Here is a 288,358-nt window from a genome sequence, read left to right on the forward strand (position 1 = left end):
TCATAATTTGAAGCAAAAGGTTAATGGTGTTATTACAACTATTATCCCTTTTAAAATCATTATCCTTTTGTTTTTTATGGCTATATTACCTTCACCTTTCCATGAACCCACTTTACCAGCTGCTTCCCTGTGTCATAAACTTTGCTGAACATCATCATAGAAATAGGATAAATGCCATGTTTTATCAATCAAGCCTAAGGGGATCTGAGGATTCTTATAACTACAACTGTAAAGGGAGTTTATTGCAAGTTTCTGCTTTGATTTGTAAATTGTCCTTAAGTAAAAAACACACCTGATGCAAACGTCGAGAATGTTAAAATGCAAGACAGTATGCTACAAAAATCTGCATCATAAAATTTGCTAGGTTGACAAATGCGAAAGCTAAAGACTATTGAGAAACACATGCAGGTGTGTTTCCTGTGTGAGCTGACACCTGCTGGCACTGCCATCCCCACCCATACCTAAGTTCCATCACTCCTAACTCCACCCACCCCAGCACTCCAAGGAATATATGAAATATAGGAAAGGTGCTTTTAACTTACACAGGCTACTTAGAAAGTCTCAACACATTTCAAAAATTAATATAATTAAGATGATATTTCATAGTAATATTGCAATAAAATTAAAAATTTACAATAATAGTCCCAAAATATCATCATACATTGGAAACTAATAAGCACACTTCTAAATTATAAGACATCATGAAATATTTATAACTAGATCACAGAAACTATTAAAATTTTTAAGTTACAGCTAAACTAGTACTTCAGGAAATTTTGCGGCTTTAATAAAAATTTTTTAGGATTGAAAATAAACTAATGAAATATTTAACTGAAGCAGACATAAAAAAGAGCAAGAAAAATCTAAATTAGGTAGTGGAAAAGAAATAACCAAAAGAATAACATTGAATATATTAAAAAAATAGAAATGAACAACAAAACCAAATTCTAGTTTCTTAAAAAGATGAGTACTATTTATAAATTTCTGACAAAAGTGATCAAGAGAAAAGCAAGAAAGCCACAAATCAGCATAGTTAGAAATGAAAAAGAAAGTAACTATAGATAAGTTACAACTTATGTTAATACTATGAACAATCTTTCCAATACATTTGAAAACATGTGAAATGTAAGATCTTCTAAAAAAAAAGTTTAATTACCAAAATGACTAAAAAACAAATACATTCTGAATAGATAAGCAACGATTAAATAATTTTAATCAGCAGTCAAAAAATCTTTCCCAACCAACTACACAGAATAATTGTATTAAATGCACAAAACCCCCAATCTCTATTTTTAACAAATATTTTTCAAGAAAAAATGTAAGAAAAGCATTCCTTTTTATAACATCATTAAAACCATATGCCAAATCAGTCTATGACAGTGCAAAAATAATTTTAAAACCCAACTCATTTATAAGCATAAATGCAAGCATAATACAATAGTAGTAAATCAAATCCAATACTGTATAAAAATAATTCATCATGAATGAGTTGGATTTATATTAGTAAGACAAAGATATTTCAAAATTATAAAATTGATCAACACTAAGAATAAAGGACAAAATGGTTATTCTCTCTATAGGTGCAAAACAGTTTAAATAATATTTTTATTATAAAAGCATTTGGCCACATTGTAATAAAGATAAATTTTCTTAATCCAAAGATGACATCATTCTTAACATTAAAATTTGTAATGAATCCCAATAAATCCTGGAAAAAGGCAAGAATTCCCACTATTAGCACCACTGTATAATACTATACTAGAAATCCTAGCCTATGAAATATGATAAGAAAAAGAATCAAGAGGCTTGCTTAATGGATGGCTTTAAGAACAAAAATAATAAAATTATTATCTACATCAAGTCTCTGCAAAATAAGACTCATAGGCCAAATAATGCCCTACTGTAGGCCAAATTCAGTTACACCCATTTTTGTTTTACATATTGTCTATGGCTGCTTTTATCTTAAAAGTCAGAGTTGAGTAGTTGCAATGGAGGTTGCATGACCCTCAAAGAAAAAAACATTTACCACCTAGCCTGCTCCCAAAAAATGTTTGAATACTTCTTTTCTACATAATACATCAAATAGAATCCATAAACAAACAAGTAGAATGAATAAAAGGACTTAGCACAGTTTCTGGGCACAGGATCAATGTAAAAAAAGTCAATAGTATCTTTATACAGCAGCGTAATCTACTAGAGAGCTATGTTAAAAACACAGCTACAATTGACAATTAATAAACTATTTGGTATTTAAAAATATACCACACCTTTACAAAAAAATTTTTGAATGAAGTAAAAAATGGAATAAAATGAAATATACCATTTACTAGATGTGAAGGTACAATACTCCAATAGCAGAGGATAGTTATGATTCATCAACAAAGGTACAATACCATGTAAAACAACATCAGCAACAACAACTGTATCTAGTACTTATTGTATGCCAGATTCTATTCAAAGATAGATGGATAGATAGACAGATAGATAATATCCAAAACAAATTTTAATACGAAGAATGATGTAGAAAGCCTTTTCTTGCCAAAGATTGATATATATTAAAAAGGTATAATAATTACAACAATGTGGACTTGGTCCAATAATAGATAATTAGACAAAGGAACTAGAATACAGCATTTAGACATACAAATACCTGGAAACTTCATATATGGTAAATGTGACAGTAAAGATCAGTAGGAAGAGGATAAAAAATTCTGAAATAGTGCTGGTATAATTAGTTATCTATCATGCTGGTTATTTATTATTACCTCTCAAATCCAAATTCATTCTTTTTGTCCACTCTGTAAAAAAAGATTTGGGCCTGTTAAATACTTTTGCTGTCAGATGGCACAATATTAAGTTTTGTCAGTAGAGGACACACAAGAGAAATTGCAAGAAGAAGAAGTTTTGGCTTCTGGTCCCAGAATGTCCACTGGGCATGCTCCAAGGGCTTGACTTCTCTAGCACCAGGTACCTGCAGCAAAGGCAGCTTCCCAGTGCACAGTCTCTTGCACTGTTTAGAAATAAATGCCCATAAACAAGGGAAATCAATAAATAAATGTTGGCTTAGGCATACTATGCATTATTCTACAATAGTTGAATGAATGAACTAGTTCTGTGTGTATCAACAAGAATAAGTCTTACAGTGTTAGAAAAAAACATTGTGTAATAATAATAATATGTATGTAGAATAATTATTTATATACATTTAATGGAATTATGTATGTATATACATATACACACATATTGTTATATATGTGTGAAATAGAAGGGTATATAACTTTTTAAAATTTGTTTTTCATTAAAATTTTTATTGAGGTAATTATAGATTTATATACATTTGTAAGAATTAATACAGAGAGATTCCTGTATGCTCTCTGAGTAAATCCTTTCTGATAAATCCTTTCCAGCAGGTTTTCAGTTCATTTTACCAAGATCCTTCAGAAGAATCACTATCTATGGTAGCTATGACCTTATGGCATCTATTTCTTAAATAATAAGACTTTGAAGTTGAAATTACTTCTTGATCCATGGGCTGAAAGTGGAAGTTGCATTATCAGACACGAAAACCATTAATCTCCTTGTACTTCTCCATCAGAGCTCTTGGGTGACTAAGTACATTGTCAATAAACAGTAATATTTTTAAAGGAATCTTTTGTCTGAGCAGTAGGTCTTAACAATGGGCTTAAAATGTTCAGTAAACCATGATGTAACAGATGTACTGTCATTCAGACTTTGTTGTTTCATTTATAGAGCACAGGGAGAAAAGATTTCACATAATTCTTAAGGGCCCTAGAATTTTCAGAAGAGTAAATGAGAACTGACTTCAAAAAAGTCACCAGATGAATTAGCTCCTAACAAGAGAGTCAATTTGCCCTTTGAATCTTTAAAGCCAGGTGTCAACTTCTCCTCTCTAGCTATGAAAGTTCTAGATGGCATCTTCTTCCAATAGAAGGCTGTATTGTCTACATGAAAAATCTGCTGTTTAGTGTAGCCACCTCCATCAGGTATCTTAGCTAGATTTTTCTGAGTACTTGCTGTAGCTTCTACATCAGCACTTGCTGCCTTGTCTTGCACTTTTAGGTTACGGAAACAGCTTCTTTCCTTAAACCTCATAAACCAATTTCTGCCATCTTCAAACTTTCCTTCTACAGCTTTTTCACCTCTTTCAACCTTCACAGAACTAAAAAGAGTTAGGGCCTTGCTCTGGATTAAGCTTTGCCTTAATGGAATGTTGTGACTGGCTTCATCTTCTATGAGACACTCACAGTTTCTCCATATCAGCAACAAAGCTGTTTTGCTTTCACACCACTCATGTGTTTACTTTTAATGTTCCTAAATAACTTTTCCTTTGCATTCACAACTTGGCTATCTGTTCTGTGCAGGAAGCCTTGGTTCCATCCTATCTCAGCTTTCAACATGCCTTCCCCACTAAGCTTAATCACTGATGGCTTTTGCTTTAAATTGAGAGACATATGGCTGTTTTTTTTTTTACTTGAACATGGAGGGGCCATTGTTGGATTATTAGTATTAATTGTAACCCTACAATTAGGTCACTGATTTGAATATTGTTTTGTCTCAGGGAATAGGGAAGCCCAAGGAGAGGGAGAAAGATGGGAAAATGACTATAGTCAGTAGAACAGTCAGAACATACATGTTTATTGATTGAGTTTGCCATATTATAGGAACACAGTTCATGGCACCTCAAAGCAATTAAACAATGATCACTAATCACAGATCACCATGAAAATATAATAATAAGGAAAAAGTTTGAAATATTGCAAGAATTACCAAAAGAGACACAGAGAAACCAAGTGAGCCCTTGCTGTTGGAAAAATGGTGCTGACTTGCTTGACACAGGGTTGCCACAAACCTTGAATTTGTATAAAACACAATATCTGTATAGTGCAATAAAGTGAAGCACAAAAAAGCAAGGTGTGCCAGTAAATATTTTTCTCTTAATATCTTTGTCTGATATGAATACAGTTATTCCAATCTTCTTATGCTTACTGTTGTATGGTATTTTTTTGCCTTTTTTTGTTCTCTTTACTCTCCTAGGACTCCAATTACATGGATGTTAGATCTTTTCTGTTCCCCACATATCTATGAAGATTTGTCCTTTTTCCCGCTAATCCTTTTTCTCTTTTATTCTTCACATTGAATAGTTTCTGTTAGTTTATTTACAAGTCTACCAACTATTTCTTCTGTCTCCTTCTTTCTACTATTAATCCCATTCACTAGTTTTTCCAGATAATCTATTTTTCAGTTCTAAAACTTTTTAAATATTTTCCACGTCTCTGCTGAAACTTCCTATCTTTTCACTGGTTGTAAATAGTTGTATATAACTATTGATTATATGCAAGCACAATTACAATAGCTGCTTTTAAACTCTTGTTTGCTATTAAAATCTTTGTCTGATAAGTAAAAATTCTGTCTGATAATAATGGCAATATGTACTATCTCTGAGTCAGTATCTATTGTCTTTCTCTTGAGCATGGGTCATGTTTACTTGCTTCTAAGTATATTAAGTAATTTTGAAATGTTCCAGAAATTCTGAATGATACATATTAGAGGGTATGGATTCCAATATGTTTATCCAGAAAGTATCTTTGTTGTTTTTGTTTTAGCAAACTGTTAATGTAACTAAACTGAAACTACAAACTCTGTCTTCTCTGCATTATGCAGCAATTGAAATCTCAGTCCATTTTTCAGCCTCATTTGGACTGCTTAGAATCAGCTCTAGGCTTGTGTGGCTCAGGGGTGAGCCAAAGATTGAAAAGGTTACAAGTTTATATATGGAATTTGGAGCTCCTCCTCTCTATTTTTTCTCCTTTCCTAGATTTCGACCTCAATTCCTAGCTTCTGAGTTTGCCCCTAGCCATGTGCCCTGATTACTCAAGACAGTTGAACTATGAGTTTTCTTTCCAAATTTTAAAAAGCTCTCCAACATGTCCCAAACTGGAACCTACCCTCAAACTACAAAGGGCAAAAACATGGAATACTCACTTAGTGCCTTTCTGTTCTACATGTCAATTCTGCTAAAGTTTTTGCATGCTTTTATGATCTCTCCAGGGTCTGCACAGAGTTTTTAAAGCATTTTATGGAAAATTTATCGTTGTGTTCTACAGGATGATTCACATAATAAAAGCTACATCCCACCCTGCCACTATCAGAAAGAGAATTTACATAAAACAAAATATAACCTAAACTCATTTGGTAATTAATCTGACCTAAATTCCTGTAAGACTTTCATAGTCTTTATCACTATATCTCAATAAAGAAATGTCAATGGTTTTGATGATAGAATACTTCCCTAAACCTCAATAGAAGTGTTTGGTGATAATCAGCACATTCATGGTATGGTACTATTTAAAATATGGGGAATCAATAATTATGAATCACATCTGTGCGCAAGTGATAAACAGACAAGTGATTGAAAAATTATATCTGTCTCATAGAACACATTTGGAAAAAATAACATATATAATGAGGAATAACCTAGTAGATAATTTACAAAAGGTACACAGTAAGCCATAATGTTCTTACCCCATTTGAAAATGATCAAGAAGGCAGTGAAACCAGTTGGAACAAGACAAATATAGTATATGTTTATTCTTCTTATCAGATTAAAATGTTTGCTTCTTTGTCAGACTGTCCAATCACAATATATTCATTAACTGTTGAGTCTCAGATTGTCAAATTTCCATTGCTAACCTGCTCAGTGACTATTTTGGTTATTTATGCTTTTCTCACCATAATCTGATATAGATAATAATAGATGTGTTGGATGTTATTGTATTCAGCATGTACAGAACAAATGAAGGATGAAAAGTGGAAAGTTGAGAAAGAAAGCAAATTCAACAACCATATTTTAATTTATGATAGTCATCAAAATATTTACTAAATTTAAATTTTAAATGACCGAATATCTATAATATGCTATACTCTGAAATAGGAATGTAATGCACCTGTATTTTTCACCACAATCTTACGAGGAAGATATAATTATTATTTTTAATTTGTTAAATATATATGGAGAAACTAAGCCTTGGAGAGGTTGGTGCCTTTAACAAATTACACAGCTGAGCATTAGGTGCAGATCCAAACTCGCAATTTATTGCCAGAGCCTGCTCTCTTAATCCTCACCCCTGTGAAGTTGATATTATTTTTCTCATTACTAGATATAATATTATTATCCTCATTATCTGAAGATGTGGAAACAGAAGCTTGGGCTATTAAGTGACTTGACCAAATCCATAAGCCTAGGAAGTCGTGATGTTGGTATTCAAATTAGGATGTTGCGAAAGTTCCTATCATTGCTACTACACCAACTATGATCCAAAACTTGAGTGATACCAGTAGTGGGAAATTAAAAAAAAGCTTTAAAAATTAATTATGCTCCAAACAATATGATTTTGGGTGGAACAAACCTTCATAAATGTCAATAGACTATACATTATTAATTAATGTGTCAAAGTCAAAATTTCAAATATTTAAACATTTCTACTATTGAAAGGTAAGTACTAACTACCACAATCACTAAAATTATTGAAAATACATTAAATTTCTACTCCTCACTAATAAAGTATGGCTTCAGTCGATCCAGTTGTAACAATTTTCTATAGAAAAACAGGTTGGGAGATCTCTAGAGAGATGTTACAAGTAAAGAGGCTATCCAGGTTACTGATTCTTAATATATGAAGCTGCTTCCTCCATCCATTGCATTAGTTTTTAGTATCCTTGCATTCTGTTGAGATAAAATTTTAATTCTTGGCAATAATAGTTCAAAGTAAGTGTTGGCCTCCTATTTTCTTTAAAAGATAATACATTTTTATTGTATATTTTTTAAAAAGAGAGATAACACTTTGACAACGCTAACATCCCTAGATAACTATTCTTGACCATGGAGTACATTTTTAAAATTGAAACTATTCGCCAAGAACTGCTATAAAATTGCCTCAGTCCGGAGACTTGTTTGGACCTCAGCAATGCGCCATCAAGGAATCTGGCATTTTGTTTGGAAAAGGCTGAGTTGAAATGTAGCAATAAAATTTGACCTCCAAAGATAGTAGTAAGCAATTCAAATTACTATGTGTAAGTCTTGTATCTGATGTCCAATGGGACCAATTCAAATAGTGAGGTCAGAGTTTCCAAAGCTTCTGGCCTGGGCTCAAAGCCAAGAAATGGAATTGTTTGCTCAAGTGATTGTAGAGATTATGACATAATCCCAGGCAGCAGATGGAAATACTAGGACAGATTTGAAGCCTCCAGAGAAAGGGATCTATCAAGGGTCAGTAGTGGATTTTGGGCCATTCTAGCAGGCTAAATTTCAAAGCCAGCTCCAGGCAAGGATTAATCACACATACACCCAGTTATTGGTATATTACTACTGAAAGCTCAGTGAAGAACCTGAACTTCAAGACTCACCCAAAACTTGAAGGAGGAAAGTAACTATCAGATATGTCAAATGGTTTGGTCTCATTTAGATTCCTGATCTAGCCAGCTTTAGATCTCTAGGCTCAGTAACTGGGTAGGACTGAAACTGCAGGTTGAATATTCTTTGCACCTTGAGACGAGCAATACGAACACAAATAATAAAGATCCCACATGATAAGTAGTGGGAATGACTCAGCCTTGCTGTATTTCCAAATTCTCAAAGGTTGTTTATCAAGTAGGCAGGGATGTTTAATCAGACAGGTTAAGGTTGCCTCAGTAGGAGTTGGTTAAAACTGATCATTGAGCTTCTCATTCAATATGGTAAACAACACACTTAGAAAGTTATCAATTTATCCCACAAAAATCCCATTGAGATGACAAGAGCAAAATTATTAGTAATTTGATGAAAGCACTGGAAACCCAAGAAGTTTTCCACCAGAGGACAAGAAACATTAGAAATTGTCTACAGGACATAAAACAGGTGGGACAGGACTGAAGTTGACACCACACTGAGTTGTTACTTGATCCAGGCAAACAAAGAGGTGATTGAAAGAATGAATAACAAATTTTGCAAGACAGTCTCCCAAATCTTTAAATACAGAGTCAGCAGGTTCAGGTAGCAGGAGCAGGTTATGGGTTTGTAGTGGACTCTTAGCATGGGAATTAGAGCCAGAAAGAGAAGCTGAGCTGTTCCCAGGCAACTTCAGGCACCCACAGCAGATGTGAGCCTCTGTACCTCAAAATAAGATGTTCCAAATCTTCTCACCCTACTAAAACTCTACAGACAACACTCCCATTCATGGCTAGGGGAAGAGGGATGCACCATTGCTGAGTAGCTCTTTATCAGCTACTCATGTTGACTACTCTAGATAATAATGTATAAACAATATATAAAGAGATGACTAAAAATCACCAGGCATTTAAAGAAAACAGCATGGAAGACAGAAGGCACCCTATACAAGCAAAACAAATGGTTTCCCAAGGAAGCAACATGAATGCAAGGAAGAGAAGACAATGTTGTCAAAAATCTGAGTATCTTTTGTGATATTGAAGGTAATGCTGCATATGTATAAATGCATGCTGGTAAAAATGTATAGCCAGAAACTTTTTTTTTTTTTTTGAGACGGAGTCTCGTTCTTTCTCCCAGGCCAGACTGCAGTGGCGCTATCTCAGCTCACTGCAAGCCACCTCCCGGGTTCATGCCATTATCCTGCCTTAGCCTCCCGAGTAGCTGGGATTACAGGCGCCCAGCACCGCATCTGGCTAATTTTTTGTGTTTTTAGTAGAGACAGGATTTCACCGTGTTAGCCAAGATGGTCTCGATCTCCTGACCTCGTGATCCGCCCACCTTGGCCTCCCAAAGTGCTGGGATTACAGGCGTGAGCTACCGCGCCCGGCCTAGCCAGAAACTTATAAAAATTCTTAGAAAAATAAAAATATCCCTACTGTAATATAAAATTCAATGAGAGACAATTTTTCAAGTTCATACATGCAACCACCAAAGTAGTCATTTTAAAAGTCCAATTTGAGAACGTAAAGCAAAAAACAGGATGTATTTGAGAAGTGCTATTTGAGAAATACTTGAATTTCCGAAGAAAAGTGCCACCTAAGCACTGAAAAGGAATACTAAAAAAAGAAATTAGTATACATACATGCTGGTATTTCTAAATTCAAAGGGCGATTCTGAAAAATATTGAGAACTTCTGGAATGCTAAAACAAGTTCATTAAAAAGGAAAGAGAAACAAATATATGCTGAATTTGTTGTACAAAATGCTAAGAACTAGAACTCAATTAAGAAATATCAAAAAAAAAGAAATATCTATATTGTTCTAAAAAGAATACAGTGACGCTTTAATGCTTTAACAAGCCAAATTATCATTTACACGTGAAGTCAAACTAAGCATTTCTTAAGTTGCTCAAGGATTCAGAAAATATACTGGCAAAATTATAACTTTTATTAAAAATATTAATTATATACTCCAGCCAAATAAAACAATTATATGTGTATGTCCAAAAAGGAGAAAGACCTTAGCCATAAAATATGCTAGAGAAAAGCAACAGATAAAAACCTAGAACTACATCAAAACAAGGGTGACAGTATACTTCTAGAGTGTAATGCAACTGTTCAGAATAGATACTTTTAAAAACAAGAGGCACAAGGAACTTTTAAAATCATATTTTTAAAAATTTGTTACCAAAATGTAAGAATTACAGATATTATCAAAACCCAGGTCTTGGAGCACAGAAGAGGATGAATACAAATGTTTAGAAAAGCTAAAGTTGTTATTTTCTTTATGGATTATACATACTGATGAAATAGAAAGTAGAGGCTGAAACATGCTTAACAAGATTTAGGGCTATCTTTGAGGGAGGAACAGCAACTGAAAGAACAATAGGAAGTCTCCTAGGGTACTGATTACCTAGTGTGCTCACTTTCTAAAAATTCCTCATGCTATAGACTTTTGATGTGAGCAATTTTCTTTAAGTATGTTCTACTTCAATTTAAAACTTCTTAAATATGATCGCAGTGACTGGAAACAAGATTAGAAATTCTAAATTGTCGTAGATAAAAGAGAACAAACAAAATTTTGTCAACCAATCAAAAGTGGAGAAAGAATTTAAATAAACAATAGAAAGATGTAATTAGTGTATAAGTGCATTCTCACACTGCTATGAAGTAATGCCTGAGACTGGGTAATTTATGAAGGAAGAGGTTTAATTTACTCACAGTTCACATTGCTGGGGAGGCCAGCAATCAAGGCAGAAGGCAAAGGAGAAGCAGGCACCTTCTTCACAGGGTGACTGAATGGAGTGAGTGAAAGCAGGGGAAATGCCAGACACTTATAAAACCATCAGATCTTGTGAGACTCACTCACTATCATCGGAACAGCATGGGGGAACCTGCTCCCACGATCCAATCACTTCCCACCCAGTCCCTCCCACTACATGTGGGGATTATGGGGACTATAATTCAAGATGAGATTTGAGTGAGGACACAGCCAAACCTTATCATTCCACCCATGGTCCCTCCCAAATCTCATGTCCTCACATTTCAAAACACAGTCATGCCTTCCCAACAGTCCCCCAAAGTCTTAACTCATTCCAGCATGGACTCAAAAGTCCAAGTCCAAAGTCTCATCTGAGACAAGGCAAGTCCCTTCCATCTATGAGCTGGTAAAATCAAACACAAGTTTGTTCCTTCCAAGATACAATGGAGGTACAGGCATTGGGTAAATACAGCCATTCCAAGTGGAAAAAATTGCCCAAAAAAAAAGGAGGCTATAGGCCCTATGCAGATCAAAAATCCAACAGGGCAGCCATTAAATCTTAAAACTCCCAAATAATCTCCTTTGATTCCATGTCTCAAATCCAGGTCATGCTAATGCAGAAAATGGGCTCACATGGCCTTGGCAGCTCTGCCTCTGTGGCTTTGCAGGGTACAGCCCCCTTCCCAGCTTCTTTCATGGACTGGCATTGAGTGTCTGTGGCTTTTCCAGGTACACAGTGCAAGTGTCAGTGGATCTACCCTTCTGGGGTCTGGAGGATGGTGGTCCCCTTCTCACAGCTCCACGAAGCAGTGCCCCAGTGGGGACTCTGTGTGGGGGCTCTGACCCCACATTTCCCTTCCACACTGCTCTAGCAGAGGTTCTCTATGGGGGCCCCGCCCCTGCAGCACACCTCTGCCTGGACATCCAGGCATCTCCATACAACTTCTGAAATCAAAGAGAGAGTTCCCAAACCTCAATTATTGATCTCTGTGCACCTGCAGTCCCAAAACCACTTGTAAGCCTCCAAGGCTTGGAGCTTGCACCCTCTGAAGCAATCGCCTGAGCTGTATGTTAGCCCCTTTTAGCCATGGCTAGGAAACAGGGCACCAAGTCCCGAGACAGCAAGAAGAAGCAAGTCCCTGGACCCAGCCAGTGCAAACATTTATTCCTCCTAGGCCTCTGGGCCTGTGAAGTTAGGGCTGCCTTGAAGACCTCTGACATTCCCTGGAGACATTTTGGCCATTGTCTTGGTTATTAACATTTGGCTCCTTGTTACTTATGCAAATTTCTGCAGCCAGCTTGAATTCCTCCTTAGAAAATGGGTTTTTCTTTTCTATCACATTGATAGGCTGCAAATTTTCCAAACTTTTATGCTCTGTCACCTCTTGAATGCTTTGCTGCTTAGAAATTTCTTCTCCCAGATACCCAACATCATCTCTCTCAAGTTAAACGTTCCACAAATCTCTAGGGCAGAGGCAAAATGCCACTAGTCTCTTTGCTAAAGCATACCAAGAATGACCTTTACTCCAGTTCCCAACAAGTTCCTCATCTCCATCTGAGACCACCTCAGCATGGACTCCATTTTCTATATAACTATCAGCATTTTGTCACAGCCATTCAACAAGCTCTAGGAAGTTCCAAACTTTCCCACATTTTTCTGTCTTCTTCTAAGCCCTCCAAACTGTTCCAACCTCTGCCTGTTACCCAGTTCCAAAGTCGCTTCCACATTTTCAGATATCTTTATAGCAACACCCCACCACCTTGGTACCAATGTACTGTATTAGTCCATTCTCAAACTACTATGAAGAAATACCTAAGACTGGGTAATTTATTTTAAAAAAAGTCTTAATTGAGTCACATTCTGCATTGCTGGGGAGGCCTCAGGAAACTTACAATCATGGCAAAGGAGAAGCAGGCACCTTCTTCACAGGGTGTCAGAATGGAGTGACTGCAAGCAGGAGAAATGCCAGATACTCATAAAACCATTAGATGTCGTGAAGGCCAGGCACGGTGGCTCAAGCCTGTAATCTCAGCACTTTGGGAGGCCAAGGCAGGTGGATCGCCTGAGGTCGGGAGTTTGAGAACAGCCTGGCCAAAATGGTGAAACCCCGTCTCTACTAAAAATACAAAACTTAGCTGGGTGTGGTGGCAGGTGCCTTTAATCCCAGCTACTCAGGAGGCTGAGCCAGGAGAATTGCTTGAACCTGGGAGGTGGAGATTGCAGTGAGCCAAGATTTCACCACTGCATTCCTGCCTGGGTGATAGAGTGAGACTCTGCCTCAAAAAAAAATCATCAGATGTCATGAAACTCACTCTCTATCACAAGAAAAGCACGGGGGAAACTGCCCCCATGATCCAATCACTTCCCACTGGGTCCCTCTGACAACATGTGGGGATTATGGGAACTACAATTCAAGATGAGATTTGGGTGGGGACACAGCCAAACTCTATCATTAGAAAGTTATAAGATTAAAAGGTAATCACAATAAATGCAAAAGGATTAATTCGACCTTTTAAAAAGTAAAAAGTCCTCTCCAGTTGAGCAAAATTTAAAACCAAATGCTATGGTATTCAAGAAAAGCACTAAAACAAAAGAGGCTTAACACTTGAAAATAAAGAATAGACGAAGATATGCTAGAATATGACCCATAAAAGGCAAAATTAATATCAGACTATGTCAGAAAGCAAGAGATGGTGTTTTATCTAGGGTCTAAGTAGGAAAACAGAAATTACTGCAAGTATTTTAAATAGAGGAAATTTAATGCAGACAACTATTTACAGATATGGAGAAACTGACTTGAAAAAAACAGTAAAGGATGAGGTGATGCTAAGCTAGAGAGACAAAAGAATAAAGTATGTCTCTGGTGTCCAGGGGTGACAGGGTCACTGGAATCACTGTAGGCCTGTAGTTGGGAGGCAGTTATAAGGATGCAACCCAGACAGAAGGATGAAAGGAAAGAGGAATAAGTACCCTGAGTTTTCCACTCCTCCCACTATTAATCCCTTTCACAAGCCCCCCCACTGACCCATCTGAAAGCCAGCTGACAAGGGAGCCCAGAATCCTGAAAAACACAACATGCTCATGTCACCCTCCCCATACTACAGTGCAGAACAGAGGTGGACAAGGGATGAATATGGAACAAACAGGCCAACAACAGACAAAGAAAATTGAAAAGGAATGCATTTAATATTGATAAATGGTATGACCACCAATATCATATAATAACCATGAATCTCTTTGCACTAAACAATATAGCTCTAAAAATTATAAGGTGAGAACCAATAATGGACAAGTGGGAAGAAACTTTGGGAGACAGAAACATTTAATACAAACTTCCAATGTAAACCCCTCTTCCATCCCCCTATGCCCATATAGAATCATAAGTCTAATGTTCATCAGTACTTTTGTGTGACTCCTGTCTTTGAGGGGAACCCCCCAAAATATTGAACTTCACTTTGGGTCAATATAGAAGAGTAGAGAGGTATTAGGTAAAGTCATGAGACCTAGAGCAGGAAGACACATAAAAGAGTGGGTCCAAAGAATTAAAAAGAATCCTGGAAAAGTTTGAGGCTTCCATAAGTCATAGAATGATATACTCAAGGCTATGTAGATTGCACAGTGTGTGTGTGTCTGCACATTTGCATGCATACATGGTTCTAAAAGCAAGGTAAAAATCAATTGAAGGATTCAGAGCAAACTCCTGACAGAGGTTAGCTTATGAAAGCAGTAGAAATGGATGTGTGACATCAGTCAGTGAACAGTTTGATGATAGACATGTAATAGATATTTTAAAGAATTTAATATGAAAATTTATTAGCTAAGTATAAGGTTGTTAACTAGGTACTTGAGGGGGAACAAAGAGAATTGTAAGGTATTAGAGAGGAGCAACTTGCAGAAAACAGCTCAGAGATGGGGCCTCATGGGCCTGGGACCCAGACATTTAGGAGGAAAAGCTGGCAGATAGTGATTTTGAGGATGCCACAAAGTTTGTTTTGCACACATCAGAAAAAAAAAAAAAAAAAAAAAAAGCAAACTAATCAACTGCTACTTCTGGAGTGGAAAAAGGAACCAGATACAAAATCCAGAGGAGTGAAAATGAAGGAGCCAGTGAAGTGAAGTCTCCCTCTATCAGCCCTGCAGGCTGCCTCCAGGACCCCAGATTGGCAGAAGCTCAACACGAAGGCAGCTAGTATAAAAGGAATGTAATTTGTAGAGTCCCAGTCTGACATCACAAAGCAAGAGTATAGACAGGTGAACGCTCACAATTAAACTTGAAAAATGTTTTCTTATTTGAATACAGTCAAACTATTATACTTTTCAATATTGTTATAGATTTCTGCTTTTATAGATGTAAGCTGTCTTATCTATAATTTACTTTTATTTTAGTTAGCCAAATTATCACAATTTTTCCAGTGGAAGTCACCTTTAATATGGTTTCTGAAAATTTTCTATACCATCTCTAAACATTTAAAAGTATTCTTACTTTTGTGGGCAAAAAATGTCCCAGGCTTACCTTGAAAACTTACTACTTCTTTCTAAGCAAACAGATAGCTTATAGTGAGAAGAGTATTAGAACCCAAACCTGGGGCTAAGGATATAAATAGCATTGTTTGTTTGCAGTACATGTGACATATACCCACCTAGTGACAAAAGATGGAAATGATATGTAATTTTTAAATTACAAGTTCAAACTGATATTTTAAATGTACTGTTAAACATTTTCCTATTGCATGCCACTTTGAATTTTTAACTCCTTACTTAACATATTCCAAATTGGTAACTAAAATCTCAATTAAAACAAATATATTTATTTCTCAAACAACAAAATGTCAAAAATTTACTAATTTAACACTTTGATATGTAAGATTTAACACTAAAGCCTTCGTGACAATTTTTAACATATTTTCCTATGTTTCATTTATTTATTTATTTTTTTTTTCTTTTTAAAATATTTCTTTTATATTTACAGACATAGTATTCTTTGTAGGGACACGGATGAAATTGGAAATTATCATTCTCAGTAAACTATCGCAAGAACAAAAAACCAAACACCGCATATTCTCACTCATAGGTGGGAATTGAACAATGAGAACACATGGACACAGGAAGGGGAACATCACACTTCAGGGACTGTTTTAAAACAAACTTATTTTGCATTATTTGTAAAAATTTGTCTTCCATTGAACTTATTAAAAAAAACAAATGTATACTTTAATCTAACAACTTAAGTTTATTTTAACCACAACTGTTGGTCTTCTAATGATTGATAGTTTTGACTTTGGAAAATATTCACTCACCGTTTGTTTATTTAATAAATATTTATTGAGCTATTAGTGATACAGCAATAAATAAAACAAAAATCCCTGTCTTCCAGAAAGTTGCATTCTGTTTTGCAGACAAACAACAACAACAAACGAAAAGTAAAATAAATAGTATGTCAGATGACAATAAGTGATATTGAGGAAATATTAAGACCACTAATAAGATGTTAGGGGAGGGATAACTAACAATTTTGATGGGGTGACTAGGGAAGATATCAAGGACAAGGTGAGAGGGAATAAGAATAAGATGAAGACACTATTCCAAAGAATAACCACAGAATGAGAGCATTCCAGGCAAAGGTGACAAGAAAGACTTAGGCAAAGCCTGACCGAATAAGAGAAGGTTAAGTTGCTTTTCCCAATTCAAAACCATCATTTCTTCAATTCCTTTTTTTTTTTCTTAAATTGTTAGCTTTGGGAAAGTTTTGCATGTAAAACATACACTGAATACATACACACATACACTCACACAAAATTTGTTTAATTTTACATCTTATTATAAGAGTAAGTACACTTTCGCCATTTTGTCTCTTCTGCCAACATAGAAGTTATTTTAGTTTTCTTTTTAAATATAATGTTATGATTATTATAGAAACAAAATTAATGATTAAAACATAGTTTGAATTATAATTGCATTTTAATGTAACTGTTAGGAATTTATCTTTAATAATGATTATAACTTTCATTTTCAAAAGACACATCTTAATTAATTCAAACAGATTTTAAAATAAGTTGATTGTGTTCACACTTTTTGCCAATGTAAGTTTAACATTTTCAATTAAATATTTTAATTGGTTGCTCATAAGGTAGCTTTTCAAAAGACACATTTTCAAGAACTTGCGACCTCCAAACACCATCTTAAAATTCAATTAGTGTATAATACATTTGAATAAATTATAGTTTTCAATACAGCTCTTTTGGAAGGCTGAATAAGATAAACAATTAAAATACTGTTACTCTATATTGCCAATGTGAATACAAACTTTATTTTTTTATTATTATGAAATATTTCAGTGTCTTAAAGAATATAGCTAATGTAGAGCTACTGGGTATAAAGATAATTTTTAAAGTACTCATTAACCTTTCAGAAGGCAAATAGAACATCAGCATTACTGTTGAAGCCTTCATTCGTTGCACCTCCTTTCCTCTGTATACCAGGCAACTTCCACCTTCCTAAAGGTAATTAGTCTTCTAAAACTTGTGTTCATTTTCTTGCTTACTGTCATAGTGTATGAATCCCTAGACAATCTATTATTTATATATTAAATGCCATTGAGTTTCATTTAAGTGGTATTATGTTGTATGGTTTTACTGTAACTTATTTTATTTAACGCCACGTTCATGAGATTTATCTATGTTGAAATATACAAAGCTATAGTAAACTCTTTTTCACTGCTAAACAGGATTCTATTGTATTAATATGCCACAATTCGTTTATGGATTTTTGTTTATTTTTAAAATTTTACTATCAGAAATACTGCTACTATGAAGACTCCTGAACACATCTCAGTGCATTAGGAATGTCCTTAGGGATGGGTCGTAAAGTATATGCATCTTCATTTTTAAAAAATAATAACAAATTAGTTTATAATATTGTTGCATGAACTTATACTTTCAACAGCAATGTATATAATTATGGTTGCTTGATTTTTTCATAATATTTTGACAAAATGATCGATTTTGCCCAAATTTTTAACACAGTGAAGCAACATTTTTAAAGTAATGAAAGAAAAATCTGTCAACCCAGAACTCTATCACCAATAAAGATATATTCCAAAAATTGAAGGCAAATTTTTTAAAAATATCAACCTAGAATTTTATAGCCAATAAAAATATCTTTCAAACACTGAATGCAGAATCAGGACTTTGTCAGTTTTGCAAAAGATAAAAGAATTCATCACTGAAAGACCCTCTCTACAGAATATGCAAAAGGAAGTACTTCAAGAAGGGGGAAAATAATGGACTCAATCTCTTGCTATCTTGCCCTTCCACCTTCTGCCATGTGAGAACACAGCAACAAGGCCCTCACCAGGTCAGATGGACTGATGTTGGACTTGCCAGCCTCCAGACTAAGTTTCTGTTTATTATAAACTGCCCAGTCTTGGGTATTTTGTTAGAGCAGCACAAAATGGATTAAGACAAATATCTTAACTTTGTGGGTAAGAGAGACCATTACCTAACTCAGGAGAGTATATTGAAAATCAGAAGGAATTGAATAATAATTTTTATTATAAACCTCTCTGTATGGTTTATTACTTGGACCACTCATTTTTTAATTAAATATTTTCTAGAGAAAATAAAACAGGCCAGGCGTGGTGGCTCACATCTGTAATCCCAGCACTTTGGGAGGCCGAGGTGAGTGGATCACTTGAGTTCAGGAGTTGGAGATCAGCCTGGGCAACATAGTGAAACTTTGTCTCTACAAAAAATACAAAAATTAGCCAGGCATGGTGGCATGCACTTGTAGTTTCAGCTACTCAGGAGGCTGAGGTGGGAGGATCACCTAAGCCTGGGAGGCAGAGGCTGCAGTGAGCCATGATTGTGCCACTGCACTCGAGTCTGGGTGGCAGAGTGAGACACTGTCTCAAAAATAAAAAGAAGAAAAACAATAAAGTTTCTTTCATGACTAGTCTCTGTGATCAGAGAAGAAAAAAGTATAGCTAATTCAAAAACTTTTTCAAATAATGAGAGTCATTAAACTTCCTAATTTGTGTCTTCAGAAAAACAAATTCCAGTTCATATTAAAAATTAAGTTTGCATTTCAAACAGAGGGCCATGGGAAAAATTAAAATATAATCTGTGGAAAACTGACTAAGACAGCATCTGTAAAAGTCCTGCCTTGCCAATCATCCGCAAAAATTAATTTCCATGATTCTTATTTCTTTCCGATTTATTCTCAACTCAAGAACATTTTTTCATTTTCATTGCATTTTTTCATTGTTCATTATATAGCAAAAAATCCAGTTGTTGACAAACTGGATATTGGTTCTTCTCATTATGGCACAGGATTAAACCTGCATATGGTTTAATTTATTTAATTTATTATCCAAGACAAGACTTTCTGATTGTAAAAAGGAACCCTATTAATAATAGTCTTCCCTTTTCCTTAGTCTGGTTTTCCACTAGTGTTTTCTTAGACCTCAGGTTCTAAGAATTCCAAATTATTCACAGTCTTTAATATATGCCATGCTGCTCATACCTTCAAGGCTTCGCACATTCAAAGACTTCTGGATAGAATGCCACTGAGTACTTCAGAAACTCTTCTTGGGCTTTTCAAACCCACCTTAGGGGATTAGGCATCTCTTAGGAGAATCCAATGCTAATGCCCTTCACATCTTGACCATTCTCTTCACTTATAAAGGATTCAGCCACCAACCACATGTATGGTGCTCTACGCTGCAGAGCTACTCAAGATAAACATGACCTTTATGCTCTGGGAGCTTAACATCTGTGAAAACTGAACCTTGAAAATGCTTCTATTGTAATTATTTCACTGTATTACAACTACCTGTCCCATCCCCTTACAGAACTGCTAGCCCCTTGAAGACAGGCATTTTAGCTGACCTCTGTATCTGACAGTGTCCTGACTCTGTTCTGGAGAATTAGCCCTCCATCATTGCACAGTCTTAGTAGGTGTATAAATTAACTATCGCTGCATAACAAACCATACTAAAACCTTCATTTAGTTTCCAAACTAAAAACATTCATTCAGCTCATGGATCTTCAGTTGGACTGGGAAGTTTTGCTGCTGTGGACTGGCCTAGTTGATCTTGGGGCTTATATACACACCTGTGGTCACCTGGAGGGTTGACTGGAGGCTGGCTCATTGTAGTGGTTTAAAAATGTCTGAAAATTTTTTCACATTCCTCCCTTCAGAAAGTAGAGCCTATGGTGAGGGAAATTTTTAAAAAGAGAGACAAAAAGTAGAGCCTAATTTCCCTGCCCTTGATTGCAAGCCAAACTTGGTGACTCATTTCTAATAAATAAAACATGGCAGGCTTGGCGCAGTGGCTCATACCTGTAATTCCAGCACTTTGAGAGGCCAAGGTGAATGGATCACTTGAGGTCAGGAGTTCAAAACCAACCTGGCCAAATGGAGAAACCCTGTCCCTACTAAAAATACAATAATTAGCCAGGTGCGGGGTTGCATACTTGTAGTCTCAGCTACTTTGGAGGCTAAGGCAGGAGAATCACTTGAATCCAGGAGGCAGAGGTTGCAGTGAGCTGAGATTGCGCTACTGCACTCCAGCCTGGGTGACAGAACAAGACTCTGTCTCAAAAAAAAAGAACATGGCAGAGAGGCATTTCCATTTTCCACTTGCTCTCTTAAATTGCTTGCTTTGTGGGAGTTAGCATCATGCTTATATTTAAGCAGCCTGTAGAGAGAGGCCCTCAGGGAGAATAACTGAGGCCTCCAGCCAACTACCAACTTGCCAGTCACATGAACAAATCACCTTGAAAGTGAATCCTACCTCAGATTATTACAGCCTGGCCAACATCTTCTCTGAAACCTCATAAGAGGCCCCAAGTCAGAACCTCTCAGCTAAAATTGCAATGGATTTCTGATCTTCAAAAACTGTGTGAGATAAGAAATGTTTTTTATTATTTTAAGTTACTACATTTTTTGCAGTAATCTGACATGCAAAATGAATGATGGGTACACTGCCTATGATAACCTCAGCTGGAATAACTCATCACTGCTCTACATGGACTCTAATCTTCCATCATGCTAGTCCAGATCTGTTCTCAGGGCTTTACAAGTGTTTTGGTCAGGGCTCTCCAGAGAAACAAACGCAATAGGATATGCATGTGCTAGGGTTTGGATGTTTCCCCTAAAAACCATGTATTGGAAACTGAATCCTCAATGCAACAGTGTTGGGAGATGGGGCCTAATGAGAGGTGATTAGGCCATGAGGGTAAAGTACATCAATCTATGATGTTATTGCCAGAATGAGTTTCCCATAACAGGAGAATGGACCTCTTTACTCTGTCTTTCATCCCCTTTCCCCTTTTGCCATGGAATGACACAGCAAGAAGGCACTCACCAGATGCCAGCCCCTCAATATTGGACATCACAGCTTCCATAACTGTGAGTCAATAAATTTCTATTCATTATAAATTACCGAGTCTTACCTATTCTGTGATAGCAGAACAAAAGGGACTAAGACAGTGTGCATATGTGTTTGTGTGTGTATTCAGAGAGAGAGAGAAAGAAGGGGAGAGATTTATCATAGAAACAGGCTCATGTGATTAGAGAGGCTGAGAAGTTCCCACAATCTTTTCTGGAAACCCAGGAAAACTGGTGATGTAATTCATTCCACATCTCAATGTCCAAGAACCAGGGGAGTCAAAGATATAACTTCCAGTCTAAGGCCAAAGGCCTGAGAACAGAGACACACGGGCAGTGGGGGCAATATGAGCCCCAAAGTCTGAAGGCCTGAGAATCATGTGTTTCAGTCTCCAAGGGCAGGAGAAGATGGATATCCTAGCTCAAAAAAAGGAAGTGAATTCACCCTTCCTCTGCCTTGTTGTTCTATTGGGGCCCTCAATGGATTGGATGATGTCTGATCACATTGGTAAGGCCTGATCTTCTTCACTCAGTCAACAGATTCAAATACTGATCTCCTTCAAAACACCCACAGAGACACATCCAGAAATAATGTTTTACCAGCTATTTGGGCATCCTTTAGCCCAGTGAAGTTGAAATACAAAATTAACCATCACAACAAGGTTTAGTGAAAGCATATGATTACAGGGCAGGCACCCTGAGGCCCATGCTCAGAAATGGCATGTCGACTATACCATTGGCTAAAGTGAGCACCAGGCCAGCCCAAGTTCAAGGATGGGGAGATAAATACTCCCCTTGAGGGAAAAAGCTTCAAAGTCACATGACAAGGAGCAAGGATCACAAGAGGAAAATATCTGAGGTCACTTTTGTAATCCATCTACCACAATTGAGTTTGTCAATCAAGGTGTTTCCTTTCCTTTGTCCCAAGGGTGGGTTTTCCATCCAAGCAAGGGCAGTCAAGTGCTCTCTACCTCAGGAGTCTTGGATGGAGGACCTCAAGGGGGAAAATGAATGGTTTTATCCTGATGATGAGTGGTCTGAAGAGCTGGGGCATTCGTTCTTGCTGCTACATTTCTGTAGCTGCCCTACTTTGTGTTCTGCATGGTTCTTTAGCTAGTCCTTTCTGTAAACTGCCATATGCTTTCCAACAAACACCATTCTTTTCTAGTCAAGTTAGCCAGAGTCCGTTTCTGTGGCTTGCCACCAAAGAAGCCTACATTCCCAGTCACCATCCCTGTGCCTGAGACCTTGGCAGCAGGGAGCATGTGTCTGCATGGTTTCCTTAGGAAGTGCTTCTAATAAGCACCAGTGTCCTTTACAAGAGGTACAAGCCAGAAAATGCCATAAATAAAGCACTGAGAAATCTCTCAGAACATGACTGGCATTTTAAAAATAGCTTTTAAAATTCTTTAAACTTCCTTAAGGACAAACATAATACAAATGCAAAGCAATAGCAATGAATGCGACAACAACTACCCTGAAATGTTATTTTCTGCAAAGGCTGAATTGTCTAGCAGCATTTCCATGTGGCAGTGCTGCTGTCAGCCATGGTTATCGTATTCCAGAGGAGGCCAAAGATTTTGACAATTATACCAAATATTCATATTTAGGCTATGAAGGCAACTGTCTCCTGCCTCCTGCTTTCCACTGACATATGGCAGCTTCAGGCCACTGTTCTATTTGCTTGCCTATAGCAATTCAGTTTTACAATCTCTCCAGGCATGAAATACTTAATAAACTCTGCTTTCCGCTGGTCATATTCCCTTACTATACTACATGGTCATGTTTTCCACTGCACCAATTGGGGATGACAGAAGGTATCAATTCCCTTTTCGGGTATTTAAACTTTGAGCAGTCATCTGTATTCAGAAAGAGTGTCCATGAACTTCTGAGAGCTTTGGCTTATGCAGACCTGAGAGTGTGAATGATGCACAATCAGATCCTCGCAAATATATTTCCCAGTCTACGATCAGCAGCTTCTAAAATAAACTCATCAGTGCGTCTTTCAGCTGGAGTTCCAGCAGTTGTTAATCAGGGATGGGCTTTGGCGTCTGACAGTAGAGACAGTGTGCCCTAGTGATTAAGGGCACAGCCTTTTAGCCCAAAAACCATGAGTTCCTGTCTTGGCTCTACTTCTTACTATCTGAGCAATCTTGGACACACTACTTAACCTTTCTCTGGGCCTCAGTTGCCTCATGCGGAAAATTGTGTCAAAAATAGAAGCTGCCTCATCATGTTCTTCTGATAATTAATATAACAATATATGTAATCCACTTAGCACAGAGCTTGGAACATAGGAAGCACTCAAATGGAATTGCGACTGCTTTTATTATTGTAATTACTATCACTGCTACTGCTACTAATAATTTAACATGCCAGTAGCTTCCAGACTGGAACAGCAAGACAAGGTACATTTAACTCACCGAGCCTCAGCAGCAGACTAGTGCTAGTCCACCCGGAATTCGCATCAGTCCCCAAGGGCAGCCACCTGAGAAGGTAGGGCTGGAGCTCAGAGTCTGAGGTCAACACCAGACACTGTCAGCATTTCACCTCCACACTCTATCCAGGTTGGACCAACAGTGTCAGAAGCAGAGTCAGAGCTCAGAAGAAAGGTGAGAACTCATCTAACTTTCAGAGCTGGGCTCCAATGTCAGCAGAGAACTGAAGCAGATGCCTGGACTTTGGCTGCAGACTGTTGTCCACTGAACACCCAGAGCTCTGTTCATGCTGTGCTGGCTTGGGCAGTGGAAACTCTCCAGACCCATTCCACCACCAGAAAGGAGAAGCTTCTGCAGTGCTGCCAAGACTGGCTCTCCATCAGACTGAAGGCAGTGCCTTAATGTGAGCTGGTCCTTGTATGTAGGGCTAATACCATCTCACTGTCTGAGCTGAAGGAAGAAATACACTTGACAAGGAAAGGCAAAAACATAGAGCCCACAGTGATAGCACATCTGACACAATCACTGAGAGTTGCTCCAGGAGACAGCAGGGCTGATTAGCTGAAACAGGAGGCAGTAACTGGCATGTCAGATACCTAAGGCTTCAGGGCTAATCTGTCCCCTCTCCAGAAAACGCCAGCGCTGTTGCCGGCTGCCAGCTGCAGAGACACTCCCAACAGATCCTCTAGGACCTTGCTGCTAACAGTGATTCACAGAGGGTGCCAGAATCTGCATATTTAACAAGGTGCCATGGGGTTCAAATGCACACTTCAGTTTAAGAAGTTCTGTTAGGATGCCCTTTCCATTGATGGAATTTAACCAATTCACCAGCCCTGGTTTGAAAATAGACTGAAGTTGAGGAATGCTGAAGGCAGGAAGCATATCCCTCATTTCAGAAAGAAGGACAGAGTCTATTAGTGATGTTTTTTGGTTCATGAGAGCGTTACGAAGTAGCCAATATTAAGACCGTCCCAGCCAAGCAGAGATGAGGGGTTAGAATGAGTGGAAACCTGTGAAGAAATCTGAAAAGAAGCAGAAATTTGGAGCATGAGCATGGAAAGACACTCCACTTGACCTTGACTCTCACAACCTATTTTGTCATTATTTCCTTCATTGTTTGCTCATCTTTATTGTTAGTTTCGCTGCATCATTTGTGGTTTGGAGAACATCAGACTCACTCAGCTGTGCTAAATACCAAGGAAAGGTGACTTTAGGTCGGAATTGTAGGTGGCAGCTGCTGGAGTCCCCTGGGAACGAAGAGCAGGTGGCCAGAGCAGGTACAGAATGAAGAAACAAGGGGAGAAAAGTGAAGATCTGGAGAAGCACTCAGGACAATCTCTCCCTAACCTGTAGATTTTCTTTCTTAAAAACTATGGCTGGCCGGGCGCGGTGGCTCACGACTGTAATCCCAGAATTTTGGGAGGCTGAGACGGGCGGATCACGAGGTCAGGAGATCAAGACCATCCTGGCTAACACGGTGAAACCCCGTCTCTACCAAAAATACAAAAAATTAGCCGGGCGTGGTGGCGGCGCCTGTGGTCCCAGCTACTCGGGAGGCTGAGGCAGGAGAATGGCGTGAACCCGGGAGGTGGAGCTTGCAGTGAGCCGAGATCGTGCCACTGCACTCCAGCCTGGGGGACAGAGCGAGACTCCGTCTCAAAAAAAAGAAAAAACTGTGGCTGAGCCTTTGTGTGGGCATGAATTTCATGAAGGTGGATGTTCACTCTGTGGTTCCTAAAAGATTGGTGTCTGCGGATTCATCTCATAACTCTCTGAAAGGGATGAGCCTTCTCCCCTTCTTGCCTCATCCCCCAAATATAAAGACTCACGTAACCTCAAAGCTTGGCATGCAATTTCAAGAGTTTATGGAGCCCCTGTGATTTCATGGTCCTCAGGTTAAGAATTCACACTTGGTACCTTTCATATACTTTTATTTCTTCATTGGAACTATAGCTTTAAACCTTGATGCTATCATTGTTTACCAGCTTGCTTTCCATTGGCTGAGAACAATGAAAACAAACTCACCTTTCAGGCAATAAGTGTTGGGAGCTTTAGTCCTCACTCTGGATGTGTGCTCCCCTGGTGATTCTAAAGTCTAGCCCTGGTAGAGAACCACTGTTTCCAGGTGCCTTTGCCCTGAGCTGTATCTGGGCTAAGCAATTGGCACCACCTTACCTTCCCCTGTTCATGTCTCTCAAAGCCTCCTCTGCATGAGAAGCCGGTGCGCCCAAGCCTGGGAAACGTGAGACGGTGAAGAAGCAGCTCTTCTATTCATTTATTTTTCACTCAGGCACAATCTTACTTAAGTCCTAATCATGAAACCTATAAAAATACTAATAAAAGCCGAGTTTAACCAACACCTGTCAGTAAGTTATGAATCCTTGCCTCTGCCCCTCCCCACCATGTACAAAGGTCACTCACAGCAGGATGGGGAAAGCCTCTGACCTCTCCCACAACACCTTTCCGTGCCTGTGCTTGTGAAGCCGCAGGTGAGTCACTTGGTGTTTAGTAATCAGATGCCCACCCATAAGTCCACTTCGGATCATTATGCGTACATCACTTCCACAGGCATTTTAAGAGGAAATGGGTTTTTGTAGTCGACACTTGAAGTAAGTTACTTCTTTGAAAATCACTGAGCAATATATTTATTGGATATTGGATATTGATGGATATTGGATATTGGCAACAAAGGTGATACATCATTTAATTGGCAGTCTTAAAGCTCAACTTGGAAAACAATTCATTACTTCTCACGGCTTCTTTACCAAAAATTCTCCTAGCTTTTTTCAAGGACAGAATGAATGCTTTTTTCAAGGACAGAATGAATGCTTGCCACATCTTGGTGGGTGGTTAATATCTGGCTTCTCTTCTAGAATGTTCAAATCAGCCACTGCTTGGGTACACAACCTATCAGGATATGATGCTTTGGAAAAAAAAAAAGTGTCTCAGCAATGAGGTTTTCCTTCAATAAAATGTTAGTTCTTACGCTACAACCCACTGTGTCCAATTGTAAAGAACTTCTGGTTCAGACTCAAAGTTATGATAATCAATTAATCTTCTTGATTAACAATAATTTAAATGCCTCTTTTACCCCAGCCTAGATTCAATGACTAAATGAGAAGGATTATTTCTATCTTGCTAGTAAGAGCAAAGGAATATTGAGCCTAAGACAACTGATATGTCTTCACTGTTTCGCTAAGTAATCCATAATCCTCTGGCTTGAGGCAAGAAATCAAGGTTTTTTCTTTAACTTTTAAGTTTAGGGGGTACATGTGCTGTTTGGATATGGATCTTGTACCTCAGCACTTGATGGACTACATCTGTTAAAGACAGGGCTTGGACATAAAGTTGCCTAAGGTCCTAGTAGATCACAGGCTAGTGGGGGAAATAAGGCATTACAATGATATGGTATTAAAATGATAAATCCACTTGTAACTTCTAAATTTTAGCTTCCCTGTCTCCTCTGAACTGTTTGACTTTACAAGTGAACAGTATTAGACTCAATGGATACATGTTGTTATACAGGTAAATTTGTGTCATGGGGGTTTGTTGTACAGATAGCTTTGTCACCTAGGTATTAAGCCTAGTACTCATTAGTTGTTTTTTTCCAGATCCTCTCCCTCCTGCCACCTGATCTTCCAACCTTTGATAGGCCCCAGTGTGTGTTGTTCTCCTCCAAGTGTCCATGTATTCTCATTTAGCTCCCACTTATAAGGAACAATACACAGTAATTGGTTTTCTGTTCCTGCCTTAGTTTGCTAAGGATAATGGCCTCTAGCTCCATCCATGTTCCTGCAAACGACATGATCTTGTTCTTTTTTATGGCTACATAGTAGTCCATGAGGCATGTGTACCACATTTTCTTTATCCAGAGTACCATTAACGGGCATGTAGATTGATTCCATGTCTTTGCTATTGTGAGTAGTGCTGCAATGAACATGCATGTGCATGTGTCTTTATAATAGAATAATTTAAATTCCTTTGGGTATATACCCAGTAATGGGATTGCTGGGTCAAATGGCATTTCTGTTTTTAGGTCTTTGAATAGCCACACTGTCTTCCACAATGGTTGAACTAATTTATGCTACCACCAACAGTGTGTAAGTGTTCCGTTTTCTATGCAACGTCACCAGAACCTATTACATTTTGACTTTTTAATAATAGCCATTCTAACTTGTGTGAGATAGTATCTCATCATGATTTTCATTGCATTTCTCTAATGATCAGTGATTTTGAGCTTTTTTTATATGCTTGTTGGCCGCATGTATGTGTTCTTTTGAAAAATTGTCTGTTCATGTCCTTTGTCCACTTTTTAAACAGTGTTATTTGTTTCAGACTTGTAAATTTGTTTATGTTCCATATAGATACTGGATATTAGACCTTTGTCAGATGCATAGTTTGCAAAAATTTCCTCCTACTATGTAGGTTGTCTGTTCTCTCTGTTGATAGTTTTCTTTGCCATGAAGAAGCTCTTTAGTTTAATTAGATCCCATTTGTCAATTTGCTTTTGTTGAAATTGCTTTTGAAACCACGGCTTTAAGTCAAAATCTCAAATGTCTTTGAAAAGCAGTGTCCCAAGATGTTCAGTTTTATGAGAGAAGTGAGACACCTGGTTTTGAGTGAATGCTTGGTTGATTACCTGGTATCCTTATTACATATCTTTATGGAAAATAGCCTAGCTGAGAACATCCTTAAAGTGCACACAAACCCAGTAACTCAAAATCCTGAAATTTTTCACAGGATGCAAATGATATCTGAAGCCCCCTTTACATGTTGTGATTACAAAATATGCTTTTAATGCGAGCTAATGAAATACATTTCTTCTCTCTGTCTCAATGAGAATATCTTTTCTTATGCAGAGGAAGAAGGAAGACAGTCAGAAATGACATGATTACCAGCTACAGTTACATGAAATATACATACACGGACATACATGTTTTTACTTAATAATTTATGACCAGCCCGACTTTGAGGAAAAAGAATTCAAGTGGCTTGTCCCAGGTCACACCATCAGGAAGTGGTAGAGCCATGACTCCAAATCAGACCTGTCAGACTCAAAGTCCACCTCAGCCACCATCACCCTGTCAACCACAACAAAGGCCTGGATGTATTGAGCACTTTCTGTCGACCAGACATCTTCTATGTAATATTTCATTTACCATAACAAGCCCACAATAAAGACGTCATTAACATCTGAAGCCTAGAGAGTTAGTCCCTTCCTCAATTTTATGCAGCAAGTGCTAAAAATAAGGCTTGCTCCCAGGAACCAAAGCCCCTGATCTTTTTACTGTCCCTGGGCCTTGGCACGCAGCAGAGACCTACCTGCCTTCCACATACCTCTAAACCTCACACAACACACCGTGCTCAACAGCATGCAGTTCTGTAGCTGATGCTAAAGGCTAACAGTGCCTCCAGCCTGGCAAGAAACAGAGGAAGCTGGAAGGTTCTCTGTCGAGCCTGATACTGTTCATTTGTAAAGCCAAACAGTTACAAGGACACAGGAAAGTTAAAATTTATAAGATAGAAGTGGGTTTATCATTTTAATACTATATCATTTTAACACCTTATTTTCCCATTAGCCTGTGCTCTACTAGAACCTTCGGAAGCTTTATGTCCAAGCCCTGTCTTCTAACAGATGTAGTCCCCCAAGTGCTGAGGTACAAGATCCATATCCAAAAAGCAACAGGTTTCCTCTACACTAGCAATCACCAATCCAAAAATGTCAAGGAGAAAAAAAAATCCCGTTCACCTAAAATACTGGGGAAAACGCTTATTATAAAATAAATCCAACCAGAAATGTGCAAGGCTTATATGAAGAAAAATGTAAAATGTCACTGAAGAACACACAAATAAATTCCTGGATGAGAAAACTCATTTAAAAATGCTCATTCTCTGCAATTTAATGAATAAATTCAGTATTTTCCCAATGCTATTTCGATCTACCAGAATTTTTATAAAAATGAAGCAAGTGAGTCCTAGCTTATTTTCTGAGTGACAAAATATTTTAAAATAGCCAAAATAAAAAGTTTAAAGAAAAGAATTCTGGTAATCCTTGCCCTACTAGTTATCAAAACATACTACAAAAAAAAACCCTCATGAACAAAAAATGTTGGTTTGGTGCAGAAATAGACGGTAAATCAGTTCAAGAGAAAATAAACACAGACTGATGGATTTATATCAATTAATTATGTAATAAAAATGAATATTCTATTCAGTGGATAAAAAGATTATTCAATAAATTATTTTAGAGGAATTTACTATCTTTGTGGTGGAAAACGACTAAACATTTTTCTTTTTTTTTCTTTTTCTTTTCTTTTTTTTTTTTTTTTTTTTGAGACAGAGTTTCACTTTTGTTGCCCAGGCTGGAGTGCAGTGGCGTGATCTCAGCTCACTGCAACCTCTGCCTCCTGGGTTCAAGTGATTCTCTTGCCTCAGACTCCTGAGTAGCTGGGATTACAGGTGCCTGCCACCACACACAGCTAAATTTTGTACTTTTTTTTTTAGTAGAGACGGGGTTTCACCATATTGGCCAAGCTGGTCTCAAAATCCTGACCTCAGGTGATCTGCCCGTCTCGGCCTCCCAAAGTGCTGGGATTACAGATGTGAGCCACTGTGCCCGGCCACTAAATATTTTTCTTGACAAAACACTCAGCTTATGGTTAAAAAAAAAAATCAAAAAGTACTAGAAGAAAATATAGGTAAAGTCTTTATAATCCTTGAGGAGAGAAGACCTTCTTATGATTTTTTAAAATGATGCCATAATGGAAATGATTGATAAACATGACTATATTAAATGAATGTATATTTAATTCAACTTAAATTAAAAGCACTGCAAGATAAAAGGCTGAAGGATGAGCATGCATGGACACATGGTGGGGAACAAAACACACTTGGGCTTGTTGGAAAGGGAGGTTGGAGGAGTGAGAGCATCAGGAAGAATAGCTAATGGATGTTGGGCTTCACTCCTAGGTGATGGGATGGTCTATGCAGCAAAGCACCATGGCACCCGTTTACCTATGTAACAAACCTGCACATCATGCACATGTACCCCTGAATTTAAAACAAAAGTTGGAAATAAAAAAGAACAAAAATGTACAAGATGAGAGGAAATATTTTTAGTATATAACACCAAGTTTTAATACCCAGAATACATTTAAAAATGTATAAATAAATGAGAAAAAGGAAAAATAACATAATGGAAAAAAGAACAAGAAAGATAAATTGCCATTTCATAGAAGAAACATGCCATTATGAATGTATTCTCAACTTCAATAATATTCTCTCATATTCTTAAAAAAGTAAATTTAGGTTGGGGGCGGTGGCTCATGCCTGTAATCCTAGCACTTTGGGAAGCTGAGGCAGGTGGATTGCTTGAGGTCAGGAGTTAGAGACCAGCCTACCAACATAGTGAAACCCCATGTCTACTACAAATACAAAAATTAGCTGGGCATGGTGGCAGGCGCCTGTAATCCCAGCTACTTGGGAGGCTGAGGTAGGAGAATTGCTTGAACCCGGGAGGCAGAGGTTGTAGTGAGCCAAGACTGTGTCATTGCACTGTAGCCTGGGAGACAGAGTGAGACTCCATCTCAAAAACAAACAACAACAACAACAAAAAACAAAAACAAAAAAGGAAATTTAAACCACAATGAAATATCATTTTTTTATCCATTTAGTTGGCAAAAATCTCAGATGAGTTATATCCAATGCTGGCAATTAAAAAACAATCTCACTCACGGTACTTGAGAATAAAATCTTTGGGAGGGCAAATATACCATTAGGTTCCTATGCTAGGGGAAATAGACATATGCAAGGGTGTTCAGCATTATTATTATTAATAACCCTAAATCTAAAGTAAATAAATGCCTATTAGTGAGGCTAAGATTTTTTTTCTTTTTTTTTTTTTGAGATGATGTCTCAGTGTCACCCAGGCTGGAGTGCAGTGGCATGAACTCAGCTCACCGCAACGTCTGCCTCCCAGGTTCAAGCAATCCTCCTGCCTCCCTCCCGAGTAGCTGAGATTACAGGTGCCCGCCACAGTGCCCAACTAATTTTTGTATTTTTAGTAGAGATGGAGTTTCATCATGTTGGTCAGGCTGGTCTCAAACTCCTGACCTTAAGTGATCCAACCACCTCTGCCTCCCAAAGTGTAGGGATTACAAGTGTGAGCCACCGCACCAGCCAAGTCTAAGATTATATAAAGGATGGTGCAGTCACACAATGAAATCCTATGTTACTCATGAAAACTATGAAGCAGACCACAGAGTTTGAAATGAAGAAAAGCAAGGTGCAGATCCCTCAAGAAAGGTGTGATTTTCAGTGTGTGTGCATGTGCAGGTAAGGCAAATATATACAATTATATAAGACAGGTTTTATGTCACATAAAAAATACGTATGTTCCTAAACGCACATGTGTTTGCAATTGCATATACAAAGCTGGGAGCAGTGAATATTGCTTCAGACCAAGGGAGAAGGGTGCTGGTGGGTGGAAGGGTCTGCACAGGACCAAAAGATTAGCATGGGTCTCACTCACACTCACATGCTCTTTGCCATGAGTCTATTGGAAAACACAGTGTCTTAATTCTCTGGACTTCAGTTCAAAATGTGATTTTTTTAAAGCTGTTATAATTTCCACCATTTTCATAACCATTTTATTATTTAATTCAATTAGAATACTTCATGAGCCACTAAATATTTATAAGCAGGTTTTTTTTAATCAATGATACAGTCAGTTATCGCAGGGCAATTTCAATTCGAACTGACCTTCTTAGGGGAAAAGAGATATTAAAGGGCAATCATGTAGAACAAATAATGTTTCGTCACAGACGAGCTTTTCCCATTGATTCTGCATTCAATATAAATCTAATTATATTTATTGAAGACCTGTAATTATTATTCATCTTATGTGTCTTGATTTCGTGTTTGCTTGCTCAGTTTTAGTAACGGCAATGCAATCTACTATTAGTTCATTCGTGGAAACTCTTTCCTCATTCTGTTCATTCTGTTGTAATTGCAATACAACTACGTTATGTATGTGTAAACCATGACATAAGAAGGCAAGACCTTTTCTGCTATTCAGAATAAGATACCTTTAGCAAAAGGATCCTGAGCCCTTATAGTAACCTGTCTCTTCATCAAAATAAGAACTGAAACAAAAACTGTCTCCAATGTTTTCATTTTTTTGTTTTTGTTTTATTTTATTGTCCTGTTATTAGTTGTCTTCTTCCCCATAACTTTTTTTCCTTCAAACTTTCCTTCAAGTAAAAAAGCTCTGTTATTTCTTCCTCAGCTGCCAGAATCATTTTGGGAAGATGGGGGAGAGTAAATTTAGGCATGAGGATACATGGAATGCTCTAGTATAGGGATAACCATTTCCAGTAAAGTATTAGTAACTCAGAGGGCAGTACCTCAGTGTCAACAGTGCATATAACCATGATGGTAAAGAACTCATACAGGAACTGATGAACATCTGTCCTGTCTACTGATTAAAATAAGTTCATATTCTTCCCTTCCTCCTTTCCTTCCATCCTTCTTCCCTTCCTTCTGTTTTCTTTCCCCTTTAACCTTGAAGGCAGTATAGTGAAAACAGGACAGGTAGCCTTTGGTTTGATACTGTCCCTACCATTTACTGGCTGTGGAAAATGAAGCAAGACACACGACCCATCTTTCCGAACCTTGGGAGCCTTGTCTGTCAATTCAGACCTCTATCCCAAGATGCACTTCCAGAGCTTTTTACGAGTTTGAATAGGATTGTTTATGTTGAACATCTGAACAGGAGTTCAGTGGGTGCTTGATAAAGATTAGGTCTTGTCCTTCTTTCTACAGGTATTTTCTTTGCAAACTATTTCCAATTGTGAAATTGTGAAACTGGAATTTAAGCCATAAATGAATTTCCAACATCAATAAGCATATAGATATAGTCTCCCAAGTAAAACTGAAGTGTGTGCAAACACAAATTTACAAGATAAAAAAATCTAAGCAATAGCAAGATGAATGCATGCACCATGCAAAAAGATAATGAATGAGCACTGGTATAATACTTAGGCAGTGATTCAATCACCTTCATAAAATCTGAAGGGTCCAAAAAGATAAATTGGAACTTCTGGTATTGGAAAATACAGAGTTAAAGCATTATAGCCTATCTCTCCTAGCGATCTTAACCAGAATTCTGAAAATAATAATCATAAAAGCAATTATCTCAGCACCAATGACATTAGCAGGTGGTTTGGGGAGGGAGGTCAAAATCTGAAGTGCAAATTGTAACAAGAGTAAATGTTGTGTAGGGTTTTCTCTTTTATTACCTCCTGGCTTTGAACCAAGGGTGGTCTCAGTGGGGAACTACCAGAGGGCACAAGCAGCAAAAGCTTAGAGACAAATCTATCTTTCATCCAGAGTAACAGGAAAAATGCTATCTACAAGCAGGAGAGTTTGGGGGAGTAGGTCTGATTGTCGTTTAATAAATTTTACCTTGGAAAAATTTTATATTTTCAGAAAAGTTGCAAAGATAGTACAGAGAGATCTTGTACACATTCACTCAGTTTCCCCCATTATTTACATCTTACATTACCATAGTTCATGTGTTGAAACTAAGAGACCTATATGGGTACATTGCTGATATGGATTGGCTGTGTCCCCACCCAAATCTCATCTTGAATTGTAGCTCCCATAATTTCCCCATGTTGTGGGAGGGACATAATTGGAGATAATTGAATTATGGGGGTGGTTTCTTCCACACTGTTCTTGTGGTAGTGAATAAGTCTCATGAGATCTGAGGGTTTTATAAGGAGTCTCCCCTTTTGCTTGGCTCTCATTCTCTCTTGACTGCTGCCATGTAAGACATGCCTTTCTCCTTCCACCATGATTGTGAGGCCTCCCCAGCCATGTGGAACTGTGAGTCCATTAAATCTCTTTTTCTTTATAAATTACTCGGTCTCGGGTATGTCTTTCTCAGCAACGTGAAAACAGACTAATACCAATTACCGTTAACGAAACTAGACTTTATTTGGATTTGCTAGTTTTTCCACTAAAGTTCTTATTCTGTTCTAGGATCCAATCCAGGATACCATATTGCATTTAGTTATCACATCACCTTAGCCTTTTCTGCTCAATGGCAGTTTCTCAATCTTTCCTTATTTTCCACGGCCTTGAGAATTTTGAGGAGTATGCATTGAATATTTTGTAGAATGTCCTTCAAATTAGGTTTTTCTGATGTTTTTCTCATGCTTAGACTGGACTTATGGTTTGAGGGTAAAATATCAGAGAAGTGAAGTGCCCTTTACATAACATCATATGAGAGGTACACACTATCAACAGAACTTATCACTGGTGATGTTAGTCTTCATCACCTGGTCAAAAGAGTGTTTGCTGGGTTGAAAGCAAGTCACTAGGTCTAGCACCCACTCCCAGTGAGTGGGAGGCAAATCTATATAAACTATTTGGGATTCTGCTGTAAGGAAGATTTGTTTCTTTTCCCCCATTTTTATGTTTATGCCTTGAAAGTAGCATAAACATAAAATGTAAAATTGTCTGGTGGGTTTTCTGAGGTTCGTACAAATGTAAATTTTAATGTATGTGGATGTAATACACATGACAACTATAGCATAAAAGGGGAAGGGCAGTCATTCCTAGAGCAACTGCTAAAAATACATATAAAGTTAAAAAAAAGATAAATTTAAATGGATTACTAAAAGATGTTCAAATAATCAAAATGAAAGCAGGAAAAAAAGAATAAAGAAACACAGACACACTGATGAAGGCACAACCAAAGCAAATAATAAAATGACACATATAAAACCGACTGTCTTAGTCTGTTCAGGCTGTTATAACAAAATGCCATAAAATGAGGTGGCTTATAAACAACAAACATTTATTTCTCATAGTTTAGAGACTACAGAGTCAGAAGATCAAGGCACCAGAAGATTTGGTGTCCCATGAGGACCTGTGTTTTCATCTGGTGGTGGTGGTTGTTTTGTTTCGTTTTGAGACAGGGTCTCACTCTGTGAGCAAGGCTGTTGTGCAGTGTCGCAATCTTGGCTCACTGCAGCCTTGACCCCCTGGGCTGAGGCAATCCTCCTGCCTCAGCTTCCCAAGTGGCTGGGACTACGGGCACATGCCACCATGCCCGGCTAATTTTTATATCTTTTGTAGAGACAGGGTTTTGTCATATTGCCCATGCTGGTCTCCAACTCCTAAGCTCAAGCTATCTGCCTACCTTGGCCTCCCAGTGTGCCGAGATTACAGGCATGAGCCACGACGCCCAGGCTCTTAGTCTATTTAGTGTTGCTAAAGAAACAGAATTCCTGAGGCTAGGTAATATATCAAAAAAAAAAAAAAGAGGTTAATTTAACTCATGATTCTGGTGGCCAAAAAGTTTAAGATTGGGCAGCTGCATCTGGTAAGGAACTCAGGCCGCTTCCACTCACCACAGAAAGCAGAAGGGGAGCAGACGTGCACAAAGAGATCACATGGGGAGAGAAGCAAGAGCTCTCTTGGACGACACTCTTTTTACCAACCTGCTCGAGTGAGAACCAATCCAGTCTCATAAGAGCAAGAACTCACTCACTCTTGCCAGAGGGTGTTAAGCTATTCATGAGGGATCAACTCCAATGACCCAAACACCTTCCACTAGGTCCCGCCTCCCAACACTGCCCCATCGGGCATCAAATCTCAATATGAGTTTTGGTGTGGACGAACCATATCTAAGCCATAGCAGCCTGCGTCTTCATAGATGGTGCCTTCTACATCCTCACGTGGTGGAAGGAGCAAGAGTTCTCTCTCAGGCCTCTTTTGTAAGGGCACTAGTCCCACTCATGAGGCCCCTGGCATTCACGGCCTAATCACCTCCCCAAAGGCCCTACCTCCTAATACCATCATCTTGGGCGTTAGGATTTCAGCATATATTTTGGGGATGCAAGTTATAGCACCCCCATATTTTGCATATTTTGGGGATGCAAGTTATAGCACCAATGTTGTTACGTTGTTAAAGATCACATTACATGTAAATGGTAAACATGCCAATTAAGAGATTGTCAGATTGGATTTTTTTTAACTGTCATATGCTGCTATATTAATAATAGCTGAACTCGAATATTCATTGTAATGTATACACAACAAAAATGGAATTTTATCTGTGAATGAGTTGAGTCACCATATAAATTACCTTCTCTCTAGTTATAGAATATTTTTTATTTAATATCCTCTTAATGTCTGGCTAGGGCAGCTCTGCTCTATAGCAAATTTGGCCAGACCCACTTAAGCCATTCAAATGGCTCTACAATGTTGACTGCTCAACAGCCATTTGACCCTCTTCCTTGTTAACAGAGCTCTGATTGTGTTCAGCACCCAGAGAAGAATGACTGGTCTAAGTGAATTGTAAAAATCCTACTTATTTTTGCCAGTCAATAATCTATAGGTGTACATATGACTCAGTTTTGGCCAATGTCATGTAAGAAGTCTGTTGGGGGCATCTAGGATATAAATATATCTTCTTTCTGAGAGAAGAGAGAATTTTTGTTTGCTTGCAGACCCTCCCTTGCTTTATGTGTTGAACTCTGTGGTGTAAGGAAGAGAAGGAGACACTTAGAGCTGTGTTAATCCCTACTACGATGAAGGGAGCAGAGTATGTCAAGGAGAAAGATAAAAGGATTCTGATGCATCAATCTGAAGGGGCCATACTCTACTACTGACCTTTTCGTCTAGTAAACAAGGAATATTTTTAAAGGTAGAATGTGTGTTGGTCACACATTCTGTTGTTACCTGTAGCCAAAACTATTGTTTTTTTGTTGTTGTTGTTGTTGTTGTTGTTTTGAGATGGAGTCTCGCTCTCTCACCCAGGCTGGAGTGCAGTGGCGCAATTTCGGCTCACTGCAAACCTCCGCCTCCCAGGTTCAAGAGATTCTCCTGCCTCAGCCTCCCGAGTAGCTGCGACTACAGGTGCGAGCCACCACACCCAGCTAATTTTTGTATTTTTAGTAGAAACGGGGTTTCACCATGTTGGCCAGGATGGTCTCGATCTCTTGACCTTGTGATCTGCCTGCCTCGGCCTCCCAAAATGCTGGTATTACAGGTGTGAGCCACCACGCCTGGCTGGCCAAAATTGTTCTTAACTGAAATGAGAACAGAGAGTCTGGTCTTTCCCAGTACAGAATGCAAAATCTGCCATTTTGTCCTTTCAACACCATTAGGACCATTGTCCTTTTCTCCCTCTCCCAGCCACTTAATTTGGAGGGAACCATTGCCTGGAGACAGTGAAAGTTTAGTAGAATAAGAGGCAGAACACTATTCATGTATTGCAGAGCCAATAATACTACATGGTTAGGATACATCATTCAATCACTCAACATTTATTGCGCGCTTATTGTATGCTAAGATCCGTGTTAGGCCCTAGAGGTCAAAAAACGAATGAGAACAAGTTCTGTGTTTCAAATGAGTGGGATGGATAATACAAAGATAAACACGTAAGGTCAGGTTGTGTTATAAAAAAAAAAGTAGGCAGAGTAAGAGCATGTTGGGAGCTATTTTAGACGAAATGGTCAGAGAATAGCAACTATTTCTGAACTTTACACAGAGCCTAATTTGTGACTTTTCCACTTTCTCTGAGAGGTAATAAGGAAATTTTGAACTTATAAAACTTTACTAAAGCTCCAGATTAATAATCTAAACTCAACGAGGGTAGTAGAGCAACCTTTACTTTGAGGTTTTTTTTTTTTAGGAAAATTGTTAAATTTCATTGTGAGATTAATCAATACATAACAGCTCACAAACGTGGCATGTCGATAAGGGGACAACTTAGAAGTTAAGAAAATGATGGCCAGCTAATGACAGCTATGCAAGATGGTAAAAAACAGAACAGAGAAAAAATGGAAGGTTAAAAAGGAAAATGCAGCAGGACAAGCCAGAGGAACCGTGGGTGTGAGGAACAAGTCATCAAGGCAATTGGAAATTTTTGTGGATATGATACTGATGTCAGGAAACTTTCGGGTGGGGCAAAAACTTGAGTGACAGATGTTCAAAAACAATGTGATTCATGACCTTATTTACAGCAGGAAGAATCAGAGTTCCAGCTATGCCTAACAGCGACACTGCGGAGCTTAGGAGGAGAACTCCTTAGGGGATGTATCAGGTTTAAAACCACAACCCTCATTTTTCTTATCTATGGCTCTTACATGGGCTGGGAATTCTGAAACCTGGTAGAGGCGGGGATCAAAAACCTGGAGGTTAGAAGATTCCAAGTCATTCATTAAAGTCCCGATGCGGCCGGCCCCCAAGATCTCAAAAGGAAATATTGCCGAGTTCCGTTTCCCAGAGCATCTATTTCCTCTCGAGTATTGCAGATGTAATCATAAACACAAGCCAGTTACAGCCACAACTTCATGCTCTAACGAGAACCCAGTGGCTCCTGCAAAGTCCTTACGCTGCTAGAAACCCCGCCCCCGTTCGTAACTATGGGAACGGCTGACACGCTAAGAGCCGGAGATAACCCTGTTCCGCCCCCTCCCTGACAGATACTGTTTCCCACTGTCTGTCCACATGGGCGCACCGCCTCGCTATTGGCCTGGGCTCCAGGACTGTGCCTGGCCTCAGCCAGTAAACGGCCTGTGCACGTGCACGCCGGAGCCTCCCGATTGGCCAACACTCTCTGATCACGCACGGCCTTCCTGCGCCAACCCACGCGTGGGAGCGCCAATGAAATGACTCAGTGACCATCTACAACAAATCAGCATGAAGCAGGGCTCGCAGCTGACCAATGGCCGCCCGCCGGGGGTGGGCTATGCCGGCCCTTTTCCAGCCCCAACTGGGTTTGTTAAAGCGACAGGCCCCTCGGCGAGCCGGTGCTCCATCGGGTACCGCACGGCTGCCGCGGCGGCCTCAGCCTGCCGCGAGCGCCTGTGACAGCGGCGCCGCTGTGCTCGCGACCCCGGCTCCGGGCCTCTGCCGACCTCAGGGGCAGGGACGAGTCGCCCGGCGGGATGGGCGGCGAGGCTGGGTGCGCGGCGGCCGTGGGTGCCGAGGGCCGCGTGAAGAGCCTGGGTCTGGTGTTCGAGGACGAGCGCAAGGGCTGCTACTCCAGCGGCGAGACGGTGGCCGGGCACGTGCTGCTGGAGGCGTCCGAGCCGGTGGCCCTGCGCGCGCTGCGCCTGGAGGCCCAGGGGCGCGCCACCGCCGCCTGGGGCCCGAGCCCCTGCCCCCGCGCCTCGGCCAGCGCCGCGGCCCTGGCTGTCTTCTCGGAGGTGGAGTACCTGAACGTGCGCCTCAGCCTGCGGGAGCCCCCGGCCGGTAAGCGCAGGCGAGCGCCTGGGGTTCCCCCGCCAGGCTGCGGGGCCGGGGAGGGGCTGGGAGGCCGCGCACCCGCGGGATGCCCACCTGGCAGGTGAGATCAGGGCGGGCTTCCGGGGGTGGGGTCCGGCCTAGCCTCGCGGGTAAGGAGAGACCGCAAGTCCTGGGTGCGCAGCTCTACCTGGCGCCCCGCCCCTGGCCCGCCGGGCCTGACCGGGACCAGTGGCTCGGGATTTTCTAGGACCGCGACGGGAGGGGGCCGTTGGGTGCAGTGGGAACCTGTGATTGGACAGTGGGGGATCCAGAAATCCAGGTCCTGTTCCTTCTGGTCCGAGGAAGGGACGGGTGGAACCGGCGGCTATGAGGTTCCATTCCGAGGTGCCCGTGTCTTACGGCCTCCACTCCTCCCTCTCCTGGATGCGTTCTTGGTTCATGATGAATTAGCAGAAATTTGGTTTTGGGAATAGGGAAGTAGTTCCTGAGGGGTAGGAGTTCAAAGGAAGTGTTTTCTAGACTTAACCATCATGCTTGGTTTCCCTCTTCTGGGGAGCAGGGCAACTTAGTAAGAGTTGTGCCTCCACCTGATACTGCTGCTGTTTTCTCCGCATCCTCTTCCCCCCCATTCCCCTCTCCCCCACTTCTCTCCACTCAGAATGCCTTTAGAGACAAGGGCATCTGGGCGTGTCGGGATTTCCCTTCCTGCTCACTTTGGTGAAGTCCAGTTCATAGTGTAGACTTTTCTAGAAGTACCCATGTGGGGACACACTACATGAGTGTTTCATTAATATTAGACACCAAAATTGGATCCCTTTAGTCACGAAAATACTAAGAACTATGAGTCTTACTCTTATTTCATGGATGGAAACTAGTTTAAACTTTTACCTTTTTGCCATGAGCTTTTATCTATCAAATAAAACAATGGTATGCACCTCCTCTCCTTGAAGAGTAAACGCATTATATCTATGTGCTATGTCTTATACAAAATATAATAGAATATGTGGTTTTGCCTTATCCTACTGTGGACACAGTGAAGTCCTCGAGGTAAGTGATCATCTGAGTGATCCCAAAATTGTAGTGAGGAAAACCATATTTGGAACCAAAACTGCCTTTTGGATCAATGGGAACAGTGTGTTAGTGATGCACTTCATGCACTTTCCTCAGTATGGCTTCCAGGATCAACCCAGGCCCCAGCGGAAGCAGACAACACAATTTGCAAGATGGCTGAATGGAGTCAAGGACCTTGGGAGAGAGACATACATTGATTTTTGTCCAGGACTTTGGACTCTATCTCTGGGCCTTTAACTGCTGAGTAAATAGATGTAAAATTAAAAGCAGTTGAACCTGGGATTAGCAATAAAAAACTGCTTTGGTAAAATCTGGGCTAACAAATATTTTTTTTAATTCACAAGTCAGATGTCTATTTGTCACATGCACACACATATATACATGCGGAACAGAATGTAAAAACTAGACGATTTGAAAATGTTAAACTTGTTTTAGAATGTATTATAGCACATATTGGCACAATTACATTTTGCTTAAAATCATAGTCTCTTTTAGTTGAGGAAAAAAAATGAGTCACCCCTAATATCTATAGCTTGGAAGAAGTTAGCATCTTGACACAGTCTAGATTCTGGGGGTAATTTAATTACAAAACCTGTCTGTGTTGCATTCACCTAAGGAGATTTTTAGAAATCCATATTATGTAGCACTGGGATCTGTTTTCACAAATGCTCTCCAGATAATTCTTTGACATCCTTAATCTAATTCAACTACTTGCTGTCATTGTGACTGATTTTCTTCATATTTTTATGGAGAAACTATAGTAGAAAAACAAGACAGAATCAGAGAGTTGGTTTCAGTTCTTGGTCACCCAGCAGCAGTGTGACCTTATGCAAGTCCCTCACCCTTCCTGAGCCCCAGTCTCTGCCTCGGTAATGGTCTTCTGCATCCCCACGGTTCATCAAAACCTTTAATTATGAGCTTCGGCTGTAAGACCATTAGTGATTGAAACATCTTCCTGTGACTTTGTAGTGCTCAGTATACAAGACAGAAATACTGAGCGGTTGGTGCAGAAGCAGAAATGGGCACATGGTTCAGCTTGTGAACCTTTTACATTAAAAACAAAAATTGAGAAAGAGGAAAAGAAAACAAAGATTGAATTCCAAATATTATAACCCATTTTTATCAGTTTTCCATTTCTTTTTCCTGTTTATGTTTTGAGATAGTTGAAAGTCTCATTTTAAATGATATAGGTCCGGTATCAATTTGTTTCTTAATGAAAGGGGAACTTCATGTCTCTCATTCTCTTCAGTATCCTGGGCAACTGTGTTCCCCACAAATGCCTGCCATGCTCTTCCTCATGCTATTCCCTTATCTAAATTTCCCTTCCTACCTGTCTCCATTCCAGCCCTCAGGTCCTGAAGATGTCGGACCCACCCATGTTCCTATGTGGATGCTCTAGGTTCTAGCACTCTATGGTCATTACTTGTGTACAAGCATGTAATCCCTTTCCTCCCCCAGTCTATTTGAGGATTATCCACGGTGCCTGGAATCTAAGCACTATACATTTTAAACTCAAATGAAATACACATTTCAAAACATTTGTAAATACTTGGTCATGTTCTGTAATCTAGTAATTTCAAATTAGAACTTTAGCCCAGCTCTTTTAGGAGCACTGGGATTGCCTTGAGCCTTTCACTCCACAGCTGTCAGGTCGAGATGCTTCCTTGGTCCCTGCTCTGCTGCAACCTTCCTGAGCACACCTCAGCCACTGGGACCCGCCCTGCCACTGCATTTAACATGATTTCACGCCCCTGTGACTTGTTCTTCACTTTGCCTCCAGTCACCCAACTGTGGAGTATTCAAATTGACTTAAGTGGCAGGTGTGTCACTTTTTTATCCCCCTTGATGTTAACACATTAAAAATTGGGGATAGATTCAGAAGACTTAATGGGTCAGTAATGTGTTCCTATTTTCTAAAAGTACAAAGTTGAAATGTCAGCTGACTTGGTTAAGGTCATAAAATAAAAATCTATTTTTTTATTTAAGGGATAAAAAATTCCCATTTCACTACTGATTTTTTTAAATTTTTTTTTTAGTGAATGGATAAAGTAGAAATCTTCATTTTAGTGTCAGATGACCAGGCAAATCTCAGAGTTCTGTCTCTGTGTTCCGATTTCTTCATCTTATTTATCCTATCCACAATAAGGGAATTCAATATTAAATCTGAGCATGCAATGAAAGGACAGTGTGTAAGTCTCTCAAGAGAGCCTCCTGACCAACCGTGAAAGCGGTGAAGTCTACTTTGGATCTGAATTAAACAGATTGTCTTGGTGCCTTCATCAGAGGTTTCAGTGGTGCCTCTGGCCTTACAAAGTCCCTCTACACCCTGCATTTTGGCCTTCTCACAATCCAGTGATAAGCTTCTGCATGAAATAAAATGGAGCTGGTAACCCAAAGCTGAGTAAAGGGCCCTGGCCATGCTTGGTAAAGCCCTTTCTGTATTCCAAGTTAGCCACCAAGAAACTCTGTGTTAGTCAGGAGAGCTCAAGGATACATACATGACTTGCTTAATAGCTTGTCTTGTTGGTTTCGCTGTTTTGTGTTATACCCAGTATTAATAATATTCATAAAGTTTTCGCTCCCTTTTCCATTTCTGCTCAAAGAATACTCAGTGTGATGTTTCTGGTATACCCAAAATAAATCTGTCTTTTGCTAAATTAGTTTTTGGTCCAATTTAATATTGGTATTTCCCGTTAGTGTAATAGAATGGGGGTAAGCAGTTGTGATTTTTACATATACACATGCACACACATATATACATATCCATATACACATATATATGTATGTTGGAGTTCTGAGCCTTAGCACTTTAGTAATTGGTCTATTTGAGAGTGGAATATGTGTGTATGTATGTGTGAGTGTTATGGTACTTGGTAGAAACTGGCCAAGTGCAGTAGCTCCCCCCTATAAGCTTAGTGCTTTGGGAGTCCAAGGTGGGAGATCATTTGAGGCCAGGAGTTTCAGACCAGCTTGGGCAATATAGCAAGACCCCCGTCTCCGGAAAGAATTATTAAAAATTAGTCAAGAACCATGGCACATGCATCTAGTCCCAGCTCCTTGGGAGTCTGAGGCAGGAAGATTGCTTGAGCCCAGGAGTTCAAGGCCGTAGCACTCTGGCCTGGGCAATAGAGCGAGACCCTGTCTCTAAAACACATAGACACACACACACACACACACACACACACACACACACACACATTCAAACTTAATTCTCTACATTTGTTTAATGAACTTTTGGAGTATGCTGCATTTTGTAGCGAGAAAAACTTCCTTCAAAAATTATTTACATTGTGAAAACTCTTGATCTAATACTAACTATCCTTCATTAAAATAAAATACAATCTCTTATAGGTGAAGGCATCATTTTGTTACAGCCTGGAAAACATGAATTCCCATTTCGCTTTCAACTTCCATCTGAGTAAGTGAAACACTACAATTTTGTGGTTTTCTCTGCAGTATGTCTATTCAAATTTATCACTGCTAGGTATCTTCGGATTCTCAGGTATGCATGTTTATACTGAATAGTCCCTAAATAGACTTACTCTTTTTTTATTTCCAACCTAAAACATTTTAAACCATGCTTTTTTTGGCTTTGTTTAACTGAAAAGTAAACGCATAATTAATGTCTTTGGTTGGTTTCAGACCTTTGGTCACCTCATTTACTGGGAAATATGGAAGCATTCAGTACTGTGTGCGGGCAGTGTTGGAACGACCCAAGGTACCTGATCAGAGTGTAAAGCGGGAACTCCAGGTTGTTAGTCATGTTGATGTCAACACACCAGCATTATTAGTAAGTTCTTCCTTTTTCTCTTCCTCCTCCTTTTCCTCCTTCCCTCCCTTCCTCCTTCCTTTCAACAGTGGGATCTATATTTAGCCAGTTTACTGGTAGTCTGTCCTGTCACTTTCTGATGGCTTGGAAAACACAATCTTGTAACCCAAAGGCATTCACTATAAATATATGATTCTAGGTTGGACAAATTACAAATTGTGTGTGTTAATACTATTGATTATGTCCCTGCTGTTCAGGGCTTCTTTTGCCAAAAAGTTACACAGGCTTGAAATGCATTAATAAGGCTTAATAACAATAATGCACACACAGAGAGTAGTTACTTTTACCAGAGTGGCCACATTTACAGGACTGGGGTATTCTAAACTCCTCAATAATAGCAGGTTGAGGAACAGTAATTATGGAAGAGTATTAATCATGCTCAGCCTGTTATTGAAGCTCAGGCCATTATGCTATGTATCCTTCCATTTTGCATGTCATTTTCTAACATTAAGTAAGTGCATGCAGCTGCCGCCGAGATCCTTTCACTTATCATTTCCTTATGACAGATTTGGCCACATTAAAGCATTGAACTTCTAATAATCACCAGAAATACTGTAGACTGATAAGAAAGATCAGGCTATAAGTAACAACAGAATAGGCAAGATGGGAGCTAATGAGCTAGATTCTTTTATCTAAACCCATATTATCAAAATAATATAAAATTATACCTTGTACTTTCATGATAGCTACTAGGACCTAATGGTTCTTCATTTAAATATGAATGAATGATTTTTTTTACTTCATAGAAAATACTGAGATAATTTAAACTTTCCATCACGATACTGATGTGACAAAGATGTATTTTTCATGTTGGAGGTTTTTCTAGCCTGTGTTTTTAAAGACAAGGAAAAAGCTAGCAGTTAAAAGTTGTTGTTTAAGTCTTATTTTCGCATGAAAAAGAAATAGAATTTAATGTTCACCTTTAGATGATGAAAAGATAGCAGATATGCTGTGGTTACATGGCCTCTTGTGGTCAGAATCATAAAATAGCCAGCACCCAGCTGGCCTGGCTTATAGCTATGACTTTAACAGCTGCTTTCAAACCATTTTTGAAAAATTGGTGATGCCAAGTAGCTTGTATTTTTAAAAACTACTTAGAATTGGGAGGTTAAATATTTTTAAAGTTTTTATGACCATTGTGGGAATTGATTTAAAGGGATTTGTCTTTGCCAAAAACAGACACTGTTGATCCCTTACTATTCTTTGTATAAATAAAAAAAATATATTGCAAGTAACTGGGTTTTACAGCAAGCTTTGGTGTGTGTAACTTGTAAACTGAACCTTGTAAATCTTGTAGTAACTTCTCTTAACACTATAGAATACTACAGTGAGATAGTATGTTTAATAAGCTTTTCAGATCTGTTAACACTACGCATGTTATTTGTACTATTACACAAAACCCCAAAACCATTCCAAATTAAGAACACATGAAATTTCTGCTTGATAATGCATTTTGAAGTAAGTGGTGGGAAAAGGCTGTTTGTTTATTCCACTTATTAAATGCCAAAATAAATATAATGTTCTGATTATTTTTTATTTTTATATCATTTATCCTTCCACCTGACTTTTATATATAAAGTCTTAAAAATAATTCTGTCCTGTTTATAAGTACTAATACAGCTTTTGATTTTTTTTAAAAAAAAACATGGTATATTATCTCCTGGAAACATAATGACTTCAGGGTAAAATAAGATGGTGTCATGCTAATTTTTGAATCCGAAAATTCACTGTAGTTTTCCTAAAAGGGGAGTCTTAACACCCTGTTTTTGTGCATATTTGGCCTAATAGGTTACATAAGGATAAGAAAGTTTTATTCATTTTTTGGTATTTCCTTACAACCATTCTGTGAAGAAAGATATAATTGTAAGTTCTATGAGTTCTCTAGAGTGGCTTAATTAAGGTTGTTTTATTGTTTGAAATTTTCAAGACCCCGGTATTGAAAACTCAAGAGAAAATGGTTGGCTGTTGGTTTTTCACTTCTGGTCCAGTCTCGCTGAGTGCCAAAATTGAAAGAAAGGGATACTGTAATGGTAAGCAAAATGCTTGAAAGTCCAAATGAAAGATTTCATTCATTTTCTTAGCTAATTTTAAGTGATTTTAAATAGTGTTTTTTGTAATTATATGACGTGTATAGTATTTTAAAACATGAATAGTGATACTTTTTAATATAAATAATTGATATTTAAGTATTTTTAAATGGAGGAATTGTTTCCAGTCAAACTCCTGTTTTTTTCTGACTTCGATCCTGTTCCTTTAGTAACAAAGAGTATAACTAGAGGAATGAGAAAATGCCAGCATCTGATTTTAATGTTGCAAAAGAATCTCCAGGGTTGTATTGCTAAAAAGAGAACTACTGGAGTATGAAATGCTATTAGACATTCTGATCCATGCTGCCTTGATATATGCAAATACATGGGACTGGAATGTCGTGTATTAACAAACTTAACAATCAGATTGTTACTGGAACTGCCATTAGTGAAGGGCCCATTTCCAGCAGTGGATTTGGCCCCTGCTCCAGGATTCTGACTTGTTAGAAAGGAATTCAGTATGGAATGGTATGATGTGGAGCCATAATGTTATAAAACTTGCCTAATCCATCCGTTGATTCTTTCTGTGCCTCAACATTATTAATTCCTTAAAAGCAAAGGCTTTGTTCTCCTGTTAGGCAGATTTTAATTTGATAAGCACTAATGAGTTTGTTAGTGATCTTTTATACTTAACATAGTTCTGAATCATTTATTTGTATGTCTTATCCTAATTTATATAGACACTGGTCATTTACATATCTTTAGAATTGCTAATGCAATATTGCTACTTTAGAAAAGTCAATAATGCAATGATTAGAAAATAAGATCTACCACAACCTGCAGTGAATTTTTATTTCTCTGGCTTGAATTTACAATATGTTTTCCATCAAAGCTTCTCAGTTTGTTAAAGTGATGTTGGAACATTTCAGCTATACGGCCCTAATCCATTGTGGTGAGAACTTTTTCAGGAGTCTGAATCCTCCCTGGTTTTGTTTTCTTTTTAGGAGAAGCTATTCCAATCTATGCAGAAATAGAGAATTGTTCCTCTCGTCTGATTGTTCCAAAGGCTGCTATTTTCCAAACGCAGACATATTTGGCTAGTGGAAAAACAAAGACCATTCGACACATGGTCGCCAATGTGCGAGGAAACCACATCGCTTCTGGGAGCACGGACACATGGAATGGGAAAACGCTAAAAATCCCACCTGTTACTCCATCCATCCTGGATTGCTGCATTATCAGAGTGGACTATTCCTTAGCTGTAAGCAAAGCTGTTTTTTTTTTTTTTTAAATGTGTATGATGGACAATAACTGATGTCATGTTACTGTGCATATGTAGAGTTACCTATAAAAATGTCATTTTATTTCAGCATTAACACCAATTGGGGACTTTATGAAGATTGGCCCTTGTTTTTAATAAAAAACTATTCCCCACAGGGCATTTAATAGAATGCCATAAAAGAATTGAGGTGCATTAAGGGGTGTTCATTATATTGAAGACATATCCTTAATTTTCTATAATTATTATATAAGCCATGCAAACCTACAATAATGCATGTTAAGGACACAGTTCTCTGTCACAGAGCATTCACTATGTTTTGTGTACTCTTCATTTTGTTTAATCAAGACAATTGAGAGTTGTGATGGGAGTGGTGGCAGCGGACAAAAGCATGTTTCTATGAAAAAAAGAAATTAATTGGGCTACCTACTGGAGGTGTAACTTACATTTGTTCCTTTCTCTCTTTTTTTGGGGGGGCTTATTAGGTATATATTCACATTCCTGGTGCTAAAAAACTGATGCTCGAACTGCCATTAGTGATTGGTACAATTCCATATAATGGTTTTGGCAGCAGAAACTCCAGCATTGCCAGCCAGTTCAGTATGGATATGAGCTGGTTGACACTGACCCTGCCAGAACAGCCTGAAGGTAAAATATTTTGGCATTCTTTCATAACGAAGCTTTACCTAGAAAATACCTAGGAACAGAATATACAAGCTATTAAGTGCTCAGATGTTTAGTACTGCTACTATAGGTATCTTTATTCCTACTACTAAAAAATCATAGAGCATTAGTCCTGGGAGGGACTTTGAAAGTTTAGCTTTATCTAGGATGCAAAGCTGCTGACAGCAGATTCAGGAACAAGATGTACATTTCCTAATTCCTATTTGTAGTAGGAAAACAATGAAAAATAGTCAAATGTATGGTGTGTTATGTATTTTCTGTAGTCATATTTCAGTGATATTTGTTTACCTATATCTCAAGAGACTAGAATATAATCTGTTAGTAGTAGTTTAATAAAAGGAGAATCTATTTTTTATTGTAATATGCATAAAACCTTGCTGATTAGAGGGAAAGAATGCCGTATTTTTATCTTCAAGTTTAGCTGTTTCTTGTTTTTGTAACAGTTAAGAATTGAGATTAATTTTTGAGTGGATTTCTTAACTCCAACTTCATTTCTATTTCAGCACCACCAAATTATGCAGATGTGGTATCAGAGGAAGAATTCTCTAGACACATTCCTCCTTACCCTCAACCCCCTAACTGTGAGGGAGAAGTGTGCTGTCCTATGTTTGCCTGTATACAAGAATTCCGGTTTCAACCCCCACCTCTTTATTCAGAGGTAAGCAAAGCAAAAGAAAATTAGACTTTTACTGTATTATTGTCAAATAATCATTTATTGTCATCCATTTATTAGAGTGTCTGTTGCTGACTCGTAATTAGTAAGGGATACATTTAAATTTGTTTATACAGTGGTAATAGATTATCGCTGATTCATTTGCCAGATTTTTTTACTATTGTCCTTGTGATCTATGGCATCATATACAGTATTGTGGATTGCCTTTAAGGTGTGTTATTTGGCCATGGAATATAGAGAACTGAAGCACCTTCTGGGACTTACACAGGCTTTGACCCACTTGGCATATAACCGTCATATAATTAGAAATAGGTACTAGAACCATTTTAAATAATGCTACAACACTAATCTCAGTCTGCTGTTTTTTTGCAGGTTGATCCACATCCTAGCGATGTAGAAGAGACCCAGCCTGTTTCCTTCATTCTCTGAACATATTTCAGAAATCACTGTGTTCATCATCAAATTAGAATGTTGGTTCTTTTCCTTCTGCCTTTTTGGGAAAGAGACAGGAAAGATTCACTTGAAAACATAAATGAACATCAAGACTGAAGGCAATAGAAATTAAAGAATGTGAGAAATTTCTGGTGGGCTGACAGGATTGCTGCACAAGTTTATATGATGGTCATATATATATATCCCTGTTAGAAACTGGGATGAAGATGTGCAAAGTCACAGAATGTAATGGAAGTCCTGATGGTTATAGAGTAAGTGCAAGGGTGCCTGCGCTGACCTGAGAGAAAGGAATCTGTAAACAGTGGAAACACTGTGGGAGTTTCCCATGGTGTTGTAAAGAGTGGAACGAAGGCAATATGAACTGAAGGGGTGAAGACTTGATTTTGGAGAGGGTAACAAAACAAGGGTGTGCGTGAATAGGAGAATGGCCCACTCCAAATACGAAGTGAGATCCTGAGGTTTTGGGTGCTTCATGATTTCCTACCATATTCAGGCCTAAAGACATTGAAAGTATCTTTTCTTGAGATCATGGTCATATGAGGTCCTAATGAAGTACTACAGTTTTCATTCTTTCAAGGGTAGACTAAAATGTAGTTTATAAATTGGCAGTACAGTATTATGAAACCAAGAAAGGGTTTCTTGAAAAGCTTGTCAGTTCAAAGGGGAAAGATGAATATCAATGTGAAAACACGTTTTGTTGAAGGCGGTACTTTTTACTCCCTTTAAGTGCTTTAACAGGATATATGTTTGATTTTCCTCATATCTTATTTACCTAGGAGCATGTCAGAGAAAGAAGGGAGAGAAAAGGTTGCATCTGCAGGATGCCTTGATAACTACACAGTCCAAAATAAAAGGCCTTTTTCTAACCTACCTCTAATGGGGTTATCAGATATGTTTTTAAATCTCTCGCCCTGAGTACTCTTCTTAGGAGTTGCTGCTGTTTACAGCAACAATCTCATCTATCACTAAATATGAAACTGGGCCAAGGGGAAAATTCAGTAAGTTAGCATTAAATGGAAATAAATATATGTATACCTAAGAGAATGTCAAAATAAACACCAAACCAAAAGAAGGTAGGAGTGCCATTTTTAGAAAAGACACAACTTTAATTCCTGTCAAGAGACCTAGGTCTACTGATGGCAGTCACTGCATTGTACATTATTCCAGTTCTTCAGTAATTGTTTAAACTGTGATTTTCTTTATTGTGTTGGTGCAATATTTTATTATCATTTAACCTCAGGATATGCAGACCAACAGGATTGTGTTGCTGCTAAAAGTCTGAGCAGTGTTTTACTGTCCCCAGCTCCCCTCCTACATGGTCACATGTTCACTTGCTTTTCCTTCCATCTGTTGGTTTTTTGAGCTGAGAGCATCTCTGGACATGTGGAAGGGAGCCAGGGATTCCTGTGATAGAGATTTTGAACCAGCAGAGTACTTTGGTTTTCTTCATGTCCTAAGGGTTTGATCTAGAAACCCTGGTGCTTCCCCTGCAGAATACTGTACTTCATTTAACAGAATGATTGATTTTTCTTTCAATCAGCATGTTCACCAAAAATAGAAAAGTTCTTCTAAGGTTAAATTTTGTATTTAAAAGTTAGTTGGCCATTTGATCAGGGAATTTTCTACACACATTAGGCAAAGGTATGCTCTTCACCCTCTGGGCTTACCTCTCCTCTGCAATCATGGAAGTATCGTGCATAGTTCTTTCATTGTAAGCCGCTATTTAAATTCCCACAATGCAAAACTGTTAGACCAGTAATTGTGCTACTGAAATTGTCACAAAACGTTATTCCTTGATTTGGTTTTTAAATTTTGCTTTTGTGTGTGTGTGTGTCTTTAAACAGGTAATGTGTATTTAAGTGTTGTCTAAACAGTTGATTTTTACTTTAGAAAAGATCATCTTCAACTGTTTATTGACTTCTGAGTTATAGTTCATGCCTTGTCAAGGCATTGTTCAACTCCATGATACTAAAACATAATGAAAGAAACAAACTCCAGTATGGAGAGAGAGAAAGTTTAATTATTTGGTTCCATCTAGGAAAGCAACTACTTAAAGGAATCGTTCACTAGGATTATCACCTTTATTAGATAAATCATGAAGTGTCCCTGTGAAATTGAAGTGAAACTATCTCTGTAGGACTTAAGAGAATAGCTAAAAGGTGTGACTTGCCTTATTGAACTGATACTGGCATATCTGACCGTAAGCAGTAGGTTGAAGATATCATTTTATGAATGTGGAGAATTCTACATTGAAACAGAAAATACCTGGGAATGAAGATTAAAAATGTAGCTGCTGTTATTTGCTTGGTTATTCCCCTCTTGCTCTTCTTTAGTTTGAAAAAACAAAAACGTGGCCTTGGAATTTTCATTTTGATGCAGAAATTTTGAAATTGAAAATGTGCATGTTTTGGTGCACAAAATCCTTCTGTGAGCAAAACTCTTTATGTTTTTGTTTTGCACAGTAAGAAACAATAGGCAAGGGTTATGTTTTTGTTAACTATGAAAGCTTTCTTATTTTTATTATTAAAAATGTAACAATTTAACCTACAGGAAAAAAAAATACTTTGTACGCTTGTTTGAACCCTATGGGTTCGTTTTATTAATAAAATTATTACACTAATGCTATGAGTTGGTAGTTTTTTTTTCAAATATAAATTATTATAGACTTAAGGGAATTCAATACCAAAAAAACAAATGTTGCTGCAGTTAAAATCCTTTTCTCTAGGCGTGTTATCACGAGGGAGGAACAGCCCTAGAACCTGACTTTGTTTTTACAGTGGGCTCCGTTTCCCAAGGTAGTCCAATTTTAGCATTCCATGAAGAAAAGTAGTTGAGACAAGTGAGGAAACTAAAGCTATATTCGTTAAAAAAGCGTATAATCATTTATTCCCAAATGATAAGGATTACTCTTTAAAGCCTCCTGAGTTTGAGTGTTTGATTGTCCAGAATCTCCCCAGGATTGATTTAGCAGGTCTCATGGGCAGTCAAGGGACTCTTACTGGGACACACTGACCTAAGTATGCCACCCCTTTCTACACAAACACTCCAGTAGTTATGAGCACTATATTTTATACAAGGAGGATGCAATGGTATGTCATTTCAAGGAAACCGCCCAGACCCTCTATCCTGGAAAACTACCACCTGAACTAAGGAGTAAGAATTAGTCCAGTTGGTTTGCTCTTCAGTTATTTTTAATAGATGGTGTTACATAATAAATAGGTTCTTTCTGTATCCACATTTATAATCAACATAAGTTGAAATATTTGTCTTATGCGATACTGAGGCAAAATTTTTGATTACCATTAACAATTTCTGTAGTTTATGTGTAGTATGAAATTTAGAACTAGGCAAGACACTGCAAAGAAACTAGGAGAAAGCCCTCACATTACAAATTAGGATACCAAAACAGAGAGTTGTAACCTGAGAGCGTGGTCCCTGCTTGCTCTGAAATTTCCTGATTCTACAATCTTCATAAAACTAATGGGAACAATTAATTGTTTTCAGTTACACAGCCTAAGACATGCAGACCTGGTTACCTAGATACTAAGCATATGCTAAATCAAGAGTCTTCAGTGTTTACACTTAAGAGCTCTGCCTCCCGAAAGGACACCAGTCTTTGACTAAATTGCTTCCAAGTGTGTTTAGCTGCCAGAATCTTTTCTTCAGCAGAGATTTGTTTCTACCTTTATATAATGAAATAATTACAGACTCTCAAGAAGTTGCAATAATAGTACAAGGAAGTCTCGTGTAGTCATCACCCGGTCTTCTGCAATGATAACTACAGTACATTAGCAAAACCAGGGACATTGAGAATACAATTTAGCTAGAGCTTAGACCTTACTTGGATTTTGCCAGCCTTTGCATGCAGTCGTTTTTCTTGTGTATGTTTTTGTGTATAGCTCCATGACATTTTACCTCCTGTAGAAATGCGTATCGTCACCACCACCATCAAGACACAGAACTGTTCCATCACTGCAAAGAAACTCCCTTAGGTTGTCCCTTTATAGTCACCCCCTCCCTCTCTCCATTTCCTTCCCTCACCCCAGCCTTCCCATCCGTTTTTCATCTTAGTAATTTTGTCATTTTGAGAATGCTAGAAAAATGGAATCATTCAGTATGTACCTTTTGAGAATGGCAGTTTTTTACTCAGCAGAACATCTCTTAAGATCCATGCAAATTGCTCCGTGCATCAATAGTTTGTTTATTTGTATTTTAATGGAGACATTTTAAAAGAAACAGAATCGACTTTGAAATTTTCATTATGCACTTTGCAAAGAAAACGTGTGACATCGACAAGCACATGATACCTTTGTAAATATTTTGATTTTGAGTTTGAGAACTTTTTATGTAGAAAATATGTAAATGCAGATTGATACAAATTTTTAGGGCTAATGTTTAGCTTGTCAAATACTTGAAGTATTTTGCCTTTAAATAGAAAGAGATTACATTATAAATGAGCCAGATAGACCTGTGATGAAATTAGACAAGGAGAAACTATATTGGGCTATTTATCATATCAGCTTCTGAGTCTGATAAATTTTAACATAAATTATCCAGGAAAGAGACTACAGTTGCCTGGTGTGTTTGAGTATTAAATTTTGTGATTTTTTTCTCTTCTTTTCTGTTTCTTCTTTAATTCCTTCGTTCATACTCCCACTTCTTAACATCTGATGAAATGGAAAGACCACTCGGAAGCTGAGAAAATTTTTAACTACAATATATGTGTTTATTCCTAATGAAACAATACTATAAAACATGGGCTTATTTGCTAAGACTATTAAATTTTTCTAGAAAGCAGAGCTCTTATTTTATAGAAGCCATTACACACTAATATTTCCCAAAAACCAGACATGAGTTTGTTGGTGATGAGAAGCAGCAGCAAAAGAAAGACACTGAGATGGGGTGGAGATGGATAGAAAGGGTTGACCAGCGTCAGCTTCTAGAATGTCACTATAACTGAATTCGCCATGAACTGTCTCTTTGGTGGAGCTTTCTGTGTTCATTGATGGAGATTTCACCATCCCTGACAAATTTTCAGGGAACCAAGATGTCTTCCTGAAAAGGAAGAGACACGCTTTAGGCAGCTTCTCCCACTGGAAACAAGGAAAGCATAGGTGCCTCCCTCCTGTTTGCAAACACCTGCCACATACGTGCACACACACGCATGTGCACACACAAACACTGTTATTTCTTCCTCTCCTCCACACCCTTTACCTCCAGAGCTGTGTCTATTTCAGGTAAGAATGTAAGCTCCATTACAAAATGAACAAACAGATAATAGGTTCCTACTTCCACAGGAATTTATTGGAAGAGAAGTCTTTTGCCCCCAGCTTCTTACTAGTTGCCCCCAAACAGTACGAGACTAGTAGAAAGGTATCAGGGAATTGTAATTAAATGAGAAAATGGGGGGAACAGATGCCCTAAGTTTATCTTTTTTCTTTTTTAAAAAAAGTCACTGCATGGTTTAATAGTCATTTCTCCATGCTGCCCCAGCCTCATAGATCCTTAGTTTAATGACTAAAGGACATAAAATGTTCCAGACCAAAATAATAATGATTACATTATTTACAGCTCACACATATAGCACTGACTGTGTTCTTTACAAATATGCAGTCACATTCCCATAACATGAAGGTTTCCGTGGTATTTTTTTATTTTGCTTTTTAAATTTTAGATGACAGAATCCATCTGATTGTCCACATGGCAGGTGTTCTATATGTGATCGCTTATTCATATTTGCCACCATCGCAAATATTTGGACTTGCTGGAACTGGTTGATTGAGTTGATTCAGTAACATCTAAAGATTTATTGTCTACAGTTAACTAGCTTCTTTCTTTTTTTTAATTATACTTTAAATTCTAGGGTACATGTGCACAACGTGCAGGTTTGTTACATATGTATATATGTGCCACGTTGGTGTGCTGCACCCAAAACACAGCACACAAATGCACACACACGGACACACAAGGCATGCACGCATGTGCACACTGACATGCACTCACACACAGATGCTCTGTTTACTGGCTGAAGATTTCACCCCTTGGGCAAGAAAACTCATCAAAAATGTCATTGTTTATACACCTGGGAATCAAGAGAGGGCACATTATCAACATTGAGTCATCTCACTACTAGAAGAACACAGAGCTCTAGCCTTATTTTTAGTAGTTGCTATATTGGTGGGTGGTGAACAGATAAGGAATAAGGAAGAGTCCAACAAAACAATTCCCTATTTCATACACCTTCTAAATCACTGCAGCACAGGAAGCCAGATTCGATACCCTACTATTAAACTGGAATAGCAAGGTATAAGATGGATCTAGGCTCACATGTGAGCACATCTGAGAAACTGCACTGAGGGTTCACTGTTTCTGAGTTTTGCTACAGATCTGTTCTAACACTTCCAACAAAGCTCAGGTTATGGAAAAACAGTTTAGGAACCTAAACACTTTCCTAACTTCTTTCTCCTGCGTAAATTAAAACAAAGAAGTATATGTACGTATGCATACACATGGGAGGAGTGTGATATTGAGCTTAGTCTCTAGTTTCCTTTATCTTCCTTAGTGAAGTGGCATCGTTCATCTGGGATAATACCTGTGGTTTGTTGCCTCACGCCAAGGAAATCAAGGACACAGATACACAAGGAGTGAGGTTAAGAGCAGAGGTTTAATAGGTGAAAGAAAGAGAAACGCTCCTCTGTTGTAGAGACAGAGAAGTTCCCGGGCAGGTCTTCTGGTTCCGTGGTGAAATGCACGGGATTTTATACAGGAGCTTGAGGAGGCAGTGTCTGATTTACATAGGGTACGAGAGATTGGTCAGACCAGGTGTGTCATTTGCATAGTGCAAGAAGATGGCCGGCCCACCATAATCTTCTATTATGCAGCTGGATTTTCTACCTGGCCAGCACCAGGTTGCCTGCTTCTTTACTGTACATGTGGTTGACACAGAAAAGGGAAGATGGAGCCTCCATGTTGAACATGCCTGGCCCCCGGGTAGCCTTTTCCCATTGGCACAGCTGCCGGCATTCACCCATGCAAGCTTCTAGCTTGCTTTTCTATGTCAGCAGCTTGATTTTTCAGGCTGCTCTTTGTTAGAAAAGAAATTATTTGGGGGCTGCTTTTTCTCAAAAAGAAAACCTTGACAAAGACTCTCTTACCCTCACTAACTGCCTAAATAATTTCTTTCTAGCTCCTGTATCATTAGGAGAGGACAAAGCCAAAGATTCCTGGTAAACTTCTCTTAAGAGAACCTCTGTGTACAGAGGTGGATTTAAAAGCAAATTTCAACATGTGTTATTTCATCCTTAATTCAACCATCTGGCCCTCTTATATAAAAGTGGAATACTGCTTATCAGGGGAAACTGTTGCAGCCAATACTTACTTTTATCTCATCTTACATAACAAAAAACCTTGGTCATGATGTCAAAAGATACCTTATCTCAAACATGTATGGCTGCAAACACCAACAGCTGTTCCTCTAAGAGAGTGGCAGCATTACATCAGATAAAGGCAGTGTTTTTAAGAAAATTAATCTCATTTTACATAAAGCCTTTTTAAGACAACCAGAATTCTCCTCCTAAGAACAAAACAAAAATAATTCCCTTTGCTAATGGGAAGATGTTTAAAACAGTATCTACATTGAACAGGGAGACTTCTAATAGTCTCAGACTTGCTACTGAACACAACAGGGAAGTCTCCTGGGGAGAACTACATTGGTGGAAGCCCGGAAACCCACATGTTAACCTTCTTTCTCCAGCCTTGGCCAGCCAGGGACACTGGGTCTTTGAACTTTAGCAATGCCTGACTGGCTCCAAGATAAACAGTACCTTCACAGGCTCCATGGCAGCTGCTGGAGAGAGCTGGAATGTGTCATCTTGCCCCAAGTCTGGTCTAAGCCTGGACACTTGAGCACTTGCTGTGCTCACCCATTGCTTCCCCTGGGCTGGATGACCCACACAGAGGACTGGGCCTGTACTGGGAAGAAGCCCTTCCCAGATCAATCCACTTTAGCGGAGACCCAAAGCTTCAATTGCAACACCAGGAACCCCAGGGGAAGGAGGGTATAAGAAATTTCTTACAGCAAGGAGTAAATCAGAAATGGCTGCTATCAGCAGAAATGAGGGCTGTATACATTAGATAAGTTCACTACGAGGAAATTGTCTTTTTTGTAGGTTTGTGTGCCCCTGTGTGTGCGTGTGTTAAAGGAGGGAGGATTGGGGTTTTCTTTGCATCTGATTTTTGTGAAGGAGCTTTATGCCTTAAGACCTAAACAAGGCTGAAGTTGGCACCTCTCTTCTTGCCCAGCCAGGGCCCTGATGCCCTCCACAGCTATTCCCTGGCCTTCCCCAGAGGACCAGCTTGTCCTGGTTTGCCCAGGGTTTCCCCAGGTTTAGCATTGAAAGCCCCCATCCCAGGACCCCTAAATTCCAGGTAAAGGGGTGTGGCTGATCACTTTCCCCTCATTCTTTCCACTGGGGCAACCCTGCTCCCCACATCCACAGACACCAGCTGTCGTCCTCCAAGAAGCTTCCCTCACCTGCTGCCTTCTAGCACTAAATTCCTCCTGCTGTCACTAAACAGTCCCCATGCAGAGTGTCTTCCCAGAAATGAACAAGGACACTGGGATGAGGCCAGAAACCTCAGGCCCCTTTGGCCATTGGCACTTGGATGGCATCCCCCACAGAGACCAGCAATACAGCTGGTTCAGTTCCCATCTCCCCCGATTCTAGTGCCCTCTCCTTCCCCATTCTGTGTGGAGGACCAGCCTGCCCCTGGCCTGCCCACAGGGGCTGCCAGGGACTGAGGCCTGGCTCTGGATTAGAGGTTGCCAGACCACAGATGATTTGCACGCCATTTCCTTTCAGGACTTGTATTCTGTGGACAAGTGTCCATGGTCAGAGGCTACAGACATGTTTCTCAGGCTGTCTTTGATTTTCTGCTCTCTCTCTCTCTCTCTCACCTACAAATAAATGAGGACCTGATTTCCCAAGAGATCTGGGTCTCTTTCTTCTTCCTGCGACTCTGTCAACAGTGGCCTGGGGCCAGTGAAAGCGGGCCCTTCTCACTGTCTAATCCCAGGACCGGGTGGTATATGCTCAACATATGAGGAGTAACTGCAAAGGAGGGTGATGCGAATGTGCTCAAAGGATGCCCAGAGCACTCTCGAAATGGCCCTCAGAACCTGTGGCTTCGTCTTCTTATATCTTCACTGGTTAAGAGTCTTTATCCTTTGAGGTTAAAGGATAATATTTTTGATAATACCTAAAGCTCATTCAGAAACAAGCCTGGAGAGTAAAGCTGAAGGCTGGGCTGGGTGTGGCACTGATGGAACCAGGCAGAGCAGAGGTAAAAGACAGCAGCAGAGGCGAGAAACACATCTGACAGGGAGGTAAGAAACACATCTGACAGGTAATACTGAACTCATGCTTCGCCTTGTCTGGGTGTTCCCGGGCATCGTCAGCCTGTGGAGGTGAACTGGGTTCATTAAAAACAAGATCCCCATGTTGCTAACTCTTACCCCAACTTGATCTTGAAAAATCTCAGCTTCTCGCCAAGTCCATCTTCTACTCCCAAGAATTTCCTAAAAGTCTCCAGGAATAAGTCAATCTCCGCTACTCCCTAGCATCACCTCTAATGCCCTGAAGTCTTCACAATCCCAGGCTAGGATTGATTTGGGGAAAGTGAAGAAGAATGATTTTTTTCATTTTATATTTTCTGTTTTATTTTTTTTTTTTATTTTTTAAGACAGAGTCTCTCTCTGTCGCCCAGGCTGGAGTGCAATGGCGCGATCTTGACTCACTGCAAACTTTGCCTCCCGGGTTCAAGCAATTCTCATGCCTCAGCCTCCCTGAGTAGCTGGGATTACAGGCATGCACCACCTTGCCCGGCTGATTTTTTTTTTTTTTTTTTAGTAGAGACAGGGTTACACCATGTTGGCCAGGCCAGTTTTGAACTCCTGGCCTCAAGCGATCCACTGGCCTCGGCCTCCCAAAGTGTTGGGGTTACAGGAGTGAGCCACGGCACCCGGTCGATTTTATATTTTGTTTTGTAGAGGCTCCCCACAAAAAAGCAGCTTCTTGTGCCCCACCCTATTACCTTGTTTTTAGAGAAACTGCTGTTTTCACCTTTTTGTTTGCAGATTTTCCTCTGGGTAAGACTCAGATGTACAATCTCAGGACTGGGCTGCTGACAAAAATCAGGTGATCCAGAGTCTCACCTCCCTTTTGAACACTAAAGCTCTGGAACTGAACAAAGCTTAGCTTCCCTGGCCTCCTCTTACCTTAGGATAGGTCTTCCCAGACCCCACAGGCCCCCAACTGTTTTCCAGGCATCAACATACCTCACTGAGCCCTGGCTCAGTCAGGCTGGGGCCCCCTCCATCTGCACCTCAATGGCCAGAGAGTCATGGAAAAGTGACTGCAGGAGGGGCCTACCACCTGCCCTCAGAGAGGCCCCTAGCTCAGACAGCTGATGGCCCCTGCTGAGTGGCCCCTGCTGAGTGGGAGGCTGGGCAGAGGAGCACCCCAGGCCATCCTTGTGTTTCTATTTGAAACACCCAGGGCCTGCGGGCCAGAGGACAGGGGGCTGATATATCTTGCTAAGGAGGAAGAGCATCTTAGCTGTGGATCACTGCATGGTGAGGACAGGTCCAGGGGAAGTCATAATGGGGGTCCCCAGGCCACTAAGGAAAAGCACAAGGTCACCTGCCCAGGTGTCAGCAGGGAGGAAACTGGGCACTAAATGTGCCCCTGGGCTTGCTTCGAACTTTGCCTCACTTCTCACTGCCAATTCTGTAGCCATCTGGGCTGCGGACCCCTACTTGGACAGAACAGCGTTAGGAAGGCAGTGTGCTTGTAGTCAATCTGGCCAATACAACGTTTCCTGTCTCCTTATCACCTATTTGGTTGGGGTTGAGGGGTTCAATCTCTAAATAAGCTTTTCCTATAAAAAGCCTCCATGTGTGCTTAGTATGGAGACTCGGAAGCCCAGGGAATTTTTATATTTATTACAGAGAGAGGCAGGCATCCACTCTGTGTGTTTCCATTAACACAGACTGGCAATTAATGTGTTTGGTTCAAAAGACTTCAAACATTTGTACATCCATTTGCACGTTCAAATGGCTCTGTATAACAGTCAAGCAGGTGGTTAACTATATGTATATTAAATTCATAGAGAAACTGGTAATTTTCAATTATAATTGTCAGTTCACAGTTTACATGATAAGAATTTTTTGAATAGACCCATTAGCTGATTTTATTTAGCCAGGGTTTTTATAAATCATGGTTTATTTGCTTATTCTACTTATAAAAGAGAAATTTTCAGTATTCTCACATGAATCAATAAATATTTACTTCGGTCTTTATTCTGCTCAAATGCCAAGTTTGACAATGGATGAAATATCATTGCGTTTCCTTAAACAGCTGTTTGAATGCGGCTGTTTTATTAGTTGTTTTGTTTAGTATTATTACCCGGATAATGGTTGAAAAGTTTTATTCATTTGCTATTAATTTGTTTTTTTATAAATAAAGTCAAAATAGGACTGAATTGCAGTTCCTTATAATTTTGCAATGTATTGTACTTTCCTGGTAATATGTTTTGACAATAGAAACTTCCAAGCCAATGAAAAGCTGTCCCATTTTTCTAAATTATATCCTCTAAAGTAAAACTCCTAAATATATAGCACTAACTTGTGCATAATAAAATTTGATGATTTTGTTACTGTGGATAATATCTCTCTTTCCTAGGCAACAGAAATAATTTAAATGCCTCTCATTTGGCTTTTACAGCACAAAAGGCAGTGTGAGACACCAGATCTCTGGAGGAGAATGCTGAACTGGTGTTGAGAAGAGGAATAGCATTTTGAGAAATACCTTCAATATTCTCCACCTCGTAACTCCCTTGGGTCTGTTCCTGGATTTCTCCTTCTCAAAAATGATCAAGCAGGGCTGGGTATGGTGGCTCACGCCTGTAATTCCAGCACCTTGAGAGACTGAGGTGGGTGGATCACTTGAGGTCACGAGTTCGAGACCAGTCTGGCCAACATGATGAAACCCCATCTCTACTAAAAATACAATAGAAATTAGCTGGGTATGGTGGCAGGGGGCTGCAATACCAGCTACTCGGGAGGCTGAGACGTGAGAATCACTTGAACCTGAGAGGAAGAGGTTGCAGTGAGCCGAGATCACACCGCTGCACTCCAGCCTGGGTGACAGAGTGAGACGCCATCTAAAAAAAAAAAAAAAAAAGGTCGGAACTTGCTGTCACCAAGGCATGTAAAGAGAGCTAGTGGAAGATTTTTTAGTTTCCAAAAGCTCAGAACTCCTCCTGATCTCCGTGGAAGCCGCCATATCTGTAAATGGGAGCTGTACCATCCTTGACACCCTTCCTCTTCAGTCCTCTCTGTCTTAGCCATCTGGGCATGGACTCCTTAAATGATGTAAGAAACAGAAGCCATTTGCTTTAGTCCCTCAACCCATTTCCTGTGGGTCCAGCCAGATTTTTTCACACTGAAGGGAAGGCCTAAGGTGACTGAACATGGCTGGCCCCCACTACCACAACTGATGCCTTTAAGACTGTCACTCAGAGGAAAGACCTGGAGAAGAATCTCTCTGCGTTACTCAGCTACAGATGAACAGATAATGAAAGACAACGTTAGAAAGAAGTATTTTATCTCAGATCTTAGGAAATTATTAGAAACCACTTAACACCCCATCATAAGCTACCACATATTTTGAAGAAACAAACTTGTTAATATCCTCATTTAAAGGTAATCATATCATGATTCTCTCCTGTTAGTGTCTCAATAAAACGCACATGGTGAGTGTCAGAAAGCTCTGGCTCTGACTTAGCATTGATTGCCTATTCTACTTATGAAGGTTTAAGTGATTAAAAAGGCTTCTCTCTTCATTTGAGTCTACTGATGTTATCAAATGGGACATGGCAGGAAAAACTGCAGTGTTACTCTCAAAATAAATGTTTACAGGCAACTGAAGAACACTTCCTGGAAAGAGAGATAGGGATTTGTTATTTAACAGAGAAAAGCAGATCAAATTGGAGAATTTAAGAGGCAACAGCAAACAGAATGAGAGCCTTGGCTGTAACTCTTGGCCGCCCATATTATACAACCTTAGGCACGCCATTTAACTTCCTTAAGCCTTGGTTTCCTTGTCTGGAAAATGGAAATAACAATACAATCTCTAGCTGGGTATGGTGGCTCACCCCTGTAATCCCAGCACTTTGGGAGGCTGAGGCAGATGAATCACTTGAGGTCAAGAGTTCAAGACCAGTCTGCCCAACATGGTGAAACCCTGTCTCTACTAAAAATACAAAAATTAGCCAAGAGTGGTGGTGCATGCCTGTAGTGCCAGCTACTCAAGAAGCTGAGGCAGAAGAATTACTTGAACCCGGGAGGCAGAGGTTGCAGTGAGCTGAGATTGCACCACTGCACTCCAGCCTGGGCGACAGGGCGAGATTCCATCTCAAAAAAAAAAAAAAAGTACAATCTCAGTGGTTGTTTAGAGAAATAATGGAATAACATCTGCAAAGCCTAGATCCCCTAAACCATGAAGACATCATGTGTGTTCAGTAAATGTTAGAGGAAACCTGGAAACGTTACATCATTATCACTTCAACAATGAGATGAGTTAAATTTCATCCCAGAGAGATTTAACATCCACACCCCTTCTCTGTCCATCCCTGATCTTCCCCACTACTAAACAATGCCCAAAACTAACCTTCTCTTCTTCCCCCACAGCAGTTCTGAAGGTCCTGTATGTCTACTCCACAGGACCCTAGTGGTAAACTTCTACCAACCAGTCACGTCAGTACTGTTCAGGAGAGAAGGTAGGGGAGAAAACGCTGGGGAAAGCTGTTTTTCTGTATTTCTATAAAAGGCTTCAGTATCCATCATTGAAGGTCAAGGCATTGACAGCAGGTGACATGCTATTCGTGCAAGGAGGAAAAGAAAAAACGGCACAATGGTCACCCTACAGAAAGAAGTATTTTTGAAGGCAAAATTTGAGCCTTTTAAATGGCATTTTCATAATTATATCACTTTAAATATGATTCTGTACAGGTCAACAAAGGCCCTACCCCATTCTTCTTGAGCTTATTGCTAGAAAGTCCTGGGAATAAACATCTGGGCATAAGTCAATTCTTTGTATTTTTGAGTCATAGAAAATTTACATTTCTTTTAATTTTTAAAACTATGAAGTTATTACTAATTTCAAAAATAAGAATAAAATAAAAACACTCATATTTACCACCTTGTTTTTCATCATCCATATTTTGCTTAATCTAATTTAGATGTTTCTAAATATAAAAATAAAACCTTGGCCGGGCGCAGTGGCTCACACCTGTAACTCCAGCACTTTGGGAGGCTGAGGCAGGCGGATCACTTCGGGTCAGAAGTTTGAGACCAGCCTGGCCAACATGGTGAAACCTCACCTCTACTAAAAATACAAAAATTAGCCATGTGTGGTGGCAGGCACCTGTAATCCCAGCTACTCGGGAGGCTGAGGCAGGAGAATCACTTGAATCTGGGAGGCGGAGGTTGCAGTGAGCTGAGATCACACCACTGCTCTCCAGGCTGAGAGTGAGACTCTGTCTCAAAAATAAAAAAAAAGAAAAAAGAAAACCTTTAGATAAAGCCAAAGATCTGGTTGCAGCTCTCTTGATTCCTTCCTCGCTCATTCCTTCCCAGGGGAGACCATGGTATCCATGTTATATGACTCCCTCTTGTCTACATTTTTACAATCTTTCTATGTCTCCCCCTCCAGAAACAATATAGGGTACTGATATGGTTTGCTGTGTCCCCACCCAAATCTCAATTTGAATTGTATCTCCCAGAATTCCCACATGTTGTAGGAGGGACCCAGGGGGAGATAATTGAATCATGGGGGCCAGTCTTTCCCATGCTGTTCTCATGATAGTGAAAAAGTATCACGAGATCTGATGGGTTTATCAGGGGTTTCCACTTTTGCTTCTTCCTCATTTTTCTCTTGCCACTGCCATGTAAGAAGTGCCTTTTTATCTCCTGCCATGATTTCAAGGCCTTCCCGGCCATGTGTAACTGTAAGTCCAATTAAACCTCTTTTTCTTCCCAGTCTCGGGTATGTCTTTATCAGCAGCAAAAAAAAAAAACAGACTAAAACAGTAAATTGGTACCTGGAGAATGGGGCATTGCTGCAAAGATACCTGAAAATGTGGAAGTGACTTAGGAACTTAGTAATAGGCAGAGGTGGGAACAGTTTGGAGGGCTCAGGAGAAGATAGGAAAATGAGGGAAAGTGTGGAACTTTCTAGAGACTTGTTGAATGGCTTTGCCCAAAATGCTGATAGTGATATGGACAATAAAGTCCAGGCTGAGGAGGACTCAGATGGAGATGAGAAACTTGTTGGGAACTGGAGTAAAGGTGACTCTTGTTATGTTTTAGTAAAGAGACTGGCAGCATTTTGTCCCTGACCTAAAGATTTGTGGAACTTTGAACTTGAGAAAGATGATTTAGGATATCTGGTGGAAGAAATTCCTAAGCAGCTAAGCATTTAAGAGGTGACTTGCATACTGTTAAAGGCATTTAATTTGTAAGGGAAGAAGAGTACGTAAGTTTGGAAAATTTGCAGCCTGACTATGCGATAGAAAAGAAAAACCCATTTTCTGAGGAGAAATTCAAGCCAGCTACAAAAATTTGAATAAGGAGAAAGGAGCCTATTATTAATCCCCAAGACCATGGAGAAAATACCTCCAGACCATGTCAGCGGTCTTCACAGCAGCCCTTCCCATCACAGGCCTGGAGGCCCAGGAGGAAAAAATGGTTTTCTGGGCCCAGCCCAGGATCCCTGCAGCATTTGCAGCCTAGGGACTTCATGCCCTCTGTCCCAGCCACTCCAGCTGTGGCTGAAAGGGGCCAACATACAGCTCTGGCTATGGCTTCAGAAGGTGGAAGCCCCAAGTCTGGGCAGTTTTCATGTGGTGTTGGGCATGTGGGTGCACGGAAGTCAAGAACTGAGGTTTGGGAACCTCTGCCTAGATTTCAGAAGATGTACGGAAACGTCTGGATGCCCAGGCAAAAGTTTGCTGCAGGGGTGGGGTCCTCATGGAGAACCTCTGCCAGGCCACTGCAGAAGGGAAATGTGGTGTCAAAGCCCCCAAACAGAGTCCCTACTGGGGTACTACCTGTGAGAACAGGGCCACTGTCCTCTAGACCCCAGAATGGTAGATCCACTGACAGCTTGCACCATGCACCTGGAAAAGCTGCAGACACTCAACGCCAGCCCATAAAAGCAGCCAGGAGGGAGGCTGTACCCTGTAAAGCCACAGGGGTGGAGCTACCCATGACCTGGGAACCCACCTCTTTCATCAGCATGACCTAGATGTGAGACCTTGAGTCAAAGGATATAACTTTGGAGCTGTAGAATTTGACTGCCCCACTGGATTTCAGACTTGCATGGGCCCTGTTAACCCCTTTGTTTTGGCCAATTTCTCCCATTTGGAATGGCTGTATTTATCTAATACCTGTACCCCCATTGGATCTAGGAAGTAACTAGCTTGATTTTGATTTTACAAGCTCATAGGCGGAAGGAACTTGCCTTGTCTCAGAGGAGAGTTTGGATTGTGGACTTTTGGGTTAATGCTGAAATGAGTTAAGACTTTGAGGGACTGTTGGGAAGGCATGATTGGTTTTGAAATCATGAGGACATGAGATTTGGAGGGGCCAGGGGCAGAAAGACATGGTTTGGCTGTGTCCCCATCCAAATCTCAATTTGAATTGTATCTCCCAGAATTCCCATGTGTTGCAGGAGGGACCAGGGGCGGTAATTGAATCATGGGGGCCGATCTTTCCCGTGCTTCTCTCATGATAGTGAATAAGTCTCATGAGACCTGATGGGTTTATTAGGGTTTTCCACTTTTGCTTCTTCATTTTTCTCTTGCTGCTACCATGTAAGAAGTGCCTTTTGTCTCCTGCCATGATTCTGAGGCCTCCCTGGCCATGTAGAACTGTAAGTCCAATTAAACCTCTTTTTCTTTCCAGTCTCGGGTATGTCTTTATCAGCAGGATGAAAGCAGACTAATACAGGTACAGGCATGTGTGTGTATGTGTATGTGTGTGTATGGGTTGATGCTATATAGAAATACCACCATGCTGTTCTATACCTCTGCAAGTAACCTTTATCATTTTCTGTTGTTTTCTGAATTTATTCCTGTTGGTACAAGTAGATCAGATTCATTATTCTCATGCATTTTTGTATTTACTTGTAGGAATCTACTACAATCAATTTGAAACCTGAATTTTTGAATGCTCATTTCTTACATCCTTATCACTACTAAGTACTTCCACAGTGTTCAATTTATGAAATGTTCTCTTATTTTCATTTCTATAATTACTAGTAAGGTTGAACAACATTTCATATATTTATTGGCCATTTGGATTTTATTTTCTATGAAATCTCCTGTTCCTGCCCTTTGCCCCTTCTTATAATTAGTTCTTTTTTTCTTATTGATTCATATGATTTTTATATATTTTATATCCTAATACTCTTGTCAGTTATATGAGCTCAAATATCTTACTGGAGAAAGATTTTCAAAAAGTTTTTTTTCAGAAAGATTCATCAGCTGGCATGCCCCCTTTAGCTCCTTACATATAGGAATATTTATTACTAGCAAAAGCATTTATTAATACATTGTATATTCATTCACTAATTCATTTCATAAGAATTTTTTTACTACTACATACCATATAGGCAATCAACTGTGCCAGGCTTTGGGACAAAATAAAGATAAATAAGATGTTTACTTTCCATATAATAACAACACAGATATCTAAAATACATGATAAAATGTAATATGGGCCATAACAGAGAGTCCAACTGAGGGAGCACATGCTTTTGGACATTTCATGATAAAAATGGCACGAAACCCCAACTTTGAAAGTTGAGTGGAAGTTGGACTGCAAGAATATGGTTCCTGACGTGCACCTGAAGGAGTTTTCATGAGCAAATATCAATCCATTTTCAAAGCAAACAAGTTACATAATTTATCTCCTTTTAGCCTTAAGACAATTCAGCAAAGTGGTTATCATCGTCTTTTCATACATCAGAGGGCTTAGGAAACTTGGCAAAGTTTTCAAAACCAGTTAATGTTGGGATTTCAGGTAAAACCCATGTTTCACTGACTTCACAGCTTTGCTCTTAACATCATGCTACACCACCTCCCAAGGCCTCAAGGGTTTGAATGAGAGGAACAAGCAGCTCATAGCAACAGGTTGTTTGTGGAGCCAAGTCACTTGCTGCCTGGGCATGCAGGAAGCTACAGTAGGAACAAGGGAGGCAGCAGCTCAGATGGCAAGGGGCTCAAGGCCAGCTCAAAGAGTGCAGACTGCACCTGGTGGTATACAGGGAGCTGTTCATTAGACCTCTGGAGAACAAAGGCAAACTATGTGTTAGATTAGTCATGCCAGAGTGAGGGTTTTAGCAGTGTGACCTTGTAAGAAGGTAAGCCGAAAACTAGCACAACTGTGTGTTGTTGTTGTTGTTGTTGTTTTGCTGTAGAAGATGGAAGATGAGACAGCCAGCAGAACTCTGCAACTTCTCAATAAATATATGTTGAATGAGTATGTAAATAACAGGCAAAAAGAATAAAAATATATATACAACATGGTAAGCAGCCCTACGAAGGTTATTTTACCAAAAGGAAAAGCAGATAGGTCACTATTGTTTTCTTTTAAACCTCTTTTCTTTCTCATGACTGTTTACCTTTCTGTGTTTGCACCGTGAAATCAAGTAAAAAGGTCATAACCTTCCTTTTCTGTTCTTACACATTTGAGCCTCTTCCTGGCTGTTCTCAGTGCATTGAGCAGTGTCACCCTTTACCTCCAGCAGGGACTTCCAAGCTGACACATAAGGGACCTAACAGATGATTGAAACTGATTTACTCGTGTTGTGGAGGAGGAAAACAAGGCCTTAGAATTCAGACATTTGCCCAAGGTCACTGTGCACATTCCTCCTATCTGGCCATTTCCTACTGCTTGTATTAGAGTTTACCTTTAGTTCTTTAGAACTGAGATATACAGAATGTGCATATATTGAGAAAAACGGGCAAACATGCTTTGGTGTCTCACAGATCTTGAGCATTGACTCTTCCTAAAAGAAATAGAATACAAAATCGAGAAGTGATGGTTGTGCTACATGAGGTAGAAAATTGGACTGATTAAGTCAAGGAGACACACAATAATCTTATTCAACACTTAGGAGGTGATAAAACCCTTGGAGTCCATTGTTTCAACTGGATGACCTACCCAAAGACAGCCCATCCATTTACAGATGAAGCCCATAGATAGTGAATGTCCCACAGATAGTGAATGTGGAGCCAAAGTTTACACCCAATTCTTTTTGATTCCAATTAAGATCTTCCCAACGTTCTTCAGGTGAGAAGACCTAGACAGACAGGGAGGAGAAAGGAACATGTCTCCACCACCATCAATGAATACAGTGTTCATTCATTTATTTATTCATTCTATTTGTTGTATTGAGAGCTTAGTCTGTGCTAGATACCACACCAAGCATGTAGAGGTGTCTAACCTCAAGAAGCATGTAGAGGTGCCTAATCTCACGAATGCTTTGATGCATTTTCTACAGTCTTTTTATATAAACATTGGATAAGACTCTTGACCATCTCTTCTATCTTCCAAGTTAAAATGAGACTAAATTGTCCTCTTGAAAATTCATCCTTGTATCTCAAGAACACCAAAATATATTTCATAAGGCCTATTTAATGTTTGGGATGTGTCAGCACCCAGGGCTGTTTCTCAACTATCTATGCACAGTGCTTCTTATTATTCCATTAGGGCCACTACCTCCCAGTCAAATCATCCATATAGCCAATCATCTAGCAATATTGAGGGTCTGTTAGGAAAACATGCAAATATACATGAAGAAGTAAAACGTAATACTTTTTACAACTGTTATCACCCCAGTAGGCATTCTAGCTATTCCACCAACATACTTGATCATAAGAATCCTCCAGGATATGTGTTAAAAGTAGAGATTCTGGCTGGGCTCAGTGGGTCACGCCTGTAATCCCAGCACTTTGGAGGCCAAGGTGGGAGGATCACCTGAGGTCAGGAGTTTGAGACCAGCCTGGCCAACATGGTGAAACCACATCTCTGCTAAAAATACAAAACTTAGCCAGGCATGGTGGCAGTCACCTGTAATCCCAGCTACTTGGGAGGCTGAGGCAGGGGAATCGCTTGAACCCAGGAGGCAGAGGTTGCAGTGAGCCAAGATCGTGCCATCACACTTCAGCCAGGGGAACAAGAGCGAGACTTCGTCTCAAAAAAAAAAAAAAAAAAAAAAAAAAAAAGTAGAGATTCCTGGACACTGCAGGAATCTTCTTTTATTTCAATCTGTCACCCAGGATAGCATGCAGTGGTTAAATCTCGGCTCACTGCAAGCTCTACCTCACCAGTTCAAGCGATTCTTGTGCCTCAGCCTCCTGAGTAGCTGGAATGACAGGTGTGCACCACCACACCTGGCTAATTTTTGTATTTTAGTAGAGATGGGGTTTCACCATGTTGGCCAGGCTGGTCTCAAACTCCTGACCTCAAGTGATCCGCCTGCCTTGACCTCCCAAAGTGCTGGGATTAAAGGCATGAGCCACTGTGCCCAGCCAGTGCATGAATTTTCTGATTCACACCTGCCAAGGGAGGGAGTCTCTGGCAAGTCCAGAAATGCTTGGAAAATCTGCCTTAGAGCATGTCGACCATTACAGAAATCAGAAAGGAGAACTCCAGATATTCAACTCAGGATCCTCAATTTTGAGGAATATTTGGAAGCAGGAAACACCAGAAAGTGTTTGAAGTTTATAGGTCAGGTGGATGATGGGCCTGGACAGGTCGTCAAGGCAAGACAGGGTGAGAGATGGGGAGAGGGTCTTATGAATGAGGCAGGGAATGGGAAGGGCAAAGGAGAACTCAAGGAGGATGTGGATGTCCTCACTGATTCACTGAATGTCCTCACGGATTCAGGAAGCTGGGAGGCTAGGCAAGAGGTCAATAGCTCTGGAGCAAGCAGTTGAGTTGACCCATAGCCACTTTCCTCATATACATATTTACTGACCTAATGAAAAGTCAGATAGTCCAAGCCCACCTGACCTTGAGCTGCTCATAAACAGAAGGGCTGGCTTCATGCCCACTGTTGGCACCACCAGGAACAAAGTCAGCCCTTGGTAATGCAGGGAAGGCCATTCAGAGCTTGTCAGGAAACCTAAGCTCCTTTGTGGCCCTCTCACAAGCCTGTTCCTTTTGTGGCAACTGCGAGGAAAACTGGTTGGAAGGTGTTCACAAAGGCTCTTGTCAATAATTCCAAGGCTCCCTTGCCTGCTTCTTGCACCTATAAAGATATCAGAAATCCTCATTGTGTTAGCCCTGAAATAGCCTTTTTGGTTTTTAAAGGAACCCTCAATGCTTTGGTTTGATATTATCCAATAGTCACAGCTGACTTAGGAATTCTGGAGCTTTGCAACCTTGAGAAATCTATAAAAATGGAGTACATCTCATTTTAAGAACAAAAGCAAGGGATAATTAAAAAAAAAAATGCACGTGCATGCCTGTAAGACTGCAAAGTAAGATCTCAGAATACAAAAGAAGGAAGTAAATCTCTTCATGGATTCCCAAAATACTCCCAATGTATTTATATCCCTCACCTTAAATCATCTGAAAATTACTTTCACATTAAGAATCTCAGTTAAAAATGAGTTAGAACTGATTATTCCCAATTTACGGAAGATGAAACTGCAGTTCAGAGTGGTTATGTAACCGGAGTGGGAGATAGGGTGATTTAAGCTCAAAGAAAGAGGTACTCCATGTGACATAACTTGCAGGATTTCCCAGAAATACTGAGAGTGTTCTGATAACTGCTGTCTCCAACTTGATCATGAGAGTAAGCAACTTCTCTTATGTATCTTTGCCTGCCTGACAGTGAGCTCAGAAAATGGTGACTGAATGAATGATTTTAATGATTGTATCCTTAGCCAATCTCTGAAAGTCATTCCTTTGTTTTGAGGCTTTTGGTCGATCCTCCCAGACAATCTCTTCTTAGGGCTTCACTCCCACCAAATCATTTGCTACTGGAGAGGAATCCAATGAGCCCTCTTCTCTCTTTCCCACATGTGACTCAATTCAGCAGTATCTAATCTTTCAAAATACCTCATGTTGCATCTCAGAGGCATCTCCTTTGAGATATGAATAGTCAACTAAGTCAGGCCACCAGAATGTTGTAGTACCATGGCATTGACAAGTAGGCAATTAGATGAGTCACTGGGCCATTACTGGGTGACGTCCGAGCTCCTTTGCCCGATCATCAGGTCCCAGATGGGTGGTAGTTATGCATAACTGAAAGTCAGCTGCAAGATAACTTCTTGGCTTGCCTGTAAGAAATCTCTTCCTGTTGGATGGGTCCATGAAGTTGCTTCTGTATGTGAAACCTGGCGAAGGAGAGAGATATGATCTCAGTTCCTTCCTCCAGGGGCTGGAGGACACCATTCATAGAGTCAGGCAAACTGCTCCTGAAAGAGCTTCCCTTATGTGGGACTCCACAGCTGCAGTCCAACCCCTGGGCTTATTTCTGTCAGTTTCCAGCTTTGTCACTTTTAGTGAGTCATAACAATTTTCTAAGCCTCAGTTTCCACATGTACTTAAGAAAAAAAAAAGAGGGATTATAATGCCACTTTTATCATTGGGTTGCCATGAAATTTAAAGGAAAGAGTTTGTGTGGAAAGGCTGATAACCCAGTGCTTGACACATTATATGTTTTTCACAAATGTCACTTATTTATTATGGAATTTTTCAAATTTAATGGATTGTCTGGTAAAGATGTGCCACTTAGGCTGGGTGCAGTGGCTCACACCTATAATCCCAGCACTTTGGAAGGCCGAGGCTGGCAGATCACCAGAGGCCAGGAGTTCAAAAGCAGCCTGGCCAACAGGACAAAACCCCATCTCTCCTAAAAATATAAAACTTATCTGGGTGTGGTGGCGCACACCTGTAATCCCAGCTACTTGGGAAGCTGAGGCAGGAGAATTGCTTGAACCCGGGAGGCAGAGGTTGCAGTGAGCTGAGATTGCACCACTGCACTCCAGTCTGGGCAACTGAGCGAGACTCTGTCTCAGAAAAAAAAAAAAATCTGCTATGTATCACTTAGGCAACATTAAGTAGCGTGTGTGAGACATTTTTGCTCTTTCCAGGCTCATAGAACGTGAACTCTAGGAGTAACCTTAGAGAACCCCCAGGGAGCACTTCTTCCCTAAGAGGAAGCAGAGGTCCAGAGGGGTGGCAGTGTCCAAGTCACATCAGTGACACACCAGGATTAGCATTTGGCTCTCCTCATACCTCATCCCCATTTGTTCTACCACATCATCTTCTGCACTGATGGTTCACACTGTTTAGTTTCTAAGTAAATACCTCTTTGGAACCTAAAAACTTCGTTGCTAGCAATGAGAACTGTCAAAGAATAATTTCTTATATGCTCTTACTCTTATAAATCTAAGAACTAAACTCCTTAAGAGTTTTAGCATAGACTTCTGATAGGCAAACCATAAGAAATCATAAAGGTGGGGGGCATTCCAGGATTGTTTGAGGATAGAGAATGCACACATATCTTAACTTTCCATTGAGACATATTGTTTAATCATATTTTAATCCAATATTTCAAACCAAGGAGATTTATGACTCGATGACATTGTTGGGGGTGTGAGGGGGGTAGTGATTACTCTGTAAAAATGCTTCACTGAGACAGGTGTGAGCATTAGAACCTTAAGATGTCACGCTGCCTTCTCTCATACTGCAGCATGACCTGAAGTGCAACTGTCCTTCAGAGAGGAACCTCAGCTGGAGACCTCAGGGCTTGCAGGTCCTCTGCCCTTGGATGGAGATAGTGCCTCCATGGGGATAAGGATTATGCCTGGCTTTTCTACTACTGCATTTCCACAGCCTAAAGCAGTGTTGTCCGATAGTGAGTGGTCAAAAATAATTGCTGCTGTTGTTGCTGAGAGGCAAGTTTTAGAATAGAAGACAATTATTAAACGTTTGGTCTCATCATAGAACTCAATAGGTCAACAAGAACAAAAACAGCAACAGCAAAACAAACAGAAGAAAACTTGACTCACCAAGTCTGGACTCTGTCCTCCATTCTCCAGGCTGCTGAGTTTGTCCTCCTGCCTCAGCAGATCTAGGTAGCATAATTATTTGGGTGCGTCACTTCAGCCTGTTTCTGGGTGTCACGCTATCTTCTAGGAATTCACACAATGAACAGGTTTTGGAAGAACACCAGCTTGTACTCAGACTTCCTTTTCTCTTGTTGTTTTTCAGAATTCAGGTCAGTTTCTATCTCCACATCTTCCTATCACCTGTTACTGGATTTCAGCTTTGGTTTTCTCCATAGGACACAGCACAGACATTGTCGTTGGGTCACCATCTGATTTAAATCACTTCTTGTCTCGTTGTGAAAGGTGATCAGTTTGCCTTACACAACAGAAGGGATTGCTGTGGAGTCAAGAAACCTGAGCACGTGTCCCTTTGGGAAAGGGGTTAAGTCTTCAAAAAGGAAAACGAGGGAAGAGAACTTGATGGCAGGCAGTAGCACATTGTTTACACGAGACATGGATTCCACTTTTTAAATCCACTTTTTAAATCTGTCTGTTGGTGTCACAGCGATTTTGTCTTTATGTTTATAGAGAAAGCTGATCCTGTGGTCAGGATGGCTGGGAAAAATGCCTCTCAGATTCAGTCTTCAGGTGGGATGGGGAACAAGGTGTGGAAGAAATTAGTGGGAATTTCTAGATACTTAAAAGGTGGCCTTGTTCTCAAGCTTCTCGATAATGGTGTTTTGGTTTCATTATCTCCCAGCTCACTGCTTCAAGCTCACCCTTTCTGACCACAGCCTGAATGTGTTGGAACAAAGTTATTCTCATGGCTTCTGGAGCCAAGTTCCTCATTCAAAAATATGTAGTAAGTGTCTTGTGTCTGCCAGGTACTGTTCTAATTGCTGCAGGGACCAAACAACCATGGAGCTTTCAGCCTCTTGGGGGAAAAGACAGACAATAAATAGATGAACAAACAAATAAATATGCAAGTAGTGCCTGACACGATGAAGAACATACACAAGGAAAGGGGAAGGGAGTGGCAGGTTGAGGGTGGTCTCCCTTGAAGAGGACCAGGGAAGGCCTTGTCAAAGGACAGCATGTGAGCTGAGATAGGGATGATGTCAAGAAGCCGGCCACCAGAGGGCCAGAGAGAGAGTCTTCCCAGAAAAAAGCAGGTGCAAAGATTCAAGATGCAAAAGAGCTTGACAGAGTGCACTGGACAATAGGAAATGAGGAGGAGAGGCAAGGGGAGGAGCCTGAAGAGAAGCAAGGAGCCCATTCATCAGCCAGCTTGGCCCTGCACAGAAGGAGGGCCTGATGTTCCTTTAACTCAGACCCGCCCCTGAAAATTCTATCTGAGAAGATGGCCCCTCACATGTAAACATGTCATAGAAGATGACTGGCTGGTGAGGTCTTAATGAGAAAGAGACAGAGAGAGAGAGAGAAAATAAAGTCTAGAAATTTCTTAGTGTTGTTTTGTTGTTTATAGAAATTAAAAATTGTTCGTGGCTGGGCGTGGTGGCTCACTCCTGTAATCCCAACACTTTGGGAGGCTGAGGCGGGTGGATCACCTGAACTCAGGAGTTCGAGACCAGCTTGGCCAACATGGTGAAACCCTATCTTTACTAAAAATACAAAAATTAACTGGGCATGATGGCATGCACCTGTAGTCCCAGCTACTTGGGAGGCTGAGACAGCGAATTGCTTGAACCCGGAAGGCGGAGGTTGCAGTGAGCCAAGATCATGCCACTGCCTGGACGACAGAGCAAGACTCTGTCTCAAAAAAACTTCACATTACAAGCCTGGGGAAAGATATGAAAGAGTAGATATGTATGTAGATGTGAGATCATGTATTTAAGAATCCAGGATGAGCTCCACCGGCCCCCACCAAGCAAGAGGCATCTCTTGATCCGGGCTGCCACTCCGCAAGAGCTGCCTTCATGAAAGGCCATCCCCGAGACGAAGCCAAGGACCACTGACCTGACCGATAATGGAATTCCCAGACTCCTAATGGGATAAAGGGAGAGTGAGTAGGAAAAGGGACTCCACAGTGAGGTTGCCGACTCCACGTCTGCACAGGTGGCCTGTGTGTCCCGATTGAGCGTTTCTTTATCCGAGACTGGAGTATGCAGATAGCCCACCTCTCCTCTGCACTGTGGCTCAACATCTGGGACCTGCAGTGTTGCCCACCACTGTCTTATTTGATATCAAAATGCACTCAAGCTTGGTTCTATAAACGTGGAGTTTCACAAGAGCTAAAAGTAAAAAAAATCTATCTGTAGAATGGCTGCTGTCAAGGTTGGGCAGAAGGTTGATTTAGTCTAACAGCACACTCTCTTCCCTCCCACCTCTGTCTGGCCCTCTCTCCATGCCAGAGAAAGAAAGGAGGACTGTAAGATTCTTTGCTCCACTTTCAGCTCCAGACAGGGTGTACTACTATGATGATATTGGTCACACTGGACACCTGCACCTATGTTGTGTATCTATGGCTTGGGGACTAGAGTTGCTATGTTCCTCTTTACTTCCCTAGTGCTTAGCACATTTCTGGGTCCAGAGCATGTTTGCCAAAAACCTTTGCTCCTCTTTATTTGCAAATGGGAAAAGAATTAAAGCTGATTTTAAAAAAATGAACACCGTGTAAATAAAGTGAGTGCTATAGCCTTTAGAGGTTACACAATTCCTGCAGGCCCACTGATTGACATTGTTCACAAACAATTTTTCCAAACCATCTCTTGGAATTATCTTCAGAGGCAGACTCTAAACAAAACATGAAAACAAATGTGGTGACTCTCTCAGTGGAACCTCCTTTTTGATGACTGCAGAATTACTCGTTTGATCCCTCATTCTTCACCCGATTTGGCTCTGCACAATGACCAGTCCTGTCTAAAAGCTAACGTTTAAGAATTTGTTGGCATATAAGTTATTCTGCTGCAGGGCTTTCCGGGAATTCCCAAAGTGTTTGGAGCACTAGCGGCAGGGCTGGGTTAATGGGAAATTTCCCATCCAATCTGCCAGGAAGGAGTCCAGGTCCATATGCCTGGAACAGGCTGGGAGGCTTGGTGATCATGTCAGTCTCAAAACACACATGATTTGCCTGCAACTTAAAAACCACTTTCTACCATTCCCCAAATAATTCCCCACCAACTTCCACCTAACATATTCATTCTATAAAGTATAATAGAATTTAATGGGCAACTGCTCTGTCTTTGTTGAGCTAAACAAGACAGCACAATTACACTCAGTACCCAGGGCCACACCGTGAAAGGTAGAGACACAGACTTATTGCTCTTAATGAAACCCAAGGGAGGTGTCTGGGAAACTCCCTTGGGAAAGAATGACTTTGACAGGAAGTGGCTTCTTGGTATTTTATGGCAGAGAATGCCTCTCTAATTTAAAGCTTCTTTTCTTTTGATAAAAACAAAGCCTTCAACAAAATTGTAGGAGGAATATTTCATGGGCTGTTATGGACTAAGTTGTGCCCACCTCCCCATAGTTTTATGTGGCAGTCCTAACCCCCAGTGCCTCAGATTGTGACTGTGTTTGGAGGTAAGGTCTTTAAAGTTAAAATGAGGTCTATTTATTTATTTATTTATTTATTTGAGACAGAATCTCGCTCTATCGCCCAGGCTGCAATGCAGTGGTGTGAGCTCGGCTCACTGCAACCTCTGCCTCCTGGGTTCAAGCAATTCTCATGCCTCAGCCTCCTGAATAGCTGGGATTACAGGTGTCCGCCATCTCTTCTGGCTAAATTTTGTATTTTTAGTAGAGACAGGGTCTCACCATATTGGCCAGGCTGGTCTCAAACTCCTGACCTCAAGTGATCCACCCACCTTGGCCTCTCAAAGTGTTGAGATTACATAAAATGAGGTCTTTAGTGTGGGCTCTTATCCCACATAATTGGTGTTCTTATAAGAAGAGGAGATTTGGACACAGACATGCACCAAGGAAAGGCATGTAGAAGACCACCACTTGCAAGCCAAAGAGACAGGCCTCAGGAGAACCTGCCCTGCTGACACCTTGATCTCAGCCTTCCAGCCTCCAGAGCTGTGAGTAAATAAACTTCTGTTGTTTCAGCCACCCATTCTGTGGTACTTTGTGATGGAAGCCCTAGCAAACTAATATACCAGTTCTTCTAAATGGCATGTTTGAGTGATACAAATTTCAGTTCTTTTTCCCTCAATGGAGGCTAAAATAGAAGACAGCCAGCCGGGCTGGGTGTGTTGGCTCATGCCTGTAATCTCAGCACTTTGGGAGGCCGAGGTGGGCAGATCACGATGTCAGGAGATCAAGACCATCCTGGCCAACATGGTGAAACTCCGTCTCTACTAAAATACAAAAATTTAGCCAGGCGTGGTAGCAGGTGCCTGTAATCCCAGCTACTCAGATGGCCGAGGCAGGGGAATCGCTTGAACCTGGATGGCGGAGGTTGCAGTGAGCCGAGATCGCACCACTGCACTCCAGCCTGGTGACAGAGTAAGACTCCGTCTCAAAAAAAAAAAAGAAAAAAGAAAAAAAAGACAGCCATAAGTATTTTCCAGGTTGACTCCAATTTGTCCCCTTGTTTTGAAGGGAACATTTTGTTTTGAAGTGACCATGGTCAACAGACAAATCCAGCACAGAGGGAGGCCGGGAGCTCCCATGTGCTAGCATGGCTGGACCCAACTCCACAGGTGCATGTATGCCTGCAGCTGTGGATTTTAAAATCCACATGGGATCCCATCCTTCACCTGAATGTAGGAGGAAGAACACAGCACCTTCCTTTGGCTGTTCCTGGAATACCCAGCAGGAGCATGAGGAAAGTCTTAGAATCAATGATACAAACCAGTCATAGATTGGTTTATTCCAGCCAATTCCCCTATTACAGAGCATGGGAATATTACTTGGACTCTCTTTCTGGAACTCAATAAAGTGATAAAATCCATTATCTTTATTCAAATACAAAAGAAACCTTGAGATTTTATGACTCCATAACGACTTTTATGACTCCTGGCATTTGAGTCACTTTGGAAACCAATCTCATGCTCCAGCCTCCCTGACCTGTGGCAGACTCTACCACATTTCTACAACCAAGTGGCCAGTAAAGATGAAAGCGATTCTTTTGTCCGAGGAGCTGGTCATGGGAACTTATCAACCACAGACATGACCTCAAGTAGGAGCGAGGTTGCCAAAGAATTACAAATGTGTGTGTGGCGTGTGTGGTATGTGGGTGTGGTGTGGTATGTGTGTGAGAGGGTATGTGAGTGAGTGGTATAGGGTGTATGTGATATGTGTGTGTGTTGTGTGTGTGGTATAGTGTGTGTGGCTTGTATGAACAGTATGTGTGTAGAGTGTGGGTGTGTGATTATGTGGGGGGCTGAGTGGGTGTGTGGCGTGTGTGAATGTGGTGTGTGTGAGAGTGATGTGTGTGGTGTGTGTCGTGTATGGTGTAGGGTGTGTGTAGTGTACATTAGGTGTGTGAGTGGTGTAGGTGATGTGTGTGTGTGGTGGAGGATGGGTGTGGTGTAGTGTGTGTGGTGTATGCATGTGAGGTGTGGGCGTGTGGTATGTATGTGTGTGTGGTGTATATGGAGTGTGTGTATGTGTGGTGTGTGTGGGTGTGGTGTATGTGTGTGTGATGTATGTGTGCTGAGTGTGTGGTGTGTATATTGTGCACACATTCACATATGTGCACAATACGTGACCCACTTATATGAGAGTCAGGAGGACACAGGCATGGTTTTCTTGCCTATATACACCACATACCTATATACCTATATACATGTGGTGTATATAGGAGGGAAGTGTATGTGCTGTGTATACTGTGGGTGGTGTATGTGATATATGTGTATGTGGTGTGTGTGGAGTATATTGGGTGTGTGATGTGCATGGTATATATTGGGTGTGTGTGGTATGTGGTGTATGTGATATCTGTGTATGTGGTATGTGTGGTATGTGGTGTGTGTGGTGTATATGGGTATTGTGTGTAGCATATGTGGTGTATGTGATGTATGTATATGTGGTGTGTGTGCTGTATATTGGGTGTATGTGTGGCATGTATGTTATGTGTGTACATAGTATGTGTGATATGTGGTGTGTATGGTGTACAATGGGTGTGTGTGACATGTGTTGTGTATGTAACATGTGTGTATGTAACGTGTGTACACGGTGTGTGTATATGTGGTTTGTGTGTATGTGGTGTGTGTGGTGTATATTGGGAGTGTGTGTGTCATGTGTGGTGCATATGATGTGTGTGTGTGCTGTGTGTGGTATGTGGTGTGTGGTATATGTAACATGTGTGATGTATGTGATATGTGTGGTGTATATTGGGTGTGTGTGGTATGCGTGGTATATGTAATGTGTGTGTATGATGTGGCATACATTGGGTGTGTGCGTGATGTGTGGTGTATGTAACGTGTGGTGTACACAATGTGTGGTATATGTGTAGTGTATGTAATGTGTGTATGTGTGTGTATGTGGTGTGTGTGGGGTGCATATTGGGGCATGTGTGGCATGCAGTACATGTTACATGTCTGATGTATGAGGTACGTGTGGTGTATGCAACATGTGTGGTGTATGCAATGTGTGGGTATGTGTGGCATGTGTGTTGTATGCAACGTGTGGTGTATGCAATGTGTGTGTTATATATAGTGTGCGTGTGATGTGTGGTGTATGTAACGTGTGGTGTACGCAATGTGTGGTATATGTGTAGTGTATGAAATGTGTGTATGTGTGTGTATGCGGTGTGTGTGGTGCATATTGGGGCATGGGTGGCATGCAGTACATGTTACATGTCTGATGTATGAGGTGTGTGTGGTATGTGTGGTGTATGCAATATGTGTGGTGCATGCAATGTGTGGGTATGTGTGTGGCATGTGTGGTGTATGCAGTGTATGTATGTGATGTGTGTGTTATATATAGTGTGTGTGTGGTGTGTGGTATACGCAACACATATGGTATATGTGATGCATGTGTATGTGGTGTGTGTGATATGTGATGTGTGTGGTATATATTTGGTGTGTGGTGTATGTAATGTGTGGTGTATATGTGTGTATGTGGTGTGTGTGGTATACATTGAATGTGTGTGTGGTGTGTGGTGTATGTAACGTGTAGTGTATGCGATGTGTGTTTATGTGGTGGGTTTGGTGTACATTGGGTGTATGTGTGGTGTGTGTGGTGTGTGGTGTATGTAACGTGTGGTGTGTGTGATGTCTGTGTATGTGGTGTGTGTGGTATATATAGGATGTGTGTATAGCATGTGTGGTGTATGTTACATGTGTGCTGTATGTGATGTGTGTGTATGTGGTGTGTGTGGTATATATAGGATGTGTGTATAGCATGTGTGGTGTATGTTACATGTGTGCTGTATGTGATGTGTGTGTATGTGGTGTGTGTGGTATATATAGGATGTGTGTATAGCATGTGTGGTGTGTTACATGTGTGCTGTATGTGATGTGTTGTATGTGGTGTGTGTGGTATATATAGGATGTGTGTATAGCATGTGTGGTGTATGTTACATGTGTGCTGTATGTTACATGTGTGCTGTATGTGATGTGTGTGTATGTGGTGTGCATGGTGTACATTGGGTATGTTTGTGGTGTGTGGTGTATGTAACGTGTGGTGGATGTGACGTGTATGTGGTGTGTGGTATATATTGTGTGTGTGTGCAGTGCGTGGTGTATATAACACGTGTGGTGTATGCAATGTGTGTTTATATGGTGTGTGTGGTGTACATTGGGTGTGCATGTGGTGTGTGGTGTATGTAACATGTGTGATGTATGTGATGCACGTGTATGTGGTGTGTGTGGTATGTGGTGTGTGATATATATTGGGTGTGTGTGGTGTGTGGTGTATGTAACGTGTGGTGGTATATGTGATGCATGTGTATGCGCTGTGTGTGGTATGTGGCGTGTGATATATATTGGGTGTGTGTGGTGTGTGGTGTATGTAACGTGTGATGGTGTATGTGATGCATGTGTATGTGGTGTGTGGTATGTGGTGTGTGGTATGTGGTGTGTGGTATATATTGGGTGCGTCTGGTGTGTGGTGTATGTAATGTGTGGTGGTGTATGTGATGCATGTGTATGTGGTGTGTGTGGTATGTGGTATATATTGGGTGTGTGTGGTGTGTGGCATATGTAACGTGTGGTGTATGCGATGTGTGTGTATGTGATGGGTGTGTGGTGTATGTGAGTGGCTGCTCACACTCAAAAGCTATCTGCTGTCCCCTTCCTAAGGAGGGCAGTACACCAACTGCCCAGGGCAACTTTCTGGGTGCCCCCCCAATCCTGCACTTTCCATCAGCTGGGAAGCATAAGGCAGGAAGGGGAGGGCAGGTGGGAATAACCTGGGAGACAAACGGCCTCTGTTGCCCTTCCTCACTCAGGCGCAGTCTGGGGAAGACTTTGGCCACAGCCCACACTAGAAGGCTGTTTGCCAAGCCTGCTGGAGCCTCTGAAGGGCAGCAGCCAGCTCACACCCCATGCCCTGGATGGCCAGAAGGCACGGGAGACCGCAGAGCATACAAACAGGGCAAGAGGAAACCATCTATCAATGACCAGGGACCAGAGGAAGCAAAGTTCCAACATCTCGCTCACATTCTCCCAAGTCCCAGAGGTGAGTCTCCCTTGCTGTGCTCAGCACTGGATGTGGGTTCCAGGGGAAGTTATGGATCATCTCAAGCCTCAACTCCATACCCTGATGACTTCACCTCATGGTAAGGTCAAGGGCTGTGCAAACGAAAGGGACAGACTTGTTGAAACGGATCTAATCAGAATGTATTACCATGGGAATAAAAACCAGATCAGTTCAATAAACGCTCTGTGAGTCTCTACTAAACATCAGGCACTGGGTCAGGTGCTAGGTACTCAGGAACAAATAAGACAAGGTCGCTGCCCAAGAAAATTTCACAAGAAGATGAGTGCATAATCTCAAGATTAGTGTTAATGTGGAATAATGCCCAGGGTGCCTGGGGATTAACCCAGGAGTTTAAGAAAAGCTTCCTGGAGAGTTATCATGTCTGAATTCATACCTGAAAGATGAGTAAGACCCGACCTGATGATGACAGGTAAAGAGGAGAATCCCAGGAGGCAGGATTGTAAATAAAGGTGTGGAAACCTAGAGCCCTAGAGCGTATGGGGAACTGCCAGCAGCTTGGTCTTACAGGAGCATAGTACATGAGGTGGACAAATAAAGAGGCTGTGGAGTTAACAGATGGATCAGAACATGGGGAGGAGTGTTCAGAGTTGCAATTTAGGGTGTTGGTGAGACTGAATTGCGGAAGGTAAGGAGACCAACTGGAAGGCATGGGAACTTTCTGGGTGACAAAGGTAGCAAACCTGCTCAGGTTCACGTGGATACAATGGAGCATTAGACTGCAAGAACTGATGCCTCAGTTTGGATGTTCCTGGAACAAGGGATCAAGTGCATGATTATCCCCACTGCCTTGGGGAAGAAACTCCGTGAGAGGCATGATGCATGACATCCTGTAAGCTGTAACTGTACAGACTCCAGACACCTCAATTACTCACCCACAAAGACTGGTTCAACTACTGTGTGGGAGAGAACTGCCTGATCACAGGGCCTACTGCAAATTAGCCAACAGAGGCATCGTTCCCATTTAGAACAGGCAGAGAGGAAGGCTCACTTTAAGCCAAGGGGAAAGGCTGACAGAGAGAGGGGATTAATGGTATCTCATAAACATAACAATATCTCCATGATGTGAGAAGGAGTCAAACAACTCCTCAGTAAGGTGATTCCCGGTTGCCTAAAGCATCCCTCTGGAAAGCCTCAAATATTAATAGAATATTTCTCCTCTCTTTCTCTGTGAGTCCACTCTCCTCTCCATTTGAGATGCCTGAGTATTGGCCCTGATGCTTGAAGAGTGATACATACCACTAGTTGAAGCAGGGACATTACTCTGAGCCCTTCTTTTCACCTGCTTTTTCTTTATGTTTCTGGAATGACTCTGGAATCCCCTGTAGCTTCTCTTAATCCCCCAGGAAATACCGACCTTATCTCTCAGTCTCTATTTTTACTACTTAGTCAAAAAGAGGCCAGCTTTTCTTTTTTTTCTTTTTCCATATTTATTCCAGTGGAAAATGAACATGTAAGAAGGGATAAGTGTTTATAGTCATGTCAACCAAGTCAATAGGACACAAGGAAAACGCCAGTGTTTGGTCATGTTGCTAAAGAAATGATGACATCAATACAAAGAGGTGTCTAAAACACCCGTCTTTCATCCAGGTAAAACAACAACCCCAATCATCAATTGTCTACCTGAACAAAAAAGTTACTGATTCATTAGTATAGTTCAGTCAGTTGGTACAATACATACACGGCCTAACCCTCTCTGCCTGGCCTTTGTCTTGTGATTCCTCAGTGACATTCAACAGAAGACCAAGTGGCTTTGACTATGTGAGACTCTGAGCACCTTCAGAGTGGGGGACAGTCCCAGAGATTAAGGCCATGACAGAGTCAATGGGTGTGGGGGAAGCCAAATTAGTCACTGATAGTTCGGCTGTGTCCCCACTGTCATGGGGACAGGTCTTTCCTGTGCTGTTCTCCTGAGAGTGAATAAGTCTCAAGAGATCTGACGGTTTTATAAAGGGGAGTTCCCCTGCACGCGCACTTCTTGCCTGCTGCCATGTAAGACATGCCTTTGCTTCTCCTTTGCCTTCTGCCATGATTGTGAGGCCTCCCCAGCAACGTGAAACTGTGAGTCCATTAAACCTCTTGCCTTTATAAATTACCCAGTCTCTGGTATGTCTTTATTAGCAGCGTGAGAGCAGACTAATACAGTCATCAAGAATGCCAACACTTAGAATCCTTCAGGGAGTCTCATGTCATCGTGGCAAAGTTTCCATTTTCTGCTTGCCAGCCCCATCCCTACTCAAGCTTCACTGTCTGTCATTTGAGTGACAGTATTAGAGGCTTGTAAGGAAGTGCCAGGCATTTTCTAGTCACGGAATCTTGAATTCACGGCCTTGCAGTTTTAAAAATCAGTGTAGAGTTTGAGAAGTCAATCACATTAGTTTCCTGGGGGACAACCAGTATCTTCTTGTGGCTGTGTGGAGAGTGAAAGAAGCCGAGCATACGTGGAACCGTGAGACACCATAACCATGAGAATAACTGCACCGGTTTTCTGGGCTCCTGCACTTGTCAAACACCACCCAGAGGTTTATATTTATTAGCTTGTTTGACCCTCATCACAGCCCGGCAACAATTATACTATTACATTCTGCACTTTATAGACTAGGAAATTGAGTTACAGAAAAGTTGAGAAACATGCTAAGCCTACACCTTAGTCAGTGCTGGAGCAGGGATTGGAAACCCTACAGTCATGCTCTCAACCAGCCCTGGTTTATCTGCTGCCTCTGCCATTCTCCAGGCGTCACCTTGAGAAACGTTCTTCATCGTTTCAAGCCTCTATTTCCTCATTGACATCACCGGATAATTAAATTTCCCTCATTAATCAATTGTTAGGATTGGAGGGGATTATGCATGCTTGGCACAGGGGTCACCCCCATATTGACCCCTCGATACGTTGCCTGTTTCTATCACTGTCTCCAGCCGGCCTTTCCAGAGCACCCAGGCACATCGCTGTTAAGGTGAATCACAGTGATGAATCGTCCTGACTCCACACAGCTGGGTCACAGCGCCTGCTGTTGGTGGGGTTTGGTCCTGTGACTTCCAGTCCCGGCATGAGTATGAAACCACTGGGCTCTTCCTCTCTACTGGCCCAGCTTAGGGGTCACACCAGCCTCTAGCGATGTCTTAGTGTCAATGGGGGATGCTGCCTGTCCTTTTAAGGGGCTTCTTTAAAAAACCTGAAAAAATTTGGGGGTTATGTTCCAAAGGCTATAATTTTAAGTTAGATGGTCTCAAAACTCAGTTTCTGAATTTAATAAATTCTTTCCTTCAGTTCCCGCTGCTCTGAAATGACTCCCATGTCTCCGGATACAATTTCTGGCTCACTAGATAGCCTAAATATTGTAAGTACATCTATACCTCTAATACTCCCCAGATTTACTGAGAATCCATCCAGTCATTTATGTGTGATGATAAAATATTTATTTATATGAATAAGTTATTTATATAAATATGTAAGATAAGTACCTTACAATTTTTCTCAGTGGGCTTAGTAGAGATGAACAGAGAGAGTTGGTGGCAGAGCCTTGTATAAATTCTGTAATGAAGTTTATAAAGACCTGACATTAGTTCTTCCAAAAACAATGATTTAAAAATAACATGTTTTTCCCATAGGCATCTTTTCCTTCCCATTTTATGTCACTGTAATTATTTATACTCCACAGCACTCCTCTTCTTGGTGGATACCAATGCACTTTGAGAAGAAGCAGGAACGCATGTATTTCTAAACAATGAACTTTGGAGAAATTAACAGGCAAAGGATCAAGTACTACTAATATAAAAATGAAAAGGTAAATTAAACCCAAAGAGAGATGGCTGCTTGGCTGGTCTGCCTAAAAGGGAATCAATCTCACTTTAAATCAGATCACTCATTTTTTCTTCAATATTTCAAAATGTGAAAATTTAAGATACAAATTCAAAGAAGTAAAACAATCTAATTTTCAACATCCCACTTATATCTTAGCCTATTTTAAACTTACTTCTAACTCTTTACAATTTTTTAAAAAATTATGCTTTCTTAAACAAATACACATAGCTAAAAGAATCAGACAATTATGGAAAAGTATGTACACAGATAAAAGTGAAAAAAATATTCCTTCTCTTAGAATTGGCCACCATGAATCTTTAGGAGGTCACTAAGCATGTCAGCAAAGAGCAGGAGCCAGCCTGACTGCCTCTGGGTCTCTCCTGGTCCAGTCACATGTGTCCAGGCAGGACACAATGGTGTCTCAGTTGCCTCATCTGTAAATGAAGATGATGATGATAGTACTTACACCACAGGGGTTACTGTCACGAGCTAACCCACATAAAACACCTAGCATATACATGACATAAATGTTAAATATTATTACTATTATTATGACTACAGTTATCTTTCTATGCATATACAGAGCTAAAAGGATAGAGAGCTAGTCAGGAAAACTGTTATAAATATCAGACCATTCCATAGATTGTATTTTTATAAAAATTACTGTATTTAATTTTAGCTGAATTTGAATTGAAGTTGAAAATGAAAGGACTAACTAAAGAGACACTTCACTTTGAAATAAATGTCTCTTTACCACACAAGTGTTATTTCCAAAAAGATCTTTCTAAAGCAAAAAATGAAGATTAAGGAAAACAAAGTAACAGTCAGATCCATTTTAAACAAATCTTTATGCTTCAGTTTTAGACGTGGGCTCTTAGCAATTCTGCCAAGATCCAATTGTTTGTTATTTTAGAACATTTTTAAGTGATTTTCAGGCACATCATGTCTGCAAGATGATCTGTACCCATAATTCTTATAATTATTAATTACAAGTTTTATACTTAAATGGATTCACTCCTCACTACAAAGCCATTTAACACATTTTCTCCTGCTTAGTTTACTTTTTAAAAAACCCTTTGGTTAGATGAGACTTACACAGAGCTATTTGTTGTTTGTTTTGGTTTTTATTTTTATTTATTTTTAAAATTTGCTTGTTCACTTTTTTTTTTTTATTGAGACAGTGTCTCTGTCTGTGTCCAGGCTGGAGTAAAGTTAGTGCCATCTTGGCTCACTGCAACCTCTGCCTCCCGGGTTCAAGCAATCCTCTTACCTCAGCCTCTTGAGTAGCTGGGACTACGGGCATGCACCACCATGCCGGGCTAATATTGGTATTTTTTGTAGAGATGGGGTTTCACCATATTGCCTAGGCTGGTCTCGAACCGGGCTCAAGCAATCCACCCACCACAGCCTCCCAAAGTGCTGGGATTACAGGCATGAGCCATTGTGTCCTGCCTTGTTTGTTTTTCAATTTCCAAAATGGTTCAAAGATGTTCACTTATTTCATGTTTGACAATATTTCCTTATTACCTTTAGATTTTGAAGGCACCTTGGCTATGAATAACCAAGTGTCTCTTATAGTGAGTCTTTTTGCCTTAAGACTTCATATTTTTTTGGTACAGGCAATCAGTGTAGGAAAGTCTGAGGCCAGCTGAATTTTTTTCTTTGTAGTAGCAATTTTACTTTTCTGCCTGGATTCATCGGAAAAAGAGTATTTATAAAACACAATAGCTTAAGTAGTAAGTGTCTAAATATTAAGAATTCTGGAACAATTTTTAAAAAATACGTATGGTTATTTGTTCTTTCAGAAAATTTTAAATATCAAACATATTTTTCCATTTGTAGGGTTTTTTGTTTTGTTTCAAAGACATCACTTTACCTTATGTTGAATGGTGCACAAACATATTAGTTTCTCTCCTATTTTAATATTTTTGCCTTTATCACTTACAATACTCAGTGATTATATCAGGTCTTTTCTTCACATCACTAATTTGATTTTTTAGATTTTTCCCTGTTCTTGGTGTTTCTAATTTTTTTTTAATTACTTTTTGTTTTCTTATTAAGGTATTATTTACATGCCATAAATTCACCCTTTTAATGCAGAGTTCTTCACGTTGATAAACAGTCATGTAACCACGACCACAATCGACATATAGAACAATCATTCATTTTCAAAATATTTGCTCACACCCTTTCGTGGGCCCTGGCAACCACCAATCTGTTTCCTGTCTGTATCGTTTTGCCTTTTCCAAAATATTATATAAATGCGATCTTATATTATGTAGACTTTGGCTTCTTTCATTTAGTGTAATACATTTGATATCCACTCATGTTGTTGCTGGCACCAGTAGCTTGTTCTTTTTATTGCTCTATACTATTACATTTTATGGATGTACCACAGTGTGTTTATCCATTCCGCTCCTGAGGGACATTTAAGTTATTTCCAGTTTGGGTTGATTGCAAATAAAGCTTCTATAAACATTTGGCTTTAAGTTTCTGTGTGAACACAGTTTTCATTTTGCCTTTGTAAATCTTTTGCCTATTTTACACTTGGATTTCTTGTTTTCTTATTCAATTTTGAGTATTCTTTACATATTCTGAATATAAGTTCTTTACCGCAGAAATGATTTGCAAGTATTTTCTCCCAGTCTGCAGTTATCTTTTTATATTTTTAACCAAATTTATGTTTGAGTTCAGTAACAACTGGGTTTTTGCTTATGTCCTACGATCTGAAAGTTCTCTTCTATTTAACTGCCTTTGATCATTTTATCTTGAGCTAACCCGAATTTTCATTCTTACTAAATTGCTCTGTAACATAAAACGATTGCTAATAATTTCCTTTCATCTGGTATTTTCTTCTAGCTTGGCTTCCTCTTATTTTTCACACCATGTTCCTCTGGCCCCCACCCCCACATATGTGGTACTTTTGCACCTGAAAGAGGTTGACTTGGTCATCATATTGCATTTTCCATCTGGCTTATGTTTGCCCAACTCTGATTAGGCACATGTTTGCTCTGATAAAGTCTGGGTTACTGTTTTCTCACTGATCCATTATTTTCAGATGAGTGAATATATCATAGTCCACTCATTTTCTCTACCCCAAGAACATGTCAGAGGTTCAGGGAATGCTAAACGAATGCTGCTTTTTAATTTTCCTTTCTTTCTTGTTTTAAAAAGAATGCCTGCATTCAGCTGTCCCTCCAAGCATTTGTTAAATATTCTTTACCAGGACTCATTTCATCTGGTTGGTGTGGGAGTAGGGGGTGGTCCCGCTCCAATTGGGAATACCCCCAATTCCCTGTGTAGTTGCCATGTCCTCTCTTTGGATAAAGAAAGTGACTGCTCTGTTGATCACATGTCTAGTTTCACACCTGTCACTCCAACAGCCATCTCCACTTGGCTCTCAGATAAAGAAAATGTAAAGAGCTCCTTTTCTTTGGAGATGGGGATATATAGTGAGAATTTTAAGGGTTCTGATAAGTTAACATGGCTTCTGAGGGTGGAGAGGGGTTATTAGGAACCATCCCCACTGAGGTCTCTCTGTCCTCTCCAAGACCTTCTGTTTTTTCCCTCGGCCATCAGGCTTTGGACTTTGTGGCTCCAGGCTAAACTTTTCTTCATTTGGTTACTATTGGTCCAAAACTTCACAGTAATTTTTTATTACTCTTTTATGCCTTTTATTAGACTTAGGAAAGGAAAATGGCAATTCACTCCTTACTTCTGACATTAATAAATTCAAGCCAATGCTTAAAATATTAAAATACTTCTGCACCTATCGGAAATAGTCACTGTGCTAACCCCACTCATGCAACCCCCCGAATCCTTCTCCATAGCCTTGGCTGCCCTGGTTTTTGCCCCCTAGAAATTCCCTACCTCATCTCCTGTTGATCCAGCTCCCAAAAGGCTGATGCCTGGACCATCAGAGGACTTCTAGGGCTCTGTACCAGCACTGCTGGTCACTGATGAGCGTGCCTGCATTGGTTGGTACCCAAGTGAGACTACCTGCTAAACATTTTCAGTGTCACCCCTACCTGTGATTACCTGTCTCATGACACTATTTTACCCAATTCTGTCATCTCACAGTCTGGAATATGAGTTCCTTGAGGGTAACACTTCAAGTAAAAAACATTTATTTAACCTCTTTTACATGCCATGTTCATTTTCCATTTAACCTTTCCCAAGATATAGCAAAGTTGGTATCCTTACCCCATTTTACAGATGAAGAGCCTGAGGGCCAGTGAGTTTTGGCAGCCTGTGCAAAGTTATCTTGCTAATAAGGGCCTAAAACAAGATTTAGATTCAGCCATGTTCCGTCAATTGCCTAGGAAAGATATTTCCAGTGGCATGTTTTTATAAATAGTACTGTGGAATAGGAGCGGCCTCCATATGATAAACGGGGTGACATTAATTTCCTATAACATGCATGCACCTGAGGCTTTTTTTTGAGGACTTAAAAAAAAATCTTTATATCTGTTAGAACATAGCAGACTTCTTACTTCGGGAGGCCGAGGCGGGTGGATCACGAGGTCAGGAGATCAAGACCATCCTGGCTAACATGGTGAAACCCCGTCTCTACTAAAAATACAAAAAAATTAGCCAGGCGCGGTGGCGGGCGCCTGTAGTCCCAGCTACTCGGGAGGCTGAGGCAGGAGAATGGCGTGAACCCGGGAGGCGGAGCTTGCAGTGAGCCGAGCTAGCGCCACTGCAGTCCGGCCTGAGCTACAGAGCGAGACTCCATCTCAAAAAAACAAAAATAAATAAATAAATGATTGTAAAATTAAGGCAAGCAAGGATGAATGAATGGATGAACTGATTGATTAGCTGATTAATTACTGTCTCACAAGGCACATTATTGGGAATATGCAAAGGCCGTGTAGTTGAATGAGAGGCAGTATGTACGGCATTTTAGAGCGCAGACTATGGACTTTCCCATAGTATGAATAAAATAGAATTTATATGATAATTCTCTATTAATAGACACTTAAGTTGTTTCCATTTTATATTATTCAATTAATGATGAATATCTTGTATGTATTTTGGGAAGCATGGGTGGATGTTCACATAGGTTAGATTTCTAGAAATAGAATCATTTGCTCAAAGGCATATGCAAGTTGAACACACATTGATACTTTCAATTTCCTTCCAAAGTGGCTCCTACCATTTTATACTGCTGCAAACAATTTATAAAAGAGCCATTTACCCACACCTTTACCAATGATGAGTACATTTTATCTGTATAATTTTTGTTAAAAATATCAGTGCTTCTTATACCAGTCAGAATGACAAGTAATAAAAAGTTAAAAAATAACAGATGCTGGCAGGATTACAGAGAAAAGGGAACACTTGTACACTGTTGGTGGCAGTATAATAAATTAGTTCAACCATTGTGGAAAGCAATATGGTAATTCCTCAGAGAGCTAAAAGCAGAACTGCTATTCAACCCAGCAATCCCACTACTAGGTATATACCCAGAGGAATACAAATCATTCTACCATAAGGACACATGCATGCAAATGTTCATTGCAGCACTATTCACAATAGCAAAGACGTGGAATCAACCTAAATGCCCATCAACAACAGACAGAATTATGAAAATGTGGTATATATACACCATAGAATACCACGCAGCCATAAAAAACAACAAGATCATGTCTTTGCTTGAACATGGATAGAGCTGGAGGCTATTATCCTTAGCAAACTAACGCAGGAACAGAAAGTCAAATACTGCATAGTATCACCTATAAGTGAGAGCTAAATTATGAGAACTCATGAACACAAAGAAGGGAACGACAGACCCTGGTACCTACTTGAGGGTGGAGGGTGTAAAGAGAGAGAGGAGCAGAAAAAAATAACTGCTGGGTGGGTACTAGGCTTAATACCAGGGAGATGAAATAATATGTACAACAAACTCCCATGACATGAGTCTACCTATATAACAAAATAAAACTTAAAATACACCTATGTATAATAAATATATGTATATTATATGTTATATGTATATTATATGTTATATAATATATACTATCTATATGTAATATACATATAATATTCTATATAGCTAATATATTTCTACATAGCTATATATAATATACGTTATATATTATATCTATTACATATGAATATTATATATATACATATATTCATGCCTTATAGCATTCATTTACATTTTCTTGTTTACCATTGAGGCTAAGCAAAATTACCACTATTAATAGTTGTCCTTTTTTTCTGTGAATTGCCTATTTATACCTTTTGTTCATTTTTAATTCAGTTGTTTATCATTTTATTAATTTATATTATGGATGTTAATCAGTTGCAACCAATTCGTTGGCCCAATGATGCCCCTGATTATTATTGTTATTTTACTTTGTTAAAAAAAAAGTAAGCATTTTTAATCTAATGATTGTTTTAGGGTGCAGAAGTTTTTGGCATTTTTATTGCAGCCAGTTGATCAGTTTTTTCCCTTGTGGCTTCTCAGAAAAATAGTGATTATAAAAGTATTCTTCTAAATTTTCTCCTAATAGCTTTATAGTTTTGGCTTTCTTTTTATTATTATTATTATTATTATACTTTAAGTTTTAGGGTACATGTGCACAATGTGCAGGTTAGTTACATATGTATACATGTGCCATGCTGGTGTGCTGCACCCATTAACTCGCCATTTAGCATTAGGTATATCTCCTAATGCTATCCCTCCCCCCTCCCCCCACCCCACAACAGTCCCCAGAGTGTGATGTTCCCCTTCCTGTGTCCACGTGTTCTCATTGTTCAGTTCCCACCTATGAGTGAGAACATGCGGGGTTTGGTTTTTTGTCCTTGCGATAGTTTGCTGAGAATGATGGTTTCCAGCTTCATCCATGTCCCTACAAAGGACATGAACTCATCCTTTTTTATGGCTGCATAGTATTCCATGGTGTATATGTGCCACATTTTCTTAATCCAGTCTATCGTTTGTTGGACATTTGGGTTGGTTCCAAGTCTTTGCTATTGTGAATAGTGCCACAATAAACATATGTGTGCATGTGTCTTTATAGCAGCATGGTTTATAGTCCTTTGGGTATATACCCAGTAATGGGATGGCTGGATCAAATGGTATTTCTAGTTCTAGATCCCTGAGGAATTGCCACACTGACTTCCACAATGGTTGAACTACTTTACAGTCCCACCAACAGTGTAAAAGTGTTCCTATTTCTCCACATCCTCTCCAGCACCTGTTGTTTCCTGACTTTTTAATGATTGCCATTCTAACTGGTGTGAGATGGTATCTCGTTGTGGTTTTGATTTGCATTTCTCTGATGGCCAGTGATGATGAGCATTTTTTCATGTGTCTTTTGGTTGCATAAATGTCTTCTTTTGAGAAGTATCTGTTCATGTCCTTCGCCCACTTTTTGATGGGGTTGTTTTTTTCTTGTAAATTTGTTTGAGTTCATTGTAGATTCTGGATATTAGCCCTTTGTCAGATGAGTAGGTTGCAAAAATTTTCTCCCATTTTGTAGGTTGCCTGTTCACTCTGATGGTAATTTCTTTTGCTGTGCAGAAGCTCTTAGGCTTTCATATTTAGATCTTAAATCCGTCAACATCTTTCTTTGTGAGTGTGTATGTAATGAGAGCAAGAGGAAAAAGAGGAAACAGATGTGTACTAATGTCTAACTTTATTTTCTAACTTGTTTCAACACTGTATACAGGTACTTTTGCTTAGAAAAAAAATCAAGAATCCACAGAAAACTAACTAGAACCTTTTTTTTTTTTTGAGATGGAGTCTTGCTCTGTCACCCAGGCTGGAGTGCAGTATCCCAATCTCAGTTCACTGCAACCTCTGCCTCCCAGGTTCAAGAAATTCTCCTGCCTCATCCTCCCGAGTAGCAGAGACTACAGTCATATGCCATCATGCCGGCTAATTTTTCTATTTTTAGCGGAGACAGGGTTTCACTGTTTGGCCAGGCTGGTGTTGAACTTCTGAGCTCAGGTGATCCACCTGCCTCAGCCTCCCAATGTGTTGGTATTACAGGTGTGAGCCACCGTGCCTGGCCCTAACTAGAACTATCTAATAAGATGGTTTTTAAGTGTATCTCAATATAAAAGGCTTTCATTAAGCAGTCATAAGCAATCTGTAATTAATGAGTGTTATCTCTGTCCAGTATCTAATTATTTTGTTTTGTTTTGTTTTTTGACGCAGTTTCGCTCTTTTTGCCTAGGCTGGAGCTAATTGTTATCTTTGTAAATCTTGACTTACTGCCTTGACCAGGGCTCAGTACAATGTTAAACAACAGCACTGGTAGTATACCTTTGATTTATTCCCCTTGGATGAGAAGGCTTCTGTTATCTCATCGGTACATATGATATATGTTGTACCTCACTGATTAATAACCTTCACCCAGTTAAGAAAGTTCTATTCGATTCCTCTAAGGACTCCAAATTCAGAAAGCCCTATTCCTGACTACAAATCATACATCTGGCCAGATGTGGTGGCTCATGCCTGTCATCTCAGCACTTTGGGAGGCCAAGGCGGGCGGATCACAAGGTCAGGAGATCGAGACCATCCTGGGTAACACGGTGAAACCCCGTCTCTACTAAAAATACAAAAAAATTAGCCGGGCGTGGTGGCAGGTGCCTGTAGTCCCGGCTACTCAGGAGGCTGAGGCAGGAGAATGGCATGAACCCGGGAGGCGGAGCTTGCAGTGAGCTGAGATCGTGCCACTGCACTCCAGCCTGGGCGACAGAGGGAGACTCTGTCTCAAAAAAAAAAAAAAAAAAAAGTCATACATCTACACTGGCCTCTCTGAAAATGGAAGAATAGAACAGTTTTCTCACAGTCTTCAATTAATTGCCTATTGAAGACCTACTCTTTCCCAGGGCCTCCTGAATCCTGGGATAGGAATTAATCAGAGGTTCTGCGGGAGGGCTTTTCTCTCACCTGTAGGGCTCATGTGTCTGCGGCTTTACTGTTTTGTGTTCCATCTTCCCTTTATGCCTTCTAGCTTCAGAGATTCCTCACTGTTCTCATCTGCAGGGAACATACCTCACAGCTTTTGGCTTGGCATGGCTGTGTGTTTATTTTTACTCCTACATTGCTTCTGTGACAAATGGTGGGATATGATTCAACAGTTTTATGTATTTTAAAAATGTAACAAAGTATTCTAGCGCTCTCTCTTCTCACAATGTATCTCAGAAATCTAATGACATAAGAGCTGCCTTGTTCTTTTTAATGACTGCATAGTATTCCCTTGTATAGCTGTCTCATAATTTATAATAAAACCAGTCTCCTACTGAGAGATCACCTTTAGGTTTCCTCCAATATTTTGCTATTACAATCAATCCTGCCACAAAGATTCCTGGGTAAACATTATTTTGCACATGTAGAAGTTTATTTGTGAGAAAATATCTGTAATGAAGATTCTAGGAGAAAGGTATATGCATTTTTAATTTTGAAAGACATTGCCAGACTGTCTTCCATGTAAGTCATACCACTTTAGAATGCCTATCGGGGGACATTTTTCATTCTCCCCTTTAGGTTGTCTTTATCTTATTGATTTGTAAAAGCTTATGTATTTTTGAAATTAGCTCTTTATTGGTCTTATGAATTACAGACATTTCCCCTGTATTTTTTAATGTTTTGATTATTTTTAGCTATGTGGAATTTTTCTACTTGTATGAAGTTGAATTTATCAGCATTTTCATTTGGGGTCCCTGCTTTTGTGTCATGCTCCAGAAGGTCTTTCATACCCCAAGCTGCTTTTAAAATTTCTTCTGTGGTTTACTTTAAAACCTTTATAATTTTACCCTTTAGCATTTAAATTTAATACATCTGGAATTCACTGTAATATAAAGTATAAAGCATGAATCCAACATTTTCTCATCCCCTGAGGGACAGCCCCAATACATTTATTTTGAATGCTTATAAGCCATTCGTACCAGCCCCTCCCTTAGCCAGGTTCTCTCCATTTACAGGAGTTCTTGAACAACCCCAACTCCTCTTTCTTAACACATGCAGCGCCTGCTAATTAGTCCAACATGTGAATGGTCTAAGGTATCACTCCTATGTCACCAGTGTCTTTCTCTCCAGAATGAATCCTATCAGCATAAAAAATGTGATCATATTGCCCACTAAAAACCAAACACATTTAAATGAACTCTGCCACCATCCACCCCCTCCCCACCCCAGGTTTCCTCTGAGTGTCCACGCACCTTTATAAGATGACTCCTTGAAAGAGTTGCCTGTTGTCTGCACTGGGCTGTCTGTGATTCCTCTCCTCTGACTACACTGCCTCCTGGACCCAGCATCAAAACAGGGCTTGGCAAGGCCACCAATGACCTCCCTAGGCTAATGGTCTCCAGTGGCTGGGTCTCAGCGGTCTCCACGCTACTTGATCTATTGGAAGATTGGCAGCATAAATCTCTCCTGTAGAAATGCTTCTTGACCTGATTGTAGGTAATGGCTCTCCCTTAGCCCTCTTTCTCTTGCCTGCTCTTCCTTCTCAGTCCCCTCTCCCAGTTTCTCCTCATCTGCCTGTTAATTATCTATGCTCCAGGGCTGAGTCCTCAGACCCTCTCCCTCTTCTATCCCTTCTCTCTCCCTTGGTGAGCTCATTTGGCCTCCTGGTTTTAAACAGCATTTAAATGCCAAGGACCTTCAGGGTGATGTCTCCATCCCAGACCTCAGCACTCAGCACCAGACTCCTGTATAATTGTCTATTTGGCATCTCCACTGTGTGTCTAATTGAACATCTCAAATTAACACTTTCAAAAAAGAATCTCTATCTCCAGCTCCCAAACCTGCTCCTTCCTTGCCTCCACCTAAATAAATGCCAACTTCATCCTGGCAGCTGTTCCGGAAAAGCCCTTGGAGCCGTCCTTGGCATTTGTCTTTGTCTCACATCTCGTATTCAACCAATCACCAATCCTATTGTGTCTACCCTGAGAATGGATTCAGAAACTGACCACTGCTCACCATGCCTGTCCTAGGCCCCAGGCCCCAGGCCCCAGCCTCCAAATTGGTCTCCTGTTTCTGCCCTTCCCCACGGCCAGAATGTGGTCCTTTGCAGGCAGTTCCCAACCTGTCATGGCTCTGGGAATGGCTCCCTCCAGTGGGTCCCATGCAATTCACATGGCCTCTAAGGCTCTCGAGGACCTATCTCAGAGGTCTCTATTCTCACCTCCCACCATCCTCCCCCTGCTCCCTCTGCAGCCACCACACGGGACTTCTCCACACTCCTTGGATATATCAAACACCTCCCTGCAGCAGTGCCTTTGCACCTGCCTTTTCCTTATCCTGGAATGCTCTCCTCAGGTGGCCACATGACTCACACCCTCACTTCCCTTATACAAAATCCTGATCTCTGCTCAGCATCAGATTCGAGTGGCCTTCCCTCATCTCTCTAAAGCAGCAGCCTCCGCCCCAACACAGGCTATCCCCTCCCCGGCTCACTTCTCTCCATAGCACCTAGTCCCTTCTGTATCATGTGCCGGTCTGATTTCTCTAACTCCACACCCTAGATGTGAGCTTCTTGAGAGCTGAACTTCCACAGCTGAATTCCTAGTATCTCAAGCTTGCCTGGCTCAGAGGAGGCATTCATAAGCATGCACTGAATAAGGGAAGGAATTCTGTCCAAGGAGCATCTGGTATATATCCTGCCTTCTAAGGCACAGTGAGTAGACGTACAGTCAAAGGGACTCAACTTTCACAGTTCAGTTAAAGGAACTCTGTGCTAGAGCAAATAAAACTCCATTATATTCCCATATTTGGTATAACCAGGTGGAAGCCTTGGATAAGTCCATTTATTGAGTGTCTAAAATTCCTTACCAGAAGATAAAGTTCATCCTACAATCATACACAGTTCACTGGAATTTGGGTAGAAAGTGTGGGAAAATACATATTATAAAAGCAGACTTTTCAACTCTCCCCTGACCCTAATCCTCCTTTTAGTCTCACTACCTTGTGAATGGTGCCTGGATGGGTACAGCGATCCAGACACCCTTCTCCACACCTCTCCAACATCCAAGAAGTCAGCAACAGAAGCTCCTTCATTTCTCTCGATTCTATTTCCTTCCCACCTTTCCGTGTACCTCTGTCTTAGAGCAGCCTCATTTGTGCGGATTGCTGAGAGAGCTCCCTAAATGGCCTCCTAACCTCCAGTGGTGCTTCCTTTCTGTCGATGCTTCACCCTGGAGTGCAAATATGTCCCAGTCCCTCCCTTGCTTGGAATCTATCAAATGTTCTTCCCTTCACGTCAGGTTCAATCTCCATGAATGATCACACAAGACTCTCCACATGGCTGAAGCTTCACTGTGATCATGTACTGGACTCATTACCTACGTTTCTCAAAACCCATGGTGCAATTCCAGACCTCGGTGCGTCAGCCTGTGCCACTCTGTTTTCCCAAAGCAGCCCGGCTTGTCTCACCTCCCTCTAATGTCTGCCTTTGCTGTCCCCTAGCTCCTGTATTTCCTTCTCTCAAAGCCCTTTCCAGAAGGCTATAATGCTAGCTGAAGTGTCTACCTCCCCAAGCTAGACTCTGAAAGGAAATAGCTCTTTCTACTCCCAGCCCTGCAACCAACCATTATGGGCACTCAATAGGTGTAAAATGGGCCGGTGAAGGTGTGGAAGCACTTTGAAATGTTTATAAAACACTAAACAGGTATCACTAAGGTATTGTTACTGCAGTGTGGAAGACTGTGCAGAGGAAAGGTGCCGGGGAAAGACTGGTCCGTGTGCCTTTAGTGCCATGCCTCACGTGCTTCCAGCCAAAGTCACATTATCCATTTTGCACTTATCACCTCATTCATTTCACGACTGCCCCTTTGCCAAAATATCCCCAGGATGCTGTCTGCAAATCACAAAAGTGGTTATTCAGCTTATTTTGGGAAGCCAAACAGAAGCCCATTTCAATTTCACTGTTCAAATAAACATTCTACCTACTGGACTTTGATTCCAGCTGGAAATGGACGAGGTAGCTATGTATTCTCTCATGTTTGCAAGAGAGGAAGTTGCTGGCCTTGCCATTTACTCCTTTAGGTCAGCCAAGGACCAGGACAAATGTACATTACACACTGAGCATATATCTGGAAAAAGCAAATATCAGAAGAAAACGCTGTGACCTTAAGAGCAATCCAAAGCACAGAGCCCTGAAAAGCTCCTTGCAATTTGGGTTTTTTCCAACAGAGCAACACATTAAGTTGGACCATTAACCCAAATGAAAGGTTTCAGATTTATTTCATTGGCAGATGGAAATTAAGTTGCAGAAACATATCCAGCACAGGCTAGAGTATATTTAATTTCATTTATTTTTAATTACACAAGTAATACATGAATATATTGTCACTATAAAAATTCAAACAACACAGATGAAGTTAACGTCGCTCTTGACCAGTCACTACTCCACTCATTCCCCCTGCCTGAGAGTTACTGCTGCTATCAATTTGAAGTGTCATGAGACACACACAGTACACACACACATTCACACACCAAGATATGAAAAATAACTATTTAATCTTAGCTTTAGCTAAGGCCCCAAGATAATAAATACTATATTCTAAAGTAAAATACAAGATCATTATGGAGGACACCAATGGAAGTGGCCAAAAATTGTTACGTGACTCTTAATTCCTGAACTATGTCAAGGACCTGAAAGGACTTTGAGAAGAACATTAAGTGGAGAGAGGTTTTGATGAAAGCTGTCAGCCATCCACCTCCATGGAGACAGTGAGAGATGATGCATTTTTGTTCTGCTCAAACAAAGAAAAGCTTCAATGGGACAATTTTGAGAACTTGATACATGTCCCTGACACGGTCATACTTGGCCATCTTTTTCTGTATAAGTTTTGCATTTTTGTTTCTCAATAATCCCTTTCTTATTCTCAAGGTTAGGGATATACTCTATTTTTCTGATGTTTTTATTGTTTAGGCATTTGATTTGCCTAGCTTTTTGTTTTCATGGTATGATAAGTGACCTTAGTGAAAGTGACCTAAATTTACTTTTTGCCAAAGGGATAACAAATTATCTCAACACCGTTTATTAAGTAAGTAGCCCTTCATTACACTCTGGCTTGGAGGCCACTTTTATCAGATACTAAAATTCCAAATATTCACTGGTCACTTTCTGAATTGTATTCTGCAGCATTGATCTACTTGTTTATTCCTTTAAAAGTGCATTTGTAACAATTCAATTGTGCTTCCTTTTCTAGAGGTTGAGAACAGCACAAAAATAATGTTATACTTATCATTGTGTGTTTTTCAGATGATTCCAGGCAAAGTAAAACCTGGGTTGTGGTGACAGCAGCACCCGTGTCTGATGTCTGATGCAGACCCTTCCATGAAGGCAGGTCACAGACTTGCTCTCACCCTCAGCCCCTCTGCATATAATTCTCAGTTTCTCCAGAAAGCATTTTCCCTGTGCTTCAGAGGGACTATTTGTCTAACAAAGACATTTGCCATTTTCCACTCCTTCTTTAGCCTCCCTAGGAGATGCCCGGTGGTACATCTATGAGGCTAACACGGTGCATCCACACCTCCATCCCTGTCCCTGTCCTGCCACATGGCTGCCTCTTTTGAGGACTCCACCTCGGTCATTGAATATACTCTGGAGGGCATAGTGATCTAGCCTTCCCATTGTTTCTTACTTCTTTTTGCAGCACTGTCTTCCTTAGAATCAGGCATAAAATCATGGGACTCCAATGGAAGACTCGGGAGACCCTGGCCCATGGCCCTGCAGACAGCCCCTCATGGGCCCAGATAACCCTTCATCCATATGAACTGAGGACTGTAAGATATCCACAGCTTCAGTTCTCATAGCTGGGACCTCTGCTTTATGCCATAAAGTTTACCGAGAAACAAGCATTTGTTCACTCTTCTGGGCAGTGGGCACAGTGCTGCATCTTTATGAGGCTTTTGTGAGGACTAAAGAGACCCTATATGCTCAGTTCATTATAAGGGCTTAGCAGGTGCTATTAACCTTTCCTTCTTACTGAATCAGGCTGACACCCAGAGGAAGCACTGCCTCTCCTCTGAAGCTTCCCCTACTACAGTCTCTGGCTCATCGCAAGGATCTCTCTGGGTTGACTTATATTTGTTTCTGGTCTTATATTTTTCTCTATGGACAGACTTCTATTTTCAGAAGATATATATTTAAGTCACAATATTCTAGACTCTGGCTTAGTTAGACCAACAGTCTCTTGATTGTCTGTGGAAACTGAATCAGGAACACCCCAGAGAGCTGGCTCTGGATGTAATTCACAGCTTCATTTAATTATTATCATCAAAGTTAATGAAGGCCATAAACTGTTTCATAACATACCAATGGGCAGTATGATTGGAGGGAAAGCTGGACACCTCACCATAAAACTGGCACAGCAGAAAAGGCTCGACTAAACAAAACCTTCTTATGAAGAAAAAGACAATGAAACCATGTTCAGTTTAGTGAACCTTTCACACTTGGTAACATGAATGTTAAGTCAAAAGAACAAGGGAGCTATGAGCTTTTTTATCAAATTTTTATTTCAGGTCAAATAAGCAATTTTGTTCATTTGTTATTAAGTGTAAAGAGAGCTTTCGGCTGGCTATTTAGTTACAACTTTATCTCATTCAATAAATGTATTATCTGAACTGCTTTTAAAGTTTTACTCTTGGATTCCTGAAATACTATCTCAATGGATTTGCCGATTCTGGATGCTTCATATAAATGGAATCATTCATTATGCAACCCTTTGTGTCTGGCTTCTTTCATTTAGCAGGATGCTTTCCAGGTTCATCCATATCGTAACAAGTATCAGTATTTTATTCCACTTTAAAGTTCTGTAATAGTTACGATCTATTTGGTATACATATATGTATATATTAATTTTGCTTATCCATTTATTCATTTATGAACATTTGGATTGTTTCTACCTTTTGGAATTGTAAATCATGCTGGTACGAACATGGACGTACACATACCTGCTTGAGACTCTGCTTTCAATCCTTTTGGGTATATACATCAGGGTGGAATTACTGGATCATATGGTAACTCTATGTTTAACATTTTAGAAAGTGTTTTCCCCACGCTGGGTGGAAAAAGCACAAACACAAACTACTTTTCCTCTGCTCCCATACCACAACAATTACACAGAAGACTTCTGTGTCCAAATGTGTGTGTGGTTTTCTCCTACATACCAAGAAAGCAATCAGTTCTGCAGCAGACACTAGCTGGGTATCCTCTAATTCAATTCAATACTGATACTATCTACACAGAGTTAGCATAGCTCCCACAAGTTAAGGGCTCAGTCCTACAAAACTGCTTCCACCCCACTTCTGATGCCAATCACAAGCACAGGTTGTTTTGCCCATTCTTCTGAACTGCTGGCTATAAATCCAGAGTCACATGATCCCCAGCTTAAATTCGAGTAATTTGCTAGAGTGGCTCACAGAACTAAGGGAAACACTCATGTTCACCAGTTTACTTTTAATATAAATGATGTTACAAAGGATATAGATGAAGAGATATATAGGTCAAGGTATTGGGGAAGGGGCACAGAGCTTCCATGCCTTCCCTGAGCATGCCATCCTTCAAGAACCTCCACATGTTCAGCTATCTAGAAGCTCCCCAAAGCCAGTCATTTTGAGATTTTATGATTGAGGTAAACCATTGGACACTGGTGATCAACTTAGCCTTCAACCCCTTTCCCCTCCCAAGAGATTGAGAGATGGGGATGAAAATCCAACACTCTAATCATTTCTTGGTCTTTCTGGGGGCCAGCCCCCATGATATGGTTTGGCTGTGTCCCCACCCACCACCCAAATCTCATCTTGAATTGTAGCTCCCATAATCCCCACATGTCATGGGAGGGACCTGGTGGGAGGTCATTGAATCATGGGGACAGGTTTTTCCTGTGCTGCTCTCATGAGAGTGAATAAGTCTCATGAGATTTGATGGTTTTATAAAGGACAGTTCCCCTGCACATACTCTCTTGCCTGCTGCCATGTAAGATGTGCCTTTGCTCCTCCTTCACCTTCTGCCATGATTGGTAGGCCTCCCCAGCCATGTGCAGCTGTGAGTCCATTAAACCTCTTTTTCTGCATAAATTACCCAGTCTTAGGTATGTCTTCATTAGCAGCATGAGAATGGACTAATACACCCCATTTGAAGCTACCTAGGGGCTGTCTGCCACCAGTCATCTCATTAGCACACAAAAAGACATTATTTTGGAGATTTTAAGGATTTTAGAAGTTGTATGTCAGAAAACAGGTCAAAGACCAAGTATATATTTTACATTATCAAACCTACAATAAATGCCTAACAGGCAATTAATCATAAAACAAAAGTATGGAAAAACAAAAGTTTATAAGTCAATGTATGTCACACACACACAGGCTGCCATCTGCCTTTTTTTTTTTTTTTTTTTTTGGAGACAGAGTCTTGCTCTGCTGCCCAGGCTAGAGTGCAATGGCATGATCTCAGCTCACTGCAACCTCCACCTTCCAGAGAATCCAAGCGATTCTCCTGCCTCAGCCTCCCAAATAGCTGGGATTACAGGCACGTGCCAACATGTCTAGCTAATTTTTGTATTTTTGGTAGAGACGGGGTTTCACCATGTTGGCCAGGCTGGTCTTGAACTCCTGACCTCAGGTGATCCACTCACTTCGGCTTCCCAAAGTGCTGGGATTACAGGCATGAGCCACCGTGCCCAGCTTGTCATCTACCATTCTAAATGCCCATGATGGTGACAAGTCCCCCTGGTGTTCTAAGACTAGCACACCCCAGCAAAAGGAACAATAGGGACGGTCTGTTCCACAAATCTTTCATTCCCTCCCAGGCACATGTGATGCCAAACTTGGGCTTTTCATGATAAGAGGCATGTACTGACTTTCCCTGCTGCCTCGAGTTTAGCCAAGAGTAAACTCCAACTCCCTTCATTGCTTCCTACTAACTAAGGGTTGAAATGTACAGCATGCTTGCATAGGAGACTGGCATGCTTCCCAGGGTCATTCTAAATGGTACCCTTCTAGATATGCAGACACCTAAAAAGAAATGACAGGGGTTTCTCAGGCCAAGGGTTCTAGGTTGGCATGTGACCTCACCCAGAAAGTGGAGCACCCTGTGCGGGCTGCATCCAGGTCACAGGGTCAAACAGAGTTCACTGTGAAGCAAGCTGGTGAGGAACATGTTGGGGAGTCCTGGAGAGTCTGCCGATGCCTCCACAATCAGGCCACTAACTTTGCTGACTCAGGGAACATTTTAAGTACAATAAACATCCTTCCACTTAATATATTTTGGGAGTTTCTTTCAGCAAATCTATTAGAGACGAAATGAAAATCACAGTCTTGAGAAAAGAGAATTAGTCATATACAAAATTTTGATCCTCATTCTTAAGCCGCTGGGCCACAGTTGGAGGAAAAGCATAAAGTGTCAGATAGAGAACCCCCGGCCTGGGCAAGCATGATCAACAAGAACTGGGTATGTCCAGTAGCCAGAAATCACTAATACATTCCTATCCCTCCCTTTTTCCTATTTCCTACATAGCTAACTTCCTGCTCCACAGGCATCTTAAGAAAAGTAGACCCTCTCTCAAAAACCATTGTGATTCCTCATTAAGAAAGACTAAAGGGAGTTGAGTCATCTTAGAATCTCATTACAATGTGATAAAGAATCTTACCTTAGTTCCCCTAATATATTTTTGTGAATTAGAAAGTAAATTTTGAAATGTGAGAGTTACTGTCCTTACTCTTTTTTTTTTTTTTTTTTTTTTTAACATAAATGCAAGCTCTTGCATTCCTCAAAAAAGCAAGTACATAGGCAGGTGGTTTCTGGATCTCAGAATATATCAACAGAGAAAATAATTAGAGAGAAAAATAATTAGAATCAATGTTTGATGGACAGGTTATTTAAATTAAGTGCCCTTCCTCTGACTCCAGGCACTGTGTAGATTCACAGTGGAGAAGCTGGTCTTACAGCTGTTACAACATTGGCCAGCCCATTTCACAGGGCCTGGCCTAGTTTTTATAGGAAATGAAGCAGGTGAATGTCAGTGTTTAGGAGCCAAGACTCCATTGTTCTCTTCTGTTGGGAAAATCTCTGAGGCATTGTTTAACAATATGCAAAGTGGAATTTCTTTCTGACTGAGTCATTCTTTTGTTGAGTCCAGGAAATTAAAGAGAACAACATTATTCCTGTGCTAAAAATGCGTAGTACATAGTGATTACACGACACATCAGGAGGCTTTGAATTTGTTGATGTGAAGGTAACAGATGACCATATTAATGTGATGTAGTTACAAGTAAATACAACGCAGAGGGCTAAGGCTATTTGGGATATACAGGTAATCTTCGAGGACCCAGCCAGGAACCTTAGAGACCTCATAGATTCCCCTAGGAGAACAAATGACAGAATCTGACCAGCTTGCCTGAGATACCGTATAGGAGACATATCTCCATCTCTGGTCTTGTGACATGGTATCCAGACTCTTCTACTTTGCTACATTCACCTTTTTATAAGGAGATTTTTTTTTCTCAGATCTTGGAAAGTTGGGGGGAATAAGTGATGGATTCAACGCACTGTTGCCTGCTTTCTTCCCTTTCCCTTCCACATCCCTGTGGGACTGATTCTCTGATCTCCACTGCAGAACTCTTGTGTTTTTGATGTGATGATATACCCGTAAGAAGCAGTGTTGTGCTAACTTCGGCAGCACGTATTGGAATGGTAAGAGAAAATCAGCATGGCCCCTGTGCAAGGCTGACATGAAAATGTGTAAAGCATTCCATTTTTAAAAGTAAAATAAAAACATAAAAAACAGCAGTGTTGATTAGAGAAAAGAAGTACTAGTAACAGTAGCCAGGATACGAAATAACTGTACAAAAATCAGTAACATTCCTATACACCAACAACATCCAAGCGGAGAGCCAAACCAGGAACACAATCCCATTCACAATAGCCGTTAAAAGAATAGAATACCCAGAAATACAGCTAACCATGGAGGCGAAAGACCTCTACAACAAGAATTTCAAAACACTGCACAAAGAAACCACAGTTGGCACAAACAAATGAAAAAGCATTCCATGCTCACAGAAAGGAAGAATTAATATTGCTAAAATCGCCATATTGCCCAAAGTAGTTTACAGATTCAATGCTATTCCTATCAAACTACCAATGGCATTCTTCACGGAATTAGAAAAAACTATTTTATCACATGGAACCAAAAAAGAGCCAGAATAGCCAAGGCAATCCTAAGCAAAGAGAACACAGCTGGAAGCATCACATTACCCGACTTCAAACTAGACTATAAGGCTACAGTAACCAAATCATCATGCTACTGGTACCAAAACAGACACACAGACCAATGGAACAGAACGCAGAGCCCAGAAATCATGCTGCACACCTACAACCATCTGATCTTCGACAAACTTGACAAAAATAAGCAATGGGGAAGGGACCATCCATTCAATGAATGGTGCTGGGATAACTGTCTAGTCATATGCAGAAGATTGAAACTGGACCCCTTCCTTATACCATATACCCAAATCAACTCAAGATGGATTAAAGACTGAAACGTAATATCTAAAACTATGAAAACCATGGAAGATAACCTAGGCAATACCATTCTGGACATAGGACCTGGCAAAGATTTTGTGATAAAGATGCCAAAAGCAATTGCAAAAAAAAAAAAAAAAATTAACAAATGGGACTTAATTGAACTAAAGAGCTTCTGCACAGCAAATAAACTGTCAACAGAGTAAACAGGCAACCTACAGAATGGGAGAAAATGTTTGCAAACTATGCATCTGACAAAGGTCTAATATATTTTCAGAATCTGTAAGGAGCTTAAACAAATTTACAAGTAAAAACAACAACTATGAAAAAGAGGGCAAAGGACATGAACAGACACTTCAGAAGAATACATACATATGGCCAAAAAGCATATGAAAAAATGCTCAGCATCACTAATCATCAGATAAATGTAATTCAAAACCACAAAGAGATACCGTCTGGTGCAAGCGAGAATGGCTATTATTAAAAAGTCAAAAAATAACAGATGTTGACTGGATTATGAAGAAATAGAAACTCTTATCCACTGCTGGTGGGAATGTAAATTAGTTCAGCCATTGTGAAAAGAAGTCTGGCCATTTCTCAAAGAACTTCAAACGAACTACCATTTGACCCAGCAATCCCATTATTAGGTATGTACCTAAAGGAATATTATTCTACCATAAAGACACATGCACATGAACGCTCACTGCAGTGCTACTCACAATAGCAAAGACATAGAATCAACCTAAATGTCCATCAATAGTCAACTAGATAAAGAAAATATGATGCACATACACCATGGAATACTATACAGCCATAAAAAAGAATGAGATCATGTTCTTTGCAGCAGCATGGATGGAGCTGGAGGCTGTTACCCTAAGCAAACTAACACAGGAACAGAAAACTAAATACTGCATGTTCTCACTTATAAGTGAGAGCTAAACGTTGAGTACATGTGGACACAAAGAAAAGAACAGATACTGGGGCATACTGGAGGGTGCAGCATGGGAGGAGAGTGAGGACCGAAAAGCTATCTATTGGGTATTACGCTTATTATCTGGGTAGTTAAATAATCTGTACACCAAACCCCTGCAACATGCAATTTACCTATATACATACCTGCACATGTATGCCTGGACCTAAAATAAAAGTTTTTTCTTAAGAAACAGGAGCATCTACCTATTGAGTACATACTATGTGCCAGGCTAAATTTTTCACAGACATTCTGCACCAGAAGGTAACTAGAAAGCTAAGTCCAATGCTGTCAATATAAGCATATAAAACTGCACCATTGAAAACCACCTCATGAACTACCAGCACACCACACTATGAAAATGTGCTCCAGTTGAAGCCTCTCTTTTATTAATTGTCCTCTATTTATCAGAGATGTTTTAGTGAACCTAGAAATTCATTTATACTAATGCCTTAAGTACTGAATGTAAAATGATTATTTTTGCAATTCTTGGAGGATATTCAGAGAGTCAGTTCCAATGCGTCTGGTAGTCTGAATCTGGCTAGTGATGCCAGTGAACATCTCTTGTATACACCGGATGGATCAGAGATTACTTAATTTAATCTTCAAAATACACTGGTTTTCAGATGAGGAATCAAAGCTTCAAACAGGCTAAGTAACTCACCGCTAATCACATCAGTAATAAACGATAGAGTCAATCCTTCCACTTACACTTAGGGGAGCAGTCCTGTCTTCAAGGCTGGCTGAGGAGCCCTTCTCTGAGTTTTAGCTAGCTCTCAGAGACCCTCTTTGCCAACCCCAAAGCCAAGAGGTTAAGCAAAGCTTGCATTTGGGGTCTTGTTGGAGCCTGACCACCAAAAAGCAGCTATTGGCTCTCCCTGACTAAAAGCTTCTCATTTTCTAAGACTACTTATTTGGGTTTCATTGCAAAGACCAGCTGGGGCTAAAACAGGCAAACTCATGCTCCACAAAAAAATACCATCAGATTATTTTAAAAACTCAAGAAATAAGAAGAGGAACCACATTTAATAGAGAACAATTAGCAATAACATTTGAGAAGGCCTTTGACCTGAATTTCCTAATATATCCAGACAGAACTTGACTCAGAATCATTTTCTTTGGAAAAGTATTTCAGGTTTTTTCCAGAAACATTTACTTAACTTTTCCTTTTTTTTTTTTTTTTTTTTTTTTTGAGGTGGAGTCTCACTCTGTCACCCAGGCTGGAGTGCAGTGGTGGGATCTCACCTCACTGCAAGTTCCGCCTCCTGTGTTCAAGCCATTCTCCTGCCTCAGCCTCCCAAGTAGCTGGGACTACAGGCACCCGCCACCACACCCTGCCAATTTTTTGTATTTTTAGTAGAGACGGGGTTTCACCGTGTTAGCCAGGATGGTCTCGATCTCCTGACCTCGTGGTCTACCTGCCTCAGCCTCCCAAAGTGCTGGGATTACAGGCCTGAGCCACCGTGCCCGGCCGGTTTTTTTTTTTAATGTACTCCAAAACACATAGTTTGAGTTAATTTTGAATGTCAAGATCAACCTTCCTTTGGATCTGTGGGAAAACTCCAGACAGCACAGGACAGTAGAATGTGCTTTCTTCTCAGGATCAAGGAAAGGCTTTTCTCATCAGCTACTACATGACACACATCACAGAAAAGACATCCAACCCACTGATTCACTAGGTCTCCTTAAGCGTCAGTAGATAGCTGCCTCATTTTTATTTTTGAAAATTATATTGTGAAATATTTCTGATGTATAAAAATATGGAGGAAATAATATTATAAATGCAGGGATACCTGTCTCCAAACTCAAGAAATAAAGCTGTACAAACACACTTGAGGTGCTATTTTTTTCCATCCCATCCCCCTAGGGAATGTCCAACATATCTATACATGTCTTTATGCTTTTAGCACATTTGTCTGTATACCTAAACAATATTGAGTATTATTTTTGTACAACTCAAACATGACATAAACAGTATATCAATGACATTGTTCACAGGTATTCTTCAAAAATTTTTTTCCCTCAACAATATGCACGCAAAAATTTTCTATGTTGATGTTCATTTATTTTCACTGTAGTATAGTATTGTAATACACAAATATACTTCAATTTACTTCATCATTCTCTTGTCAATATTCATTAATTTATGTGTTAGTCCATTTTCACGCTGCTGTAAAGAACTGCCCTAGACTGGGTAATTTATAAAGGAAAGAGGTTTAATTGACTCACAGTTCAGCACTGCTGAGGAGGCCTCAGGAAACTTAAAATCATGGCAGAAGGTGAAGGGGAAGTAAGGCACATTTTTCACAAGGCAGCAAGAAGGAGAATGAATGCAGGAGGAAATACCTAACAGTTATAAAACCGTCAGATCTCATGAAAACTCACTCACTATCAGGAGAACAGCACAGAGGAACTGCCCCCATGATTCAGTTACCTCCACCTGGTCTGTCCTCTGATCTGTGGGGATTATGGGGATTACGCAAAATTATAATTCAAGATGAGATTTGGGTGGGGACACAAAGCCTCGCCATATTAATTTGTTTCTAATGTTTTGCTATTAGAAATAAAGATGATATATACATTATTGTATGTGTTTTCTTGGATGCATATGTGAGATTTTGTCTAGCATATATTCTCAGAAATGTAATTGCTGGGTCACAGGGCATGCTTATTTTCATCTTTGAGATACGGCTCCACTACTTTACGAAGTGGTTGTACAAATTTTCCTTCCAACCTAAAAAGTTTGAGTTTCTGTTTTTCTATATCCTCACCAACACTTAGTATTTTCAGTCAATGTCTGCCAATCTGATTAGTATGAATCATTATCTCACTGTCTTTTCAATTTGCATTTTCTGATTATAATGAGGTTGAGGGTTTTTTTAATGTCTTTGTGAAACATTTGGGTATTTCCTTCTGCAAATGATGTGTTTATATCATTTCTGCATTTCTCTAGTGGGATTATTGGGTCTTCTTCTTATCCATTTTTAGCTATCCTTTATATACTGCATGTAACATATTGCAAGTCTCTTGTCTATAATTTTCTTTTCCTTTTTTCTCTACTATGTCTTGAAGCACAGTCATATTTTAAAATATTAATCAAGTTGAATTTATCTTATGTTTGTTCTCTTTGTACCTTTTTTTAAAACATCTCCCCTACCCCAAGATCACAAAGATAATTTCCTATACATTTTTATAAAAGAATAAACATTTTTATTTTTAGATTTTAGATTCTTAATCCCCATAGCATTGATATTTGCATATACCATGAGATACAGATAATTTTTTATAATAGATAACCAGTTGTTCCAAAATCATTTGTTAAACAGACCATCCTTTCAACACTGATTTACAATACAACCCTCTCAGATATCAAGTTTCGTATAATTATGAGTAAATTTCTGGGTCATGTATTTATTTCATTGGTTTGTAGATCTGGCCTTGTATCCAAATCACAGTGGCCCAATTACCATAGTTTCAAAATTTTTTTAGATGCAGTCTTGTCTGTCACTCAGGCTGGAGTGCAGCAGTGCAATCACTTCCAGCCCAGGAGTTTGAGTGGTGCAGCCTCAAACGCCTGGGCTCAAGCAATCCTCCCACCTCAGCCTCCAAAGTAGCAAGGATTACAGATGTGAGTCATGCACTGGCTAATTTTTTAAAATTTTTTGTAGAAGTGAGGTCTCATTGTGTTTACCAGGCTTGCCTAGAACTTCTGGCCTCAAGCAATCCTCCCGCCTTGGCTTCCCAAAGTGCTGGGATTACAGGTGTGAGCCACCTCCCTAGGCTTCAGAATAATTCTTGATTTCTGGTAAAACATGTTTTTCTACATTAGTCTTCAAACTTGTCTTCAAAAAGTGCAATTATTAACACTTTTCCATGTTTTAAAACCACCTTGTCAATTTTTACATAATCTTTATATTTCAATTAGGGTCACATTAGACTTTTAGATTAATTTGGGAGGAGTAAAAATTTTTGTGATTTTGAGTGTATCTATAAACATAGTTTATCTCTTCCATTGATTTTTATCAAATAAATTTCAGTATTTATATTTTCTTCATAAATATAATTTCCAGCTCTTCTTAAATTTATTTCTAGAAACCTTATATATTTTGTTGCTATTATAAATGGTCTCTTTTTAATGGTAGATTTTTTATTTGTTATTAATATGTATCACTGTGACTGCTTTTGTAAACATTAATCTCATTTCCATCAAAATTTCTAAACTCTCATTAATACTAATAATTTGGAGTGTGTCTTGAGTTTTTATGTAGGTAATAATGTCATTATAACAATACTATCATATTGTCATAATAATAATAACAGCTTTGTGGGTTTTTTCCCAAGCTCTTATATAACTTTTTTCTGATATGTGGCTATGATCTATAGAACAATTTTGCACAGTAAGAGTGATTCTAGGCACATTTTTCTGATGTCTAAAGGATTTTTGAGCAGGTGTTGAATTTTATCACATGATTTTTAAAGTTAAGATGATTTTATTTATATATATATTTCTTACAATTAATTAGTGTCACAAATTACACTAAGAAATTTTCTAATGTTCAACAATTCTTGTATAGCTGAGATGGATGCAGCGTGATCATGTGGATGGTAGTTCAATATCTTATCTTTATTGACTGTATATGTGACAACTGACTGGTTGCCTAACAGACAGACATCCCCCCACCCCTGAAAATTTTAATTAGTCCAAGTCAATTCTTGTATTTTTATTTTTTTAACAAATGAAGGGAAATCTATTTGGGAAGAAAGAGGGAAATGTTTCTGAGGGAGATTACATTGAGATTAAAAAAAGAGAGAGAGGGTCTCTCTTCTAGCCTTTGGACATTGTTATATATGGATGTGATGCCTGGAGCTGCTGCCACCTTCTTTGCTGTCATACACAACTCTTTTGCTACCTTTCCATAAAAGCAAACAGGTGAAGGATAACACAGAAGGAGGATAGAATGGACCTGGCTCCTTGAGAACTTTGCTGAGGTGCTGAATGAATCCATCCCTGGAACTTTTCCCACCTCTAAACTATTTTTTGTCAAATAATAAACATCTTATTATTTAAACCATTTTGAATAGTATCTTTACTAACCTGAGGCTAAAAGTGTTCTTATGAATATTCTGGTCTCTCTTGTTAACCTACAGTTTAGTTAATTCATTTATTCACATATATCGAACAAATATGAATGGAGGCTGACCACGTGCCAGACACTGCATCCAGGGCTGAAGACAGAGGTGGTTGGGCTCTCCCTTCCAGGAACTCACAGCTTGGGAAGGGAAACAGACTTTAAGCAAATAATCACAATTCTATATTATACAGTAAAGGAAAGAGATAGTTCCACGGTATTCTGGGAGTATGGGGGGCGGCCCTCTTATTTTATACTGGGAGAGCTAGAGGAAATATCCAAAACAAAGTTGGGCATTGAAGGATAATTATTGTCCTCCAATTGTTAAACATTTACAAACTGTCTTTATTTATTTAGTGTTAATATAAACAAATACTTGAGGCTGGGTAATTTATAAGGAAAACAGCGTTATTCATCTTATGATTATGCTGGCTGGAAGGTTCAAATTTGGGCATCTAGTGAGAACATCAGACTGCGTCCACTCACAGTGGAAGGTAAAAGGGAACCGTCTGTGCAGAGATCACATGGCACGTGACGAAACAAGAGAAAGAAAGGGGAGATGGCAGGGCGGGGAGGTGCCAGGCTCCTTTCAACAACCAGCTCTTGTGGGAACTAACAGAATGAGAAGTCACCACCGTGGAAATGGCACCAAGCTGTCCATGAGGGATCCACCCCCAAGAGCTAAATACCTCTCATTAGGCCTCACCTCCAACACTGATGATCAAATTTCAACCTAAGATTTGGAGGAGACAAACTTCCAAACCATGGCACCAACATACTACTGCATGGACTGGTATAAGGCACAAAGCTTCCAGAAAGGCCTGACTCCTCACTCACCACTCTGCTACATTTCTCTTCCAGAGAGGTGGGCGTTTTCATGCAGAGCACATATAACTTAAGGATTAGACACTGACCATCTCTCCACAGGCTGGGAAGCTTACGTGAGCATCTGCAACAACGATTTGTGGATACCACGGAAAATTCAGAAGTAGCAGGTTACAGAGCTCACTTCTGATACTGGCTCCTACTTGACACCTGGAGATGGGGCTACAATGATTAAAAATCAAGGGAGCACTCCTGTGCCAATGTCAGGAACACAGCAAATCTTCCTCTCTGCCTTCCTACCCGAGGCTTCTTTCCCAGAACTCACCAGTGGTTCTGGGCTGCTCTGGCTCAGGCACATTTAGTCATCCTTTGGGATTGCTATGGGAGCTTCTTGGGCATCTTTTTATGTCATGGAGTGAGGGGTTAATAGACCCCCTGGGACTCTACAATCACGTTCCTTTATCTCTTCTTCTCAATTTCTTCATTTAAAAAAATTTCAGTATCTACTTCTAGGACTTTCAATCCCCCTCCCGCTGTTAAAGGTCTTGACCTCCTACATGATGTGAGTTTTTGAACTTATCCAGATCTGCTGTCAATTCGGTTCCTGAGAACTGTGCTATGTTTTCCCCTGGGGCTCTCTCCAGTCTCACTTCTTAACTCTCCTCAAGCTCCCTTTACCACCAACCCTAATAGAAAAGAAGGGATGGGACAGGCCATCCTCTGGGGATCACGAGAATAAGAAACTTCAATCCACAAACGATCAAAGACAATTCACTCTGCAAACGTCTGGACAGACATGAGAAGGAACAAGAATAAAACTACCACTCATCCATTAGCATGCATTTTTTTATGATTAAGATGTTTATCATAGCAATAAAACTAAAACAAAATGAAAAACGAACCAACCAAGTGTTCAGTAAAAAGGGATGGGTTAAGTAAATCCCGATACATAATTACATTGTAATGCCATGTACCACTCAAAGCTATGATATGGAAGAATATTTAATGGCACAGAACAATGTTCATGATGTATTGCTAAACAGAAAAAAAAAGTTTACAATATGAATCCTACACACACATGCAGGCACATGTGCAAACATGCATGCACACGCACAAGTATGCACACGTGCAGACAGGCATACATAAGTAGCTAGCTATGTAGTTATAATATACATAAAGAAAACAAAAGACTGGTAAGAGCCACACATCAAAATGTCAAGTGTTTATCATTACATATGATTTTTGCTAATTTTACTTGATTTTTAATGATCAGATCATATACCATTTTTTTTTTATCTTCAAGTTATGAACTATTGTGACATATACCAGTTTTGTTTTGTTTTGTTTTTTCCCAAGACAGAGTCTCGCTCTGCCACCCAGACTGGAGTGCAGTGGCCCGATCTCGGCTCACTGTAACCTCTGCCTCTCAGGTTCAAGCAGTTCTCCTGCCTCGCCCTCTGGAGTAGCTGGGACTACAAGTGCAGGCCACCACGCCTGGCAAATTTTTTATTTTTTGTAGTCAGGGTTTTGCCATTTTGCCCAGGCTAGTCTCAAACTGTTGAGTTTAGGTGATCTGCCCACTTCAGCCTCCCAAAGTGCTGGGATTATAGGCATAAGCCACCGCGCCAGGTGCCTGACATATACCACTTTTTAAAGGTGATTTTTTTAAAAAATGAAACTTCAGAGCGGCTCATCCCCCTACTTCCTTGCCTCTCTGAAAAATCTCTTGTGTTTTGAATCTCTGAGCTAAATGATCTTGTCTGCCCCTGAGCTATTGCTAAAGGACTGACCTCATTATCAATCACAGAAATCAAGGCACAAACTGCCAGCAGACTGTGCTTTGAGCTCAGACCTTCTGCTTGGTTCCCTCTGTGTGAACACAAACTACATAACCTCATGTTGGGTCAGGAGAAGCCCACTTTCTTTACTCTGTCATTCTAGACAGCACTAAGCTGCTTTCTATGCATGATTTCCAGTTACTTGCAAGACGGTGCAAAGCTGACTGCTTGGGCAGGCCTAGGTCAGGTGAGGAGAGAGAACCTTTAGTCCAAACCACATTGTTTGCCTCCGATTCACATGCAGCAGAGCCTGCTGATCATGCAGAAATGAGTAGTTCCATGACAAGAATTTTCTAGTTAAAACCTAATCTATCTTTAATTCTAAATTTAATTTCAAATTTTAAAAAATTCAAGAGAAATATTTTAAGTTATTTCACACTTTCTTGCCTTGGTAAGCAAATTAAATCTAGTGCATTTATTTTGATGAATACTAATTATAATTAATTCTTCTCTACTCTAAGCGATGCTAATGTAGTGTACAATCTTATACCATGCAGGCCAAAACATCTTGCCTTTCATGTCTTTTCTGCATTCATCTCCTCCTTCACTGTTAAGAAGACATTTCATGTTCTGTTTCAGTCAGATGGAGCTGCTATGACAAGATACCATAGGCCAGGCAGATTAAACAACAGAAACTTTTTTCTAGAAATTCGGGGGGTATAGGAGGTCCAAGGTCAATGTATGGACAAATCTTGTGTCTTCTGAGTGATCGCTGGTGGAGACAGTGAGCTTTACTCTTTCTCTTCTTATAAAGACACTGATTGCATTATGGCGGCTCCAGCCTCACAAACTCATCCAAGCCTAATCACCTTCTAAAGGACCCACCTCCTTTGCGGGGTAGGGCTTCATCATATGCACTTTGGGGGCTGCAAGCATACAGCCCATAACACCACCTAGAGGGAAGGCGTTAATTTCTTACCTCCTTTATAATTCTCCACTTTTGATTTTATCTTAATTGTGACAACAGAGAAACAACTCCTTAATATTGTTTTAATGTATAAGTAAATAAGTTCTGAATAAATCTTTAAGGTTTTGCTTGTTAATGTTTTCACCTATGGGTTTTTGTCTATACGTTCAATCTGGTTTGGTCAGAATTTTTTTTTTATTATTATTTACTGGCTTTTGTTCATTCTTTAGCTAAAGTAGAGGATAAATGATCTTCAAACACAAGGTGTCCACCTGTCTTTTAAATATGGACTTTACTGTTGTTTTGCTTTTATTTTTCATCTTTCCTTAAATAAAATAAACGTTCTTCAATGGGAAAATCTGCGTCCCATATTTAGTCCTCTACTATTCTGAACACAGAGCAGATGCTTGATAAACACTGTGTAACTGGCAATTCATAGACCTCAAAGACTCTTAATAACTGTGTAGGCCAGACGTGACACCGTGAAATAATAAATCAAAGGCACAAGTGTGCATAACAATATGATGAAAAATTAAATTTCTATGAGAAAATATAATTCCTAAAACAGTGTTTTTTAAATCTGTTTATCTGGGGACTCCCTACCAAAGAACTGTAAAAACTGCATACTGAGTGGAACATTTATAAATGTACTTCTAAAATGTGCCATGGTTAAGTTTATAAAGTTACAGAGAATATGCTTTTTTGGTACATTGTAACTATTGACTTTTAAAAATAAAGCTGATCCTTCATTTTAAATATATCTAACAGAATCTAGAAACCATGGTGATTAATGCTTCCATCATCATTTTAAAAATCTACAAACAAGTTCCTCTTTTAATAGACAGAAATTTCATTTTTTCTTCTTGAACTCTTATTTGTATTCCACTCACTTGGCATAATTTTATTTCTCTAGGTTGACTTATTACAGTTATTGATAGTATACAATATATATTCTTCATAAAATTTTATTGAAATGCATATTTAATGATAAAGTTTTTAAATTTGTTTTACATATTGCTAAAATGGGATAGAATTAGCTTTCAGGCACAGGGCTCAGTGGTTCATGCCTGTAATCCCAGCGCTTTAGCAGGCAGATCACTTGAGGCCAGGAGTTTGAGACCAGCCTGGCCAACTTGGTGAAACCTGTTTCTACTAAAAACACAAAAAGTAGCCAGGTGTGGTGGCATACACCTGTAATCCCAGCTGCTTGGGAGGCTGAGATAGGAGAATCACTTGAGCCCAAGAGGCAGAGGTTGCAGTGAGCCAGGATCATGACACTGCATTCCAGCCTGGGTGACAGAGTAAGACTCCATTAAAAAAAAAAAAAAAAAGAATTAGCTATCAGTACTATTTTTTACTTTGATAGATCTACCTACTGAGTAAATGTTCTTTACATATGTAAGTAAATAGGAATGAAATGAGTACTAGCATAGCAGTGTCACTTTTTTTTTTTTTTTTTTTTTTGAGATGGAGTCTTGCTCTGTCGCCAGGCTGGAGTGCAGTGGTGCAATCTTGGCTTCAAACCATATGCCAAAATTCACAAAGTAATCCATTTTCAAAAAATGTTTTAATAATCTACCAGCTCTCAACTCAATGAGATCCTTCTTCATTGTTGAGATCAGGGAACTAGACTCAAACTACTTGCAAAAGGATGTGTTACCCAGACATTTGCTTGTCAACACCGATAGTTTACAGTTGTCCTTGCTTGGCGCCCCTGAGGGTTTGCCATACTGGATCTGTGCAGCATGGTAAGATTCTACATGGATGACGGGTGGACGATCTCCTGTAATGTGGGAGAAGGGTGATTTTGAAAGGGGAGTTAGGAGACGAGCAACAGAAAACACATTCACAGGCAGGTCACCTTGTGAATGGTGCAAGGTTAAATTTTTTTTTTTTTTTTTTTTTAAGAGAGAGATAGGGTCTTGCTTTGTCACCCAGGCTGGAGTGCAGTGGTGCAATCATACCTTACTGTAACCTTGAATTCCCAGGTTCAAGAGATCCTCCTGCTTCAGGCTTCCCAGGAGCTGGGACTACAGGTGCATGCCACCGCCTCTGGCTATTTTTTTTTTTTTTTTTTGGTAGACATGGGATCTTGTTATGTTGCCATGATAGGCTAGTCTCAAACGCCTAGCCTCAAGCGATCCTCCTGCCTCAGCTTCCTAAAGTGCTGGGATTATAGGCAGGTACCACTGCTCCTGACTAGTTGATGTGTTTGTTGTTGTTGTTGTTGTTTTTAATCAATACCTACTCCCTTTGAAAGTTCAGGTGTAGTCCCAGGAGGAAGATCAATGAAGTAGAAACCTTGGAGAAAGCTTCAGGAAGGAATCTTGAGTTGAGCCTAGTGACAGATGAGATTTAGACAAGCAGAGAAGAGTTGGGAGGATTATCCACCTGAGAGGCACAGAAGGAGCAAAGGCCTTGACTGTAGTGTCCTAACGGAAGGTGCCTGAAGAGAGTAGCCTGGAAATACCCACCACTAAACCCTTTGACTGTCTAACTTTCATCACAGAGTCTACAGAGATAAACAATATGAACATGACTCTAGATCAGAGATTTAAAAAAAAAACAACAAAACTCAAATGCTTATAGGAGCCAGGCAGGTCACAAAAAGTGGAGCGGCTACCGGGAGTATGTCACAGTGCAAAGTATGCACCGAGAGAAGTTGTCCCAGCCAAGTGGTCAGCCTCTGCTCAGCAATAGTGGAAAGATGGATGCAGCATTGCAGGTGTTTCTGTTCTCAAGAGAAGTGGAAATCTGGACTGGAATGTAAATCTTCCACGATGGCAAGACGCAACATATTTCTGCCCTGTATCTGTCCTGTGAACATCACTTTGGTACCTCTGCTCTGAACTCTAAATTTTAGTCAAAGATCAAGCCAGAATATCAGAAAGCATCAAAGCTGAATTATTTTGCCTGGTATAAGGGGAGATGCCAAGAACAAAATAGATGGTCAATCCATATTTGGCAGCTGAATGGAAGTCTACCTTTAGAAGGCCCTCCTTGACTTCCTTCTAATTGAGAGGTGGATTGAGACCATTATGCTGAAGGGTAGAGTCTAAAGTTGCTGCACCAAGTGTCTTTTACCTGCAGCTGGTTCCGTTTTCCTCTCCTTTTGACCAGCAGGAAGAACAGCTGCAATTACACCCACCTTCAGCTCTTCTGTAGGAGCTTGTTCTCTGCAGTTCCTATACTAACATTTCCATAGAGCTACATGTTTTCTTCTTACTGTTATTTGCCCCTGCCTTGGATTTCCTCATGTATTTATTTTATCCTGATGCGCTCTGTGTATTTTGCAAGGCTGTTTGAATCCTTTTTGGAATGACATAGGGTATAAATAAATAAAAGCACTATCTCTGGAGCCCATCTCTTTTCCTACCAGAATTTTTAGGCCCTGGGCCTGTGGGGATGCTGCTTAATAAATTACTGATTGCATGTATCCTGAAGGTAATGGAGCTTCCAAAGGTGCAGAACAAACCACGAGAGAGTTGTTTAAGCGCTAGGAAAATCTGGCCCGATACATTATTCCAGATCTATATTTATGTTCATGGCTTGCAAAGCACCCCGGGGCCTTTTGGGATAAAAGAAACTGCATGAATCTAAGAAAATATTATTATATAGATTTATTTGGGGTTGCTAAAGAGTGTGAGGCCCTCTAGACAACCACGGGAGGAGAATGAATTATTTTCTGCAATTTCCAACACTTGTCTTTTTAAGAGTCTCTCACTGAACCCCTGGTGCCCACCCTAATAGTTCCAGCTAATCTTGTTGCTATAGTTACAACAATTAATTATATGCTTAACTAGCCTTACTAGTACATTGCAGCAATTCAATTAAAATCTGATTTTATTCTTCCTGTACTTTCAGGTTTTTTTTTCAGCCTCCAGCTCTGAAAGTTGCCCATAATATGGATTGAAAGAGTCCTCGAAGCTGTTCAGTCCATTTCCCGGTGGCATCTTTGGCTAGAACTTGATGGAACAGGGCACTGTTGCCCTGACATAGACCTTGCTACAAGAGCCAAGACATTTGGGAGCTGGAACTCAACAGTGGAGCAAATCGTAAAATGATATCCGACGGGTGTAAGGCTGGTATGAAGAGATTTTTTCCCCCTTCTTCATTTTAATAATGTATTTAAATTGGAATGGAGAGACACAGGATTCCTAAATTAGTGGCTGTGCCCAACCACTGGTTTGACATCTAAAGACACTTCCAGTGGCCCCAGAAGCTGTGCCATATAGTGGGGAGCACCTCTCCTGGGCAGCCCTGGAGACCAAAGGGGGACTTAAGAGGCAGTAGGATCAATGTAAGTTCCAAAGTGCATGGAGATTGTTGGTCTCCAGGTATCTGATGGAAACACATTGATTGGAAATGCTGGATTATTGCCTCTTCTGCTGGCTACCAGTGTCACAGTAAAAGCCCAAAATGTTCATTTACTAGGAGAGAAACAGAGCTAGAGAGACCTCTTGTTCAATTGTGCATGCTTTCAAGGACAGAGCTGGTGGTAAAACCCATTCAGGTAAACCTCTAGAGGTTGCAGTTTTTTTCTTTCTTTTTTTTAATTACAAAAGACATTCTGTCAATGTAACTGACCCTATGGTTTTCTGATACGACTCCATATTTTTAATTGTTCTCCTTCCTTTTTTAGCCCCCTAATAATGACAGATAAAATTGATGAATTTCTATGCACCAGGTAGTGTGCTAAGGGTTTTCCCACGCTATCTGATTTTGCAGATATGGAAACTGAGGACTGAGAATCCAAGGACACAGAGCTAGTAGCAGGATAACTGCCACACTCTTACCTGCCTGGTTCCCATCTGAGTTCTGAGTGTTTATTCTCTCAGCTCTGCCCAATGCCTTTTCTACACTGACCCTCTTTCCTGAATTCCCTCATTACTGTGGTGCTTCAGTCTCCAACTCTGGAGGGGTCCCCCATCTCCAGCCCTGACCCTCCTTCACCAGCCTGCAATACATCCCTTGTCTTCCTATTGTCTCTTCAAACTCGCTGTGTTCCCAACAGAACTGGAATTCCCCTCCCTAACTCCCCAACATCCATCCTCTTTACTGCTCTATGTCTGTGATGTGACCCACTGTTCTTCCTGTCATAGGACCCTGAAGCCTCAGAGTTCTCTTCCATCTTCAACTCCTCATCTGCTCCTAGGGCCAAAGGAGCACACTGGCACATGGAAGGGGACTGGTTCTAATCCCTTTGCCATGAGCCAGAGTGTGGGTTTGGCAAGAAATGACAACACACACGCCAGCTTTCTACACTGCTATGGTTTTCCCGTGTCATGCATTCCCTTCCATCCCTCCTGGGGGTTCAGGGGTTTTGTGCCATTCTGCAGGGCAGGTATGCGAAGGGAACACCCATCTATCCTTCCTGGATACTGGCCTTCTTCTCTGGACCATTATTGCATCCCACTCCCTCAATCAAACATGACCTTTCTGTGACCACACAGGGACAAGACAACCACCAAAGTCTTTTGGAGCTATATCTTGTTCCAAGTACAAAGTCAGCACATGGTAGGCATTTCAATTCTAAATTCAAATTTGCTTCTTTAGAAAGATTTTTTTTTCAGGAGACATAGCCCAGTTGAAAGGAATGATTCCAAAATATGGGCCGGGCATGGTGGCTCATACCCATAATCCCAGTACTTTGGGAGGCTGAGGCAGGCAGATCACCTGAGGTCAGGCGTTTGAGACCAGTCTGACCAGCATGGCAAAACCCTATCTCTACTAAAAATACAAAAATCAGCCAGGGGTGGTGCCAGGCGCCTGTAATCCCAGCTACTAGGTAGACTGATGCAGGAGAACCTCTTGAACCCAGGAGGCAGAGGTTGCAGTGAGCCAAGATCTTGCCACTGCACTCCAGCCTGGGCAACAGAGCAAGACTGCATCTCCAAAAAATAAAATAAAAGTAAAATAAAATTTAAAAAAAATGTGTGTGTGTCCGTGTGTGTGTGTGTGTGTGTGTGTGTGTGTGTGTTTAGATAGAAGAGAGTGGGGAGAATATTTACAGACACAGACACAGAAGGGGGACTGTGCTTCATGCAGTATTTGGATTTTCCCAGTGCCAGGCAGGCACAATGTAATTTAAAAGATACCGAGTGTTTTATATCGGCAAGGCACTGTGTTAGGTGCAAATATTATATATCCCCTAAATAAATGTTCATCAATGGGTAAATGAATGGGTGAATGAGAGAATGGATGTATCTATTTACTTATTCATGTATTTATTCATCGTGGAGACCACATTGGGCTCTGAGAACAAAGTGTTATTTTCATTGTTCGTGCATTCCACGAATGTTTCACAAATGTCTTGTATGTGCCAGTCACCATGCTGGACCCTGAGAATATGAAGATGAACGGTATTATGTGTACTAAATCACTAGGGAAGGCGGTCAAGTCCAGTGATGGGGGCTGGGAGGTGGAGGCCAATGACAGTGACCCCACCGGGGCCTGAGCCTTTCCAGAGCTCTGCTGGCTCTGCCTGATGCAGGAAAGGCCCGAGGATATTGCAGCTGAGAGACGCTGCCCTCAGGGTTCCTGTTGGAGCCTGCTGACCCCATGTGGCCTGCCACTTGACTCATCTATGAAACTATGACCCCGATTTTATGAACACCAAAGCCCCCATAGTTCAGTAACAAAGAGACACATCCATGAGCCAACAGAGAAGCCTCATTTATCCCATCCACGGAGGTGGTAAAAACAGCCCATCACCATCCAGGCTTCCCTGGCAGCCGGCCGGCTGTCCCTGGGAAAAGCAGTGAGGATTTGCCTGGGTAAACTCAATGATGCTGGTCACATCACGGCGCTGTCCTCAGCTACTGCAGATGCTGCAAAGGGGCTTGAGTCCTGCATTTAGCTTTCATTAATCGATGCTCATTCGGGAACAGACTTAATCTGACCAACTCCACTAAAGGAAAATAAAATATGAAGAATATCCCGGGAACAGCTATTCCTTACACAATCACCATGGAAACACTACCGTCACAGGGGCTGTCTAGGCCAAAGCTGTGCAGAAAAGAGGATGGTTGTGGTGTGCTTGTGCCCTCACCCTCCAGGGCACAGCAGCCTGGGGACATTAATAGGGTCACAGGCAAATTATAGTATTCGCCTGCCTCTGCCCCAGCTGCTATTAGAAAACTTGGTGCACCTTCCTACCTACCTAGCCAGCTTTCAGGATGCTCAGGAGTGTCTCAGCCGAGATGAACTCACCCCTGGACCTTTTCACAGTCATTGCTGGGATGGGCCCTATGCTAGCACCTCCCAAAGACACCAAGCAAACTAGATGCAGAGATGTCCTTCTGGCAGCAGGCTCGGCTGTTGTCTTGTGGCCCAGAATGCCCCTTGGGCTAACACTGAATCCAAGTTAGAAACTGGCCCTGTAGCCCATCTGTTACCTCTCTGGGGCAGGAGCCACAATCCAAGCTCTTATTTGATACCAGGGTCTTAGAAAAAGGGTAAGCCCCCTCCTTCAGCCTTTTTTGTCATCATACACCCACAATCCCCTACTCTCACCCCCAGATGCTGAGGGATGCTCCCCAGCTAACCCCCATCTCCCTGCCCATCTACCCTGAATCTTGAATCAAGCATCCTTGAGTCCATCTGCCTGTGCCTCTCTGCTATTGCTTCTCTATTGCAAATTCTTTCTCAGGAGGACCCCTAGTTTTTCACATAAATAAGCCTCTGAGAGGTCTTCCCCTTTTCCACACCTGCTGAATCCGTGGGTGAACACATTTGAGTAACTTTTGGCTTAAAGACAATCTATTCAAGCGAAGCCATGCAACTGGGTGATTTGTAGGAACTTCCATTTGTTTACTCAATGTTTTACTTCCTGAGCTTCACAGAAGGCTTGGCCCCTTCACAAAGACATGGGTTGGAGGCTGATGCTGGATTGAATGAAAGGTACTGCTATGGACTAAGTTGTGTCCTCTCACAAAATTTATAAGTTAAAGTAAGTTAAAGTCTAATCCCATTATCACTGTATTTGAGGTAAAGAAGTAATTAAGATTGAAGGAGGTCATAAGGGTGGAGCCCAAATTTGACAGGATTAATGTTTTTATAAGAGGAGGGAAACATCAGAGAGCACACTTTCCCTCTCCACCATGTGAAGACATAGCAAAAAGACAGCTGTCTATGAGCCAGGTAGAGAGCCCTCACCAGAAACCAAGTCAGTTGGAACCTTAATCTTGGACTTCCCAGCCTCCAGAACCATGAAAACATAAATGCCTGTCATTTAAGACCCCCAGTCAAAGGTATTTTGTTATGGTGGCCCAGGCAGACTGAGGCATGTACAAACAGCTGCTCAGACAGTAGGCAACGTTTATGGACCATCTGGAAGGCAACGTGCTGTCTGGGTACAGCCACTTGCACTGTTTATTTAATCCTCACAACATCTTCCAAGACCTGCATTGATATCCTCAGTCTACCCAGGGAACCCAGTACCCATGAGGTTTAGCTATTGGCCCAAGTGGCAGGGCTGGTGTCCAGACTTAGGTCTAGAGGATTCCAAATGCTGGAGTGAGGGGAAGGGAGAAAAAATGTTGGAAGGTTCACAGGCTCACAGAAAGGGTCTGGCATGGCTCACTATCCATTTGCTCATTGCCCTTGTTCCCTGGGGCAGTCCTAGAGATCGAGTGTTCTCATTGCCAGACCCAGAAGGTAGTGGAGCATTGGGCTTGGCATTATTTCCAGATTGTATACCTCAGGCACAGTAGAGCTCTCCATTTCCTTATCAGATGATGAGCCAGAACAAGGAGCCTCATTCACATCCATCCACCCCTTGGCTCTAGTCCTTACTTTCTGCATATCTCTGGAAGCATTTTCTTGAATTCCTGGGCCATCTGGCCTTTTCATTCATATCAAACCCTATCCCTGCTTCTCCTAATGTATTGCTGGAGCATACATAATTTATGACAACAGCTGTGTCTTTAATTTGTGGCAGGCATGGAGCTGCACCACCCAGATCACCTTTAAGAAAAGACTCGCCACCAGCAAAGACAGTAGTAAGCTGAGAGCTTCTAGCTCCTTCAAGGTCTGCCTCAGCTTTTGAGCCATGGTCATGCTATTCTTGGGCTGCCTTCAAAAAGTAGCAGGAATGGAGGAGCAAGAGGCTAAGGACAGTTACCTCAATAAGAAGTCACCATCTCTTGCTCAATTTCTGGAAGTGTGATAGTTTTCAAATCTGAAACTTACTCGAAAGGCTGGCAGTGTCTTCATGGAGAAAGACTGCAACATGATGGCAAGTATCTACTGTAATTATTTCCCCAGTCCTTCCCCCTTTCACTAGAGTAGCAGAACACAGAGAAAGGGGACTATTCATATATCCTGGGGATCACTAGACACAGGCCTAGGTTGACATTGATTCACAGAGACCTGAACTATGCTGGCTTCTGGTTAGAGTGGAGGCTTATGTGGAGGTAAAGTAACAATGGAATTCTGGCCAAATTTCAGCTTACACTATGTCCAGTGGGTCCATAGACTCACCTGATGGTCACTTCTTCAGTTTCCAAATTTATAATTGAATTTGACATACTTGGCAGTTAGCTAAATCCCTATCTTGGGTCCTAGGCCTTTGTAACAATAGCTGTCAAGAGAGGAGAAGACCAAGTGGCATTGACCAGATAGTAAATCGAACATGGATGGTATCACACCCAGGGGAGGGAGGATAGCAGGTAGTAGTACCACCTTAAAGGCATTAATTGGGTTAGTGGTTTTTACATATCTCCATGTAATTCACCAGTCTGTCCCTGAAGAAGCAATACATCCTGGAAAATGATTGTGGATAATCTTGAGCTTAACCAAGTAGTAGACTCACTTACCTGGGATATGGACACTGATGCGGCAAATTAATTTTTTTTTCCATCTCACTCGAGGATCAGACACAGTTTACACCTACATGGAATAGACAAAACATATGTTTACAGTTTATTCCTCGGGGCTATTTTAACTTTCTCTTCCTCGATTTTATTATTACTGTAAGTTCTAGGGTACATGTGCACAACGTGCAGGTTTAATACGTAGGTATACACGTGCCATGTTGGTTTGCTGCACCCATCAACTCATCATTTACATTAGGTATTTCTCCTAATGCTATCCCTCCCCCAGCCCCCCAGCCCCTGACAGGCCCCAGTGTGTGACATTCCCTGCCCTCTATCCAAGTGATCGCATTGTTCAATTCCCACCTATGCATGAGAACAGGTGGTATTTGGTTTTCCGTCCTTGTGATAGTTTGCTGAGAATGATGGTTTCCGGCTTCATCCATGCCCCTGCAAAGGATATGAACTCATCCTTTTTTATGGCTGCATAGTATTCCATGGTGTATATATGCCACGTTTTCTTAATCCAGCCTATCATTGATGGACATCTGGGTTGGTTCCAAGTCTTTGCTATTGTCAATAGTGCCACAATAAACATACGTGTGCATGTGTCTTTATAGCAGCATGATTTATAATCCTTTGGGTATATACCCAGTAATGGGATTACTGGGTCAAATGGTAATTCTAGTTCTAGATCCTTCAGGAATCGCCACACTGCAGTGATGGGCAATAAACAGAATGGAGATTCAAGCACCTGCAACTTCAGAGACCTGCTGCATCTTGCATACTCTATCACATCAAATGCAAAGATACTTCGCTAAATATCATAAAGGGAAATAAAAGGATGAGTTGGAGAGAATATCAACGAAATTTATTTTGATTAAAACACCATCAGATTCATTGAATCTATAGATCGAATTGGAGACAATGAGCATCTTTACAATTTTGAGTATTCTAATCCACAAATATGTATGTTAGCTTGCTAGGGCTGCCATAACAAAGTACCACAAACCGCATGGCTTAAAAGAAATTTATTTTATCACAGTTCTGTAAGCAAGAAGTCTGAGAGCAAGGTTTCAGTAGGGTTGGTGTCTTCTGAGGCTTTTCTCCTTGGCCTGTAGTTGGCTGCTTTCTCCCCATGTCCTCACATGGCTTCCTTTGTACCTGTTGGTGTCCAAAGTTCCTCTTCTTTTAAGGATACCAGTCATATTGGATTAGGATCTATCCTAATGGCCCCATTTTAACTTAATTCACTCTTTGAAGATCACCATCTCCAAATATAGTCACATTTTTACTATGGGGGTTCTGTCCTGGGGGTTACAACTTCAACTTAGGCATTTTGGGAGAAGCCACAATTCAGCCCAGAACTATAAAACATTCCTCTATTTATTCATGCCTTCTTTCTCTCAATTACATTTTACAGTGTTTAGTGTTGAAGTGATGCCCTTTTTTTCCTAGGTATTGATTTATTCCTAGGTATTTGATGTTTTGACACTCTTATAATTGGTATCACTTTTAATGCCATTCTCTATTTGCTGCTGGTATATTAAAGTATTGAATTTCATACATTGACCTTTTATTCAGTGACCTCATTAAATTCATTTATTAATTGCAATAGTGTATTTGCAAATTCCTTTAGATTTTTCTACTTCACAACCATATGGTCTGAAAATAATGTTATTTTCTTTCCTTTTAGCCCTTGTAACTTTTTATTCATTATTCTTACTTCATTGCACTGACTTGGGCAACTAGTACAATAATAAATGGTGTGATTGTTAATATTGAGTGTTGATTTGATTGGATTGGTGCAAAGTATCGTTTATGGGTGTGTCTGTGAGGCTGTTGCCAAAGGAGATCAACATTTGAATCAGTGGACTTGGAGAGGCAGACTCACTCTTAATCTGGGTGGGCACCATCTAATCAGCTGCCAGCACGGCTAAAATAAAGCAGAAGATAAAATAAGATAAAAGCAGAAGATAAAGATAAAATAGGCAGAAGATGGAAAGGGCAGACTTGCTGAGTCTTCCGGCCTCCATCTTTCTCCTGTGCTGGATGCTTCCTGCCCTCACCAGACTCCAAGTTCTTCAGCTTTTGGACCCTTGGACTTAGACCAGTGTTTTGCCAAGAGCTCTGAGGCCTTTATCCACAGACTGAAGGCTGCGCTGTTGGCTTCCCTACTTTTGAGGTCTTGGGACACTTTGAGGACTTGGGATCCTACTTTGAGGTCTTGGCTTCCTTGCCCCTCAGCTTGCAGATGGCCTATTGTGGGACTTTACCTTATGATCCTGTGAGTCAATACTCCTTAATAAACTCCCCTTCATATATATATCTATCTATTCTATTAGTGCTGTCCCTGTAGAGAACCCTAACACAAATGGAAATGATAATAAACACTTTGTCTTATTTCCGTTGTTTAGAAGATGCCTCCTATATAGCATTATAAATTATAAAATGTTTGCTTTATTTGAGCTGCTTCTTATCAGCTTCTTTTTGCTGTTTCTTGTTTGCTGAGCATTCTTATCAGCAATTAGTAATATATTTGATTAAATTTTGATTGTTCACCTGTTCCTTGTAGGAACTTTGTTAATTACATATTAAATTTATTTAGTAGATAGTAGAAAGAAATAGTAGTATTTAAATAGTAGAAAGAAAGTCTTTCTCCTATTTTTAATTGTTTGAGGTTTTTCTTTTTAATTAGAGTATTTGGTTCATTTACATTTAACATAATTGCTGATACAGTTGGTTTTTATCTGTTATCTACTACTGTTATCTATCTGTTCTGCATGCCTTTTATGCCTTTCTTGAAACGTTTTGAACCAATAAGACATTTAAAAATTTCTCTCCAGTTCCTCTCCTCTTATCTTGTTAACTATAATTTCTTTTATCCTCTTTTAAGGGTTACACAGTGATTACATCAAACATGGTTGATTTATTAGATTCTAATAAAACTTGGTACTTGGATCACTTCCCAGGTAGTAAAACAACTTCACAAATTTTAATTTCATTACCTTGCTTCCATCTTTTTGTGTTTTGTATATTTGTTCTCCATGTATTTTAAATCATTATTGTTCTGTATAGTCAATATTTATTTAGATCTATCCATATATTTACATTTTTCATTTCTTTTTATTTTTTCTTGTATTTCCATGTTTCCATCTGAAATAGGTCTTTATCTTAGGAAATACTTTAGTATTTCCTTTAGTGTGTGCCTGAAGGTAACAATTGTTTAAATTTTGGTCTGTCTGATAATGCCCTTATTTTTCCTCCATTCTTAAGGAATGGTTTTCCTGGATAGGATTCTAGCTTGGCAGTTATACTCAGAAAATCTATTCAGCAATATTTGTCTGGTACGTAATATTTATCCAAAACCTGTTTTGACCAAGTAATTCCACTTTTAGGAAATCAGTGAAAATAAGTTAAAATGAAAAAAAAAAAAAGCAACTGCATTGCATCATTATTCATAATAGGGAACAAGCATAAAATGTAACATTATGCAATGGTTAAATAAATCATGACACATCCACAATGCAATATTGCAAGAACATTAAAATGATGTTTTATAAAGAATTTTTAGTGAGCAAAACACACTATTATTATAAGTATGAAAAACAAAATGCACATTTCAATATATTGTGTGATTTTGGCTAAACAACAAAACTATATGTATAGGAAACACCTAAAAGGAAATACATAACTCAGTTAACTTTGCTTATCTATAGGTATTAAGTGTTACAGGTGGTTATTTTTTGTTATGTAATTGGAATAAATGATTCCCATATTTAACTACAGTAGCTTCACTATTCTATTTAAAATTATAAATGAAATTAATGGTAAAATTATAGCTCATTTAAGGAACATTTAATTCAAGAGGTTGAAGTTGTCATAATTGTCTTCTACACAGAATTTTCCATGAGAACAAAGCATAGAAATATAATGAAAAGACCTGTTTAAACTATCATAAATGGTCCCCACCCTCAAATCACTGACTAAAACTTACCTCATACAAGATGCCTGCTATGGACTAAATGATTGTGTCCCCTTAAAATTCTTATGTTGAAATCATAATCCCCAATGTGATGGTATTAGGAGGTGAAGTCTTTGGGAGGTGATTAGGTTCTGAGGTCTCCCTCATGATGGGAGCTGCCTCAGAGAGCTGCCTCATCCCATTCACCGTGTCAGGATGCAATGAAAGATGGCGTTTATGAACCAGGAAGCAGGCCCTCACCAGATGCCGAATCTGCCAGTGCTTTGATCTCAGATTTTCCAGCCTCCAGAACTCTGAGAAATAAATCTTTATTGTTGATAAACCACTCAGTTTTTGGCATTTTGTTACAGCAGCCCAAATGGACTCAGACTGTGCCATAAACACATGATCCCTAAGCACAATTCTTTCTGTTGAAAATTGTATCCCACACACATTTTATCCAGAGTGAAAAGAAGAGTATCCACCATCCTTCATACACAGTACTAATCACTTCCTAAACCTCATTACGGCTGGTAATAATGCTTCCCCAACAGGAATTAATTTTATGCTAATCATATATGTCAGTGACTCTCACAGCTGCTCCACAGAAGCAATGGTTTTGCAAATTAGTTGCTTTCTTATTTGGGAAAGGTGTGGGATGGGCCAGAAGGAAAGGCATCACTGGAACTCACATAATGTTTTTAGACTTGTTAATTAGCCTCGCAGTCTCGTTTTATCATTTCATCCGAAGATGGTTTGGGGCTTAAAACAGTCCTGAGGTCATCAATTCTGACTCAGCTGATTAACACTGGCCTTGTCAGATAATTGGAAAGGTCAAAAAACAGTGTCTAGTCTTTCTCCTAAAGCTAAAATTACTGTCAGAAAAATTTCTAAGAGATATTCCAGCCCTTGCAGGAAGGAGCTTAGGAATTAAGTAGATCTTAACTTAGATCTTTGGTCCCTGCTGCCTTGCTGTGTGGCCATAAGAACAGAGCTTATCTTTCTGAACCTAAGTCTTCTTCTCTGTGAAAATGAAAATTAAAATGCCTCTCACATAGGGAGGAATGAGAAGCATAATGTCCAGCACACAACGGGGAAAGATAAATGTTCATCTACTCAGATCTTCTTTGTACACTTACTAGAAATCCTTGTTTATTTGGGAGGATCAAGATTCAACTTCAAAACTAATTGAACATTTTTCACTTTGAAGGTAAAACTGATTAGGTTACTATCAGCTTAAAAGTGGAATGTGATAAAGACATGGAGGTCATGTATGGGTGGACATGGTGGAGGGAGTTAGGCAGACACCATGAGAATCCAGGCAAAGCAAAAAAATCTGAAAACGAGCCCACAAAAGAGATGATAAAGGTTAGTTTTATTCATTCATCTAATTTACATTTATTGAGCACCTACTACATTATAGGCACAGAGTTTGATGTCGAGGCTACAGTGGGGAACAAGATAATCTCCCTGCTTTTGTCAGAGAGCTTATACTCTAGTGGGGCAAACAGGTATGGAGACAGAATGGTAAGGGCTGTGATGGTGAATCCCCTGCTCCCCACTCTAGGATAGCCCTGAGTCAGCCTGCCAACGTTCCACCAGCAATGCTTGTACTGGCAGACTGTAGAGCCCTTGGGAACAGGGCCACAGCTGGCAGGGCTGGGAGGTAGCAGCATGGCACTGTACAGGGCAGACATTAGATATTTTATTCTGTTATGACCCAGTCTTTGTAGAGAGGTTGCTGCCTTTTCCCAAGACACAGGTAGTTATCACAGAAGTTCACAATTGTAGCAAATCACCCCACATAAACCAATCGCTGGAGAGTCACTGACAGGAGCAGCTTCTGCCAGGAAAGACCCCTTCTCTAGGGAAGGCTAGCTTGCCCGTATGTCAGACCCAGCCTTTCCCTGAGTGCACCTTCTCTGGCCTTCCCTATGATTCCGCTCCAGCTGTCCCATGGCCATGCCAGGATGGTCACTTGCCTGCGTGCCTTCTGGGAGGTTAGGATCAACTGAGGGCGGTGGAGAGTTCGAAGCAGCACAGTGCTCTTCCCAGGATGGTGGATCACACAGAGCAGGGAGGAGAGATCAGACTATACTCTAAATATATTGAAGACCTTGCTGGTTTAAGAACGGAAAGGTAAAGAGTCCCCTCATGCTTCCCTTCATTCACTCCACAAATATTTGATGAATGCTCATTATGTGTCTAGCACGGTGCTAGATGCTGGAGGTACATTGGTGAGTTAAAATAGTCCTAGTCCCCACACTCATTGAGTTTCAGACCAGTGAGGTAGAACTTAAGCAAATCAAGTCAGAAATTAAATGTGACAACCATGACTGGTGTTATGTAAGAATCACACAGGATGCCATGAGAGGGGGATTTTACCTGGTCAGGGAGGGCATCCCTAAGGAAGTTGATATGGTTTGGCTGTGTCACCACTCAGATCTCATCTTGAATTGTAGCTCTTATAATCCCCACTTGTCATGGGAGGAGCCCAGTAGGAGGTAATTGAATCATGGGGGCGGGTTTTTCTCATGTTGTTCTTGTGATAGCCAATAAGTCTCACGAGATCTGATGGTTTTTAAAAGGGCAATTCCCCTGTACATGTTGTCTTGCCTGCTGCCATGTAAGATGTGTCTTGCCTCCCCTTAAACCTTCTCCATGATTGTGAGGCCTCCCCACCCATGTGAACTGTGAGTCAATTAAACTTCTTTTACTTTATAAATTACCCAGTCTCTGGTATGTCTTTGTTAGCAGCGTGAAAATAGACTAATACAGAAGTGATCCATAAAATAAGTAGGAGCTGAGCAAATGAAGAGAGAAAGCAAGATAAACAGTATACGCAAAGGCCCTTGGCAGGAGAAAGCACAGCGTACAAAAGGGAAATAATTCAGTGCCACTGCAGTAGAAAGTCAAGGATGAGGGAGAAGTGGTGCCAGGTAAGGCTGCAAAGATGAGGAAATTTATGGTGGGAACTTGGGGATCTTGACGTCAAACTAAACTCAACTTCTGAACTCCCTGGTTTTATAAACATTGATTATTGTTATCTCATATTCCTTTAAAACTTATTAAGCTTTTTGAGATCATTGCAGATTCACATTTGTTTGTAAGAAATGATACAGAGAGAGCCCCTGTACTATTTACCCAATTTCCCCCAATGGTAGTGTCTTGTAAAACTGTAGTACAATGTCATAACCATGGTACTGACTTCGACACAGTCAAGACACAGAATATTTTCTTCCCCACAGGGATCTCTCATGTTGCCCTTTTATTATCACACCCACTTCTTTCCTGCCCCAACTCCTCCTTAACCCATTATTCTCCCTTTCTATGATTTTATTATTTGAGAATGTATATAAATGGAATCAAATGGTAAGTAACCTTTCAGCTTTTTTCACTCAGCCTGATTTTTCAGAGATTCATGTGGGCTATTGTTGTATCAATCATTTGTTCCATTTTTATTGGTGAATAGTGTCCCATGGTATGGATTTGCCACAATTTGTTTAACCATTCATCCATCGAAGGACCTCTGGGCTGCTTCCCAGTTTGGGGCTACTACAAATAAAACTTCTATAAACACTCATGTGCAGGTTCTGTGAAAATGTAAGTCTTCATTTCTCTAGGATAAACACCCAGCAGTGCAATTGCTGGCTCATATGGTGGTTGCATATTTAGTTTTATATGAAACCACCGAACTGTTTTCCAGAGTGTCTGCACAATTTTTCAATTCCATCAATAATATGAGGGATCCAGTTTCTTCACATCTTCTCCAATATTTGGTGTTATCAATATTTTTTATTTTAGCCATTCTGATAGGAATGTAGTGACAGCTCCTTGTAGTTTTGATTTCTATTTCCCTAATGGTTAATGACTGAACATCGTTTCATGTGATTGGTTGTCATCTGTATGTCTTATTTGGGGAAATATCTCTTTATGTTTTTCATTCATGTTCTAATTAAATTGCTTCCTTTTTCACTTGAGTTTTGAGGGTTCTTTACATAGTCTAGATTCTAGTCCTTTATTGGATATGTGGCTTATACAAATATTGTCCCAATCTGTAGCTTATCTTCTCATCCTCTAAATAGGGTCTTTAACAGAGCAAAAGTTTAAACTAGTGATGAAGCCCAACTTATCAGTTTTTCCTTTCATGGATCACATTTAAGGTTTCAAGTTTCAAAATGTTTCGCCTAGCCCTAGATCCCAAAGATGTCATTCTTTTTTAAATACAAGTTTTACTTTTAACTTTTGAGTCTGTGATATATTTTGAGTTAATTTTTGGAGAAGACATGAGACTTAGATTGAGGTTATATTTGTTTATTTTCCATGAATGTACAATTGTTCTAGCACCGTTTGTTGAATCATCTTTGCATCTTTGTAAAAATCATTTGGGCATATATGTAGGACTATTTGTCATTCCTTATTCACTTATGTTTATCTGTGTGTCTTTGCCACAGTCTTGATTAATGTAACTATATAATGTCTCAAAATCTAGTAGACTTATTCTTTCCACTTTATTATCTTTCCAAATTGTTTTAGCTATTGTAGTCCCTTTGCCTTTCTGTAAAAATTTTCAGTCTTGTCTGCAACTACAGAAAAATCTTGCTAAGATTTAGAACGATTTTTAAATTAATATATATTTAGGGGCTACCTGTAGTATTTTGCTACATGCATAGAATGTGTAATTATCAAATCAGGATATTTAGGATATTGATAACCCTAAGTATTTATCATTTCTATTTGTTGGAAACATTTCAAGTTGTTCCTTCTGGCTATTTTGAAATTTACAATACATTGTTGTTAACTATAGTCACCTCACTCTGCTATTGAACGTTAAAACTTATTCCTTCTATCTAACTGTGTATTTGTATTCATTGATCTCTTCATTCGCCAAACCCCTCCCGCATACATACTCTCTCCAGCCTCTGGTAACTATCATTCTATTCTACCTCAATGAGATCAAGTTTTTAACTTGCACTTACGAGCAAGAACTTGCGATATTTATCTTCCTGTCCCTGGCTTATTTCACTTAACAAACTAACCTCCAGTTTCATCCATGTTGCTGCAAATGACAGGATTTTATTCTTTTTATAGCAAACAGTATTCATTTTGTGTGTGTGTGTGTGTGTGTGTGTGTGTGTGTGTGTGTGTGTGTGTGTGTGTGTGTGTGTATATATATACAGCATTTTCTTTTTCTATTCATTTGCTCATGGACACTTAGGTTGATTCCATACCTTTGCTACTGTGAATAGTGCTACAACAAACATGGGGCTCCAGGTACATGTTTGATGTATGGATTTTTGTTTTTTGATAAATAATAGTGGGATTGCTGGATCATATAGTAGTTCTACTTTTCGATTTTTGAGAAAACTCCATGCTGTTTTCCATAATGACTATACGAATTTACATCATCCTCCAACAGTGTATAACCATTCCGTTTTCTCCACATCCTTGCCAACATCTGTGATTTTGTGTCTTTATAATAACCATTCTAACAGGGTAAGGTGATATCTCATTGTGGTTTTGATTTCCATTTCTCTTGATGATTAGTGATGGTGAGCATTTTTTCATATACCTGTTGGCCATTTGTATGTCTTCTTTTGAGAAATGTCTACTCATGTCCTTTGCCCATTTTTTAATGGGATTATTTAGTTTTTTGCTGTTGTTTGAGTTCCTCATATATCTGGATATTAGTCCCTTGTTCATCGAATAGTTTGCAAATATTTCCCCCATTCGACAAATTGTCTCTTCACTGTATTGATTGCTTCCTTTACTGTGCAGAAGCTTTTTAGTTTAATATAGTCCAGTTTGTCTTAGTGTGTTATTGTTGTCTGTACTCTTGAGGTCTTAGCCATAAAATCTTTGCTAAAACCAATGTCCTGGAGGGTTTCACTTATGTTTTCTTCTAGTAGTTTTATGTGTTTGACTCTTACATTTAAGTTCTTAATCCATTTGCAGTCAATTTTTGTAAATGGTGAGAGAGAGCATAATTTCATTCCTCCACATATGTATGTCTAGTTTTCTTGGCACCATTTAGTGAAGGGGGTGTTCTTTACCCACTGTATGTTCTTGGCACCTTCTTCAAAAATCAGTTGGCTGTAAATACATGAATTTATTTCTGAGTTCTCTGTTCTCTTCCATTGGTCTATGTATCTATTTGTATACTAATGCCATACTGTTTTGGTTACTATAACCTTGTAATATATTCTGAAGTCATGCAGTGTGATGCCTCCTGGTTTGTTCTTTTTGTTCAGTATTGTCTTGGTTATTTGGATTCCCTTTTTTTGTTTGGTGGTTTTCTGTCATTGTAACATTTGAATACTTTCTCTTCTTCATTTGTATGTTTACTCCACCAGTGAGTTTTACACATCGTGTGTTTTCACAAGGGTAGATATTGTCCTTTCACACTTCCAGGTATAGGACTCCCTTAAGCATTTCTTCTAGGCTTGGCCTAGTGATAATGAATTCCCTCAGCTTTTGCTTGTCTGGGAAGGAATTTATTTCTCCTTCATTGATGAAGGGTAACTTTTTTGGGTATAGTGTTCTTGTCAAATGGTTGTTGTCTTTCAGCACTTTGAATATGTCATACAATTCTCACCAGGCTGGTAAGGTTTCTGCTGAGAAATCTGCTGCTTGTCTGATGAATTTTCCCTTATATGTGAATAGATGCTGGTTTCTTGCTACTTTCAGGATTCTCTTTGTCTTTAACTTTTGACAATTTGACTATCATGTGCCATGGAGAAAACTTCTTAGGGTTGTATCTATTTGAGAGTTTGAGCTTCCTGTATCTGGATGTCTAAATCTTTTGCCAGACTTGGGAAGTTTTCAGCTGTTATTTCATTAAATAGATTTTCTATGCCTTTGGCTTTCTCTTAATCTTCTGCAACACCCAAAGTTTGAATATTTGGTTGCTTGTGCCCCACCACACAGGTTATTTCTAAAGACCTGTCTTTAAGTTCTAAAATTCGTTCTTCTCCTTTAGCTCATCTATTGTTGAAATTCTCAAATGTATTTCTTATCTTATTCATTGAATTTTTCAGTTCCAGAATTTGTTTGTTTCTTTTTTTTTGTTCTGTTTTGTTTCTTTGTTTTGATAGCTGTCTTTTGGGTGAATTTCTCCTTAATATCTTATTGTATACTAAGACACTAATATCTAATTGTATACTAAGATATATTGATATCTTTAGTATACTAAGTATTATAATCTGTATTTGGACATTATTTGATTTCTTTCATCTGTGTGTAGTTTTTGTCATAAAAGTCTTGTATATGTTTTGGTATATTTACACATAAATATTTCATCTTTTTGTGATTTTAAATGGTATTGTATTTTTAGCTTTAGTTTTCACATGTTCATTTCTAGTATATCAAATTTTAAGTGATTTTTGTATGCATGTCTTGTATCTGGTGACCTTGCTGAAATCTTTTTACTTTTAGATTTTTGTAGATTTTTTGAAATTTTTTATGTAGATAATCATGTCATCTACAAAGAAGGACGGTTTTTACTCCTTTCATAATTGGTATGCCTTGTATTTTTTTTCTTGCTTAATTGCACTGGCTAGAATTGTAAATACTATATTGAATAAGATTCATGAGAGCAGATAACCTTGTCCTATTCCCAGTCTTAGGGAGAAAGCATATATTCTTTCACTATTAAGTATAACGTTTCCTTTAGGCTTTGTAAAAACTTTTTATCGATTCAGGAAGTACTCTGGTTCCTATTTTTTCTGAGAGTTTTTGTCATATATGAGTGTGAAATTTTGTCAAATAATTTTTCTTTATTCATTGATATAATCATGTGATTATTATTCATTAGCATATTAATATGGTGGATTACATTGACTGATTTTCAAATATTAAACCAGTTGAAACATTATTGAATATACTGCTTAACTTAATATTGCTAACATTTTATTAATGATTTTTGGGTCTATATTCATAAGGAACATTTGTAGTTTTGGGGGGTCTTTCGGATTTTGTTTGTTGTAGTTTTGTATGTGGGAGTTCTTTGTTGGTTGATTGTACTTTGTATGATTTTGATATCAGGGCAAGATTAGCTTTATAATGTGTATTAAATGTCTCCTCCTTTTGTATTTTCTGGAAGAGAATATATCAAATTGTTGTTAATTCTTCTGTAAACATTTGATAGAAATATTCAGTAAAGTTATGTGGGCCAGGAGATTTAGGTTGGGAGGTGCTTAAATTCATAATCCAATTTCCTTAGTAGTTACAGGATGATTCAAATTACTTAATATTGGATGAGTTGTGATAGTTTGTGTTTTTTAAAAGAATTGGTGATCCATTTCGTCTAAGTTGTCAAATTTACATATACAGAGTTGTTCGTAATAATTCCTTATACTTTTGATATCTGCAGATTCTGCAGCAATATGTCCTAATTTCTGATATTGGTAATCAGAAAATTCTAATATTTTCTTTTTATCTTTATCAGTCTTTGAGATCTGACAATTTAATGATCAAAGAAGCAGCTTTTTCTTTCAATTTTTCTGTTTTCAATTTTATTAATTTCTACTCTTATTATGTTTGCTATTATGCTTATTCTTTATTATTTCTTTATGATTCTTTATTCTTTATACTCTTCTTTTCCTAAGTTGTTGAGGTAGGAGTCTAAATTGTTGATTTGAAATGTTTCCTCTTTTCTAACGTAGGCAATTAGTGCTATAAATTTACCTTTCAGCATGCTTTATCAGTATCTCACAAATTTTGATATTTTATATTTTAATTTTTCTTCCATCTAGTGTAAATTTTATTTCCCTAGAGACGTCCTTTTTGTTTCATGGGTTCTTTAGATATATTCTTTATTATCATTTGTTTGGATATTTTCCTATCTTTCTGTTTATTGGTTTCCAGTTTGACTGCATTGTGATCAAAGAACACACTTTGTGTGATTTTGTGTCTCCTTAATTTGTTGAGGTTTTATAACCCAGGATATCTGCCAACTTGGAACAAGTTCTGTGGGTGCTTTAAAAAGAATGTGTTGAGTTTTTCTTCAGTTTTTGTTTTGCATATTTCAAAGCTCTGTTGGTTGGTGCATACACATTTACAATTACTATGTCTTCCTAGTGACTTGACTTTTTACCATTCTGTAAGGTTCCTCTCTTCTCTGGTAATTTTGTTTTCTCTGAAGTCTACTTTACCTGACATGAATAAAGCCATTTCTTTTTTTCTTTGACTTCTTACATGATATATCTTTTTAATCTTTTTTACTTTCAATTTGCCTATGTCATATTTGAAATAACCAGGTCTTTCCCCCAACATTAGGGATTACAATTTAACATGAGATTTGGATGGGGACACACAGCCAAACCATATCATTATTCCCCTGGCCCCTCCCAAATCTCATGTCCTTCTCACATTTCAAAACACAATCATGCCTTCCCAACAGTCCCCCAAACTCTTAACTCAAAAGTCCAAGTCCAAAGTCTTATCAAGACAAGGCAAGCCCCTTCCACCTATGAGCATGTAAAATAAAAAACAAGTTAGTTACTTCCAAGATACAGTGAGGGTACAGGCATTGGATAGATGTTCCCACTCCAAAAATGGGGCTACAGCCCCCATGTAAGTCCAAAACCCAGCAGGGAAGTCATTAAATCTTAAAACCACAAAATAATTTCCTTTGACTTCATGTCTCACATCCAGGTCACACTGATGCAAGGGGTAGGCCCCCAAGGCCTTGGGAAGCTCCAACCCATGGCTCTACAAGGTACAGCCCCTGAAGCTGCTTTCAAGGACTGGCATTGAATGCCTACAGCTTTTCCAGGTGTGTGGTGCAAGCTGTCAGTATCTCTACTAATCTGGGGTCTGGAGCATGGTGGCCCTCTTCTCAAAGCTCCACTAGGCAGTGCCCCAGTAGAGGTTATCCATGAGGACTCCACCCCTGCATCAGACTTCTGCCTTGACTTCCAGGTGTTTCCATACATTCTCTGAAATCTAGGCAGAGGCTTCCAAACCTCAACTCTTGCTCTCTGTGCACCTGCAGGCTTAGCACCATGTTGAAGCCACCAAGATTTGGGGCTTGCACCTTCTGAAGCAATGGCCCAAGCTGTACCTTGACCCCTTTTAGTCACAGCTGGAGCTGGAGCAGCCATGATGCAAGATGCCAAGTCCCGAGGCTGCACAAAGCAACTGAGGCCTGCCTGCTTCTAATAGCATACACTCATGTGCATGAAGAGATTATCTGAAACTGCCACTTAAATTTTAAAGGGAAGCAGAGCATAAAAGTTTGAAAAATTTGCAGCCTTCCTATGTGGTTGAAAAGAAAACTCCATTTTCTGGGGGAGAAATTAATGCCTGCTGCAGAAATTTGCATAAGAGGAGCCAAATGTTAATAGCCAAGACAACAGGGAAAATGCCTCCAAGTCATTTCAGAGATCTTTGCAGCAGCCTCTCCCATCATAGGCCTGGGTCTAAGAGGGAAAAATGTGTTTTTTTTTGTATAGCCAAGCCTCATCTGGAATGCTTTGCTGCTTAGAAATTTCTTCCACTAGATACCCTAAATCATCTCTCTCAAGTTCAAAGTTCCACAGATCTCTAGAGTGAGGCGCAATGCCACCAATCTCTTTCTTTGCTAAGGTATAGTGGGACTGATCTTTATTCCTTTTCCCAAAAAGCTCCTCATCTCCACCTGAGACCTCCTTAGCCTGGACTTCACTGTCCATATCACCATAGCATTTTGGAGACAATCTTTCAACAAGTCTCTAGGAAGTTTCAAACTTTCCCTCATCTTCCTGTCTTCTTCTGAGCCTGCCAAACTGTTCCAACCTCTGCCTGTTACCCAGTTCCAAAGCTGCTTCCACATTTTCAGGTAACTTTATAGCAATGGCCCACTTCTCTGGTACCAATTTTTTGTATTAGTTCATTCTCACACTGCTATAAAGAACTACCCGAAAAACTGGGTAATTTATAAAGAAAAGAGGTTTAATTAGCTCACGGGCCCTCCTTCTCTGATCCTTCCTAGGCTTCCATAACCTAAATGTTTGATCTTTTGAGACAATATCCACAGGTCCAAGGGGCTCTGTTTGTTTTCTCAATTGCTTTTTCTCTATGGGTTACATTGGATAGTTTTGATTGTTCTATCTTCCAGTTCACTGATTCCTCTTTCCCCTCTGTTCTGCCATTGATCTCATCCACGGATATGCTTACTTTAGCTTTTGCACTTTTCATTGCTATAATTTTCATTAGGTTTTTTATATCTTCTACTTATTTGCCAAGTCTCCTTTACCTATTTTAAAGATGTTCATAATTGCTCATTGAAATCATGGCTGCTTAAAAATCTTCATTAGAAAAAAATGTTAGATATTTCTAACATCTTTGTCATCTCAATGTTAGCATTTATTGATTGCCCTTTTTCATTTGGTTCAAGATACTTCTAATTATTGACAAAAAATGCAATTTTTATTGAAACCTGGGTATTTCATATTATGTTCTGAAATGATTTGATTTAAATTTTCTGCTTTATATGGCTCTCTTTGACACCACTCTGTCAAGGGAAGGGTTACTGCCACCTTGTTACTGCTAGGTAGGAGTAGAAGTACAGGTTCTCCACTTTGTCTCCATGACACTCAAGGCAGAGACACTCCTCACTACTGACAAGTGGAAACAGAAGTTCTGTCTCTCCCCAGGGTCTCCACTGACATTGTGTTGGGTGAGAGCTTGTTTCCAGTGAGAATGAAGGTCCTGGCTTGCTATTTGGCCTTTTCTGATGCCACCATGGTGAGGTTGTTGGGCAATCAATCTAATTACACCCTCATGAGAGTGAAAGTCTAAGCTCCCCATCCAGACTTTGCTGGAGTGGTTAAGAGTAAAGCCATTGTTTTTGCTTGGTGTTTGGGTGGGGTAGAGTGTTTGTTGCCCAAAACATTTTTGTGTTGCTAGGTCGCCCTGTTTCTGGTCCTTTGGTTAAAAACAGAAACGTTTTCTTGGAACTATTTTATCTGTGCCTAATGGTGCCCCCAGGTTACCAGCTTTTTCAGTTACAATTAAAGGGCATATAAGGCAAAAAGAACATCCAATAAACTCACCACCGTGTCATTCCTCAGGTGCTAAAGCCACTTTTCAGAGTCATCTTATGCTTGTTTTATATATAACATCCAAGGTACTTAATATATTTATGGCGGAAGAAGAAAAGTACATCTACTCCATCTTCTCCTGTATCATTTATCATTGGAAAATCCTTGAAAATGAGACCTGAGGAGATTTTGACATTTATATGAACTCATTTTGTTTTACGTAAGTAAGAAGCTAGAGAGAGGTTGCAAGTTTATCCAAATTACACAGCTGGTCACTGCTGGATTTGTTGCTAGAAGCCAGGTGACCTGATGTTTAGCCAGAATTCTGTTATCTTTAAGTCACACCCTGAGATAGCTCTTCACCACTATACATGTTTCTGATATGACCAAAACCTCTGTGCTGACCTCAGCAACTCCAATGAAGTCAGACTAAGGTGATTTGACTTCGTGGTACCAAGCTCTTAAAGCATCCAAGCCAAGCAAAAGCCTGTCTACACTCAGCCTTAGGTGTTCTTGGGGAGAGTCTTAGGTTGGAAGACCCCTGGAGGGGAGAAAAAGGAAGCAATGATTATTTTTTTCAGAACAAGAGAAAAATCACTTCAATGCGCCCTGTGCCTCCACCAGTTCTAAGGGTCTACCAGTTGGTGATTACTTTAATGGTCATAGATGCCAAAGGCAGAAAATTCAACAGATCCTTCTAGCCTTGTAGAGATATTAGGCAAACTTTTTTCATTAAATTTCTATTCTCTGCTTTGGTCAGAGTTTTCAATATTTCAGTGAAACCATCTTAGCTATTTTCAGACAGACAAACCACAAGCCCAAACCACAGAAGATGTGGGAAATGTTACAAGGGTGTGTCTCTTAATAGCCCTTCCTAAAATTAGCAAGGGCTCTTGTTGGAGTGACCATTTAAAATTATTTCTTCATTAATCCAAACAAAATGGCAATGTCGAAACTTTTAAAGATGCAAAGTTGCTGTCCCCAAAGTAGGAGTTTCAGAGGACCAAAGCAAAAATACAAAGATTAGTTGTTCTTTCTGTACTTTACAGTTATTCTGACTCAAGGAATCATAGAGTTGTAAGGGTCAGGGGAGCCTTTTAATCCCCAACCTAGGGGTAAGGAAGGTGCAGGAGCACACACCGTTATGGCATGTGCAATGACTCCTCCCAATTACAGTGAGGTGTTAATTTCTTTTTGCCCTTCCTGTCCCTCCCTTAGTCCAGCAAATAACGAGCCAATGCCCACAGCTCTTAGTCCAGCAGATAACCAGCCACAGCTTGGGCAAAGCAAAGGTATAGCCCTTCTGCAGTGGTTCCTGGCAATTTTTCCCTAGGGATTGGAGAGTGATTCAGAAATAGCAGTGTCTTGACCTGAAACATAAAAAAACAGATTTCCATGAAGCTGGTCCAGGACCAGTGGTGGGGGTGGCCAGGATATGAGGAACAGAAACCCCTTTGTTCTCTAAACACCAGGCAAGAGAAAGGGTGACTGAGGGTTTTCTGGGCACACAGGGTCCCAGGCACCTCAGAAAAGTCCCAGTGTTCCAAGCATGGCTTGGAATAACAGAAGCTCTGGACTGGAAGGTACTTTGTACACCTGGATGACAAATCATTCCCTTATCCTCTGATTCCAGAGACCTGGTGCCATTTTGGAAGGGGTAGTCCTACAAAGGATGGTTGGATGAGGGATTAGCATAGAAATTGCTATTTTAGAAAAGGCAGTGGTGTTTGTTACTTCTCCCGAGTTTGTGGCCTGTAATTTATACCACAGAGGACATCATAGCATACTCCCATTAATCCTGACAGCATCCTGTGATGAGAAAAGTCAGATTCACAGAAGTTACATGATTCCCCTGAGGTCCCATGATCAGTCTGCAGAAGAATGGGATCTGCAACAAAATCAGACTCAAACCTACATGTTTTGCTCCACTCAAGTACCTTACTAAGGGGCACTTAGTTTTTGCCAAGTTTAATCATTAGTTCTTGGAGAGCACCATGGATGCAGACATGTCCAAGGGACATGGGCAAAGAAACTCACTAGGTTTTTCCCTTTGCTCCTCTAAGAAATAGCTGCTTCTCCCAAGCCCCTGCTCCTTTGTACTGGATGAGAAGAGGGATGGTGTCTCTTTAACAATCTGCTCATTGCCTCAGCTCATTTCAACTCATATGCATTTGCATGTGAAAATTACCTTCCTCAGCTCCCAAACTGATGTTTGCATGTGCAAGGCGAGAGGCTCCTTTCTTTGAAGCTTGAGAAGACATTGGTATAAAAAATAATTATTATTTCCATTCTGATGCTCACCCTCTGGCTTCTTGTACCTCACACATCAGAGCACGCCGACAAGAAACCACACACCCCAACAAACATTTATTTTAAGTATGGGGTCTAAGAGAGAAGCAGGTATTGCTTACCTCGAATTTAGTCTGACAAAACCTATATTCTACAACTGAATCTCTCATGTTTTCTTGTTTTGTGTCACTTTCTGATATCAGCGGTAATTTGATTTCATTTTTACAGAACCATTTTATCAAGAGGTGGTAGGATTCATCTTTTTCTCTGTAGATTGAAATAAAAATAAGGCACGAGGTACAGGAAGAACTTGGCTAAAGTCACTAACACCATAATCTGCTGACTGATGCAGGCGCAGAAGGCTGCTTCCTCCAGGTGCCAGAACATTCATTCAGAAGCCACTCTGGACCCCACAAGCTCCTGAGAGGTCCCAGCCTCTGCCTCCCCAACAGCGGGACCCCAGACCCTACCATTTGGCTGAACAGCATCCTGAAGCTTTGTTTTCCTCCCTGGTAACTAGCCAGCTACTAGCATCCTCCTTTCCAAGACCTGGCTCTCACAACCTGGCTCTCTTGACCCACAAATTGCTCTGGATTTCACCCAGGCAAACAGAAAGGCAGGGACTAATTTGCTAGCACCACCTGCCTATGGTGATGATAACGAAGTTGATGACTCAATCACGTTAACAGGCCCTCACTTTTGGTTTTACAAAAATGGCTTTTAACCACAGTACTCATTTTCAGATTTAATTCTAACAACAGTCACTGGGTAGACATGGCTATCCTCGTTGGAAATATGGAAAACCAAGGCTCAAAGAGTAATTTTTTCAAGATTCACAGCCAGTAAGGTGTAAAGACATAATCTTGGCAAACTCCCGAGGATAATGCAACTAGGGGAAGCAAGGAGTGTTCATACATTCACCCCACACACCATGCCTTCCCAAAGCAGGTCCAGAGGGTATTGAAGGCCCCATCCCTCCTCCCTTTCTGCCCAAGTCTCTGAAAATCATGAGGTACCAAAGAAAGGAGAATGAGCAGCTCTAGAGATGGAGACAGCACCGAGGCTAAACAAGGGATCATCTGTTTATCACATCACATGTGGCTTCATCACTTTTCTACCTTCTTTAAACTCCTTCTTTTGACTGGAGAGGCTGAGAGCCACAGCCCAGAGGGGTCTTTGCCTTGAACAAGGCTCTAAACATCCAGACCATGTAGCCAACAGCCCCTTGGCCACATTAAAATAATTAACTGGGAGGCCATTAGACTAAGGCAGCTCCAGCACCCTGGGTTCCTACATGAGCAAACCAAAACCGAATTCAGTGTAAATGTAAATGGTAAAACTAACCTTAAGCTTAACCACTCAGAAACTGCCAAGCAACCTCTCACTAGGGAATTTCCACTGGAATAATCCAAATAAGGCTATGGCTCCACATTAATCAATCAATAATTTTCTTTGACTCACTTCCAGGTTCACCCTGTAAAAGTCTTCCCCTCATACTCCTTCAGCAGAGCCCCCAAACACTTGCAGTTTGGAGCTGCCCAATTAATGAGTCAGTCTGCTCAAATAAAGTCTTTAAATTTTAATGTGCCTCAGTTTATCTTTTAAAGGCTACCAAGAGGAAGTGGGGAAGAATCAGTCTCTGCATAGAAGCAACACTCTTCAACAGGCATCCAACAGCAGCAACTGGGCACCTGTCAGACAAAAGCACTATGAGCTGTGTGGGACTCCAGAAACTAAGAGCAGCACAGAACACTAGTGATGCTGTGGGTCCCCCTAGAAGCATTTCCGCAAGAGGAGCTTCACTGGACTCTCACTGAATGCCTCCGAGAAGTCTGTTGAGCAGAAACAATTACCCCCAATTAATACATGAAAAAAACTGGGGCTCAGGGAGTTTACATAAATAGGTAGGTAGATATACTTCATTCAGTATTCTCTGCAGGACAGGCATTACAGTGTCCATTTCCATGAATAATCTTTCAATCCTCACAACAGTCCTGTGGTGTGCACCTTAAAGAGGAAAAACTCAGAGGTTTGGAGAGATTATGTGATGTTCCCAAGGTCATTAAGCCAACAGTGGGATGGGGTCCCACACTCAGGTCTTCTGGCCTCAAGTCCAGAGCTGTGTCTACAACTCAGCAAAGGCCAAATTTTATCCCCAAGCCTCCTAGAGACCCCTAGGTAGTCACTAACACAGCATATATCCTTTATAGGCTTGTCAGAGCCCCTAGATAGACACAATGACACATGTTAAGTGGCATGCTTCAAAGAAGGAAAATATGAGTCTGCATGTTAATTTGGGAAAGCCTATTCCCAGTAAATAAGTGTTTAGGGCCTGGACTTCAGGGAGTTTCCAGGATGGATGGTACATAGAAATAGGCAGGGGTGGGAGGTCAGACTTTCCCTAGAGTTGAATTTTTTCTTGAATATTTTGGTCCAATTTATGGTAAATTCTGCTTATACACAAGGCCTTCTGAAGTGGATTTTAATCTCTCAAAATAATCTGGAGTTAGAGCATGCAGCAGCAACTGCCTTATAAACTGCAGAGCAAGTGAAAGATGATAGCTATAATATAACCGTTTCATTCAGCATAATAGGAAATAAAGTGGAATGGGTGATTGGAGCAGATACGGCACAGAGCAAGTACCAAGCATTACTCACACTCTTGAAATGATCACAATTACATGCATCTCCTCATGTCTATGGGCAAAATAACCCATGAAAGAAAATCTGCTGAATGTGAAGTGGGGGGAACAGGAGGTTTTTAGGAGGAGAACAGGATTCATTACACTCTACATCTTAAAGACACAAATCCACTTGACCAAGGGATGTCTGTGCATTAGCTCCAGTGCACCTCAGAATCCCTGGAGGATGACACAGCACTTCACAACTGAGCCATGGGATGACAGGCTGGTTTGGATCTCTGTCCTGGACAAGAGAGCCTGCTGCACCCAGGCTGGTTAAAGCAGTAATCCTGGAGATGCCAGTGGGAACTCCCACAAGGCCTCTGATTTCTTTACTCTTTATACTGAGAATGGGTATGACTGAGTTACCTAAATGAGGTTTCTTCTTGGAAGATGCAGCATCTGCTTTGAGTGTGGCTGCTGTAAAAGTGTAGATTTCCCAATCCACTCAATGCCTCCCGTTTCGCAGGTAGGGGTCACAATCCCTCCATGAAACTGCCTGCAAGCCCTAACCTCCTGCAGCCACTGTAAAGTGCAGCATCACATACTCTGGTCAAGGAAGGGCTCTGTTCGGAGACAACTGCTATATTGCATCTATGGTCGCATCAGAGAAGTCTCTAAATTTCCAGCAGTCCTAAAGAGCAGATGATAAGGTCACAGAAGACAGTGACTCAAGGCCAACGTCATGCAAGTCGCAGATCTTCCCTACCCTGCAGCCCGAGCTCTGGGCTTATCCCCAGAAGTCTCACCTCTTATAAGCTTTACCTGGAGCCTAAAATCATGAGAAGCCTCAGGCTTCCTGGATAAAGACCAAGAGAGCATGCCAAAGGGGACACCGTTTCTCTAAACCCAACCTGTGAAGGAAGACCTGGGATAAATTACTTGACCCTCTGCTAAGGAAATATGCCAAGTGGGGGGATATCTGTCACCTTCCAACTTAAAGCCCTTCAGAATCTGTCTGCCACCTTGGGTATGCAGTGCACACCCCACCAAGCACCAACCCCAAGGGTGCTCCACTTCCAAAAGGCTCTGTGGTTCAACTTGTTTTGAGATGCACTCCCAGGTCCAACCTCCTCCTGGAGACTCAGTGCATGCAAGCATTGTAAAGGCTCTGAGAAGTCACAAAGTACATAAATCCACTCCTCTTGCAAACTCCTTTTGATTTGAGCATCCCGTCATCAATTTTGCAGAGCACGGTGAGCTAATTTATTGACAGAATCTGATACATTTCCATGCTGGTGGAAGAGTCAAATAAAAGAGAGCTCTGTTCCCCATCTTAGGCCATTGTGTTGCAGACATGGGACTTCCTTTGTGTCTAAGGTCAAGTTCAAATATCTTTGCATTTAAAAAAATTAACTGGCACAAGAAGTAGAATGGGGCTCTAGAGTTTGAAGGAAGTAGACTTAAGCATCAAGCCCTAATGAGAAGAGATTTTTTCGAACAAGAGGAGGCCTCTAGCTTGGAGTTTGGAGTTTCTGTCTTGAGAAGGGGCAGTCTCTGAGTGAGGGGATGGTGGACATACAGGTCCTGTGCACCTGCAGCTAAGCCTCAGGAAAGACTCAAATGGACAAGTCTGGCTGGAAATGGGGAAGCTACCCCGCCGCCACACACAAACACACACCACCACCACCATCAAAAGGGGCTATGCTGGCTTAGAAACTGAGCATGAGTGGAATTTAGTGTGCACCAATTACAGAAAGCCCTCCTCAAGCATTCCAATATGTGTCAATTCCCTGCAACCTTCCCACGGTGGGTGAGTAGGAGAACAATGCCCCTTAGATAATTGTGCTTAAATTTTCTACCTCACAAGTGCACGGTAGTTCAGTCAGATTTAATTAGTTTTGCAGAAACAGAGTAATAAGACTTTCCTTACACTTGAGTCTCACTGTGACTGATTATTCAAACTGCACCCCAGAAGTTACACATACCAACACTCCATGGAACTTGTTTTCTGCATATTACTCATTAGGAAATGCTTGAGAGGTTTGACTTTGTACTTTTCCCCAAATCTTTACCTCCTTTCCGTCCCTCTGTAAATAAGTTGAGGAAAAACGTTATTCTAGTGATTAAATAAATATGACCTCAGATAGAGCTGAATGTCAACATTCTTTCAAACATCTGGACCAAAAGTAAAAACCTGATTTAGCCTTTTTCATTTCACATTTTGGAATACTTGGATATTTGACCTCTCACACAGCCAGCCAAATTTTCTTCCATTAATTTCTTCACTACTTTGACCTGAAGGAAAATTTTTGAATCTATTCACCCTGTTTTATGAAAGTAAATTACCATGAATTGAGTTTTTAAAATAATCTTAGGATTATTTAAAGTCCTAGAAAAAAATGTTCATGATATATTGATAAGCAAAATGTAAGTCGACAAACAGAATGCTCCACATATACAGTCATGTTCTATAAAGTTGCTGCCAACACTGAATTAGCAAATATTGAACAACTGCTCCTAAAGGAAACAAAGGATTAGGTTCCTGTGAGCCTCTGGCACAATATTTTTGTTAATTGATTAATGCATAATCTTTGTTTCTTGTATTTCTCCTTAAAGAAGCCTTATTTAGTATACATTATTGCTTCACTAACTGGAGCTCACTACTGACAGCACTGTAACTTACTTAGGTCTGAAGGAAACTTATCTAATACACATGACTTTCTCTGTGCAGTACACTACAGCCATCCTGAGTGCAGGAACACTAGACAGCACTTCAGCACTACTCTTAGGGGCCATTTCAAAAGGCAAGATCACCAGCAAAAACACAGAAATGCAAAATATGTGGCACTAAACAGACAATGAAAAGCACATTTGTTAACAATATGAGAGCTCCAACAGTAAGGCAGCGCTTCTCTGTACTCAGCCTCAGCTGGGAATGTGGCCCTCAGAGAACTCAAACATTTTTCCTCTCTGCACATGTCTGTGAATGGCCATGACAATGGCATGAGTATTGATTTGGGGGCTACAAATAAATTTCAATAAGTGAATTTGCAAATACAGAATCCACAAATAATGAGAAACAACAGTACTATTTTTATAATCATAAAGAATGTTATTAAACTTAAAAAAAATCTTGGCCCTCATGGGATGACAAGAATAGTGATTGTAGTATACACGTATTCAGTGTGTTCTGAGCAGCACAATCCAAATCTCTCTCCTTGAATTAGGCACAATTGCTCCATTTTGCTGATGACGAACACAATTGGATCTTCCCTTCTGATCCTACCCTTTTCCATTGATCCTATCGACATCACAAGAAACAAATGTGGCCCCATTTTCTTTTACCATAAATTTATGATTATAAGACACTCCCCCATTTTCCCAATGTGATAATTTTAATATAGGATCCTTAAATGATGCAAATAAGCTTGTAATATTTTAGACCAAGTAGCCAAACAATGTGGTTGCACATAATTTTAACCTTACAAATCACAGAATAAGGTGTTATTTTTAAAAGATTGCTTTTTTTTTTTGCTAAGTATTTCATAAGAGAATTTTATTCAAACTGCTCACGTATTTTAACATCCATTTCTCCAGCATCCTTGGAACCAGATTTTTAACCATTATATGCCACTTTGTATTTATGTCCACTTCCCTTCTAAGTTGCTATACACACTTTTAAAACATATAAATGGCACAATCACTCCAATTTTTATCCCAAGCTTCAAGTATCCATTGGCACATTAGGATAGTGCTATGCCTCAAATCTCCTGTGGCGATCTGACAAAATATTTCCTTTTAACGTGTCCTTCAAAAGCTAATCTACAATTAATGCCACTTGAAAAGCTGAAGTCTTCTTCCTAAGGATGATTACTACTCAAGTATTAATATTCTTTCCCACTCCCCCTCTTCCTCTCCCCATTCTACCTGGTGACCTATGAGAGTATCCTAAACTAGAATTGATTGAAATCATTTAAGGTTAAGTGTGTCTTCCTTACACAATTCATATTCTTCAAAGTAAAACAACTAAGATACTGTCCTATAATAGAAGATAATTTGTAAGGATTTGAATATTGGGCAACTCCTTCCTTTCGGAAAAATAATTCAAGGGAGGGGAGGAGGGACATCTTCCTTATATCTGGGCACATATTATAATTTTATTCCAAGAAACAAACAAAGCCTCTCCATGGGCCATGCACCCCTCCTAGAAAATCTGACCTCCTATTTCCCAAAGCTTGATGAACCATGCCTTTATCCATGTATCTGGTGGTGAGGAAAAGCTAGCAGGAAATTAGTACACAAGGCGATGGAACTGGATATTAGATTTTTGCCAGGTAATAGTTTGCAAATATTTTCTCTCATTTTGTGGGTTGTCTGTTTGCTCTGTTGATAGTTCCTTTTGCTGTGCAAAAGCTCTTTAGTTTATTAGGGCCCACTTGTCAATTTTTGGTCTCGTGGCAATTGCTTTTGAGGACTTAGTCAAATTCTTTGCAAGGCTATGTGCTGAATGGTATTCCCTGGATTTTCTTCTAGGATTTTTATTGTTTGAAGTCTTACATTTAAATCCTTGATTCATCTTGAGTTAATTTTTGTATATGGTGGTAAGTAGGGATCCAATTTTACTCTTTTTGGTTTCATATGAATTTTAGAATAGTTTTTTTCTAATTCTGTGAAGAATGACATTGGTAATTTGATAGCACTGAATCTGTAGATTGCTTGGGGCAGTATGGCCACTTTAACAATATTAATTCTTACAATATACAAGCATGGAATGTTTTCCCATTTGCTTGTGTCATCTCTGATTTCTTTCGGCAGTGTTTTGTAGTTCTCATTGTGGAGATTTCACCTTGATTAGATGTATTCTTTGGTATTTTATTTTTTGATGCTATTGTAAAAGGGACTGGGTTCTTAACTTGGCTCTCAGCTTGAACATTATAGATGGAGAGACATGCTACCAATTTTTGTACATTGACTTTGTATCCTGAAACCTTGATGAAGCCATTTATCAGGTCAAGGAATTTTTTGGATGAGTCCTTAGGGTTTTCTAGCTATAGAATTATATCATCAGCAAAGAGAGATAATTTGAAATCTTATTTTTCCTATTTGGACGCTTTTTATTTCTCTTGCCTGACTGCTCTGGCTAGGACTTCCAGTACTATGTTATTTAGGAGTGGTGAGAATGGGCATCTCTGGCTTATTTTTGTTCTTAAAGGGAGTGCATCCATCTTTTGCCTGTTCAGGATGATGTTGGCTATGGGTTTGTCATAGATGGCATGAGGTATGTTTCTTCAATGCCAAGTTTGTTGACGATTTTTATCATGAAGGGATGTTGGATTTTGTGGAAACTTTTCTGTGTCTATTGAGATAATCATATGGTTTTTGTTTTTAATTCTCTTTATGTTTGTGAGTCATATATATTTTCATATGTTGAACCAACCTTGCATCCCAGGAAGAAAGCCTACTTGATTGTGATAAAATAACTTTTTGGTGTGTTGGTGGATTCAGTTTGCTAGTATTTTGTTGAGGATTTATGCATCTATGTGCACCAGGAATATTGGCCTGTGGTTTTTTCATTGTGTCTTTGCATACAATCGGATAGGGAGGAGTTCCTCCTCCTCGATTTTTTGGAATAATTTCAGAATATTTGGTACCAGCAATTTTCCGTATGTCTGATAGAATACAGCTGTGAATGGTTCAGGGCTTTTTATGGTTCACTTCTGACGACTCTATTTTGGAATCTGACATTGGTCTGTTTGAGATTTTAATTTCTTCCTGATCCAATCTTGGGAAGTGTGTGTTTCCAGGAATTTGGCCATTCCTCTACATTTTCTAGTTTGTATGCATAGATGTGTTCATAATAGTCTCTGAGGACCTTTTGTATTTCTCTGGAATCGATTATAATCACTTTTGTCACCTCTGTGCTTATTTGTTTTTTGCAGTCTATCAAGCTTGCTTATTTTTTTAAAGAGCCAACCTTTGGTTTTATAAACCTTTTGTACAGAATTTTGGGTCTCAATTTCATTGTTCTGCTCTGATTTCAGTTATTTTCTTCTGCTAGCTTCGGGGTTAGTTTGCTCTTGCTTTTTGAGTTCCTCTAGGTGTGATGTTAGAGTGTTAATCTGAGATCTTTCTAACTTCTTAATGTAGGCATTTAGAACTATAAACTTTCCTCTTAATACTTCTTTTGTTGTATCCAGAGATTTTGCTATGTCATGTTTCTGTTTTCATTTATTTCAAATACTTTAGTTTCTGCCTTAATTTTGTTGTTTACCCAGAAGTCATTCAGGAGCAAGTTGCTTAATATCCTTGTAATTTTGTGGTTTTGAGAAATCTTCTTGGTCTCTTCTTCCTGGCATTGATTTCTACTTTTATTCCACTGTGGTCCAAAAGTATGGTTGGTATGATTCAGATTTTTTTAACATATTGAAATGCTTTATGGCTTAACATGTGGTTGATCTTAGAGTATGTTTTATGTGCAATTGAGAAGAATGTATATTCTGTAGTTGACGGATGGAGTGGTTGGTAGGTATCTATTAGGTCCAATTAGTCAAGTGTCAAATTTAAGTCTAGTATTTCTTTGTTAAGTTTTTTGCCTCAATGATGTGTTGAACACTGCAGTGGAGTGCTGAAGTCTCCCACTATTACTGTGTGGGCTATATAAGACTTTTCATTGGTCTGGAAGTACTTGCTTTATGAATCTGGGTGCTCCGATGTTGGGTATTTATATATGTAGGTTAGTTAAGTCTTTTTGAATTGAACCATTTATCATTACATAATGCCCTTCTTTGTCCTTTTTTTACTGTTGTTAAAGTCTGTTTTATCTGATATAAGAATAACGATCCCTGCTCTTTTTTCATTTGTGTGATAGATCTTTCTCTACCTCTTTACTTTGAGCCTATGGGCATTGTTACAAGTGAGATAGGTCTCTTGAAGATGGCAGATGAATGGGTCTTACCCTTTTTTTTTTAATCCAACTTGCCACTGTGTGCCTTTTAAGTGGAGCATTTAGACCATTTACATTGAAGGTTAATATTGATATGTGAGGTTTTGATCTTATTGTGGAGTTGTTAGCTGGTTACTTTGTAGTTTCTATTGTGTAGTTTCTTTTTAGGGTCTATGGACTACATAAGTTTCTTGTGTTAAAACCCATTTTTTAAAAAATATGGAATGCTTCATGAATTTGTCATCCTTGTACAGGGGCCATGCTAATCTCTGTATTGTTCCAATGAAAACCCATTTTGGAATGGCCAAAAAAATTACTATATGAACAGCCTCTCTAAAGAAGAGGTTCATATGGCAAATAAACCTACAAAGAGATGCTCAGAGTCATGAGGAAAATAATCAAAACCACAAGGAGATACCACTATATACATATTAGAATGCCTAATTTTTTTAAGTGACAATACTTAGAGCTGGTGAATACATGAAGCAACTGGAACTCTCCTAAATAGTACTTAGTATTGTTAGGGATGAAAAATGGTGCAGCTACTTTAGACAAGAGTTTGGTAGTTTTTATAAAAGTAAACCTCTACCTGCCATATGACCCAGCAATCCCACTCCTAGATATTTACACCAGAGAAGTAAAAACATACATTCACACAAAGATCTGAATGTTAATGCTCATACACACTTGATTTGGAATTGCCAACAATTAGAAATGACCCAAATGTTCCTCAACTGGTGAATGGATAAACAAATTTTGATATATCCATGCACTAAAATGTTACTAAAAGAAAAAAAACAGATAAGGATTTATGCTGAAACAATATGAGTGAATCTCAAAGCATGTTATGTGAAAGCAGCTAGATACAAAAGCCATCATGCTATCTGATGCCATTTATACAATCCGGAAAAAGTAAAACTATAAGGAGAGAAAACAGATAAGTGTTTATCAGAGGCTGGGAATGAAAAAAGGAGGCTGACTGCAAAGAGGCAAAAGGTAATTTTATAGGGGATTCAGTGGTTATAACACAATTGAAAATTTTACTGTATGTAAATGATTCCTCAATAAATCTGATATCTCAAGGTTACTATGGGCAGCATAGTAGGCTATCTAAACTGTTTATCAAACAGAGAAGAAAGAATAATGAAAAACTCATAACTTCCTGGAAACATATCTGGCCATCTCCCTTCAAAGATGCTAAAGTCTCTACAAGTTCAGACAAGGCCTTGGTTGAACTGTTTCTTATAGGGAAAGCATTTAATATCATCATCCACCCCAAATACTAAGTGATGATATTATATTTCCCTACTAGGGAGAGATATTTCAAGTACAAATGTGATCTTAATTAGATGCTCCTCTTTCCAACGCAGTTATGAATTCAGTTTCACCTATGTCAGAAGTAGACGGGAGAACTTGATTAAAGCGTCAGTGGGAAAACAGCATTAGCATAGATGTGGAACCTAAAAAGCATATGACAGGTATACTTTTATAACCTTGTCCACGACATTGACAATTATGATCTCAATGGGCATTTCTATTTTGCCTTTTCAGTATGTTCATAATATACTACAAAAACAGTCCACTTGAATGATGTTCAATTTTAAAATATGAGATCAAAGAAACACAAAAACCTACTCAAATGCTGTGCTAAGATGCTCTGTCTTCAATAATACTGAATTAGTACGAGCTTTTGGCTATTGATTTCATTACTTTGACAGCTGAAGTAACATGTCCATGCCTTACGTCTGTCTTGACTGTTTGGGGTTAGAAAAAGAATGCCAGGTTACACATGGTATTTTCTAAATTAACTTGAGCTCTGCATTTGTCTACAGGCCTACGAGGTTCAATCTGTAGGCTTGGTACCTGAGGAGGTGGCAGGAACAAGTGGAAGTTTCCGCTTGGCTAGCTGCCATTGTCATAAGAAGCCAGTGTTACCTCTTGTCATGTAAAGGAATTATTTAATCTTTTAAAACAGATTAAATAATGCATTCTACCCTGAAAGAGATAAATTAGTGCATAAAGTACAAAAAGTAATCCCCTTGATAAGCATGCGATCATGCTTATCTATTTTCTGTCATGACTGTGAAGTCAGAGTAAAAATTTAACACTGATTATAAACATCTTAAAATTTAAAGTTGCAAGAAAAAAAAAGAGGTAGTGATGGTGATGAAAATTGCAGTGTCAGGCTAGTTCAGCAAAGCTTCTTCACAATGCAGCAGGCTTCCAGAAACAGCAGAGGGAGGGGCTGTGCCTGTCAGACCAGAAACAGCAGCAGGCCAAAGGGCCTGTTGTCCATTCCTCCCAAACCTCCACCAACAGAAAACCTCCTGGATGATCCGAGTAACCAGAACATCTTTTCTTTATTTCACTTAGAAAAGGCAAATTTCAACACACGAAGTTACCCTGACCTCCAAGGATGGTGAATTGAACCCAGAAGATGGACTGCTCAAAATGGCACGAAAAGACTGAAATGATTTATTTTAAGAAAATGACAAAGAAAAAGAGAAGGAGAGAGGAAGCCACGATGAAGGAGAGCGAGCGATAAAATTTTGCAATCTGTAGAGCCCTGGGCCAAAAATGCAGGCACTCAATTTGGAGGCGGGGGGGGGGGGGGTGGGGGCAGGAGCACAGCATTCTTCCCCTCTCTGACCTTTCCTGCGGGCTCAGGGCCTGAAGACACCTGTCGTGGATGGGAAAAGGGCTTACGAACAGGTGTGCATTTCAGCCTGAAACAGAGGAGTTGTGAACCCCAGGATCCCATCCAACCCCATGCAGCAACTACCACCCTCCAAAGCCCGCAGGGCCCATTCTGGAACAGCTAAAACAAAGAGGTCTGATCTCCTACTCTGGAGATCAGGGAAATGGATACAGAAATATAAGGCAGAGAACTGGAAACAGGGATCAGGCAATGGTAGCAAGACCTGCCTTCCCACCGCTGTGAGTCACTGGCTGTGCCCCACCTACACACCAGCACACATGTGCAGCCAGGCAAGAGAAAAGACGCGCATGGGATTCCCTCCTCCAGAAGGAGGGAATTTCACAGTATTTCATGGTATTTAACTTTTTCTCTGATTTGGTTAATTTATGAGAAGTGTCATCATGTGTCAGGAGCTGCGTGGAGGACAAGGCTGTTTAGATTATGTAATACTTGATAGAGACAGTAAAACAAGTACAATGTATGTCAGAGTTATGAGGCATACTCACAAAACCAGTACCCCAACTCAACCACCAAGCTCAGAAAGAGACCACGCCCAACATAGGGAATCCCCTTAAGACCCCCCAACTGCACCCCTCTGCCTCTGCCTCAGATGGAACAACTATTTCTAGTTTTCTGCTTATCCTTCTCTTTAAAAAAAAATTTTTTTTCAGATTATGCCTGTATTCCTAAACAATATACTGTTTAGCTTTGCTTGGATATTAGCATGATAAAAATGGTATCATCCCATATTACTGACTCTGAAGTTTTGAGGCTGTCGCCCATCCATTTCCTGATGGTAGCAGCTTTGGGTCATTCATTTCCACAGTTGTATCACATCCCACCGAGTAAATATACCCAGCTTTTATTCATCTATTTTCCGATGGTTGGACATCTACATTATTCTCATTCTGGCTACTACCAAGGCTGCTAAAAACATTCTGTTATACATGCTCTTTTAGTACTCAGGGGCAGGAATTTCTCCCGGGTATATAGAGAATCAGTGGGTTCATAGGACTTACTTATATTCAGGTTTATAACCTATGCTCTTTGAAGTGCTTATATCAGCTTACACTCATGCCAACAGTGTATGTTCTGTTTTTATATTTCTGAGTACTTGATCTTATCAAATTTCTTAATTTTTATAAATTGAAGAGTATTTAAAAAGTATCGTATGATGTCTTAATTTTCATTTTCTTGAAAATTAGTATTTTCAATTAAAGGCAGCCAAGAAATTTTTAACAAATGTAGTCAAGAAAATAAACTCAACCCATACTATTGAGTTTTTCCTCATTTTTTTTTTTTTTTTTTTTTACTATTTATGTTTCCACCTACGAGAAATGTCTATTTGTATCTTTTTTCCTCTTTTCCATTAGGTTGTTTTTCTGAATTTATGGTTCTTTATATATGCTGGATACTAATCCTTTTGCAGCTGTACATGTTACAATTACATCTGTACATTTTAAATTTGTCTCTTCCTATTTTACAGTGTCTTCTAAAGAATATCTTTTTTTTTTTTTTTTTTTTTTTTTTGAGATGGAGTCTCACTCTGTCACCCAGTCTGGAGTGCAGTGGTGTGATCTCAGCTCACTGCAAACTCTACCTCCTGGGTTCAAGTGATTCTCCTGTCTCAGCTTCCTGAGTAGCTGGGATTACAGGCGCCTGCCACCACACCTGGCTAATTTTTGTATTTTTAGTAGAGACAGGGTTTCGCCATGTTGGTCAGGCTGGTCTCAAACTCCTGACCTCAAGTGATCCACCTGCCTCAGCCTCCCACAGTGCTGGGATTACAGGTGTGAGCCACACACCTGGCCTAAAGAATATCTTAATAACTAAAAAAGTAATCCATATTCAAGGTGAAGAACTCTCAATATCATAAAAATGTCAAGTCTACCAAAAGCAGTCTATAGCTTCAGTCCACTTCCAGTCAAAATCCCAACTGGTTTTTAAGGTAAGTTACCTTGTAATTCACCTTCCTGTTTGAGTCAATCATTATTTTGTGCAAAAATGAACATGGAATGGAATAAGCAGCCTTTCCCACACCTGGAATAGTGGAGCAGGCATGAGTCACATAGATGCAGATTTGAGTCTGAGTCCTATGTTCACCAGCTCTGCACTTGAGCAGAGTACTTCTCAAAGTGTCTATTTTCCTGTTTTTATTGGAGATAAGAATACCTAACGATAGCATTGCTAAGCGAGATAACATATATAAACTCTTCTAGAGTCATGGTACATAGTAGGTGCTCAGTAACTGCAGACTGCCTTCTTTCCCCATGCTTCCCTGTCTCACCATCCTCCCTTGAAGCATAGGGCTATATGGGCTTCCTGAGCCCAGTAACCCAGCCCCTGTTAGAAAAGAGAGGTCCCCAGAGGCCCTGCCCTTGGCTGGACACCCTGAAGTTCTCATGGGGGAATGAGCTGCACATGCCTGCAGGGACCGGGTACCTGGGCATGGAGGAGGCAAATAGACAGTCAGGGCCCACAGGCCCAGGTCATCCTACCCCCGTCCACAGCCATGGAGACTGATTTAATAGTAATATTATTGCTCATCATTATTTTTAATAATAATAATGCTATTGTAAAACCACTTAGCAAAGTCAAAGTAGCCCGTCTAAGATTAGTGACACTTTCATTATTGTTATTTTTACATGTCAGTTGCTTTACATGGATTATCTCATTTAATTCTCATAAACAACCCTATGAGATCAGTCTTTTTTTTTTTCTTGGCATTTGACAGCCCAAGATGCAGAGGCTCAGAGGGGCCAAGCACATTCCTTGTGCAGGGTCATGTGGGTACCAAGTGTTGGAGGCAGGATGAGAAGCAAGCAATCCACTTCTACTGAGGCCCCATCTCCCACTGTTGTCAGCTCAGTGCCAGTAGCTGCCTTTTCCTCCATGTCATGGATGGTCTAGCCCATGGTATGCTGCCAAATGGCCTCTCCATCTTGACCAAACCTCCACAAGGCCTCTGTTTGCAGGGTCCTGTAGACACAGTCTGTGCCTCCTATTCAGACCTGAGCCTTTCCCTGCAGGGTGGACACACTCCACGGAGCACCTGGTAGGAACTGGCCCCTTTCCCTTTTCCTAGCCAGAGTGCCCTATGACTATTCTGCCTATAAGCCCAGTCCTGTAGTCCCACAGTCTTCACAACCCATCCAAGGCTCACAGAACCCATCCACAGCTGAGCCTACGCAGAGCAGACTTTTGCCAGGTACGTACCTGGCCAATACACTGCCTATCTTGCGGCATGGTATTGTGGGTCAGCAGGGGGCACGTAACCCACAGACTGGAGAAAATAACAATAATGACTAACCAAGACAGGTATATATAAAGAATTCAGTGCAACATTTTACAGTAAACCTTCAATGTGTGGGTTCAGTGTAAATGCCATTGTTGCTTCTAGACATCTGCACCTGTATTTGCTCCGTGTATTAACTCACAATGACTTCTGATGAGACTTTAATTGCTTACAGTCATGCAAAGCCAGAGTCTACTAGTGCACCTTGCCATTGGCCTCATCTCTGTCATTCACTGCTACCTTCAGACAGTCATTCCCCTTCCTGGCTTTTCTATCTGTAAAAATGAATAATCAGTGATCACCAAGGGCCCTTCCTGGTAAAACATACCTCCTTCCATTAGCTTTACAATTATGCATCCAGTTCAACCAATTAACAAATATTGATTAAATGATGTTCCAGGGCCTGCCAAAGTGAAAATGCTTTTCATCTCTATGCTAGAACATGATTTAAATCTGTTTTTTTTAATCACGCAGAATGGAAAATATGGAGCACTAAGATCAAATATAATAGCCAGAAGGCCTTGACTGTCTCTTCCTTTCCCCTGGAATGTGATACCAAGCAATACCTGGCCCTTCCCTGAGCAGATGAAACTTAAACTTCCGGGCATCTCACTTGCACTCACATGGGCGCCTTCCATGGCCCGGGGAGGGGCTTCAGCAGTATATGCACATGGTCATATGTTTCTGTCCTATTTTCAAAAGTAAGACATTTTAGCTGCAATCAGTGAAGGCTGTGTCTCTTCCCACTGATGACGCCCCCCTCCAATCAGGCTTTCCATTATGTTAAGTGAAAGGGGAGTGAGAGACTCCCCATAAGAACTTTTGGGGTCTAGCTAAGGACAAATTGAGTTGGGGGCACATTGACTTGACTTGAGTAGAATATGTGCATGTGGTTCACAGTAACTTCCTTGGAGAGCTGAGTTATTGCTGTCCTGGTGTAGGAATGACATCCAGGGATACTTCTACTACCCTCCAAGTGGACTCACTGAGAGCCATGACACCAAGATAGGTCATGTCCTGATATGCTCATGTGCTACTGTCCACAACACCAGGAGCATGTGATTACAGAGGGAGAAAAAAACAGGTACAGAAACTGGTCTGAAACATCCTTCCAAATCTCACAACTGATATATGACATATGAAAGAAAATTGATGGAGGAAATTTAAAATTTGGCAATAATTCTAAATATTTACCTGACATGAAAATGCTTTTTATCTGTATAGCAGGTTCAGAAGCTAAAAGAAACATCTCAAACTATGAATAACATCAAAAAATGTTTAATTAACCACAACAGAGTAAAGACTCCATTATCTTGAGAGTCTCTCTATAAAAAGCAATATCAAAAAAACTGCTATCAAAGACGATGCACGCAAAAGATCAAAAAAAATTAAGAGTATTCCAGGCAGATAATTTAAAATATTATGTTATTTTGTGATGTTTGTAGTTTTGTCAACTTAAAAATTGTGTAGCTTGTGATTTATCTTCTTTTCTACATATCCTCTTTCATACCTAATTTTATTAATTCACAAATTGCATTACTATTCTGAAAGAGGATCTTGCAACTGCAGAAGATCAAAGCTCCCCACCACCAGGACCCTGCCCCCTACCTGCACCTGAACTTGAGAATCTTTATTTTTCAGTTTTTCTGGTGGCCTGGGGTCTCAGAGTGGACGTCATTCACAGGGCAGTCAAGGGGATGGCAGAGGGACAGCCACCAGGCAGCCAATCCTAGGAGACATGGGCAAGCCAAGCATGGCAGTGGGCCTGATCCGACCACTTCTATTGTCTTCATGAGACCAGATGCTGGGGAGACACCTGATCACTGCTCTCTTGCCTCATTTGGGGCAAATAATAAGCACGACACCACACACACACACACACACACACACACACACACACACACACAGCAAGCCAGCAGGGCCCATCCAAAGGCCTCAGGCAGGAACTCTGCAGGCACTCTTTCTGTCCTCTTCTGGATCCTTACAGCCCACCTTTGACAAGAGATTCAGACACCTTGAGTTCCTGTGCTTACCAATGGCCAGGCCAAGGAGAGTCCAGGAATGCCACCTGCTTCCCATGAGAAAGGAATTTCTCACATGACACAGGAAGAGTATGCCCCCCCAACCCCTGCAATTGGGAGGATGACATGAGACAGGAGGGATGGGAGCAGTGTTTCTAGAATGCTGTGCGTAGGTGCTTACAGAGTCCACATGAAAGATAGAAACAAAGTCCAGACCCTGCACTTAAGTTTCATTTAACCAGTACAATTTATCTTTTCATCTGAGCAAGCTCCAACTCTGCCAAGTAGTCGCCACTCTATATCCCTGACCCTGGGCCACTGTAGAGTATTCATGTTACCGGCCAGGACTCAAACTATTTAAACTTGCACATAGCCTACTTAAGTCTGCAAGGACTTGGGGTGCTGCAGCCAGAGAGGACACAAACACATTACCTCCACTATGCTCTCAGACTCTCAGACCATTTGCTTTGGTTCCCAGGAGCTTCTGCCCAGCCCGACTCCCCTGTTGGCCCCATGGAAGTTGAACTTGAGGCTCCAGAGGCAGGCTACACAAGGAGCTCCTTGCTGGCGTACCTCCAAACGGTATCCATCAGCGCCTGCTCCGATTCACGCCAAGGTGACATGCACACATTTCAGTTGGTGAGGTACTTAAGAGGCAGGACTTCTAGTTCATTAAGCAGCGCCCTGCAGGACTACGTATCTGACAGGAGGGATAAACAACTCAGTTAGCAAAGACTGTCCGTCATCTCCAGCTTGCCAGGAAAACAACTATCAAGAGCTTCCTTCTGATGAAATATCAATTTCTGTGCATCACTATGCAGCAGTGACTTCTTCCGCCCACCCTCACCCCCCGGCATCCATCAATCTTCCTTACAAAAATGATTACAGATAAATGGACAGTGAAAATCACAACTGCCCCGGGCATCTCTAACTCCCTGTTGCAGTTTTCACTGCAGCATGCAGTGTGAGTTTTGCCCGCAGAGGGGCTCTGTCTGCAGGCTGCTCTTGCCTTTCCCAGTGGGAAACAAGAGTGGAGCCTGCCTCTGTTATTCGCTAAATCTTTCCAACATGCAACATAGCCTCATCTTACAGGATGCTGGACAACTCAATGTCAAAAATAGCCTGTTTCATCGCCAATACGCAAGGCCAACCCTAGGCACCAAGAATGAAGATTAATGCCAAATCTCAATTTCTGGTTCCTCACATCCTTCTTGATTTTTAAAAAAGTGAGAAAAAAAAATCCAAGGTGGACAAGAAGTTTATTTGGCCTCCTGCTGAAAAGATATTAGTTTAATACACATTTTATTAAACTTTATTTTCTTACATGCATTCCACACCTAGCATGTACCAGGCCATATACTGAGCATTTTGCACACGTTACCTTTTTTAATCCTTGCAATAACCCTTGAATTAAGTAGTGAGCTAAAAAGAAAGAGAGAGAATGGGCCAGAAATCCAACTTTCTTGGACTCCGATTCTGTGCTGTGTCTTGGTGCATAATTTTAAGAATCGTGGGTATCTCCCTTCAAGAGCCTTCCCTACTTCCACCACTTCGGAAGTACATCCTGGAAGGGACCAGGTAGAGGCAGAGCCAGCGGCCAGCTGCTGGGAGAAGTAGAGAGGGCTACTTAGTACTCCCCTTCACCTCTCGGCAGAGATGATAAAAAGGAAAATTAAAAGGATAAAGGCTTAGATAGTCCCAGGCTAAGAAAAGAGAAGAAAACCCAAAGTATATTAATATTAACCAAAAGGTATAAAAATATATCCCTGGCCGGGCACAGTGGCTCACACCTGTGAGCACTTGTGAGGCTGAGGTGGGCAGATCACCTGAGGTCAGGAGTTCAAGACCAGCCTGCCCAACATGCAGAAACCCCGCCTCTACTAAAAATAAAAATTAGCTGGGCTTGGCGGCGCACGCCTATCATCCCAGCTACTCGGGAGGCTGAGACAGCAGAATCATTTGAACCTGGAAAGCAGACATTGCAGTGAGCCGGGATCACACCATTGCACTCCAGCCTGGGCAACAAGAGCAAAACTCCATCTCAAAAAAAAAAAAAAAAATATCTATATATATATCCCTAAATCTGGGATACTTGGCTCAAATCTGCCCTACAAAATTGACCCACGTTCCCAAGTTGACATTGTATCTCTTGAGAAAGGGGTCTTTCAGTGTTTAGAACTATAATATATACACACAAATACAAAAAGTACAGAAAATAATGTAATATACACCACGCATTCCCCCTCCAAAAATGAGTATTGCTTCCACCTCTAAAAATCACAGATTTACTAACTTCTTCTAAGAAACTAGACAAAGGGGCCTTCTAAGAAATGTTTTTGATAGTGCCACCTGGTGGATTCATCCTAAAAGTGCCATCTGCTCTTGTTCACAAACTGACTTAAGAGGACAAATTCTCGTACATAATGAGATTTGGCCCACTAATTTTTCCCCCCAGCTTTCCTTTATTTTCTCTCTAGGCATCCTCAGCCTCCCTTCCATTCCACTACAATCAACTGGTCCTTGGAGTTCCCATTTCATTTCATAGCCTTTCTGCTGCATTAGAGCAATTTTACAGCAAGATTTACAACAATGTCAGGAATAAAGAAAACTGTTGTAAAATAGCCATGGACAACACTATAAACTGGCAATAAAACCGACCATAATGCACAGCTGGTATTTATGTAAGCCACCTGTTCCATTTTTAGCTACTCCTGATCCCTGCTTTTATCCCATTCACTGTGCTTTGAAAGACCTTTTACTTGCCGCCTCCTCCTCTAAAGGTCTTCAGAACTGATAAGTTCCAGAATTTGCTGAGCCCTCATATTGGGGTACCCTTCCTCATCTATGAGCCCAAAGGCCCAACATGGCTGAACTTTGCTTCCCGGTCTTTGAACTCTGCCAAAACCTGGGTACTGAACAGAAGAAAAGTTTCAGCAAAACCCTCATGCAACTGCAAGATACATTTAAATATAAATACATATACTTATCTAAAAAAATTAAATAGTCAAGGAACTATGTACTGTTCACCCACTATGGAGAAAATACTAGAGCCATAATTTGTAGGACTGGTTCCCATTTAATGAGCAGCATCTAAGTATGAGCTTAAAATTTTACACATTATCTCTAATCCATGCAGCAACTCTTCAAGGTTGCTTGAATCGATTACTCACTACCTCTGTGACTTCAGTAAATAACTATCAACCTCAGTTTAGAAGTTGGCCTATCAGGGCCAGGCGTGGTGGCTCACGCCTGTAATCTTAGCAATTTGAGAGGCTGAGGTGGGCAGATCACTTGAGGTCAGGAGTTTGAAACCAGCCTGGTCAACATGGTGAAACTCCATCTCTACTAAAAATACAAAAAAAAAAAAAGAAAAAAGAAAAAAAAAGAAATTAGCCAGGTGTGGTGGTTCGTGCCTGTAGTCCCAGCTAGTCAGGAAGCTGAGGCAGGAGAATTGCTCGAACCCAGGAGGTGGAGGTTGCAGTGAGCCAAGATAGCGCCACTGCACTACAGCCTGGGCAGCTCTGTTGAAGAAGAGGAAGAGAAGGAAGAAGGAGAGGAAGAGGAAGAAGAGGAAGGAGGAGAAAGAGAGGAGGAGGAGGAGAGGAAGAGGAACAGGAGGAAGAAGGAAAAGGAGAGGAAGAGGAAAAGGCAGGAGGAAGAAGAGGGGAAGGGGAGGGGAAAGGGAAGGGGAGGAAGAGGAGGAGGAGGAAGAGGAGGAGGAGGAGGAAGAGGAGGAGGAGGAAGAGGAGGAGGAGGAAGAGGAGGAGGAGGAAGAGGAGGAGGAGGAAGAGGAGGAGGAGGAAGAGGAGGAGGAGGAAGAGGAGGAGGAGGAAGAGGAGGAGGAGGAGTTGACAGGAGACAAGAACAGTTGACAGGAGGCCTATCAACTGTGTGGAATTGTAGTGAAAATTTAGAGTAGCTGTTTTAACAGGTAAGATTCACCAAATGTTTATTCTGTACTAAGCATCCTTATAGGAACTCTCCGCATATTAACTTATTTTATATAGTCACAACCAACCTATGAGATGAGTACTATTAATATGCCCAGTTCATAAAAGAAAGCTGATACACAGACAAGTTAAGCAACTTGCCAAAGGCCACAAACCGGTAAGTAGCAAAGCCAGGATGTGAACCCCCTCAAAAATCATATTCCAGAGCACTCTGTTCTTTTTACAGAGATATGACTATTATTTAGAACATTAATTTTTAAAAATCAAGGAGTGAAGTCAGCATAAATGATGGAAATAAAGACTGACAAAACTTCTGTTCTCCATAGAAACAAGGAGAAAGTTGGCAAAGATTATTAGAATCAACTTTTCCAGAACTCTAGAAATTGACCAAAGACTTGTAGCAACTCAAGAAGCATGTATTTAAGAAAACCAGCCAATCCTCAATAAGAACAGTAAGCTTTGTGGCATTTTACCTTGATTCACTCTCATGCCTCACTTTCCTTTCCTGCAGTGGCCTTGAAAAATAACACCCCACATTCCTGGAGCAGTATTGGAGCCACCAGAGTGAGCAGAATGAAGCTGTTTTTAAAGCCTCATTCCCAAAGATTTGTCCCTTCAGAACTGTCTGGTCAGACCTGTCTGGTAATACTCTGGAAGACTCCACATGCAAAATTGTCTGTATTTGACCTGACTTGGAGATTTACTGGTTTCTGGTATTTACAGAAATCTCTGTCCTGTCCTTACTCAACAACCAAGCTAACCAAATACAGACTTCAGTTGCCACGAGTAACAAAGAGTACAGACTCTGTAAAATTAGTTCAAAAAAATTATTAAATATACAAAACAGCTTAAAACCTGCAGCACCAACAATATACTCTGGGGAGGGAGATAATGATTTTAAGAGGTGTCACAATGTATTATTTTAAATAGTCATCAACAGAAATTACAAATCATGTAAAGAAACAAGTATGGCTCTATAACAGGAAATTAAGCAACTAACAGAAACGGTTCCCTGAGGAAGTACAGACTTTAGACTTACTAAAAAATACTTTAAATTGGTTATTTTAAATGTGCTCCAAGAGCTAACAGAATGTATGTCTAAACAACTGCAGTAAATTATGAAAACAATGTCTCACCAAATGCAAATATTCACAAAGGGATCGAAATTACATATTTTTGAAAAATTTATAGAAATTCTGGAGTTAAAAAGTACAACAACTAAAATGAAAATTTCACCATAGGGGCTGAGCAGAAAACTTGAAGAAGCAGAAGAGAGTATAGCAAACTTGAAGATAGGTCAATTGATATTATCTAGTTTGAAGAACAGGAAGAAAGTAGAATGAAGAAAATGAACACAGCTTTGGAGGCCTTTGGGACAGCAGCGACAAAGCAAGATGTGGATTAGAAGAACTTCAGAAGGAAGGGAGACAGAGAAATGAATAGAAGGAATATTTGAAGAAATAACGAATCAAAACTTCCCAAACTTGATAGAAAACATCAATCTACATATCTAAGAAGCTCAACAAACTGCAAGTAGAGTAAACTCAAAGAGATACACAGCCAGACACATCATAATCAAACTGTTGAGAGAATCTTGAAAGCACAACAGAGAGACAAGTCATATTCAAGGATCCTCAGTAAGCTGATTTCTCATCATAAACCACGGAGGCCAGAAGATACTGGATGACATACTCAAAGTGCTGACCAACGTCAACAAAGAATTCTATGTCCAGCAATATTATCCTTCAAAAATAAAGAAGAAATCGGGATGCGGGGGCCCAGAGCTTTGGGGCAGGCCCAGCCATTGAAACCCGAGACGCGGGGAGGAGCTGCTGCGGCGCGCGGGGAGGGAGGCGGGCGGCCCTGGGCTGGGCCAGAGCGGCTCCCCTTACCTGTGACTCAACTGGCGGCCTCAGCCTCCATCCTCGGGCTCGGACGGCACCGCGCCCCGCCCCGGAGGCTGTCCCAGTGCCCTGGCGTCCTCCTCCCTCTCGCATTCCTCCCCCGGGGCTGCCCCGGTTCCCCGATCCCCGTCCCCTTCCCTCCCCCAGGGTCACCACCGAACAGTCTTCCCAGCTACCAACCCCTGGCTCCCGAGACAGTTTGCAAAGAGTGTTGGCTCCACCTTCCCACCTGATTCGCCACCCCCAGGAGAATTTACTATTTCTCTTTCATTTGTGGGGAGAAGAAACCCCACCCCCCACTCACAGGCACACCCTCGCCAGTGCCCCGGGCCTGAACGGGGCACATCTCAACCCCCTCCCACGCCCCTTCACACTTCTATTATTTCTATTTCTTTGGACGAGAATCATTTGCGTTAACCCTTTTTGAAAATGTTCAAGTTTCACTCCAGTAAGCTTACTAGGAGGAGGAGGAACAGGAGGAGGAGAAGGAGGAGAGGAACAGGAGGAGGAGGACAAGGAGGAAGACGAGGAAGAGGATGACAAGCCGGCAGTGGCGGCCGAAATTTACACAGTTGAAAGAGGCCAAAGCACACTGAACCTGCAGGACATCCAGTAATCTTTTCTGCCCATTTCAAAGTCTTTCCCTATCCTCCCAACTATTACAGGCCCGCTTTTGCTGATACCTAACAATGTCATTTAGTAAATGTTCAGCTAGTATTCACTTGAAATAGAAATATTCAACAGCAGGTAATTTTTTCTCCTGTATTTCTTCTTGGCCTGTTTCGGGGTGTTATCCAAAGGGAGTTGGAATGCAGTGGTGGTTTTAAAATGCCAGCAGCCTAGGAACCCAAAGGCCTCAGCAGGCTGGCACCTCCCCATCCCCCTGCGGCTCTTAGAGGCTGAAAGATTGAGGTTGTGATCAACTCAGTATACCACTGGAGGCCACGTGAGTAAGCAGCAAACTGTTTCTCATGAGAGCAGGATGTTGGCAAACTGATAAACTGTGTCTGCCGCCCAGGACTGCTGAGGGCAGTCACGACCCAGGCCCAAGTGTTTCTTATTATTAGACATAATTGAAGCCTGTTAGTAATGAGAACTTGTGATCAATCAAACAGCTGACCAGTCTTACCGCCTCCTCCCTGCTCATTCTCCCAATCAAAGCGAAGAGCTGTGGAAGCTCAGGGGGCTGCCTTCGCTCACTAGAAGCAGGGAGCTCCCTTCTTCCCGGTTTCCCCTTCCTTTAAAACAGCTTTTTTATCATTTCTACGTTTGTCCCTTCATTCAGTCCTGTAATGACTGTCTCAAGTAGTAACACAGTGAGGGTCTCAGGTACTAACAGTAATAACTGTCATAGTGACGGTCTCAAGTAGTAATTGTGGCAGTCAGCCACAGACACACAGGACTAAAGGTTCATTAATGTCTGCTGTAAAAATGTAAAATATATTTCTTCAAGGTCTGAAGAAGTATACATTTTTTGGTGTACGTTTGTGTTACATTTTTTAAAGTTCTCTTGTTTTTAAAAAATTACATGTATAGGGCCGAGTACGGTGGCTTACGCCTATAATCCCAGCACTTTGGGATGCGCAGGCGGGTGGATCACAAGGTCAGGAGATAGAGACCATCCCGGCTAACACGGTGAAACCCCGTCTCTACTAAAAATACAAAAAAAAAATTAGCCAGACACCGTGGCGGGTGCCTGTAGTCCCAGCTACTCCGGAGGCTGAGGCAGTAGAATGGTGTGAACCCGGGAGGCGGAGCTTGCAGTGAGCCAAGATGGCACTACTGCGCTCCAGCCTGGGCGACAGAGCAAGACTCCATCTTAAAAAAAAAAACAAAAAAAAAAACACAAATTACATGTATAGTGCTTGAACAGTTCCTTTAAAATACGTGTGTGTGTGCATACAGTATATATAAAGAAAAATGAACTGAAAAGTTCCCTGCTTCTCATTCAACTCCTATTTCCAAAGTCAGTATTAGTCAAATACCTCCTTTCCTTTTAGTTTGAGTTTTGTGTCTCACATGAGTAACTTTAAACTACTCTAAAACTAGAAAATAATTCTTCTAAATTTACCTCCAGTATTTTTACTGTCTTGATTTTCAGATTTGAATTTTAATTCAATCATAATTTACTGACCTATATGGCCTAATGAATGGATCTAGCTACATCTCATGGTTCACACACCATTAAATGGTGTATTCTTTCCGCTACTAACTTGAATTAGCTCTTTAACCATATGTTAAATTCTCATCCACATTCTAGCTGTTTGATTGACAGTTTTTCTATTTCTATAACAATACTGCACTATTTTAATTGCCCTAGCTTTTAACATGTATTTGGATATCTGGGAAGGCAAGCCAGTTGCATCTAGTCTTTAACATCGGTTTGCATTAACATTTTTAAAGTTTTGAAACTTCCCATTACAGAACATAGCATCCTTTCATTTATTTGGGTCTTCTATGTTTTTTTTCCTAAAGTTCCACATTTTTTTTTTTTTTTTTTTTTTGAGACGGAGTTTCACTCATTGCCCAGGCTGGAGTGCAATGGTACAATCTCCCCTCACTGTAACCTCTGCCTCCTGGGTTCAAGCCATTCTCCTGCCTCAGCCTCCCAAATAGCTAGGATTACAGGCATGAACCACTACACCTGGCTAATTTTTTGTATTTTTAGTAGAGACGGGGTTTCACCATGTTGGCCAGGCTTGTCTGGAACTCCTGACCTCAGGTGATCCACCTGCCTCGGCCTCCCAAAGTGCTGGGATTACTGGCGTGAGCCACCGCCCCCCCGCCAGTTCCACAGTTTTCCACAAAGGGATCTCATACATTTCTTGCCAGGTTTATTCCTGGAGATTTCTGATATTTGAAGGGCATTGTGGATGGGCTCTTTTCTCCAATTACATTAGAATTAGTTATTGCTGATATATAAGAAAACTCTTAGGCCCCGAGAAGTGGCTCCCACCTGTAATCCCAACACTTTGGGAGGCCAAGGCAGGAGGCTCACTTGAGGCCAAGAGTTCAAGACCAGCCTGAGCAACATAGCAAGACTCCATTTCTACAAAAAAAAAAAAGTTAAAAAATTAGCCGAGCATGGTGGCATACACCTGTGGTCCCAACTACCCAGAAGGCTGAGGTGGGAGGATTGCTTGAGCTCAGGAGTTTGAGGATGCAGTGAGCTCTGACAATGCCACTGCACTCCAGCCTGTGTGTCGTCAGAGAGAGACACTATCTCTTTAAAGAGAGAAAGCTATTAGCTTCAGTATGTGCCAGTCTCATATCCAACCATTTTTAAGAGGTCCAGTAGTCTTTAAAAATCAGTATCACAAATATTATAATCGGATTGTCTATAAATAAGCTGGATTGCTAAGCCTTTCTCAAACCTACTCAGCCACTTAGCACTCACTTCTTCTGACACAAAAATTATCCTTGGCCCCAATCAAGGAAAAAAGAAAAATGCCTCTTGTGTGTGTATACCGGAAAATAGCGGCCCCTCGAAGGCCTGGTGCATGTTTTAGTATGGCCCCCCCTTCCATTCCAAGAGGATATTAAGCTCTCTGCTGCACCCTCCATCTGGCCTCATTTGTCTACACAGGAATTTCCTCAGTGTTAAGAACACAAATGTTTGTCATTCCTAAGATATTTGTGAAATTTGAAAGAAAAATCCAGTATTTAAACAACAGGGCTAACAAGCTACTGGATTTTAACAAAGAGAAAACTTCCCGTTGCAACAGTTGTTACTTTGCAGTCAAGGAGCTGTAGTCCCTAAAAAAAAAAAAAAAAAGGTAAAGGCTTAGCAAAAATCTAACAGAAAAATAAAGACAAATCCTTCTCCTACAAAATGTAAGAAATATCACCTTGTGATATATCACAGAAAACTGCCAGGAATTTTATTTTTTATTTATTTATTTATTTTTTTTTTTTGAGACAGAGTCTGGCTGTCACCCAGGCTAGAGTGCAGTGGTGCGATCTTGGCTCACTGTAATCTCTGCCTCTCTGGTTCCAGTGATTCTCCTGCCTCAGCCTCCCAGGTAGCTGGGACTACAGGTGCGCACCACTACATCCAGCTAATTTTTGTATTTTTAATAGTGATGGTGTTTCATAATGTTGGCCAGGCTGTTCTCGAACTCCTGACCTCAAGCGATCTGCCTGCCTCAGCCTCCCGAAGTGCTGGGATTATAGGCGCAAAGCACCACACCTGGCCCTGCCAGGAATTTCAAAACATCCATTTTCAAAATTATTAATTCAAAATTCACAAGTGAAGTTGTAAATTCCATTTTCTTCAATATCAGTTTCCCATGGCATATTGAAGATGATACCAGCATACCAATTTCTTGATGGTTTTAAAACCATTTTTTTTTTTCCTCCCCCTCCATTTTTAGAGACAGGGTCTTGCCCTCTCATCCAGGCTGGAGTGGAGAGATCATAGCTCACTGCGGCCTTGACCTCCCAGGCTCAAGCGATCTTCTCCCATCAGCTGGGAGAAGCTCCTATGTAGCTGGGAATACAGGAGCATGCCACCATGCCTGGCTTCAAGTTTTTAATTTTATTGATTGATTCTCACTCTGTCTGTCACCCAGGCTGGAGTGCAATGGCACAATCTTGGCTCACTGCAATGTCTGCCTCCTGGGCTCAAGATTCTCCTGCCTCAGCCTCCTGAGTAGCTGGGACTACAGGCACCTGCCACCACGCCTGACTATTTTTTTGTACTTTTTTTTTTTTTTTTTTTGTAGAGATGGGGTTTCACCATGTTGGCCAGGCTGGTCTTGAACTCCTGACCTCAAGTGATCCACCTGCCTCAGCCTCCCAAAGTGCTAGGATCACAGGCATGAGCCACCGCACCCAGCCTCAAGTTTTTAATTTTAAAATAAGTAAATGGTGTAAGCATTTGAGAAGCATCGTTTAGTATAAAGTTTAAAAACATGAATGTACATGTCCAATACCTCCAAGAAGATCAATTAGAGCTTTAGATTCCTAACCTACCTGGGCACAGCAGCCAGATCCCACCTCAAACAACCAGCAAATTCACATCCAAGTTGGAGTGGTGGGGGGTGGGATGTTTTTATCAAATTTTTAACAAATTAATTGTACTAGGAAAAAATTGTTTGTAAAATAATTGTAAAAAATTAATTGTGCTAACTGCTTCTGTTAGTTAATTCCTAGTACACATCATAAAAAGTATAATTTTGAAAACAAAAATGTTGGCCATGTCTCTTCATAATGCTCTTCTAACTTAACACTGGATGAAGCTAACAAAAAAGGGAAAGCAATGGGTTTTCTGATGAAATATTCATAATCACTTTTAGTTCTTGTTTCCATTTTAATTATAATCTATTTACTCATTTAACTGAGTATTTGTTAGTTGTATACCATAAGGTCACCATCAGTAGCCATACCATGTCCCCTATAAGAGAAATATTTAAGTGCAAGATTTTGCAAATGACAGCTCACAGCCCCACTTAGCCCATTGCCCATTTTTGTACCGCCTGAAAGCTAAGAATAGTTTCTACACTTGCAAATAGCTGAAAAGATCCAAAGAAGACTATTTCATGACACATCTACATTATATTAAATTCAAAATTCAGCATCCATAAATAATTATTGGAATGCAGTCACACCCATTCACTTACATATTATCTATTGCTGCTTTCACACTGCAACAGCCAAATTCCAACTGGCCCACAAAGCCTACAACGTGGGCCAGGTGTAGTGGCTCATGCCTGTAATACCAGCACTTTAGGAGACTGAGGCAAGCAGATCACTTGAAGTCAGGAGTTTGAGACCAGCCTGGCCAACATGGTGAATGAAACCCTGTCTCTACTAAAATTAGCCAGGCGTGGTGGTGTGCACCTGTAATCCCAGCTACTCAGGAGGCTGAGGCATGAGAATCGCTTGAACTGGGAGGCAGAGGTTGCAGTGAACCGAGATTATACCACTGCACTCCAGCCTGGGCCACAGAGTAAGACCCTGTCTCAAAGACCCTCCTAAGAGGGTCGCACCTTGCCCTCTTAATCCTAGAGTCAAATCTGATTAGAAACATTTTCCTCTTGGGAATCCCGCTCATAAGGAAGATCACTGTGCTTTCTGTTAAATAAAACAGCTCCATTTAGTTGCCTTATTCGTTCTCAGGCTTACTGTATTTCATCAGCCTGAAGACTGCGTTTGACATCAATTTTTAGAGAGCATTTGTTTTTACAAAGGAAAAAGAAATAACAGTGCAGATGTTGAACCTCAAAATCCATACTTCTCCAAGTTATTTTAATTCCAGAAAGTAGGAATGTGCTGGAGGTTTCTTGTGTGGAGAGAAAGGAGGTGAATGAATACAAAAATAGACATATCACTGTGACTAAATAAAATATTTTATGTCTGTTTTCTTTTTCTATTAATTTCAAAATTAGAGAAAACTTTAGAACAACAACAACAAAAAATAAGTGAATTATGGGAGAGTGGAAACTCCAGGACACAATCAAACTAGATTAATTAAACTAAATTAAAATAGGAATAGCTCATGTCAAACCAAAAAAATAATAACGATGAAAATTTCAGCTTTGTTATCAGAAAAGTAGTATGGTTAAACACGGGCAGTCTTTGCACTTAAGGAGTCTGCTTAAACACAAGTTCCCATTCCCAGACCTCATCGGTGAATGTCGATAGCAGAGTTAGACCCTAGCAGCAACCTACTTTACAAATGTGGGCATTTCTGGCGGGGCACGGTGGCTCACGCCTGTAATCACAGCACTTTGGGAGTTCGAGGCAAGTGGATCACGAGGTCAGGAGTTCAAGACCAGTCTGGCCAAGAAGGTCAAACCCTGTCTCTACTAAAAACACACAAAATAGCCAGGCGTGGTGGCAGGTGCCTGTAACCCCAGCTACTTGGGAGACTGAGGGAAAGAACTGCTTGAACCTGGGAGGCAGAGGTTGCAGTGAGCCAGGATCGCACCACTGCACTCCAGCCTGGGCAACAGAGCGAGACTATGTCTCAAAAAAAAAAAAAACACAAAACGGCTGGGGGGGGGGGGGCGGGCATTTCTTAATGGCCCAATCTCTTCCTTTAACTGTGCAGGATAAGCCAAGCCCCCATGATGGAACTAGGTAAGTGACAGGAGCCAGGAGAGCTGCTCACCAGAGAAGGTTGAGACCAAGTCCACAAGTGCCTCCCAGAATATTAGAAACTGGGTAACTTCCGTGAAATGAGGCGAAGTACAAAGCCCTCTGCACCCCACTAAACACAAGGTGGGCCCCAGCCTCTCAAGGCAGGGAGTGGGAGACCAGTGGGAGCAAATGGCACTTCCCACCTGTTCTTGGCTGTAAAGAAGGCCTGCAGCCCACACCAGGAGCCAATTAAAGGGAATTGTGCCTGGTTCAGAATCCCAGAAAGCCATCAAAGTAGGGTCTGATCCCCGGGAGTGATCCCAATTAAAAGGGAGCGCCTTATATCAGCACGACAATTGAGCAAATGGAGCCACGTGGTCCTGCTGTCACACTGAGCTCTCTAGAGGCAGCACGGTGCTTGAGAGGCTCTGCCTGCTTCCTTGAAGGGAGCTTCTCCTCCCCAGACCTAGATAGGGACAGAAAATTATGTCTCTATGTTACAGCTTTGGAAAAATAGCATTTTTAGTTTTAAAAAATTTAAGAATATTTTTAGAGATAGGGTCTCGCTTTATCACCCAGGGTGGAGTGCAGAGGTGCAGTCATGGCTGGCTGGACTCAAGTGATCCTCCCACCTCAGCCTCCCTGAGTAGACAGGGCTATGGGCACACACCACTTTTTTAGAAATTTAATTGACGGTCTTGCCATGTTGCCCAGGTTGGTCTTGAACTCCCGGCCTCAAGCTATCCTCCCACCTTGGCCTCTCAAAATGCTGAAATTAAAAGGCATGAGCCAATATACCTGGCCAAAAGGTTTTTTTTTTAAGTAGTATTCTCCGAAAGATCAAGGTGTTGTATAACACAGCTTCTTCAATAAAGAAGATAGAATAACTGAAAAAGCTAACATTTGGGGCTGACACAATTAAAAAGAGGAGGACTGTCTGCAGAGCCAGGTGGCATGCCACGGCTGTGGCTCACTGTTAGTGACACATTTAAGGAGTCCAGCACAGTGTCAAGCAAGCACTTTGCACAGGCAGAACGCAGGGTGGTGAGCACAGAGCTAGCAAGCGTGCACGGACACTAGCTAGGTGGGCAGCCTCTGTTCCTCAGGGCCAATATAGCTGGGGACAGCGCCTGGGGCACAGAAAGCATCCATACATGATCCGGTGCTGTGGTCCTCGTTTCTCAAAACAAGAAACCTGAGCACAGAAGTTAACTTCCCTGAGGACCCACAGCTTCTAGACAGTGGTGCCTGCAATCAATATTTTAAAGGAAGGCACCATAAGATTCATTTATGGTTTTGTTTTCTTTCTTTTTTCTTCTCACATGGCACATGTGGAATCAGGTTCCAGGGCAATCAAATTTTACCAAATCATAACGGCCAAACACAAGGAGGAGCTCCAGCACGGAGTAGGCATTACTGAAGAGAAAACAAAATCTACATAAACGACTCGTGGGGTAGCCCACAGTGCCCAGGACGGTACCCCGTTGAGCACGTTCTAGTGTCCCGTCTCAGACACCCCTCCATCCCAGGCAAACCCGGACAGCTGGCAGCCAAGCCCTTAGCTCACCTTTAAACCATCCTGAACAACAAACCGACTCAGAGCCGAATATCCAGAACGTTCGTGCTGGTGCTCCTGGGTCCGGAATTGGTGGGTTCTTGGTCTCCCTAACTTCAAGAATGAAGCCGCAGACCCTCGTAGTGAATATCACAGTTCTTAAAGGCAGTGTGTCAGGAGTTTGTTCCTTCTGACGCTCAGATGTGTTCGGAGTTTCTTCCTTCTGGTGGGTTCGTGGTCTAACTGGCTCAGGAACGAAGCTGAAGACCTTCACGGTGAGTGCTGCAGCTCCTTAAAGCACCGCGTCTGGAGTTGTTCCTTCCTCCCGGTGGGTTCGTGGTCTCGCTGGCTTCAGGAGCAAAGCTGCAAACCTTCGTAGTAAATGTTACAGCTCATAAAGGCAACGTGGACCCAAAGACTGAGCAGCAACAAAATTTGTTGCAAAAAAGCCAAAGAACAAATTTTCCAAAACATAAAACAGACCTCAGCGCGTTGCCACTGCTAGCTAGGGCAGCCTGCTTTTATTCTTATCTGGCCCCACCCACATCCTGCTGATTGGTCCATTTTACAGACAGCTGATTGGTCTGTTTTACAGAGAGCTGATTGGTCCGTTTTGACAGGGTGCTGACTGGTGCGTTTACAGTCCCTGAGCTAGACACAAAGGTTCTCAACTTCCCCACCAGAGTAGCTAGATACAGAGTGTGGACTGGTGCATTCACAAACCCTGAGCTAGACACAGGGTGCTGATTGGTGTGTTTACAAACCTTGAGCTAGATACAGAGTGCCGATTGGTGTATTTACAATCCCTTAGCTAGACATAAACGTTCTCCAAGTCCCCACCAGAGTAGCTAGATACAGAGTGTCATTGGTGCATTCACAAACCCTGAGCTAGACACAGGGTGCTGATTGGTGTGTTTACAATCCCTTAGCTAGACATAAAGGTTCTCCAACTCCCCACCAGACTCAGGAGCCCAGTTGGCTTCACCCAGTGGATCCTGCACCGGGGCCCCAGGTGGAGCTGTCTGCCAGTCCCGCGCCGTGGGCCTGCACTGCTCAGCCCTTGGGTGGTGGATGGGACTGGGCGCCGTGGAGCAGGGGGCGGCGCTCCTCGGGGAGGCTCCGGCCGCACAGGAGCCCACAGAGAGAGGGGGGAGGCTCAGGCATGGCCGACTGCAGGTCCCGAGCCCTGCCCCGTGGGAAGGCAGCTAAGGCCCGGTGAGAAATTGAGCACAGCAGCTGCTGGCCCAGGTCCTAAGCCCCTCACTGCCCAGGGCCAGCGGGGCCGGCCGGCGGCTCCGATTGCGGGGCCCGCCGAGCCCACGCCCACACGGAACTCGCGCTGGCCCGCAAGCACCACGTGCAGCCCCGGTTCCCCTCCGCGCCTCTCCCTCCACACCTCCCCGCAAGCTAAGGGAGCCGGCTCCGGCCTTGACCAGTCCAGAAAGGAGCTCCCACAGTGCAGTTGCGGGCTGAAGGGCTCCTCAAGCGCGGCCAGAGTGGGCGCCAAGGCCGAGGAGGCGCCGAGAGCGAGCAAGGGCTGTGAGGACTGCCAGCACGCTGTCACCTCTCACTCCCACCCGCTGTCCAGAGCTGCATCGTTGTGCTTTCAAGGGGCATCGCCTTATCACCCTCCCCTAGATCCTTGGCCTTTCGGGGCCCAGAACGCTAGGGAAGCCCAGCGGCCGGGAGGAGTTGGGCTTCCGTTCCATAGCGGCCCCGCGGCCAGCACAGGCCCGCAGAGCGCGCAGAGCCCGGCCACCTGGCCGCCGCCTGACCCAGGAAGCGCAGCGCGAGCTCCTACTCCGTCTTCATGGACTCCCAGCCCAGCTGCGTGGTGGTGACTGGTAAAACTATATTTTTTTTTTCTCTCCTCTTTGTTGCTGCTTTTAGCCTGCCCCTGGAATGCGCACTGGCCTGATCCTGGGTCTTAAACAGTTCTCTGAGGGGAAAAAAGAATAGCAACTGGTGGTGGTAATAATTCCAGATGGAAACGAACTTGCTGCTGTGCCCTATTAATAAACAATCAGGAACACAGGCATTTCTGCTTCGGTGGCTCATTCGCTTCAAATAACTCTTGAGTGGCAGGCACAAAGGTGCCACCGGTGGCTTAGGCTCAGACCTTGCCCTTCAACCCAGCAGGGAGGAAGCTGAGGCTGGTACCTGCTTTCCCTGAGTGGGGCTCGAGGCACGTGAGGTATCCCTTGTGGGTGCAGGCTCATGGCAAGAAAGAGGGATCTATACACCCAGAAACCACAGGGCCCTCACAAGGTTTGCAAGCCCGTTTACAACGGCCACCCGCAAAGGAACACACAGTCCCCACTCCCAGAGTTTGACCTGGCAACACAAGAACTTCAAACCTTCACTTGCAGAGTTGATTTTTCTAATTTAAAACAGGTAAGAGATGTCATATTTTCTCAGGTGCTTCTCTGAAGCACCCCCTGAGAGCCACTAGCTGGAGACCCTGAGCCCCAGAAGGTCAACTTGGAAGGAATGGTGGCTGCTCACTCCTGCAAACACCAGCACATCCAGAGTCACCCGCACCCACACATACTTCACCAAGTCAGCATCCCAGCTGGTCCCTGGGGGCCTGATCTTCACAAAGCTCTTTATTTTTATTAATTTTTTTTTGAGACAGAGTCTTGCTGTGTCGCTAGGCTGGAGTGCAGTGGCGCAAGCTCAGCTCACTGCAACCTCCGCCTCCCGGGTTCAAGCTATTCTCCTGCCTCAGCCTCCCAAGTAGCTGAGTCTACAGGCACGCACCACCACGCCCAGCTAATTTTTGTATTTTTAGTAGAGATGGGGTTTCACCATGTTAGTCAGGATGGTTTCAATCTCTTGACCTTGTGATCTGCCCACCTAGGCCTCCCAAAGTGCTGGGACTACAGGCATGAGCCACTGCGCCCGGCCCTATTTTTATTTTTATGTTTTTAATTTTTCTGAGACAGTCTCCCTCTGTTGTCCAGGCTGGAGTGCAGTGGCTCAGTCATAACTCACTGCAGCCTCAAACTCCTGGGCTCAAGTAGTCCTCCCACCTCAGCCTCTCGAGTAGCTGGGACAACAGGCACTCACCACCACACCCCACAATTTATTTTATTTTAGTTTTTAGTAGAAACAGCGTTTTCCTGTATTCCCCAGACTGGTCTCTAACTCCGGGGCTGAAGTGATCCTCCCGCCTTGGCCTCCCAAAATGCTGGGATTACAGGCATGAGCCATCATGTCCAGCCTTCATTTTTAGTTAGACACATTTGGCCGGTTTTAAGTTTTCTGAATTGTGTTGGATGAAGAGACAGGGTTTCCTGGATGAATGGGAAATTGAAAGTTGTGTCGCTTAATCTTTTCAGACTATAATTCAAACTCTTATCGACCTTCTGAGAAAAAGAAAGTTCTTTGGGAAACCTTTTATCTCCCTTGCTCTTATTTGTGTTATTTTGGTTCTGGAGATTGAATGGTTCAAATTACTCTTGAATTCCTAAGGAAACTGTACTCTAATACATGCAATGCTTGTCATGAATGAAATATGAACATTGAAGCACCATCTTAGAATCACTCTGACCCCTGCCTTTGTCTTGTCAGCCTGTGGTTTGCTGGCAAACTGGAGATTGTTTGATGAAATACCTGATAATCAGCCACGATTTGGGAATGCCCGCTGGATTCCAGAGCATGGCCTTCCTGTGTTAGAAATGCTTAGAGCTGCCAGGGGCAGTCTCTTCATTTAATTGGATTTGCTTCGTGTGTAAATCTCGCCAAGACAATTGGCATGTAGACAGATGGTGGGAGAACCAGGGCTCTGACAAATTGCTTCGAGATCAAGGTGTTCAGACTGGCACCAACAATAACAACAAGAGTGAGAAAACATGCATCCCTCCCATGGGCCTCTCAGAATTCTAAGAGATTTCTCCAGCTCCTATTGCAAGTTCCACTGGGGGGCTGACCAAGTTTAAAGTGAGGTTTGACCTTGCAAAACAAGAGCTTCAAACCTTCACTTGCAGAGTTGATTTTTCTAATTTAAAACAGATAAGAGATGTCATATTTGCTGATATAAATATGATTCTAAAGCAGAATGTGATTTTTGTGTGTGTTGCTGCATTTTTATTGTATTTTTATTATCCCAGGAGGTACCTGGCTTCTCAGTGCTTTTTTTTTTCTTAATCTCACTATTTTCTATAACTGCCCTTTTTTTTTTTTTCTGGCTGTTTCCAGGGGCAGCTAAAGTCTTATTTATTCTAAAGAATTTGGTCAAATCAGAGGACAGCATGGGCTTTTTGGGACGTCCTGTCCAAAACTTTTTCATTCCCTGAGAAAGTTTTTACTCCCTCATGAGCCAACCCTGTTTGTGGGTCCAGACCCAGATATTCAGGAATTGCAAAGGCATAATTCAAGTTTCTCTCCAGAACTGGTTCCTATTCTAAAGGTCTGAGGTCCAGGGAGCTGGGTTTTCAGAGACTGACATTTAGTCACAGCCCTTTTCTCATCTAAGAATTTGAATGACTTGAGAAATATGTCACAGGAATCAGAGATGGAACTGAAAACCTCAGCTGTACTCCAGGATAAAGCTGCGTTACAGAATTCCACTTGTATCTGCAGCCCACTTAATTGAGCACCCGACTCCATCACAGGCATATCTAGCACTGGCTAGTCTCCCACACAGGGGGCCACATAGTTTTTAAAACTTTTTATTTTGAAATAGATATTCATAGGAATTTGCAAAGAAGTGTACAGAGAGGTCCCCTGTACCCTTTACCCAGCCTCTCCTGATATTTCAGTATAAAAGCCAGGATATTGACATTGGTGTAATTCAAATTTGTATGTGCGTGCAGTGTGTGTGTGTGCGTGTGTGTGTACTTTCAGCTCGTGTGTAGCTTCCTATAACCACCACCACAATCAACATACCTAGCAGTACCACCACCACAAAGCTCACTCGTGCTCCCTTTGGGAAAAGGAGTATTTACCCAATTCCTATACCCCCACTATATCTTGGAAGTAACGAACTTGTTTTTGATTGTTACAAGCTCATAGGTAGAAGAGACTAGCCTTGTCTCAGATGACTTTAGACTTTGGACTTCTGAGTTAATGCTGGAATGAATTAAGACTATGGGGGACTGTTGGGAAGGCATGATTGTATTTTGAAATGTGAGAAGGACCTGAGATTTGGGAGGGGCAAGGGGTAGAATGATATGGTTTGGGTTTACGTCCCTTCCCTAATCTCACGTCAAATTATAATTCCCAGTGTTGGAGGAAGGGCCTTGTGGGAGGTGACTGGATCGTGCGGGTGGATTTCCCCTTTGGTACTATTCTCATGATAGTGAGTTATCACAACATCTGGTTGTTTAAAAGTGTGTAGCACCTCCCCCTTTTCTGTCTTCCTCCTGCTGCAGCCGTGTAAGACATGCAGGCTTCCCCTTTGCCTTCTGCCATGATTGTAAGTTTCCTGAGGCCTCCCCAGCCATGCTTCCTGTACAGCCTACAGAAATGTGAGCAAGTTAAACCTCTTTTCTTTATAAATTACCCAGTCTCAGGTATTTCTTTATAGCACTATGAGAACAGACTAATACTACTGGCAACAGCTGACCTGCTGGGTAATGCCCAGCTTCCCTTGCACAGGCCCCCATGCTGCTAGAAGCCAGTTCCAGACAGTTATGCAGCATCTTCTCCTACCATCCAACTCGTCTGTGCTCCAGCCACATAGGGCAACTTGATGATCTGCAAGGTTCCATGCTCCTGCCTGCCCCAGTGACATGCCCATGCCTTTCTCTCAGCTGCTCCTCTCTCCTCCTAGATGAGTCCCCACACCCACTCCTTGTTGGTCCTCTGCAGAATCTCTGGCCAGTCCCCAGCAGAGCTGACCTCTTTCCTCTGAACTACCCTGGAATGCCCTTGGAATTTTATTGGCTCCTGTTCCGCTTATCCACTTGTTTTTAGTCATACATTTAAGAGTCTTTTGAAAATGGGAGTTTTTTAGGAGAAAGATGATGATTTTCTCTATTGTTATTTCCCCAGTGCTGACGGAGTTGGTGGTCAGCAAATGTTTGAGTGAATGAATGAATGAATGAAAAGTGGGGTCCTCTCAGAGGTGAGCAAACGCTTTATTTTAATTGTGTTCAAGTGTCAGATGTCCCAGAAAAAAGCACAGACCCTAAGGCTAAGTCCATGTGCTATAATTCTTGGAGATCCAGAAAGCACGTAAGTAGGTAAAGCTGGAAAAGAGCATCAGTCAAGAAGCTCATGGAATCCAACCTTTCCCAAATGTGTTGGTCCTGGCCCCAGGGCAGGTGGGCTATGCAGAGCAGGCACCGTGGCAGCACCACTGCAGGTGCTGACTGCAGGCCCCTCACTGCAGAGCCACACATTTCTCTTAGATAAGGCTGACAGTAGGGGCTGTGCCTGGCCTCAGCCTCCTTCTTCTCTCCACCCACCATCTTCTCTCTCACTTCTTCCTTCCCCTCTGCAAGGCAGCATGTACCACAGGCACGTTCCCAAATCTAGACCTGCCTCACCATATGTGAACGTTATGTCCCATGCACCAAATGCCAGTGTCCTTAGCTACAAAGCTCTACCTCTCACCCCATTCGTCCTCCTGTTACCCCACATGGCCCCATCACCCCTCCCCTACATGGACTCAGTGTCCCTTGGCTCCCACAGGGATACCCCTATCCCATGCTTCCAACACATCACTGCATCTGCCCCTAAGGCACCCTCCTACAGCCCATCCCAGTGCACACATTGAGGTGGAACCCCAGTAAGATTCTTCCCTGAAGCTGCTGCCAGTCAGCATCAAGCCAGTTAAGCCAATTACACCAATCCCCACATGTAAAAAGGTTCGTGGATCTGTGTCTAAGTTTCTTGGCAGCTCAGGTCTTAACCCAACAATGGACTGCCTTACCCAAGTGCTTGGGGATCCCTGTTTCTTACTGGATTTGACAGGGGGACCAATAGCTACTTTTAAGTACTAGAAAAGATGAACTAGAAGAGTAATTCACAGAAGATGAAAATCAAGAAAACAATGTCCAAACAGACTCCCCTCCCAGTGGGCTCTATCTCCAGTTCTTGGGGCTCTTTAAAATGTGCCATGAAATAAACAGAGCTAGGTGCCTTCAGGCATCCCCGAGGTCACTCAGATTTGTTCAGTCTGTGAGGGTCCATATGGGGAAGTGGCTGACAGTGGGAGGCGGCCACGCAGGGGCTGCAGGGAGCCTTGCTGCAGCCACAGTATCTCAAGGCAGTCTTTGGCCTTCAAGAGATGTTCTCTTACTTCTGAACTGGAACCTTGCCCTTCTCTTTAGCCTCCAGCTCTGATGAAAACAGGCCATCCTGTTGGAGGGACCTCCCCACACCTGGCTTTCTCCTCTCCCTGATCTGAGCTCAGGCTCCCACCAGCTCCCTTACAGCTGGATCAGGGGAACTTCAAGGGACCATCCAGAACTCTGCACCTCATGACAACCCCAAAGGCCGGGGTTCCCTTTGGAAAATGCCTGAGGCTGCACAGCAGTATCTGGGCCCAATTCACTTACAGGCACAAACATCATGCCTTTAAAACTCCTAGTGTAAGTTTTCTAAGTTTCTTAGAAACTTGGAAATCGTAGAGTAGAATGAATCCTAATGGGTGGGGGGGCTGCATCACTGCGAAAAGTGAGAAAACTTCAGTGGACGGTGACGTGACATCAAATTAAGTCTGCATTTTAAATTTAAAATATATTTTAACTTCATTTTAAATTTAAAAGAAAGTAAATTACATAGGGAGAACGTTTTCAGTCCTGCTTATTAGGGCAAGAAGAAAGTTCCAGTTTGCTGATGCTATTTCTCTAACACCCCCACACCACACACTGATCTTCCTCTTCAACAAACCGGAATGAGGCTTCAGGCTCTGAACCTTGATCAGGTCACTACATCTGACCTGATATTAAGGATACTTTCTTATTTTTATTTTACTTGGGTTTTTCAATATATAAATCTCTCTCTATATATATAGATTTTTTTCAATATATAAATATGTATTTTTTCAATATATAAATCTCTATATATACACATATATATAGTAAATGTATGTAACTTATACATTTAGAAACTTAAAGTATCCTAATGTCAGGTCAGATGTAGTGACCTGATCAAGGTTCAGTGCCTGAAGCCTCGTTCCTATTTGTTGAAGAGGAAGATCAGTGTGTGGTGCAGGAGTGTTAGAGAAATATATATATATATATAAATTTCTCTCTATATATAGAGTGAATATATAATATATTTAAGCTTCTAAATATATTTTACATATGTGTGCATGTGTAGATATATATATGTGCATACATATATATATATAGAGAGAGAGAGAGAAGCTTAAAGGGAGAGTCCACTGGAAGAAAATGTACTGATTAAATCACGTGAGTGATACACAGACAGTGGCAATGATGAGCAGCATTGACCACAGCTGTAGACATGGCTACACAGCAGAAGCATTATTTGAATGAGGGACATTTGGGAAACATGGGGAAGTAAAACATCCTTGTTTCAGAGATGACAAAAGCAAATCAGAGTGAGGCCAAACACTTTGCTTCATGGAGGTGTGATGGCCCTGTGAGGCCCAGGCACATGGCATAAATTAGATTCTTACTTTTATTAATAGGATATAATCTGGGGGGGAGTCACTGCTAGCTTCCTCTACAATGTCTGCCTTCCTCTTCCCTCCAGCTACTTGCCCTCAATATCTGGCTGGATGCAATGCTATCAGACAAAACACTCCCTCTTTGGTCACCCTCCGCACTAAGTATGACTGACGACTATGTTCTAGTCAACAAGCTGAAAACAGAAATGTTTTGTGTAACTTCCAGGAAATCTTTTCACGAGACAAGCACATGCTCTCTTTCCTCCCCTTCAGTCGTCTTGCTTTCTGGTACCAGGATGTGATGGCTAGAGCCCTAGGAGCCATCTTGGGCTGTAAGGATGAGGCCACATGTAGCAAAGCTGGAAGCAGCCTGGGAAGCTGATGAATTTATGGACTTGCTGCACCTGCATGTGAGAGAAACATTTGTATTGTGTTTAAGCCCTTTTGATGTAGGGTTTTTGTGCTCTTATGTGCCACGAAAACTAATTTAAACTTTTACATATATATATATATAAAAAATATATATATAAACAATATATATAATATATGTAATTATATATTATATATGTAATTATATAATATAACCTTTGCCTTTTAATGTAGAATCCTTTAGCATATACAAAAGCCTATAACATCCACTGTTTTGTTTGATCCTCACAAGACCTTAAGAAATAGGCACTTAAAATTATTTTTTAAGAAGCGGATGAAAAAGCTAAGGCCCAGAGCTGGCACAAGACCAGAGGGGTTGATGAGGACTAGGACTTATGGACTGGAGCCCACGCTCAATCTCTGCATCCAACATCCCTGAGTTGGTGAGGCTTATCCTGGGCCTGACTGTTCTGAGACAACCCACTCAGGAAATCCTCCACCTCAAACAGCATCTGGATTCTCTGAGCAGCACCCTTGGGTGACTTAGGAGAGAACTCTGTACAATATTCAGTAAAGCAATCCCTCTTTACCTGCCCCCCTCCTGACACACACAGGCCTTTCCTGAGTGACGGTTTAAAGCCATGCTTTGTGCTTTCATTGAATATTAGAATAAGAAAGTGCCAAGTGCAGACTTTGCACCATTTGTTTTTTACAAATCCACAGTGGTTGCTTCCATACCAGTCACTAAGGTCATGGAGGCTGCTGTGTTTTTCCACCTGAACCAATGAACATAATTCCTGCAGCAACACTTCTGGATGGGTGGGGACGAGTGGCTAGTGCAGGGCCAGAACAGCCCAATGATTGCACACTCTGGATAGAGCTAGAGAGCCCAGCCCCCTCTGTGTGGCTCACCAGGTATGGAGCTGCACTGAGCATTTTTGCTGCTGAGCTTGATAAAGCAATGGAAAGTTTGTAGATTGTTAAGTGAGACTAAATTCCAGGCAGATCTTTAAAAATAGAAGAGCTTCACCCAAGCAGACACATACAATACAAGGCAGCCTGATCAGAAGCCACACCAAATCAAGGAGGCCTGTGCTGCAGAATAGTAGCACCATAAGCAGCACAGCAGTGAAAGCATTATGGGTCATTGAGGACCACGGTCTCAAAGCAAGGGAGCCTCCTAGACGTGACTTTAAAAGCTAGGATAAATTAGCAGCAGATGCAGGGGCCGGGAATCAATCCTTCTAATGGACTCCATATTGTTGCCTTCCTCATTAGGGTTCCTTACCCAGTTTGTGGCCTCTACATTTTAAGAGAGATGTCAAGACCTGGAGATGGGCCAGGGAAATGCAATAAAAATGATTAAAGGGCAGGGAAATAGGTCTTGGAAAAGATGAGTGAAAAATTAGTGACTGGAGAAGACAAGGCCACAAGTGACTCTAACCATGGCCTTTCCCTGCAAAAAAGGTCAGAAGCATCCGAGCTCCGGAAAACTCACTCCGCACCCTGGCTGTGTCCAATGAATCCAAATGTCTAGGCATTTTGAAATAGCATCTTTTAAAGCTTTTAAAAATTTTTTTTCATCCAGCTGGTGTTGTGTTAACCCAGCCTGAATGTAAATCAGGCACAGACATTTGCCTCCGGAAAGATATCTCTACCATGTGTTGGTCTCTGGTTTGGGGTTTCATCAATTAAAATTAACAAAGGAACTCACTGAGCCTAAAATTTTAAATAAAAAGAGCAAGAAGGAGATATTAGAATTCCCAGAGAGGTTGGAGAACAGGCTTCAAAGGGGACATAAGAGAAAAGGAGGGGAAAAAGGCAAAGTCAGAAGTTTTATGGGTCAACTGTGGTTGATGAGCTGCCGTCTTGGGTGAGAAGCATGGCCACCATGGATGAGTAAGCTGTGGTGCCTGTCCTCAGAGGAGTCCGAGAGCCCAGTGCAGAATGAGAAGTGTCAGGATGGAGTCTGAAGCACAGTGCCAGAGGCATGAGGATAAGAAGCACCCAGCTCCTTCTGGGCAAGGACTCTCTCATTTAGTCCAATGAGGTATTTGCTTCCTGACCCTGAGTTGTTTGAAATTAAGTCCCTTGCCCCAGGTTGCATGGTCAATAGACAGTGAAATGCCAGCTCCAGGGCCATGTTCCATAGCAATGCAGCCAGGATGAATTTGAGAAAGCAGCTTTAAAAATATCCCTTTTTATCCATTTAAAGTATCATCTCTTAGCTACATGAAGAGAAGCTTACATCATAGAAACCAACCAGAGAGCACTTACTAAAAACCAGCCTCATGTGACATAGTGTAGATGCTCCTGGGGAAACCAGGACATGTAACCACAAGTGATGAAGATCCCCTTGAGGAGAATCAGACATGGAGTGTCATGAACACTCATGGCTCCGAGGCATCACAGAGATTCCACCTCACCCACCTCCTCGCCTCCACTCAGTTTTACAAAGGTCCATCTGGGGCCCAGAGAGGTGAAACAACTCAGCCCACAGCAGAACTTCTGCGGGAAGATCCTCTGCTCCAACTGCAGTCTTTTGACTCCAAGTCCAGGGCTCTCTCCAGCACCCAGCATACCTGGCTACAGATGACAGGAACCAAGGAAGGGTGTTAGTCATGAGACAGAAGGCTCTTTCTACCTGGAGAAGGCACAGTGGCTCTGGGAGGAAGATCAGAGGTGGAGAAGAAAAATTATTATACTGAGCTGATGAAAACCATGGGGAATGAGGAAAAAACAATGTCATCCATGAAAATCTTTCCCTCTTGGCCTACACATATTAGAGTTAATCATTAAGAACATCAATATATGCCTTAGAGAAATCAGCCATGATGAAAGCCACTGTGAAACTGATAAAACATATACACATGCACATGCAGCTGTGATCTCTCGGGTTCGCTGGCACTAGGAGATGATAAGAACCCAATAATGCAATGTTCGCTATTAAAGGATGTTAATAACACTCTAATACAGCATTGTGAATAATGCAATACTGACTTTAGAAGTGGAGTCAGAAAACTTGAAAACAGCATAAAAGGAGGGAAAACCTTCCTTGCAGAATAATTCTCACCCATTCCCCCAGGATCCCATGGGTGCTTCTGTGACAGGCCCTAGTGCTTGCCTGCCTAACAGCCATTCCCCTGCCTCCTTGCTAGCATGACTCTGGCTTCATATCAGGACCATGCACTCTACTGAGGGCATGACTTACCATGATCTGGCCTAGGATGGCAATACCATTCCCCGTGCCTGATGGCTAAGCCCCCAATCTCCCTGGTAATTAGGGGTACCCATGTGATCCACTTCTTACCAATGAGACTTATGGAAACATTCTCCAATCTGGAGGGCTGCTTCAGGTGCACCACATAAGACTTGCCCACCTCTGAGTGAAGCATAATACAGAACTATGTTATTTCTCCTATCGTATAGATAGAGCAAAGCTCTGGCCGGTTTTCCCTCCATCTTTCCTTATGAGACACCATGTTCTCTTTACCACCTCCTCAGCTGTCTGCATATTCGCCCATCTCTGACACCCCCGCTCTGACCATACTGATTATTAGAAAAGTCGGGTGTGCACTCCTATTCAACATAGTGTTGGAAGTTCTGGCCAGGGCAATCAGGCAGGAGAAGGAAATAAAGGGCATTCAATTAGGAAAAGAGGAAGTCAAATTGTCCCTGTTTGCAGATGACATGATTGTATATCTAGAAAACCCCATCATCTCAGCCCAAAATCTCCTTAAACTGATAGCAACTTCAGCAAAGTCTCAGGATACAAAATCAATGTGCAAAAATCACAAGCATTCTTATACACCAATAACAGACAAACAGAGAGCCAAATCATGAGTGAAATCCCATTCACAATTGCTTCAAAGAGAATAAAATACCTAGGAATCCAGCTTACAAGGGATGTGAAAGACCTCTTCAAGGAGAACTGCAAACCACTGCTCAATGAAATAAAAGAGGATACAAACAAATGGAAGAACATTCCATGCTCGTGGGTAGGAAGAATCAATATCATGAAAATGGCCATACTGCCCAAGGTAATTTATAGATTCAATGCCATCCACATCAAGCTACCAGTGACTTTCTTCACAGAATTGGAAAAAACTACTTTAAAGTTCATATGGAACCAAAACAGAGCCCGCATCGCCAAGTCAATCCTAAGCCAAAAGAACAAAACTGGAGGCATCACGCTACCTGACTTCAAACTATACTACAAGGCTACAGTAACCAAAACAGCATGGTACTGGTACCAAAACAGAGATATAGACCAATGGAACAGAACAGAGCCCTCAGAAATAATGCCACATATCTACAACCATCTGATCTTTGACAAACCTGAGAAAAACAAGCAATGGGGAAAGGATTCCCTATTTAATAAATGGTGCTGGGAAAACTGGCTAGCCAGGTGTAGAAAGCTGAAACTGGATCCCTTCCTTACACCTTATACAAAAAATTAATTCAAGATGGATTAAAGACTTACATGTTAGACCTAAAACCATAAAAACCCTAGAAGAAAACCTAGACAATACCATTCAGGACATAGGCATGGGCAAGGACTTCATGTCTAAAACACCAAAAGCAATGGCAACAAAAGCCAAAATTGACAAATGGGATCTAATTAAACTAAAGAGCTTCTACACAGCAAAAGAAACCACCATCAGAGTGAACAGGCAACCTACAGAATGGGAGAAAATCTTTGCAACCTACTCATCTGACAAAGGGCTGATATCCAGAATCTACAATGAACTCCAACAAATTTACAAGAAAAAACAAACAACCCCATCAAAAATTGAGTGAAGGACATGAACAGACACTTCTCAAAAGAAGACATTTATGCAGCCAAAAAACACATGAAAAAATGCTCGTCATCACTGGCCATCAGAGAAATGCAAATCAAAACCACAATGAGATACCATCTCACACCAGTTAGAATGGCGATCATTAAAAAGTCAGGAAACAACAAGTGCTGGAGAGGATGTGGAGAAATAGGAACACTTTTACACTGTTGGTGGGACTGTAAACTAGTTCAACCATTGTGGAAGTCAGTGTGGCGATTCCTCAGGGATCTAGAACTAGAAATACCGTTTGACCCAGCCATCCCATTACTGGGCATATACCCAAAGGATTATAAATCATGCTGCTATAAAGACACATGCACACATATGTTTATTGTGGCACTATTCACAATAGCAAAGACTTGGAACCAAACCAAATGTCCAACAATGATAGACTGGGTTAAGAAAATGTGGCACATATACCATGGAATACTATGCAGCCATAAAAAATGATGAGTTCATGTCCTTTGTAGGGACATGGATGAAGCTGGAAACCATCATTCTCAGCAAACTATCACAAGGACAAAAAACCAAACATCGCATGCTCTCACTCATAGGTGGGAATTGAACAAAGAGAACACATGGACACAGGAAGGGGAACATCACACACCAGGGACTGTTGTGGGGTGGAGGGAGTGGGGAGAGGTAGCATTAGGAGATATACCTAATGCTGAATGACGAGTTAATGGGTGCAGCACACCAACATGGCACATGTATACATATGTAACAAACCTGCCCATTGTGTACATGTACCCTAAAACTTAAAGTATAATAATAATAAAAAAAAAGAAAATTTTCCACAGAATAGCTTCTGGTTCTGTACATTGTAATAACCATTTCTCCTTTACTGACTATATACTTCTAGGACTGGGTGCTGTAGGGTACATTCGTAATACAAAAAAAAAAAAGTCGGGTGTGCTTTGCTCTGATGGTTAAGCACCACCGTCCAGCCCAGTGCTATCAGCAAGCCCATTTCTAGAACAGTATCATCAGCCATGGCTTACAGACTATGGCTACTATGGAGCTTACCAAATATGCTGCTGCCTTCTCACCAGGGCACTCCTTCATGGCCTTGGTAGGTAAAATGTTCTCATGTTTGTATATCTGTTATATTTAAGGGAAGTTACACTGGAAAATGTTTTTATTTTATAGACTTCCAAGTATTTTTTATCATCTAAGAAATCTTGATTTGTTTTCTTCTCTTGCATAGAAAGGAAAGATGCTGAAGGATGGGAGATTGTTCAGAGAGGAAGATCTGTTTGTTCTCAAGCAATAGCAGTGATGCCAAAAGTTTCATTAGCAACAGAAGCCTTAAGATCAAAGGATGACAGTAATAAAGAAAATGTATATCTTTTACCTAATGTACTTTTTTTGGAACATGGGATTTTGGAGTGGCGGGCCTACATATTATATACATAGTATATTCACTCCAGGATGCCTGCTTCTTTGAGCCCTTTTTTTTTTTTCCTTGAGACAGAGTTTAACTCTTGTTGCCCAGGCTGGAGTGCAATGGCGCAATCTCAGCTCACTGCAACCTCCACCCCGGGGGTTCAAGCAATTCTCCTGCCTCAGCCTCCCAAGTAGCTAGGATTACAGGTGCCAGCCACCACGCCCAGCTAATTTTTTGTATTTTTAATAGAGATGGTGTTTCACCATGTTGGCCAAGCTGGTCTCAAACTCCAGACCTCAGGTGATCCACCCGCCTCAGCCTCCCAAAGTGCTGAGATTACAGGTGTGAGCCACCATGCCCTGTCTCTCTGAGCCCTTTGATCCTTCTTGTCTTCCCCTGACATGGCAGTGCTAGGACTCCTCCTTCACTTGGTGTATGCTTTTGCTTTCCCCAAGCTTCAGGCGTCATGCTAGCAATGTATTAGCACTGTCTCCCAGGTTCCTAGCCAGAAAGCTACTGCTGTATCATGGACAAATGCTCCCCTATCAATAAACCATTCCTTATCCAATTTTATGTTCTACCTCTAAGCATCTGAGGATCCAGTCCCATACATATTCTCCTACATCCTGCAGTTTCAAGTTGACTAGGTCCTTCAGCTCCTTCAAAATATAGTTCCTTTCTTCACTTTGCCGGCCCATCCCTTAGCCAGCCATCTTAGGTTGTGACTGAATCCTATATATTGGTCTGAAGGACAAGACAGAAGGTGGAGGTAGATCTTGGGGGTGGTGGGCAGAGGGGACATTTTATCTGCAAGACAGAGACCTTTGCATTATCTTGGAGTAAGGGAGGAGAACTAATCTTTAACATGGAAGAGTGGGCTCATACAGGCCCAAAGGGTTGAGGGGATTTTTTTTTTTTTTTTTGAGATGGAGTCTCGCTCTGTTGCCCAGGCTGGAGTGCAGTGGCACGATCTCGGCTCACTGCAACCTCTGCCTCCCAGGTTTGAGCAATTATCATGCTTCAGCCTCCCCAGTAGCTGGGAGTATAGATGCATGCCACCATGCCTGGCTAATTTTTGTATTTTTACTAGGAATGGGGTTTTGCCATGTTGGCCAGACTGATCTCCAACTCCTGGCCTCAAGCAATTCGCTTGTCTCAGCCTCCAAAAGTACTGGGATTACAGGCATGAGCCAACGTGCCCGGCCTAGGAAACAGGATTTTTTAGTGCATCAATGCAGATGTCCCATCCCAATTCTCAGGGAGCCTAACCTAATCGGGACCCTGACTGTTTCACACCAGACCTGTCTTCTCAGTGGTTCCTCTACTCTCATAATAAGTTCCAGGTCTAATCCTGGGTTTTTTTCTGCCCTCTGCCTAGAGCAAGTAAGTCTCTTTAAAAGCTGTCAGAGATGCCTTCCAGTTTCCACACTGAGCCTTAAGTTGGTGATTGATCACTCACAGCCTTTCATTGTCTTGCTCCAATATATTGATGGCCCCATCCATTGATAGCCATCCAATCCCATAGTCCTTACGATTTCTAACTTTTAAAGTTTGACTACACTGTTTAATGCCTTAGACTTTGTGCCCACCATGCATTCCCTTCCTCTGGCAGCCCTGCCGAGGCCCCTACTCTGCCACAACCACACTACCCCATGGCTGTGGCAATCAGGACTCCATTTACCAACAGGAATGGGCTTTCATTACCAGCTGACTAGGGGGGATCCAGCTCCAAAATCCCATTTTAAAATCTGCCTCCTCAACCCACTGCTGGCATCAACTGCTGTTGCTCAGATTCCCAGGAAACAGGCTTTGAGATGGAGAGTCAGGCACAGAGGCTTTGGGAGCAATTGCAGCAGCATCCTCAGAGGCTCTCACAAGGAGCTGTGAGGCTGGGGTGGCTCTGAAGCTGAGTTATCCTAAATCAAAGCAAGGTCACTGATATAGTTTGGCTGTGTCCCCACCCAAATCTCATCTTGAATTGTAGCTCCCATAATCCCCACATCCCTGAGGGACCCAGTGGGAGGTAACTGAATCATGGGGGCGGGTTTTTCCCATGCTCTTCTTGTGATAGTGAATAAGTCTCATGAGATCTGATGGGTTTCATAGAGGGCAGTTCCCCTGCATGGGCTCTCTTGCCTGTCACCATGCAAGACGTGTCTTGCTCCTCTTTCACCTTCCACCATGATTGTGAGGCCCCCCCAGCCATATGGAACTATGAGTCTATTAAACTTCTTTTTCTTTATCAATTACCCAGTCTTGAACATTTCTTCATAGCAGTATGAAAATGGACTAATACAGCCACCAGGCCTTTGTGCCACTCCATCAACCAGTCTTTGGATGCAAGCTGCCCTAGGGAGTGGACTAGCCTCCCTTGGATGAGACAGCTCCAATCAGACAAAGACAGGGCAACTCCTACTGAGGCACATGCTATGAGTCGTCAACAGGCAGTGGTCAGCTGGAGCGATGAGTGCCTTGATTTTTCAAGGGAGATTCAGGCGACACATGACAACATCCACTACAGCCTCTTAGTCTAAAAGACCTCAATGAAACACAAAATCCATACCATGGGGTGAAAATAAGTAAAGTCAATCAAAACTACAGGGAAATGAGGAAAGAGGAATAAAATAAAATCACATTTGGCACACAAAATTTACCCCAAGGATGCTACACATCTATAAAACATGAGCCACAAACATGATTCTAAGATTCCCAGTGACAAGAGGGAAATGTGATCATTTCCAAGAGTTACAAGATCCACAAGACAAAAACCTTCCATACGTTTTTCTTGACGCTAAAGCCTGAGAGGTGTTTGTTCTCTGGGTCCTGCTAGAGTGTGAGCCTTGTGATGTGGACAAGAACACCAACATCATCCCTGTGGTCAATACAATAGCAAGAATGTCAGAGCAACTTCTCAGAGCACACCTAGAAGCTCACCTCAGGTGCAGCCCCAAAAAGCAGAGGCTAAGCAACTTGAAAAGTCTGTGCCTTCCCTTAAACAGCCTTACTGTACATGAAACATTTCCCAGGCAATTTCATCTTAGATTCCACCTTCACAGAAAGAAATGTATGAAAACATTTTTAGAACACCTGTCCGTCCGTTGGTAAATTTTTTTAAAGTGGGTACAATAATTGCAATAATCTATTGCATTTTTGAAACATTTGTTCAGCAAACAGTCTTTTTAAAAAGCAAATCATTTTCATTTGGTTGAAAAGCTGGTGATAAATTAAGCCTTTTATGCTCATAGAAAATGTTCTTTTGTTTTATTTCCAAATCTCTCCCTGTCGACATTCAGAGAGACATATTTATGGAGAAAGCAAAACAGATGATCTGGCCACATTGCTGAAGGAGGGCCACATCTGTCTCCAAGTACCCTGAGCCACTAACCAGGATAAATCTTTCTACCACAGAAACATTACAACACCAGGCTTCTGAGCCTCCTTTCCAAATGGCCTGCGTTTCCAGCTTCCTTTTCCTCCTAGAGACACTCACCTGGGTCTCAGTCACTCTCCCAGCCCCCAGCATATCGTGACCCCTGTTCCTCTTTCTCCTTGAAATTCTCCAGAGCTCACTCACTTGCATCTGCTCTTCCTTCACAATAAGAACATACCTTCAGTCCTTTCCAATTTCAGGAGGTCAAGTTCCTTCTCCGTAAGCATTATTCTCCCAATATTTTGCTGCTTTTCAAATTCATATTTTCCTCCTTTCAAAGGACTCTGACCTCCATCATGAGTCCAAGCATACATGCAATTTAAAACATTTCCCCATTCACCTGCTCCTTCACCTTTCAGGGATGTCACATAAACGGCACTCTAGAGACAAGCCCAGGGCCCTGCCACTCCCCATGCGGTCTCTCCAGGAGACAAGACCAAGGCCTGTTTGTTCCACTTAAATCAACAGAAGAGCTATCCTCAGGCTGCAGTCCTGCTCTGGCCAGCCAAATTTGGAATCCACATGGCATGCAAAATCTATTTAAATGAGACAGCCAGAGGGATCATCTTCAGGCTATATGGGGGAGAGGAGGGCCATGTGGGTGCAAAAGAGCGTGGATGGCTCTTGGATTTAAACAAAACTGATTTTGAAGTTTCCCTTATCTTTATCTTTCTAGGTCTAATCTGTTAACAAAGATGTTCAAGCCTACCATTCAAATTTGTTGTGAAGATGAAAGGAAACCCTATCTTCTTGGTTTGGGTCCTACTTTAGCAGATCATGAGACAAAGATTCATATGCAAGTAGTTTATTTGGAGATAAATTTGTATTTGCTTACTAGGGCTGCCATAACCATGTACCATGGATTGACTGGCTTATACACCGAAATTCAGTGTCTCACACTTCCGGAGGCTGGAAGTCCGAGATCAAGGTGTCCACAGAGTTGGTTTTTGCTGATGCCTCTCTCCCTAGCTTGCAGATGGCCATCTTCTCTCTGAGTCTTCATAGGGTCCTCCCTCTGTGCATTTCTGTGTTCAAATTTCTCTTCTTATAAGGACACCAGTTCTATTGGATTAGAATTCATGACCTCATTTTAACTTAATTACCTCTGCAAAGATGATATCTCCAAACACAGTCACATTTGGTGGTACTAGGGGTTAGAATATCAGCACATGAATTTGAGAGGACACAATTCAGCCCATTACAGCTCCCTAACCCCCACCTCCCCACAAACAACTGCTAGGGAATGTGGAAATTAAACAGGGAACAGAAAGATGCTACACTGAAGTCTGTGCTATGGAGTCGGTTACTGCTCTCCACAACTGGAATTCAATCTCACTGAAGAATCCTAAGAGATGGCAAGTCCATAATTAGCCTGAAAATTATCCCAACTCCCTGCTTCTCATGGGTTGAGGGTAGTGTTTCCATGTGGGAATTCCCTCCGGGAATTTCTCGGAAGGTTTTTATATCCTAAACCCCAAATCCCAAGAAAAATCATGTGAGAGTTCAAGGACATGGGAAACAGAATTGTAAATTTTAACAATCAACAAAGAACTGTCACTGGTTCTAACAAACCCACTGAGTCAGGTCTAAAGCAACAGCAGGGAAGGCTGCCATGGACAGTAGAAAGTGAAGCTCACATTTCCCGGAACCAGGACAGGAGCACACAGCAGAGAAACATCACATCTAACCAGTCAGCAGTCAGCCTTCTTCATACAGTGGCCATGTGACGAGGGTGTGTTCCTAGTCCTGGTTGATGCTAATGCCATTCTTGCAATTACAGTAAATATTAATCAGTTCTTAGGCTTCGTGTGCCTCATTCAAAACATATGAGCGGTTCTGGTGTTTCAAAAAATAACAAGTTTAGGAAGCAGTCAAAGAAGTCCTTAAATTGGCTATTTTGACATGTGATTCTGTGTAGTGCTGTTAACCCTGCTAGAATATTGAATGTTGTGTTACACAAACACTACCCCATGTTTTCTAGCATTTGGATATTTGCCATAGGCTATGATTCTTTGTAAATATAACTAAAGCACCTTTAAAAATACTAATAAAATACTAAATACTACTTTCTCTTTGTAAATACAACTATAATGCAGAATAATTTACGATTTTAGGAGTTCCCAGGAATTTAGATGTCTTATCCTTGAATCCCTAAAATAAGTAATGTGTCAGGAATTTAGATGTCTTATCCTCAAATCCCTGAGATAAGTAATGTGTCAGGAATTTGGAAATACCAGTTACTGGGTATGCCCACAGCCATTAACCCCCTGGCTCAGAGCTCATCCTGTAGGTAAGTCTAGACCTGCTCCAGGAGGCAGACGGACATTCCGTGACAGGGGCTCTGACATTCTCAGGGAGCACCCCTAGGTGGATAGGGGATTCTAGAAGAATCTGGCACGGCACCAGCAGCATTGACTATAAGTGCCTAAGATGGTACCAGGCACAGGTCTCAGGACCACCCTGAGCAGTACTCCATTACTGCTAGGAATCACCGGGGGATCCTTGGCAATCCTTCCCCTGGGGCCCTCCTCATGTTGTCCGGCAGCCCAAACGTGTTTTGATGGGTTCACACTCCCCTGCCCCTATGCCATCCATATCTGACAATCTGCCAATGTGCTTCAGCCTGATAATCCTGCTGACTCTGGGCCATTTCATCCTTAAATCTCATGCAAAGATGCTTCACCTTCACCTGCTCCAGGAGGTTTTGTGGGCTCGATCAGAAATGGTTTTTTTCTTCCTCATTTTTTCTTCCAAAGTAAATCCTTCGTCACTCCGTTTCTAAATCTAGTGTGTTCACAGCAGTATCTTCAAACTCAGGCATGGGAAACCCCCTCCTCACTTGTAAAATCGCATTCCTAGGGCACATGCCCTCATGAGCCCTGGAGCTGGCATTTGAGAAACTTCTCCAGGTGCTGCCTGATCCTTTGAAAGGGCCTTTGGTGGGAGACCTTCCCTGAAGCAGGGGGTTGCATGCTTTTCGTGTGATTCAAAATGCCCTTGGGAGGATTTGTAAGGGAAGATTGCTACGGACCACTCCCAGTAGTGCTGATTTAAAAGGTTTGGAGCATATTTAGTGTTCTATCCCACTGCACTGGTGGTTCCCAGGCAAGTGGCCAGGAAGTGTATGGCCCTCCATGTGGCCTTCCTTTGGCAGCATCCACGTTTGCTCTTGGAGAAATCGGCAGCCACCATGCCCAGTGCCCCTTCACCTCCCTGCATCCTCCCACTGCCGGCTCAGTCAATGCAGCTGTGGATATACTCTGCCTCCTTCTAAGGGGCTTCTGCTTGCAGGTGACAAGCTTTTCCCCATCATGTGGATAACTCTGCCACAAACATTTATCATTAACATCTTATCCTACGTATCGCTTAACTCTGAAACTCAGTGCCTCAAGCTGGGTCCAAGAGGCAGAAACCTGATGCGTAATGGAAAGATGCTGAGAAGATGGACTGTCCTATATGGGACAAGGAGAAGTTTAATATAAAGAATTGTTCTCTATGATACCAGAGTGGCTGTAAATACGAAATGAGGACTCTAATGGGACCCAAGGAAGGGCAGACTTCCCTCAGGCTGGTGTTCAGGCCTCATAGGAGAAGGTGTGGCTGCAGCCAACTGGATGACGGAGGAGTTCACCAGGATGCCTAAGCCAGAGCTGCCCCACAGCTGCCGGGCAAGCGGGAAGCAGCCCTCCAGGGTGCAGGCGGGTGGATGGGCAGAGTGGGTCACGGTGCTGGCAGTCCACCCATAAGGAGAGAATGCAAGGCCTGGGCATGTGTGTGTGTGTCTGAACTGGGAGTGCTCTGGGAAGGTGGTTGATGGGCCAGGACAGGCAGCAAAAATGCCAGAGGTCTGTGCACTCTGGCCACAAGGCTGGGGCACCACCAGATGGCCCCCACAGCCACATCCCTGACCGATCCTTGCAGTGCGAGCCAGGAAAAAACAACAAAAACGCAGCTACCGGAACCAGAAAGAGGTGCCCTTCCTCCTGCAATGACCCTCCAGTCCCCCTCTGCTGACCAGGCTCACTATGGTGTTCACTGTGAAGGAAAAAACATCCATTATGGCCCAGGAGGGACTGAAGAGAGAATTTGCAGTTGAGAGGATGTAAGGTGATGATCACCACAGTTACGAAAACACTGGAGGAATCTGCGTCATGGCACTCTGAGAATTATCCAACCCTAAAATATTTGATTTTCCATTGTAAGATTGCAGACCCCATAATGCAAATCTATTATATGGCAAAAATAGAATCCAGCAAAGGATTCCTCTTCAAAGAGGGCCCTGGTTTAAAAGGGGTTCCTCAGCAGCTGTGCCAAGAGGTAATTTTTCTAAGATGGTGAATTTTTTTTTTTTTTTTTTTGAGACAGAGTCTTACTCTGTTGCCCAGGCTGGAGTGCGGTGACACAGTCTCGGCTCACTGCAACCTTAAGATGGAGAATTTTAATCAAAATATTACCTCTCTCTTCTCCAATCTCTCTCTCTCTCTCTTTCTCTCTCTCTCCTCCCACTTGCCCCTCTTCCCCACCACTGCCCCCCTCACACACACGCAGCACACACACCACAGGTAAGGCAGGAAAGGAGTCCTGGGCCTAGAAATAGGAAATTTGCTACCCTCTCAGTGAAACCAGTAGTAAATCCGGAGGGTACTGAGCCACATTCTCTCATTTGAAATGCAGGCCTGGCTTCAAACACCGGATGGTTGGACCCTGTGACCAAATGTACACATTAGGCAGCTGTTGGTTTCAAGTAACAGAATACTTAACTAAGTGTGGCTTGAAATCCAGAGATCTGAGGGCAGGCTCTGGGAGGACTGATTCTGTGACTCAAAAATATCAGAGCACTGGGTCAACATCTCTGGAAAAAAAATGTCTTGTTCCTCATGTCACAAGATGGCTGCAGATCTCAAAGCATTACAACCTCACATACGATTGCTCAAAATGAACAGGATGGGAGCAAGAAGTGTCTTCTTCTGGACTGCTTTATTGCCTTAGGAGGAAGAATTTTACCCAGAAAACCCCAGCTGACTTCCCATAACATCTCATTAGCCATGATGGGGAGGTCACATTTTCACTTCTACACTGATTGCTGGCCAAGGGCATGGCATTGTCATGACTGGCTGACACCGTTCATGACTCATGTCTGAAACACGGGCACATTCACTCCAAACAGAAATAAAGATCCATTGGTAAGCAAGAAAAGAATCAGCTGACAGGAGGCAGCCAACAAGACCTTACACACATTTTTGGTTTGTTTCTTGAGATAGGGTCTCCCTATGTTGTCCAGGCTGGTCTCAAGCTCCTGCGCTCAGGGTCCATAGCAAACATTTTATTACACCCTGTCCTCTCCTCTCTACATTGTGAAAGTGTTAAGAGAGCAATTATGTGCGAAAAGTCAATGCCACATTTTAAAAACTGAGTTTTCAATTACATGAAAATACTGCGGTTGGAAATTAGAAATCAAGCTCCCTTCTGCAATCCAGATAAGAATCCCTAACAAGCTATAAATAGTTGCTCCTAGAAGGGCTCTGAACTGGATGCTTTAGTCTGTTTTTTAAAAACAGTACTTAATTCTTCAATGAATTATAATAACTGTCCCCCAGAGATAAAGACGAAAGGCAGGAGAAACCAAAATAAGTGAGCTCAAGAGGGGCTCCCTTGCCTCTTTCTACAGTGTCCTTCCTGGGGTTCCTTAATTCCTCTGAGATCACAGTCATAGTCATCCGCCCATCTGTCTAGTGAAGGAAAGCCTGGAGAACTGGGTCCTTGCTTTCCTCTGTTTGAAGGACTGACTTGTAGAGTATCTTCATCTTCCTGGCGGAGATTGCAGCAGAAGACGTGGCCTCACCACCTCCTCTCCCAAGTACTTTATTCCTCTTCTTGGCTTCTTTTCTTTACGGAACTCGTTCCCTCTCCCCTTGCTTCCTCTTCCTCATTAGCATTGGTCATTAGCATTTTCCCTGCAGTTCTGAAATACTGCTCTCCTCTCAAGCCTGAGGCCCCCTGCAGCATGAGCGATGACATCGGTGTACCTTTCACCCAGCAGGAGGTTGGCACTGGCCCTTCTCATTGCTCCACCCTGACACATTGTGGGGTGTCATCTCATAACACTCTTGCAGCTGCCTATATATTTACATGGTGACCCGGGGTCCTGCTCATAATTAGGAACCCTGTGGCCATCATACACAGAATGCTGGCAGAGACAAAGCAATTTAGGAAAAAAGCAAGGATTTTGAAGTCAAGCAAATCAGCTCCAAGTCCCAGTTCTGCCTCTCACTAATTATGGGTATGGTAGATTAAAGATGGTTGAAATGTTTTGCTCTCCTCCCATTGAGAGATGGAGTCTAATAACTCTCCCATCACGTGTGGACTGGCTTGAGTGATCAGCTTGATCAACAGATTATTGTAGAAGTGACAATCTCAAACTTCTGAGGCCAGGTCATAAGAAGTCTTGCAGACTTTTGCAACTCACACTCTGGGGGAAGCCAGCTCCCATGCAAGAAGTCTGATTACCCCGAGACCACCATACTGTGAAGCTATAGGGAAAGAGATTGAGGTCAGAACAGCCCAAGCACATGTGTGAAAAAAGTGCACTTGAATTCCAACCCCAGCAAACCTGAAATGAAGAAAACCTGAGGAATCTAACCGGCATCCAGAACCAAGCCATCAGAACCACTTATCTGGTTGACACCTCCACGTGACACCTCCAGGCATTTGAGCCAAACTAGCTGAGACCTCAGTCACTGTGGAACAGAAATCAGCCACCCCATTGTGTTCTGTCTGAATTCCTGACCCACAGACTCCTGAGCACAACAGAACGGTTGTTGTTTTACACAGTTAAGTTTGGGACACACATTTTGCTGCAGTAGATAGCCAGAACTAGGGGCACTGGCCAAATCCTCAACCTTTCTGAGCTTCCATTTCTTCATCTATAAAATGGGGCCAAGGATAGCACCTACCTTACTTGTATTATCTATGGATTAAGTAAAACAATGACCCTCAAAGAGCAGCCCAGTGCTTAGTATATGACAGGCAATGATTCTACACTGGTCCGTTGACATAAGATAAAAACATATTCTAGGCACTATGTGTTAAGCTCCTAGTTAGGAGCTATGAATGACGGCTCATAATGCCTCTTACATTCTTGGGAGCTGACTGGCTTATGAGTATCTCCTGAGATGCTGAGCACCAATCAGGCTGCCCAAGAAAATCATTCAACTTAGAAAAAAAATCTCTGCTAAACTGGAAAATGAGATCAACAGGAAGTACAGAAGATGACAACATGGATGAAGTAGCATTATCTATGATTTCAAACCCTTTAATACTGTTTATTATGATGGCTAATTTTATGTGTTCACTTGGCTGCATCATGGTGCCCAGATATTTGGTCAAACATTATTCTTTATGTTTCTGTGAAGGTGTTTTTCAGATGAGATTAACATTTAAATTGGTGGACTTTGAGTAAAGCTGATTGCCCTCCCTAACGTGGTGAGTGTCATCTAATCATTCAAAGACCTTAATAGAACAAAGACTGACCTGCCCCAAGCAAGGAAGAATTTTGCCACCAGGTGGCCTTTGGAGTCCAACTGCAACATCCACCCTTCCCTGGGTTTCTACCCTGTTGGCCTACTCTGCAAATTTTGGACCTTCCAGCATCCATTATTGCATAAGCAATATACACATATAATGTACATATGCACATATATAATGTATAATGTGCACATATACACATATATAATGTATAATGTGCACATATACACATATATAATATATATACATGTAATGTACATATAATGAGTCTGAAAGCAGACGTGGAAAAAGCATTCAAGTCGCAGGAATAGCATATGGAAAGGTTTGGGACCAAGAGAAAGCAGAGTATATTCTAAAACCTGTGGTTTAATAGGCAGGTGGGAATGGCAAAGACGATGTGGGAAAAGTAGGTAGAAGGCAGATAATACAAGCTCTTTTGTGGTAGGTAGGACTTGCAATCTTCAGTACCAATAGGGATCAGGCAAGTCATGGAGAATTATATTGAAACAGGAAAGATTAATGAAATCTGTAACCAATGCACTGTTCCCATTTTAATGAAAAAGCTTCCAAAATTCATATTGCAAATGAATATCGACCTGGTGAAATAACAGACATCTACTGGTCAGAGTGTATCTTCAGGCCACCGGTTTAGGTGATGAGAAATACTGGAAGTTTTTGAAACAATAGAATCATATGATCAGATTTGGGTTTTGGGAAGACCACTCTGGCAGAGATTGCTAAGAAAGAGGCAGAATAGGGTGGGCTTAAAGGGAAGAAGAGCCACACCAAGAAGGGGCTACTGAAATTTCCAGGTAACAGATGCTAAGGTCTAAACCAAGGCAGTGGTGATGGGTGTGGAAAGGAGGGACAGATTCTGCAGCTCCTTCAAACTGAGAATCAGTGACCGCAGAGGAAGAAATGTAATTCTCATAAAGACTTCTATTATGTCCAAATTTGCAGCACATCATTTGAAGGAGTCATAGGCATATTTCTTTATATATGTCAAAAGCATTAAGACATGTAGCCTTTTCTGCAGTTCAGCCTGAATAAAACAGGTTGTTTTTAAAGACCCAATGTGTAAAAAAACTATCCTTTGAAGCATTAAATCAGATTATAATGTAACCAACTCTCTTCTCTAGTTTCTAGTTTTCCTAACCCAATTACTATTTTGCTGGTGAAACATCTCCATTAAGTCACCCATTTCTCAGCCTGGAGATGCAAGAAGTAGATGGTAATCAATGCTGCATAACTGATGAGTGTAATAACAGAATGAAGAAAGGAGTCCCATTAGCAGGGTCACCTCATTAGCATTCATTATAGCCAACAATATCATGCTCCTCACCTCCTATTTATTAATGGGTTAATCTAAGGCCATCAGCCTGCATATATCATTGCATAGTAACTTTCTGTAAGGCACAGCTAGCTCATTTTTATCATTTCACAAAAGTTCTGCTAGTGGCAATAAAGTCCTTTTGCTGACAGCCGCTGTGTTTTATTAAGGCAGTAAGCATTGGCAGACACATGGGGCTGGAGTTCTATGCCCAGTGCAGATCACAGTAGGACAGTTGCCAGGCTGGGCAGCAGGCCCCAGGCTCATCTCCTGCAGGACACTCAACCAGTCATGGCTGAGCCCATATGGAGCCTGTACTCATCTGCTATCCCAGGTGACCTTAGTGACCTGAGATATAAGCATACTATTAGAGCTTTACCTCCATGGTCTCCTTTTAAAAGAAAAAGACCAAAAAAGCTATAACATATTATTGGTATCTACCTACATCCCCCCAGCACTCACCACCTGGTATATGCCCAGGAATTCTTACTGTTAGCACCTTTGATTCTTTGCATAGGGCTTTCCTTGGCCACAGGAGCTTGCCACCTGATTGCTGTTAATCTTCTTACTAATGGAACCTGTTTGTGGGGAGAAATGTGTCTAGCTCTAGGGCAGAATGGAAATGTCATGGAACTAATGTTCCTCCCTGTGAACAGCTCTCAACAATCCCACATGGAAGTTGGAGGATAAATACTCCAGCTCTCTCACCCTTTGGATGAGACAACTTGGGGGCATGTTCTACACAGTATCCCGGAAGACCACAGTGGGATGAACTCTGGCTGCCAGAGTGGTAATTTGCTTCTTAAGGCATCCTACAGTGTATTCCTTCCCTTTCCTGTCTTACTTACAGTTAGGGGAGGACTTGGAGGTCCTGACCCAAGGAAATACTTTGTGCTTCCTGAGATCTCCTCCTAAATGAACAACTTGCATCCAAACCTTCCTTTCAGTGTCATCTTCTGGGGAAGCCCAATGACTAGAGCTATGAAGAATTTTTCATTGACTTCAGATCCATTCCTGCCCTACAATTTTGCTTCCTAAATATCACACAAATGTGTCTCCTTCTCTAGCAGCCCACTGTTTCTGAGTTCAGAACATCATCCTTTCCCACTGTGATACAACAATGGCCCCTTAGTTTATCCAACTCTCCTCTTCTATGGTCCCTTCCCATTTACCTACCCTACTGCTGCAAGAGTGATTTCTCTGGCAACAATAGAGTATACGCATGGTTCAATCTTTCAACATTTTCCCATTAACTATGGGAAGACTTTCAGACCCCACAGCCTAGCCTACAAGAGCCTCATTGATTTGGTCATGCCTTCCATGTCCAGCCATCATACTCCCATAACAGAAGTTTGGAGTCAGATGTTCTCCACTGAGCCCATTATTTTTCCCTTATTGACGCTCTCTTATGATCCCACTGGTCATTATTTATTGAGAGCCAGCTGAGAATGTACTGCTGACTGCCCACATTGTTCTAGAAAGCTTTGCCTTTCTCCTAGTGGCCATGTAGGTTTTATGGAATGCTGAGCATTTGCTTGGTCTTTTGCTCTTAAACCTAGGAGAGGATTCTACTCCAAACTGCCCAGCTGAATATTGCAAGATGCTGAGTGTCCCCAAGGAGAATATAAGAAGGGACATCATGAGACAAGCATTTCTCAACAGGGGCAAAGTTCACAGTGGCAGTCTGTCAAGGCTCCCCTGTTAATGTCTAAGGAGGTCATAGTAGTAACAGAAGGCTGACCTTGGATAAAGAGTTGTAAAATGCTTTGATGGGTGAGGGCGTTTTTTTCCTCCTATGATTTCTTTAACAACATGGTAGAAAGGATCAATCCCTTGCTCTCAGAATGTGGCAGACTTGGCAATATCAACAAAATTACTTGAAGACTTTCTAATCAGGCAAGTTTTATTTCTCTTTGTTACCTTGGAATCTAAAGAGTCATGGTTCTGAACAGGGAGTCCTGAGAGCATATTTTCCACATACACACACACACACGCACACACACACACGCACATGCACACTCACACACACATGCACACGCACACACACGCACGCACACACACACGTTTCTTTTCATTGCACCATCACAATAACTTGTTGAGGTACTTTACTCAGTTTCCTTGTCTCTAAAACAGAGAAAAATATCTAACTGGGGCATTTTGAATATTAAGTGAATTAATGTAAAACACTTAGAGCAACATCAGGCACATAAGGGCTATAGCTTACCTTTTTTATTTTTATCATCATCGTCCTCAGCAACAACATCCCAAGTTCTAAAATAAAGAAACTAACACATTGAGAATGAAATAATTTGACCAAAATCAAAAAGCTGGTGAGTGTCAGAACAGGAATGAACACCCACACCCAAGCCTGTCTGCAACCTTGTCCCTCCAACCAGAGCTGAGCTTGCCACAGGCCAATGGCCTCCCAGACCTTGGCACCTTTTCACGAGTTACTCCTTCTGTCTGGCAAACTTGTACTGATCCTTTAAGACAGCTTTTCTGTGTTCCTGCGGAACCATGGTATCTGATTGACTACCAGAAGGTGAACTGTTTTGGAGTCCTTCCCTGCTCTTTCTTCTCTTTCTATTCCCAGGTCATTGAAGAGTACCAAGCACATGGTTAATCTCCAAATACACATTGGATAAATGTGTATATGAATATATAAGTATATGTATTTATCTCATGGTGAAGATGTTGTCTTCATCCAAGAGAATGAGATGAAAATTTGTTTCATTTAGGAACCTTGTTGGAAACTCGGGATTAAACTACTCTAATGCCCACAATTTACCTCATGACTGAGCTGTTGAGTGTGAGAGCCAGGAGTATGGTGGCGTGGTGGTAATGGGGGAAAGGGTTTAGGGCCAGTCATTCTGGAAGGCTCTATAATAGATTATTTCTAGAGAGGAAATGAATATTTCTATAGAAGAATGAATATTTTATTCATTCACTCACTCATTCATGTGTTTATGTTTATTCGATAAATATTTATATCTCCTACAGTTAAATCCTCCTAGAATATCTCTGCCCTTCCTGGTTGCAGAAAAGGCTTGGCGAAAAAAATAAAAGAGACAGACTTTGAAATAATTTGAGACATGGAATCAGGTCCTTGGGTAAATCATTTAACCTCTTTAAACGCTGGCTTCTGAATAACAGCTTCCATCTACTGGGGGCCCATAAAATGGTCCTGGGGTATTTGCTCACCAGCTCTTTGATCCTCTTAAGCCTTTGATGCCTATCTATCAAGGATATTTGTGCCAGGACTAAGGACAATGAACTTAGGGCACTTAGAACCAACCAGGCAGGTAGGGAGTCTCCTATTATTCAGAAGGGATGTCAATCAGTATACAAACTGTGTCTCCAGCCCGCCACCAGCTTGCACCCCAGGGCTGGTCTGTGCCATGAAGTCTTGAGGGCCAATACCCACCCCGTACTTCCCACCAGAGAACCATAATGAAATCTAGATTGAACTGTCCTACACACCTGCTCATGGAGCACTCATTGGCTCTGTTCTCCCAGGTTGGGCTTCTATTGAGTCTTGGCAGCTTTTATAAAAAATAAATAAATGTTTCTCCTCAACTCAGGTGGATAAAGAATTGAATGCAACAGTTCACAAGTTCATGGTTGCTTGAGGTCAAGTCCAATGAGAAGGGCAGGAGAAGTTCAGGAAGATTCAGCAGGAGGAGATTCCAGGCAGCAGAAATTCTCATAAACCCAAAGTGGGCAATGCCACAGAGCTCACAGTCCTGGACAGAAAGGAGACCCAGGCAGGGGCTGCAGATATGGGCTTCAGGGTCCAGACCTACATCTCGCCCATGAGCCCAAGAGACTCAGAGAGAGGTTTCCAGTGTGCCACAGGGAAAACCAACTAAGCTTCGAGTACTGACTGGGTGCCAGGCAGTGGGTGAGATGCAATACGTGCACTACATTTTATTCTCCTTAACAACCCAATGAGTCTATCACTTTACAAGGACCACCCCAAAGTTCAGAGAAGTGAGAAACTTGCCTAAGTCCCCCAGCTAACAAGCAACCATGCTGGGAGTGAATCCCAGATCTGCCTGACTCCACAGCACACACATTTTCCACTTCACCAAGTTATTTTCTGGACAAGCTGGTTAGCATTTGGGACAGAATTCCATTCTGAATAGGGCATTTATTGACAACTGAGACATAGTGGGTATTCAATAAGTGATAGTCGCCATGGTTACTGTTGTTGTTTCAATGAGTAATAGCAAACATTACTATTCTGGCCAGTCATGGTGAGTTACATAAATGTACTCAAGCTTCCGGGACTTAATTCAAACCCACTTCATCACCCATGAAAACTAAGATAATGGGAAAGATGACCTCACCTTGAATGGCTGCCCCAAGGATAAGCCCTGTTGGAACATCTCTTCTGCAAAGATACACAAGATTATTTTTTACGAGTGAAGCAGCAAGCCCTGATCCTACAGTTATAGGACCACATGTGTGAGTGAGCACTGTGGCAGATCTGAGCTTTAGTTAAGACTCTACAACATGCACAATGTTATAGGCCCCCAGAGGCTCTGGCTTCTGACCTCCTTTGACTGCAGACAAGCCACTGGCTCACTGGAGGAAGACAATTTATCTGACAGCATGCAGAGTCAGCCCTGTATTGCCTTCAGGCTGGGGTGGGCTAGCTAAAGCCAGAAATTTCTAGTCAGGTGTTTTCAGTGCGGGATTTGTTTGGGGAATATCCACATCTATGAGAATGTGAGATCCAAGCCCACTTTGTTGTCTTCTTTACTTCCTTGCTCTTAAAACCTAGTATGGAGCCTGACCCATGGTGGGCACTCAGTGAATATTGGCAGAATAAATACATTGCAACCATTATTGAGTGGCCCCATGTGCTAAAGCACCAGGGACAAAGACATGAGTGAGTCAGAGGACAAGCCTAGCCGTGTTCTCCCAGAGCGCCTGGTCAAGGAAGTGTATCAGAAGGAAGCAGACGATTCTACCGCTTGCACATCAGTACCAGAAGGAAAAGTCATCCCAGGGGGTGGCTTTGAAAAAACAGAGAAGGGACTCTCACAAGCCCAAGAGGTCAAACAAGATCCTGGAGGAGATGAGGTCCTATCTCAGAGGGTAAGTGTGAGTCAGGCCAAGAAAAAGAAGAGTACATTGAGGCAGCAGCAAAAGAACAAAATGTATCAAAGAGAGCACAGGAAAACTCAAGTGGCTCACACAGGCTGGAGCACAGGATGTGGAAGAAAGGCCTGGATGAGGTTAGAGACATAGGAGAAGCCGGATCGCCAAGGACCTCACTGTGTCATTCACAGGGTGTTCTTTTCACCTAGAGCGGCACTTCCCAGTTAGTTCTCTGGAAGACTTGTTTCAGCGGGAGCTGAACAATGAGAACACTTGGACACAGGGAGAGGAATAACACACACAGGGGCCTGTTGGAGTGGGAGATTGGTGTGGGGTGGGGAGGGAGAGCATTAAGATAAATAGCTAATGCATGCTGGGCTTACTACCTAGGTGACAGGTTGACAGGTGTAGCAAACCTCCATGGCACACGTTTACCTATGTAACAAAACTGCACATACTGTATGTGTACCCCAGAACTTAAAATAAAAATAAATAAATAAATTAGTCTCACAAACTAAAAAAAAAAAAAAAAAATGCTTGGCAAACAAAAGCCTCTGTGCTCAAACAGATGAGGGAAGCAGTGTGTTTAATTCCCTCCCCTACAATGCACATTAAACTTCAGAGGTCCAGAACAGGCCTGTGGTGAACAACCCTCTGTAGTGCCACGTATATGGTCATAGTCCAGACCCTGTACACACACTGCAAAATATTCCCCAAAGATACTCATGAGCAACTAAAATGTTTTAAGCAAATCAGCAAACTGACTTGTCATTATCTATATGTTACAAATGAGCACTGGCAACAGATAACAAGTGAGAAGGCTGAATTCACAGACTACCTCCTTTTGGTGATGGTGGACTGTAGAGTCCTCATCAACCCTCTCTGAAAGTATATAGAAAAAGGTGGGCGAAATGAGATAACAAGGTATCTTCTTGAAAACATGAAAGAACTACCAAGGTAGTAAAGAATTACAGGCCAGGATACATGCTCAGAGAGAGGCAAGATTAATATTCAGAAACACTTTGGTGGGGGGTGGGGCCTGGAGGAGGTGGGCAAGGAGGTATCTGCTGATTCCCGTCAAGGCTGAAATGCTGAAAATTGGCTATTCACGTGGGAGACAAAAGAAATTAACTCCTGCTTCATAACATGTAGAAAAATTCCACGTGAATTACAGATCTAAATGTGAAAGGCAACATAGTAATTAATCTTAATGACTTCAAGGTTGGGAAATGTTTCTTTAAAAGACATAAAAGGTACTAGCCATTAAGAAAAATGTTGTTATTTGACTGCACTAACATCAAGAATTTCTGTTTATCAAGAGACACCATTAAGACCAGTGAAGAGGAAGATGGTAAAGAGATATATGCAACACAGGTAACTGACAAAGGGTTTGTATCCAGAATGAATACAGAAATTTTGCATATCAACAACAAAAAAGACAGTCAAACCAATAGAAAAAAAATGTATAACAAGAACTCCAAAAGAAAGGATATCCAAGTGGATATTAGACAAATGAAAATTGCTCAACAGTCGGGGAACTGCAAATTAAAACTACAGTAAAACATCACTCACATCACCAGAATGACTAAAATCGAAAAGACTGATGAAACTAACTGCTAGCAAGCACATGAACTAACGGGAGCTCTTAAATGCTACTGGTGGGATTGTAAATTGGTACAAGAAGTTTGGAAAAACGGGCCAAGCATGACAGTTTACACCCATAATCCCAACACTTTGGGAGGCCAAGGTAGGAAGATCTTCTGAGTCCAGGAGTTCAAGACTATCCTGGACAACATAGTAAAACCCTGTCTCTACAAAAATTTTTTTTAAAAAATTAGCTATGTGGGCTGGGTGCGGTGGCTCACTCCTGTAATCCCAGCACTTTGGCAGGCCGAGGCAGGCAGATCACGAGGTCAGGAGGTCAAGACCATCCTGGCTAACACAGTGAAACCCCGTCTCTACTAAAAATACAAAAAATTAGCCAGGCGTGGTGGCAGGCACCTGTAGTCCCAGCTACTCGGGAGGCTGAGGCAGGAGAATGGCGTGAACCTGGGAGGTGGAGCTTGCAGTGAGCAGAGATTGGGCCACTGCACTCCAGCCTGGGCGACAGAGCGAAACTCCGCCTCAAAAAAAAAAAAAAGAAAAAAGAAAAAACTAGCTATGTGCAGTGGCACGTGCCTGCAGTACTAGCTACTCAGGAGGCTGAGGTGAGAGGATGAGAACCTGGGAGGTTGAGGCTGCAGTGAGCCATGATCATGCCACTGCACTCCAGGTTGGGCAATAGAACAAGACCCTGTCTCAAAAAACAAACAAACAAACAAAAAGTTTGAAAAACTGGAACTAGCTACTAAGATTGCAGATATGTAGACCCTACAAATTATAAATTCCAATCTGAGAAATAGGCTCAACCAAAATCTGTGCACATGTGCACCAAGAGACATGCATGAGAATGTCCATAGCAGCATTATTCAGAAAGGCCCCAAACCAGAAGTAATCTACATGTGCATCCACAGAAGAATGGGTAAATAAAATTGTGGCATGTTTATACAATGGAATTCTAAATCACAGTGCATGCAAAATATGGATAAAGCTCTTGAACACAGCATTGAGTGAAAGTAGCCAAACACACAAGAATGCATACTGTGTGAACCCATTTGTATGCAGTTAAATTAAAAAGGTAAAATCCAACCAGTGTCAAAATTCAGATTATTGGGAAAGGATTGAGGACATAATGATTGGGAGGGCAGAGAAAGTTTCTGGGGTCCTGGCAAGGTTCTATTTGTAGCACTGACTGTTTACTTGGTGATAATTCATGGAGCTCTACAGGATGCTTTTTGCCTTTTTGTATGTGTTCAATGTCAAAATAAAATAAAAGATTTTAAAAAGTATTGAAGGAGAAGTGAGAGAAGTGAGACTAGAATTAGGAAGACATCGGCATTATCTGGACCAAAAATGAGCCAGCGGCGGTGAAAATGGAAAAGGAAAGTCAATCTGTTCGATAACAAGAGTTTCTTACTTTTAAAGCTAACATTGAGGAGGGCTGCCACAATTTCAATGGATCTAACCCATCAAGTATTTTTACATCCATAAGTTCATAATGACTTTAAGGGAAAATAAGTCACCCTCAGAGGCTGACAGGGAACCAACTTGTTATCTTGAAAACTGGTAAACAAAGAGAAACAATCAAGTACTTATTTTGCTTTTTTTACATGAACTGGACAAGTGAGTCACCAAGTGGTAGATGGGGGCAGCCTCTCTTTATAAAAGAAGTCCAACTTATAAATGGCAAAGAAATTATAAAGTTAGAATATCACTTTTTTTGCAGCTCCCTATGAAGTAATAAACCTAGAAATTGCACATCAATGGCTGTTTGCGTCATAAAAAAGGGACAAGCAGAAGTCATGTATCTTCTGTGAAGAAGCACAGCGCTGCCTATCCGTCTGGCTAAAGCAGTCTAGCCTGAGTCTGAGCAAGCCTCAGGAGCCACTGCTTGTGCAAGAAACGCAGACTGCAGAGGAGCATGTTAGTTGCGCCATGCGTGTACAATCCACAAAAGCCTGACTGTGTATGGAAAATTGCAGGTCAAAGGAGCCAGTTCCTTCACCAGATAAACTGCAAAAAGAGAAAATGTGGATTTAAAAGAGTCTTAGAAGACATGTAACTTTTTTAAGGGCAAAATTATATCATAATGTCTGGTGATGCACATCTACGCAATAAAATAAAGCAAGGAAATAATTTCTACAAAAGTCAAGACACTGGCTACTTTTGTGGGGAGAGAGGGGTCTGTGATAGGGATAGACCAAGTTGGGGGCTGGGCTTCTAGAGAGGATGGCAAAGATCTGTATCTTGCCTGGGGTAATGGTTACAGGATGTTCACCTCATGATAATCCATTAAGTCATACATTGGTGGTGTGTGGTTTTCTGTATCTGTGTTTTTCTTTTCAGTAAAAATATTTTTGTATCCTAGCATTAACTTGTCATATAGTACAATAAGCTACTTAAACAGAAATTTAAATTCTTTGAGGTTCTAAAAGAAGGAAATATTAAACACACAGTATTTACATAGCATGTGGTAATTTTAAAGAAACTTTCATCTTCATTGCCTCCTGTCATGATTACACAAATTGTTGGTGGTATCATTCCACCCACTTCACAGATAAGGAACATACGGGTTCATGTTTGCCGTGTTTCTTTTGTCCATCTTTTTTCCAACTCCAAATTCCATACCTTTTCTTCTAATAGTTATTAAAATACCCTTTTTACCATGGATTCTGTAGCCCATCTATTCCAATCATTACCAATGGAAATTCCAATAAGACAAAAACTCAATTCTACAATAGAAAAGTAATTCAATGAGAAAAAATACTTAGAGAAGAAAACAAAATTTCAAAACCCAGTGAGCAACTCATAGGATTACTAGTAATGACCTTTGGTCAGATACAGACATTAAAATCTATGGAACTGTGCATAATTCCGTGAAAGGAATTGAAGGAAGAATATGCAATTTTTATCCATATTTAGTATATTCCATAATAGCAAAACAACCTAAATTATCAGCAGAATAATGGACATACATATGGGTATGTTTATATGATGTATTATTTAAAAAATAATAAATCTCAAAAATATATTGTGAAAGAAAAGCATCTCCCTCCCAAAACACCTCACCCTCCTCTTCTTTCTGCTTCCTAAGATATGTCACTCCATCTCCTTGTCTTTTCTTTTTTAATTTTAACTTTTTTTTATTTTAAGTTCTGGGAAACATGTGCTGAATGTGCAGGTTTGTTACATAGGTATACATGTGCCATGGTGGTTTGTATACATGTGCCATGGTGGTTTGCTGCACCTATCAACCCATCACCTAGGTTTTAAGCTCCACATGCATTAAGTATTTGTCTTAATGCTCTCCCTCCCCTCTCCCCCTACCCCCCTACAGGCCTCAGTGGGTGATGTTCCCCTCCCTGTGTTTATGTGTTCTCATTGTTCAATTCCCACTTGTGAGTGAGAACATGTGGTGTTTGGTTTTCTGTTCTTGTGTTAGTTTGATGAGGATGATGGTTTCCAGCTTCATCCACATCCCTGCAAAGGACATGAATTCATTCTTTTTTATGGCTGCATAGTACTCCATGGTACATATGTGCCACATTTTCTTTATCCAGTTTATCATTGATGGGCATTTGGGTTGGTTCCAAGTCTTTGCTACTGTAAATAGTGCTGTAATAAACATACAAGGAACTTAAATTTACAAGGAAAAAACAACCACATCAAAAAGTGTGTCAAGGATATGAACACATACTTCTCAAAAGAATACATTTATGAGGCCAACAAACATATGAAAAAAAGCTCATCATCACTGGTCATTAGAGAAATGCAAATCAAAACCACAATGAGATACCATCTCATGCCAGTTAGAATGGTGATCATTAAAAAGTCAGGAAACAACAGATGCTGGAGAGGAAGTGGAGAAATAGGAATACTTTTACACTGTTGGTGGGAGTTTAAGTTAGTTCAACCACTGTGGAAGGCAGTGTGGCAATTCCTCAAGGATATAGAACCAGAAATACCGTTTGACCTAGCAATCCCATTACTGGGTATATACCCAAAGGATTATAAATCATTCTACTATAAAGACACATCCATCTCCTTTTCTATGTGGCCACTAACCTAGCCCACCAACGCGAGCTCTTAGCAAGATTGTCGTACAAACCCTTCACTGTCATCTTTGTTTTGAACTTTGCCCTGCTCCTCTGCAAAGTCATCTTTCCAGGGGGACATAAAGAGAAGGCTTCTAACCAGAGACTTCCATGGCACACATACCTGCAACTAAATCCTGTCTCTACCATTTGTAGTCATATGAACTTGGGCGAATCATATAACGTCTTTGAGTCATCTTTCCAGGGGGACATAAAGAGAAGGCTTCTAACCAGAGACTTCCATGGCACACATACCTGCAACTAAATCCTGTCTCTACCATTTGTAGTCATATGAACTTGGGCGAATCATATAACGTCTTTGAGTCTTTGTTTCATTATCTGGAAAATGGGAATAATCATTGTTCTGACCTAGAGGAAACAAATCATTTATCTTCTAAACCAGAGTCACTATTCTAACCACGTAGGGTTTTGAGGGCATGTGGGATAATAACAGTAAGAGTACCCAGTAGAGAGCTTGGAACTTGGTAAGCACTCAGTAAATGTGAATTATTGTTAATACATCACTTCTCTGCCTGGTGGGCTCCACTGCCTTGAGAATCAAGTCTAAACTGCTTAGCATGGCCTACGAGGCCCTGCTTATCTCCCCAGCCCACCCCTGCCACAGCCCCCTTGTTGTCTAAGCCACAGCCACACTTACTGGAAATCTCTGAATGTCCCATGTTCCCTCTAGTCCAGATCTTTACACAGGGTCTTCACTTTACCTGGAACATCTCCCATCCCCTTTACCTGGGCAACTTCTTTCCATGCTCCAGGCCTCAGCTTGTTTGTGACCCCTTCTTGCTTTTCATTTCCACAGACACCTGTGTTTCTGCTGTCATTATGCATCACACTATATTGATTGACAAGAGTCCATCTTTCCCTTGATGTGCAACTGCTCATCTGCCTTGCTGATCAGCATATTCCCTGTGCCAGGCACAATGTCTGGGACACAGCAGGTTCTCAATAATTCTTTTGGAGTGGATGAATGAATGAATGAATGAATGAACAAAAGCTGAACATTTATAGGTAAAATGGCCTCTCCACCTTACCTGTAACTCCACTCTAAGCAAGAGACCTCCTCAGTTTAGTTCCTTGTGAGTAGGGGTGGGGTGAGGTAGCGCTCTCTTCTCTCCTAAGTCTTGAAGAATTTCATTATCAGTCTCACCCCAGGCTCATTCCACTGTCTGTTTATTCTGGAAGTGTCTCTCTTCCACTCACTTCTTATTCCTAACTTCAGAAATCATCATACAATGTGTTGACCTTTCCTGATATCCTGCTCAATCTCTTTTTAGATCCTTGCCCCTTTTACAAATACAAAAACTCAATACCCTATCCGCAAGATTCTGAAATCCCTTCAAATTCCACCAGTTGGAAAGCAGAAATTTGCACTGATATTGTAAATCACATTCTGAACATATTTTTTCCACTTTTCCCAGTACATGCACGTCCACCCGCCATCCTGACAGGCCTCCCGGAAAAAGCATGCTCCCTCTCTCCCCTCCCCACTACCACCAGGGGGAATCCCTGCTCTAACCTTCCGTCTTGTGGTCTTTTCAGCAACCATTTAGGATAGGCCTTTCCCTGTCCTAGCAAGACTGAAAGGGCATTCAGACAGCTGTGGCCCAAGAAGCTTTGATGTCCACCCAAATGAACTGATATTATATCTCCTCCTAAAAGCATAGGCTCTTCTCAGTGACCCTACCCATGCCCCCATCCAAAGCAAGAAGGTCTTCTTTATGATCTGGCCAAGTCAGGCATCTTTGCAAGAGCTGGGAACATGTAAGGATCTGTGAGGTGCAATAAAGTGAGGTGTACCTGCATTATGACTTTCTAGGTCATAAATTCTCCTTTGGTTTGAGATTATTTCTGTAGATTCAAGTCCCTGACAATTGCAGTGGAATTTTAAGCAGAGATTTGGCCATACTTCTGGAATCAGATTAGCCTCTCAATTTGATATGGCCAGGATTACTTCAAAGGCAACTGCGGTTTCATAAAATAAAGGCTCCCTGCTGTAGGCACTTCTTGCAGAGCTTAGGAATGCACCCCTGGGGGACAGCAGGCAGTCTGAATTTCTTCCACCAGGTCACAGAGTCAATGTCACAGCTAAAATCTGCACCTGGGGTGGGACAACTGGAAACAGCCTCAGGAGAGTGAGGGCAGATTGTCAGCGTGTGAAGGGAAAGGATTTCTGCCTTGGATAGTCACTGCTCATTTTTCTTGCAAAAAAGGCCCAGGCTCTGCTTTTGCCCATCCAGGCTTTACACCTGGTGTGAGAATGGGGCCAGCTACTGACCAGACCTCCTCACCTTCTGCTCTTACCTTCTGTCCCCTGGAGGTGAGAAGCAAGGTCTCTGGCCTTTGCAAAGTGGGGAAGCTAGTTCCATGCTAGCAGTTCTAAAATGGGATACTTTTTAAATAGAAAGGGGGAGGATTTGCTGAAAGAATCAGAAGACCCAGGAGAAGCCCATGAGTGTACACCCTTCCTTTTCTGGGCCCCACAACATGGATCACATCACCCTCCACCCCTTTGCTAATGTTCCTCTCTCCCTGAACTTCTTCAGCACAGAATTCAGGTCTCCCCTTGGACTCTGGGTTCTCCCCTAAACAGATTGTGTTAGTTAGGGTTCTCCAGAGAAGCAGAAGCAGAAGGATTTAAAGAAGTAAGGCAGGGGAGATTTATTTATGGTGGGAGCTGGTTCACATGATTGTTGAGTCCGAGAAGTCCTACAATCTGCCATCAGCAAGGTGGAGACTCAGAAAAGCCAGTCCAAAACCAAAGGCCTGAGAACCAGGAGGGCCACTGGTTCTTGGGTCTGAAGGCCCAAGAACCAGGAGATTGGATGTCCGAGGGCAGGAGCAGATGGATGTCCCAGTTCCAGAAGAGAGAGAGGGAATTTACCCTTCCTCCACCTTCTTGTTCTATTCCAGCCCTCAACAAATTGGATGAGGCCCACCCACACTGGTGAGGGCAGATCTTCTTTACTCAGTACACCGATTCAAATGCTTATCTCCTCCAGAAACACCCTCACAGACACACCCAGAAATAATACTTTACCAGCCATCTGGGCACCCCTTAGTTCAGGCAAGTTGACACATAAAATTAACCCTCACATAGACCCCAAGACCCCAAGGTCACCCCAGGAAGCACTGTGAGGAAGCAAGGGAGTGAGACAAGGGAGGGAGCAGAGTAAGTTGTCACTGCAGGCAACTGGGGTTCAACCCATTGACCTCTAGGAGCCAGTGTAGGCAGGCCCCTGAACTGACTCATTGAGAGTTGAGAAAAATAGGATGTTTATTCACCAGCTTTTATCCCTCACCGGCTGGGGGTTGTTCCTGGGGTGTTGATTCCCTGGCACTAGCACTGGCCCCTCCCCTTCATCAAGCCTGGAGGCAGCACCCAGGCTAATAGATGCAGAAATCCATGGTGGCCTGTAAGGGATGTATCTGCAGGTATCTAGAGTGCTTCCAGGGCAGACAGGCAAGACCCCAAGGTGTCTATTCCATTCCCTTTGTCTTTGTAGTCCCCCTGCTTTCTCTTTGGTGGTGGGGGTCTAGCACACAGAGGATCAATATCTATAGACTGAAAAATGGAAGAGTGGACAGAGGTGGGAAAAGCTGATGAAGTCCTCCCTTCTGCGCCCTTAAAGCTGGGCTTAGGCCATTCACTTCAAAAGTTCCCAGTGCACTCAAAGCACAGGTAATGAGGAGCCTCTGTGTACCTGGATGGCCTGGCCACGTCTCCACGGCAGGCTTCTGCCCCTTCACAGGGTGAGCAGCAAAACTGCATTGTCATGCCATCTAGGGGACACTTGCTCTCTACTTGGGGGCTCTCCACCATGGTGGCCCTGAGAACCAGCTCATACTCCTGAACACTGTGGTCAGTTGTGCTGGTGCATTTTACAATTCCTGGTTTCCTGAAAAAGAAAATAGCTGCTCATACACCCATTTCTGGTAGTGATGCCTCTCTCCAGCCAGCTCCTCTGCCATCTCCTCAGGCTAGACACTCTCCAGGAAGTCACATTTCATCTCATCACAGAGTATTTTTAAAGTTGGAGTCTGAGGATGAAGACAAAGAAGTTCCCTGTGCCGCAGGAAGAAAAATTAATGAATCTGTAAATTTGGGGTTCATTAACTTTTGGGGAAAAGTTTATATTTTTAGATATATTTTGTAGATTATGTGAACCAATACTATTACTAAACAAGTATGAGTTTTGAAGTCTTTCAAATATTTAAATATAAACTCTAAGAAAAGTTTTAAAAAGAAAGAAAGAAATGAAGTGGGGCCACTATTGTTAGCAAGCAAAACTTAAAGGAGATATAGCAAACGTGAAGCACAGAGCCAGGGACAAAGTGGACACACAGCAAGGGCTGTCGCCTCAAATGGGGTGTTGTGGGTTCCTTTGGATAACAAGGAAAACTAAAAAGGAGAAACAGACAGAAAGCAATAGAGGAAGTGGGTGGGGGCAGAGAAAAGAAAGGAGAGGATCTGCAGGTGAAGGAGAAAGTGGATGAAAGATCAGTGAGGGAGATGAATAAAAAAGGAAAATGAGCAATTAACCCACAAGGAAATTGGAGACCCTACTCAGCATTTTCTTTGACTTCTTCAACCACAGTTGGATGTAAAAGATCTGGGGTGATAAGCAGAATAATGCCTCCCTCCAAAAGATGTCCACCTCCTAATCCAGGAACTTGTCAATACGTTACCTTACTTGGCAAAAGGGACTTTGCAGATGCGATTAAGCTTAAGAACCTGGAGATGGGGAGCATAGCTGGAACTATCCAGGTGGGTCCAATCTAGGCACATGAGAATAAAAATGGGCAACACTTTTTGGCTGTGGTGAGAGATGGGGTAGTCTGAAAAGGCCTCCACATCCCCTTGCTGGTTCCGAAATGTGAGGCTCGGTGCCAAGGACTAGAGAGAGGCCTCTGGAGGCTGGAAAAGGCAGGGAAACGCACTGTCCCCTTGAGCCTTCAGGGAGGAACTCACCTCCGCCCACATCTTAATTTCAGTCCCCAGAGACTCAAGTGGGATTTCTGATCTCCAGAACTGCAAGATCATAAATCTGTGTTCTTGTAAGCCACCAAGTCTGTGGTAATTTTTTACAGCAGCAGAAGAAAAACAAATACACCTAGGGACATCAAAAATGGGAAATTATCAAATATTGCTCTCCGACTCTCTGGTATTCTGCCTGTAATCGGTTTCCCATTTAGGTTGGAATTGTTTTTCCTCTCTGCAGAACAGAGGGTGGCTGCTCACAAGACTCATTAATATGCATAAAGGGTGGCATAATTAGTTGCCACAGGTAACCTTCTCTGGCTGTGTGAACTGAGTTAATGTGCAAATGCATGCTGCATGGGCGAGCAGAGCGGTGTGAGTAAAAGTCCCCGTTTCATAAAAGGAAATATTTGAATAATATGCAAATGCACTGGATGTTATTAGCAGGATGTCAGGTTTGACAGTCTGTGTTATTGTGAAAATAAATGAGTTTTGACACAAATAACTTAGGTATGCATTGATTTTTTTAAAAGCAAATCTTGTAACGAGATGTTATGTATTGTGCTGTAGGTTTTATAAAGATTTTGATGGCTATGAAAAGAAAAACATGGCGAAGGATCATTTATTAATGTATTCATTAAGCTGCTCTAAGGTGTAACAATAATTACTTTCCTCCAAAATGTACACTGTTCCTCTTGCATATTTAATTGACTTTGGCAATCCATATTTAAGACAATGAGGGGAGTTGTCAGCAATGTGAAGACAGAAATGAAGAGAAATCAAATCGCCATCATTGGTATCTAAAACGTTGTGCTGCATACTTTAACTCCTCGGAATATTTTCTCCGGTTGGTCTTCATCTTGAAGCAATCTGCCTGATGAAATTTATCTGGCCCACTGTGTTTTCTTTCTTTTGGGCCTTTCTCCTCTTGATTTTTTTCTTCAAGGGCTCTCTTGTAACTGACAGGACCCAGTGTTGAAGTCAGCACTTCCTGTCACTGGGCAGGGGCTGGAGGCTTTCTGTCATCTGGGCATTTATCCTTGAGAGGCAAAGGAGTGAGGCATCCAGGAAACATCTCCGCCTAAGGACAAACACCTGCTGGAGAAGCTCCTGGGACTGGTTCACAGGCTCAGTGGAGGTTGCCGCCTGACCCTCTCTATCCTCTGGGGTCTGAAGGGGAAGAGCTGACAGGTCAGGGAACACTACCCCAGCTGAGCTGATGGCTGATCAGCCCTCCTTCTCCATACAGGCTTCCAGATGTTCCCTATGCAAAAGGGGAAGGGCCTCTGTGAAACCAAGTTCTGGGGTGGTTCCCTCCCCACAGGGGTCAAGTTTTATTTGCAGTCAGGAAGCAAGGGAGCTTTGGGGCACAGGGCTTACTTTGAGAGTGGGAGGCAGATATCACCACCTTGAGGCCGGGATGCAATGGGTTTATGGGTATTTGACACCCAGAGAGCCTGCACTGCACAAAGGATTTGGGTTCTCAGTTCCTCTTCTGTCACCTCAGAAAATGATGACAAGCTCCTGGGGCCAAGATGAAAACAGCTTCACCTGGAATAGGGGAGACGAAATGCCCTCGACCAGCGGAGTTGAGACCAGTCAACTGTTCTCACCCAGGGCGGCCTGGGCACCATGAAGCCAAGAAACACGGAAGCCTCTGGGAAAGTCTGGAGATGTCCCTGGGAAAAAAAGATCTCAAATACGGCCATTAATGGCTACAAAAGATCGCCAGGCTTGGGCAACTTTCCCCCACTCCGCAGACTAGGAAAACAGAGGCCAGAACAACACAACACCTACCCTCAGTGGATTTCCGGGCTAATGGAGGAGATAGATATACAGAAAGAGAAGGAAAGGCTGTGCAAAGGCCTGGGATAGCTATATCAATAGGACGTTCAAAGCATGGAAAAGGGCCACCACAGATCATCCAAGCAGCTCACCCATAATTTCAGTTTCACCCCTTCAAGGCACACGGCAAGGTCCTGCTTCCCTGTCCTTGAGGATGCAGCAGCCTTATGATTTGCTCTGCAATGAAAAGTGAGCAGCAGTGCCAAGTGCCACACCAGAGCAGAAGCTGTAAGAGCCGTGCCTGCCTCAGTAAGTCTCAAAGCACAGAGTTGGAGCCCCTGCTCCAACATTCTCATACAATATAGGACCACACCACCTGCACTGATGTCCCTCTGATGAAAGAGCTACTGATGCTGCTTCTGGAACTGATCTAGCTACTGCAACAGTTGACATTCTCACCAAAATAAATTCCAAGAAAGCCTCTGTTTCCTTGCACCACTCATTCCTGAGTCAATGCCTGGCATGGCTGTGTCTGATTGGCAGAGCCAAAGTCACATAACAGCACACCACCCTCCCTGAAAGAGAGGCTGGGAAAACAAGTTGTGTCACTTCTGTTTCTATAGCTGGAGTGGGTTGCTGCCTCCCATCTTGACTGATAAAGTAGAGAACCTCCCAAAGGTAGAAAGGGCATGCATATGTTGAGTGGGTAAAAATACTGACAAATGTTTCCTAGAGTCCAATTCTCTGGCTTTCTTACATCAGTACATGCTGTTCCTAGCAAACTTTAATTTATAAGGATCAAAAACACTGCCTGCTGAACACAGTGCACGTCTCCAACATACAACCAAAATCATACCCATTCCAGAAGTTGGACAACCTGAAGGATTATGGTTATGGCATCTGTGTCCCAGACCAGCATCCAGGGGTAATGTCCATTCATCCTCTAGTTCCTTCACGATCTAGCCTCAGTATTTGATAACCTGCAAAGTGTACCACCAATGACTTGCCCTATAAACAGGGTGGAAGAAACGGGAAAAATAGGAAAACAAATAGTTTAAATGTGTTATATGTACATTATACACCAAAAGAGAAAAATCTCCCCTTGCCTAGGGTTTCAATTTCCATGATTTTGGTTACCAATGGTCAACTGTGTTCCAAAAATATATTAAATGGAAAATTTCAGAAATAGACAATTCATAAGTTTTAAACTGCATGATGTTCAGAGTAGCGTGATGGAATCTCTCGCTGCTCTTGGCTGGAACATGAGCCCTCCCTTTTCCGGTGGCTCCACGCTATAGATGCTCCCTGGCCCATTAGCCACTTAGGAGCCGGCTGCAGAGTGGATCAGATTCACGGTTGTGCTGTCACAGTGAATTCAAGTAACCCTTATTTTACCTAGTAATGGCTCCAAAATGCAAGATTAGTGATACTGGAAATTCAAATATGCCAAAGAGAAGCTGTAAAGTGTTCTCTTTAAGTGAGAAGGTGAATATTCTGAACTTAATAAGAAAAAAAAAATCTTACACTGAGATACTGAGATTGCTGAGGTCTACAGTAAAAACGAATCCTTTTTTGTCTTTTTGTGAAAGTGTGAAGGAAAGAGAAGCTTCTAAGAAAAGCAAAAATGCCTAGTCCTTGTGTAATTTGGTCTGTGCTTACTACATGGCGGTTCAAAGCCAAACAGTATATTGTTTTTCAATATATACCTAGGTGGTTAAAATATAAAGAAATCTATAGAAATAATTGGCACAAAATGTGGGGATGGGAGAGTAGAGGGACTTGCCTGGGAAAGGAGGTACTAGGAGGCTTCCAAGGCACTGCTCAAATCCTATTTACCTTAATAATGGACTCACGGGTGTTCATTCTATTATTCTTTCAACAACACATATACATATTTACATTTCTCTATATACATTTCGCAATAGTATTTTTTAAAATCACATGACATTCTTTATTGCAGAATGCAAAGTAGAAAAAAAAAGATTCATTTAAAAGATTCTGAGAAATTGGAAAGCTGCAAGGCTGCAAGATTTTTCAACATAGAAAATAAAACAAATGCCAAATTATATACTGTTTGGTTTGGGAGCCAAATGAAAACCAGCATTTAAATTTTTGTTGTACCATCAAAATAGATACTTAAAAAAGAAAATTTAATATTCTAATATATGGAGTTCTTTTGTAAGATCAGCTGTTTTCACAGTATTTTTGAATTTTGACTTTAAAGTGTAAGAAAGAGGAACTTACGTTGCTATTTTGAGCATGTCTCAAACATCACCATGTAGTCACATGTAATAAATGTGGTAAATGACCACAATTTACAGATTAGATGACTGCTATGTGAATTTTCATGTTTGTAAATTGAAGCACTTAAAATATGTTGAAATTCAGGAGTTATATCAAAATCAAGTTTTTTGAAAAAATCTCCTTGGTTACCTCTTGAAGATGATAGATAGTTAATCATTATTTGAAAATAGGCAAGTAAAGAGAAATATTACACATTTGACTTTCCTATGAAACATTATCATTGGGGAAACAAGTAACTAATAAGAAGAAATTTCTCCATACAGAAGTATTCCAGCTAATAAAGGAAGAGAAATAACAGGATGAAAACTTCAGCATTTCATCACCCTGAAGCAATTAAGGATGAAAACAATGATCAGCCATGGGGGTGGCTGACATTACAGAAAGAGCCAGCCAGACCCAGGTGCTTCCTGAGAGAGACACCAACATTAACGGTGAGTCTGCCTTGCAAAAATCAAACAAATCAAACAAAAAAATATTAATTGTATCAATCGTTTAAATCTAACTACAGGGAATACATCCAGGACAACATCTAAAGGGTACTTTGAGGATACGATCAGAAAAATCCAGACTGATCCAAACTGTGGAAAGTTCTACAGGACAAACAATGTAGTTTTGTCATTAAATAACTGTAAGGAGAGAGAGAGAGGGAGACAGCTCATAGAGTAAAAAGGAATTAATAGCATAAAATCAATTTCAGTGAAGATATAATTCCAGTCATAATTCACACAAAGACACTAAAAATTGTGTGGCCGTCTGAAAACTGACTGCGTAGTTAGTAATAGTGTCAGGTTCCAGGTGAGACAATAGTGTGATAGATGTGTTTATAAAAAAGAAGATTTACCTTTAGAGATACATGTTCAAATGCTACACATGAAATAAGCTGATATCTAGAGTTTGCTTCAAAATTATTGAGAGAGGTGGGTGTGGCTGGATGTGGGTCTAAGAAGGAACAAGACTGGCCATCAGTCAGCAAGTGTGCAAGCTGGTGATGAGTACGTAAAGATATACTACAGTATTTTTTTCACTTGTATATTTTGTTTAAATATTCCATAATAAAAAAATTAAAATGTTGCCTCAAATAAAATGAGAAACAGTCTGTGCCATGTATATGATTAAAAAAGGCTTCTGACATTAATAGAAAAATCTTACCTATAAGTGAGAAAAAGAACAATCTAACATAAAAACACTTGAAGAATATGAAAACTTCGAGAAAAAGACACACAAATGGCCAAGACATATACAAAAGATTGTAAATATTACAATTTAATATTTGATTAAATATTTAAAGAAGTATTTAAAGAAACGCAAGGAGTGATCATAATTCTGGAGGTGAAGGTGGAGTAATTGTGAGGCTTCACTGAGACCAGAGAGAGAACAGGGGAAGATCAACATCCAGACAAGTCTCTTGAGATACATTATATAGTAAATTTTTTATTTTGAGATGAGTGTGTGTTTGTGTGTGTGTGTGTGTGTGTGTATAAATGAAGCTGGGAGGACAACTTTAAACAGAAGTGTTCATTTGTTGGCGGTCTTACTTCATTAAATACATAACTATGTGATAAAATTAGGCTAATAGTTTTACTCTAAATAAAAAGAAAGCTCTTCAGAATTGTTTTAAAGCTACAGTGATACAGTGTCCTGGCATTCTGAGTAGGCTTCCAGTTTTAAACCTATAAGTAAAAATATTCTCAAACAACCTTAAAAGCAACAAAAATGGAACTGGCCCCATAAAGAACAGTTTCCCACACATGGAGGATTGCCGGGCAGTGACTAAAGAAGTTTGAGGCCCACTGAGTGACAGAACACCCATAACCCATTTGCCCTCCTGACATTGTCAGTCCCACTTTCCAGTGGAAAATGTGCTAGATAGTCATTGAATGATATGGTTTGGCTCTGTATCCCCACTCAAATCTCATCCCATAGCTCCCATAATTCCCACATGCTGTGGGAGGTACCCAGTGGGAGATCAGTGAATCATGGGGGAAAGTCTTTCCTGTGCTGTTCTCCTGTTCTTGTGATAGTGAGTAAGTCTCATGAGATCTGATGGTTTTAAAAATAGGAGTTCCTCTGCACAAGCTCTTTTTTTGTTTGTTTGTTTTGTTTTGTTTTTTGCCTGCTGCCATACATGTAAGATGTGACTTGCTCCTCCTTGCTTTCCACCATGATTATGAGGCTTCCCCAGCCATGTGGAACTGTGAGTCCAAGTAAACCTCTTTCTTTTGTTAATTGCCCAGTCTCAGGTGTGTCTTTATCAGCAGGGTGAAAATGGACTAATACACTAGTATAATCTAGCATATATGATGTGAGGTAATATAATATAACATAACATAATATAGACATTTGCTTAAGCAATTGGAATACACAATATTCACAGTCAAACCACAGTACAAGTCTTGAAGTCTAGTTATTGGAAAATTATAACCCCAAAATGCCATTGATGCAAAAACACATCACTGTATGTCATGGAGTTAAACAGAACATACAACAAACTAAATTGATAGAACCAACATAATTTATAAGCAAATTGCAATTAAAAGTAAAAAGTAGCATCAACTGAAACATGAGATGAGAACAACTCAATACAACACTTATAATACAGGGTTTTCCAAACTGGGGGAATTCCAACCATCTGAGAATGCACACATAGGAGATCTACAACACGGCTAGTACTGCACATCAAAATTTTTTTCCAATACAAAAGTAATTTGTGAATATTATTCATTTAATAAACTTCAGCTAAGACAGAACTATAGAGAGTGAAAATTCTTCCTTGACCTTTTCCCACAATGCACTTGACTCCCCAGTGAAAACTTCCTGCATATAAATGCACAGTGGGAGGGGTGTGAGGTTTTCATAAACAAGGTTTACTTCACATGTTAATCTGCAGCATCTTTGCTTATTCTTAATAATAAAACTTGGAAATCTTTCCATGGCAGTACCTATGTATCTACCACATCTTTTTTTAACAATGTCCAAACTTAGTGAATTAGAGTCATCAGAAACCCCAAGCAACATACTGATTTCAACTCATGAACATCGAACTTTAGTAACTCTTAATGGGTTTTGGGGTGTTTGTTTGTTTTGAGACGGAGTTTCACTCTTATTGCCCAGGCTGGAGTGCAATCTTTAATCACACACACACAAAAACACATACACACACACACATACACACACAATTAAAGTCAAAGAAAGGACTGTCACTTTTGGACAAATTGCTGCCTATTGGGAGAACCTGGTGAGATAATTAGCTTATTTTCAGGCTTAAAACTATTACATAATTTAAAATAACACGAACTACTGAATTACTGAATGTATGTATGAATCATTATAAATTTTAAGGTTGAAAATGTGGAGCAAAAATAGTAGGTCCATACTGACTATAAATATATTTCCACATGCCTATAAAATTTTATTAAAATATGAGCTCCTTGAGGGAAGAGAGAAGGAACTATACCTTCTTTCATCTCATACTCCCAGTTCCAGGCACAGGCAGAACATAGATGTACCAGATAATCAACCCTCTGTTCAGTTATTCATATCTTTAACAAGCATGCCAGTCACTGTTTCAGGCAGAGAGGGAAGCCATCCTCACAGGGTTAACAAGAATTCTGGACAGAAATATAATTAAGCATTAATCAAACCACACTTTGATCCACTTTCTTGCAACCAAAAGTCACATAACACTAGATACTGGCCATTTGCTTCCTTATTGTTCCTATAGATAGGACTTCTGATGTTAGAATCATAAGGCTTTTATGATAGACAGGATTTCTCACATTCAAATAAGGTTTTTGTTTAAGAATTGCTTAAGATGTTTTTCAAATCCTGAATTCCAGCAAAACAGCAGATGCCAACCAGTTTGAAGACCCCCCGCCACACACACACACACACACACACACACACACACACACACACAGAGGCACAGAATAAGCATGAGAACACAGCTTCTTCACCTCCCTGTCCCATGACTTCACCGTGCACTCTTTGACCAAGTCAACAATCTCCACACTTTGGCCCACTCCAAAACCCTTAAAAACCCTAGCCACAAACTCCTTGGGGAGATGGATTTGAGGTTTCCTCCCATTTTCTAGTTTCGCAGCCTATGGTTAAACCTTTGTCTCTGCTGCAACCCGTTGTCTCGGCGTATTGACCTGCTGCACACATTAGGCAATGGACCTGTCATGGTTCCACGAAGATTTGAGGATGAATGGAGTAGGCATGCTTCCTAAGCCCATGGAGCTCACATTCTAGTCTGGGGAGATACACAATTAAAAATGGTAACAAGATCAACAAGATAATTTTAGATTATGTCAAGTGCAATAAAAACAAATGTATCATGTATTACAATGACTAGGAGAGGGTATTTTTAGATAGGGTGTCCAGGAAGAGTCTTTCTCAGGAGGCAACATTTGAACTGGGATCTGAATGACAAGGAGCCAGACTTGCAAAAAAAAAAAAAAAAAAAGTGGAGGTAAAGACAGAGGGAATTGCAAATGCAAAGACCTTGAAGCAGGAGCACCCAGGTTGGTTCAAGGAACTGCGGAAGCTTCAGAGCTGCCACGTGGCTGTAGCACAATGAGGAGGGAGAATGGTGAATGTAAACTCAGGAATGTTGGCAAGGGCTCCTTATGGGAGCCTGATGAGGAAGTCGGAGGAAGGATTTTTTATGAGTCAGTGGGAGCCCCTCAGGGCGTTATGAACAGGGGATGGCTCCATCTGATTTGTGCATTAGAAGGCTCCTCAGCCCATGCTGCTGCTATGTGGAGAGGAGACTCCAGAAGGGAAAGATGAGCCAGTGCAGAATGAGGATGCTGAACTCAGAGGCTGCTACAGAGCACAGAGTGTCCGGAGAGGAAAGAGGGCAGCTGGCAGGGAGTGCAGTGAGGAGTAAGAACAGAATGAAGTGCAGTTATCTGTTTTGGAGGTAAAAGAAACTGAACTTGTGAATGGATTGATTGTAGCAAGCAGGGTAATGAGAAGAATACAATGATTTCTCAAGTTTTTAATTGAACAAAAGGATAGATGGACTGGCATTTATTGAGCTAGGAAGACAGAGGAGAAACGGGTCAAGGGGAAGAGAAAAGAGTACTTTGGGTGCTGTTTCATCTAACATGACTATAAACGTAGACCCAATGGAGATTTCAAGCAGACGTTTAGATGAAAGTTTGGAGCTCCCAGGAGAAGGCTGACCTCAGAGATATAATCAGATGAGTCACCAGCACATAATAATTAAACAATGGGATTGAATAATATCCTATAGGGAAAGAATGTCAATAAAAAAGAGATAGGATTGGGGACCAAGCAGTGGGGCTCCAGTTCTTAGTGAATTTACTAAAGTCAGAAGTAGAGTTAAAAGTAATAAAAGTGAGTTTAACATTTGTTTGATTCTTTGCTCTCTGAAAAATACATTTGTTAATAATTTTAAAACAAAATAAACTCATCTAAGCAAATATCCCTGCAGCGTGCTCTACCAGGCAGGCAGGTCACCTCCTGCTTATAGAGAAGGAGTCTAGCCATCTCCTCCAGTCACCACCTCGTGCACCTCTGACATCAGTGATGAACCATCCAACTCATTTTAGTTGTGTGACATTTGCTGTTGTCAAAATCTTGAGCCAAACTGAAGCTGAACACAGAAAATCATCGACAGGACTATGGGTCCATTGCAAATGCTGCTCATGTGTATCTGCTCTAATTTAATTTCTCTGGTGTCAACACAGACGATTTGAAGTGTACCAGTTGAGATTTGGGCATAGTTTGAGTGGGCAGCCTCCAGTAGTTAATGATGTGTGTTTCTCTAGTGATTGGGCTTCAAATTGAAGGAAGTGTGAAGGAAAGGTCTGAAGCTCTTCTGTGGACAATTTTAATATAGTTTAACCTCCTACTCCACTTAGGTTATCTTTTCCTTCTGTTTTCTTTTCTCTCAAAAGGAGGATATGTTAGTTGGGTAAGAAGTATTACCAAGGTTCTTTTTTAGGCCAACTTCCAATCACTGTGATGTTTAATTTCATGTGTCAACTTTGTTAGGCCATGGTGCCCAGTTGTTTGATCAGACACCAGTCTAGATGTTGCTGTGAGGTATTTGTCAGATATGATTAACATTCAAATCGGTAGACTTTGAGCAAAGCGAATCACCCTCCATAATGCAGGTAAGCTTCATCCAAGCAGTTGAAGGCCTTGAGCAAAGACTGAGAATTCCCAAACAGAAGCAATTCTGCCTCAACATGAAATCCCAGCCTTGGTTTCCAGCCTGCAGACTTTGGAGCCAAGACTGCAAAATCAACTCTTCTCTGAGCTTCCAGCCTCCAGACCTACATGAACCGATTCCTTAGCATAAATCTTTCTATATTGATAGATAGATAGATGGGGAGTTTGGGGAGACAGAGAGAGAGAGAGAGAGAGAGAAAGAAATCTCCCATCTCCCATTGGTTACGTTACTCTGGAGAACCCTGACTTCCCTTCTCTGTGCCTTTGCCAGCCCCTTTCATCACATCCACCCAGGTTAACACAAAGTCACTTAGTGCGAAGCCCTTGTGGAAAGTTTTGCACTGAAGGCTGAGGAATAGGGGACATAAGCTCTGACCCTGAGGTTTTAGTATCTGAGTTCCAATTGACTCCAGCACTTCGAAATCATGTGAACAAGTGATGCAAACCCCGAGTCTCAGTGTCCTCACCTGGGTGAAGGGAGGAGTAGTAGCTGCACATTGATTTTATGCCTAAACCTGATGTAGTTTCCAAAATCAGGATGACGATGCTTTTACAAGATTCCAACAGCTCTGTCCCCAACACTATCTATAATATTGAGGTAAGTAGATTTAAGTAATTTATTCTGAGAAAATATCTAAGAAAGAGAGGATTGCCCCTCAATCCTGGTGCAATATTTCCTCAGCTGAGTATTTTTTTGTCATTACAACTTCTGATAAAATAAAATGGCTCTTTTTGTCATTACAGTTTCTGATAGAATAAAATGACTCTCAGTGCTCACTATATTCCAATTTTTTCAGAAAATTAGCACACACACACTCCCACACTCAGTTGAAGATTTTGAACACTATTAGAATCAACAATAGGTTATAATGAGGTTAACTATTTTGGTTAAAGAGAAAGAAACAATGAACACACACAATTTGATAACCAATGTAGTTTTAAGTCTTTGTTCAGCTTTCAAAGTGAATCAAGCCCACTCAAAGCACATGGTCAGGCTTCAGTGGGCTTTTTACTTTAAGCCAAATTTGAAGACAGAGAGTAACCATGTTAAAGAAATCTCCGGTGCCTAGGTAGGAGATTGGGGAAGGACGGATGACTTAGGTGGCAAGGCATGGGATTTAATGGAAAGGCTACTGAATTTGGCATCAGGAACCCTAGGTGGTTTCTTCCAACTCTTAGCTGTACGGCTTCATGAAAGAAAGGTAATCACCCCTACTGAGCCTCAATTTCCCCAGGTCTAAAATGGGTTAACCAATCTCTATGTGGTCTTCCTCACAGTTTTATTATGAGACTCAAATAGGATAAGCTGTTATGATCACAAGACAGTATGAAAGGGTTAGTGGTTCCATTTTGGCAAAAATTCTAGAAAGGGAGTCCTTGTTCTTTGTTTTTACATACAACATACAGATCCCAGAAGAAGCAATCCTCCTTCTGGTTGTGCCCTGTGTGGTGGTGCAGACCGGCTCTCATCTTTGCACCCAAGAGATCTCGAAGATTATTACACAATCTCAGAAACCTCATCAAGCTAATGTATTAGGCCTTTTTCCATTACGGTCTAAGGAAGGGAACCTGGAGGTAGAGGGGCTCAGGACAGACTCACGGTGTGAGGTTAGAAGGTTTGCTGGGACTAAGTTCTAGGGTTAAATTTAGTCTGTCTCCACTGGCCAGAGGAGGTGTGTGAACTCTCTGGGGACACCTGGGTGGTATCTGAGTACCCCAAATTTTGCGAATCCCTGCTCCTCCTCAGTCAGAAATTTTAGATGTTTCCAAAGCCTGGTTTAATGCAATACTGCTACGCTTTCTTCAAATGATGTAATTTTTTCCTAGGCATCTATTTATATTACCACAGTGACGTGGGTACTGAGTTGCCCTCCTGGCAGATTAGAGGCCATAAAAAGGTTGAACCATGGACATGTGAGGAAAGTTCTCATTAAACAAAGAAAAGCCATCTGCTAAAGGCTGTCCTCTGGGACTAGGGATGAAGGCAGTGCCAAGTACAGCGTGAGCAAACAGATGAACAGAAACTGTCAGAACATGTGGCTGAAAAACAAAGAAAAAGTAACTGTTAACCTTTACCAAATACTCTGTTATGCCAAGTTCCCTGACAAGCATTTAAGATGCTTCATTTCATTTTATCATTTAAACAATGTTAAGTTAGACTGCTATTATCCCCAACGTGCAGATGAGGAAACTAAGGCTCAGGGAGGATGTATCTAGTTGAAGGTAGCACAATTAGTAAATGGCAGAAGAGGATTCAAAATCAGGCTGTTCAAAATCTTTTCACTCTGCAGCCTTCCCAGAATATTGAACAACCCCATTATAAGGTCCGTTTATTTTGATCATCTTAATAGCTTTCTCCAATTGACCACTCAGTGACCCAAATGAATAATGTCCTATTTAAAACTGATGATCAAAGATCAGGAAACAGGAGCTGTAAAAGGAACTGAGAGAGCAGCTGGAGGGAAGAACCCACCACTTTTACCAGGTAACACTCATTTGGTCTCAGGTTTAAGCCAAGTCTTGCTCCTTAAAACAGCAGCCCAACATATGATAAGTGGTAGAAGGGCGTATGTTCATCAGTCACTCTTAATATATAAGGACTTAAAATGATGCTTGTTGCCAATATATATTGAAATGTATCTAGATAGAGCATCACTGCATCTAAGTAAAGTGTCAAGATGATACAAGCAAAGCATAAGGTCTTACGTCAAATATGTGAGAATATAATCATATCTTTCACCTCGCAGGTAATTATAACTGCCAGCTGGGTACTTCATGCCTTTGGGTAGGTAGATATGTGACTTGCAGAAGTAAAAGAAAAGCGAGGTAAATACTTCACTGATGGTTTTCAGATGGGCCTTGGGCTGTCAAGTCTCCGAGAAAAGGAGGTATTCAAAGCAAATGAAAACCTTAGGATTTGGCCCCACTGACCGTATGCAGGATGCCTCGGGGTAAATGCCAGGAGGAAAGGAACAAAGGGAAATAAGGGGAGTGAATTAGTCAGGGTTCTCCAGAGAAACTGAGCCAGTAGGAGATATAGATACATGCATAGAAGGAGATTTATAATGAATTGGCTCATGCAGTTATGGAAACCAAGAAGTTCTATGATATGCTGTCTGCAGGCTGGAGACCCAGAAGAACCAGTGGTCTAATTCAGCCTGAATTCAAAGGCCTGATAACCAGGGAAAGGTCTAAAGGCCCAGGAACGAGGAGCTTTGATGTCCACGGGCTGGAGAAAATGGATGTCTCACCTCAAGCAGGGAGTGCAAATTTGATCTTCCTCCACTTTTTTTTTTTTTTCTATTCAGGCCCTCAAATGATTACATGATACCTACAAACATTGGTGAGAGAGATCTTCTTTACTCAATCTACTGATTCCAAACTAATCTCTCCTGGAAATACCTTCACAGACACATCCGGGGATCATGTTTTACCAGCTATCTGGCATTGCAAGACCAGCCAAGTTGACATCTGAAATTAACCATTACAGGGAGCATCTGCCGCCCCACATCCTCAGGTCTGGGGAGACATGCTTGATGGTCACTGACACCATGAATACTTGATGCTGATGATGTGGCATGGCTCCTCACATGTTTTCACCCCATCCTGTTCCAAAAGGAACCTGCCGATCTCCTGCCCAGTTTTAGAGTCTCCCAGCAGGCCCTCAGGGGAGGGCTGGAGCACATCAAGTTATGACGGGGAGCTTCCTCCAAGACCAGGCTGCCGCATCCTGTGCACAAAGCCTTCTGAACCGCAGTGACAGGCTCATTTAGAAACAAATTAGGGGTTAAGTAAAAAGTGCAGGACAGAGGCAAAACCGAGTTTCCCTTTCCCCTTCCTGTCAGTTAGCATTAGAAAGTGCCCATGAGCAGCGTGTGTCAAGAATATGAACGTGAGATGTCATTTTGGCTGCCTCTAATTGAAGCCAGGATAAATGGAGTGGAAAGGCAGCGTCTAATCCAATCAAAACATGAAAAAGGTATTTTGACATGTAAATTACAAACTTCCTGTGTATTTTGTCTCCCCAATTACACCCTCCCCTGTCATGTTTTTTTAAATTATATCTTAATCTCCCAGTCTCCTAATAATTATGTCATCATTCTTGCGCCCTGAACACTGTGTAATGGTATTTTATGGGATATGCCATTCATTATTAACTAAACTCATTCTCTGTCCCCAGTGATACCATATCTCATGGTGTTCAAATATGCCTAGTGTCAGCTCCTGCTTTGTAAATGCTATGGCAGCTCCACTCTCTGCTTCATGGTTGTATGGGAACGAGTTTAGGAAGCACTTGTGGACAGTTAATCCGACTCATCGGTATTTTTATATGGGGATAACTGACACTTTTTGGTTAGTGAAAAGAGATTGGTTTCAAATATAAATCTCTCATCACTGGGGCTCATGAAAATAGGGATTTTAACTGCTGCTCTTCAAGAACTAGCCAATATTAAGATCACACAATTAAGATCACAAAAAGAAGTAAAGAAAAATGTCAGTTTGATATGCAGAGAGTGGCTGTACTGTAGTGGTTGGAGGAATTACTAAATGCAACCATGCATCACTTAATGACGGGGATACATTCTGGAAAATGTGGCCTTCGGTGATTTCACTGTTGTGCAAACATTATAGAGTGCACTTACACAAAGCTAGGTGGTAGAGCCTACTACACACCTGGACTGTATAGTATGGCCTATTGCTCCTAGGCTACAAACCTGTACAGCACGTTACTGCACTAAATACTGTGGGCAGTTCTAACACGTGGTATTTGTGTATCTAAGCATAGCATACAGTATTAAATCTTGTGGGACCACCATTGTAAATGGAGTCTGTCATTGATGGAAACATCACTATTTGGCACACGACTATAATGCTACAAATAGTCTCCAAGCAAAAGAGAATCTTAAAGACCCTCTAGCCTAGACCCCTGAATTTACAGGTTTGAAAAAAAAAAAGGTGGCAGTCAGGTAAAGCACTTTCTCCAGGTCTCTCTGTTCTTTGGAGGCGGAAACAATACGATTTCCCAGGGCACCAACTGGGCTACACACAGATCTCATCAGCTTCTTCTTCAGACACCCGGAGCTACATTTGTGAACTAATGCATTGCACTTAGGGCCACTGATCAAGCAGAACTGACATCTTTGACTCACCAAAGGCTTGGACCATGAGAGGAGCAGGTAAAATTGAAAGTCATCATTGAACAATCCTGGCTTCCACAAGGCCCCTGATTTCTTTGAACTTTTTCTTCAAAAGGCCGTCTTTTATTAAATGGCTTGCTCCAGACTTAGAGCATTGCAGTGGGGCAAGAATAGGAATTGGGTTCAGAAAGACAGAAGTTCTAATCCTGGACATTGTACATTCCAGGGCTTGACCTTGGGCAAGTTACTGTGTCACAGTATCCTTAGGGTGTTGCTTTTCCAGGTGGAAACCTATGTGACTGGTGGCACCTTTGTCTGAGTTTGCTTGAGCCCACTGCATTCATTCTGCCCACTTGTCCCTGCAGGCTGCACTTGGCTTGTGCTACCAGCCTGGATCCCACACCTGCCAAGGGTGAGCCAGGCAAGAAGTGGCAAGGGGTGTGTGAGCAAGCATGAGGTCCAGTCACTGCATACAGCCAGGCATGCCAGCTACAGCAGGGCAGGCAGCTCCAGGCACCAACACAGGCACCAGCTCCTTGCAAGGCTGTGACTGGACCAGGCATACTGCAAGTGGCTTCCACTGCAGGCATGAGGGAATGTAGTGGTTCCCAGAAGCTTGGAGATGCCAGGAACAACAGAGCCCCAAAGATGGTGTCAGCCCTGGCTCAGGGAACCCCTAGGTCTGGGCTCCCCAAAAAGCTGCAGTTCTTCTCCTCATTGCCTGCAATGTGGCGAGCAGGGGGTGTGTTTCAGCCCTATTTCTGCTACAGTTCTTTCAGTCCTGCCATTCAGCAGGTCCCAAGATCTGGTCCAGAGTCCAGGAAAAATGAGGAATATGGATAACTGGAGGGTGAGCAAGGCATAGAGAAGCTTCATTGAGCAACAGAACAGCTCTCAGGAGACCTGGAGTGGGTAGCTCCTTTCTGCAGGCAGGTTGTCCGAATGAGCAGAGGAGACCTCAAGTGGGTAGCTCCTTTCCACAGCTGCTAGTCCTGATGTGTCTGTGAGTCTGGCTGAGTCCAGGATTTTTATGGGCTTCAGAAGGGAAGAAATGCATGCCGATTGGCCCATGGGCAGCCATGAACAGGCCAGAAAAAGCACCATAAATTCTCACTCTGGGCCGCAGACTTCACCCAGAACTGACAGCTGGGCCCCCATACTTCAGGCCATCCCTGGCTGGAAGGTGGTGCTTCACTGGGACCTGCCCCTTTCCACTGAGAAGCCTGTCTGCCTCCTGCCACCATCAATCATGTTGTCCATGGTGCCCAGGCTGTTCCTGCGGAGGAGCTCCTACAGGCCCAACCAAGCCACCCTCAGCCCCTGTGGCCTCCCTCCCGTGTTCAATTGCACTCAAAGTCCAAATGGAGCCAAAGTGGCATGGGGCTGGTGTGTCAGCAACCCCCCAAGTGCACGCAAACCTGGCTGGGTGGCGATAGTGCCCAGGCTCAGCCTCAACTTTACTCTGAAATAGGAGTGGGCACCAGGAGCAGGGAGAAGCCAGGCAGCAGGAGCAGGCACTTCTGAGCCTGCAGAGACAGGGAGGCTTCCCCGGCTCGAGAGCACAGGGATGCCTGGGTCCGCAGCCTCGGCTCCCTGTTGCAGTTGTGCCTGTGAGGGCTGCGCTCCCACCCCACCAACTCAGAAGGGGCCAGGGCTCCCGCCTGTTCCTAGCTCCTGCTGGCTGCATGGAACTGCAGCCCTGGCCACGCCTTCCCCCACTGCAAGCCGCATCTTCAAAGCGGCCGCTCCAGACAGGCTGCCACTGCCATCAAGTGGGACACTCCGAATGCTTACCTGAAGCACAGAGATTATAATAACACAGCTCTACTGGGACAAGTAAAAGCAGACGTCGTTTCCTCTACATAATCCAAAATTAGAACATTTAAAGTGTAAGAACCCTGAATTCGTGTCCTTTTTCTGCTACTCATTAGCCCTCTGACTTCAGTTTCTCCCTTTTAAAAAATGGGTAAAATAATTTACCTCCCAGAGTTAAAATGAGGTAACTTGGACCTACGTGTTTTACAGGGTCTTGGCATGTGGAAGATGTTGAACACCCATCCGGGCCTAGACTCTTTTATTAGAATCAGGTCTAAGTGACACCACTCACACGAGTCGGGCAAACAGTGAAACTGGATGTGACAAAGGTACTGAAGACAATCAAAACCTGTAGACAGATTATTAGACCACATCAGTTACCACACTGAATCCTTTGGCTGAATATAATATCCCGCCCTCAACCAGTGTTGAGAGAAACAACAGATCCCCAGGGGCATCTTTCCCACCCACCTATACAGGTGTGGAAAGGAGGTTTCAGATACCAGCAGTCAGTCGGCAGCTTCAATCTTTACACTTCAAATAGCATTGATGTTGGCGCCATGAGATATCAGAAATGATGAAGATACAGTATCTGTCCTCAACAAGTTCAGAAGCAGAAATAGGAGCTATAAGGAAATCATCCCTAATTCAAATCAGAAAGTGAGGTATGCCAACAGAGTAGTGTAATCTTAATATTTATTGTATTAGAAAGTTCCTCAAGACGTAGATGGAAGTCCATACCCTGGGAGAATTACTCATAAAAATGAAATTTCCTGTTTTCAAAAATGACAGATATGGTATAAAAGTGGAACCACACATGGTGATCTTACTACCCTGGGGGGTGCTATGTAAATGGGCCAGGGATGGTGTCTGGACATTTTCCTAAAATTGCTCCTATGTTCTTTACTTCTTCACAGGCAGATTAGGGCCTTTAGCTCAAAGCTTGCCAATACCAAATTCAGATTCTTACACAACCAATTGCTTTAAATATTAAAAATAAAATCTAAATATCTTTAAATTTATATTTAAATCTTAAAAATGCAAAATCTTTTTTAAAAATCAAAGTGAGCATATATTTAGCCATTTAGAACCTACCTACTTTGCATACCTCACAAAACTACATCCAACATCTGCAGACCATAGAGGAGACAAGCCCTGCAGCTGCTAAAGACCCCAGACAGCTGCTGCCCTTCGAGGCTCTCAGAGCCCCCACCTTGTTGCTGTGCAACGTGATGTAGACAGGTGGTCCCTCTTTGGTTCCCCTCTCCCCTGGGTGAAGGCGTCACACCACTGTCTCTGGAAGAAACTTCCCGCCTCACATAACCCTGTCCACGCACCACCCAAGAACACTTGTTGTATGTTTACTGCCTCTCACAGTCGTGTCTCTTCCTTGATCGACCCTGAAATCCTTAAACTGACCATAGAGAGCAACCACCATCTGATGGAATAAAGACTGGAATCATAGACTGAATGTGAGTCCCAGCTCCAACCATGTGCATGCTCTGTGGCCTCAGGCTGGTTAAACATCCTTTGGAGCTTCATCTGTGAAATGAAGATGCCCACCTCACAGCCTCGATGTGGTCAGGGCAATGAACACCTGAGGAAGATCCAGAAAAGGAACTCAACAGGGTGTCAGTAAAGTGCAAGGGATCTTCCCCTGTGTCCCAGCAGAATTCCAGTGTTGGAGCTTTGAGAAAATAATGTCTCAGGTCATGGCAAACATCTAGCCCTCCCAAATAATGGGAGGCTCCCAAGAGATTACAAGGGAAGTACCTTAATAGTTTAAGAAGTACCATGCTGGTGCCTGTCTGCTCCAGTTTTACCCAGCTACACATAAAGATGACCATCCACCAGTGGGCCTGAACCAGCGAGGCTCTCTTCCTCATTTCCCAAGGGGAGTCTCCTACTCCCAAAACTGGTATCTGTTTTCTTGAGGTTTGAGTGAACCTGAGGTTCCTCAGGTGGCCAGTCAGCCACCCTGGCTTCTGGTTCCCATTTCAACATCCCCAGCCTGGATGACTAAAGTTGTGGCATGCTCTCATCCAGTGAAGACTTGATTCTGGTATTCATCTTCTACTGACAACATCCATCAACCCATACGCCCATCTGTCTTAATTCTGGTAACCTGGACAACTACTGTCTAGGTACTCCTGCCCACTGGCATTTTCCACACCATAGATCAAGCCCTTGCCAAATGGAACACAGTTTTTTGGGGTTTTTTTTTTGCTTGTTTGTTTTTGAGATGGAGTCTTGCTCTGTCGCCCAGGCTGGAGTGCAGTAGAGCAATCTCGGCTCACTGCAAGCTTTTGACCTTCTCCCCTGAGTCTAGAAATGTCCGAGAGATATTTCTCTATGATGGAAATATTATATGTCTGTGCTATCCAACATGGTAGCCACTAGCAACATAGAGGACTTGAAATGTGACTAGAGCAACTGAGAGACTGAATTTGTAGTTCTATTTAATATAAATAGTCCCATGCTGCCAAATTGGACAACACAGTTATATATAATTTGTACATTCACATGCTCCTCTGCTATTCTTTAACCATACTGGTTAGTTTTCCTTGCTCTCTCTCAACTACAGCTAAATTCCTCTCAAGTCTTAGAGTTTTTAGACTAGGAGCTTAACCAGCTTAATTTAAATAACACTTTTCCTCTTAGACGTGCATCTCCCCAGGTCATTAGCGCATCACTGGCCATAAGATGCAAGCCCTGAGTGAGCAGGTGCTTTGTACATGGAACATTCTGTTGCATAGCCCAGAGAGTCTGAGGAGCAGGGAGTCAGCCCTGAGGGAGCTTGTCTCAGACAATGGACAATGGATTTTGATGATGGCAATAGTGGTAGAGGTAGGGAAGAGAAGCCAGTTTCCAGATACAATTTGAAAGTAGAGTAATAGACTTTGAATTGGTTTAAATACAGTGAATATAAGAGATGATGATATGGAGGAATGAAAAAGGACTCCGGAAGTTTGAACCTGCAAAAAAGAGCCAGTGCTACTAGAGTTTGGGCACTGGGGAGAAATAGCAAAATGGTTCCAAGTTGCTCTGTGCAGTTCCCAAGATCCTGAGCCCCACCCAGTGTTATGTCCCAAGTCTCCGAAGATGGCAGCTCCATAGAATGCTTTCTTCACAGTCCTGAGCAGTTGCCCTGTTTGTTACAACCTGGAGGCTTTAACTCATGTCCATGACCCCCCACACACCCCACACTTCTATCTTCATTTTCATTCTATATTGTTCAAGGAGAGCTTCCCAAAAGGTAATTGTCATTAGTCCTGACCTTCTCTAATTCTGCTTTCTATTGCTATGATTGTTATATTGTTACCTTCTTTATGTCACTTTTCTATTTAAAACCATGTGATAAGCTGCAGAATATACATTATAGCATGTCATAGGTACAAAATAAGTCCCAAAGTCATTAGCATCATCTGTGAAACATTGCTAGATAGCCAATGAAGAACTAACAGCCCCCTCCTCTATGCTACTTTTGTGGTTCATTTCACTTACCACATGATTTTATTTTTCTCTAAACCCCATTGTCTTACAACACATACCCTGTCACATGGCAGATACCCAATAGACATTTATTATATCATTGAATTTTACATTTATAATTTTACAGTTTTTCAAAAGTCTTATTTTTCTCAGTCCCATTTCCTAGAATGTATTGGCCAGAAGTCACAAATGAAATTAGGGAAAGCAAATAAATATAGTTAAATGTGCCATAATAGGGAGTGGTGGGTGCTTGTGACAACTCACAGAGCATGTGGCCTATCTAAAGTCATTCAAACACACACACAAAGAATTAACTGCTGTGTCAGCCAAACAAAAAAAAGTTGCAGCAAATTTAATTTATAGTCAATGTAACTCAGTGTACTGGTAGATCACCACTTCTGATCTTCTTAATGTAATAAAGACTTCTTCCCCTGGTGTGAAGTTTCTGTGTTTTGCAAAGTAATTTGTAATTTACAGGACAACGAGGATAAGTAAATAGAAAACTCCTTGGGAGGCTCCATCTAGAGGAGAAGTTACCATGAGACGTGCACATGAAGTAGTCTAGAGCTCCTGAAGCCCCCCTCACCCCAGCCTCTCTGTTGGAGGAGTGACCTTGCTGCTGAGTTCGTCCCTGTATGCCCAGCACAATGTCTGGTACCTACAAGAGGCTCAATAATTACATGCTGAATTAATGAATAAAAAAATTCGATGCAATCAATGCCTTTCCCTTTTCAGCATATTCTTGAAGCTACACTTCCTGACAAAACTCCAGGGGCAGCAAAGACTCTCCATCGCCAAGGTGGGTGTCAGAGACAGCCATGGGACAGCAAGTGGCTGGGCTAAAAGTGCAGCGCTCAGGCAGAGAGAACCCAATGCCCAGCAGAGGCAAGAAATGTAACAGGCACTTGCCGTCTTTTTCAGCATGTATGGGTGGTAGAAGTGACCTCCTGAATGCTCTGCAATGCAGGGCACAGATAACCAAAGTAATATTGATGAGGATGCACTAGTTAAAGCCCAAACCATGAGCATTTGCTGACCAATAGGCTGAGCAATCCCTGCAATTGGTAACCTATGGCCTGATAAAGACACTGACACCTAATGATGGAACAAGAGGATTCAGACAGAACGCAAAGGGACACATGTCCTGGTTATGTGTTTCCTAGTCCCTGGAGAAGAGGGCTGGGAGCTGAGGCCAGAACTGCGTCATGTATTGGTTATAGTTCATATTGCTTAATGGGCTTACATTATCTGAAAGGTATATTATACCGGAAGTACCCAGTACTTCCACATTGATTGACTGATTGTTCAAATAACATCCTCAATACTCTTTGCAAATGGGGTTCATAGTTTATCCAAAGGCTACAAATTTCTTCACCTTCCTTACCTTGGCACCCAACTGTCTCCTGAATGAACACAGAGCATTCCTTCCGTACTCCCATCCTGCCCTGCTGTATCTCAGCATCACTCTTGCTCTAGCAGTATTGTTTTTGGTGTGCTTTTTAAACAAGATTTGAGACTTCTCTCAGTGATGAAGTGTGTGTATTCTTTTAATGAATTAATAAAACAGTGATTCATATTCCACTTTAATGCTTAAAAAGACTTCAGGGAAGCTTACAACGATGCATAAACTATAGCTAGATAAAAATAATTTAAAATGAGTAACAACAATGAAGTAATGGGAATAACAGAATAACAGAATAACAATAATGAAGTAAAGGGAATATCAGAAAAGTTGAAGCCAAGAGTATAGTTTACAGAATACAGTCAATGAAATCTTATCCACTTGAAATGGATGAGCCTCAAAAGTCACAAGAATCAAAGTGTCAAAAAGGAAGGGAGAAAACCCTACCCGTCAAGTGGTAAAAACTATAGCATCACTTCTCAAGACTTGAAGGGATTCAATAAGATAATGGCTGTAGAGCACTAAAGATGGTTCTTTTAAATACGTAAATAGTACATGTTTAATAAGTGTTGGCTACTTGTATAAAAAGCACATGGATTTCTTGATACTGAGGTCAGGGAGAACATACTCTTCAGGTTCTCTCCCAAAGAGTCAACTGTGTGTTGGATAATGAGCATCCTTACAGGAAATCCAGCAGTGAGGTCCAACAAGTTCTCATGGTGCTGCCAGAGAAGGCCACGGTGTGCCACACCAGCAGCCAGTTCAGTACAATTCTGCCCATGGCCCTAGGAAGCAGGCTTCTGGTGGCTTTCTCTTCATGTACAGTTGTGTGCCATATAACATTTTTGTCAACAACAGACCACAAAAGACTATAATGGAGCTAAAAAATTCCTATCACCGAGTGACGCCGTAGCCATTGTCAGAATGCAACACATCACTCACGTGTTTGTGGTGACACTGGTGTAAACAAACCTACCACGTTGCCAGTCATATAGAAGTCTAGCACATACAAGTATTCTTGCTAATGATAATAAATGGCTGTTACTAGTTTACGTATTTACTATACAATACCTTCTATTTTACAGTGTACTCCTGCTACTAAAAAAAAAAAAAAAAAAAAAAATCTCAGACAGGTTCCTTAGGAGGTTTTCCAGAAGAAAGCATTGTTACTATAGGAGTTGATAGCTCCATACCTGTTATTGCCCTTGACGATTTCCAGTGGAACAAAATGTAGAGATGGAAGACAGTGATATGGATAATCCTGACCCTGGGTAGGCATAGACTAATGTGTATGTGTGTGCTTGTGTCTTAGTTTTTAACAAAAAAGGTGGGTTTTTGTTCTTTGTTTTTATTTATTTATTTATTTGTTTATTTTTGAGATGGAGTTTTGCTCTTGTCACCCAAGCTAGAGTGCAATGGAACAATCTCGGCTCATTGCAACCTCCGCCTCCTAGGTTCAAGCGATTCTCCTGTCCCTGCCTGTAGCTGGGATTACAGGCATTCACCACCACGCCCAGCTAATTTTTGTATTTTTAGTAGAGATTTGGTTTCACCACATTGGCCAGGCTGGTCTCGAACTCCTGACCTCAGGTGATCCACCCTCCTTGGCATCCCAAAGTGCTGGGATTACAGGCATGAGCCACCGCACCTGACCATCAGAAAAGTTTTAAGGTAAAAAATAACAATAATAATAATAATAGAAAAAAAGCTTATAGAATAAGGATATTAAGAAAGAAGATATTTTGGTACAGCTGTACAATGTGCTTTAAGTGTTTTTACAAAAGTGTCAAAAAGTATTTAAAAAGTTAAACGTTTATAAATAAGTGACAGTAAGCTAAGATTAATTTGTTGTTAAAGAAAGAAAACTATTTGTAGTAAATTTAGTGTAGCCCAAGTGTACAGTGTTTCTAAAGTCTACAGTAGTGTGTGGTAATGTCCTAGGCCTTCACATTCACGCACCACTCACTCACTGACTCCCCAGAGCAAATTCCAGTCCTGCAAGCTCCATTCATGGTAACTGCCCTAGACAGGTGTACCACTTTTTATCTTTTATACCATACCATATGTTTTCTGTACCTGTTCCATATTCAGATATCTCTAGATACACAAATACTTACTATTGTGTTATTGCCTACAGTACTCAGGACAGTAACATGCCGTACAGCTTTGTAGCCTACAGACAACAGGCTATACCATATAGCCTGAATGTGTAGTAGTCTATACCATCTACTTTGTGTAATTGTACTCTAGGATAGTCACACAATGATGAAATAAAATCGCCTAACAGTGCATTTCTCAGAACATATTCCCATCATTAGACAATGCAGGACTCTATTTCGAAACTCTGTTATTGGGCACGCAGACATTTAAGTATGTTGGCCTTTTCATAAGTTAACCATTTTATTATAAAACAATCTTTTATCTGTAATAATATATTTTCGCTCTGAAACCTACTTTGTCTAACATTAATATAGCTACTCTACGTTTTCTGTCAAGTGAATGTTAGCATGGTGTATCTTTTTCCATCTTTTTGCATCACCAGTAGTGTAAGAACTTTGAGATCATATTCTTCCATTTCCTTTAAAATCATATTCTTCCATTTCTCCATTTGTACTATTTTGCCATACGTTTATTTCTACACATGTTATGAACTCCACAATAGATTGGTTATTTTTTAATGGTCAAATATCTTTTAAAGATATTTCAGTGATAAAAAACCTTTTAAAATTTGTCCCCATAGTTACCACTTCTGGAGCTTCTTCATTCCTTCGTGTGGATCCATATTTCCATCAGGGATCATTTTTCTTCTGACTGAATGATAATCTTTAATATTTCTTGTAATGAAGTCCTGCTAGTGATGAATTATTTTAGTGTTTCCATGTCTAAATTTTTTAAATTTTATCTTTGTTTTTGAAAGATATTTTGCTAGCTTGACAGGATTGTCTATCAGTACTTTAAAAATATTTTCCACTGTCCTCTGATGTGCATTCTTTCTGATGAGAAATCTGTTATTTCTATCTTTGTTTTTCTGTACCTACCTGATTTGTTTTTTTTTAAATATCTGGCTGCTTTTAGAATTTTTCTTTATCACTGGTTTTGAACAATTTGATTATGATGCACTTTGGTGTAATTTTCTTTATGTCTCTTTTGTTTATAGTTTGCTTAGATTCTTGAGTTGTGGGTTTACAATTTTCATGAAATTTGGAAATTTTGGGGCCGTTGTTTATTCCAGTATCTTTGCTGTCATCTCTCCTTCCTCCTCTTCAATTACTTGATTATTATACCACGTGAAGTTGTCCCAAAGTTAACTGAGTTTTTTTCCCAGGGTTTTTTTCCCCCCTCTATTTCATTTTAGACAGTTATTATTGCTAAGTCTTCAAGCTCACAAATCATTTCTTCTAATGGTTATCCAAACCAGTACATTTTTCACCTCGGACACTGTGGGCCTTTTAATGTATCCTATGTCTTTACTTAGTATGTTCAGTCTTTCTTCTAGCCTGTTGAATATACAGAATACATTAAAATAACTTTAAATATCCTGGTCTAGTAATTTTATTACCTATTCTATTTCTCTCTCCTCATCTCAGGGAGGTCTCTGGGCACTCCTTGGATTTCCTCTCCTTGCACTACAGCCCAGAAACTCTCTCCAGGCCACGAGCTAGGGACAATTCACCTAGATTCATCCTTTCTCTCAGAGACCACTGCCCTTCATTGCCTAATGCCCAATATCTTGAAAACCATTATTTCATATATTTTCTCTTTCTTTTTTAAGGTGAGAGAATCCATGAAGCCTGCGTTACTCCATCTTGTCCAGATGTTCTGGTCTTGACTCATGGATAATGTCAGACATCTGATTTCAGCTCCACCAGGCAGCAAGAAGTGTCTCACCAAGTGCTCAGCTGCAATGGTCTTCTTACAGGCTGTAGTTTTGTTTGTCTGTTTGTTTGTTTTAATTATCTTCCTTTCTTCTAACTTTCCTGGGTCTCGCACTTTCCTAATTTTCTCCTTTTCCCTCTTTCTGTTGCTTCCTCCCTCTCTGTTTTTACTCTTTCTCCTTCCCTCTCTCCTGCTTCCTCTCAAACTTTCAACAAACATTCCCAGCTACTAGGTGACAGGCGCCCAGCTAGGCTCTAGGGAGACAAAGATGAACAGGACAGGATTCTTGCCTCCAATGAGCATTTTGGGTTTCTCTTCCCAAAGCCCCAGGTACTCTCCTCACACATATATTCTGACAAATCACAACTGAAGACTTGGGAGGGTGGAGGGGTGGGAGAGTTGGGGGGGACTCTCTACAAGTGTCCAGAGTGCAATGTGTGTGTGTGTGTGTGTGTGTATTTTATGAGATGTGTATCATTTTCAAAATCGGTCTGGAACAAATTAGAAAAAGAAACCAAAAAGCACATCAGTGTCATTCAGCTTAGTGTGAAAGAACAAGTGCACACTTTGGAAACAGATTGTGTGGCTCTTTATCGTTTAAAGTTAAGCAAGTCCCTTACCCCTCAGTTTCCTAAGCCAGAAATGAGGGAAGATAACCCAATTCCTCACAAGACCGCAGTGACTATTAAATGAGATAATGTGTAGAAAGTGCCCTGGCAGCACCTGGCACATAGTAGGTGTTCAATAAATGTTGGTTTCTCTTTCCCTATTGTCTTTTTCCCAAGAACCCAATGCTGTTTGTAATTCAATGCTCTTGCCATCATATTACCACACTCTATAAGCCATAAAAACTCAAACAAACCAAAAGTTCGTCCCACCATCATGAGTATACTCTGAGTACTTAGGTAGAAAAATTAAATTAGCATAAAGTTTGAAGGTAAAAGCTGCCGCCTTTCTCACAGGGTTAACTCTTTAGTGACCCTCTCATGGTTTGACGCTGTCACCGTAACTGCTGGTATCAAGAATGCAATTGAAAACCAACAGCCTGAGGGTTTTAAAATCCTGTACCTTTAGTAAGTTATTAACTTGAGGATCACAGTGGTATTTATTACCTTAATACTGCATTTAAGGCCACTGTTGCAGGCTGTTGCATGCTATTGCATGCTTTTTTTTTTTTTTTTTGAGACAGAGTCTTGCTCTGTCATCCAGGCTGGAGTGCAGTGGCATGATCTCAGCTCACTGCAATCTCCGCCTCCTGGGTTCAAACAATTCTCCTGCCTCAGCCTCCCGAGTAGCTGGGATTACAGGTACTCTGCAACAAGCCCATTTAATTTTTGTATTTTTAGTAGAGACAGGATTTCGCCATGTTGGCCAGGCTGGTCTCGAACTCCTGACATGAAGTGATCTGCCCTCCTCGGCCTCCCAGAGTGCTGGGGTTACAGACATGAGCCACCGTGCCTAGCCCAGATGCTTCTTTTTTAAGGAGGAATTGACCTTATGTTAACTTGCTATAAAGAGAGAAGCCAATCAGAAGATCTACAGGACAAAAAGCTATGAGAGCAAAAGGGCATATGAAGACAGGCACAGGGCTTAAGGCACTGCCATGGCTTCCCAAGACAATGAGGATAAAAGCTTATGCTGAGGTCATGATATGCCTGCCCCATTTCCCCTACATTCGCCTACCTCCCATCTGTCTGTTGTACTGCTGCCTTCATGTCTCCCAGGTGCCACCTGCTGTCACATCTTTAAGCCTTTGACCTTGCTATCTTCTCTGCCTGGAGCACCCTTTCTCCTTCTTCCCTAGACCAACCCTGGTTCCACCTCTAATACTCAGATAGAAGCTTGCATTTCCAAGAAGCCTCTCTGACTCCCCTCACCCTTGCCCTTCAGGCTTGGTTAGATCTTCCCAAACTGCAGCCATCATAAAGTGGAAAAGGGAAGAATAAGCACAGATCGATAAGGCAAACTTATTCTTTAGTTTAGTTCAGTTTACATAGAAATCTGGAATGACATTTGTTGAGAGGCTAATCCCTAAAAGGATTCTGGACCATAGAGAGATTTTCCCATAAGATCAGAATCTAGCCTATGCTTAGCAGCCTCACAATGGGAGAGTGGCTGAAATGAAATCAATGCCTGAAATGCTGGATGTGGGAAACACACACAGGAAAAATATTACAGTTATACATAAGGAAGTGGCCCCTGCTGAGTGCAGCACGTACACCAGTTCACAGCAAAAGCTCCTGTGACATCCCCACTTTAATACACACTGCCTCATCTCTGTCCTCTGCTTTTATGACAGGTCAAATAAAACTACCAGAAAACTGCAAGGGAATGTTACAAAGACCATCATGATTAAGAAGCCATTTTTCTTTTTGTTCTGGGGTGCTGAGATCTCACCGCAGGAGAATAAAGCCTGCATGATTTGGTGTAAATTCATACACATGCACACACTCACCGCATATAAATGCAGGCGAGAACAGCCACGGGCATGAGCTCATTGTGCAGACAGATCATTTGCACATCCAATTAGGTGAGAAGAGAAATCAGAAAATCCAATTACTTCATCTCAGGTATCCTAAGTTATTATTTCCTCCCAAACCTGTTTTCAGGGTGAAGACCACCCTGACAATATGCAATCCGATACTTCTTTGTGTGTGCACTTAGTTACTGCACAATCTGTATCTACAACTCAATGCTCACATTCCAAGTTGGAATCTCCTTCAGGATACAACCCTGCTTCCTTCAAGTATGTAGTTTGTATTGTTTAGAGCTTTTCTCAGAACAAAATCATAGGGGAATGAATTATATTTTCCTTGTTTCAGTCATTGTCAGTTGGGATTTCAAAACACTTATTTTATCAAGTGCTTGTTTATCATTCTAATTGGTTTATGATTGTGTCAAGATGATGAAACTGAGCAATAAACAAGTAAAGACTGTATTTTAAAAATCTTAATGAATCAAGCAAATCCACATACTATCAGTTGTGAAACTGGATGGAAGCCCAAGTCAGATGCACAGTCGTTTATTCAGCTCCAAATACCTGTGTCCCACGCAGGCCCCAAATGACAGACAGAAGTGACAATAGGCCTTTTATGACAAAGACAAAAGTCAACAGTGGCCTCGTTGCTTCTCCGTGGTCTTGTTTAATGACCGTCGGAAACCACTGACTACTTTAAGGCCAAAGTTTTCTCTGAATATTGGTGAAAAGGAAGACATATCCCCATATCTGGTCCAGGGTATAATACAGAGTACATGAAAAAAAATTAATTGAATAAGTAAATATGTATAAGATATATGTGTATGTAATTTGCAGAATACGCTAGCACAGTATATCAGAGAAATTTAACCCTGAGGGCCTCATTCAGCTTTGCTGTCATCAGAACAACATCCCTCCCAGGAATGCAAGGGTAGATCAACATCTGGGAAATCTATCCATGTAATGTACCGCATTAATAGACTGAAGGAGAAAAGTCATGTGATCATCTCAATAGACACAGAACAAGCATTTTAGTACACTATAAATAGAAAGGAAAGAAACTTCCTTGAATTGACAAAAAGTATGTACCAAAGCCTATAGCAAACGTTATAATTAATGGAAACACTGGACTTTTTAAAATTAAAAATAAGACAAGAATTATTATTACTACTATTGCTCATGGTCCTGGCATATGTTTTAAAAAATGATACATAAACGAGAAGTGGTGTTAAGACAAAAAGGCAAACTGCCATTATCTCCAGGCAACATATTCCTTATGAATAAAATACAACAGAATCAACAGATAGGCTATTAGGATCACTAGTATTGTTCAGGAAGAAAGCGAAATACAAAATCACACAAAAAAATTAACAGCATTTTTCCACACAGTTCCATACACAACTGGAAGATACAACTTTAAGAAAGTCATGATAGCTACAAACATTATAAAATATCTGGGAATTGACTAAAGGAATACACAAAATTACTATTTTTAAATAGAAATAATATTTCTAAACTCTAACAAGAAATCTAAAAGAAGATCTGACAAATGGAGAGAACATCCTTGTTCTTTAGACAACACCAAGTCTGGGACATGGAGAGAGGATCAGACTCTGCCGGTGGGAATATAAAGTAGTGTGGTCATCATGGAGAGCCATCAGATTTGCCACACCTATGTCCTATGACACAGCAATCTTGTGGTCAGGTTCAGATCACCAACAACCTCACACAAATGCTGAAGGAGATCTGGGTAAGAATCTTCCCACAGCACTGTTTGGGATCTGGAGAACCAGAGACAGTCTAGGTGGCTACTCTTGCAGAAGTCAGAAAGCATCACGTGTGGGATAAAATACTCTGCCGCCACTGGAAGCAAGAGACAGGAGGCACACACAGCAACATGAATAGATCTTTAAGGCATTCATACTGAGTGGGGAAGAAAAAGAAACAGAATGAGATCAACAGCCAAATACTGTTTATGCAAATTAGAAAGCATACCCACAAACAATACATATACATTTTTCAGCAATACATGCTAATAAACAGATATATATAGGACATTGTATATTATATTTATTATATATATATAATATCTTAGCATGGTTGCTGTAAGGGAAGAGTGGGAGGAGGCAATGGAAGTGAGGAATGGGGATTTGGAAATAAATGATCAATCAATCAATCATTTAACTCTTGAATGTTCACAAATATGCCAGGAGATGAGGCACATGATCAAGCTCAACATTTGACTTTATTATAGATTTTGTTATTGCTTCTATTATGCAATGTCCATGCTAGGATATATTTTATCTACCAAGCCAGTACTAGAATATATTTCAGCCTCCATGCCCATTCAATGTATCTAATTTCCTTCTACAGGAAATAGACAAGTTGTACAAGAAAGCCTATGACTTCCTTTCCTTCCATACTTTAGAGAAAAGTTATCATAACCCTACACTCTACAAGAACATTTACAGCTTTAAAAAATGTATTCAGTTATACTTCACCCCATTCAAAAAAGAGATGTGATGGCTACAAAAGGAATTGTAGAATATAGAAAAGAAGCAAAGAATAAGACAAGAGAAAGAATAGAAAAAGAGAGGATTCATAATAGAATAGTGAGAAACAAAACTAAAAATAATAATTGTATCATTTCCTACCTAAATAAGGGCATGCAAAATGAAATGTACAGCTTGGCAGGAACTCATTTTTTGAATTTGCCTGTGATCTCATGTACTCCAGTGTGACGTGGACTAGAAAGATTGTGTTATCTGATCTCAACCTCTGTCTTTCCATTCTTCCCTTCTATAGTACCCAGTGAAGCTTGTGCACATACCTTCAGGGACAAACTTTCAGGACTAGCTGCACACCCAGGCTCCATCTGTGTTGCTCTACCCCCATCTACTGATAAAAGCCTGCTACTTCTGCTACTTCTCTGGGAAAGCCTCCTCGTCAGTCCTCTTGCTGAGCGAGCTCTGTGTGAGGACCATTTGCAATAGAACGAGAGGATTCACTGCTGTTGTAAATCACTCCACCTTGGAAATTTTCAGGTCAATGTGGTGTATGTTCCAAGAATAATTAATAGTGTTCTAGTTTAATAACTGGTAAGTTACTTTTTTCCTTTTTTTATATCACTTTTGACAATCAAAGAAAAGACAATTATCACTTGAAGCTGTTTTCTTTCTTTTGTTTTTTTTCAAAGTGGGGTGTCAGTTTAAACAGAAAAAAATCACACATGTTGTGGTGGTTTTCAGAGCACATCGTTATTCTAAATGTGTTGCTATTGAACATGTTTTTTTTTTCTTTTTAAGCTTCACGGATCATCTTTTCCACTGGCTTAGGAGGGAGGTGAGCATGGCAGTAAATGAGATGCTTACGAAGTGGTTAGGATCCGTCTTGGATGGAGTTCCCCAGCTGGCAGCTGGGGTGAATGGACTTTGAGTGTTTCTGAGTGCTGGAAAGAATATTACAGATTTGGTTGAAAAAGTGGGAGACCTTGCATCTCCACAAATTCATGACGGGAGGCTTTGTTTAATTAAATAGCAATGATTTGAGAATAAAATTATAGCAAATTTTTGTCAAGTTTACCACTTCTGTGAGTATATTCCTCACCCCACAAAACCAAAAGAGAAGACAATTCACCTTTAATTCTGATCTGCAAGATTAATCGAGTCTGAGAGAAATTAAATGTCAATTTTTATCTTGGTTCATCATAGCTCTTTAATCAAAGTTGATGCATCACCTCCTCTGGTTACCCCTGCATCAAAGGCTGACCTGAAAATCTGACACCAAGCTTCCCTGTGCAGGCTGGCTAATTAGGAACTTACTTGTTCCACCTACGGCCTTGGAGAAAAGGAGAGGGCGGAGCTGCTCCAAGGAGGTGGCCTCTTTATGGAGAAGGGTCCAGGAAAGAGGTCAGTGGTAATTACCAAGCCGCAAAAGAGCCCATGTACTCTTTGGACATTATTGGTTCATAAAATGTCTGGAGATTTATGCCAGAAAACAGAAGTCTCGTGTGTTGCATGTCAAGCTGAACTAAATCTGCCTGGCGTGATGAACTAGAGGGCTGTGTTGGGACAGCAGGAAAGAATCCATGAAAAAGGATTGTCCTTGGCTTAGGGTGCAACCCAACTCTCCCCACATCAGCCATGTGGTTCTTTCTTTGTTTTTTCTTTTTGTTTGTTTGTTTTTTTGAGATGGAGTCTCGCTTTGTCACCCAGGCTGGAGTACAGTGGTGCAATCTCGGCTCACTGCAACCTCCGCCTCCCAGGATCAAGTGATTCTCCTGCCTCAGCCTCACAAGTAGCTGGGATTACAGGCGCATGCCACCACGCCCAACTAATTTTTTTATTTTAGTAGAGACAGGGTTTTATCATCTTGGCCGGGCTGGTCTCAAACTCCTGACCTCGAGTGATCCACCATCCTCAGCCTCCCAAAGTGCTAGAATTACAGGCATGAGCCACCGTGCCCAGCCTGTGGTTCCTTCAAATAACATCGTGGTTGCATCCTAGGCTAGCTGAACTTCACAAGTTCAACCAAAGGCCTCTGTGAAAGGCAAATAAAGAATTTTAAAATGGAAGGAAATACTGCCCATCAGTTCACTTAGGAAGCGATTGTCCCAGAGGAGGAAGGAGATGGAACATGGGACTCTGTCATCCTCTGCACAGATCTCAGGGTTTTTTGTACGTCGTGCCCTTCTAATTGAAAGTAGTCAATTGCTTTATCTGGAGCTCAGTTGAAGAAATAATGGTTTATTCCAAGTTGAGAGAGCAAATGTGTTGTGTTACAAGCAGCCTATATGTTGGTCTCCAAAGCAGCAACTCCATGGAGGAATTTCGGCTGACTGGACTACATGGAGTTTTTGCTTTGTATGCTAACTTTGGAACCCAGCCTCACAGAGGGGGCTTCTCCACTACACTCAGCTCTGAGCCTAAGCTTCCTCTCCATAAAGCAGAGATAGCAGAAGTACCTTTCTGTTGAGAGGGCACCCGAAAAATGCCTGCCAAACAGGAGGTGCCTTGGAAGAGCCCATGAGCATCAGGAGACCTAGATATGGACAAGGGCTCCATTGCTCACCACCTACTAGCCCTTGCTCCATGGGTGAAATGAGGTGGTTGCATATGATAGGCTCTAAGGTTCCTTCCAGCCTTGTTCTTGCTTCACCTCTATCTCAGTCACTTATTATACCTTTTTTTTAGAGATGGGGTCTCATTCTGTTGCCTAGGCTGGAGTGCAGTGGCACAATCATCACTCACTGCACCTTTTTATTCCTGGGCTCAAGGGATCCTCCCACCTCAGTCTCCTGACTAGCTGGGACTACAGGAGTGTGCCACTGCAACTAGACAATTTTTTTTAAAATTTTTTTATAGAGACGAGGTTTCACTGTGTTGCTCAGGCTGGTACCAAACTCCTGCTTCACACATTCCTTCCACCTCTGCCTCCCAAAGTGCTGGGATTACAGGTGTGAGCCACTGTGTCCAGCCTATTATACCATTTTTCATATTAGCTCTGTATGATTATTTGTTGGAAGAATATCAAAAGCTATATAAACAACCTTTCTATCAGAAAACGCTGCACATTTTCAACAAAACTACAGCAGAATCCCACGGGAGAAGATACTTACAGAGTGAGCATTTGTGGAGAGTTTGCTTTGTGCCAGGCACTAGGCCTTCTTACAACCCTCACACCATCCCTTGAGGGAGGTACTGTTATTATTCATGATTGTATGAATAAGGAAAGAGAGGCAGAAACTTTTAGGAAATGTCCCCCTGGACCCCTTAGCTTAGGGAGTGGTGGACCTGGAATTAAACATACTCTTTTAACCACTGTACAGTAAGAATTTTCTCTTAACTAAAGTATCCAGTGCACCCATGTTTCATTTTCTCAGTCATAGGCCAAGGAGAGTCATATGCTTTAATGATAACTGTACTACTAAGAATGAATTAAAAGGGTTTCTGGTTCCAGATGGTGGATTGAACATACCCATTTACATTCTCTTCCTCGAAATCTTCCATTGAAAATACAGTATAGATGTAGGAAAGGAAATTAATCCAAGACTGTTAAGAAAATAAGAGTGGGCCAGGTGTGGTGGCTTATGCCTATAATCCTAGCACTTTGGTAGGCTGAGGAGTTTGATACCAGCCTGGCCCACATGGTGAAACCCCATCTCTACTAAAAATATAAAAAATTAGCTAGGTGTGGTGGTGCATGCTTGTAATCCCAGCTGCTTGGGAGGCTGAGGCAGGAGAATCTTTGAACCCAGGAGGCAAAGGTTACAGTGAGCTGAGATCGCGCCATTGCACTCCAGCCTGGGTGACAAGAGCAAAACTCAGTATAAAAACAAAAAAAAAAAAAAAAAAGAAGAAGAAGAAAAGAAAAAGAAAAGGGTGGAACAATAGGGAGGTCAGCATAACATAAATAAGTTAAGTTTTTAAAAAATCTGGAGAAATTTAATTAATTAAATTAGATACTGATAAAACAAAATTTACAGTGGAAAATGCTATTGTCCTAATTGGCACATGGAAAGACTAGAGGAGAGGTTAGAGCCACTTTTCCTGGAATGGAAACTCAAGGAACAGGAGAGAAAAGGGGCACATGGGCAGGGGCTGGTGGGTCAGTGCCCCCCTCAAACACTGAGACTTTCCTGCTCAATCTCTGGGCCACTGGAATCAGGGTTCATGGCTTCCAGGCTAATCCAGGGGACTGTCCCCTAATAGCAAGTGAGTGAGTGGCCAGGAGAGAATGAGTGTTCCTGGGGTGGGTGATGTGTCTCTGCTGCAAAGCTCCCCATTTTGCAGCATGGAGGGTGTTTGGAAGAAGATGTCTCCTCCTTCAACCCCACATACCCCAAGAGAAGCTGGTCTTTTGTCATATTGGCCTGTTGCTATGACCCGAATGTTTGTATCCTCCCAACATTCATATAATGAAACCTAATCTCCAATGAAATAGTATTAAGAGGTAATGCCTTTGGGAGGTGATTAGGCCATGAGAGCCCTGTCCTATAAAAGAGGCTGAGGAAGCCTGTTCACTCCTTCCACCATCTGAAGACACAGCAAGAAGGTGCCATCTATGACGAACAAGCCTTCACCAGACACCAAATCAGCTGACTTTGATCTTGGACTCCCCAGCCTCTAGAACTGTGAGCAAGATATCCTGTTGTTTATAAACTACTCAGTCTAGGGCATTTTTTATGGCAGCCTGAACAGACAAAGACACCTATGTACAGAAATAGAAATGTTCAGTATCACAAGAAAGCCAAGCCAGTGGACTGTGCTCACCAGCATTTTTTTTATTCATAAATTTGAATGGATGACCAAGAATCAGAGGGTATATAAACAAAGCAATTAACATGAAAGAGAAGACCTAAGACGAACAAATGTCCAGCATTTAACCCCAAGGGGAAGATATCAGGAAACAGAAGAGAGCTATTAGTATCCCCAGGGAAAAATAACCAAATTTCTTGAATCTATGAAACAAAAGCAGAAACATTCAGGGATTAAGTGAATTCTTGAAAATTAAAAATATCATGACTGAATATAACAAAATAAATGTGGATTAGAATATAAACTCAAAGAAATCTTCATAAAATGGGTCCAAAAGATAAAGAAAAGGAAAAGAAACAAAATAGAAGATCCATCCATGAAGATTAATAGCCACCTCTTTTAAAATTGGAGCAAAAAAATTTATCAAAACTTACAAAATTATCAAAGAAACTTGAACTTTCTGATTGGAAGAGTCCATCGAATGCTAAGCAGGATAAATGAAAAAGTGTAAAGAAATCTCAGAATGCCAGAATAAAGAAACTGTCTTCAATATACAAGAGAGATGGAAACATATATTTATAAAGACACTAGAATCAGATTGGCATCAGACTTATCAGAAAATTAACTGTTACAAAATAATGAAGTCATGTCTTAACAGTTATGAAAGAACATTATTTTAAACCAGAATTCTATATCTATTCAAACTATCAGTCAGGAATGAGTGAAATAAAATTTTTAGGCATGCATAAAACACAAAAACTTTTTAAATTACTTGAAAATATAGTACACTCAAAGAAAATAAAACATTCCCAGAGAGAATGAAAGAAAACATAGAATCCAAAACATAGAGAAACTAACTTAGAATAAAATAAAATAAGTCCTTAGCATCAATGCTATGTAACAAGCCAGGAATTGATCCAAAAGAAGGGAAGTTACAGCGTGCTTAGAAAAACATTTAGAAAAAAGTTATTCCATTCAACAGTATGATTTAGCAGCTGAAAATTCATAGAAATGTCATAGGAAGGGCATATGTTTCTTTTCTCGGAAAAAAAGAAAAATACAAACTAAACAGGATCCATGAAAGAAAGTGTTCAAATACAAAATATTTTGAGAGCACATGTCATAGATAAGCAAGAGTCATTTTCAATGATTAATCTATAAAACCACTGCCTAAAAAGACAAATTCAAATGCAAGCCTGTTGACATTTTTTTCTTTTTTTTCTTTTTATTATTATCATTATGATTATTATGATTATTATTATTATTATTATTATTATTATTATTATACTTTAGGCTCTATGGTACATGTGCGCAACGTGCAGGTAAGTTACATATGTATACATGTGCCATGCTGGTGCGCTGCACCCACCAACTCGTCATCTAGCATTAGGTATATCTCCCAATGCTATCCGTCCCCCCTCCCCCCACCCCACAACAGTCCCCGGAGTGTGATGTTCCCCTTCCTGTGTCCATGTGTTCTCATTGTTCAATTCCCACCTATGAGTGAAAATATGCGGTGTTTGGTTTTTTGTTCTTGCGATAGTTTACTGAGAATGATGATTTCCAATTTCATCCATGTCCCTACAAAGGACATGAACTCATCATTTTTTATGGCTGCATAGTATTCCATGGTGTATATGTGCCACATTTTCTTAATCCAGTCCCTGTTTGCAGATGACATGATGGTGTATCTAGAAAACCCCATTGTCTCAGCCCAAAATCTCCTTAAGCTGATAAGCAACTTCAGCAAAGTCTCAGGATACAAAATCAATGTACAAAAATCACAAGCATTCTTATACATCAATAACAGACAAACAGAGAGCCAAATCATGGGTGAACTCCCATTCACAATTGCTTCAAAGAGAATAAAATACCTAGGAATCCAACTTACAAGGGATGTGAAGGACCTCTTCAAGGAGAACTACAAACCACTGCTCAAGGAAATTAAAGAGGATACAAACAAATGGAAGAACATTCCATGCTCATGGGTAGGAAGAATCAATATCATGAAAATGGCCATCCTTCCCAAGGTAATTTACAGATTCAATGCCATCCCCATCAAGTTACCAATGACTTTCTTCACAGAATTGGAAAAAACTACTTTAAAGTTCATATGGAACCAAAAAAGAGCCCGCATCGCCAAGTCAATCCTAAGCCAAAAGAACAAGGCTGGAGGTATCACACTACCTGACTTCAAACTATACTACAAGGCTACAGTAACCAAAACAACATGGTACTGGTACCAAAACAGAGATATAGATCAATGGAACAGAACAGAGCCATCAGAAATAATGCCACATATCTACAACTATCTGATCTTTGACAAACCTGACAAAAACAAGAAATGGGGAAAGGATTCCCTATTTAATAAATGGTGCTGGGAAAACTGGCTAGCCATAAGCAGAAAGCTGAAACTGGATCCCTTCCTTACACCTTATACAAAAATCAATTCAAGATGGATTAAAGACTTAAATGTTAGACCTAAAACCATAAAAACTCTAGAAGAAAACCTAGGCATTACCATTCAGGACATAGGCCTGTTGACATTTTTGTCTGTTACTAGTTCTAGTTGTACTGAGGCCCTGGCAGATAATGAAAAGTGTGCTACCTTGGTCCTAAATGAAAGGTGAAGGGAGCCCAGAGGCATTGAAAAACTCAGGCACCCGGCATTCCAGTTTAACACATGTTCCTGACACTACCAAGACTGCAAGCTAAATATTACAGCTAAGGTCCCTTCCAACTTTAAAATACTACATGCATAAGCTGAGGTTTTCAGTAGTCTGTTCTTGTAGCATGAGAGTGCTCATTTCTTATTTCCCTTTAATTTTGTTAGACAACAGTTGAGATTCCAGTTTTATTATTGTTTTTGTTATAAAGTTATTGTAAGTTGTGTTTATTCAAATGAATGTTTAAATTATTCTATAAAGCATTATTTGTAAAGGGCTTATGCAATGCAGAATTAGAAAACTTCTGGCCACTTGAACAAACAACCTCAGCTTCATGGCCAGTAAGGATTTTGACTACAGCTATGAAATGTCATGGAGGGGCTGGGTGCGGTGGCTCAAGCCTGTAATCCCAGTACTTTGTGAAGCCAAAGCAGGTGGACCACTTGAGGCCAGGAGTTTGAGACCAGCCTGGCCAACATGGTGAAACCACATCTCTACTAAAAATACAAAAATTAGCCAGGTGTGGTGGTGCGTGCCTGTAATCCCAGCTACTCAGGAGACTGAGGCAGGAAAATCGCTTGAGCCTGGGAGGTGGAGGCTGCAGTGAGCCGAGATCGCACCACTGCATTCCAGCCTGGGTGACAGAGGGAGACTCTGTCTAAAAAAAAAATTAGAAAAAAATAACCTCAGTGGGAACCTGGGCTTGAGCAGCAAGAACAGAGTAGACACAAAATGGAAATAATGCTGCCTCCATGTTGCATTTTCTATAGCTTTTTATGTTACTCTTTTACATGTTGGAATCGGTGTCTGAGCCCGTGTCCAGTGCCTGTTTAGATTTTGCATCTGTGATTGGCATATCTCTTTCCCTCTGTGCCCCTGAATTGGTCTCAGTCTCATACTCCTGTCATTTCTATAAGACCTTTGACTTTCCTTTCATTTAACGCATCCCCCTTGCTGCCATCTCTTCCCCTGGACTGTCAATAGAATATAATCAAGGGCTATATATTAAATTCTTTATTTCCCAATAGTTTTATATTCATAATTATAGCTTTTCATTTGAGTCTTGAAAATAAATTAATAAAGCAAGCCTCTAGGCTGAGTTGCCTTTTTAAAAATATATTTTTAATTATAGAATAGCTTTAAATTTAAAGAAAAACTTCAGATAGTATGAAGAGTTCCCATGCACCCTATCCACAGGTACCCCTATTGTTAAAGTCTTCTGTTGGTAGGGCACAGTTGTCATCATTAATTAACCAATATGGATACATAATGATCAATTAAGGTCAATCCTTCATTCCAATTTCCTTCATTTTTACCTAGTGTCTATTTTCTGCTCCAGGATTCCATCCAGGACACCACATTTCATTTAGCCGTTATGTCTCCTTCAGGTCCTCTGGGCTATGACAGTGTCTCAAGACTTTCCTTATTTCTTATGACTTTGACAGTTTTGAAGAGTACTGGTCAGGGGTGTTGTAGAATGTCCCTCAGTTGGAATGCTTCTGCTATTTTCCTCACGATTAGATAGAGGTCATTTATTTTGCGGAAGAAGAGCACAGAGGTAAAATCCCATTCTCATCACATCATATCAAGGGTACGCACTATCAGCATGGCTTATCACTATGGATGTTGGCCTTGAGGCAGAGTTATCAGGTTTCCCCACTCTCGTTTTTTCCCTCTTTTCATAATATATTCTTTGGAAGGGAGCCACTATGTCTAGCTTGAATTGCCTTTTTTTCTTGTTTTTTGAAACAGGGTCTTACTCCATTGCCCAGGCTGGAGTTCAGTCGCACAATCATAGCTCACTGCAGCCTCGACCTCCTGGGCTCAAGCAATCCTCCCACCTCTCGAGTAGCTGGGACCACAGGTACATGACACCATGCCTGGCTTTTTTTTTTTTTTAATTTTGTGTAGAGACAGAATCTCCCTAGGTTGCCCAGGCTGGTCTCAAACTCCCTCCCACCTTGGCCTCCCAAAGTGCTGGGATTATAGGGATGAGCCACCGCACCCAGCCAAGTTACCTTTTATTAGGCCTTCAGTTAATTTGCTTTTTCTGTGAATCAGCAGATAGCAATACAAACTTCATCATGTATTGGAATTATAAACAAGATCACCCCACAACTGTAGATTGTGAGCCATGTGGGACAGTTGGAAGAAAAGTACAATTCAAAGGAAAAGCAACATTATCTGATTGTCTGCCACCAGCAATAACTATCAATTGACCTTGCGAGGCAACTTGTACTTGTTTGACCTCCTAAACACTCTCAGATGACAATCCACGTCTGAAAAATGTGGTAACTCTCTTGATGAGCTTCTGCTTTGGTTCCTAGAAGAGTTTAGCTTATGCACTCTCTGTTCTGTGGCAATCCCAGCTTCTGGAGCAGCACAGGTAAGTCCTGGACATGAACAGAGGGCAGCAGAAAGAGGACTAAGTAAAGAATCCCAGCATCATACTTCAATACCACGCAGGGAGCACCTTGATTTACTGGATGGAAATAAATCAGACCATTCTCTATGTCACAGGATTACTGGAAGCATCAATTTGGATGATATAATTTGTTTCACAAACATGAATATTTAGGTTAATGACAATGTACCTAAGCACAGCTAACCAGGAAAATATCATGAGGCATCTAGGGTTAGGAGGCATTGCCAATTCAGCAATTAGGACTTTCTGTGTACTGAGTGATTTGAACACATGCTGTCATTTAAGCTTCATAATTGCTCAGGGAGCTTATTATATTATTACTATGATTATACCCACTTTATAGATAAGCACATTGAGGTTAGTCAGGCAAGTGGTCAGAGTACCAGGTATTGAACTCAAGAGTGTCTTACTCCAAATTGCATGCTCTGATAACTCTTAGTACATTGAACATTCCCAAGCATTTTTGCCCATCCTGACAGTGTACATGAAAGTGAATGAGGACAAGCAGCAATTCTAGGTGGGGATTTCCACAGTTTTCATGATACCCATATAGTTTCCAGCATGTATCCAAACTGATGGAATTTGGTTGATTTTTTTTTAACACACCTATTCCAATTCAGCAAAGCTACTGTTGGCTTCCTACATGATATTTTTTAAAACTCTGATTTAACTTATTTTTTTCTTTGCATTTCAACCCCTGGTGCAGAGTTTAGGAAGCTTTCCTTACTAAATGTTTAGCTGTCAATTCTGAGGTCTGAGGCACCATATCTGCTGTGTCTGGATAACAGAAGCAGAATTAAATATTACCAACATAATGCTCCATGGCTGGGAGGATAAGGAACTTAGAAACACTGATCCAACCTGCGGAAGGATGGCTTGATGTCGCCACGGAATTTGGATATAGATCACCTGAATTCCTAGAGTGCACCCAACTGTGGTCACCATCATTGCAGCAGCACCACCTTATGAGCCCTGAAAAGACAAAGATTCGCCAGAGGTGTGCTGGAAGACAGCCCATATCACATATATCCCCTCCGGACTCTAAGGCCAGTGGTATCACATTGGTAGCCTGAAATCAACCATGGAGGGTACATTTACACCACAGGAATCAGCAAATGCTACAAATCAGGCCCTTTTTTCTAGAAAGCTGATGATTAAACACTTACCAGCATACTACTGGTTTAAATTCATAGACCTGGCAACTTTTAATGTGGCCTGATAAAACCTAAACCAGTCTGCTGTGCCTCATTCAGGCTCACTCCGAGATACCGGTTTCTTGTACATTTTATCCACCAAGTTGGTCACTCAGCCCGAGTTTGCTGAGCACTTAATACGTGCCTCCTTGTGCACCAGATGTAGTTCCACTGAGCAGCAGCCAGATTGACCAGAATCATTACAGAAGGGCCTAATGTCTTAGACAGGGATTCAAAGCTAAAGTCTCCAGTGCATGCATCATCCTCGTCACCGTGAAGCAAAGACTGGGTACTGAGATTTGTGTGGTTTTCAGTACTGCTCATCAATTTGTTTCAGGCAGCCCTACAATACTATATGATGAAATGCTTTCCAGTTACACTTTTTAAAGCCGCTGCTGCATGGACATACTGTACTATGGGAGATTCAAGGGTAAATCAATCAAAGACACATCCTCGAGGGGTTCATCCTCTACAATGGGAAATGTAGCGTGGACACAGTCACCTATCATGCAGAATAAAAAGTGACAGGCTCCCAAAGGGACACACTGCTGGATAAATGCCATGGATAAAATGCCATGTGGGTTCTGAGAGTAAGACACTGCTTCCACTTGGTGGCTGAGGGAAGTCAGGGAAGGCTCTTACCTGAAGCTTGTGGCCCATTTCTACAGGAAGGAGAAGAAGGTGTCCTTTCATAAGGCCATTTTAAAAAGGGAGCGGGAAACAAATGAACAACACAGGAACCTAGAGACATTTGCTCTTGCCCTTTGACAATGAGGACATCAGTCTAGACGGTGACAACTTATACGTCAAATATACTCAATCGTTATAGTGTTGGTTTCAAAAACCACTCAACATGAATTTTTCTTGCTTCTGCCTTTTGATCCAAATCCCAGATCTAAAATTTCTGTAAATCTGAATGGAACAAGGCAGCCTGGAGCTAATGAAATTGCAAAGGTGACCTAGCAGGGCCGGAGGTAATCTTAGGAGGGTGCTGTCTCTCTTGTGCCACCATCTCCTGAGGGGACAATATTTGGAGTCTCTCCATTTCTGACCCCACAACCAGATGGAAGGAAGGCTGACCAGCCCAGAGTTCACCCCACTGGAAGTCACTCTCCAGTCTCCTACGAAGCTGACTCCAGGGTCTTCACCCACTTCAAAAGGAACATTAAAAATTGAGAGAATTTGATTTGATGCCTAACTCACTATTTCCAAATTTAAATATTTGTGACCTCTCTGATCTTCAGTCCCCCTGTTCCAGGAAATGAGAGGTTTGGACTCACCAGTGCATAAGGTATCGTGCTGTGCTAACAGTATAGAGTAAGATAATTCATTGAACTGAGTTGGTATCTTCTGTTTTTTCCAAAGTGGTAATTCTGAGTAGCTCTCCAGATTCATTATCCATAGTAGAGTTATAAAACCTTGCATTCGTTCAACAAAGCATTTTTCTGAAGGGAAGTACTATTTAAATCAACTTATATACACAAAAAAGTTCAGAGATATTTGCCCCTTCATTTCTGGTATTCTCTTGACCCCACTGTTGTTTCTGCTTATCCACTGTTCTTGAATGCCTGGAGTCATTCTGCAAATAGCCATTGCTTTACTAGATCATCATCACTCACAGAGAATAACCAGATGTCCTCTGAGCCATTTGTCCAAAATGACAGTAATATTTTATGAAGGGCAATGACAAGCAACATGTTTCTGAATTTCACTTAGCATATTGAGCTTAAACAGTGCAAACTAGAGGTCCAGTTTTCCTCCAAGATTACCCAAGGGGAGGAGAGAGGAGTTACCACGTGTTGAGGACTTACTAAGTGCTGGATACTGTGATAGTAATTTTGTATATGTTGCCAGTTCATTCATTTGGAAAGGTGGGGATGAATACAGTGGCATTCAAAAATCGTTCCAAGGTACTTAAAGTTGTAGGCAATTCTATGTGACAAATGATACAATCTGGGGTGAATACAGACCATTTTTGCCAGTGAAAACTGGAGAGAAACTGAAACATGAAGAATAATTCAAAGTAAGCAAAGGGTAGGGAGGAGGAGGCATTCCAGAAAACAAATAGGAAGTAGAGAAAAAATAAAAATAAAAACCCATCTATTTTTAAATAATAAATGTCTGATATGATTGAACAATTTATACATATTCATCTATGACACTGGACTTCCAAGATTTTCCATAGCCACTTTGGTCCAAATATTGGCATGTTTTTTAGTTGTGCACGTAGTCACTAAACATTTTTGCCATCTACAACAAGTAGAGCAATAATTGAATCCATACATATGTGCTAATTTATATACATTTTCACATTCAACCTTACAGAAGCCTATGTGGGAGAAAAAGCAGAGGCACAAACCTTTGTTTTCAATTACGTGCCAACCATGTAGAGTCTCAACAGACTTCATTGCATTTCATTTGATGCTCAATTTAACTTTGAACAAAGTTCCATTTTACAAATACAGAAACAGACTCAGCAAGGTGAGCACCATAGCCAGGGTCAAATAGCCAGAGGACAGAGGATGAGGCCAAGCTCCAGACATGCAGGCTCTAAGGGACTTTAACTATACAAAGGCTGACTAAAAACACCATGGCCACCTTGAGAAGTAGTCAAGGTCCCCCTCACCAAGAATGTTCTAGCAGAGGTTGAGCATGGACAGTGGTCAGTGTATTGCAGAAAAGATATCTCCTGGCCGGGTGCAGTGGCTCATGCCTGTAATCCCAGCACTTTGGGTGGCTGAGGCCGGTGGATCACCTGAGGTCAGGAGTTTGAGACCAGCCTGACCAACATGGTGAAACCACGTCTCTACTAAAAATACAAAATTAGCTGGGCATGGTGGTGCATGCCTGCAATCCCAGCTACTTGGGAGGTTGACGCAGGTGAATCATTTGAACCTAGGAGGCGGAGGTTGCAGTGAGCCGAGATCGCACCGTTGCACTCCAGTCTGGGCAAAAAGAGTGAAACTCTGTCCCCTCCAGAAAAAGAAAAGATATCCTCATTAGGATGAAGTCCAGAGGAAATAGCCTCTCAGGTCTTTTCAAACTTCCCAGTTCATCAGATGAACAGACACAGTGGTCATTAAGACTGTTCACAAACATTCTGGTTCTGCCCTTCTTCTGGGCGTGCAGAAAGTAGATATGTCACACATCTTGTTTTGTCCAATAAAATGTAAGCAGAAGTGACGTGTATCACTTAATAATTAAGCTTAAAGAGTGAGGCACAGCTCATCTTGCTTTATCTCCACTGCTTTGGTGGTCATGAGGCAGGTGTCAAGTTGAGGTCTTCTTTGCTTGGGTCTCTGAATAATCCCAATGATGATCTGAGGCCCGTGCTGAGCAGCAGTGAACATGCAGCATGAGCAGGAATGAAACTTTGGTGGTTTTAAATAACTGAGACTGGAGGTTTTTGTTACCTCAGCAGATCCTGGCTTATCCTGACTGATAAAGTGGCATTTTAGATCTGAATTCTTCAGCGACAACCCCTAGATCTGACTTCCTACACTATTGAGTTTAGTGGGTAAGGCAGTCAGTCCTTGCTGAGCAGTTCTGTAAGGTTAAGCTAGTGACACCGACAAAATGAAACTCTTTCTTTCCTTTTCTTGTTTCTTTTTTTTTTTTTTTTTTTTTTTGACAGATCTCACTCTGTCGCCCAGGCTGGAGTGCACTGGCACGATCTCGGCTCACTGCAACCTCTGCCTCCCGGGTTCAAGTAATTCTCCTGCCTCATCCTCTCAAGTAGCTGAGATTATAGGCACCCGCCACCACACCTGACTAATTTTTGTATTTTTAGTGGAGATGGGGTTTTACCCTGTTGGTCAGGCTGGTCTCAAATTCCTGACCTCAGGTGATCCACCCACCTCAGCCTCCCAAAGTGCTGGGGTTACAGGCATGAGCCATCGCGCCTGGCCACGAAATCCTTTCTAAGTCGAGAGTGAGAGAGGTGAGAAGAAAGAACCATAGCAGAGGAGGGGTGTTTCCGTTCAAGGAGTGGAATTATCCCTCGCAATCACCTGGGCACAAAATCCAGTAATTTACCACCGCTGCATTCTCTTGACTCCCAAGAGAAAAGCAGAGCGCTTTCTTTCTAGAAAAATATTGACCTTTTCTCTCACACAGACAGACTAGCAGCAATTTAACTATGATTCCTGTAGCTCATCCCCCAGGACATCAGCTGTGCAAGGGAGAATATTGATTTTTATCTTCTTAAAAAATAAGCTTACTAAAATAAGCACGGTGGTGATGGTTTTGTTTTTGCTTTGTTTCTAATGTAGAGGCAGGTTGAATTTTTAAAAAATAGACAATGAATTACAGGATCAAGACTATATGAAAGGGATGGAAATGTTTGAGCTTTCAGACAGCAAATCCAGCAAGAATAACATCCACCACTTTACTTTTGTATCCTGGGACAGCAGATGCTTTAAATGTAGATGCAGTTCAGTCTCTCTTAATGAGCTTCAGATCTGCATCTCTGGGTAGTTCCAGCAGGGCATAACCCTCACTGGGAAAAGAGGTTGTCTAGAGGCTTGGGTGGACCTAATTGCTCTTTCCAAGTGTCTAGTCCGACAGTCCTGCTTCATTTGCGTGTGTTCCAGTGCACAGTCAGCTACGAGGGCCACAGAGTCAGAAATTGCTGCTGCCTAGGAAGAGTTCAAGCAAAAAAGTTGCGTAGAGTTGACAAAGTTCACAGCCAGGGATTCCAAATGTGACCACCCCCTTCCTTTAATCCATGCATACAACTTCCAGTAAAATGGGCTCCAAAACAGCAGAAGTTCACTGCTGGCGTTACTCCATTCTTATGCCTCACTAGATTTTACTCTGGTTCATCCCACAAACAATGAACCACTCGGCAGGCCACGATAACATTAACTGGAACTTTTTAGACCATTTAAGTCATTGTTCACCCTTAATATCTAATATCTATTCCCCGAAAAGGGCCTGCCAGCCTTGCATAGAGGCTCCATTTTTTAACATAGGCACCCTTACTCGTTGAGTTGATTTCAAGAAACATGAGCAAGGAGTGTCTGGTCACCCCTCATTTTTTGGGATATTTTCCCTCATAGGTAACTTCAACATGACCCTCTAAATGAGGTCTATGGGGGTTACCTTTAACATATCATTCCCTCACCAGGCTAGAAATACTGTGTATAATTTTTATTATAGCATATGCTCACTTGTGCTGATGCAGAATTCCTACTTCCACTCCCACCTGAAAACCAAAAAACTGCCCCCTGCACAGCTGGAGACGCCGAGGATGGGAAAAGGACAGCCGCACAAACACTGTACAAATGCTTCATTGCAGCAAAACAGAATTTGGCGTTCCATGAAACTTCCCTATGTAATCTAATTTTTCTTAAAATGTTGTCATGATCCAGTTGTCAGGCCCTGGCTGGGGGCTGGTCAACTTCTTTCCTAGAGTAGCTGATGAAGTCCACATCATGACCATTCCCCTTAAGGGGCTCCCATACCCCAGGGTCATTATGCACCTTTCCTATGTACCCCAGGGTCATTATGCACTTTTCCTATGTACCCCAGGGTCATTATGCACTTTTCCTATGTACCCCAGGGTCATTATGCACCTTTCCTATGTACCCCAGGGTCATTATGCACCTTTCCTATGTACCCCAGGGTCATTATGCACTTTTCCTATGTACCCCAGGGTCATTATGCACTTTTCCTATGTACCCCAGGGTCATTATGCACTTTTCCTATGTACCCCAGGGTCATTATGCACTTTTCCTATGTACCCCAGGGTCAGGCACCAGACAATAGCAACAGCCACTGTACCCCAGAGCCCACAAAATTGTTTAGATAAGCCCATGAGACCCGGCTAACCCACCCTCCCCTTGCCAACGGAAACAGACCCTATAGCTCCAGCTCTGTTATCCTGTCCCTACGGGCAACCCCCTGTGTAATTCTGCCTGGAAGGCTTCTCTTATTCAGAGCTGTAAATGGCAAAGAGTTCTACTTTTCAACTCTGAGTGTCAGTGTGATGTGCCCCACCATCAAAAGAACCTTTTAAATTGTATAAAACACCCTGAAGAACTCAGTAGATCCACCTCTTCATATAGTCCTCTCCCAGATCAAGAAGATCAAACACACAGGCCTGTTCTAGCCCCAGCCCCACAGCCATTTGGGCTTCCTTGACCAATCAGAACATTCAAACAGCTTGCTGGGAACCAGTTAAGACAGCTAGGTGAGCACTACCCTAGACAGCCACGGTTCACACACTTCACATTAGTAGCTTCATCTACTGGCCTTTGGACGAATAGAAATTGTGTCTATTTTCATTCCCCCCTTTAACTCGGTGTATAGCAGAGTTCTTGTCATATAACGGGTCCTCAATAAATACATGTTGAATGAATGAAATGCAGGGCAAAAAAAAGCCACAGAAAAACTAGCCATTCATTCAGAAATTCAACACATATTTAATGGCTGTCTACTATGTTCCAGGCACCTGAGTTTCGGAAGTGATGATAACATTGTGCATTTTTATATCCAAGAGGCTACTAGCAACATGCCAGCATTAATTAGTTCTTGCTAGGGGGCATACCATTCAGTGATTTAGTTCAACACTTATTTGAGTGCAAGGCTCACCTCCTGAATGGACCATTCCCTGACCTCACCAGGAGAGGCATCTATCACCCTGTATTATATCCATTTGCTGACCTTGAGCCCCCTGAGAGCAAAGACCATCTCTAATGCATCTTCATCCCCATATCCCTTTAGCAGAGTGAGGCTCAGGACATAGGAACTGCCCAACAAGTGCTGGTGGAATGAGCGGATGATAAATAAATAAATTCCCTACCAGGTGCCTCCTGCTGTGTGCATGCTGAGAGGTGATGGAGGTGGAGATGATGCTAAGGCACTAGTTCTCAGACTTGAGTGGACATCAGAATTCCATGGAGAATTTGCTAAAACACAGAGTGCTGTGCTCCAAACCCCAACTCTGATTCTGTAGGTCTGGGAGGAAGCCCAGAATGGGAGTTTCACACAAGTTCTCAGATGATGCTGCAGATGCAAGGACCACACTGCGAGAGCTGCCGGTCTGAAGGAAGAAGTTGATGTGGCTCCCCTGGTGTCAGGGAGCCTACTATGAATGTATGCTTCCATAGAGGAAACAAGGAGGAAAAAAACTGTCAGGCTGCCAATGATAGCAAGTTCATTTAAAAATATTCCACAAACAGTGCAGTGGACACAATGAATAGGAGAAATATCAAACTGGACTCCATTAACATCTTTCAAAGAAAGGGAAACAAATCCTAAGAAGCTGAATGATGTCAGAGGGCAAATCACAAGCAGGCTGGACAGGTGCAAGAGAAACGTTTGCCCATGTGCACCAAGTGACATGTGCAAGAGTGTCCATGTCTTTATTCATAATCAGCTCAAACTGACTACCATCAAATTTCCATCAACAGTAAAATGAATAAATAAAGTGGGGGTATATATACAAAGGAACATCACCCAGCAATTTTTTAAACAACTACAGCTAAATGCAGCAACATCGATGAATCTCACCAATGCTGGGTGAAAGAAGTCAGACACAGAAGAGTACATTCTGTTTAAATTCTATTTATACAGACTTCAAAGAGAGGCAACACTAATCCATCTTGGAGATCAGGGTGGTCACTTTGGGGGAACGCAGGAGGAAAATACCTGGGAGGGGAAATGAGAACATCTCTGGGGTGCTGTGATGTTTTAACCCTTGTGAATATGCACACAAAGTGTGCTCCCTTTGATATGTTCTCCATTTTTCTTCCTGTATGTTATATTTCAAAATACAGATTTTTTTTTTTATTTAAAGAGGCAAAAGAAAAAAAAAGTGGTTGAAAGGAAGAAAACAGAAGTGGAGCTAAATCTGTGAGTCAACTCCCCGTGCTAGGATCTGGCACAGAATCCCCTCTCAGAGCAGCGAGGAAAGTGGTGGTGAGCTTTTCCAAAGAGGCAGAGAAGAGTAGGGATCACTCCAGAAAGCTTATTCCAGGCCAATTCCTCAGGCCCAGCAAAAGAGGCAGTCATATCACCTTAAAAGTGTAATAATCTAAATTAATCTTAGCTATGAGAATCGTAGAGCTGGAACATACCTAGAAAATCATGAAAGTTCAGAAGATTTTCTAACAAAATTTCTTAGCATCTTTCACATAAACCAACTCAGTATTTCTCTTGGCTGGGAGCTTGGTGAGGTGGGCCAGGGGTGGATGCCTTTCTTGGCTCAACTTCCTCCCCTATAAACATGTTTTCTTATTGGATCCTGTAACCTTTCTCACCAATGAGGAAGACAAGGCTTTATGTAGGTCTCGATCGAGAAGATAATGCGTTCTTTTTTCTAAAGCCCATTGTTCAGATACATTTTTACAAACTACAAAGAAACCAGAGCACTCCAGAAGTGTTGAGACCAAATCTTTTCTTGGGAGATCAGACTGTGTTTGTCCCAACATTTCCGTAAGCCAAGCAGCCCACCAGCTCTGCAGGCTGTTGTGAACATCTGGCTGGTTCAGAAATACAGCCTTCTAACTGAGCTATTACAGTAAATGGTCTAGACAGTGCGACTAGAACTCTTCACTTTTTTACACTTCATAAACCTGTATGTAAGTGTAGGTGAAGGCAGTCGTAAATATAAAAACCACCAGAGCAGAATGGCCTTTGATTCTTTGTTTATCACAGGCTAATTAAAACACAAGCTGAACATAACTCAGTTCTTTAATGGAGGTTACCAGATGTGTTATAACTTGACCCTGCTTGGTATGAAGTCCGTGTATAATAACTATAATTTTTTATTTAGCATAGCAGCCCTGCTATAGTCAAGGGTGTGTCTTTCTTTTGATTACAAGGTCCACATTTTAAGGAGGGGGGAAGAGGATGGTTAACTACTGAGAACATGTTCTCTGGGTATTGAAACTGTGATTAATATAAGCCCTGTCCAGGAGTGAATTCCTGTATGCCCCGCGTACTATAGTTATGCACTGTGCCAGAGACACATTTTCACTGGAAGCATAATTACTGGCTTTTAAAAGTCACCTTTCATCCCAAAGAACCCCAGCTCTCTCTAAAGCGTTAGAGAGCCATTACAAATTACAGTTAGAGTAATAGCTTCAACTATTCAGCCGTCACTTAAGAAACACTTCAGCTGCCTAGAGCAGGAAAGGTCAGCCTTGCAGGGGCTGTTTCTGCTTAGTCGGGAAACCATGTGCATCTTTTTTCCAGTGGGATGGCCCTGGTGAATGGCCAAGGAACTTTGAGCATTTAGAATCCGCCACATATTACTCTGCATAGTGCCACAAGCATTTGGGCATCCAAGACACACAATTCCATAATGCTACTAGTGGGGCCAGAAGGGGCACTATTTCCACCGCCAGCTGTAAGATGGCAGCCCTCAAATGCCAACCACTGACTCCGAATCTATGGGAGACTCACCTGAACCGTAGACTCATTCCCAGTGGATATCAGCACCCGGATGCCCCCCTAGGCACTTCAAACTCAACATTTCCAAAACGGAATGTGTCATGTTATCGGGAAACCACTCTTGTGCCCCACAGCTCACTTTGCTAAATTCCAAAACCTCAGCTTTATCCTTGATTTCGCCCTCCTTCTTCATACTCTATCTATACTCCAAATCTATCCATTCTACTGGTTAACCTCTGACTCATACTTCTGCCTTTATCCTCCATCCAGTTCAGATTATCATTTTATCGCATGCCCTAAAACAAAGACTCTAAATCAGGGACAATTTCACACACTCTTTACCCTACCAGGGGACACGCGGCAATGTCTGAGGACATTTTTGGATGTCAAAACTGGGTGATGAGGAGGTGCTACTGTCAACTAGTGATTAGAGGCCTGGATGCTGCCAAAAATCCTACAATGCACAGAACAGCCCTCATGACAAAGAATTGTGACTCAAAAATGTCGGTAGCACCAAGGTTAAGAAACCTTGACCTAAAATATCTCCTTGCCCAGGTGCCAGGTTTAAAATGCAAATCTTAACATGTAACTGCTACTCAAAACCCTTCAAATATTATTGCTCTTACAATAAAGCCCCCAATCTTTGACATGCTCCCCAAGGCCTTGACCATCTCTGCCCACCCTGCCTTCTCATCCTAATCTGGTATTGCTCTCACCAGCCTGTTCCACAGGCTCCACACTCTAAATGTCCACTCCAAGATCCTTCAACTTCCTTGAACTTCCTAGGTCTTTGCCTGAAATTCTCTACCCACACTTACCAAGGAGTTCACTCATTAACCTTCAGATTTCAGCCTAGCCTAATCTCCTATATGGAGTGTGGCCTAGACCCTCCCATAGCACATGCCTTTGTACTGTCCCTCACCTTGACTGTATCTTACCATTGAGCCTCATGTGTGCCCCCTGTGTCAGGGAACCTTGTCTGTCTGTGGCTGTATCTTGTGAGGGCACTTGAGGCATGTTCACAGAAATAATGAATACACAATACCATATTACACAGGAGTTGATCTCTGGAGTATTTAGATTTGGGCAATTCATTTAAACAAAACCTCATATCTTAAACAAATAGTTATTTACATTTTGACTTATTCATTAAATTGTTGTCTCATACACTTGGAAAGGGCTTTAAGGTCATCCACTGTAACTTCCCCTTGGATGCCCATGCCTCCTTTATATAACTGTCCTGTACATGTTCACATACACAGAGGACACATGCACATGTGTGTGCATTCATATGCACACAAGCACTATCATGAGCACAAACATGCATATGTGCACACCTGTGCACATATGCACACACAAACATACATGCACATACCCACAGAGCCTATGAGAACCAACCCTCCTAGTGACAAAGGACTCACCTGCTATGAAATAATCAGTTCCATATTTGGTAAACACTTTTAGAAAGTATTTCTTAATACTGAGCCCTCATGTGTCTCCCTTGTGTGTTAACTCCACTCATTAGTTCTAGCACATTTTAGTGTTTCAAGACAAGCCAAACCCCTCTCTCTTCTACTTGACAGACAGACCTTCAGCTGCTCCTGTTCCTCCTCCTTCTAAACCTCTTGCTCAGTGTTTCTGTCTTTCTTGTCTGAACCAGCTCCACCTAGTCAAGTTCTGTCTTCAAGATAACTTTGGGACAGTTGTTAGCATCCCATGGCTGATTAGTCTCCCAAATTACCAACAAATCTGTAAGGAGTAATGTGGCAATATCCACCCAAATTTACAATGCACATGGCCTTTGGCTCAATAATGAACATTTCCAAAAATGTACCCTCATGTACTCAAGGGCACATAAACAAAGATGTTAACATCATAGCACTATTTTCAAAGGCAAAAGATTGAAATGTTCTTAAGTAACCATCTTTGGAGGACAAGTTCGTAAGCGATGGCCCATCCACACAATAGAAAGCCAGGCCACCACCAGAAAGAATGAGGTGACCCTCAATATGTTGAAGTGGCACAGGCTGTAAGACATGTCATCACATTCAAAACCCAAGTTCAGAACAATCTGCCTCTTTATACATCCTAGGGTTAGAAGAGTGATGGAGAGGAGAAAAAGTATCAATCCTTCCTGTGAGTTGCCTTGCCAAAGATAATTAAGGATTACAACTGATTAAGAGCCAACCACCAATGCACAGCAAACCAAAACTTCTATTCAATTGACTGCTTACAAGTCTCTTTCTTAGGTTATTCAGAAAAGCCAAACTCTGCTAATTTTCACTAGTTTCTTAGTAAGGTTTTTAATAATTAAGTGAATATTCTGTGTGCTATTATTATTTATTTCTACATAGCACTGGCTATGTAGAAATGCAAGTTTCCTAACACCAACTCACCTTTGAAAATGGACCATTACCTAAATTTTAAGTATTATCCTTGCGGCAAAAACAACACTGACAAAAGCTGAACTCTCTGCCCAAGAAATCATAAGGAGAATTCAGATGGATTTTGAGTCTCAGAAGGTGACTTATTACTATTAATTCATATATTAAGTAGTTTTTGTTAAAGATATTTTCAAATTTGGACCACCAGATACCTTTGTGTACAGCAGAAAAATTATACCAAATCCCAGCCATTAGCAGAATTCCCAACAGTTCATATTTGGAAAGACAGATTGACATCAAGGCACATCTATCAGCATCAATACTCAGGGAAAAGACATCAAAGGCAACTGAAGCTGAAGATAGCTCCTGAAGTGTGTTGAGCTTATTGAATTTTGACCCTAGCTGGGCCCATACATTTGGGGAACTTAAAAAAAACAAAGAGGTGAGGTGTTGAAAAGGACTTTGCCCAAGGTAAATGACGAGATTCTGTGAGATGTCACTCTTTTTCTGTGTAAGAATTGTTTTTGCTGGTATTTTTTTATTTAGTTTATTACTACCTACAGCCACACACACACACACACACACACACACAAACACCGTTTGCTGAGAAGATGGCTCAATTTAGCTTTTACAGTCTGAAATATCCTTGATCTCTCTATCCACTCCGGGTCTCAGTTTCTTTGCATGTAACTAATATTCTCACGTAAGTAGTTTAGGAAATAAAATAAACGGATCTTTAAAAAACAAAAACAAAAAACTTTGATTTTAGGTTTGGGAACACATATGCAGGTTTGTTACATGGGTAAATGTGTGTCACAAGGGTTTGTTGGATGGATTATTTGATCACCCAGGTATAAAGCCCAGTACCCAATAGTTATCTTTTCTGCTCCTCTCCCTCCTCCCACCCTCCCTTTCAAGTAGACCCAGTGTCTGTTATTTGCTTTTTTGTGTTCATAAGTTCTTACCATTTAGCTCCCATTTATAAGTGAGAACATGCAGTATTTGGTTTTCTCTTCCTGCATTAGTTTGCTAAAGATAATAGCCTCCAGCTCCATCCATGTTCCCACAAAGACATGATCTCATTCTTTTTATGGCTGCATGGTATTCCATGGTGTATATGTACCACATTTTCTTTATCCTACCTGTCATTGATAGGCATATAGGTTGATTCCACGTCTTTGCTATTATGAATATGCTGCAATGAACATTCATGTGCATGTGTCTTTAGAGTAGAATGATTTATATTCCTCTGGGTATGTACCCAGTAATGGGTCGAATGATAATTCTGCTTTTAGCTATTTGAAGAATTGCCAGGCTGCTTTCCACAATGGTTGAACTAATTTTACACTCCCACCAACAGTGTATAAGTGTTCCTAAAGGGATCCTTTTAATATTCAAATTAATTGACCCCCACACCCTACCACCCAGCAGGAAAATATTGTCTTTCTCCGCTTCCCAGAATCTCCCTCCTTTGTTAAATCTCAAAAATCCAGAAATGTTTTCTTGGTTTGCAAGGTCAGTTCTAGCTACATTCCTTCAGAAGAGAGAGCTCGGACTATAAGGACTCTTGTTCTCTCTGGAGGGCGCTGCTCTCTGGAGGCTCTGTGCTGACCTGCTATGTGCCACCACCAAACCCTGTGGGTGCTCCCTATGACTTGGAGAGACCATGTGGGGGACCATGAGCACCATTATTCACGAGCAAGAGGTGAAATCAGGGTAGAAGAAGACAGCTCTCTTCCCCAGGAGTAAGCTTGGTTCTAATTTGCTCTATCCTCGTACAGCTCTGGAATTATGCAACACAGTTGGTACACACATACACACACACACACACACACACAGAAGTTTCCCATGGTGTGTCCTTGCTGCCAGGTAGGTGAGGCTAGGGATCTTTACAGTCTCAGCCCTCTTATTTTTCCATCTTTGTGTTGCACCCCTGAGCCACATAGCTCCTAATCTAGATCTCAATACCCCAAGGTCCCAGGGTCAAATCCATCCTCTTACACATAAAAAAAGAGATTCAATATTGAGTTCTTCACGAATCCAACAATTTTAAATGCTGTGGTCCCTTATTTTATTATCTTTGTAATCTCAAATGTTATAGTGTGTCATTATAAGAATAAGAGGAGACAAATGAAACTGACAAATAAGCAACTATTTTCATGCTAGAATTTAGTTTTCAAATATTACTTATGGGACTTTACAGTATGACTTCATTTGTCAGACAATCTGAGTTTCCAAAATCTGACCTTTGGTTAAACTACCCATCATTTTTCTTTTTTTTTTTCTCCAGTCCAAAACTATTCCTTTCTTCAGTTAGTCTCTTAGACTTGTCTATTTCTTCAAATGTACCTCTCCCTGTGCTGAGGGTGTGGAGAAAGAAGGAAAATGAGGTACAGCTCTAGACTTTCTCAAGCTCACATTCTGACAATGAGGACAAAACTCTTCTAAAAATTGCCTTCACATTACATGTACATGAGCTGAGGCCCCACAAGTCTTCTCTCTCTACCCGGGAATCAGAATGTTGTTTAAACACCTAGCCAATGACATCTGTATCCATGACACCCAGCACACAGAGGCATTCAAGATATGTTGGCAAATGAGTCAATGAATGAGTGAATGAAGTATATTGCAAAACACCAGCACAGTCTTGACAACTCACGATGATCATGAAAACGTCCTCATCAATTGAGTCAACCACTAGTTTGCCAGGAAGAATGCAATGAGAATTAAATATTCACCTTGAATCTTCTATTTTGATTCATATGTTAATGGTGGAAAACAGGGATTGAATAACTACACATTCCATAACCGGAGAGTCTCATAATTGTAAAAATTAGCTTTACCTTTAAAATTTATCTTAAAGTTTAACTGGAATCTAGCCCACCCCCAGGTGCTTTAGTTGGTGTGGATTTAAACACTGGATTTTTCTTAAATATAATTAACACTTCTCTAATACTTCTTCTCAGCTTGCAGAGGTCATCTGATGAATCCAGCTACTGGAAAGAAATTATTTAACCCATAGGCTTTGAAAACCAGCCAACGACGTCATCTTATGTATTCATCTGTCTCTTTGGCAAAAATCCTGCCAGCAGTCTGAGGGTTAAGCAGTATTCCTGTCATGTTTGCCCTGAACTTGCCCAGTTAAATTACAACAGCATGGGTCTCCGTAATTATCTAATTGTTAGTGTTGTGCCTTTACGTAATTTATGATGTAGCATTAAAGTCTGACCCTGGGTTTGAAATGAAGTGCAGTACTGCTGACATCCAAGCTCAAATTAGTAGGTAAGCACCCAATTAACGATTATGCTTCTGAGCTTTCATTTCCATCTGACCACACTGCTACGCTAATCAGTTTTCTAAGCCTTTCACCTTCCCCATAACTAACAAGCATTTCTTCTGCTTTTTCTGTCTATAGATGCCCTACATCCTCATAAAAATCTCTCCAAGACTGCTGTCTTTAAGATTGCAGCCAAAAATGTCCACAAGTAAACTGGCCAGTTCTGATACTCTTTGTTGGCAAAACCAAAGGTCCCATTTCCCTCTTCTGAAACGAGATAATTGCATCAGAATACTTAGATTCTGCTGTCAGTTTTCCTTGGCTTCTGGAATCATTTGAAGTGAAGGATGGAGACCTTTGGATGTTTAGACCATGGACTTGGTGAATCCTCTCAAACAAGGGACCTCATCAAAATCCTCACCATCTATCTGACCACTGGGGAAAGATGAGCAAAAGCAGCGGTAGGAGAGGAAATATCAGGCATTAGTCCCTTTACCAACTACACACTTCCTTCACTCTGCTTTCCCCAACAACTGAGCATAAAATATTAGGGTAATTTCAGAGACCTGAGATATCATTATACTGACCTCAGTATCTATACAAGGAAGAAACTTAATATATATATGTGAATGCTCAGATAAATACCTTGTCAGGGAAGTGGCCAATTAATAACCACGTATGGGTGCAGTTATTGCACTAGACTGTGTCTCACGTCTTCTCACCTATGAGTCCTTTCTAGGGCATATATCACTTGCATTTTGATTCCCAGTTAGCTGAGCCACTCCTAGGCCCATATCCTAAAGCCAGATAAGAGCTGCATATTCATTTGCAGCCCCCTGCCAAAAGCACAAAATCTGAATTTGGAACCCCTATAACTACTTTTCCTAACCTGTACCCTAAAATATGTCAATATGATTGCCTTCTACTCCAGCTTCACAAACTTTTATACCTGACACAGATACCGTCCTGTCCACATTGTGTCTGTTCTAATCATCATAATGCCATCAAGAAGCTTAGCCAACACCAGTGACCTTCAAGGCTTAGTACCAGAAGCTCATTTTTGTTTTTCACCCCCAATCAAACTTACTCATTACTATCACTCCAATATAAAAATGTCATTGTGAAAAAATGGATAAATATAGAGCTCTTCTGGTGAGAGTGGAGCTGAACCCCTCACCGCCATGCTGCCATCTGAAGACACCGTATACACACAGTTTTAAAACCACTGTTCTAAGAGAGGCCATGAAAGAGCAGGGATCAGATCAAAGTAAAGCTTTAATTTTCTTTTTTAGTTGTCCAAAACTATTTCATACTCATAGAGTGTAAAGTTTGTTTTTGTTAATCTTTAGCAATATGAAAGAGGAAAGCATCCTTGTCTCCAGTTTGTGGGTGCTCCAGAGCACAGACCCGGCAGAGTTGGGAAGTTGGATTTCCTGACTCTTGGCCATTTCTCTTTCCAGTGGCCCACACTGTCTCACTTTCAATGTCTCATGTCACATAGATATGCCTCACAATCACTCACAGACACTTGTTAAGTACTTTTGGTGGTGACAGAATGACAGTAAGAGTGAGACAAATTGAGTTGAATGTGAACTGAAAAGAATATGCTAATAACACAATATTTGAGAAGCGTATCACAAAACTAGCTTATTGTGGAATAAGTAGTCTCAGAGTTGCGGACTTTTCATTTAACTTAACTCTTCATTATGTAAATTAACAAGGAGAGGTGCTTATCAAGCCCAATTAAGCAAGAGCGATGAGGCTACATTAGCATATCTTCATCTTTTATCCATATTTGATCAGAATTGTTTATGTCATGCAGATATCTGAAAGTGTAAAATAAGCATATAAGTCAAGTTTCTTCCAAACTTAGTGGCCAAGGGATTAGATAACACACAATCCTGGAAAAGTAATTGCATGGTAGTGACAGCTGTCTCTGGCTCTTGCTAAAAAAAGATGGTAGCAAGCTATACAAGGGAACCACAAAACCACTTATGAGAGGGAGCAACATTTTCCCCCAGGAGCCAGGAGTTAGCAGGAAGACCCTGATAAAAGAGGAAGCAGGGAGCAGCTGTGAGTGCATTTCCCATGGAAATTTCAACTGGAAATTTCATCATCTCACTAGCTCTACTTGAGTTGCATACATACTACACACTTCAGATTATTTAAAGAAAAATGTGTTTACCTTACATGCTCAGTAAATATTTCTGGAAGAAACAAGCAAACTGAAATTCCCTACGAGTCATTATTATGAAATCAAAAGCTTTTGAACTAGAAAGATTTGGATTCCAGTCTCAACTACTTATATAATGCCTGAACCTAGACAAGGCATTTAACCTCTCCCCAAGGTTCCATGTTCTCATCTGTGAGGTGGGAATAATGATGCCCATTTCACTGCATCATTTGAGGATTAAATAGGATAATGCAGATAATGGACATAATGCACAGGGTACTTAACAAGTACTCAACAGATACTAGTTCCTTTCCTTTGACCCATAAGATCTCTCATGCAATGGCATATGGCTCTCAGTCCCACAATTCAAAAACACTTATTAAAAGATAATTTCAAGGAGGCACAAATAAATGGAAAGACATCCTGTTTCTATGGATCACAAAAAAAATTGTTAAAATATCCATCCTGCCCAAAGCAATGTACAGATTCAATGCAATCACTATCATAATTCCAATGACATTTTTCACAGAGATAGAAAAAAAACCCTAAAATTAATATGGAACCATGAAAGACCAGGAAGAGCCAAAGATATTTTGAGCAAAGAGAAGAAAGCTGGAGGCATCACACTACCTGACCTAAAAATATAATACAAAGCTATGGTAATAAAAACAACACAGTACTGGCATAAAAACAGACACATGGACCAATGCAAAAGAATAGAGAGCCTGAAAATAACTCCACACATTTACAGTCAGTTGATTTTTGACCAAGGTGCCAAGAACACACTATTGAAAAAGGACAGTCTCTTCAATAAATGATGTTGGGGAAACTGGATATCCACATGCTCAAGAATGAAATTAGACCCTTATACCACATACAAAATCAATTCAAATGAACTAATGTTGGACTCAAAAATGTAAAACAACTAGAAAACAACATAGAAGGAAGCTCTATGACATTGGTCTGGAAAATAATTTTTTGGATATGACCCCAAAACACAGGTAACACAAGCAAAAATTGACAAACAGGATCATATCAAAATAAAAATCTTTTTTTATTCTTTTTTTTATTATTATACTTTAAGTTTTAGGGTACATGTGCACAATGTGCAGATTAGTTACATATTTACACATGTGCGATGCTGGTGTGCTGCACCCATTAACTCATCATTTAGCATTAGGTGTATCTCCTAATGCTATCCCTCTCCCCTCCCCCCACCCCACAACAGTCCCCAGAGTGTGATGTTCCCCTTCCTGTGTCCATGTGTTCTCATTGTTCAATCCCCATCTATGAGTGAGAATATGCAGTGTTTGGTTTTTTGTCCTTGTGACAGTTTACTGAGAATGATGATTTCCAGTTTTATCCATGTCCCTACAAAGGACATGAACTCATCATTTTTTATGGCTGCATAGTATTCCATGGTGTATATGTGCCACATTTTCTTAATCCAGTCTATCATTGTTGGACATCTCGGTTGGTTCCAAGTCTTTGCTATTGTGAATTTTCTGCACAGCAAAGAAAACAATCAACAGAGTGAAGAGACAACCTACAGATGTGAGAAAACATTTGCAAACCATACATCTGACGAGCAGTTAATACCTAAACTATATACGGAACTCAAATAATTCAAGTATAAGACAACAAACAATCTTGATATAATTTGGATGTGTGTTCCCTCCAAATCTCATGTTGAAATGTGACCTCCAATGTTGGTGGTGGGACCTGGTGAGAGGTGTTGGGGTCCTGGGGGCAGATCCCTCATGAATGGCTCAGTGCCCCCCTTGCAATAATAAGGGAATTCTCACTCTGAGCACACACGAGATCTGGTTGTTTAAAAGAGTCTGGGACCTCCGCCTCTCTCTCTTGCCTCCTTGCTTGCCATGAGACTGCAGGCTCTGACTCTGTCTTCCACCATGAGTAGAAGCTCCCTGAGGCTCCACCAGAAGCCAAGCAGATAACAGTGCCATACTTCCTGTGCAGCCTGCAGAACCATGAGCCAATTAAATCTCTTTTCTTTATAAATTACTCAGCCTGAGGTATTCATTTATAGCAAAGCAAAAACAGCCTAATACAAAGCCATTTTTTTTAAGTGGCCAAAGGGTCTGAACAGACATTTCTCAATAGAGGACATACAAAAGGTCAATATATATATATGAAAAAATGTTCAATGTCACTAATCATCAGAGACACGCAAACAAAAATCACCATGTGATATCATCTCATATCTCTCAGAATGGCTATGATCAAAAATATGAAAGTGTTGGTGAAGACTGGAGAAAAGAGAAACCTTGCACACTATTGGGAATGTACAGCCATTATGGAAGACAGTATGGAAGTTCCTCAAAAAATTAAAAATAGAATCACCATGGGACCTAGCAATCCTACTGCTGAAGATAAAATCTGTATGTCAAAAAAAACTGTACCCCGTATTCACTGCAGTATTATTTATAAAAGCCAAGATCTGGAATCACTCTAAATGTCCATCAGTGTATAAATGAATAATGAAAATGTGTCATATATACACAAACGAGCAATATTCAGCCTTTAAAAAAGAAGCAAATCCTGTTATTTGTAGCAACGTGGATGAACCTTGAGGACATCAAAAGATACAAAATTTCAGTTAGATAGGAGGAATAAATTCCAGAGATCTACTGTACACTATGGCGACTATATGATAATATAATAAGAATATATTGTATTTCCAGATTGGTAACAGAGTAGATTTTAAACGTTGTCTCACAAAAATAAGTATGTGAGGTAATAGATATGTTGATTAGCCCAACTGAGCCATTCCACAACGTATAGATACTTCAAAACATCATGTTGTCCACAATAAATATATACAATTTTGTCAATTTTCAAAAATAAAATCAAAAAATACTTCAAGCTTTGTGCTTATTGAGTTTCCAATCTAGGCATTATAGCTAATTTTTAATAAAACTGGAAAAGTAACCTCTGTTTTCCTGGATAAGCAAAGGTGTTACTCTATTAACTCTTAATGGCAGAGGAGAAAAAAACAAAAACTAAACCCACCAAATTTCAATGTTATGGGATTAAAGAGGCTGTAATTGTGTTTATTCCGAAGGATGTATACTGAATGCAGTAACAGAAGAGACATAACAGGCAGGTTGTATTCCATTTCTGTAGGGCAGCTTTACTGGAATCTTTCCATTTCAGCAGCCTTCATCACTGTACAGGGGATAAACAGAGCTCACTGTAGGTAAACCTAGATTTTCCTAGAGCCTGAAACTAAAAGGAAGCCAGCACTTATGATGACACAGACCCCCAACAGCAACTTTGCGGAAATGTCTCCCGGAGTCCATCCACCATACATCACCTGCAGGGTCATCAGTCGGGATTTTACCCAAGAAGCAGAACCACTATGAATGATTTGGGATAAGAGATGTGTTTCCCACGTTAGACCTGGAAACTGGGGGAAAGTCTATGCAAGGCCACTGCCTCTGCACTGGGTGTTGTGCACACAGTCACTACTATTAGATCATCTGAATGGGCAGTCAGGAAGGAAAGCTGGATGTGAGGTCAGGGAGAGCAACGATGAACTGGACCCCACATGCATAAGCTAGAACCTACAAACACAATCTGGACCTTGCATTTGTCTTTAACCCCTGTAACCTAAAATACATGATGACATGAAAAAGCTGACGTCCTCTGCCAGAGTTGCACACAGCAGAAAACCTATGGAAACCTGAGTTGCTGTGGGTGCAGGTGCTGTCATGCCAGGAAGGTGAGCCAGCACATCAATGACAACCTGCTTGGACTGCCACATTGCTTGGTATCCCACCGATTGAAACCGTAGAAACTGTAGGAACCTATTGAAACTGTAGGAACTGCTGCTTTACTTTCAGCTTCTAAATCTTGCACAAATTTCTCCCATGGCCAACCCTAACATAAGACCAGATACTGAAGGGAATTCTGGGAAATGTAGTTCCAGCTTAGCTAAATGCACATGGTGCAAAACCACTACAGAGTGCAAATAACAGAATTTAATGATGAAAATACCCTTCACCAGTATGTCGGCCAGCTGACACCTGGCAGGCTCCTTCATTTCTCTCCATCCATGCTCCTTATGATTTCAAACAGCTGCTTATCCCAAATCCAACAGCCCTTACTCCTGTCTGCTACTGACCTGTGTTCAATTAACCTGCCAGCATATAAAAGCTGAATATGGCCCTTATTTCTATAGTCACAAAGTTCACTTTAAACGAATGACCTCTGGTGATCATGGCAACTCTTCATCCCCCTTCTCTGGCTCACAAATTATCAAGGAAAGGACATCCTAATGGAGAGGCTAATTTAATCTGAACTGCTCTTTAATCCCTGGACATCTCTTGACTGCCTGGCTGTCAGAAGAAAGTGTGTTTTTTCAGCTGCATGGTCTATCAGGCTTTCATTAATCTACCTTGTTTTAATATCCATTAGTGAGCATTAATCTAAAAGGATGGATTTGGGGCAGAGATCCCATTCCTCTTGTCTTCTGTAATTTTCTAGCATCAGAGAAACTTTACTTTTTTTTTCCACTATGAAGGTCCAAAGTGAATAAAATGAGCCAAAGAGTGTTTGGACGTCTGTCCACATTGGTAGATTGCTATTTGTGCCACCCCAGCTGGATCTGACGTTTCTTCTTAGATTCCTCCTGCAAAGTGCACAGCACAAGTTCACCCTCTTCTCACACTGGGTTGTGAATCCCACCCTTCACCGTTGACCACCAGCATATTCCTTCTTGGGGATATATTTTCCTTCTCCATGTATTCTTTTTGTTCCTACACTTTCCCCCAGCACAACAGGGCTGGTATCTGGACAGGGCCATGGAATCCAGCCTGCAGAGGTGAAGCATTTGAGTCTAAAGCCATCCTGGAGTCACTGAACTTCAAAGTAACGATCCCAAAACAGAGTGATTCCAAGAAGGCAAAAGGACAAAAGCATTTCCCAGCACGTTTGACAAGTCTTACTACATGACTCATTTGCATTTCATCTGTGTCTTTTCCAGGACAATCTTGAGCCCTGCCCTCTCTGAAAAGATTGTGTTCTTGAGCCATTCCTTTATGATATTTATTCTGTCTTGGAGTCTCCATCTAAAAATTCAAGAGGCTTTTTGTTTTTTTTCACTATGACAGAGTTTTCCATATTTATAGTCTCTTCAGAGAACATTCAAATTGGCCTTAAAGAGGCACAAACATAGGGCATTCTGAACATCCTATCTAACCTCAAATTTACAAAGTTTCTAAATTTTCAAGAGAAACCAGAAATCTATAACTTTATGTGAAATATTCCAAATCCAAAAATAAGCTTAAAATACATTAGACCCTGTGGTGTAAGTCAGAAAATATGTCTTCAGGCAGAAGCCAGCCCACAGGCTCCTCATCTAATGACGTCATGCCCATTGCTCTGGCAGAAAGGCCGACCTCCTACAAATGACTCGTCATCAGCTGTACAAGTGCAGTCATCACTAGTATCTTTAATCCACAATTTATTTCTGTTAGAAGGGACTAGAGAGAGGGAAAAGCTGGTGAAAACTACAGTCACACTGAGTGAAATCCAAATATATGCAGGTTTCTTTATAAGAAATGCCAGAGAAGTTCTTCAGGCCAGGATGGAATGACACTAGGTGAAAACATAAATCCACAAAGAAGAATGAAGAGCACTGGAAATGGTAAATGCAGAAAAGCACCAAAGACCACAGTTGTCTCTTATTAATTTCTTTAAAAGGCAACTGACCATTTAAAGCCAATATATATGTGTATATGTTTAATATATGAAATATTAATTCAAATATAATGTATATCTTATTTATGTATTTTAAAACATATTAATATGTATTTAAAATACATGCTTATATTTAAATACATTATATATTTATTTCTATGTTAGTATAGAACATAAACATAATGTATGTAGATGTAGAAAGATATGATAACAGTAGCACATATGGTGAGGGAGAAAGATAAATAAAGTCATACTTTGGGAGGCCAAGGCGGGCAGATCACAAGGTCAGGAGATCGAGACCATCCTGGCTAACATGGTGAAACCCTGTCTTTACTAGAAATACAAAAGGTAGCTGGGCATGGTGCACATGCCTGTAATCCCAGGTACTTGGGAGGCTGAGGCAGGAGAATCACTTGAACCCAGGAGGCGGAGGTTGCGGTGAGCCGAGATCACACCACTGCACTCCAGCCTGGGCAACAGAGTGAGACTCTGTCTCAAAAAAAAAAAAAAAAAAAAAAAGGGATACTATTTCAAGACTCTTATATTTTAGATAAAGTGGTACAATAATAACACTAAATAGATTGTGATAAGCTAATGATGATCCATATTATAATCCCTAGAGCAACAACTAAAAAATAATAATAACAGGCATAGCTACAATCCAATAGGGGAATTAAAATAAAATACTAAGAAATCATTGATAACCTGAAGAAGGAGAAAAAGAAGGAACAAGGAATGAAAAACAGATGTAGGGCTGGGCACGGTGACTCACACCTGTAACCCTAGCACTTTGGGAGGCCGAGGCAGGAGGATCACCTGAGGTTGGGAGTTTGAGACCAGCCTGACCAACCTGGAGAAACCCCATCTCTACTAAAAATAGAAAATAAAAAAAAAGAAAGAAAGAAAAGAAAAACAGATGTACAAGTAAAAAGCAAAGAGTAAAATGCCAGACTAAACCCAACCACATAAAAAATTACATTAAATACATATAGACTAACATTTCCTATTAAAAAGCAGAGATTGTCGAACTGGATTTAAAAAAAAACAAATCAAGAGTCACCTATGCTATCTTCAAGAGAAGAACTTTAAATGTAAAATACAGATAGTTTTAAAGTAAGAAGATGTAAAAAAACATGTCGTGCAAACTTGGTAGAAGAAAGCAGGTATGACAATACTAGTATCAGATAAAATAAACTTCAAGATAAGCAGTGTTACCAAGAGGAAACTTTCATAATGATAAATGAGTCCATTCATCGGGAAGATATAATAATTCTAAATGAGTATGCACCTAATAATAGAGTCTCAAAACATATCAAGCAAAAACTGATAGAACTAAAGAAAGTCAGAAACACATCCACAACCCTAGTTAGAGAGTGTAACAGCAAGGATATGGTATTAGTCATGATTTTCCAGAGAAACAGAATAAATGCGAGAGAGAGAGAGAGAGAGAGAGAGAAAGAGAGATTCATTATGAGGATTGGCTCATGCAATTAAGGAGGCTGAGAAGTCCCATAATCAGCTGCCTACAAGCCAGAGTCCCAGGAAAGCCAATGGGGTAATGCCAGTCCAAACTCTAAGACCACCAGGAAATTATGTTGTAAGTCCAAGAACCAGGATCAGCTATGTACACTGGAGGAGAAGATGGCTATCCCAGCTCAGGCAGAAAGAGTGAATTCACCCTTCCTTTGCCTTTCTGTTCTATTCAGTCCCTCAATGGATTCAGTGGTGCTCACCTACGTTGGTGATGATGAATCTTCTTTTCTCCCTCTACTGATTCAAATGCTATTATCTTTCAGAAACATCCTCCCAGACACATCCGGCAATAATGTTTCACCAACTATCTGGTCACCCCGTAGCGCAGTCAAGTGGACATATAAAACTCACCATCACAGATATGGATTATCTGAGTATAACCAGCACAGCATCACTCCATTCAGGAAAGATGAAACCTCATCAACAATGGACGGATGGGCTCTGAGCAGTCAGATTGGACACTGGCTATAGGGCTGGAGGAAAGTTTCAGAATCCCTTGCTTTGCCAAGCATTACTGCTTTAGTGGCTGGACCATAAGGGAGGAACAAGATAGGCCAGCTGTGGGTGGCTTAGGACAATGTGTATTCACAACAGATATGAAAGTATTTCAATATTTTAACAATCAATATTATCCCACAGGTATAGCATCAGAAAACTATCCCTGGCTCCTTTAATAAGAAGAATGCCACAATCAGCTTTACCAAGAAGGTATCAGACTGTACATACCTTGAAAACAAGGTCTGGGATTGAGTTATCCACGTAGTTCTCACCAAGCTTAATACAGAATTTTCCCCATAATAGAAATATCATAAAAACTAGTTCAATGGAAGAAAGAATAAATAATTCCTTTATTTTTTCTTTGTTCAAGAGGCACCCTTCAGCAACATCTCCATCTACATTTAAAAAGATGACATCCTTGCACTTGAATTCTTTCATCACAATAGTTAAAGCCAAAACTAAGCAAAACATATTGGGATGCTGGCACCTTCTGTTGAAAAAGTTGTATATAAAATTCTGCTGAAAAGCAGCATATGTTTTTGATAACTGTAAAACACATTATATTTAAGAACCAGGAAGGAATGTAAATGCTGAATATTAATGCACTTGAAGCCTTATTCAAATTAAAAGTTGGTCTTTGGTGTGATTTACTTCTTCCCCAAACATGGCAACCCCTTTCAGGGTCTCTTCTGCAGAGGCTGCAAGGGTGAAAAGTCACCTTTTCTCCTTAGTGTCCCTGTATCCCGTCTGGAGCCCAGAGGCAAGGATGAAGATGCCAACATTTTGTTTTGAAAGTGGGGTGGATTAAAAAAGAAGTAGGGTCGAATGTAGGGCAATGCAAAGCAGTATATTACTGACTGCCCACTGATTTCTTGAAAG

The 288,358-nt window shown here is 41.2% G+C and overlaps 1 protein-coding gene, 1 long non-coding RNA gene and 2 pseudogenes across 3 annotated transcripts; 2 read left to right on the top strand and 2 right to left on the bottom strand.

Moving 5' to 3' along the window:
* Positions 1 to 38,355: 38,355 nt before the first annotated feature.
* ARRDC4 (arrestin domain containing 4) lies at positions 38,356 to 52,935 on the top strand. Its single transcript, XM_054451650.2, has 8 exons — positions 38,356 to 40,302; positions 44,719 to 44,785; positions 45,010 to 45,157; positions 47,124 to 47,226; positions 48,228 to 48,484; positions 48,988 to 49,150; positions 49,690 to 49,844; positions 50,232 to 52,935. Exons 1-8 carry the CDS (start codon positions 39,996 to 39,998, stop codon positions 50,286 to 50,288), a joined length of 1,257 nt encoding a protein of 418 aa, XP_054307625.1. The 5' UTR covers positions 38,356 to 39,995; the 3' UTR covers positions 50,289 to 52,935.
* A 1,560-nt stretch (positions 52,936 to 54,495) lies between these two features.
* LOC129014518 (uncharacterized) lies at positions 54,496 to 177,693 on the bottom strand. Of its 2 annotated transcripts, none has more exons than XR_008494237.1 (3): positions 177,209 to 177,693; positions 126,851 to 126,923; positions 54,496 to 55,367 (listed from the first exon to the last, which is right to left on the bottom strand). It is a non-coding gene; the product is annotated as an uncharacterized LOC129014518 (long non-coding RNA). The 2 variants fall into 2 exon arrangements; XR_010123850.1 differs by lacking the exon at positions 54,496 to 55,367 and adding an exon at positions 118,538 to 118,815 and having other exon boundaries at positions 177,209 to 177,692.
* On the top strand, positions 106,508 to 106,603 carry LOC129014765 (U6 spliceosomal RNA; annotated as a pseudogene).
* Positions 154,904 to 154,999, bottom strand: LOC129014752 (U6 spliceosomal RNA; annotated as a pseudogene).
* Positions 177,694 to 288,358: the final 110,665 nt, after the last annotated feature.

Source organism: Pongo pygmaeus, chromosome 16 (assembly GCF_028885625.2).
Source record: "Pongo pygmaeus isolate AG05252 chromosome 16, NHGRI_mPonPyg2-v2.0_pri, whole genome shotgun sequence".
NCBI classification, from domain to species: domain Eukaryota; kingdom Metazoa; phylum Chordata; class Mammalia; order Primates; family Hominidae; genus Pongo; species Pongo pygmaeus.

Excerpts from the sequence above, each read along its gene's own strand:
- ARRDC4 (XM_054451650.2), top strand. The coding sequence starts at position 39,996 with ATGGGCGGCGAGGCTGGGTGCGCGGCGGCCGTGGGTGCCGAGGGCCGC. Across the intron at positions 44,786-45,009 it reads CGCTTTCAACTTCCATCTGA|ACCTTTGGTCACCTCATTTA; the intron begins GTAAGTGAAACA and ends GGTTGGTTTCAG. Across the intron at positions 49,845-50,231 it reads CCCCACCTCTTTATTCAGAG|GTTGATCCACATCCTAGCGA; the intron begins GTAAGCAAAGCA and ends GTTTTTTTGCAG.